We start from the raw sequence: 288,358 nt of genomic DNA on the forward strand, positions 1-288,358 counted from the left end.
CCAAAGCATCAGATAGGTGGGAAGTGTTGCACGGGGTGTAGTGACCAAAGTGCAGAACCCAGCACTCAGCCATGTTGAACCTCGTCCCATTGGCCTCTGTCCATCAATCCATCGTGTCCAGGTCCCTCTGCAGGGCCTTCCTACCCTCCAGCAGATTGACACTTCCCCCCAGCTCGGTGTCGTCTGCAAACTTACTGAGGGAGCACTCAATTCCCTTGTCCAAATCATCGTTAAGGAGGATGGGCCCCAACACCAGCCCCTGGGGAACACTACTTGTGTCCGATCGCGAGACAGATTTCACTCCATTCACCACCACTCCCTGGACCTGTCCGTCAAGCCAGTTTTTAACCCAGCAAAGAGTGTACCTGTCCATGCCGTGGGCTGCCAGCTTCTCTGGGAGAATACTGTGGGAGACCATGACAAAGGCCTTGTTGAATTCTAGGTAGACTACATCAACAGCCTTTCCCTCATCCGCCAGGCAGGTCACCTGGTCATAGAAGGAGATGAGATTGGTCAGGCAGGACTTGCCTTTCATGAACCCATGCTGACTGAGCCTGATCCCCTGGTTGTCCTGCATGTGTCGTGTGACTGCATTCAAGACGATCTGTTCCATCACCTTTCTTGGCACCGAGGTCAGGCTGACAGGCCTGTAGTTCCCCAGTTCATCCTTACAATACTTCTTATAGATGGGCATCACATTAACAAGTCATTCAGGACTTCTCCGGATGATCCTAATCACTGATAGATGATAGAAAGTGGCCCAGCAATCACATCCACCAACTCACTCACCCCCTTGGGTGCATCCCATTGGTGCCCATAGATTTGTGGGTGTCTAGCTTGCCTAAATAACCTCTAACCCAATCCTCTTCAACCAGGGGAAAGTCTTCCTTTCTCCAGGTTTTCTCTCTTGTTTCCGGTAGTGCATGGGGACTAGCCTTAACAGTGAAGACTGAAGCAAAGACGGCATTCACTAATTCCGCCTCCTCTGTATCCGCCACCACCAAGGCATCCGCCTCATTTAGCAGCGCACCCATGTTTTCCTTAGTCTTCCTTTTACTGCTGATGTATTTGAAGAAGCTCTTCTTGTTATCCTTGATGTCTCTTGTTAAATTTAATTCTAAGCAGGCCTTAGCCTTCCTCATTGCATCCCTGCATTCTCTGACAATGTTCCTATATTCCACCCACGTGGTCTGTCCCTTCTTCCACATCATGTACGCTTCCTTCTTCTGTTTAAGTTTTCCCAAGAGCTCATTGCCCATCCACGCAGGTCTCCTACCCCCCTTGCTTGTCTCCTTCCTTGTAGGGATGCACGGATCCTGAGCTTGGAGGAAGTGGTGCTTGACTATTAGCCAACTCTCCTGGGCCCCCTGGGCCCCCTCCTGGCCTCTAGGGCCCTGGCCCAAGGGAGTCCTCCAATTAGGTCCCTGAAGAGGTCAAAGTTTGCTCTCTTGAAATCCAGGGTTGCAAAAAAAACAGGGCCTGTGAATGCGAGGCAACTTGCAGCTGCCTGTAGAAGGCCTCATCCACTTCCTCTTCCTGATCCGGCAGCCTGTAGTAAACACCCACCACCACGATGTCACCCCTGCTGTCCTGCCCTTTAATCCTCACCCATAGGCTCTTGACTTGCACTTTGACCCCCCAGGCAGAGCTGCATAGATTCCAGTCGCTCACTCATGCAAAGAGCAACTCCAGCACCTCACCTTCCTGGCCCGTTCTTCCTAAAAAGCATAAAGCTGTCCATGGCCACATTCCAGTCATGAGAGCTGTCCCCTCCTGTCTCAGGAACTGCGACAAGATCACAGACCTGGAACTGCACGCACACCTCCAGTTCCCCTTGTTTATTCCCCATGCTGCGTGCATTTACGTAGAGGCATTTGAGTTGGGCTCCCAATGCATCTGCCTTTCTGGATGGGGCAACTATAACTCGTCTGTGTGGGCCTACAGCAGCTCTCCTGTTAAGCTCTGTTCCCTCTCTAGGCTCTGGGCATCCTCTGCTGGCTCTGGTGTTCAGCTGGCGTGAGCGGGATGGCATGTCATCCCGTACCTTACCGCTAGCATCCCTGATGATATCCCCCTCCACCATCGAATCTAGTTTAAAGCCCCATCAATGAGCCCTGCCAGCTCATGACCAAGGACCCTCTTCCCCCATTGGGAAAGATGAATCCCGTCCAAAGCCAGCAAGCCTGGTGTCATGTAAGGCTTCCTGTTGCCAAAGAACCCGAAATTTTGGTGATGACACCAGTCACAGTGCCACATGTTAATGGACGCTATCCTTCTGTTCCTGTCGCTGTGCAGAGGGTCAGCTACAGCTTGGGGCAGCAGGGCAGATGGGTGAGAGAGGAGCTTGGGTCCCTTGGAAATACTCTTAAGGCTGCAGTTGGTTCCCTTTCCTCTCCCAGATGTTTCTTCTTTTCAGGACCATGCCCTACACTGGTTCTCTTTACTCCTTCAGCCCAGACTTGCACCTCCAGGAGCCAACTACCCTGCTCTGCTGCCTCAGAACTTTCTGCAGGGGACACTATTTGGTGTTCATCACCCTTGTGATGCTATAGAAAGGAAAAAATTGGCCTTTAAATGCATCATGCTAACAAACTGCCTGTGACCTGCCAAAATGGTCTGAGCTGAATTTTGCTATTTGTCTCTGTAACTGTAAAATTCCATCTGCCTCAGGTATTTTTGCTAATTTGCTTATATACTTGCCTCTCCTTTTTTTTTTTTAGGTTATTTTTCAGTGTTTTATCTATATATGGATTTATTTTTTTCCCATTTTTCTTTTATATACTCAAATATTTTTATGGCTTTTGTCATGGTATTCTCCAGGGCAGCCTTTATTCTGTTTAGATTTCAATAAAAGCTCTATTCCCTTGCTTACCTATCTCTGATAGTGTCTGACTTTTTGTGATAAATAGAAGAGTTTTAAAATCATTTTTATCTTGTGCATTTGCTTCTGTCAAGAAGCGTTTGAACAGTGCTCTCAGACATATGGTCTGATTTCTTGGGTGGTTCTTTGGGGACCTAGGAGCTGGACTCACTGATCCTTGTGGGTCCCTTCCAACTCAGGATAATCTATGATTCTATGACCTGTAATTTTTCTCAGTATAAAATGAGTATGAGAGTTCCTCTATTTTATGAAAGCAGCCGTTGGTCATAGTCCAGTAATTCTTTAAAAATTTACTTACTAAAAAATGAAGGCCATGTGTACTCAGGAGTTTAAGTCTGAGTATTCCTACACAGCAAATGCCCATTCAGCCTGGTAAATCAAGGCACATCCAGCAAGGCAGCCAAAGACCCTGTCTATGCCCAGTGGTTTTGACTGCTCATGTAGCAAGATGCAAGAGCCTCAGTGAGGTCAAAAAGACACCCTTGGTGAGTGCTGGTGTCCAAGTTGTCAACACAAGAAATTAAATATACTCCAGTTAATTTAGTTTCTTACAAAATGGAGTTTAGGTCCTGCTCCTCTTTATGCAGAAAAAAAAAATGCTGGCAAACCCACAGTATATTTTATAAGTAGGGCAACAAATCTTTAGTGTCATAAATGGAAATTGTAATATTTTATTTTTAACTTACCATGCTTCTAAAAGGTAGGTTTTGATAATTCCCTTTGCTGCTGCTTCATTGAGGACTGCTCTGTTAAATCTCTTTTCTGGTAAACTTTATTTGTAGTATTTTTTGTTAGTTATTAGTTAATGCCTCTATTTGTAGAATCGTATTTTATGAAACAATACTTTGCAAAAGCAAGCATCTACTACACAAATTACTTATGTGAATTACTCCAGCATAAGACAAAACAGTTACATGGTATGGCAAGTTGGGAAGGTCACATAGCTGAGTTAGATCTTATCTTCTTAATGCAGACTGTGATATTGATTGTGAATTAAATTGTATCATGTAAGCTAAATTAACCATGTTTTAACCATTTAAAACTACCTAACGTATTCCTCATATGGCAGATTTTGTACATAAATTTCCTATCCTTATCCATCCTTGTGCAGCGGCTCCAGAGATGGTATTAATCATGTAAAATTCCCTTATTAAGATACTGTGTGTGGTGACAAGCTCAGCCTGTTTGGATTCCTTGGTGGCATGCTGACCTCTTAAAATCAGTGTGTTTTGAATGAGGTAAAGGAGAAAGGAAACTGAGAGTAGATGAAATGTTGAGAGGAACTAGTTGTTTTGATTGGAGAATCAGCGTTTCTATTCTGCAGGAATGTTCCCATGCATGGCTCCATTTGCCAGCATAAATGTAGCTTAGACTTAACGCTTGCCTTGGTGCCTGAGGTAAAAGACCCCATGTAATAAGGGACAGCAAATAGTCATCCCAAATATTCATTGCATTACACAAACTTCCTTTAGGGAAGTGAATTGTGGCAATTTGAAGGTGGTAGAAATTCACAGAATTGTGCATATTTTTTATCTCTAGTCTTACACTCCTGCAATGAATACATGCAGCAAGATGACCTTTTAAGACAGAGTTGCTTGCATGGAATCACAGATCAGGTACTCTTTTTACACGAATGATCTATTAGGTCTACTTGGAAATACAGTTGTGCTTTGAAAACCTATTTCCTCTTTTCATTCTAGGTTAGAGTGGGCTTTGCTTCAACCACAGAGAAATAACAAAAGCATTCTGTGCTGCAGCTTCATAGCACTCAGCTGCCTCTTCCAGTAATTACTTTTAATGAACTGTTTCTGAATTAAGCAATAAAGATGGATGATTAGAGAAGACTTTCATGAGTTACGCAATATTATTACTCTGCACAGTACAAAAGATAAGAAACTGAGTGGGGAAGAACAATTTTTTGTTATAAAAGATACAAAATGGGAACGGCATGTACAGCTCTTCGTACAAAGGGAAACCTGTAAAAAGTATTTTGGAAGAGGAAAGAAAGAACTTGTGTACCTGGGAGATATAATAAATGTGAACGAGTTTGTCTGTTTAACATCAGTAGAAGAATTAAGATCATATAATGATTATAGCATTGAAAAATATACTTGAGTTAACTTACGGAAGGTGCTGTAGTAGTATGAAACATTTTTCTTAAACTAGGTACATTTTTAATTGATCTAATGATGATTTTAATATGTACATAACTTCTACAGCTGTATTTTTGCATGTAATATGTCACCATGGCCATTTTGTATCTATTGACAGCAATGCACTTTAGGCCTATTTTTCCAAGTATTGAACATTCCCACTAAGTGAAAAGATTTGGTCCCATTTTACTCACTTTATGTCCTGCTTTGGCTGTTCTTACCCTTTTTGTTTAATACTGCCATTCCAAAGTGATGACAGGGGATTCATTTGTTCTTCACAGTGGCAGTACATCCAACTCAAGCTTGCTTAAGTAACAGGAGGAAATCAAAGTAACAGGAGGAAATCAAAAGATTTTCCTCATGCGAACAATTGCGTTCATCTTAATTTATAGCAGTTCAAAGCCTCCCAAATACATATGTGCTGAACACAAAGGAAGCCCTAAAACAGTACCATAAATCTGCTCAGAGTGATTACCAGACTAAGAATGAAGCCAGCCACATAGTGATGGGTGGCATTGCAACAGCTGCACAGAAATACAGAGCCAGATCTCAGACTAAAAAATCAGTTTATCTGGACGTCTTGATCCAGATGATCCACTTGCCTTTGTAGGCTGCCTTTGTAGTGAGCTATGTTTGTACAGAAGGCTTGGAGAAACAGCTAAATGTTAATTTAAGACTTGCTTTCATCAAAATAAAATCAAAGGCAGGAGCAAGATTTCACAATGTGCTGTGATAGTGCTGACCTATTCTACTATATGGCTAAAGAAAGCAAATGGCTGAATTTTAGAGCATTTTTTGTCTCTGTGTTTGTTCTCTCTCCATTTAACATAAGAATTCAGACTTGTGCACTACTGGCATTGATATTATTACTCAATTGATCATATGGAGAAAAAAGTGTGTCTTATCCAAGTATCTAACATGTTTCCATGTGAATATTTGTATTCTCATGGCACTTACAGTCTCTAAAAGGCCCCGTATAATTACCATCATACATGTGTCAACATACATATAGTTATATTAATACTAATACACATATTTTTATATATACATGTCTTTTAGTGATATATTCAAAGGACTATTGTCCTTTGAATTTAAACGGATGAAAGGTGAAGAGAAAGACAATAATTTCCCTGAATAAAAATAGGTAGAGAAAGCTCAGCTGAATTTTGGGAGTGTAAGTCCTGTCAAGGAGAGAGGCTAACAGTAGTTCTTGGCAGGTCCCTGGCCCATCATTGACAATGTTGTGTTTCAACATGTTTTCCCACTGCTAAAATATTAAGAAACTAAGGATATTTCTCTAACATATTCTTTTAAATTCTCAGTACAGTTACCACAGAATTTTTGAGGAAGAGGGATCTAAGATACACATACAGCCTAAGATATACATAACATTCTATAATCCAGCTGAAATAAAAAGAAAGTGGCAAAAAAAAGACAATGAAGTCATACAGCAGAAAATGAAAGTGGTAAGTGTCAAAAGCATACACAAGGGGGAAGACCTTAAAAACCAAAAAATGATGAAAGAAAACTTCTCCTACAGAATAATTAAATTTCAAGATTTTGAAGAAACAGAGACGCCTATTAATAACCTTCAAAGCAATCCAGCCTGTCTCTTAGGATTCATACACAGGAAAGGAGAAGCATAGCAGCTTATCTGTACCATGAACACTTTTGGCTTGGTACAAATTGGCCTCATTCTGTTGTGCACCACCACCATGTCAAGTCTTAACTGTAATCACCTTCCTTTACAGCAAAGAAAAGTGATTGAGAACAGCCTGCAACTTTTGGACAAAATGGGCAAAAAGTTTCCTCAACAGTGTCTAAGAGAGAAAATGTCCTTCAGATTTCCTGAGCAGGTTTTAAAGCCCAAACAGAAAGAAACTGTCAAAATGGCCATTGAAGAGATCTTCCAACACATCTTCTACATCTTTAGCAAAAATCTAACTCTAGCTGCCTGGGATGGGGCAGCTCTAGAACAATTCCAAAATGGACTTTATCATCAAATTGAGCAATTGGAGGCATGTGTAACCAAGAAGCAGACCCAGTATTTTTGGAGTAAAGAAGTCAACAGGCTGAAACTGAAAAAGTATTTCCAAAAGATAGACTGTTTTCTTAAAGACAAGCAACACAACCTGTGCTCCTGGGAGATCAGCCGTGCAGAAATGAGGAGATGTCTTCAATTGATTGATAAAGTCGTGAGGAAGCTTTACAACTAAGGTACAAAGATTTTGATCTGTTATAATTTAGCTTTAAAATTAATTACATTTAATATTTTTTCTATGGTCTATCTCGTGTAAAAGCTTCTAGCCCTCTTTAATCATATTTAAATGATTGTGCTGCTAATATTTATTTTTGAAAATGTAATATATTATTCGATGTCAGTTTATTTGGTGAGCAAGATGTATACACTACCTATAAAATAATCTGTATGACTTTTCAGTGAGGGTTACTCCATAGGAAAGGATGATAATTATGACAAATAAGGTTATTGCATGGTGTTTTCTGCTGTGAAAATGTGCTGTTCCTTTCCATCTCTATTTCACTGATATACAGAGAATCATTTATTTGTGAAAGGACTACACATCATCGCTTTAGAGGAATTACTAGATTTGTACTGAATGAGTCCTCATCAAAAATAAAGTGGTGTACTGTTTATTTAAATGGGCCTGGTTTAGGTAGATACTATTTATTATTCTTTCAAGTGCTGTATGCTCTTTTCTAAGAATGTATCTTTTTATACATTTGGTCCATTCTAAGTTTGCTTTGTTCAAAGAGGTAAAGTAATTCTAGAAGGAATTGTCCACACAATAAATTGTTTGCAATAACTATAGCTTCTGCAATAACTTCTCAGTTGCATACTCTTACTTTTAATTAAAGTACCTTTCCTTCATCTAACTTTCTGGGGAGAAGGCTTTCTTTCCATCCTGCTATGTTTCCAATTCACTTTAACTGCTTTCTCAAATTTGATTCCATTCCAATTCACTTCCATTCAGTACTGTCCTTTATTGTTGCTTGAAATCTACTGCCTCGTTCCCTTTGCTCATAAACTGACCCACAGAAACATGTATTCCAGCAAATTTTCCCCCCAAACCACAGAGCCTCGATTAGCAATATAAACAAATTCCTTGAAATAACCAGCTTATACTTGGCAAAAGTCCACTGATTTCTGCAAGGCCAAATCAGGATTTTACCCTTGCGAAATTGTCCCTGGTTAACTCCATTTCAAATGATTGTGTTTTCCCTAGTTTCTTGCTATTTGTTAGTCAGAGGGAGAAGAGTTACATCCAGGCTGTGTTACCGATTGAATTATGGTAAAAAGATGTTTAAAAAAAAAAAAAGAAAGCTGCTATTTCCCGTAGCCAAAGCTGATGAACTCTGGACACAGGCTTCTGGTTCCAGCATAAAGAAACAGGGCAGAGTTGGCATGGCCATAGTTCCCAAGGAAAGGAAATGTCAGTCACAAAGGGCTGACATTGCTAGGGGTTGCTTCTAGCATCTAGCGAGGAGCCACTTTAAAGTTTTCCCTGGTCTCTAGCCATTTGAAGTAGTAGTATTATTCAAAGCACTGATAATGCAAGGGTGAATCTATACAAAAATGGACTGGTAAGAGCAATAGCAATGGTAGTCCAGATGTCATGTACCGTATCTGTGACACAGGTCTCTTTTGCAGGGTACACCTGCCCTCCTCTCTGCCAGCATGGATGCGAGGTAAAGGAAGTGTTGAGAGCAACGGATACCAGGTCTGAAGCTGAAATACCAGACAACCTGATAACAACTTCACCATGATCCAGAATAACTGGAAAGACTAAAGGGAAAAAGAAAAGAATCAGAGCCATTTTTCTGCCTGGTGAGATCCCACCAGACGTATTATAGCCTAAAGTGTATTTCTTGTGCTTTGTAACTAACAGTACTTGGAACGTCTGTCAGACTGTTAGAAATCTGATTTCCACTGCTTGGTTTTTGGTTTTGTTTTTGTTTTGGTGTGGCTTTTTTTTGTTTTTCTTTTGTTTGTTTATTTGTTTGTTTTTGCACCTCTGCAAGCCCGTGCTATAAAAGGACATTCAGCCTATTGAGCTTTCTGGTTCTGATATCCTAGGTGACTTCTGAAATGCAGTAAACCCATATTGAAACAGCCCCATTTTTACTGAAACTTAACATGAAATATTTTCAACTGCCCTCTCATGAAGGATCCCACGGTTTTCTGCCTCACTTGCTGGAAGTGGGAAGATGTTAAATCACAGACCACTGATTGTTCAGAAAAGCTCATCCCCCAAAACTTCCTTTATGGTTCATAACTATCCTTAACAATCTCATCATCAAGTGAAAATATGTTTTGAAGTATTTCAGTCAACAGGGCACTTTTCAGTGCAGGAAACAACAGAATGGGCACTAGAGGGCAAAGTGAGATTATAGACAAGTGTAAGAATGCAGGTGAATGTTTTGAATGAATAAATGAATAAAAACGAATATTTTAGCAAGACGTCATTTCAACTTTTTATGACTTTTTATGACTGTGTTGCTTATCAATAAATTGCTATTGGGTTCACAGAAGGGACTTTAAAGAAAAATGAACAGTTTTTGAGGAAAGGAAGAGGATCTCAGAGACAATGGCTCATAAACCAGCATTTGATTTCATTTACTTTTCAGCTGTGAGGTAGTAGAAATTGCTTGTAGTGAGACAATATCTAAAAGACCCTCAAGCACAGGGACTCTGGAACAGACATGGGTGCTGAACAAGTAAAAGAGAAAAAGCAAATACCAGGCAAGCCTTTACAATATTTCTTTGGTTTATTCTTACTTTTTAAAGAAAGATAAAGAGTCTTTAAGGTAAAGAAAGAAAGGTAAAGATCTTCTCTCTCCCTTGCCATTATAACGTTCTGGAGAGAGCTGTATTTTGTCACCGTTGTGGTACCAGGTTAGCTGTATGTGATGCCCTTGGCCAGCTGAAACTCTCCAGTATTTCTTCCACTTAGTATTTTTTTCTAGAAACTAAAACATATGCGGCAAAATATAATTTTCGACATATATTATTTTCAAATGGAAATGAATAAAATAGTGAACACAGAGTCTCAAATCCAAGTAGAAAATTAAACATAGATAAAACAAAATCTTTCCAGGCTAGGACTGCTCATAGACCAAAAAGCATAAGACTTATGCACCAGTCCCAGTCCCAGTCCCAGTCCCAGTCCCGTTCCCAGTCCCAGTCCCAGTCATGGCTGTTTTTCATAGCTAGTTCCGCAGCATCTTGTTTACATGTGCGGTGCTGCACTTTTAGGGAAACTTCATCAAAATTGATAGGGTTTCATCTATGTAGAGGCTGTTTTCTGGAATGGATTTACAGGATTGGGTTCAAAAGCTTTGTATCCAACAAGAACCTTCACAATAGCTACAGCAGAACTAAAGAATGCTTATTCCAGACTTTACTCTGGAAAAAATTATTCACAAGTCACAGTCAAATACAGCTGTCCAAAGCAATTTTTCCATGGATTTGGTGTGCTCTGCTAGCTCTGGCTTTACTTCTTTTTTAAATTTAAAGAGAGAGAGAGAAAAAAACAAGCCAAACCAAACCAGAAAAACAACAATGCAAAACAGAACAAAAGCCTGCGGAAGTAATTTCCCAGTCATCCAGGATTAGCCCTTGCTGCTAGGAAAGACAGCAGGAGTCCTCCTTCGGAGCAGCTGTAGGGAAGTTGCAGCAATGGCTGTGGTGGATCAAGCGGACTGACACCAGCGTTGAGGGGTGTGGGCTAGGAAAGGATCACGAACGGCTCATGAGGAGATGAACTTTGCTTTAGAAAGTTAATGTAATGCAAAAAAAAAAAAAAAAGTGAAAAAGTAAGACTGAATTTGATTCTTTACAATAAGGTGACTGTGCTTTTCGATACCCAAAAATATTTCTATTATTCCTAATACAGGCAATGATGAGTCATTTATACCAGTGTTTTCCACACTTCTGTTGATACCAAGAAATCTTGGTAAGGCGCACGGGCTTTTTTGACACTGAGGGCTCCCATAGGAGCAAACTCTGACAGGGAAAGCAAGGACCATCTCTCCTCTCTGCCTGCAGACATCCCAGGGCTGGAGCCAGCTCTGCAAACTGGAGGGCAGCTGCAGTCATGCAGTGGTGCCCTGCTACTGCACCAACACACCGCTGAGCCTGCTTTGTTTCCAAACATAATTTAGGCTCCTCATCAGTTGCATCCTGGATGAATGCCTCTTCTCTCTTAATGTTTTACAACATTAAAACCAAAATCCCCAGCTCATGTGAACTGGCATGTGAAAGGCAGCAAGATTGGTTGTATCTTCAGGGCGAACCTTCTTGAACCCAAATGCAGTTAGGGTCCTAAAACCACATATTAGCTTCGCCAATTAATAATTCAAAACTCTGAGCAAATAACGATCTGTTTTTTGAAAGTGTGGGATTAAACACAGTTAATGCTCACCTCCGTAAAATAACTGTTAAAACGTGGTAATACATTTGCAAAGTCAAAAACCAGACTAGGGAGGAGAAATACTGAGATTCCAAGCAGTGTATCTGCCCCCTGCTCACCAGTTACCACAATGCCTACTCACTTTAGCTCCTACTGTCTGCTGTATTCCCCAAGTTTCTTATCTGGGTAGGCCAGAGCCTTCACAACTTCCTCTGGACTGAGCTGGAGTACTGTGTGTACAGTTCATTTTCCCAGAAAGGAAATATCTTGACAGACATATTTATATAAGACAGAAAGCTTTTCTTCTGCAACAACAACAAAAATGCCTGTTTGACTTCAAATATTTGTAAAAACATTGCTCTCTCTTTGGGAAATTAATACACTTCCTCTTCAAGTCTTTGCCTTAGAGGTGTACTCTGTTCTGGTCTCTACTTTTTGGGTAAAGCTCACATTGGCTGTTATTGTAATTGGCTGATTTTTAATAGCTAAAAATAAATTTCTGCTGCTTGTAGCAGAATTCATGTTGTTGTCCTTTGGACAAGCATCAAGGCCTGCCACAGCTGTTCATGGATATTCAAAAAGGGCTTGTGCTGAATGTGATGACTGGTCACTAACAAGCACTGTTTCAAGATGCTGAACCCTTTTTTCTTTTTTTTTCTTTTTTTTTTTTTTTATAAGAAAAATAGAGCACCTCTCTCTTTCCTTCCAAGTTCCCCATAGCAGGGTAACAGTCACTGTTAAACTGCTTGAAAACGGTGGGAAACTATTATCACAACTTCCATTATGAGTGACTTAGTAGTAGCTAACACTAAAAAAAGGGAATTCCCGATGTCCATCGAGCACTAATTTCTCCTGATTATCAAAGTGGCATATTTGATGTGCCTGTTGGTCTCATCTGGCAGTTGGTGCAGTGAGCTGGGATGCGCAGAGACTCTAGAAGCATGGCTTATTTCAAAACTGGATATGTCTTTGATATTCAGTTAGTCTTTTCACTGCCTCCCTTTGCAAAACCAGTGAATTTTCCCTTCTGCTGAAAATGAACAGGTTGGGAATGAGAAAGAAGGACAGGAAAACCTGCTAAAGGATATTTTTAAAAAAATGTAAAACAAGGGGTGATACTTACAACACTCACGTGTAAGAAAATGAAATTAAAAAAAAAATCCCCTATAAACAGATGATGTTGTCCCTGAATATGCAGATTTTTTAAGAACAGAAAGAACAGGTTTCAATAATCAGCCTGAAAAGAAGTCATCTTTTGCATTATAAAAATAAGTTGTTTCCATGTAGAAATAATTTCTTGAAACACAGAATTGCACTGTATTACAGAAACACAATGTTTTGCATTTTTCTGCTATGCTGAAAGAGTAGGTAAAAGTTTTCTGCTGATCACCTCCACCTGGGGGGTCAATGCTTGAAAATAAGGAATCCCTCAAGTCAACATATTCGCACAGAGCTGTTGGGAAGGTTCTGAGTATCAAGGTCAGCCTAGCGTGCCAGACCACCTGCTCCAAAAAAAAGGCAGGTAAGGAGGGTGAGGCTGGCACATCTCCTCCAAGTGACATTTTGGGAGGTCTGGACACGAGCTGCTGGGAGGCCCTGTCCGGTCTCCCTCTTCCCTCCTCTTTCTCTGCTCCAGCTGCGGGGCAGTGGGGAAGAAAAGCCACCAGCCTGCTTTTTCTGAAATACCTGTGCCTACAGTAGAGCAGAACCATCCTGAAGGTTAGTGGATACAAAAAGTCACTCCTATATGGCCAAAGCCAAATTGATGGGCTGGGATTTTTCCTCCAAATACATTTCCAAACATCATCCGTTTTTCACCTGATGAAACTGTAAAGACTAAACCTCCTACCACCTCTGTATCTGCTTGGTGGACCCTTGTGGCACAACACTGGCTCACACAGCCCACTTCTTCTCACCCTAAAGCAATCGGGAACTTCGCCTGCTGTGACTCATTTTGTTTTGTTAGATGAGGCCGGTGAGTCAGAGCCTGTGAGGCGGGACCTGTTGGCAAGCCAGGGTCTCTCCTGAATTTACAGAATCAGAAGGGTGTGAGAAGGATGAAGCTGGCAAGGCTGCTGCTTCCTCTTCTGCCCAGCTCAAGAGTATAGTCAACAACGTTGAGTCTTTTCCCCACTACTTGCGTGCGGTGTGGAGGTGACTTGCTTCCTCTGCTGCCTCCGCACAGCCTTCCTTTTCTCACTCTCTGTCGTGACCACGCGGCATAGAAACAAACCAGCATGATGCAGACACTCTGCCAGCTGGCAGGACACAGGGCTGTCCAGTACCACACCGCACCAGCCCTGCGGCAGCACAGTGGTTGCCTGCTTTAACTGAGGTCAGCAGTACTGGAGTGTGTGCCTCCAGCTCACTGTGTGTTTTCGAGATGTCATTTGCCAGTGCTTAAACTAGGGCGATCCCCGGGCCAAAACATGGGCTTGAATTTAGGTGGCCAAAAGTGCTAATTATAAAGGAAAGGAGCTGGAAAGTTAATGACTACAAACAAAGAAAACTAATCCTAAGGCATACAGTTTCTCTCCGTAAAGCACATCTACATACTGCTTTTATAGCAAGGATTTGGAAAAAAAAGCTATGCATAAAAGGAGCAGATGTTTTATTCTGCTGATGTTTCCCATTCAAAGAAAGTGCGACTGTTTCCATATCACATGAATTATTACGTCTGCTATTAACTTTGTGAATAAAGCGCTTTCCTGCACACACAAGCACCGTGCCCAGAGAGAACGTGTTTTTCCCACCTCGTGACGCAGAGAAACCAAACGCGATTACAATCTGTTTAGATTTTGAGAAATCCATGAGACTCAGAAGTAGCACATGCTGAGCAGTCACGGAGCTTGTTTTAAAAGATGCTGGTGTTTTTATACAAGGATTTTTTCATGCCAGCTAAGTAGGTCCTAGAAAGAAAATTGTCTGCAAGAGAAGTAGCTACAGCAGATAAGAAAGAATATTTTCCAAAAATAAAAACTACATTTATTCTGGGATTTACCTAGTCTTCCCACATACAGCTCATGTGTTTCAGTAGCATTATTTACTATTTGGTTTCATAGTAATGTCTTTACAGCTTACAAAATCGTTGAATGAGTTAAGTATAAAAGACTTTCTCCAAAACCTGCATGCCTGGAATTGATCCCAGTTCCATCTAACAAAAGGTGTTACCTCGCTACTGATCTTCCTTTTTCATACCCTCAGGCCATCACACTACATAAACACCACTACAAATTGCACAACTAAAGAGACCTTACGTACATTGCCAACTGCAAGCTGTGCACAGAAGAAAACTGTATTTCAAAGAAGATTTTTTTCTTGTGAGAAACAGATCCTAAGGGCTAGCATCAGGCCTCATTGGCCAGATCTAAAACCCACTGGTTGGTGTGTATTCTATATCTCCCAAAGAAGAATTTGACTTTCTCTGTAATAGTTTTTATAATAGGATTTATGAGCCCCATGCCTTGGCTCTGTCACTGCAATGCATTGCCACTCAAACGTATGTTTATAATAGCATTTTAGTTCATGCCAGAAATACATATTTGAAGAAAATTTTCTAGTTATTGCCACTTGCAATGCCTTGTTCCTCTTTGCGGGGCAGGCTCGGAGTGCACCAGAGGACAATATCGTTCCTTTCACATGCAATCACACCAGGAGATTTGATCCAGGAAGGAACAGGCACCCAGTTCCTGCCTCACTGTGCAGGGGGCTGCAGATGCCAAGGCTGTCCCGGGCCACTCCCCACCCCCTGACAGCTTCTGCTCTGGGGGCAGTTGGCACCAACATGGGTGCCCCATGCCCCGAGCCTTCCGGGGTGACCATGTTTTCTGTGGGAGTGCTAACTTGGCGGCTGCCCATGAGGGATTTTGCACATCATGAGGCTGGGAGAGCCTTTGTTGCTTTTACATGTTCGCCTGATGTTTGAAAAGAGCTGTTCTGCTGGGTCTTATTACAGCCATGAGCTCATCTCCTGGCAGGATTAGTCACACCAGTCGTCCTCCCAGAGGCACGCAGTTGAGAGACGTTTTGCAAGAGCCATAGGCTGAGCCTTTCGATAACCATTTGTTTGTTTGCTTAACCATTTATTTAGTGCTGATTTATTATTTCCTCCTAAGAAAGGAATATGTTCCTGAGCCAAGAAAAAGATCATGGCTCTCAAGCTGTAGAAGTGAGTGCCACACCAGCAGGAAAGCCCTGTGTGCCTGCATAACCCTGTCACAGAGGTACTGCATGAGAGACGCAGCCAGGAAAAACAAGGCGTCCCACCATGGGAAATCATAGAATTATAGAATGTCTTGGTTTGGGAGGGACCTTAAAGATCATCTAGTTCCAACCCCCCTGCCATGGGCAGGGATGCCACATGCCCAGGGCCTCATCCAGCCTGAGCATCTTGAACACCTCCAGGGATGGGGCATCCACAGCTTCTCTGGGTAACCTGTGCCAGTGCCTCACCTCCCTCTGGGTGAAGAATTTCCTCCTAACCTCTAGTTTAAATCTCTCCTCTTTTAGTTTAAAACCATTCACCCTTGTCCAGTCATTATCTGCCTGAGCAAAAAGTTGCTCTTTATCTTTTTTGTAAGCACCCTTTAAGTATTGACAGGTTGCAATGAGGTTTTCCTGGAACCTTCTCTTCTCCAGGCTGAACATCCCCAGCTCTCTCAGCCTTTCTTCATCGGAGAGGTGCTCCATCCCTCTGATCAACTTCATGGCCCTCCTCTGGACCCACTCTAACAGCCCCACGTCCTTCTTGTGCTGGGGGCCCAGACCTGGATGCAGCACTCCAGGTGGGGCCTCACAAGGGCAGAGCAGAGGGGCACAATCCCCTCCCTCCACCTGCTGGCCACCCCTCTGCTGATGCAGCCCAGGACACAGTTGGCCTGCTGGGCTGCAAGCACGCACTGCTGGCTCATGTCAAGTTTTTTGCCCACCAGAACCCCCAGGTCCTTATCCATAGGGCTGCTCTCAGTGAGTTCTCCCAGTCTGTGCTCGTGGTTGGGACTGCCCCGACCCAGGTGCAGCACCTTGCACTTGGACTTGTTCAACATCTTGAGGTTCACATGGGCCCACTTCTCAAGCTTCTATCATCAAATCACCCACTTGGTCAGGAGGGAGGTGTGTCTCACCCCTCCAGGGCACTGCAGGGTAAAGGTGGCTTGGCTGGGAGCTCCACGCCACTTGCAACAGGGCTGAGACCCAGGAAGGCATGTTTTATCCCCCTGACGTTTTGTACTTTCGCATGACATCGTGTCAGTCGGTCATTATGTTCTGGGTGACTATTTCTGTCATAGCATTAAATTTTAAACCTCCTGTAAGATGGGACGTGCTTTCAACATGTGTGTCAATGGGAAAACACTTATTGGCAGAAAGCAGTTTATATAAGTATTATTGTTGCCAATGACTTTTTTCTTCATCTGATTTATATTGTAATATCCAAAAGACTTAAGGGCAGAATGCTGCGAGAATGTACTCTGTCAGTAGTGCCCATATTTCACAGGGGCACGAATAAATAGGTATTTCTTGGTAAGAAGTGGAAAACTCTTTCCTCTATCTCAAGTAATTTAAAGTGCTTCTTTGATGCTATGCTCCCAGCCTTCCTTAGTATTTAATACTGTGTTATCAGCACTGTTGTAACACTGATGATTTAACCAGAATGGGAAAAAATGTAGTTTTGCATTTCTTCTCTCCAGTTATCCCTCAAAACATTGTACTGGCTCAAGCAACAAAGTTAGTGGGATTTACAGATTAGCTTATTTTTACAAAAGCGAGAAACCTATTTTGGTTAGGTCAGGCTAGGTTAGATCAGGTCAGGCTAGGCTGGGTTAGGTTAGGCTAGGTTAGATCAGGCTAGGCTAGGCTGGGTGAGGAGCATGTCATGCAGCATGGAGACATTTGGGGTTAGAAACTCCTTTCTCGGGCACTGCAGCACTGTTCCTGCTTGGTGCTACACACGGTGACGTCGTGGGTGGGGGAAGAGGGAAGAGGAGGGGTGATCTCCCAGCAAACAGCTGCTGCAGCTGTGAAGAGAAAAAAGGAGAAAGACCAGGAGCAGCCGCGGCAATCCAACCCCTGCAACAGGTAACGTCCCCGGAGCGGAGGTGACCGAGGCAGCTCAATCCGAAAAGCAAGGGGAAATAAAGCGGGGTGGGATGTGCCTGTGAGAGAAAAGCACATCTTTGGTGCGGGTTCTCTGCAGCTCTTCTCCTGCAGCCTGTGGCAGGGCGGGACGGGGAAGGAGCAGAAGTTCAGACCAGTGTGAGTTAAAAGGAAACCGTGTCAGCGGAGGGGCTTTTCTGTCAGACCTGCCCTTCAGAAAAAAAGAAAAAAAAAAAAAAAAAAAAAAGGAACGTCGCTCTCTGGTTTCAGCGTGAGGGCTGCTTCCTCATGTGCGGCCAGCCAGCACGGGCTGACGGGCAACAGAGAGCGCGGTCGCTGTGGCGGCCGGGGAGCGCCCAGCCCGCAGAGGCCTGTGTGGGACGGGCGGGACGCCTGCGGCGGCCTGCACCCCGACACCGCCCGGGGACACCCCGCGATGGGGCCACAGCCCGCGGGGACGTGGTGCTGCTGCCGAGCAAGGGGAGAAGGGGACGTTTGGGAACGTCCTCTGCTGCCGTGTGTACAAGACCCGAGCGGACTGGTGGTCGACACAGGCGCCTAGGTCTTTCAGCTCGGGGAGTAAAGTGAAGTGGGTAAAGCGAAGCGTTTCTGCTAGGCAAGGTTGAGCACTGGCATTTTGGTATAAAATCAGTCCTAGTAAGTTGTGTGGAACTGAGAACCAAAATGACAGAGAGCAAGTCCAGCCTTCTGGGTACCTTTGCTGCAAGTCCCGTGCCTGCTTCTTTCATCTGTCAGCAATACCAGGAAAGTACCAAAGTGTGCAGTGCTCTCGCGATGCCTTCAATCCGAACGGCATTAAAATCAATTTGGAAGCACTGAAGCACATCACACTACAAGGAATACAGTCATCGGCAATCCCATTTTGCAAACCAGGCACTGGGGAGGCTGAGTGAGGTTTGCAAGGCCAGCCAGCCAGCCTGGGGCAGGGTCGTGAACTGAACTGCTATCTGCAGGCAGCTGCTGCGTTTGCTAGTCTGTGTTTTCCCTTCAAGAGTGTTGCAGAGGCAGACTCTGCGAGGTAAATGTGCACCCATGCCTGCAGTGAGCCGAGGGTAGCAGGAAATGTAATTAAAGCCCATCTCTTGTGGGAGTGACCTTTCAAATAGAAGCAGATGGATGAACTTTCTGTTGTGACGCAAGACTGTTAGGACTGGGAAACAGGTTAACCTCAGTTTGTTCCTGGCTACCTACGAAAATGGACTAGCCATAACTCACTGGGGAAGAGAAAGACCATAGGGGACAATTACACTTCCATTTCCTGTGGTAACACTGAAATCACCTCTTATTCTCTGCATAAGTCTTCACTTCTCTCAAAGGCCTCTCTTTGGTTTTGGGTACCTTTTGTGCGAGGATTAACACAGTAGGGTGAAACCCCATTTGGAGATCCGGCCACTCCTTCACATGGTGGAGAACATCACCGTATGAGAAGCTGGTCCTCCGAGTAATGCTGGCACAACAACAATAAAGCAAAAGTTATTAACTTTTAGGTCACCTCAACCTTTCTGTTCCATCTCTGAACATGAGAGAGCTCCAATCTGATTTAGAGAACTAATTCAGTGACAGATTGCTTTTTCTGTATGAGGAAACGTCTGCAGTCAACATGCATTTGTATGCATGCAGCTGTAACCCTGACCCTTTCAGAAACACGATGTAGTACTTTATTCTGTCAAACATGAATTTTAAAAGCATTTTAATATAATGGCAAAGATATTGAAATTTTGCCCAGAGAAGTTGTGGATGCCCCATTCCTGGAAGTGTTTAAGGCCAGGTTGGCTGGGGCTTTGTGCAGCCTGGTGTAGTGGGAGGTGTTTCACCTCATGGCAGGGGGCGTTGGAACTAGATGAACTTTAAGGTCCCTTCCAACCTAAACCATCCTATGATTCTATGATGCGTGCCAGCACATCTCTATACTTATGGAGAGTTTGGGGTAGTCTGTTACAACATCATGTGCCCATTTCAGAAGTCACCAGTATGTTTAAAAGATCATGAATTTTAACATAAAACAGGCTAAACACTAGCATGAACTACAATTACAAGCATCCTCTTGGTTACACTCTGCTTAGCTAAGATTAAGCGGTTTAAGAATTGCAAAGATGATAATTTTCTATCCAGCTGATGGAGGAAGGGTTCAGAAAATAAGCCTGAACTGCTGAAAGACAAGTTCTGAGGAAGAGAGACAGATGTAGCAAAATAGACTCCAGAAGAAGAGAGAAACTGTGTACTCAGCTTGCATACAGTGCAAAGCCAACATGACAACATCTGACCAAAGGGACTGGTGGGATGCTGACTGGAAAGCCTGAAGATTTTTACAGCTATTCCTGTAACTTTCCTACCCATTACAAGCTCCAGTAATAAGGCAATAAATCACAACAATTTTCTTTTTTTTTTTTTTTCCTTTTTGCAATGTATAGTGTCTCATCTGGTGTTTCACTGTTGTTTGTTTTTGTTGTTATTTTACCACAAGAGAGAAAATGTTGTTCAGCAACAGAGTAGATGGAGTTTTGGGTCAATATTTATAGATCACACTGGATTTTAGTCCAATTCAGCTGTATCATACTTTTTCCAAAAGTAATTTTTATGGATTGTCCCTTGTAGGGTTTTCATGTCTTACTGTCATAGTGTCAATGAGCATTGACGTCTCTTAGGAGGTAAATTAGCCAACAAACCTTTCTGTGCTTATAGAAGTAATTATATGAATAGCAGTCGTCCTGCATAACAGAAAGAGAGGAAGAAAGGCATTTTCTATGACATCCCTAGCATATATTTCAATTAAAAATTTAGATCAGTTTATCTAGGTCAATTTGCAAAAGCACATGGTCTTAGTACAATGCTCGGAATGAAGTATGTGCATTTATCTTATTCACATATTTCTAAACACAGAAAGTCGATGTGTTTGATAATGTGCAGATACAAATGAAAAAAGGGTTGGTGGCAGAGACATATCATGCTGACACATACACAGTGTATGAAGGGACAACTTAAAGAGATCTTACTACTTGTTGGGACAGGAAACAATTGGTGAAACACAGGAGATAAATTATAGTACAAAATTAACAAATTCATTTTCAAAAAAGGTAGACAGGCCTTTTTATAGCTGAAGGACATGCAAACCTCTCTCTCCAGAATAAATGAAAAGAAAATATATGCATGGGAAAGTGAAATCTTGAAGTTTCTCCAGAACCTACAGAATTCTGCAGAAAGTCAGATTATCTGTTAAAATTAAATCAGAATAGCCATAAAAATTAGTCTGCTTCAACAGAAGAAAATGCACTTTGTTAAATGCAATTTGAAACATGAATTGTGCAGAAAGACAAATATCTCATTTTAATGTGCATTGGGAAAACCTGTAGAGCAATTTGGCTAAAACAGAAGATCAGATATCCTTCAGGCTGCATTGAATAAAAACAGATTGAAATGTAGCTTTCTTTTCCTTTTCTTCACCTGCATTTTTATGAACACTTGCATCTGTACTGTGTGCTGAGGACCTTGCAAATTATTTGTGTTGTACTCTAAGTTGTCCTAAGCACATGCTAGGGGCATGTGTTCAGGGAAAAACAGGATTAACATCACCCAGATGCAGAAATCCACATGCTGGTGCCCGCAAGAGTCCAGGTCCCACAGCAGAGCCATGGTGGGTGTGATCCTGCCCATCCCTCCGGTCCATCAAGGCAGAGCCAAGACCTGAGGGGGATTAGTCTCGAATCCATCACTCAGTGTCGTGTCTTTGCTTTGTTACTCTCTCCTCTGGAGACACAAATTTCACTGTATGGCCACAGATCTTCCCAGTCACTGGTGGAAGCTCAGTAAATTTTTCTGGACATGCCCTAGGTATACTAATGAAGAGAGCTTTTGATGTGTGAGGGAGAATACTGTTCTGTGACTATTGACAGACACAGCCAGCTTTCATTGATCTGTTTACAATTTAGTTGTTTTGGTTTGGTTTGGTTTTTGTTTGTGTTGTTTTGTTTTCTGATAAATTAACAAGTCCAAAGAAGGTACAATATCTAGAGATCACAATGTCTGAATGTTTTATTAAATAATACAGTTTGATTTATCACATTCACCTCCACAGCATTACCATGAACACCTATCTCTTTGTGTATGACTTAATGCAGTTCTGTGGACATTCCTGGATATTTACAAATATGATCATCAGGTTCATGTCATTTGGAAAAGGTAGGATTCCTTCTATATTTTTCTTAAACATTTTAAGAGGCAGCGATACACAGAAACATTAAATCATAGACAAAGTTAGGATTATGAATAGGGCATACATAGCTCTGTGTGTCCAGCACCAGTGGCTGTAATTTCAATGAGAAAAACACTGTCTCTTTTATTGAAAAGGCTGAACAATTTGCTGGTACCTGCATTCTGCCTGCACTGCATCAGAAATGAAGCTCTTGTTTTACTAATGAGCTCTAATATTCAGTAGTGTGCCAGCAACATTTGATTTAGACACAGACCTAAATGTGAGTAGGTTGAGTCATTATGGTGAATATTAGTCTTACTGAAGCCACTAGGAGAGAATATCTTTGTGGTTGTTGAGTACAAATTTTTATCTCCCAAAATATGACAACATATTTCTCTTTCAGTTGCTTGGAGTTAAGGCACAAAAATAGAAAACTAATGACTGGAAATTCAAAATAATTTACAGATGGTGGGATGTTGAAGGCACATGACATACCTATTTTGTCATCTACTTGTTTTAGGAAGTGTCATGGGAACAGATACAGGCAAGAACTGCCACAGCTCCTCATGTTTTATACCTTCCTCATGCATTTCCTCAGCATTTCCTCATATTTAGAAATATCCTAAAGGGATATCCCTAAACCAACACATCCTGCACAATGGTTGCCAATGCATCAAATACAGGCACCCCCGTTCTTTTCGCAGCTTCCTGCCCCTGTGTCAAAGCTGCACACACACACACAGTGGCATGCCTCCTCTCCTCCCTAAATCTTTGCTTCTGCTACCCAAAAGTTCAGTACTCTGTGAACTCTATTTTTTTTATTGTCTTCAGGGGCAACAGGGCAAGAGCAAACTCAGCAGTTGGTCTGGACTTTTACTGTATAACCGCCCTCTAATTTTCTTCTACACTTTTTCTGTAGATTCATTGGCCGACACGTTTTACTCCATAGGACTTGTGATGCGCCTTTGTCAGTTGTTGTCTGTTCTGGAGATCCTGCACATCCTCATCGGCATTGATAAAAGCCGTTTCTTCCCCAGGTTTTTGCAGGTATGTCCATTTCTCAAGACCCTCCTTCCACAACGTACACACTTTGGCCATAGTTGGCCCTGGGGACAAAGCCAGGCTGAACTACCCTGAACGGTCCACTCGCACCCTTCCTCAGGGAGCTTGGTCCTGCTAATTGTTTGCTAAGTGCAAGGGTTATATATGAGGGAGTTCTCCCCTCATAACAGAGCTGGCGTGGGAAAGAGCTGCTCTCGTAACTCTTTCTGAACGAGACTGAGTAATGAGTGCCCCACCACCGCTGCAGGTACTGGGGATATGCAGGGTGCCACAGGTGGCTGAGGATATGGCCTCTCCAGCCAACATGTCTGCAGCCAGAAGGCAACATGCTCGGAGACTAGGTTTTACTCGCTAGTTCTTTTCCATGTCGCTTGTTTCCTCACTGACATGTGGATATTTATTTTTAGACAAGCACAAGACAACTCGTTGTGCGGAAGCAAAGACGTGCCAGTGGGAAAACCACCAGCACCTCGAACCTCCTGAATTGCTAGAGAGGGAACTTGGTTTGCTGGAGTTCATGGAGAGTGAAAGGAAAAGAACTGGTTAAGAACAAGAAAGAGAAATTAAGGGACAGAAGAATTAATGCTGGGAGGGGGAAGAAAGGAGAATTGTCGTGTTCTTGCTGTAGGTTCACACACACATACATATGCAAATTGTGGCTGCATATGGAGGTTCTCGTGCTGCTAAAGGTTTTCAGGGTGTATGTTCAACTGTAGGCAGAAAACCAGCCTCAGGATCAGATGCTATAGCAGAAAACAAGATGATTCTCTGACTTTTTCCTTACCACACTCTTGTTTTCTGTTGGAGTTAAACACGGGTTTGGGTATTTTTATTAATGCATTGGAAAAAGTAAAAATGTTTACTTGAATTTACCTTCAAACCTTCCAAATCCTTAGTATTTGAATAATGGTGAAACTGGTGTTGCTCTCAGCAGTCAGAAAGTAGAAGAATAAGAGTAATTAGTTGTGTTTTTAGTTTTCTGGGTAGCCCATTTTTGTCAAATGACATATTACAGGGGTGAAGATGTTCCTCTTTTTAAATCTCCATTAGAAATTGATTGACTAATAGAGATCTCTGTTCTTCATGCTGCTCACCAAGTATGGTATCAAATTTGTCAAAATGCAATTTACTGTTTTTTCCCTGCTTAAATCTACATACTTTTACACAAATCTGGATTTGGAAAGAAAAAAAAAAAAAGCATTAGATCTAATGTAACCTTTTACAAATGTCACGTCATTTCTTGGAGGGAAGACCAGCCCAATAGGGCTGACAGACCTAAAAGAAGGTCTGTCCTGGCAGAGTTTATGCATTTCAAGCCCTGATGTGGTCTGTACTTTTCCTACCTAAGCCTTTAGAAGCAGAGATCAGGGAGGCCTGCACAAACACTGCTCTGTGCCACCACAAAAGACATTAGATGTGAACTGGATAACCTGAACAAGGCCGTGTCTTGGGCACTGCAACTACTGCAGTGCTCTCAAGGGAAGCATAGAGAAGCTGGGTCAGGAAAGGACTCGGCACAGCGACTCCCATTTACCTCACAACAAAGACAGCTTTGGATCCTTACTTGGTTATTTCCCTAAGTGTTGTCTCAACACAAAACCATCTGTCTTACCTTGATGTTATCATCGTTTTCATGCTGTCCAAGCAAGACGTACAGGCTCTTGGATATATATTCTGCCTTGCCACACCTTCCTCCATGTCTCTTGGAAAGAATACATACATTTTCAACAACAGACTGGGAAAGGACACAGCTTATCTTACCGCAGCCTGGTAACTGGACTACTGCAGATAGGGCACTAGCAATAGTTTGGTAGTGGTTGCCCAGTTCTGTGTTCCCATCACTTTTCTGACTCTGGGCATTAAACCCTTTGATGCATCCCTTGGGCTATGTATATTCATGCACATTCACAGCAAAGTTCATCTCAGAGGTGATCACTAGGAAGAGAGAACAGGTGACTGGCCATGCCAGGGAAACACAGGGATGCAGGTAATGTCACCTTGAATAAAACAAGCTGCAAGCACTCCCCTCTAACAGTTGATTGTTTTGTAGCTACAGTAGCAGAGAGAAGCTTTAAGCACAGTTTGGATGAAGAATTTGCTTCATCAGCTTGGAGATACACATTACAGGTAGTGGAAAAGCAAGCTCAGAGGTGTTTTCAGGAAAACCTACTTGGGACAGCCTCATTGAAGAACAGCATCAGGCTACCAGACTTGTAAGAAGAGTTAGGTAGGCCAAGGCCAAGTCACACCGCAGAAGGAAGATAAGTCTCATGTGATGGGTGCTCTGGAGAAAGGGAAGCCAAACGAGGGGCACGAAGTTGGTGCAAAGGTGTGACTCTCACAGCATTTGCAGCTTGAATGACTGAGAGGAGGCCAGGAGAAGAGAATAAGTGTCACGTCATTACAGTTGCCTAAACAGAGAATAATGAAATTTAGTGTTCTGGTCTGAAAGTAAAAGCTTATGGCACTAGTACTTCTGCAAGGGAGAGAGTATTATAGATGCAAGACTGGTGTTTTTATGAACAAAATCCACACGCTATATAAGGGTTTCTGATACTAGTTATGATACTGCACAGTCATGGTTACTAAAAAATGGAAGTGAATGTGCCTGCTCCTGCCCTAGCCTCAGCTAGTCTGATCTGTTCTGTTTCGCTTACTTGCTTCAAATGCGCCGGCTGCCTTATGGAAATTTACGCTGTTCGACAGCACTTGCTGTATCCTGTGAGAGACCAGTGCTGGGAGGGGAAGGAAACTCCAGTTTAACACAAAGATCAAGAAGGAATGAAAAATGAAACCATTGTATTTATGCTTGGTGAGGTGTTAGCACATACTTCCTTTTATGAACATGAAAACACTGGACTTCTGTTCTTTTTTTTTTTTTTTTTTTTTTAAGCAAGAGAGTAGTGGCAGATAATACCATATTTTCATTTGTGCAAGTGACAGATGATTGATAAAAAAATGAGCTGCAGCTTAGTGGATCATATATATGTGTATGTAAACATAGGTGTATACACAAGCCTGCATGTGTGTGCCTCTAAGGGCATAACACTAAAGGACGTTTACTGGAATCTCCTCCTCTCCAGGCAGCAGCCTGCCACCCCTTGCTGCAAAGCTCCCCAGCCTCTCGCTAAGAGCTGCTTCTACCTCTGATTTCTCTGAGTTAGAGAAGGTGTGAGTGCTATGAAAAAAAAGGTCACAATGTCTTAAGGGCGAATAGAGGTAAACAAGCAGGCAGCCTCCTAATTTAGATGGAAGGGGGGTGTGATGCCACGGTCCATCCTCGTGAAGTCATGACATGTGCACTGGGCAGCCAGGCCTGCGTGCTGCCCAGAGAGTTTTTTCGGGAGCAAGGTCACGGGTGGTGTTCAGCCTCAGTCTCTGTGGCTGCTTAGTGCATCCCACGTCTTGTTGGCTGAGGCTGCAGTCTAGCAGGAGCAAAAAGACCGGCAGGGGACCTACTTTGTGTTCCCTGCTATTGCAGGTGCTTAACCTGCTTTACACAGTCTGATCTCTGACTTAATTGTGTGCAACTAATGCAGCTGATTGCTTGCACCACTGCCCTGTCCAAGCACGAGTCCTGTGGCAGAGGAGATCTGCAGAGCCCCAGACAGGTGGTACTTTCCACCTCTTGTGCATCTGCTTGTGCCCGGGGAGAGAAGGAACACTGCAGCCTCTCCCGCTCCCAGGCCATGAGCCTGGATCTCCACAGCTGCTCCGTCTCATCAGCCAGAGCTCATCCTTTTGAAACTCCGGAGGGTAGTTACTTTTCTACAGCTCACCCTCCCTTCTCATTGAAATAACGATCAGCTCCCAACCACTTGATCCTACAGTTTTCTAGCACTTTTCCGCCCAGCACCACCTGTTGGGGAGCGAGTGACTGTTTGAAAAATCTGCCAGCTCTCACATCAAAAAAATACACTGACCTTTTCATTATCACAATATAGCTTTTGTCTCCAGGTGAGACAATTCCCTGTGCCAATTCCCTGAAATATCTATAACACTAACGGAATTGCAGATTTCTCCCTCCACAGCCCAATCTGAATTTAGGGTCTGTAACAAATAGCCTCCACTGCCAGCGCTGCACTCCTGTACCATCTTTCACCAAAGTCCTTTTAACTCAGATTCTTTTTTTTTTTTTTTTTCTTCTCTAGGACATAATCCCAGTCAATACTCACACTGATTTTTACCTTTGTTTTAACTTCCCTCTTGTGACGGTTGTCCCACTATGCTTCTCCTATCTCTGTTATAACTGGTTTCAGATCCTGCAGCAGGACTTCCAGTTTCCCCACTTTCTTGCCAGGTTCCTCAGTGTACACAGGACTTACTAACTCTCACTCTGTTTCCTGGCCTGTCAACACCCTGCCTTCTTAGAATTCACTTCCAGAGTTAGGGACCAACGGGGGTTGGCTGCACAAGATGACAGACTTGATAGAGAGGTTGCCAAACCATTTTATCTGTTGTGGTCTCTCAGTTCTTTCCAAGATGAGGAACTAGATCTTTAGGGGATGGATATGCTCTCTTTCTGTATGAAAAACTGCATTCACGTAATTTTGCTGAATAGTGAAGTGACAGCTGTATATTTTTGTGTCTTCTTTATCTGACAAATGTGGTTTGCAAAAAATAAAAATAAAAAAATAGTCTGTAGCCAAATGTTCCACACAAGAACTGGTAAACATGATGCAGCAAAACTACTGCACAAACTTGCTAAGAGGCTGATTCCTGTTTTAGTTTAAGGAAGGAGTGATGGGAAGGGGAAAACCAGTGTAGAAGAATGACCACACTTAGAAAAATCACCATGTTAATTGGTTTCCATTTCATGACTTTTCAGAGGCTTGACGTCTTACTCATAACATCATTCCAATCTAAGGTGGTTAAAGAAAACGTGACTCCATGTGCCAGTTGATATAAAAAAAAAATGAAGCCATACTGATGCAAAACAGCTGAACGTATGCATGTTTCCCCTTTAACTCTTTCAAACAGACTGTAAATCAGACTGAACCAGTGGTTCAGGGATACTTTCACAGGACACTCTCAGCAGTACTGAGTACTACAGCTATATTTGTTTTACAGGACAGGGCATGAATATGGATATGAAACTTGCCCAAGAAAGCTCCAAAAAGATATGCTTATTTTTAAATTCTTGAGCTCTAGTATTGACTAAATATTTTTTAAGCTAGGGATGCTGCCTTTTAATCTATCTTTCTACCTTTTCATTTGTAAAGGCACACCTTGTGGGTCAGCTAAGGTTCAACCACTAAGAAAATGTTGTTGTAACACAAATATTATGGCAGCAACTGTCATAAATGATAAGCTGAAATCCATCTGTTCTGGCCAGGAATAAGGAGGGAAGAAAACCAAGAGTGTCTACTTTTCTTCCTACCTTCTGCAAATCTTCTGTGAGAGAGATCCCTCAGGATCCAAACCTCGAAGCTATGGAAAGCAGGGCTGGGACTGTGAGACTACCACTTTCTTGCATAATGTCTGCCCAAGGGTCTTCTGCATCCTGTGGCCTCCTAGGCAGTCCCCACGCAAGGAGGTCAGTGCTGCAGTTTGCCCCACAGGCACTGGGGCACAGCAGGTATCATCCTTGCTCACAAGAGCAAGACCATTTTAACCTTATTTTAAATTCAGCTGTCTCATCCACAGGTTTCTTGGGCTACAAACCCAAGTCATCCCCATTGGCAAGCAAACCTCCACCCTTACCGTAGTAGATGTATCACTACAGGCCTGTCAGTCTCTCTTCAGTGCCTGGTAAAATTTTGGAGAAAATATTTCTGGGAGTTACAGAAAAACCCCTGAAAGACAATGCGGTCACTGGTCACAGCCAGCACGGGTTCACAAGTGGAAAGTCCTATTTAACGAACTTAATTTCCTTTATGACAAGGTTACCCAACTAATTGAGCAAGGGAAGCCAGTTGATGTGATCTTTTTGGATTTCAGCAAAGCTTTCATAGTGTTTTTCACAGTATCCTACTGGACCAAACATCCAGCATCCAGCTACACAAATCCATAACGCGATGGGGTGAACAATTGGCTGTCGGGTGGGGCTCAAAGGGTTATAGTAAATGGAGTTACATCAGGCTGGTGGACAGTCACTAGTTGCGATCTGCAGGGCTCCATTTTAGGGACAGTTCTTTTTAATACTTTCATAAGTGACTTGACTGCAGAACTTGAAGGTACACTAAGTAAGTTTGTAGATGACACTAAATTCGGAGGAGCTGGGACAGGGGAGGGTCAGGCTGGGTGTTAGGGAAAGGTTCTGCACCCAGAGGGTGGTCGGGCACTGGGACAGGCTCCCCAGGGCAGTGGTCATGGCACCGAGCCTGTTGGAGTTCAAGAAGTGTTTGGACAATGGACTTGGTCTGATTTTTGGGTGGTTTTGTGCACAGCCAGCAGTTGGATTTGATGATCCTTCCAGCTGAGGATATTCTGTGCTTCTATGATCACACTGCCCTGAGATGGGGGCCCATGGGTTCTTGAACAAAAGGTATGACAAGAAATGAAATGTTCATTGGAGCCTGTGTAAAACAAATCAGATTCATCTGTGTCCTCCTGTTTTGCCAAAATGACACAAAAATGAGAGCTACAGAAGATGGCATGTGAATTCACAATTCTTTTTCCCTTTCAGATCACTGAGAGAATAATTGTTTTATTTGTCGTGATCAACAGTCAGGAAGAAGTTCAAGGGAAATACATTGTGTGTGTTTTGTTTTTCCTTTGGAATTTATTAGATGTGGTCAGGTAAGAAGTCCATGGTGAAACTGTGAAGGGAACATGGCTAATTCTTGCAAGCAGAGCCCCCCCCTTCCCCCCACCCATGTTTCATGCTCATCATTTCACTCTATCAAAATTGTCAGAAAAGCGTATTATCCATTTTAAAGAAAAACTTGGACCTCGTAAGCTACCTATTGATTTTTAGAATAATTAGCATATCTAAGAGACAGTGTGATTTACACAAGTAAATCACTGCATTAATATTTCTAGTTCAAAGGATTTGACATTCTTAACAAAAATGTGTATGGAAATCACAACTATCTCCTCAGGAATGGTAATTTTCCAAACTGATTTACAATCATTTTTTTTTTTTTTTTAATATTTAAGAGCACACCTGTTTATTTTAACATCATGTGTTTATGCAAGACTGACAGCACGGTAAGGCAGCACACGCAGAACTTCTTACTAAGACCAAAAGATTATTCTTGGTTAATTACACTGTGCTTTTCAAACAGCCAAGGAGCACCTGCTGCAGAGAGGGAGAGTTTTAGTATAGCTGGACATACATCACACCACAGAGAGAACTCACATGAGGCAAAATAGATAGGAACACAGTCCAGGATTTTTATCCCAAAAGTTCTGTACAGTGGAGGGTGACCAGTACCTCTCCCTGGTAAAATGTGATGGTGAAAATTCTATCTTGCTGATTTTTGCATTGATATCTGCAGTCAGTAACATTTTTCAAATGTTATTTAAGCCTCTGTGGATCTCAGTTTGTAGACTTACAAGGAAGGCATATGAAGTTAAGAACTGTTCAAACAAGACACAGCCCTTATGACAACCTCCATACAGAAGCAAATATCTTTATGTATTACACACCACCTGCTAAAATAGCTCTCTGCTATTTTGAATACATTATTTTCAGGACTGACTGGGGAATATGGATTTAGGCAGCAGAGGAAATGTGTGTTACAAAAGAGAGCTGAAAAAGGAAAATGACTGTTAGGATTGATAAGAAAGGTTTTAAGTCAGCTTCAGACTATTTGTACTACATGTGTTAATAAATTACTACATCTTAATTATTTGACTTATCATTCCATTCCATTTCTTATTGAATTTTATAAAGCTAAAAAAGTAGAACTTAATCTCAAATGAAAACATTCTGTGCAGATACGGAGAAGCCAAAAGTGTAAATAATATTAGCTGTTCAGTCCTGACAATGCATAATTATTTTCCATCATTGCTAAAGAACACGGTCCAACATCACAGCAATAACAGTGACTCTTTAATAAGCAAGATACTGTGGTCTGAAGCAGCAAATGAACAATTCAAACAAGAACGCATAAAATAACTCATACTGAATTAGAAATCATTTCTGGTTTATTTTACAGTATCTGTGCTGAGCCCCAGCAACCAAAGCAACAGATGTCTATAAGTATGCTGGAAATTATCCCATCTGTCAGCATAGTAGTCTTAAAGTATTATAAATTCTTCATTCTTCAGGGACATACATATCCTGTGCATTATGGCTGATGATATACTGAGGGCATATACTGTGAAGCTTCCCATATTTGAGCTTTCTTGCTTATAACAAAAACACTAATGAAAAAAATTGAGACAATCTGGAGGTTGTGGAGGGCAAGCCTGAGAGAAGATGGTACATTTCCAGCCTATCAAACTCCTCTTCTACAATCTGGGAATAATATAATATTAGTCAAATGAACAAATACAAGGCATGTACAGGAAGTTTTTTTAATGCTGGTTCTATCTGTCAGAAACAGTTCTGGCTAACAGTGGCTTACAAATCTTTTTTTTTTAGATATCTCTAGCACAACCACACGGCAAAGAGCCTTCCAAATAACCAAAAAAAAAAGTGATCAGATAAGTTTCTCCAGTATCTGGAAAGCCACTAGATTGTTTGTAGATCATACAGGCTCACTAGCATTAGATCATCTTTGGAGACTGAAATCCTAGGCATTCTGGTCTCCTAGTGAGCAAAACCAACACCCACATTAAAAAATAAAAAATAAAAATGCTGCAATACATTGGACTGTAGCTGCTTTTTTTTTTAACCAGTGACCCCTTCTGATGCCTGGAGGAGGGGCAGCTGTTGTGCTGTAGATGAGTGAGTACCTTTTATTATCTCACTGTTTAGCCTCCTCCACTAGTGCTTTAGCCATTTCAGCAGTCGTAAATGAGCATTTTGTCAATCCCAAGCAACGGTCAGACTCTATGTGCCCCTCTCAGTTGTAACATCCCTATCTGAAATCTGTTTTCTGGTGAACCGATGTGAAATCTTCTTGTTTTCTGAGAGCACCTTTGGGCTGGAGGGCCATATTGCTGTCTGCCTGCTCTAGGTAGCACCGCAGACAAGGCTTCTGAAACAATGAACCATCAGTTTTCAGACCTGAACACCAGCCAGCATGAACAAAATTTCTGCAGATCTGCTCTGAAAGATTCTCAGATGGGCACCTCCACGCTCTTCTGCAACTGCCTCAGATTTTTCAATAGCATTTCTTTAAATAGAAAGAAGCTTATAAAGATGCTTATAAATAAACATTCTTTAAATGCTTGTTCCTTCTGAGTCATCTGCTCTCCTGTTGCTGCAGGTACACTTACAACATGTTAGCAAGGACAGGAATATACTACCTACCACTGACATGGCTGAACTTCTCACTGTGCATCCTGCTCTATCCCCTTTCAGTTCTGGCTAAAGGTAAGGAGATGGCCAGGCTGTATGGGGCTTTGAGCCCCTGGTTTAGGGGTAGGTGTCCCTGGGGGTGTTGGAATTGCTGGTGGATCTTTAAGGTCCCTTCCAACCCAAACTGTTCAATGATTCTGTGATTCTATGGGAAGGGGACCAACCACTTGCTTCGTTAATCTTCTCCAATAAAATTTGATCAGTTTGATTGTCATTTGTGTTTTTAAGATATTTTGTGTTGCTGAAGTACTTACAAATGTTTATGCACTGTCTTATTAACCTCTGTATCACCTATCTGCCTCTTTTCTCTACTTTTTTTTTTCTCCTTATTTGGGGTTCTGTTTGCTTTTTAACAGTACGGGAAAACACTTACCTTTCTGGATAAACAAAATAGCTCCTTGAAAGACAGAAAAATTCCCCATTCCAGACAGACCACATCAGCCTGCAAATAGCAAAGCTGCCTGTTCCCCCACTGAACCTGACACTAGCAGCTTAGGCCATGCTTAGTTGCTTATCACACTTACACCAGCAAATGTCCCCACTGAGATCAAACTGACAACAGTGCAGCTATGGCAGTGGCAGAATTTGTTATTGAATAGTAAACTTTGCTAATTCTAGTGTTAAGAGCAATTAACATCGCAGACTTATGAAACTGAACTCAAGGAGAAAGTAGCATGTACATATGCATACAAACAACATGCTAAATTCGGTATATAATACGGCTATCTGTGCCTTCCAGGTAACTGACTTTTTTACATGAAGCTTTTTGATGATCTTCCACCTCCTTTTGACTAACGATTTACTCTGTTATGTTACAGCATTTGCAATCTATGTATCGCTGCCTTATTTTGAAACCTTTGGCACATACTCCATCAAGCTACCATTACCATTCGCCTTCTCAATCTACTTCCCCTATGTTCTGAAAATGTACCTGCTAGTACTGTTTATAGGTAAGTATCTCATCTTCCAGAAAGCCAACTCGCAACACAGCTGCAATACAGCTGCAAAACAACTAAAAATCAAAATCAAATCAGCCCAGCTCCTTTCAGAAACTGTAAATCTCTCTGCAACATCTACCAAGTACTGCAGGGAAGGTCATCACCAGCTGGTTTGAATTCTGATACCTTTCAAACACAAATAATTGGTTCTGAAACACGGCGTTTGTGTTGGAGGGATAAAAATAAAATATATATGTATATATATAAAAGTACTTTAATGATCTTGGCCCGACATACACTTATGGAAGTCTTTTTTTAATCAATTTCCATTTGGTCATATGCTCATTCTATGCTACCCTTCCCCACTCATTCCTCCCAGCTGGCAATGAAGACTTACATCTATATTAAAACTTCTACAGCCAATTTAACCATCAAAGGGATGGCAAAGAAAATCCCCAAGTTGTGTATAAATAGGCCTCTTCTCCTTTTCAACCATATATTGTTGAAAAATTTGAACTACAACTAACCTTACAGCCAAGCCTTTGTTCTGTCATTAGTTTTAATACTAACTGGAATAATCTCATCATTGTAAAGTAGTGTTCTGTTCTTCAGTTCACAGAAGGGACTGTTCAGGGTTGCCAGACAAAGACTCATACTGTTCCTCCTAAATGAACTAAAGCTGGTTTGGTCTCCCCTCCTTTGTTCTTACATAATTTTGTGTTTCAATTCAGGTATGTGCTTTATCATGCAGAACCTCTTCTCAGAAAGGAAGGCTCACCTAGGGACTGGCAACATCAAAAAGAAAAGAAGCTAAGTTGATACCTTGTTTTGAAATAAGAAATACACTCCCAGTGGGCTGCTGCGTATTATAAGCAAAGAAAAATAAGACAAAGATTTTCAATGCACAACTCCTGTTTGGATGCACACTATCCAGCTGTGTTGAATTTTCAGAAAACAAAGGTCTCAAATGCACCTCAAAAATGTAGCCGCTCAGAATAACTAGATAGTTTTTCAAGTTTTGACTTCAAATGTCAGGAATTTTTTAAATGAATATATTTTTTCTAACATATCTAAGAGAACTCAGGAAAAAAAAATTGAAAAGAGTGCCTCGACCCACAATAATTACACTAACAATACTTGTTTTCATGTTAATTCTTGCCTCATCAAAAACAGGTATTCTGCAACAACAACAAAATTACTTAATGTATGATTATTCTACATTAGGCAAACATGTATGTTTATATATATATAAATATTAAATTGGTTAGAGCTGGAATGTCTCAAGGAGCAGACGCTGGAAACCTATGAGATTCACCTGCTGATTAGCCCCAATAATTCACAAAGGATCCCTTCACTTCTCAAAAAAGATTCCAGAAAATGCAACTAAAGCATGAAGGCAAGTGACCTTGGTCACTTAAGAAGGTACTCATCTACTGTATGCCCAAGGGGATATTTAAGGGGCATAAGCAAGGCTTGTAATCATGTTTCTGGCAGACATTAAGAATCTCTTTCCTTGCAATGATTTTTCTTCCATGCTGAACAGCAAACAGGTGACCAAAAGAAACGTGATCAAGTCAGACTAAATCTATGTTGTTTGAAGTGAAGGTCTTGACCATCAAAACCCATGTGCAAAATTCTACTTTTTGTAGAAGACGCAGTTTTACTCAAGTGCATCGCCCCTCATACTTCCGTAGGACTACCTGTGAGAACAGGGACAGAATACAGTCTCTTTGAAACTTGGTGTCAAGAACATGGGTAACAACCCAGGGAACTCTGTAAAATAGAAAATAGACTATACTTGCTGACAAATAATTACTTAGAGGTAGGCAAGGGCTTTTCTTATGTTTCATTTGTATTGCTTATCATCTGCATTTGAGTTCATGCAGGTGGGGAAGAAAAGTGAGGTTATTTTTTTTTTAAACTTGAATGAAATCTGGGGGGAGGGAGTTACAAGGGAAATGAATGCAATCGCGTTACGAAGAGGCTGTTGTTACAACTTTCTAAGCCATGCAGCTTAAGAGGGTGTTCAGACTGTTGTAACTGGGAACAACTGGGGCTGGTCCTTATGAGCTAAGCTGTTACGAAAAGTCACCTACTATTGCTTTTATTTAATATATGTGGCAGACAATGTCTGCAGACTGCTGTGACTACTGGAGTATTTATGAAGCATAAGCAACAGGGTCACACATGCAATAGTTTAATGGGCAACCCCAGATATTTTGAAAGCGCTGCAGACAGAGTTAGTTACTTGGACCTTATCAGAGACAGAGGTACTTTCACTTTGCACTTCTGTCTGACCCAAACTGATTCACGTGTAGACAGTCTGGATAAAGAAGAGTATAAAGCAGCTGAAGAGGATGGCAGCTTTGAAGAAGAGAGCCCAAACAAGAAAACTTCATAATCAATTGACTGTAACACACAAAAGGTGAAACAGAGACGTGTTCCCCTCTGGCAATTCAATATAATGCTTTTGCTGTAAAACTGTAGAGAATCAACATCGTGTATGGGGAAGCATGACATATATTGCGTTGAGTTTACGTGGCAAGTGTTTTGGCAGTGGGGAAGCTGCAAGGATGGCTTCTGTGAGAAGAGGCCAGGAGCCGACCCTTTGCCAGACACAAGCAGTTCCAACTGGCTCCAAAACAGAGCCACTGTGGGACAACACCAAGCCCATTAACAATGCTGGCTGCACCTGTGAAAACATATTTACAAAAGGGTAAAAAAAAATGTGCAGCAGCTCTGAGGACGAGGAGTGAGAAAATGTGAGCTAAACAACCCTGCAGACATCAAGGCGGGAAAAAAGAAGGGGGAGGAGGTGCTCCAAGCATCAGAGCAGAGCCCTGCAGTCTGTGAAGACCACGGTGGAGCAGGCTCTGCCCCTGCAGTTCGTGGTAGACCACATCGGAACAGATCTCTGTGCTACAGCCTGTGGAGGACCCCACACCAGAGCAGTGGTTATGTCCTGAAGGAAGATGCAGCCGTGGAAAGCCTGTGCTGGAGCAGCCTCCCGGCAGGAACTGTAGCTTGAGGGACCCGTGCTGGAGCAGCCTTTTCTAGATGAACTGTGCCCACAGAAACGACGCATGCTGGAGCAGTTCTTAGCTGCAGCCCATGGGAAGGACCCATGCTGGAGCGGTTTCTGAAGGACTGTGTCACAGGGGAGGGACTCCACACTGCAGCAAGGGAGAAGTGTGAGGTGGAAGATGCAGAAGAAATGAAGTGCTGTGGACTGATTACAGCCTCCATTCCTCATCCCTCCTGTACCACTCAGAAGAGTCAGGAATGAAGGAGTAAAGTTGAGCCTGGGAAGAAGAGGGAGGTGGGAGAAAGGTGTTTTAGAGCTGTGCCTGTGTTTCTCACCGCCCTGTTTTTATTTGGCAATAAACTGATCTTCTCCCAGTCAAGTCTGTTTTGCCCGTGATGGTAACTGGTAAGGAATCGCCATGTCTTCATCTCTACACTACCCATGAGATTTCTCATACGGTTTTCTCCCTGTCCTCTTGAGGAGGCGAGGTGGGCGCCTAGCAGCCAACCAACATCGAGAGCCACCACAGATACTCATACTAAGCCATGTTTATTATTTTATGATTTATATATACATATATACATACATATATATACACATATATACAGATACATACATATATATATACATACATATATATCAGCATGTAACACTCTCCCTTTGCATTGATTCTTATAGCTGGCTAAAAGACTGGAAATGTAGAAGGATTCTTCAAAGTCACTGTGAGAAGGAACCCCGAACAGTGAAGTTATTTTCAGGAGACTCCCCCACCCTACTTCTCGTGCAGAGCTAACTTGGGGCAGGCCACTAACTTCAACTCTGCTTTACTTAATTTCTGGAAAAGAAAACTCAGGATTGGGCAGGCAAAAAGGTGCCTTAAAAGTTGCCTAACTTAATTTTTGGGAACTTAAACCTTTGATCAAAATTTAACTCAGTCTTGATATCCCAGCTCACCTGTATCTCCATTCAAGTTCCATATCATCTGATATTGGAATAAAAATAAGTGCTTTTCTCACATATATAAACAGACAAAAAGAACCAACTGCATAGACAAGGTTGAAGGAGCATCACTAGGAAGTGATATATAATTGAAAGTGACTAAACAGGCTCTTTAGGAATAGAAGGCTACTACCACATTTGTCTGACATTAAAAAAAGTCATATAAACAATGGTGTAAAAGTAGAATTATAAGGATTACATATACAAACATTTATTGTTTATTTTTATAAGCCATTATTTATTACTCTTTTTGTTTGCCTATAGAACATCTATACTGGAGTCACAAGAACATGTCCTACTGGTCTCTTCATCACCAACTCCCTTTTTGCTGCCTTCTCACATACCAAAAATACAGTAGCAAACAACTTGTCCACCCCAGTCCTTGAAAGTCACTGTCTCCACAGGAACATGCTATTTGGAAAGAGATCACCTATAATAAAAATCGTGTTAAACTTGTCAGCACCTGCACACAACAGGAAGAACAGTATCTCTATCACAGCCTATGCATATTCTCGTGAGAAAAGCAGCCCAACGTAACTACGGAGTAGAAGGATTTTAATCTGCTTTGGCAGGGGGGTTGGACCTGATGATCTCTTGAGGTCCCTTCCAACCCCTAAAATTCTGTGATTCTGTGATTCACCTTAAGGACCCAACAGTGAACTTACCTGCCTTTTGGAGGGTTTTACTTCACACCATCTCTAGTTTAGTCCTGTTGGCTGAGGACACAGAGTTATAGGACTACATTGGAGTAATTACAGTGTATATACTTTAATTCAGAAGCTTACACACTGGTCCACTAAGCAAACTAAGGCACAGCACATGGGCATTACCCAGAGTTTCCCTTTAAAAAACACACTTATAATCTGAACTAAAATGCTAAGACGCACACAGACTCAGATGGGTAGAACGTAAGAACTAAGTTACTCTGAAACAGTACACTAGAGATGGCACCATTAAGACGTGTTTGGCTTTGTTAGAGGTTACTCTGAAGTGAACAGTAATAAAAATGTCTGACAACTCCTTTCAGTGAGTCCTTCTATGTGTTCACCTTAAGATTGTCTTCTCCCTGTACAGGTGCTTACAGAGCAGGAAATTACCCTCATTATACCGTACTTCAGAAATACAAACAAGCACTGTGGTGATCTTGCCCACACCCAGCTGCTGAAGGCATGCGTTAACAGCCAAGGGCTGTTCCTCACAGCTCACTGCCGTGCAACGGTAACCTTGGTAGGTAAGAAATGCCAGTGAAGAAGTCAGAGTTTCTGCTGCACCAGAAGAGTTATCAAACCTGAAGTTAAGAACATTCTTGCAGTGGGGTGTGGCTTCTAGATGTAGGGACATAACGTTAAAATCAATGATGCTCTCAGTAGTACTGCTTTGGAAAACATTAAGGATCAGTGCCCAAGCAATTATTTTCAGTTAATTTTTGTTGAGTTTAGTGGGGATGATTACTGAATACAACCCCCTTTAAGATCGGTCTTAGCAAGACTGCAAAGTGTTAAAGTTCTTTATTCCTTCAGAAAAAGAAGGCTATTAAATAAGGAAAATGGCAGGGGCCTCATCTATGGTAAGATGACAAAGATGTAAAAGAGATGTTGTTGTAGTACCTCTTTACCTGTTTTACCTAGAGGAAGAGAAAAGCTTTTCTTACATGTAGAGTTCTGCAGACAAGAATGACTTTAAGTGGACAGAAAATTGCAACTACCTTAGAGCTCCCAGTGTCCTAGCAGACACTAGAATCATTGACAAATGGGCTTGATAAAGCAGTTGCAAAATTGACATGCATAGCACCCCTTTCAGAAAGTCTGTTCATGTTATATACCTTCAGTGCGTTGTCACTACTGCACAAGGGCATCGTATTATTACTAAGAAAGGATTGTCACTTAAAAACTAATGTTCATTCAAGTCTTTTATACTAAAATACGCTGTAATAAATAGGCTACATCCAAACAAGTTTTACATTATTTTATTTTTTTCACTTGCTCCTAACAAAGCTTCCATGGTTACAGGAACATTCCACTCCAGCTTTTGAGGCTCCCAGGTGTCACTGAAACAATTCAACTGAAACACAAATGAATGTGTACTTCTCATTTAGATTCAGCACAGCTCAAACCGTGCCAGACAGTTTGTAAGAGAACATCACCCCACCAGTGAAAAATAAATCGTTTTTCATCTTCTGAGTCTTTGGGAGGAGGAGAAAAGATTAACAATAACAAATAAACAAAAATCGAAAACCTTCTTATAGGAAACATCATTAAAATTGGTCTTCTTGATGACTGAATAATAATAACGTGCTCTCAAGTATGAACAGTTTTCTTTGTTGGACAGGATATGGGATGCAGCTACCACTTGTAAGCTTTAGTCCACACTGCTTTCTTCTTGAATTCTGCAAGAGATCTCAAGGCCAGAAGCGTAGCTGTGAAGACAAGGACAAACCACATTGATATATGCATCCAGAAAGGATGTGTGAGTATTCTCTCTGTCATTTTACTAACAGGTACAGATTCACTTCTCCTTTTACAGACTGTTTTCATGACTTTCATTTCCTAGCCTGACAGCGTCTGATGTTACTTCCGCTGTTCACAAGATATACTAGTCTCTACATCCTTCTGAAATCCTCTGAAATGTGATGCTGTACTAGACCTTTCACCTGCTTTATGGCATGTCTTCCAGTGAAATAATATCACACCACCATCTTCTAATTAGACTATCACTTTGAAGTGTCACATAGATCAGCCAACACTGCAGGAAGCCTGAATTCAATGACAGGTGATGCAAGAGAAGAGATAGGAGGAACTGGGAGGAACAGAAGCAGAAAGTACAAGGTCTGTTCTCTGTGCAATTCATTGATTCACAGTGCAGTTCACCGATTCTTCAATTTGAAAGGGTCACGCTTTTAGGCAGAACCCAGTTACCAAACCAGTCACATTCTAGTCATCCACGAGGGATTTTGATGTCCTAGTTAAAAAACAAACAAACAAACAAACAAAAAGAAAACAATGGAAGACTCAAGGAAAACAAGGACCTGTCTCAAACAGGGCACAGTGACAGTATACTGCGTGTAGCTGAATCTTGTGATTATAAAGGAGATTCCCCAATATCTCTTAGTATTAGTTCTGCTGTTCTGAGCGTGGTGAAGATTAACAGACACAATAGGGGAACTTTTATCAAAGAGTGACTAGAGACTCTAGACCCTCAAATGAAGGCTAATTGTCCTAGTAATGCAAAGAACTTGAACTGGATTTCGAGAAGGCATGTTCAGGTACAACAAATCAAGTGATTCAAAGGAGGTGCCCTGTGCTAACAGTAAGCAGAAAAAGCACACTCCCTTTGCTTGAGAATATTTGTAGTGTCCTCTTAAAATCACTTGCACAGATTGTATCACAATCCTACATTTTAAGGTGGGCTATGTGGTGCAAGCTAGGATGTTTCTGTAATTCAAAATATGCATTTCCCATCTTTCTTTCTTTCCCTTCTATTCTGTTACTCCTCGCACTTGTTAGACCACTGTACTAGGCTGCCACTATCTGTCTCTTGTCCCTTCCCACAGTTCAGTTGCATCTGAATAAATTTTGTTTTGCAATTTCTATTCTAGTATAGTAGGGTTTACAAAGAGTATTTTTTTTTTTTAAGGGTAACTTCAAAAGCAATTGATAGATCTATCACTGAAATACACTCATAGGACCAGGTGCACAATTACATTCCTTGAATCTTCAGAAGTAAATCGTAAGAGGCAGTAGATGAGAAATCAAAGAATTAGAAAAGGTGTTAAGACAGTTATGTTACCTGTGAAGGTTGCGTTAAAGACAAAATATGGCTCTCCTACACCTGCTAATATCATGGACTCATCTTAGTCCTTTAATAACTGTTTTTTTTGTTTTTTTTTTTTCTTCCTCTGGACTCATAGTTATGGGAAAATAAGGACCCAATTAAAAATACTCTACCTTTCAGCAGGTCTGTGGAAGATTTTGATAATGCTTCCTTAGGACTTTCCACCATATTGATAAGCCAGTCAATAAACTAAAGATAGAAATAAAAAGGATAAACTGAATTAAAGGAGCCTCTGTATCAAAACACCACACATTCTTTTCACTTTGACAAACAACATCCAATTGCTGCTAAACTTGAATAGTTATCTAATCAGAGGAAGTGGCCAATCGAGGTTCTGCTCAAACTACTCAAAGTGCATCTCACCATCAGTGTAATTTCTCCCACTGCTGGATCTGATACACCCTTTGTTCCCTCCCCCTGCCTCAGCAATATTATTTGTAACAAAGGCGGCACAGTAAATTTCCTTTCATCTTGCCAGTTTATGCCTCTAATCTTTTAATATGATCCTTTTGTATCAATCTTTTGTTCAAATGTTTTAAGGCAAATCCTTCGGTACTCTTATTGCCTTTGTCCCACTTTCATCCTCTCATTTTTCATTGTTCTTCTGGCAGTGCATGGTGCCTGCAGGATAACATGGTATTTCAAACTTATCAGGATGATCTTCAGGGCATAGACTCAAATTCTTCCCTAAAGCTTAATCATGAACTTACATATTAACAGCCCACTCCTACATTCCTCCCACATTCTGAACTCTGATTTCAGTGGAGACACAGACCACAGAAATGTGCAGGAGCCAGTGATTAATGGTTCTGCTTTGCACAAGTAGCTGTGAAACTACAGATTCATAGCAATATTTCCACATATCTCAACCACAAGCAATCTACAGTGGGTTTGCCAAAATAGGCATAAATTTGTACACTTGTTTTTGTCAAATAGTTGAAAATAAAATGAAACACTACAAATGGCAAAGATCTTTGCTTGTCTTAAATTGCCACTGTAGTGATGTCCAGCTACAGAGAATCTGCCCTTTTGGTGTTTCCAAGGCTAACTTGCTCCCAGCAGCTACCAACTCTCCTCTCTGAGCTGTACCCTCAAGAGTCTGACTCTTGGAATCTTCCTTATTTCTCACAACTCTTATTTTACTTGAGAAACTATGTTCCATTTTTTAAGACAAGTCATATCTGATTGCAAGTAAAGAAAAACAAGATCACATATCAGATGCAACAGATCTAGAGGAAATAACCACTTCACTTAAGACTTGAGCTGGCTGCTACAAACAGGGTATTTTCTGACTCTTGGAAAATGCTTACCCCTACATGCAATTTTACCTTCTGTGTTTGTTCTTTCCACGGCTCTTTTGCTAGCAAAAGGAAAATGCTACTTGGAAGGAGAGTGAGAGTCTCTTGCACAGCAAGCTTGTCGGTGGCGTGCCTGCCAATGTGATCCTTAGATAATTCTGGTAACACAGTTTGGTGCTTCCATGATGACCAGTCGGCACTGAGGCCAAGCAGTAATGGTGCACCATGGTCAGCCCAGGCCACCACAGAAGCTGCAAACAGCCACAGGAGGAAATCTACGAACTAAAGAGTAAAAAGATAAAAAATACACCTTATTAAATGAATTATACAAGAGAAAAAAATAACAAACACATGGTGGTTTACTCTTAAAAGTAATCATCAGAAAATTTAGCTAAAATTCAAAATGCAAGAACTAAAAAGTTCTTAATATTATCTTATGCTCTGAAGCAGTATAAGCTTTTTTCCAAGCTCAAAATCAAACTAAAATATCTACAGAAAGACAAGCAAAACCACACTCTTCTAAGGTCATCACTTAGTTTAAGTGGGACGACCCACACTTCATTTAAAATGGGGAAATATCTTTACAACAACATGACTGTAGAGGGAAATTAGGGATGGTCACCCTTCTGGTGCTACAAATGGTTGGGAAATATTGCAGCAATGCAATGAACGTGGCTTACTTGATGCCCTAACCAGATGACTTAAACAGCTGAAGGCACGTTATAATGAACTATATTTATACCCTAAAACTGCCCCAGCCCTTTTAGAAACAGCAAGTGCAAAATTATGATCGCCTTAGATAGTTCTACTGGAGAATTCAAACTTTCCTTTAATTGTTCTGAATAAAGCAAGTTTGTAGCAATGGTTTCTTTAGTTGCCTATAGCTCTTCTCACAATTTAGATGTCATGGTTATTTTAAAGTAAGAGTTTTAAATGCACATTCACAAAACAAATTGAAAAGAATTTCTCTATGAAATTGACAGTCTTCTAAGATATTAAAACATAGGGAATAATATGCACTGCTGAGAGAGAATGTGAATTACACCAAAAAAGCCTTTTTCCTGAAAACTGCTAATTGTTTTCACAACACATACCTCTTTAAGATCAACATTTTGTATAGGTGTTGACTTGTATGCTAAATTTCTGATGTAGCCCATCAAGTCTAGCAGCCAATCCATTCTTTTCAGCACTCCTAAAAAGAACAAGAACATTGACTTACTTAAAACACTAGGATGTATCATTTTTCCTTAAAAATCAAGTGTAGGAAATCACTGCAGCAACAACACACTGACTGTGGAGGAACACAAACACCAATACCATCATCACAATTAATTCATGCTTGCCACTGGCAGAAAGCATGGAGGCACTTCAAGAGTACAAAACCTTTGCTTGTAATGCTGGCAACACACTGAACACACTGAGAAAGGAATGTTTAGTGAGATTCATTTCACCTAATTGCAGCCTACGCTGCAGACATGACTGCTGCTGAAACCTAAAACCTTGCTGATCTTTTTGCCCCAGTACTTCATTCCCTGATGTCACTACATCAGACAAGAATGTAGGGAGTGCTGGGAAAATTCTTCTACAATGCAGAGAAGATCAGTAAAATACAGTTAAGGAATGGAAATAAAACCAGCCCTCAACCCAAGGATAGAACATATTTCATCAATTCGGATTATTCTGTCCAAAATTCATTCTGTCTCTTGCAAAGTAATAACTATCTTTATCTCATCTTTGGTTTTGAGACCATGGCACTTCATACACTTCCATCTCCTGCTATTCTTTACATATGTCCTTTTCCATGTTGCCTCCTCTTTTACCCAAAGGAGGCTCACTTCACTCATTCAAAACTCACTACTGCTTGAAGTTCTTCAATCACAGTTGGCACCTAAGGCACTAGCAATATAATGCTTTAAATTTGGTCTGTAAACAGTCAACCTAAGGTCTTGCAGCCAACAAAATGGGGAGGCTTCATTCTTTACTCCATCTGTGCTTGTTTCTTCCTCCTTTATCCTACTGAGTGATTCTGCTACTCCTCTTCTATCAGCTCCAGTGCTTATCAGACCTCCAGGCAAGCCAACCAACTCATTAACCTACCAGATAACTATCTGTTATGGTGGGGAGGAGGAGGAAGGGTGACTTGTTTCCTGTGTTAACTCAGCACAAGGAGCTCAGAAGAGGTTCCTTGGCTCAACCACTGTCATTGAAACACCTCTATCTACTGTGTCTCACACTGATAAGTTAGATACTAGATTTGAAGGGTAGCAGAGTTGCACTGCTACTTGTCTCTAATATTCTATATGTGTTTCTTGAACTGAAACACCAGAAAGACTAGGACACATGGATCTAGTCAAAACTCTGGTCTGCGAATCACTTGGCTAAGTTAAATGACTTGTAGCTGATCCACGGAACCATAAATAATTGGAGAAAACCATTAAAGCAACGTTTGATAGAAGTATTTGAAGAGCTGAAAAAATCTGAAGATTAAGCAGTTTCTAATCTGAAGAAGTTTGAAAAGAATTGGGTTAGACTACCTTAGTATTGTTTTAAAACGATCAGTGCTGCCCCATTGATCTTTGTTTACACTGTTGTTGATTCTTCTTTAAGGCTGGCCTTACCTGTGTTTTCATGGCTCACAATACGAGCATGATAGAAACTGTGCAAGAACATCCATGCAATAGACTCTTTCTGGTGACAGCCTGTCAAAGTATAAATCATGGCACTCAAGTTCATCAGAGGCAGTCTGCCTTGAGAAATTAAATACAATTTGGTGAAGACGGCCTTCTCTACATTGTTCTGCAAATGCAATAAAAATACATTAAATTAAAACATACCTTTCTTGTGGGAACAGTAGGAGATGCCATATTACCCTTTATAAAGACAGGGAAGGAATTCTCTGATTATTCAGCAGGCTCATTCTTTAAGATATTACGAAAGACTGTGCATTACAGAAGACTGTACATACTATGTTAATTTTACATGCATCTACATAGTAAAGTGCAACTCAGTACAGTTTGATTGTTTCCATACTGCTTTAAGTTTTACATTCCCTTTTGAACTGAAATAAGCCATCCTGACAGTTCTGGAGAAACTTCTTGCAAGACAGATTTCCCACAGCAACAAAAAAGCGCTTTCTCAAATTGTGTTTTAAGTGTAGAAATACAAAATTAAAGAATTAGGGAAATGACAGTTCTGCTTCCCTGACCTATTTAAATGCTTGATTTATGTCATGGATATTTGCTTATAATGATCTGCTCTGAAGTCTTTCCACATGGGTCATTTCCTTAATGTCAAGTATTTTTCAGCTGTTAAGAATTCCACTGCTAGTCGATCTGGTGAGCTGGAAGCTGAAAGTTTCCATTGTTATAATTTTTATAATTATCTATCTTGTCCACCCGGAAACATTTTGTGTGTGAATACAAAGACAGCATATTAAGTCAAGACTGAAAGGCTGTTCAGTTGAAGTATTTGAAATTTTTAATAAAAGCATACATCCGACAGTTCAAGTACAGCTGATCACCAGGATGTATTTACAGTCTGTTTCAAGTAGGTGGTTATGTTAACACAGGAAGGCTAGTCTGATGTTTGCACTGCTGGACTAAGAATATCTAACACCATTCCTATTCTGGTAACATTCCAGTTCATAGCCCCCAGGTGGAATCAGTTTTAGATATGACTCTGATCATGTTTACTTCCCTCTGATGCCTGCAAAGCAGTGCCCAAACCCTCTTATGTGCATGACGCACAAAACAAACAATGCTCTTCAGGAACTAACACACTCTGGCGAAAAGAAAAATGATAAGGCATGCTTATTTCATGTGATTTGGTGATAAAAGGTCAGGAGAAAAACATCATTACCTTAGAGATCTGGACAATGCGATCCATCTCTGAATCAGCCATTTCTGAGATACATTTTGCTACACTGACATACATCTCCAGTTCACCCCTCTGGAAATGGAAAAGTAAATGAATGTTTGGATGCATACTACCAGGTTTCGCCTTCACTAAAACCAGTGAGTCTGGGAACTTTATTAATGATCATGATGACTAAAATGAGGCTAGAGACTGGATTAAATATTTATTCTGTTTTACACATTCTGTATATGCTGGAGACTTCAATGCATTTAATAATTAGGGAAAAGTGATAGTTTGTTTATTTTTCAGCTGCCATTCCTGGGAGATATTTTCTCTAGCTACATCATTCTATACCTCACTATGAGAAGCTGAATCTTCTGGTGAAAGAGAAACACCTCCAATTGTTCTATGTTTCTGTTTCAGTAACATTTATTTCAATACTAATACTATGTTTTTCCATTACCAAATCATTTAAGATGGCAAAATGTACATTAACTTGGTTTCACAACTTGGACATATTCTAAACAATATGCAAAAGTAATTTAAATTGATATTATGTAGGAATCTTAACTGCTCTCACCAAATACTTTACATTCTACTTCATGTTTCAAATCTGATGGGTCAGTGCAAAAAGACGGGATTTAACATCAGTAAAAATTACTAGTTACAAAGTTCATACACCCCACACTTACTACTTACCTGAATCTCATTTGGTAAGAGCTCAAATATTTTCTCAGCAGCCTGGCAAAGAAAGCTCCAGCAATACTGGGCAGGGTTTGGAATTTTCATTGCCTGCATGAGTCCCTGTAAAACACACTGGCAAATTTCTGTTTCTTTTGTGCGACTCTTCATTTCAAATTGTTGTATTAGAAACACCTCTGTAAAAGACTGTAGTTTGTCTTCTGCAACATGTTTCATCCACAGGGGCAGGGACATGAGAAGGTATTTCTGGGTTTTCATCTGAAAAGCAAATGCAAGATATGAGGGTCATAAAGTTTGCCATAATTCCCAGATTAAGTGTCTTCATTATGTTTGGGTCTTTCTGTTTAGCCTGCATAACTGGATTGATATCCTCTTCAGTGGTGTTCCACAACATACAAGCAATTTACAAATGGTGAGGTATTACTTATCATTTAACAGACTGAAACAAAATTTTAAATTGCTTTGAAGTAGCCAGTGATTTTTTTTCTTCCATGCGATATAAATCAGTATGTTTCACGGACTCCAATAATTGTCTCTTGTACTAAAATTTTTGCTTAGTTTCAGATTCTAATTCTATACCAGCCTGAATCAACTATTCTTATAAAGCATGAAATTGTAAAAAACTAACAAACAAACAGCTCAAATACTACTTCAAAAAAGTACTCTTAATCTAGTTAAATCAAATCTCTTCCATAAACACTTCTAACTTCGTCTTCCCTCTTTTGACGAACTGCTTGAATTAAAAAGAGTACAAACATAGCAATGTTTTGTTTTCCTTAAAAAATGAGGAATTCCCTTCCAATGAACCCTACCTCAGTAAATAACATGTTTTTGTACTGAAAAGAAAATTGTGATTTTGCTGTATGCTACCCACTGCATTCCTACATAAAGCATACAGACCATGAACCCGGGCAGCTAAGGACAGAAGTATAGTACTCCTAGCACCATTAATATTACTGTTTAGTGAGGAAAAAATGAGCAATTATATGAAGAAATCAAAAACTAATACACTCTGTGGCTAAGTCCACTTTGTGACCTCAAAACCTCATTGTACTGAGAAACTGGGGCTCAGAAATCAAGTATTTTATTTCTTGCCACCTCATGTCTATCTTAAAATAGCCACCAGGTGTTTAAATATCTGTGAAGATTAATTAATTAAAAATTACAAGACAAAGATACTCCTTGAAGAACTGGAAAAGATCACAAAAATCTAGAATGGATTTTCTGAGTATTGTCCTGGAGCTACTCCTCAGCTAGTATAAAAAGACAGAGCTGTACAGCCAAGTGAACTGTGGGATTCAGGGAGATTTAACAAACCATATCATGGAACTCATGTTGAACCTCCATAAAAAGAACTGCATTGTAGGGAGGATAAGCTCCAACTTGATTCCACTCTAAGTGTGTCTGTTGACTACCTACAAAATTAAGGTAAAGTTTTCTAGAAGTAACACCTTTTACTAGATTCTGATTTTACTAGAGATTCTGCTAGAAGAAGCAGGTAAACTTTCTGACAAATAGGTAGGTCTTTTCTAAAAGTCTATCAGCTGGTATAAATAAAATAAAAGACAATTGTGCTCCCTACATGCCGTACCTTCTTACATCTCTAGGTTTATCAGAGATGCAGCAGGAAACAAAAGAGGGAAAAGGTCAAGAGATCTGAGTACATCTAAATAAAAACAATGCAGAACATCTTAAGTCCATCTTGTATTTCAAGGTCCCACAAGAGCCTCTGAGAGAGACTCAAGAGCTTCTTCAAGAGACTGGAAGTCTATCACCATAAATATTTGCTAAATAATATTTCTGCATAATTCTGAACCCAGAAGTCACTTTCTAGCAAGACATTCTAAACTTCAGTACTGTCTGAGCTGAGGTCCCACAGATTTTTCTGACATACATACACTGAGACTGTAGACAAGGGGAGGTGCCACCCACATCCCCAAAAGCATTGCAGCATTTTGAGATGACTGGGCTTGTGTCACAGCCAGTTCAAGACAGAGGTGTTTTACCTCATCACCTAAAACAGAAGAAACATACAGAAATTAGGAAATAGATTATCTTTACTTTAAATTTATTTTAAATTCATAAAATAAAGGAAAGTTATTGTTCTACTTGAGCACTATATTAAACTTTGCATAGGTAGAGATGCTCCTTATAGTTTTCAACATATATAGTGTAGAAGTCACCTCTCCCCACTCATCCACTCATGGTTTGACAAATCCTGAAATGTCTTGCTAAGAGTTCACATAAGTTCATCCAATAAGAGAAATATGGAAATGGGAAGAAAATGAGAATTTATATATATATATATATATATATATATAATATATATTCTCATTTATAAAATTCTCATTTTATAATATTTCTCATATAATATATATATATATATATATTAGCAACAAGTTTTAATCTATAGACGGAGAAATGAGTCAGTTTTCCTTCCTGTTGAATGCAGGAGTAATTAGCATTGGTTTGCATGATTATATACTTCCATATACTACACGTTCATATAAAATGTCACAGAACAGTCACTGTTATTTCTGGTGGTGCTTGCTTGCAGGATTCTTCAGGTTAACATATGGGAAGACCTTACAGTGCATAAAGGTTATGATGGTTATGAAATCCTTCTTAGCGGTTTCTCTTTAGAGTCCTTGTAATAACTAGTACAGACTCTTCTTAACAGAATAACTAATCATCTTAATAGAATAATTAGTCATAAACATGTTGAGGTCTTTTGAACAGCATTGCTTTCATGTAGATCATGATTGTTACAGCAACAGAAGAACAAATAATTTAAGTATTATATCAGCATTTAACTCCTCAGACAGACTATTGCTACTTGTCAGCATAAAACTTAAATAGGTGCTTTGCTAGTCAATAATGAAAGTAGTCATCTATATAGCATGACTTTTACACAGTTCACTAACAGCGCATGAGCAAAGCAAACCATTCAAGAATCAAGCATCAGGCTTTTTACCAAACCAGAAACTTGATGTTTAGTCATTTGCAGAACCCTGAAAGAGTGAAATTGTTACATGATACTTTGGTAACCAATTCAAAACTCTCTCACTAGCTTCGACTAATAAATCACAGATCATGATTTAATTATGACTGTTCCCTTCAGAGCACTATTAAATACCAAACAGATACCACCTAAGTCACATTATATAGTTCATCATCAACAACTGCAATAAACTTTATAAGACGGGAAAGCAATCTTTTGTCTTCAATATGTTTACAGATGAAAATATCTTCACAGATTTTTTTTTGAAATATATGTTCATGAATTCTCAGGCATGAATAACAGTGAACTAGAGAATCTGAGAGAACTGAGTGTATTTTTCATATAAATATTTGTGACATATCTGTCCCAGAATAACTGTTAGTTTCATGTATCTAGCTTGACAGGTCATAATACAACTGTTCTGCATTATGCTTTCTAGAACAACATGAATATTGCTCATTAGCACACTGCACACAGCAAAAACCTATTTCTGCATGCATATATAACATGCAGGAGTGCAACTTCCACAGCAATACAGCAGAGTAGTCAAGAGAAATTACATGTAAAAACAGACTATGGCGCTGTCTAAACTTAATAAAAACATAGTCACAAAAATGATGTAGTGTTTCCTCTGGAATTCCCCTGATTTAGAAAAGTTAGACTTCCAAGTAAAAAAACAGGAATAAAAAATTTCCCCATGCATTTATAAAGTTTCAGCTATTCATAAGGTCGCACACAAATTTGCATCAGCATGGACTGCACAGGTTAGTATAGGAAATTCTTTCACATTTTTACAAAAGGTTCCACAATCAATTGCAAGAATACAAAATAAAGCAGAAGATCCAGCCCAATTATCAGCAAAAGTATTTAGCATGTTGCCAAGTCTTTCTAGATCTAGCAAGTATTTGATCCTCACAAGACAGTTCAATTATACCTAGTGCATTTAGAAGCATTTTGAATACGTAAAGTAAGTATCAAAAAGAAATAAGAACAACCTCCCATTTTCCAGGCTGTATAGCACACCAATTCAAATGCAACAGCACTTGCCCAGTCCAATTGTAAAAAATAAAATAATCTGCAAGGCCAGTAATGACAACTACATAAATCAAGAGAAATAAAACTCAGCAGAATCAAACAAGGGAATACAGAACTTTCCATAGTAGGTGTTTTTTTTTAAGTAAATGGGTTTGAAGTTCAAAGTCATTTATATCAACCAAAAGTGGCACTGACAGATACCCTCAGTAGAAAAATATTATACAGGCTGTCCAAGCCCATACTTCAAAATCAAAGCTACTCTCCAACATGAAGAAAAAGTGTTCCTAGAAGCACAGAAATCAGGAATGTGACAGAAAAAAGGGATATGATTTCCTCTGTTACTCAGTGTAATTTAGTAGACACAGTATTTCAAACTAGGGATAACTCAGTGAACTACAGAGCAGTTTAAACTTGTGATAAAGCTGCCTGCATCTTCCAACACAGACACTGGAGCTGTGCTAAATGGTGAAAATAAGATATAATTAATTTCCAGTTTTCTGATGCACTCTTCTCGCTATAACAGTCCAAATCCACCACTGTTCTAGGGAACTCCTCCAAACCTCTTAGTTTTGATCTTCTCTAACCTATTCTTCTATTAAAACAACCTGTGTCCACACACTGATTGAAAATATATGCTTGTGAATATTAGAAATTTGGCCTTGAAAGCTGCAGTTTATGAAGTTTATGTTAGTAAAGTCATCTTGTGGCAAGTACAAGACTTAACAAAAAATTATAAAGCTTACCAAAGTTTAGCCTCATCAATGGTGAAAGAACAGATGCCCAGTTTACAGGTGGATACTGATGACTTTCTCCAACTATTGCAATGGGTGCCAGTGCTACTTTCAACAGCTGAGCTGGAACAGATTCAGGGCCTGCAACAAAATATTCAGTCACAGTCTAAAATTTATACACATACGTTCGTTAAGTCTCTCAGAAAAAAATGAATATAGTTTATCAATTCACACTGCACTGAAGACCAAACTGTAGCGATGAACTAGAGCGTTATAAAATTACAGGGGGGAGAAAAAAACAACCATGTAACCAATAGGTATCTGAGAATTAGCTGTCTCTTGTCCGTAATCATCAGCTGTATTTTTAACATTAATAACCTGCCGAAGAAGGCTTTTGTTACTGAGAATCAGAAGGTTTCTGGTTCCTTCTCCCCCTTGACCAATTTATGAGTTAGTAACAGATATTCCTCATCTAGTAGGGAACTATGTTTGCATTTTCTTAGTAAGAGAACAGCCAAATTTACTGATACTGTTCTCATGTCCCATCCTGGAGGTGCAGGCCACAAAACAATGTCAAACACAAGCTAACCTTTACTACGTACTGTATTACTTAAAGATGGGGAATTAATTCAGTAAAAGTCCTCCATGAAAGCAAAGCTATCTCTACCTCCAATAAAAGCAAAATGTGCTTAATAAAAAGCAGTGAGTTCACTTAGCTCTGCACAACAGTAACCTCTACTGCTTTACCTCCTTTAAGATTATAATCCAAGAGAGCTCTCTTTTGCTAGCACACCTCACGTAAGAGGATACTTTCTTCAGGTTCCTTTGCATTATCACACATAGCACTAACCCACTTGAATACCAGACCATTACATAGAATCTCAACCCAGAATTGCTGAAATACAGGACAGAAGAAAGCTTCCCTGATGACGAAGTATTCCCAAAGAACCATGTTAACACAAAGTGATTTGACTTTCATTCCCACAAAGGATGTCATCTCACAGACAGAGGAAAGGGGAAAGGGAAAACATCTAAGAAGCCAGAAAAAATCATCACAGTAATCCAGTTTTTTGTTTTAAAAGAGTTTGTGTAGAAATTTTTAGAGATATGACTGCATTAGTAAAGCTCAAATTAGTATCTAGAAAAGTTCTCTTAGCAAATAAAAGCAGGATATTAGGCTCACCTTTTAAAGCCATAATACATTTCCTGGACATATATTACAGTTCGATCCTTCTTACCTTTTTTTCCACTTTCAACGGCAAAGTCAATGGCTGCCCTGATAAAGCTGTTTTCAGGCAAGTAGCTAAAATCCGGAGGAACTGTGAAGACAAAAAGACTCTTTATATACTAAAATGTGCAAGCAGGAATTATAACTTCCAGCTCCCATGTAAATTTAAAGGCCAAACTGAGCTTTATTTGAGCTAACTAAGTCTGCATGTGATTCAATGCAATTAGACCAAAAGATTATTGATAGATGCATTGGCCTTTCTGTACTTAAGGTAAGTTAAATGCCAGCATTGATGAGAGATGTCAGCTCTAAAAAACAAATTCAATGACCAACTGAAAAGCTGGGGTAAGAATTTCCTTAAAATACAACAGACACTGCAAGTCAGGCTTTAAAATAGAGTTTCAAAAGCTTAGTAAGCTTAATACAACAAAAAACATTCCATATCTATCTAACCTCAGGCCCTTGTGTCATCCTATACAGAAATAGGAAATCTAAGATTTATTTATTTATTTTGCTGATGAGGATGTTTATTTATACTTCATGTTATTGGTTCCCAACTTGGTTCACACTGAAGTGAACAGCTTCCAATTCATTAGTTCCCTCCTTTGGTAGTTCATCACTGTTGTAATTCTACTTTTCTTTCACCTATTGGATATTGAAACAGCACCAGAAGATATTAACATATTGACAGAATACCAGTTTCTGTGTTAATCACAGTAACTACATTAAAGGGGCATAGAACACCAGTTTTCAACATCAGCTCACTAGAGACCCCTACTAGTAAAATACTCATTTGAAAAATCAGCTTTTTCTTGTTGTTATGGACTAGTTTTTAAGTGTTAGCTTTTTTATAAAGTAAGATGTATTTGATTACATCTTAATCTAATAAAACAAGGTACTTGATTAGATCTTAATCTTGCTAAAACAAGGAGTAATTAATCAGCATTAAGGCATCGACTGCATAATGCAGACAACATACCTGTCATATGCAATGCAAAACTTCTTTACAATTTATTCTAGGTGTTTTAAACAGAGTACAGACAGAAGCAATAAATGAGGTTGGCCAGAACAACTGAGTAGCTTACTTTGATACTGGAAGTAAAAACAGATTGCCAGGGTGTTGAGGGCATCCTGTTCAGCACACTGATTCCTGCTGTATGTTCCAGCCTTTAGGGACACACAGGACTATGAGGTCTCTGATCCAAAGTCTGTTGTGTCATTTAATAGGGCTACAGTGTCTAGACTGCAAGTGTCTGATGTGTCCCTTGCTATCTTTTCAGTTAGATGTTATTGCTATATGTTCTTTAGGTAGCAATATTAAAGCATCTTACCAGATGCCCTGCTCTGGGTAGAAGACAAACAGGACATATGAAGGTGTCCCAGAAGTCCTGCTGCATTTGTCTGAAGGCCAATCTGCCCTGAAAAACTGATTATCTGTTGAGACAATGAATCAATACTTAGTCAGATTTCTCTATGTTGCCCCAATTAAGCTGGACACAGACATTACATTCTTTCTTTAAACAGAACTGGTCTGTTTGTGCAAGGTGCCAAAATACCCTACTGCACTGTCCAAAGAAGAAAACAAGAGACTACCTCCTTACCTGTGTAAGGGTTCTGATGACTTCATTGAGCTTGCTTTGAAACTGGGACGACTGGATGCTCTCAGATTTCAGCTACCAGAGGAAAAGCAAGGATAAAAAAAAATGTGAATTTTATAAGGGAAGAAAAACAAAACAGAATGGATGCTGAAAAGACAGATTATATTTGCACCCATGCCTTTTTGTGGGGGAATAGAGAAGAGAAGAAAACCTACACAGCAGTAAACTTATTCCCAGTGACACTGGTGTGGGCCATATGATAGGAAAACAGAACAGACTCCATCCTACACACTGTAATCCATCCCACTTGGTTCACACCCAACACAGCTCAGTATTGTGTAAATGGAATGCTCTGGTAGATGGCCACTCCTGTATGGATGCAGGAGAAATCATTGTATTGTTACCACAAAAGCTGGTTGAAGAAACTCTCAAAGACTCAATTTTGGAGTTTTAGAAAGCAGGCTTTTTTTTTTATTTATTTTTTTATTGCAGCGCTGAATGTACTGGGGATAGTTCCTCCTAGAGTGCATGCCTGGCTCAGAAACTCCTGAACATACATTGCAGGTGTAACACATGCAAAAGTTTTCCTGTGAGGCATATACATATTCAATACTTTACCCCAAAATCATTTACGTAGTGCCTGCCCCTTTGGACATGTGCTGTTAAAAGGGTCAGTGGTCTTTAGAGGTCTTTGAGACCCTCTGCTGGTTGTTTTCTTGGTGTCCTCTAGCTGAACTCTCCCTTATTGCATGTGCAGTGTGGGTCATCCCAGATGGTTCATCTCTTTTTCCCAGTTACATGTTCTAAACTAGTCTTAGCTGGTTGTAACCACAAAGCTCAGCAAGGCCTAAGGCTTCTTATCTATTTGTGCATATACAAAGCTCAAGGTTTTCTTGTCATTTTTATACATACCAACGTTTCAAAGTTGCTCAAGCAAGCATAATTTAAGCACTACAGAGATACAGCGGAGCCTTTGTTCAAGGCATCACTATCTTGCCTTCTTGTCAGATTTCTAGGAGAGCTATAAAAGTATCATCTGCTTGCATGTTCTCACCTGTATCATGCCTGCTTCAGAACCAACCAGTGCAACCAGCCCATTGACAGCTGCCAGACGCTGCATTGTTGGAGAACCCTGGAAATGTAGTTCAGGATCAGTGAATCATTGGGACCACACAGCACTACAATTGCATCTGTACCACAACAGATGTTTCACTTAAACAAAAGGGCTTTTCTTTCAACTTAAAAATCACAGCTGTTATCACTTCTATGCCCTCCATTCCAACAACCTCTTCAGGTCAGACTCCAGCATGACGGAGAACTATATTCTATCTCTTGCTGAATAAAAGAGACCTTGCTGAATATGGAGACCTCCTCCCCGCCCCCCCATGGAAATAAGTACTTCCCATAAAGCAAACAGGTACAAGCCAAACAGGGCTTTTCTTCTGTAGTGAACAGCCTAACGACATATTTTTGCTTCCAAACATCAGCGAAATAGCATATCCATATTCAATCCTAACTTTTCCTAGCACTGGTCCAGCAGAAGTGAGGCAAATTATGTCCCTACTGTCAAAATCCCCCCAAAACCCTAGAATGTGAACGCAAACTCCTTTACCTCTGCAATCAAAGTTTTTATCCAGGCTGGCATTAATTTGTTACGCAGGTCTTCAGCTTTCCCGTGACCACAAACTGACAAACCGTGAACAATTGTACCTAGAGCTAAAGCAAAAGCTGATGTCTGTAAGGTGAGAAAGACACATATTAAAAAAACAGATCTTCCAAAGAATTCTGTATTCTGTTCAATGTTTACTACTGAAATACTGCTTAAGTATTTATTATTCCTTATAGGAGTCACAGACTTATAGAAGTCACATCTTTGTCTAGAACACCAGAGGTTCCTTATTTCTAGTGTTTTCTCCTGTCAAGTGACACAGGATTTTCAGAGTTTAGATACTGATCTTTGGCACATAGTTTGTTCTGGAACCTTTATTCTAGAGCACACTTTCTGATACAAAGATGAAAAGGAGCTACAAAAATAGTTTGTTTTGACTTATTTTACAGATGAACATATTAAACAGCTGATTAGTGTAATAGCAGGCTTTAATATTAAATATTTTAATTAATTATTTAATATTTTTTCTTTTTCCATTTTTCCTTTTCTGGCAAACATTTAACAAAAACAACTACAAAACAACAACAACAAAATTAACAAGTACTGGAATAAAGAGATTATTCTGTGCATTTTTAGAGGGTAACTCTGGAACACTGAGGGATAAAGAAGTTATCTTTACTTTTTACAACTGGAAGAAGTTGTGGCTGTGGTTATGATGCACTGCCTGGAGTCTAAGGGAAGGCAAAAAATCAGAAGAGCACAGAAGATATGTTAACCTATCACGAAAAACTATTTAAAGAAAAATGTTATGAAAGACTAGAACTGGTGGGACACAGGGACTAAAGACATCAAGAACTCAGAAATACCAACCGCCTCCCTTTTACATGCAATCAAACATATAAAATCTGTTTTTATTTCATTCCCTGGTAATGACTATAAACGTGCAGACAATTTATCAATGGACCAAATCGTAGTCAGGCTAACCATACAGCATGAACAACATGCTCAGTGTTAGTTAATGATGAAAGCAGATCAATTTTCATCAAGTGGCAGTCTGGATAGAGTAGTATGCAGTATTAAATAGGTAAGAGAGAAACAGAACTGAAGCAAAGCCCAAACTCTGAATCTTCACCTGCTGATTATTTTCCACTAGGGTCCGCAGCTTGTTCATAGCGTCCTCAGCCTCTGCCGCTTCTATGATTCCAACACTGAAAGCAGAGACACAGGAACAGGCAACAGAATAGGAAAGTACCTGAAAAAAAACATTATTTAATTATGTTAACTAGTACTATTCAAATTCAGTGCAAAGATTAGAAGCCAAAGAACATTTTCCATAGCTTGTAATGCTACCATAACTTCACTGTGTGCAGCACCAATGCATCTTATTTACAAGGTCCATTGAGTAATCCCACAAAATAAAAAAGAAACAAAATAAAGACAGGGCAACCAAGCAAAAAACAACAAGGAGACTTTCAATACTTGCTTCCTCAGTGAGGATTTATACTACCTGGTTACTACCAGAGCAAAACCTTATAATGAATTCTTGTACAGCAGCTCAAACAGCATCTGCTGCTGCAGTTCCAACATTTGTTGCTGTTGTGTACCTTGGTCACATTTGCTTTTACTTTTTTTTTTATTTGTACATACTGTTTTTCTGGTGAAAATGTTGCACTTTACTATACATACTGAATTATTTTACAATACAGACTAAATTCTTTGTTGTAAGCAACAAATTTTATAAATCTGTCTGCGGTTGTCTGTTATGGCTGTTGCCCAGAGGTAGTTTGCTAAGTATCTGGGATAACAGGGCCTGCGGAAGCTAAGACACAAGCCCTTAAGCCCTTGCAATCGTTCAGTGTCAGAAACTGACAAACATCATTCTAGACTTTGTACCATTTCCTCCTGTAAGCTACTATGAAGTCTACACTCTTCATTTGACAACTGCATAAGCACTAAAAAAGGAATGGTGGTTTTACTGTCTCATCAGAATCATGGCTAATTTGTGTAACAGAAATAAAATTATAAAATTCCACATATAGCATAATTGAAAAGAAAATTAACTTCTAGGAAATGCAAGGTATCGTGAGAATATCTTTCATGAACAATGGAGCAATACACTGGCATGACAAAAAAGTCATGCCATTTTCAATTCATATTTTCACATGTTTAAGAAAGATTCTTAGTCTATGCCATTAAATGAATACACCTAAAGCGTGGCAGTATTTCTGATTTTGTTTATGTATGGCAAACTTCTGATCTTCCATGCAAATGTAGTTATTTTTCTCTATGCAAGTATCTGATCATTATCTATGCGAGCACCCACAGCATGCTGCGATCCCATCAGAGCTACATTCAGGAAGAGAAGCACATACACTGTGCGTGGGCAACTGTTCTACTACGACAACAGGCTTGTGTAAGGAACACAGGTGACACTATTTTTCTGCTCTTTAGCCCTAGATGTGGAAAGAAAGGAAATGCAGTATGAACCTTCAATAAGGCAACTGTGTCAAACTCCTTTGTACCAAAGCAAAGCAGCAGAACAACACATGACTACATGAGTTAGAGTGCTCCTGCCTGCTGGACAGGGTTGGCAACAATTTGACCTCAAAGAAGTAATGCCCTTGTTTGGCCTGCTCTTGCTGCAGTAGGCCAAATCTACCTCTCAGATAGAGGATTATATGCCAGCCTTTTATAGCACTGAAAGAGCCTCTATTGCATTTCATAAATACAGTAGTATTCATCCTAGGGTGCTGGCCAACTTTTACTGATGTGATTATCTATGCAATGCCTTATATGATTTTAATTGATAAAGGTAGGTTTGGTATCTCATTCCAAACTAATTCACGTTAGTGAACAGCTGCTGCATTTCATCCCAGAAGTTTCTTATTTACCCAGTTTAAATTCAGTAAAAGACTATGAGGTCTCTCGGGAGAGATAAACAATTTCACAGTTCTAAGTCACTTTAATGCACGATCCATAAACTGAACGAGGCTAATCCCCAACACACGTGCAATGCCAAAAGAAGTTAACTCCATAATCATAGATCCATAGAACAGCTTGGGTTGGAAGAGACCTTAAACATCATCTAGTTGTTCCAATCCCCTTGCCATGGGCAGGGCATGGACACCATGAAGAGCTTTAATAAAGAACAAACTTTCAGAGCAGTACTAAGAAGGAAAAGAGAAGAATACTACCGATCTCTAACTCCCTCAATAAAACAGGATTATGCAACTCAGCTGTTCAGCTGATGTAGTCTTGCATATGACAGGTACAGTTTTTTGTTTTGTTTTGGTTGTGCAAAAACCTGCTTATCCTGATTCTTGATTTCTGTTGTAAACATATCCCATTTCATCAGCCTTCCTTCTCAAGTTCTACCTCAGCAATGTTACAGACTCATTCACTCACAGACCATGCTGAAATAATGAATGTTGCTGTATTAGTCCATGGTCAGCACATGTAAGCTTCTGTTATGTCAAAATGGAAAAAATGAGTTTGTGTATGATGCCTCATATAGGTGGAAAGGTCCATCTTTATTTCTATCCAACTTGTTTATAGCTCCTTATGACAACAGAAAAGAGAGGGAAGAAAACTACATTCTTGCCGTTTTAACTGGCTTTTATGTCTGGTTAATGTAATGTTGAGTATCTCCAACTCACAGTTAAAATTGAAAAGCATGCTCAAATTTAGCACAGCTCAGTTTTTTAAGTCTTCAAAACAGAGAGAGAGAACAGCAAATGGAACCATAGCAGCTTTCACAAGCTCAAGACTCACATTAGTTTGTGACATCAGCTTTCAAAGTAGGAAGCAGAAAGCATACTGCTGTCTGCTTGCTTGTAGCTATCTTTTTACCTTTTCAGGAAATTTCTTAATGTTTGCACAGCATTACAAGTTATTCTTTTTTTTTAAACAGATATAAAACCAGCCTGATAGAATCATAGAATCATCAAGGTTGGAAAAGACGTCCAAGATCATCTGGTCCAACCATCTCCCTACCATTACTGTCACCCACTAAACCACGTCCTTAAGCACCATGTCCAACCTTTCCTTAAACACCCACAGGGAGGGTGACTCCAGCACTTCCCTGGGCAACCCGTTCCAATGCCTGACTGCTCTTTCTGAGAAGAAATGTCTCCTCATTTCCAACCTGAACTTCCGCTGGTGCAACTTGAGGCCATTCCCTCCAGTCCTATTGCTAGTTATCTGCGAGAAGAAGCTGACCCCCAGCTCCCCACAGCTTCCTCTCAGATAGCTGCAGAGAGCAATAAGGTCTCCCCTGAGCATCTTTTTCTCCAGACCAAACAACAACCCCAGTTCCCTCAGCCGCTCCTCACAGGACTTGTGCTCCAGGCCCTTCACCAGCTTCGTAGCCCTTCTCTGGACACGTTCCAGGGCCTCGATGTCCTTCTTGTACTGAGAGGCCCAAAGCTAAACACAGTCCTTGAGGTGCAACCTCACCAGAGTTGAGTGCAGGGGGATGATCACCTCCATGGTCCTGCTGGCTATACTATTCCTGATACAAGCCAGGATCCTTTTTCTCTGCACACTTCCACACAGCTTTGATATTGTGAAAGAAATATTATACACCAGTTATTCCAGTACTACAGGTATAAAATTTTGGTAAAAAGTTGAATTATTAAAGACAGCCAACAAACAAAAAGGAAGATTTGAAATCTGTGATAAAACAGATCATACCTCCTGGACCGATCTGCTCTGGTCCTCACTGCTTTCCAGGTATTTGCAGAGTTTTCGCAGTGAAGCAGAAACGTGCACTCGTGATTCTGTTTGGCTGCTGTAACTCATAAGGGACAGAACAAGTCCTACTCCCAAAATACATCCAGTGCTTAAAGAGAATGAAAAAACACACACATATATATATATATGCATTCATAATATGTACATTAGCCATACCTTTGCTGCTCTGAACACTTTTTTTCACAACATTAAACTTGAGGGCCCTCTCCCCACCACTCTCTTTCACTTGGCCATCTTGTTTGTGATCTACATAAAATTAATATTTAAGCACACTTCATCTGCGTGGTATCTCAGATTTCTCAACATGTTCTAGGTGTTTCACTGCCAGTATATCAAACACTCAGCACTGCTGTCTGTCATGATCCACCTTTGAATCCATTGTCACTTATCTCAGTAAGGTAACCTGGCAATGTACAGCGCATGACACTATCATGCCAAGGAATGAAATAATTCATTAATAAATCATGAAATAAAATAAAAGGTTTATATTTTAGGATGAAGAAAAACTGACATTTTTTAAGGGCTAAATCCTATTATTAAGGTCTGTGGAGTTTAACAGGTTTCTGAAGGTACAGTAAAGAAAAGTCTGATGACGGTTTTGATTGAAAATGCCTCATACCCAAATCAGTTACTGACCTTGCGAAAAACTCCACAAAAAGTCAAATGCTCTGCCCAGCAATTTAAAGGAAGATTATTATGCATTTCAAGTTTCATAATAATCTGCTTTTTACTACATCTTTACTCAACATGTAAGCTTTAGCATTTATCAATTACTCCATACTTCTCTAATATTTATTCTTGCAGATGCAAGCTAATTCTACCTGGTAACAAATTTATATAAAAAGACACATCTGCAATGATCTTGTAGAATTCATCCTTAATATACGAAATGGCAAGGCAAGCCAGAAAATGCTACTGCTCCCCATGATTCTCAAAAGCTTTGCACAAGCAAACCCTTCAAACAACAGCATTAGGTCAATTTTCACTGCAACATGTTTTTCTTTGGAGAAGAGACAGCCATCCAATCCAAGGGCTGTCGGTACTGTTACGTTTGTTACCTATATGCTGTACTGCTATAATTGGAAACCTAGCTTGGATTTCCCTCCAACCCCACAACATGAAGGTTGATGTGAGAAAATCCATTCAATATGATCTACATGAATAAAAGGAAAAGTTAACAGTCATGAATGCACTTGCTTGCTGAACCTTCTATCTGCCTCTACATAAAATAGGTTTGGAAAGAAAAATGAGCTGTTATATGGCTTCTGTAATAAATAACTTTGACAAAACCTAGTAGCATCAAGAATTAAGTGTCTAAAGATAATTCATCATGCATATTTTCCATACATGTTTACACGGAAATATCAGTGTATTTTTTAAACATCCTTATTTCTGTTTCTGTCTAACATACAAACAGATTAATGGTCCGCTCCCAGATCTCTCAATAATGTCTGAGTGCCTACCATTTAGAATCAGCAGCAACTGCAGTCCCTAAGGTTCTGCAATCTCTGAAACTTAGTTTCACATAAAAATTGAAGATGCATCATATTAACATACACTTAACCACTGGAAGTGATTTGAAATGTTTTTCTGCTCTAAAAGATTATGAATATCATCATTATTTTCTACCGTGTGGTTTAAGATACTTAAAAGTAGTAATTTATAAGCATTATTCCCACAACGACCTTTTCCAGAAAAGAAAATTTTTAGAGTATTTTATGTAATTTAACACAGACTTAACACAGATTCTTACAGATCCTAAGTGGACTCCCACCATGCTAAGTCACTGGCTCATGGAAAAACATTCTTATAGCTTAGTATTTATTGAAAACAGGTCTGTTTACTTTCTAACTGTCTCCCATAAAAAAAAAGAGAAAATTCTCCTAAATAGAACGAAGAAAATAATGTATATAAACAACATTCCTATCAAGGCTGACATGATCAGTGAAGCATGGTTGTGTGAGATCCAGACTGCATAGTACACACATTGATAAGCCTCTTTATTACCAAAAAGTCAAGACAGGATAAAAAAAACAAAACAGAAAAAGCCTCTTTCTCAGTAATGTCCTCCAATGTGTGAGATGTCTCACTTAACTCCCTGGAGAAGCATATTATTGGGTAGACATGCATGTTTTCTGAAACAATCAGGAGGTATGCCACATCTCAAAAATTTACTGTAGAGCCCGAGCATCCCCCTGACATTCGCAGGCATTTCTGCAACCAGGGTGGGTGAGTGGAAGGCACACAGGGAAAGGCACAGGGTGGGGGGCTCGCTCTCTGCCAGATGTCAGTGTGACACAAGACTGCCTGTGACATTGCAGCAGCAGGGCAGGGATGCAGAAACCTTGTCTGCACCATGGCAGGATGACGAATTGGCCCCAGGAGTCTGTCACTTCTCCCAGAGCCCTACTGAACATAACTGACCTCAGAGCAGCCACAGGAGAGAAAAAGATTAGTGCTGGCATTTAGAAAAAAGGGAAATCTGCCCTCCCCCATTTTTAAAACAAAAACTCTCAAAAAGCTTGCAAATAAATAAACAAACAAAAAAAAGCATCACCAGTTGAGTATGGGTGAAGTGCTCACATAAGGTCAATGTAAGGCACATGTCCTGTGGTCAGCTTTGCTTATCATCCTGCTGGAGAGCCTCTTGCTTTAGAGCAGCAGTTTAAAAGTTGACAAATGCCAAGCTTGGACAAAAGTCTTCCACATTTACAGCTCTGCCCAGTGGTGTGTGGCAGGAGGCTGGGCACAGGCTGAGGCACTAGAGGCTCAGGCTAAAGGTGAGAAGCCTTTTCCCCACCAGGACAGCCCGGCTGTGGAGCCGGGGCCCAGGCAGGTTGGGCCTCTGTGGCCTGGGGGTTTCGCACCCTGACAGTGTAAAGCCTTGGGTAATGTAGTACAACCCCAAAGCTGAGCCTGTTTCAGGGAGGGATGTGGACCTCCCAAGGTCCTTGCCAGCTTGCACGAGTCCATGATTCTAGGGAAGTATTCAGAACAGGCTGTTTCCTTACCATATTGTTATACTCCTGTCTGTAGAATTTAGGAAAAAAAGCTTGAATGAAAACAACGGAGCTGAAGAAAACCCCAAAGCATCATCAGGAACGAAAGAAACTCACTTGTACTCCAGACTGGAGTCAAAGCAACACTCCTCCAGCGCATCCAGGGACTTCATTAGAAGTAAGTTCATCTGCTGACCAGGTACCTCACTACAAAAACAAAACAAAAAAGAAACTGAAAAAAATTCAAAACACAGCTCTGCTCTTCAAATCACATAGGACATTAAACCTCCTGATAAGACTGAATACGCCACTAAGTACTGTTCTTTTCTTGCTGTAACAGGCTCTCACACTGGCCTGTAAGCAGTGACTTTATGACTGGCCATTTGTGTCACTTTCATATGAACATACTTATGTAATTATGCAAATAATACAAAAACATATTCAGACCTTAACTGGCACCCATTTTTGGTACAACACCCAAAAAGAAATCAAGCATTCTGTCTCCATACAGGTAACTCACATGATGCAAGTGGACACTATCCAGTGTGCAGAACACCACTTAGAAAGGAGCTAGTGAGAATTGTGAATTATTTTACAATTAAGTTTCCCAGGGCATCTAGCCCTCTTTAAAGACATGTAAGCAGTCAAATTCCAGGTTGCACATGCACCGTAGGGTATCATGAAAATTAATCAATCAACCTGAAGAAATGGCAAAATATATAGAACATAACACAGAGGGAGAAAAAAGGCTATTGTAATAAAAGACACCTTGTAAAAAATTTGCAAAACACCTCAAGAATCATTTGCCTATGACTTGTAAACACTATATTCCCTAAACCATAGAAGCCACTTGCAGGAATAAAGTCGTAAGGTGGTAAGCACACCTACTTTACATGCAGTAATTCTTACCTGACTTTTTCTTCACACAAACGTGAGATGAACATCCCCAAAGCAAGGCCGATGTGGATTTGAACAGCCTGAGACTCATCAGCATTTGGCTTCCCAGGTAACCTGGCAGTCAGCATACTCAGGATTTCCTCAACCTTCTCCTTGCATGATACAATGATAACCGGCACCAGGAGAGACAAAGCAGTGGCTGCACAGGAACGAGCTATAGCACTAGCAGTATTTTCACCAGAATAGGATTTCTAGAAAAATATTTTTAAAAGATTTGTTTTTTCCTTTTCCTCTTTGGAAAGGATATAAAACTCATTTCCTGGTAGAAACATTCAGCAACTCATGAATTTAAAATAAATACCTATACAGCAAATGGCAGCACAGAGGTATTGCAATCTGGCAATAAACAGTATTTCATGGCATTGCCAATTGTACCTTTTTTCTTTGCCTTACCCTGCAGGCTGTTTATACTTATTGTAATTGCATAGGTAATTAAACTAGTGTAATTGAATATAACTTCTAAGTATAAATGAGATTGCAAAATACGGAGTTGTAAACAAAGGATAAAACAGGCGAAAACTGGAATTTAATAACTATACTACACATGAGTAAGCTCATCTGTTTAAGTCTTCAGCTTCCATGCTAAAATATTCAGGAGTGTAATCAGAAGGGCAAACAGAAACCAGCCACACTGGCAAGGTAATTGCATAATTATAACACATTGTGAATTTAGTGAGCTGGAAAATGTACTTCTTTAGAAGCATCATACCTAGAATGAATAAACATGAGATCTTGCAAGATTACCAGCAGAGATGCTTTCTAGAAGAAAGATCCCTTACAAAGTTTTTTAATTTATTTCCATTTTAAAACAGCCTAATCTACATTTATCTTCTTGTGTGCAGCTCTGAAAAGATAAAAAATCCCATCAGGACGCAATGTACTCTGCAGGGCCATGGTTTCCATTGTGTGCCTTAGAATTCTACAAGCACAATATTTTTTGGATTTATTTACTTTTTAAACAGAATGGCGTTTAGAAATGAAATATGAACCATGTCACGCTGTTCCATCTCACAAATACCTTTTTTAAACAACATTGTTTCCAAAGACAGAAGTCATTAAAAAAAAGTCAGCAAAAACTGCTAAAGCCAACCAAGTGCTTGAATCTCCTCACATCCAGCCAGTCTAGCATTTATTTAACGCTCCATTTGATTTAGTGATTTGATTTTGGAGATGCCAACATCTCACTGACTGGACTAAAGGCAGTTCATGAATGCATTTAATAAAGTTCAGGTTCGAAAACATCATGATACTTTAGCTGGCTGGTATTTGTTCTTGTAGGACACATAGCCCCTTCTGTATCCACAACACAAAAAATTTCCAACCTGGTCATCTTGACCACAGTCAAGAATTGGCAATACCTATTCTTTAAAATCTATAACAAGCTTTTAGGACCATCTCAAGGTCCTATTTAATAACTGCCTGATACTTCTGTTGCTTGAGAATTTCAGGCCAGTTATCACACAGAAAGCACTTATGACAATTTGTACTAGTCCTCAGGTGTTCAAGAAGTACTGTAAAATGAGAATCGCTGGCTCTGTAACTATTAGATTTTGCGAAAGTCTAAACTTCAGAGCCCTATGGCATACTCTCAGAATCACTCAAGAATTTGATATTGTTGTATGAGGAGAGTCTGTTCCAGTTAGAAGGTTGTTTTGTAGAATATTCTGTTGTTGGTTTTTTTTTGTTTGCCTTTTTAAAATTCCTTCATTTATGGGGTATTATCTTCTCATATAATTTTTATTACCTTGGTAATTAGGACAAAAACCCAAGGCAAAAGTAACGAAAGGAAAAAAAAAATATTCTTCTATATTACAACTACTACTGGACAAACAGAAACAGAGAACTCCAGACTAAGAATTTGAAGTATAAAATGCAGATATATGCTCCCATCTTTAATACCATAGCACATACCTGGTAGAACCATGGGAACACTTGTCCTTTAGGCTTATAGCGGCTATTCACAATACTAAAGATGGTCTCTATAACCATATAAATCCACTGTTGTGTGGGAAGAAAATCAGGTTCAGTCTGCAAAAATCAAACCCAAATATTCATTGTTATTTTTTCTTAAATCAGGCTCTACCCGAATAGAAGTTCAGCAGCTGATGTTCCACCTATGGTCCATCCAGAATGAGATCTTACTATCCCTAGGCACAGGAAGTAGCATGTTTATTTGACAACTCTGACCCTCCAGACACTACTTTCGATCAGATTATTCAGTTAAAGAAAATGATAGCTGTCAGAGAGCCTCACAACAACAGCAGGAAAAACAAAACAAAACAAGTTCCATTCACAACTCTGAACTCTTTAATCTTTTTAGTAAGTTACAGCTTTTATGAATCCTCTTGGCCCAAAATATAAATTTAATGTAGGCACGGAAACTAAGCATGACTATCTGAGTAACTATAGTTTGGTTGCAAAGTAAAACACTTGCCAAGGATATCTAGGCTAAGTATTTTAATCTATTGAAAGCTGACAGGAAAATCTAAATTCTACTGAAGTATCTACCACACAGAAGCTGACAAAAGGCATTTAAAAAACAAGACTATTTCTCCCCACACAATCTTTTACAGGTTTGGCCAATAATAACAGGCATTAGAAAACATGCCTTATGCCGCTCCTCATGTGCAAAAACAATCAGCAACCTCAACTCATCCTGTCACAAAAAAACATAACTCATAAATAATGCATAGTTCCACTGCTGCTACCAAAAGATGGCACCTTACAGTTACTGTAACGTTATGAGACACTGTGCTGATGCAAAAACAGTGAGTACGTTTACTATGCCACCCTAAAACATTCTGATGCATCCGATTAAAAGGTAAGGAAAGAAACTGGCTGGGCTTCAGTGTTCATTCTATGTGATCTGTCAAAGCCAGCATGTTTCTTGTGAGAAGGTGCCTACTTTCTCCGATTGAAATCACCAAGCTACTTTTGTATGGATCACACAGCAATTACTAGATGACTTTCACTGAACAGGGTGAAATTAGACCTTCAAAGTGTGAAGGACTTCATAACCTCTTACCATCCCCTCAAACACACCTGGTGATATTGCTTCATCACATTCCACTAAGAATTTCTTTCTCAGATTGACTTACCTCAGGCATCCGTTCAGTGTCTGAGGAAAGGCTGCTTTCGTATTTGGCTACAGCAACTGCAAGACCAGTTAAGGCTAAAATAGAGTTTCCTTTCACCACTGGGCTGTCTCTGGACAGAAAAAGACAAAGAACAATCAAGAGGCATGACAGACATGCCGGCAGCAAAACATGCATCTCAGTAAAGGCAAGTTATGCTACAAGTGGAAGCACTTGCTCCTGGAAACTTTACTGGGCTGTCTTCTATATATAGCCTACCATACACAAACAGATACATAAACAAAAACCCTTTCAGCTGCCACTAAAAGAAGTGCTGCCATCTTGCAGAGCACGTGCACTCACAGAAATGCATCAATTGATCTTATCTTGTACCATCTCTAGACAGGATAACACAAAAAGCTCTCCAAGTAGAGACTGCTAGGCAGGCCAGGTGTCACTTCAAAATAGCATCTGTTTGGGAGTTTCAGTGGAGAAGCCATCACTGAAATCTCAGTTTAAACTTGGTTTTAAATTATTTTTTCTTATTACTTCCCTACGTTATGAAACAATCATATCATGGAAAATAACTGGTTTCAAAGAGTAATGACTACGACCACAGTGCAAACCTTTACTTTTCCCTGAAAGGAACTCAAGAAAAATAATCTGCCACCTGGGCATAAGATAGAGAATATAACTGTTCAGTTTCGTGAAAAGAAAGATGCCCATTTCCCATAATTCCCAGAAAAACATGTCACAATATAATCTTGCTAGAGCCATCTTAGGTGTTTTACAATAATAGCAACTGAACGATACTACTGTAGGAGACCACTGATGACAGCCTTACACTAGACCAACACATGGTGTATTACACTTTCTGCATTAGTCCTGCATTTCTGGAAACTTCCTCGTCTGTTGCTATAAGTACACACTTGCAAATTTAGGCATTTGCTTCCAGATCTAAAGATTTCATTTTCACAACAAAAATATGTTGTAGTTTTTTTTTTTTTTAAAAAGACACAAATCTCATTGGAATGTCATTGACCTTTCCTGTTTCAAACGCTAAAAGTATATCATTTCAGATAAGAGAACTACAAATAATTAAAATCAGGTGCCTAGTTAACTTCTTTGAAATCTCCCCCTATCTCTTGCCTCAAGTCATTTCCCAATTTATGCTACAGTCTTTTTTTTGTTATTATCAGCTTCTAAGAGGCTACACTTTGTAACGTACCTCATACTGAGAGGAATTTCTGAATCTATACATTCATGAAAGCTGGATGCTGTAAATTTAATGGGGTAAAAAACATCATACTAACAACAAATCCTAGGAAGAAAAGCAGCAGTGCCTTATTCTTTAATGAAAATATGGAACAAATTAAGTATTTTCTCAGAAGAAAGTCAGTAAACAAAAGAAGTTCTTTCTAGAGACATGGCCTATGCACAAGAAATCCTTCTCCTGTTACCTAAAGAAAATGCACCACTTCCAAATCTGCAAAATGCTACCACCTCAATTAGTTTTGCTAATGAACTTTTATAACTAAAATCGTAACTTTCACTCTGAGACACAGAATATATTTTGATTTTTATGTTTAATTTATTAATAATTGTAGATATATAATAAGTAATAAATAATATAATTATTATTTTATTCCTCCTTTATCTCTTGCTGCTACATTACCTTAACACAGGTATTTATTGAGTAGCTAAAATATCAAACAGATCTCCCAATTTCATCCCTCCTTAGCTGAACCCTTTCAAGATGGGCTGATATGCAAGAAAATTGAGCAGCTGGAAATATCTGAACAATAGTAAGTTAAAAAAGACAAAAGAGTTCAAACCTTTATGGAAAGTCTTGATTAAAATATCCAGAGCCTTCAGCTCACAGAAGCATGCCAAAGTAACCTTTTCTTCATTTACAAGAATATACTGAAATGGTCTATGAGTTTTCACTGTAACTCTTCCATTGATAACATTTTAATGATTTATAAGCACTTGATGTTCTGAGGAATCATTGCTTTTAATGCTTTTCCTTAACCTGGTGCAAGTGGCTAATTTCAGGCTAACCAAGGGCAAAGCATAAGAAGAAAGCTGCCAGCAGAGGGTGATGGGAGAAAGTCAAGCTACCATATGAAGGAAGGTTAAGACACTTATTCCTGCCTGAAAGCCAGGTGCCAATTCTAACAGCAAATTAACAAGCTTGTTACAATCTGAAAACATGTACTTACCTGTCTTTGTGGGCTTCCAGGCACAGGGAAGTCACCTTAACAGAAACTGCGATAGTTTTGAAAGGCCACTGGTCCGCTACAGACCAGCCAATTTCTAGATACACAGAGCAATTTGACGCAAACACAGTTTGCTGTTTAAAAAAGAAGATACTACAGTACTATACAGTCTTTACTCAAAATATTACCCAACAGCATTTCTAATAGACATAGGCAGTGGTAAAATGCTCAAATAAAGTGAGGATGAGTTCCTTTGTTGAGCAGCAGTCATGTGAAAACATGAAATTGGTAGATGATCTGTTGTGGGAAGTATTTTGCATCAACTGCCACAAAACAGAACTCATTCTCATCTGTGACAAATAAGTAGTTCTTACTTTGAAGCACCTTTGATGACATCAGTCAACATATCTCTGACCCTGCAACAGAAACAGCACGAATTTAGACCACGTTGTTATATTACAGCAAGAGTTCAGCTAATTTCCTTTTGTGCCTTACATGTGCCCATTCTAGGTCAACAGTTATCTCAAATTGCTATTAGGCGGCTTCGCACAAATTAATCTCAGGTATTAAAACTACAAAAGTGCTCAACTAACACTCAATGTTCCTTCATACTAATTTGCACTACCAGTGCTTTGTAAATGGCCCTTATTTGACTTCATACTTTTTGCAAAATGCAGGTTTATTCAACAGCCATAAATTTATTCTTTGCATTGTTACATATAGGCATCCAAATCACCACACTATGTCTTGGCATAATAAAATGAGGATGTTTTACAATGGACAACTGTAACAATTTATACAACACTTGTCATTCTCCTGGAAACAACTATGGACAGTTATGCTATTAAGGACTGTAGAAAACTGAATCAATTTAAACGAAAGCAAAAGGAGTAGTTGCAATTTCTTACATATAACTGTACTCAATTTATAATAGGCTACTTGTCTGCATTTGTTTACTTTTACATTCATATCCAGACAGAAGCAAAGATGCAGTGAATCTTCTACCTAGTCAGATTTTGGTAAGGAAAGAGATCTTGTACACCACAACATACAATACCTACCCATAAATCCTGGCCATGACTGTCACCCTACACAAAAAGATACCTTCCAATCAGAGTTCCATAACACATTGTTAGAAGTCTAAGAATGCATGCCTCATAAAACAGATTCATATACACCGAGATACATATTACTCAGGCTTTAAAAGAAATTCAGTCAGGGTTTCCATCTAAGTATGCTGTTTCAAACCCACTTAGTCTGGAAATACTGACATCAACTTGACAAACATCAATGCAGAATTACATAGTACTTACACAATAAAGCATTAACACTAAAGTCTATACCTTCTGCCCCCTCACTTGCCATTACAAGTCGTAAAGAGCAAGAAGGCAATTCCTTACCAGAGCCATGCTGTAAACTGCTTGTACTGTACATCTTCAGGATCCTCTTTTCCCTGCTTTAACTCCATCTCCAGCTTTGCTTGTCTCCCCTGCAGAATCACAGCATAAGTCAGAAGTAGCCCTTACATGGCCAATCAGTGTTAAGATTTTTTCAGGGAACGCTTGGGTAACAGATGTAACCTTTCCCTTGAGTGCTACTTTGTAAGTGAACCCCATTGTTCTTTATATGGGATCCCACTATAATTATATAAGAAAATAATAATAATAATAAAGAATTCTTGAGTGAGAAAAACACCTGCAGATGGCACAAATGGTCACAGATACTGAGAGATTTATGGAAACAGACAAGGTCCCTTTGGGAGTGGAGAGTGTACAACAAGCAGGGAATGAAATATAGAAGCCTAGCACCTAAAATGGGTTCTGAGAGCAAAAAATTACTTTCTTGATTCACTACTTAAAAAATAATTCCTCATCCTTTTCCTTCTTATGATCTCAGCCTCCTTCTAGTACAGTTTCTTCTGTACCTCAAAGGAGATGATGTGGATTCTGGCCACATGTGTTATCTAAACCTATTAAGCAGCTTTGCCTTACGCTCATTCTCAAACCTTGAGACAACTACAGCTCAATTCGTTTGAGTTATCAGTTGCTGCTCTTTAGCTGGTTATTAAGCCTTAAGTGAAAAACAGACACATAAGTTGTGTTTCATAAAAACCTGAGAACAAAAGATTGTCAATCCTCCAAATACAGATGTCACTCAGGAGGTGATTCTCCACTCCCAGAGACTAAAGCAACAGGTATGATACAATGACTATAGAGACAGCTGCATAAAAATTATGCCCTGCTGTCAGAAGCATAACCTTCGATGAGAAATTCCTTGGCTTTACAGTATGTTTAAATCTATTGCAATACTCCCAAACAAGTAAACACTGGCTTAAGTTCAGGACTAAATCAAGAACTGTAGGATTATCATGAAGTTGAGTTCCCAAACATGCTGAACGTGCAAATTGGCACAAGTGCTTAAGCATTTGAGTAGACATACTAAAGACAGGAGAACTTCCAGATGTCCAAAAGGAAAAAATCCTCAAACAAGTACTTTGGTGAACTGTTTAGAGTATGCCTGGATAACCCAGCACAGACTCTACAAACCTCTGCCTCCAAACAGTAGAAAATGTTACTGTATACCTGCTCAGAAATACTGAGTTATGTACTATCCAGACTATTCAGCTTATACTATAGTCTCTTTAGGCCACCTCATACGAAATGTACTATAGAAGTACAAGGAACAGAATAAAGATACTGGGTACCTTTTTAAAAAAACAAAAACAAAAACAAAGCAAAACATTATAAAAAGCGACAATGGCCTGCTCTGTGGTTAAGATCTAAAATTACTATTTGAAAAGTAACTGCCTGCGTTGTAATGGGGCTCAGTTTAGAATCTGATGTTTGCCGATGTCCAAGGTAAAATTTCTTCTAAAAAACGTTACAGAAGTGTATGTTTTACTGCATAGCAAAGGAACAGTCAAAGCTTCTCTGTTTTGCTCAGCAACCTGAGCTGCTCATACTGAAAAAAACTGATGTGACCTGGAAACATAAACAGTATAAAACAGTACAAAGGGAGACTTCTATAAGGGAGCAATTTGTCACTAGTTTTTACATCATTTTTTACTGAAGAAAAAAAAAAAAAAGACACAACATTGCTCTATCTACCAGGCCAGCTAACCTAACTAAAGAGGAGTTTTAAGGTATTTTCTGTATTTCCTATCATTAGATCGGTTGGAAAAATCAGCAATGAGTCCTTACAATATGATAACATTGCATGCTGAATAAGAGAAGTTATACTCAACTAATGATTTCTCAATAGCTTCTGATCATTTTGTGGTACCATTATCGGAAAATTCCTATCCGAAATAATAGAACAGAAGTCTAGACAAAATTTCACATTCAAAAAAGTCACCTGCAATTGGAACTGACCTTAGTGGAACTTCACATAGGAAAAAGGCTGCAAGAACCAGAACTATGAGCAGAAATTATATTTGTACAAAGCATCTCAGACTGTGCTGCCTGAAAACTCGGATTTTATTTTCTTTTCATAACTTGTATTAAACACATTAAGCTTTACTTTTAAATTTTTGTTACCTGTACTGATGATTGAAGCTCTTGCTGTTAGAAATGAAAATCCATACAGCTTGAATGAGCATTAGTACGCACGGTACTATGTACCTCAGAATTACCTGTAGGACTGCATTGTAGGTTCGACTCATGAATCCTAACCAGGACTGTGGCAGCAGTATAGAGCGATGCCATTCAGAAGGTTGAATGTTAACCTGTGCAACACACCAGAAAGGGTAGAATTGGTTACAGTAAGTCTAACATACACTGAATGTATGTTTTCCAACCTGTGGTTTGCAAGCAATATTTTGGTAATGCCCAATGGACATTATACATGACTGTACGAAATAAAAACTGTTAGCAGATTTTATTCTCCTTCCTGGTTTTACCCACATCAAGTTACTTTGCAACTTTATTACCCAGGTCAGCCAAAACTATTTGCTTCAGATAGATCACTAGATAATCGATCCCAGAGAGAGCACTGGAATTGCACATGACAATAAGCACAACACTGTGGTAGCACTGGTAGACAAGAACTCATACATAACAAGGATAACAGAGCAGTTTATGCTTGTGATCACTCTTGTAAATCTTAGTTGCTTCTAAAAGTTTTAAACAGATGTGTATAATAAATGCATTTAGATGACAACCTAAATATTGGGGAGATTACTGAAAAGGAATCAGTATAAATAACTGGGGTAGATATAATTATGTCCAAGTACAAAATACAAACTTCCCTTAAGGAAAATAATTGTTAAAAATAATAATAAACAAAGGAATTGTAAAGTTTCTTTCTAGGAAACACCATTTTAGAATTAACTGGAGGAAAACAACACTATCTCAAGGACAGCTTAAATAAGCTCTTTCCATCATTTATCGGCAGTCCTGGCTATCGGGGGAGGTCCCGGTTGACTGGCGGCTAGCCAATGTGATGCCCATCTATAAGAAGGGCCGCAGGGCAGACCCGGGGAACTATAGGCCTGTCAGTTTGACCTCAGTGCCGGGGAAGCTCATGGAGCAGATTATCTTGAGGGTCATCACGCGGCACTTGCAGGGCAAGCAGGCGATCAGGCCCAGTCAGCATGGGTTTATGAAAGGCAGGTCCTGCTTGACGAACCTGATCTCCTTCTATGACCAAGTGACGCGCTTGGTGGATGAGGGAAAGGCTGTGGACGTGGTCTACCTTGACCTCAGTAAGGCTTTTGACACCGTTCCCCACAACATTCTCCTTGAGAAACTGGCTGCTCAGGGCTTGGACTGGCGTACGCTTCGCTGGGTTAGAAACTGGCTGGATGGCCGGGCCCAGAGAGTTGTGGTGAATGGAGTCAAATCTGGTTGGAGGCCAGTCACTAGTGGAGTCCCCCAGGGCTCGGTGCTGGGGCCGGTCCTCTTTAATATCTTTATTGATGATCTGGATGAGGGCGTCCAGTGCACCCTCAGTAAGTTTGCAGACGACACCAAGCTAAGTGCGTGTGTCGATCTGCTCGAGGGCAGGAAGGCTCTGCAGGAGGATCTGGATAGGCTGGAGCGATGGGCTGAGGTCAACTGCATGAAGTTCAACAAGGCCAAGTGCCGGGTCCTGCACCTGGGCTGCAACAACCCCAAGCAGAGCTACAGGCTGGGAGATGAGTGGCTGGAAAGCTGCCTGGCCGAGAAGGACCTGGGAGTATTGGTGGAGAGTCGGCTGAATATGAGCCAGCAGTGTGCTCAGGTGGCCAAGAAGGCCAACGGCATCCTGGCCTGTATAAGAAGCAGTGTGGCCAGCAGGTCGAGGGAAGTGATTGTGCCCCTGTACTCGGCTCTGGTGAGGCCGCACCTCGAGTACTGTGTTCAGTTTTGGGCCCCTCGCTACAGGAAGGACATGGACGTGCTCGAGCGAGTCCAGAGAAGGGCGACCAAGCTGGTGAGGGGTCTGGAGAACAAGTCTTACGAGGAGCGGCTGAGGGAGCTGGGCTTGTTCAGCCTGGAGAAGAGGAGGCTCAGGGGCGACCTTATCGCTCTCTACAGTTACCTTAAAGGAGGCTGTAGAGAGGTGGGGGTTGGTCTATTCTCCCACGTGCCTAGTGACAGGACGAGGGGGAATGGGCTAAAGTTGCGACAGGGGAGTTTTAGGTTGGATGTTAGGAAGTACTTCTTTACCGAAAGGGTTATTAAGCATTGGAACGGGCTGCCCAGGGAGGTGGTGGAGTCACCATCCCTGGAGGTCTTTAAAAGACGTTTAGATGTAGAGCTTAGGGATATGGTTTAGTGGAGTACTTAGTGTTAGGTCGGAGGTTGGACTCGATGATCTTGAGGTCTCTTCCAACCTAGAGAAATCTGTGAATCTGTGAATCTGTAAATACACAACAGCTGTCCCTGCCTACCTCCAAATCTCACACAGATAATGGCAGCTCCTGCTTCACAAAAAGGGAATGACTCAAACAGCGAGCTGTACAATTTCATGTATGTGCACAGTCCATGGGAACCCAAGGTTGTTCTCTCCAGTAAGTATTATAACAAACAGTGACTTGAAGACATTTTCAGAGCATGTTGAAAAACAAAAATGAGTTGGGTAATCTCAGTAAGAAACCATTTTCTAGCCACTTGTAGCTTAATAACTACAGCAGTAGATTAAACAGAATGGGCCACAAATTCAAACCCACAAAAAAGCAGTTTTTCCAGACCTCAGGTATGTGATGTATGCACCTTCTCCGCCAGTTTGCACATCGTGCAATTTATAAATCAAACTACATTAATTCACAAAAATGTGCATCAAAACAAATAAATTAGCATACTCTTTTTTTTCCTTTCTCACTCCATAACTGTTTTAATTGCAGCAACTTTTTATTAAAATAAAATAGGAGTTAAGGTGTCCTCATCTTTTAAATAGCCATGCTTTCAAAGCCACAAAAAAAAAACAAAACACTATAATAGAAGCAATGGTGCTGTAATGTTGTCTCCTTGTATTCTTCAGTGGGAATACAGAACCGATTTTTGTTGATACTGCCCAATTATTTCTACCATCTGCCTCTACCAAGAAGATGAAAAAAAGTCATCACAATCATCATCAATCCACTGGAAATGAGTTATTTAACCTCAGCAGTTTCCTGGGTAACAAGTTTTTAATAATGGAAATGCAAACATGTCAGGCTGAGGTGAGGTGGGATGGATATATTACAGTAGTCACTGTCTAAAGTCTGCACTTTTCACTTCTAAATTAAAGGGACACATCAGGCTTCCTGAGTTATAGAAAAACTCATCCTATAGCTATGATCAAACATAGTGCAAAGCCTAAAGCAAAGACCCTTCTGGGATTAAACTTGGCAAGATTACTATTCCTCCTTTTTCTTATTCTTCCTGATTTATTATGAAGACTAACCACTGTTCAACATGTAAAACACTCCACGTCTCAAGGTATGCAAAATTCCCCTTTCTCTGCTGTGTGCTCCAGTGACCTCCTCTGTACATAACAGTCAATCAAGATAAACAAATGAACTTGCCTCACCTGTTAATTATCTTTCTATGTCTTCCTCTGTCACTTCCTCTGTTTTATGCCCCTCATGGTCTACATAAAGCAAATAATATTACTTCTTTACATGGATCTTACAACAAAACCCAAAGGACTGTGCCAAAGCTCCATGGCCATTGTTACCATATGAAGTTAAAATAGTTACGAGTAAGCACTAATATTCCTACACAAGTAAATACAATCCAAAGTCAACCAAAAGAGAGGACACCCCAAAGCCAATAGAAAAACACCCTGCAGAAAAAAAATATCATATTTAAATGCCTTGATAACACTAGTCCTTTTATATTCACACACTATATTAACACTAGCCAAAATTGTATTCACAGATCCTGTCTCACCTCCGCGTATCAACTTCTTCCGCAAGTTGCTGAGTAGCCCAGGCTCCAGTCAGAATTCTTTGTGTTAAGTTCCCACAGAATCTGCAGAAGCACCAATCTCACACTTCACCTCTAGTCTGAAACTAATTTAGACTTCAGCACGAAACCAGACAAATCTAAATGCACATCTACGAAATTCATCATGTAACCTACACTTGTCCAGCAGATAAAGAACAGGCCTTCAAAACACCTGAGTTGCTCCCACAGGAAAAAGAAAGCTTAATGCCTGTTGTTGCATTTAACATAGTCTGATCAGGAATATATTAGCAGTACATCTTACCTAAAATTTGCAGATGTACTCAACAACCAGTGGAACTGCTGAGCAGCTCTTGATGAATTAACATTTTTCATAGCACTAAACATTTTATGAACATGGGGAATGAGTGGAAGACAGAAGACAGTAGAACCACAAAGCAAAGAACACTAAAGTAAAAATCATCTAATACTGAAAATGACTGGACATGGTACTAAAGATTATCACAAACTGTGTTGACACCCCCTGTTTCAGTACAGGACACTAGCTGTTTTTACTCTTCCTCTATCACTGAACACACAATGATAGTTGCATTAAGCATTGGTTAACTAACACTAGGCAAGCATAGACAAAGCTGAGCGTTAGCAAAATACAGATTCTTTTGAGAGTGCAATCTATATGTAAGAAGACAGTGTTGGGGTGGGAAAGGGAAAAACGCTCAGGAGACTTCTGAACAACCTGTAAGTGGTTGTGAAACCCTGCCACACCTGGTCCAGGGATGTTCTTAGGAGTCAGCATAGCCATATCAGGCTGTCAAGCAGCTTTCAAGGAAGAGTTGCAGCCTGATATTTAAGGCAATGAAAAACACTTTGAACTAGGTGCTAGTAATATATTCTCGTTGAACAATGCTTAAAACCTTCAGGACACTTCTCATTGAAAAGACACACAAGCAGAGACTTTGGTAGCCAAATCCAGGAGAGGGAGCTCTGACAAACCGTGGGAGATGCTGCTCCTGTACTTCAGCACTTGTGAACACACATGGCGCAAGCTGTGCACTCTTCTGCAAGAGTGGAAAGTCATTTCAGACTAAAAAACGCACTCCCAATAAAAATCAAACATCATGACAAGATCTGGATGAGTTTTCTTTCACAAATCCTTTTGTGTTGCCACAAATCTTTGTATATTGCTCACTTGTTTGGTAATAAGACATTGCTAGCAGAGGGCACACAAAACAAGTTTAGGTAACAGTGAAATAAACCCTGTTTCTACAGTTTCCCTGGGTATCTAGTAAAGGTAATACTGCTTAAAGAGCAAACTTCATGACTTAGAAACTGTGATATCAATATTTATGACCCATTTTAAAATTAGTTGTTGTGCAGAAAGAATGGGAATTCCAGCGCGTTCTTTATAACACCATAGGTTTCTACCTAGAAAACCTTATCAACTCAGATAGTCTCTAGGTTCAGATCATCTCTTTAACAAATGTGTGGCTATGGAAATTGTCTTTGAGACATTAATCATGTCAATTAAGTGTTTGGGCATGTATTTAAATGCCCTTCTCACACAGGGGACATATAAAGTGTGGCACCAGTGATTTCATAAATAAGACTAGCACTACATTTCCGTATCAATGAAGAAGTGAAGTAGCATCTCTTCGATTCTTAAATTTTGCTCAGAGGGTCTTCATTAACATACTTCTGTGCATACACTTCCAAACACTCTTCCCAGTATTCTCTTGTGTGAAAATACTTGTCTGTCTTCCTTGTCTTTCTCTAAGCCACATTATACTGAGGAGACGGTTAGCAAAAATATGTCAGCAAATTTATTTCCTGAACACGGTTTCATCACTGGAGGAGATGCATTCAATATTAGTGGAATAGTGGAATAATTAATAGTGGAATTCCAATTACTGGAAACCAGCACAAAGTAGTCCATAATCTGAATTTACATCCTGTATTGGGTTTACATGGCAAGGGTTTGGTAGCAGAGGGGCTGGAAGGGTGTCCCTCAGTGAGCAGAGCCCAGCAGCTGTCCCATGTCAGGTCAGAGTCAGCTCCAGCCGGCTCTAAAAGGGACCCACTGCTGGCTAGAGCCGAGCCTGTGAGAGAGACTGGTTGGGCCCCTGCGAGAGCAGACTGAAGACATGGATTTAAAAAAAAAAAAAAAATTGCTGCAGAACAGCAGCTGGTAGAGAGGAGTGAGAAAATGTGAGAGATAAACATTACAGCAGACATCAGTCATTGAAGAAGCAGAGCGGAGCAGATCTCCACGCTGCAGCCCATGGGTGGAGGAGCCCCCGGTGGAGCAGGTGGATGTGGCCTGGAGGAGGCTGCGGCCCATGGAGAGCCCCCGCAGGAGCAGGCCCCGGGCCGGAGCTGCAGCCCGTGGAGAGGAGCCCACGCAGGAGCAGGGGTCTGGGGGGAGCTGCCGCCCACCCGTGGGGGACCCGTGCTGGAGCAGTTTGCTCCTGGGGGATGGACCCCGTGGTACGGAGCCGTGTGGGAGCAGTGCTTGAAGAGCTGCTGCCTGTGGGCAGCCCCCGCAGGCTCAGTTCGGGCAGGACGGCATCCCGTGGGAGGGACCCCACGGGGAGCAGGGGCAGAGAGGGACCGTGAGGGAGCAGTGGAGACAAAGTCTTAGGGACTGACCGCAGCCCCCATTCCCCTGCGCTGCTTAGGGGGAGGAGGTAGAAGAGGGTGGATGGGTGGGGGAGGTACTGACTGTCACCCCACCACAACCTTCTTTGAGGTAGTTGTAAGAGAGATAAGGTCTCCCCCAGCCACCTTTTCTCTAAGCTAGATAACCCCAGCTCCCCCACCTGTTCCTCATAAGACTTGGTCTGGGAGTATGCAGAGTGCTTAACACGATTATTATTTGTTGAGCAGTATTTTAACATTATACAACTCACCAGTAATACTCAACTGTGCAATTGCGCCTACAAGTGTTAATTATTATATATATGTATATAAGTATACTATTTCCGACACAGAGTGAGCACTTCAGTATTGATAAACATACACAGGCAAGACTATCCTCCCCTCTTATGTTAAAAACACTGCACCACTTCAGACTGTCAAAGCCACTATTTACCACATCTGCATGCCAAAAGCAGGCTGCCTCGTGCTTTTTGTATGTAGCATAAACTGTTCTCTTCACCTCCATTAAAGAAATAAAAGCTGGGTAGCTAGCTGAAGGCCTAACAGCTTTATTTCCTTAAATGCAGAACATATATTCACAGAACCATCAAAACATATGGTGCATGATGCAAACATGTGACTCTTCATCCTCATTCATTTTTGAGAGGTAAGTGAAGCTGTTAAGAGATTATTCCCCAAAACCCTTACAAAGAATTACTCCAAAGGCTGAAACACTTGCAAGTAATTACTGGCTAATCTAGCCCAGGTGACTGTGATAAACCTCAGAGATTTCTTGCACAGTATGGTCCAGATAGCCTTAAAGAAAACGAAGAAAACACATTACCTAGGTGACTTCTGATCAGTGTGATTACAGTAACTTTAAAAGTCCTTTCAACAAGTGTTTAATAAGCCGTGTTTAATAAACAATCAAACAGCACATCTCCATTTCTGGGGGAATCATGATCTTCCTCTCTCAAGTCACTAGTGACTGGGAAAGAGAAATGCAGATTTCAAATGCACCACTGTCTATTGAACGTATGTTCTGCCTCCTATGAGATACCACTTCAAATAACATTAAAAAGACCCTTCTGTACCTCATCCCCTGCCTGACCATTCTGACAGATGTTACAGCTGTCTCCAATCCTTCATCTAGGATAACGCCTAGAAAATAGAAACAGTCTAGTCCATTAAGGTTTAACAGTAAATTGCCTCTTTACTGTTGTTGCTGATAGATTTGAATGGGAGCTAAAAACAGGTCTGTGTTAATTGTATGGTTTACAGACTTTAAAACACACAAGAAGAAATTCTTTTCACTGCATTTTTTTTCCCCACAATCTCATGAATCATACTTTTATACGTAAGGAATCTCTGAAAATTAGAACATGTTGCCTCAAGTGGCACCCAATGCCACAGTATTCAAAAACCTAAGTGCAATAATGGCAACTAAGCACGCAGAGATCCAGACAGATATGCAACCTGCAGACTCATATTCTGTGAGTGCACATCCAATCAGTGAAGAGACACAAACCTAATTATCCCACTATGGTGTTTATACCAATGACTGCTACTCCCTAACTAAGGAAATGACAACTGCTGAGAAATTCTACAGGTTAAATAAGGGGATGTTTGCAATCTCCCAAGCAATTCTCATTTCTTAGCATTTACATGTATGTGACAGTTTTCTTGGAACTTTATGCTAACTGCAATGCTTTAGAGGCAACTTTAAGACCTCTTTTTAATAAAATGTTATTTATTTATTTATTTTTAGCTTAAAAGGCCTAAGAGAAAAAAACAAACAAACAAAAAAAACACGTCAGAGCAGTAGCAATGAAATGACATTCCAGTAACTTAAACCTATAAAAAAACTGTTTAATGTGCTGTATTGAAATCTGAAGCAATGACTTCACAGAAACAGTTAATTCGTATGGCCAGTGCACAAAACAAAGATTAGGTACTACTGACATAGTTTTCTTATACCAATACTGCTACTATTAAGCTTTATAGTTTAAGCTCCTTGTTTTTACCATTAAAATCTGCTTCCCAAAAGAACACTGACAACTAAATTAATACTAAAAAGCATGAAATTCAGTCAGATGAGCCTAGGAATTGACTTTTGTTCTAGTCAATGGTCCAAATGCCTTTTTCCTGAAAACATTAACTCCAGCTGTTTCTACGTACAAGGAAACGAAGGAAAGAAAATCTTTTTTGTATTTAAAAGACGTGATCTGAAAGAACTACTAATACATTTTAGTTTAAATTTTATATTTAAGAATTATCGCCAAAAGGGTACAGTTAAGATTTTTTGAAGATGTATTTACGGATTTTAAACATACTTCAATTTCTTTTTAGTATTACTACACTTTGAATAAATTGACTTAGTAATGAATGTATTCCAATGACTCAAGACTGAAATATTACGTTAAGTATCTTAAAATTTTACAAACTCCACCACATTCACATAAAATATGCTTTGTCAAAACAAATCATTTTAAGGCTGTGTTTCTATGATTCAAAAGGTAATTTGTTAGCTCATGAAAGGTCATTTCTTGCCGAGCAGCTGGATGTTTTAAATCAGTGCTAGTATACAAACACATCATCATTTTAATTAAAATCTCTGGTAAAAAGTAATGTGTTAGTAGGGGAACAGTTGAGTGTTTACAAAACAGTAGTTTATTTGGGGGGGGAGGGGGGAGGACTTATGACTCACAAGGCTCAAAAAATCCAGTATTCAGAATCAACAGAACAGCAGAACTGACCTTCACAGCACTGTAATTCTGCTTATGTTATGCTTTAATATATGACTTTTATTATCATATAATTAAATGTGTATTTTTCTCCAGTATATTAGGCACTGAACCCAGGTCCCACTACATGAAGCAACTACTCAGCTGGCAGAGCTTTTCTTTTTGGATTCTATGCAAGCCTACACTTCATTCATAACTCATTAATCTGAATCCGCTCCAAAGACATTTGTCAATATTCTTGTGGACTTCCCCTTCTGCTCTCCTCTACAGCATGCAAGCAATTAGGAAACATTCATGAATTTATCTGTACGCTCCTCTCATGGTGAGGGATATCATCTCCAGCTTATGCTTTCATTCTTTAGTAGTAAAGAGGTTAAGGCAAAAAATATCTATTAAATTTGCATACTTGATTAGATGCCTTAAGATCTCTCATTACTTTTTTTGGGGGGGGTGGGAAGGGAGGTCTTAGCACCTAAGCTACTTTACAAGCCTGTTGACACTACCTTCATAGAACAGCACAGGGAGAGATTTCTAGATCACATTTCATCTGGTGCAGACTGGCTTTTGTCTGTGTACCATCTCGTCTAAATTTCTACCATGACCCATGTGGTGTCACTGTGGTCCATGATTATTAATTTTTGCGTTCTTTTCAGTACAAAGGACCCAAAATGATCAGATGTTGTATCACAGCCCTCTGGCGGGGTATAAATTTTATGTATATGCCAGCATGTGAAAGTGTTCAAGAAAGACAGAGCTGGAAAACTGACCTAGGCAGGAGAAGCCAAATTCGGCATGGTACTGTCTGTCTGAAAACTTCAAGCAAGCTATGCTGCAGACAGTTTTGCTAGAGAAGGAACTGCGTGGTTAGCTCCAAAGAGACCAAGGGATTAAACCAGTGCAAATGCAATGTGAACAGTTAGGAAGCAGCACATGACAGCAAAGCCAGGAGAATGTCAAGGAGTCAAGGTGACACATCTCAGCATCAGAATATAGACCCCGTGTTTTCCATTGCAGACAAAAGAGCTCAGTCTTTCAGTTTGCAAACAGATATTTCCCCAAGCCCTGTGCACGCAAGCTTCCAACTCAAACCCTATGTTATAATTATTTTATAACAGTGTTTTGTGTCAGTGGTGCCATAAACATCTTTAAGGAACTCTGCAGCAAGTTGGCTCCTGGTCTGTTGTGTGACAGTTGCAGACCAGAATATCAGGACCCAGCTAGGCACACCTGTGTGGTGCCAGGAGTTGAACTCAATGATCCTTATGGGTCCCTTCCAACTCAGGATATTCTATGATTCTATGATATACAGTTGCCACCTGCAACTCATACTTCATTCATTCCCTCTCTTCCAACTTCTGCATCATGTACAACATGAAACAGTCCTTTTTATTACACAGTGCTGTTTCAGTCTCAATACAGGATCCACCCTGTACTCTTTCATACAAAATAGCCTACAATCAAATAATCTCTAATTGCCGGTATATAGAACAGAGGAAGGAAGAGTCATGGGACAGTTTAAGCTTTTCTACCCTTGAAAAATACATCAGGAATTGGTACTGCTGTGGGAAGAAGACAAAAGTCTTTAAAATGCCCAGCTATTCATGCATTTTCATTTCTGGAGATTCTGCTTAAGATGGAATATAAATTTTATAGGTTTTATTATTATTATTATTATTATTCATAACCTATGCTCTCTTGCTTATGTCAGACATGTATTTTACACATTCTTATGTATGCCCTGTGAGCAGAAAATTCATCTTCAAATGCACATAATTCATCTCTGCAGCAATACAAAACGATCCTATTAACAGAATTGTTTTATGAACTTTAAAAGAAATTAATATACTCATACATGTTTTAATAACTCCTCTCACTGGCCTAAAAATTAGGATTTTTTTTTTCTAGGTCCTCTTTCATTGCAAATTTTGCCTTACTGCTCTGAAATTTTCAAAGATGAACTTTCCATAGAATCGTAGAATGGATTGGATTGTAAGGGACCAAGGGACCCCAGAGATCATCTAGTGCCAATGGCACTGCCATGGGTGGGGATGCCACCCACTAGATCAGGTTGCCCAGGACCTTATCCAACCTGGTCTTGAACACCTCCAGGGATGGGGCACCCACAACCTCTTGTGGCAACCTGTTCCAGTGCCTCACCACCTTCTGAGTGAAGAATTTCCTCCTAACCTCAATCTAAATCTCCCCTCTTTCAGTTTGAAGTAATTCCCCCGTGTCTTATCACTATCTGCCCAAGCAAAAAGTTGTTTTTTTAAGTCCCCTTTAAGTATTGAAAAGCTGCAATAAGGTCACCCCAGAGCCTTCTCTTCCGTTCTGTAAGGCTGAGGTACTCAACTCAACTTTCAAATCAGTCATTTAAATACCCTAACTAATCTCTCTACAAAAACTGGTTATAAGCACTTCATTTTCTGTAATGATTAAATGGGCAGATTACTTCTTGCTCTTTTTCCAAAACCACACAAATATTACAGTCTGCCAAAGATGATTGCATGGTATTATAATAGGTCACGGAGTTGCAACATTTAAGAGACATAATAAAACAGCAAGTCTTAGGGGAAATGTAGACTTCATTTCTCAGCGGAGCCCCATCTTTGTTCAGACTTTCTATTCAACTAGAACTGGTTAGACATAACAGGTATAAGGCAGGTGTAAGTAGTAATGCAAGGCAGAAAAAGGCAAAGGCTACCTTTTTGTTTTTCTGATTTTCACAGTAAACACTCGAAAATGTATTTACCTGTTCAATTCAACCATCCTTCACAGCAACTTTTGTTAATTATGATGCACTTACACATGCCATTTCTGTAGCTACTACTTACCAATTACCATAAACAAATGAGAGAAGAAGGAAGCATAACATTTCCAAAAAGGGGAAAAAAAAGCTAGCACCTTACCTCATGAATGAGGGCTACCAACATTTGCTGGAAATTGTGTCCCCTGCTAGCCAGAAAGCGATTAATGGGCTTGCCATCTTTGCCGATATGAACTGGAAGATCGTAACACAGCAGCATGCCAGCTTAAAGTGGGAGGGAAGGCAAAAAGAAAGCTCAATAAAAAATACTCTTGATATAGTTCAGAAGTTTTACATGTGACAACTGGGAACCCAAGGAGATTATAAACTAAATCGAACCAACAATCTTAAAGCCTAAGTGGCATATGTAGACGTATGCAAGTGGCATAAGATGTCACTGTTTCTTAAGCAGATTCACTCTCAGATTCTGATCCAATAAATCATTCGATTAAAGTGCATATACTTACTTAAATCTAAGAAAGTGGCACCCTACCTGCAAGGCCTGGTGTCATTCCTGGTTGTTTGTTCCTCTCATACATCTTCAGCAAGAAATTTGGAATACCTGCCACAGTCTTCCCCTGGTCTGAGCGTGTGGCTGCTCCTCTCAAGGCGGAATGATACACACCACGGGGCATGTTGGTTATCTCCTGTTTCACAAGTGATGTTGCAAACTCTTCAAATGCTGGATAAAGCACAAAGAAGGGATCATAGAGGAAAGGCAACATCAGAGACTGATGACTGGGAAAACAAAAACCGTGGAAAACCCCAACTGATGGACATCTATACTTCAGGGCGTGTATGCTTAGATAATCCAGTAATGACACATTTAGAATAAAGCTCAAGGTCAAGGAACTGAGAACCCTTTGCAAGTCATTCTCAACCCATATTTGCTGCTGCTGCAACTTCAAGAAGCTCTGAATGTGTCTTATCAGACACTTGGGCAGAGAAGAAAAATAGCCTGAACTACTCTCTGAGCTGATGATTGTTTTCTTGTACTGTTACACTAGTTACACTGGCACAGGCTTGCAGAAGAACAAAGGAGAAATTTAAATTATATTTCTCAACCTAGTAATAAATTTTGTCTTTGAAAACAGATTGTTCTTAAGGAGATTTAAGAGAAGTGCAATGAAAAGAGGGTAGACGAAAGGATAATGTGTCTATGCAAATGGGATACAGACAGAGAGACCATAGCAGTAGATGTTGTTTATTAGGCTCTGCGCTCTTAAGCCATTCATTTTATAGTCTAGCTAGGAATAAAGTTTACAGAATTAATATAAAACTACTGCTCATTTGTGAAGTCAATCTGAAGTACCTCTTAGCAGCTAAGAGCCAGCATTATACAAGCATCTTGCAAACCTGATATGTTTAGGAGTCTATTAGTGCTTTTATTATACAACCAAGTTTTAAGGGATTTTATAATAACCAGGCTTGAAACTTTTTCTCAAATCAGATGTAGCCCTGCGTTGACTAGAAACTTGAGAACATAGGAGACAAAACAGCATTCATTTGTCTTTCTTAGGTCCCAGAAATACCTCTCACAGCTTGAAATAAAGTAGGTTTATACTGGAGCTTCCTTAAATCTCCTACTTTCACTAAGTTACCTTATTTTTTGGCAATATTCTTTCCCATATCAACTTCATAATGGAGCAGTAGTCTAAATCTGATAGGTTTTTATATCATGGCAGGAAAGGTACCTATATCTGTGGATTTTTTTTCTACATATAATGCCAACATATTTCATACAAAAAACCTCACAATGCATTTAGCAAATTTCACTACAGTGATTCAAGAAGAAACTATAACTCTTTGTCCCCAGTTCTCAATGATATATACTCTTCCAAGAAAACTAAATTTTATGACAGAAAAACACTACCCACTACCCAGAGCTTTTCTGTTTAGGGCAGTTACAGCAATAGAGAGAAAATCTGTAAGAGGCCAACTCTTTTCTTTCTCTGTTGTTAACTATCCACATTCACAGAGACACCCTAAGACAAGGAATACTCACTGCTGTTGCATTACTGCACTTGGTAGTCATGCCAAAGGACTGAAATGCATTAAAATCAATTCTTCATGCAAGAGATACAACCCAAGGATTTAGGCTGCCAGACAGAAAAGCACTGAAATATCTGGGTAGATTTCATGAACATCTACATGTGCAGCAAATGATAGGAAATCTTATTTTAAAGCTTGTAATCGGTCTGAAGGAAAAAAGACGCAACTTACTTTACAGAAACAAAATTCTACACAACTTTCCTGCAGAGATACGTCTCTGAATAACAATAATAAAACTAGTTGCTGTTTGAATTTTACAGTTTTGTTATATGTGATTTTTTTTCACTCTCTGACTAACAGGTTTCATTTCTCAGACATTCAGGACGAAAAACTACTGAAATCAAAAATAATCTGTAACAAAGTTCATCATACCTATTCCCATCCTTGTGGACTCTAATGCTTTGACACAATACAAATACTGAAATGACAAATCAGTTTTAAAGGAGTCTGAGGAAGATACTGCTCAAAACTTCGTTTTTCAGTGCTTCACATAAGCAGATAGCTATGGTAAACTGGAATTGCAGCATGTTCTAACCAATAGCCATAGAAAGTCTACCTTTACTTTGTTTTCTGATTTTTCTCAGCTCTGCTGCATAAACATGTCCTGTAGATTTGTAAGCCTGTACATTTTCCTCACACAGAGGTGGAGAAGTCTGTTAGGAAAAAAAATCCTGCAATTCAATAATAATGCCAGCACCAAGACCACCTTCTGTTTGGAGGTCTGTGCAGTTACCATATCAGTTAAGTGTTCATCTCTTCAGAAAGAAGTATATGGAAGATGAAGAAAGTTAAAGATTTTCCTCCCCTTGCAAGGATTAAAGAGGGATGGAGGGAGGAAAAAGTAAAAAGCAATTTAGAGTTTAAGGACTCAACAAGGAAAAGCAAGAAGAGAGATCTCTAGAGGAAGCAAGTGCTTTTAGTTTATTTAGTGTGCCCTAGCAAGGACGTAAGGGTAAAGTTTGAGAAATGGAGACCTGGAGACTTTTCCTAAAAAGCACCTAGATCCTTCTCCCTCCAAGCAAGAAGATCTCAATATCATGTCACAACAAAATTCCACCAGGTATGATGGCATAGATTCAGCTCAAATAGAATTAAGACCTAGTGGCTCTTGGGGTATGGTTTCACAACTGTTCAGAAGAGTGAAAATTCACAACCTCTGCTAGTCACTAAAGCTTTTGTTCAGGTATATCACGTACATTATGCCAGTCTTCCCTGCAAACTTCCAGAATTCAATAATTAGGGGATATAGATTGTTTCTCTAGGTGAGATTGTATGTATTCCAGACTCCAATGCATGGAGTATCTCATCAACAGCTAAGAACCCTAACTGGAGGAAAACACAACAAAGATTAACTATCTCATTGCAGGTTGCAATCACAAACCAATCTCAGGCATTCTAACAGTGAAACAAAAATGCCTGTGTCCACGCACTAGTGTCACAATTTTCTAACTAGAAGTGGAAGATAGCATAAACTGTAGTAATTAAGTGAACTTAAACACAAAAACAAACAAAACCCCCACCAATGAACACTAAAGGTGATTCAACTGCCTAGGTGTCAAAGTAAGCACATCATCAAAACAACACCCCTTTAGGCATACTTCAGTATCAATATACATAACTAAAATTAAGTTTAGCATGATTATCTTCATTAATTCATTAGTTTTTGTATACTGCACTGTTTTAGTATTATCTGTACACAGTTAGAAAGCATGTGGTGCTCTTTATACTGGGAAAACTATTTTATAAAACACTAGGTTTTGTGAGTTTGGTGGTGATTTCTGTTGTTGTTCTTTTGTTTATTTTTCTTCTTTTTCAATATAAAATATAGACTTGAATTTAAAAACGTCTGCATGGTCCTCCCTGTTGAAGTTGCACTTGGATGAAACAATGGCCACTTGGACACCAGAAGCAAATAACAAGCATCTGCCTTTTGCTATAGGACAAACCACTTAAAACAATGATTTTTAAATAACAATGTTTTTTTCCAACATCAGGACCTCTGACCCGCTCTTTTCCTAAGACTGGGTTGCAGGTTTTGATGTTGTTTGAAGTTTTACTTTATATTTTTTCCCTGTAATTTTTCAGATGACAGAAACAAATCAGGCTGCTCTTTAACATGACATTCCATTATAAGAAAGCCAAAGGCCTGTACAGTCATTGTTGTTACAAATCCGCAAAACAACCTTAAGTACTGAAAATACTATACCTCCTAAAACAGAAGCTGGTGTTAGAAACAACAGTTTGATATATGAAGAACCTGGAACAAAAAGGTCCAGCTCCTTCTCCTCCTCCTCTTCATTCATGTCTGTCTCTTCCAGTGGGTCAATTTCTCCTCGTGCCTGAAAGATTAAAAAAAAGGAAATGTCAGCACAAAAACTCTGAATCCTCATTCATTTTCATAATTCCAAATGTCAAAAATAGCGACTAAATATGAAAAGTTCCCTATTCCATTAATTTCACTCCATTTCATTAATTTGAAGCTGAAAGAATTAAAGCTTTCCTTGTACCTAAATTAAATGCAGAATTGGTTGATAGAAATCACATGGGTACGTAAATCCATAATATCTGTAGTAATGAAATTGATCTTGACATTCATGGACTGAAATAGTATTACTAAAATTTAATTTTCATTCTGATTCTTCCAGCATAGAGAAAAATAATGTTTTATATTGGCACTTTAATACGCACAGAGCATTTTCAATTTAAAAAGATAATTTTATGTAAGTTTTGAGAATTTAAAGAACTACAACATATTCAAAATGCTTTCAACGAAAATATATTTGTTTTCTAACAAGTGTAAAGTAGCAGCACCGATAATACTGAAATACGCACTTAGCATTGCAGCAGCATTAAGAGCTTTTCCTCTTTCTATCTTGTGCTCTTCTACACAAAAGCATTCTTCATTTGCAAGGTTTATGCTCAACTCTTCTCGTTTATTTATATAAAGAAAGTATGGCTTTTAATTTTAAACCTGCTTGTTTGGGCCTTTTCATAATAGGCAGTTACTACTCCCAAACAGAGCCAATCATATCATAAGGCAGGAAATAAAATCTTACAGAAATATTTACTACATCATAAAGTACCAATGTAGTACCAATTATTGCCCAGTCTATCTTACAAGGTTATTCTAAAAAGGAAGAAAATAATTCACATAGATGACCTTACATGTTCTTCTCCTTCTACTATTTCATTTTGTAAGGTTATTGAGTCAACTGATCAGACTGAAGTTTCAGATTTTAGCAGCCCTCTACATACTTAACAAATTCTCCAATAAATAACTTCAATTCCTTTCTGGCTGCCTTCATCAACAAAAAAGTACAATATCATGCTTTAAAAGTTCGAAACAAACACAGAAAAAGTTTTCAGCTTAGTTCCAAAGAAACACATCTCAAAACGACTTGCCCATTTCAGGAATATACTAATACTGTTCCATCTATTGCAGTCATAAAAAAGCTCCTTAGTGTCAAGGCTCGATTGCATGTATTATCAGAAGACCATAAAATGCAAATCAGGTGCCCAACAAATAACAAATAAACAAATAACCTGCTTAACTACTTAACTACTGAAAGAAGAAAATCTATCTTCTGACTGCTGAGCCCCTGCTTAGCCTCCGCTTGTAGCTTTCTTCTCTCATAAACCTTAGTTATGCTAATCATATGCAATACCATCCCATTTCATTAGCAGGAGCTCATTGTCCTTCTATGATGTTCCCAGGGTTGTCTCATACAGATGACACGCCCTTCTAAGAAAATACAACTCATGTAAGCTGGAAGTGACATGTCTTCTGTGCTAAACATACAACATTGCTACCTGTTCAGGAAGGTGAAGAATTGTATGTTCTTCAGAGCCAAACGACGAGAGTGCTTTGTAGGCTGAAACTGCTACAATAGCATCCTAGAAAATTAGCAGAAAGAAAAAGAAAATCACAAGCATAGCGTATGGCATTGCTATATACTGGGAACCACAGACTAAAAGCCTAACCACTGAACACTGAAAAAGAATAACTGTATTTTTTTTTTCTTGTTTAGACAGCAATGTTTTCCTGAGGAACTCTCCAAATTTCTTGCTTAGTTTTATATACCAATGGCAACTAAATACCAATTATATAGGCCCTGATATCATTCCAATTGCTATACTCCATTACTGTATTAAGTGTAAGTAGAAAAATGAACTACGTTTAGAATAAATTTCTTTGGTTCTACTAGCCTTACAGCTACAATGGCCCAGCACTCCCACTGTTGCAATACCCCACCAAAGAAATCAGTTGTACACACCTGTGTAGTTGGTCTGTGCTGACCTATACATGTTGTACTTACCTAGTTAGTTTAAAGCCCTGTTTTTGGCATTTTCCAAATTGAGTTAGTTATCACAGCTTCAGCTTAACCAAGAGCTTTACCTTGTCAATGCTGAAGTCTACCAGGAGAATCAAACTACTTTGGTGTTGCAATTTTTATTGGGAGTTGTATATCTCAGGACCACCAGTTACCTACCACTTTTCATGTGCATCAAACTGCTTCAAAACCAGTGTTGAACAGTGGATGACAAGAAGAAAATAAGATTGCTGACACTGATAACCTTTTCTTGACAGAAACGTATAAAACTTAATATTCAGTTATTAATATTTTCAGTTGTTACCTACCTTGTTTTGTGTGTTTTTCCAAAGGAAGCTTAGAACTTGAGCTTTGAATTTCTATGAAAGCAAACAACACATGAACTAAGATTTTCTTTAAGCAAATAAGCAGTTGAAATAAAGGCAAGTTACCTTACACAATCTGCTGCTTCAACATGTACTGAATTAGGAAAGTGGAAGGGGCACAGGTCTGAACTATAAACACGCTCACATGTCCTTACATTCTGGGAAGGGGGAAACATCTGATCAACCTTACAATGGAATTTCTCGCCTAGCTCCTCAGATTCATTAATGCAAGCTAAAATCATGAAACTCTACGGAAATGAATTGGGCAGGGGGTGCAATTTTAAAGATAGTCAAAAATAAGCAGGCACTTATAAAACTCTTATACAAAGATACATGAAAAGAAAAAGTATCACCTAAGTCCATGGGTACATACCTCATATTCATTTGTATTCACTGTTAATGAGGGAACCAGAGCAAACAATTCATTCAGTGCTTTTAAAATAAGGGGTCTTGTATCACAACTCAGCTTTGGTGACAGAGCATTCCACGTAGAACGAATGCAAACAACCTGAAGGGAAAGTTGGAGGCATCATTAATAACAGCAATCCCAACCTGCATGGCACAACATTTGCTTCCAGCACTTGCTTTCTTTCCTCCTACTCAGGAATATGAATTAATATAGGCTGCATTAAAAACAAACAAAAAAACCAACCAAACAAACAAAAAAAAGCAGCTCCAAGCATGTTAAAAATACATTTGTATTAACCATCTCACAATGTATATACTGATGTCATGCAATAATACTAGATGAAACCTCATCAGATAAAGCAGCTATCCAACAGGAATAAATAGAGTACTGCAGCAGTACAAATAAAGCTGCAGATGCAGAATCCATCTTCTTATAACACAACCACTTGACTTTAGTTAGCTTACGAGCAGGCTGTCTCTGGAGTTCAACAGGATGGAGGCAGGGGAAGCTATGTTTCTCAGGAGCCCTCCAAAACAAAACGTCCTTAATGTTTAAACACAACCAAATCTCAGTGAATTTGTGGAACAGAAAGGAGGAATGTAAAGCTGCAGGAATCCAGAAGGCATTGAAAAGAAGTCAAACTAAAATAAACACTAATACCATAACTTCATGAGCCCTAAACTAAGCAGTTCATTTCTTGATCAACTGACATTAAAGGAAAAATGAACCACAAACATGAAAAAAAATCATTCTGTGAGGAAGACAAACAGTAACATCATGCTTTTAACTGTTAACTTAGAAATACTGTAAAACTGGTTGTAAATCATGGAATTTATTTTTATTCTATTAATTTATTAATTTGGGGTCTTCTAATTTGCATTCCAAGTCCTCAGCAGACAGTAGCTAGCCTGACCCTTTTAAATCTCCCCTTGCAGTCCTATTAGGGGCCAGAAAGTTACTTTGCATTAAATAGAAGCTGATAGATAGAAGCCCCTCAGATATGTTTCTGCAATCCCAAGATATTAGTTCATTAAAATAAAAATCAACCACACCAAAATTTGGGAAATGCAGCTAAAACAAGGAGCATCTGCAGGCACCCATCCTACAAAGAATCCAGTATAAACTGGAAATTTATGCTCTTGTAGTTTTTTCAATTCAGAATGCCAATAGGGCTATAGGACAAATGTACCCTGGAAAGCAAAGTACCTTGTCATTACAGATAATGAAATCCAATACTCAGAGCACCTTGCAAGGTGTGATTTTGAGGCTGATATTTTTTCAGCTTAGAAAGCATGGATGAAAAAATAAATCAATTCCTCTAACAAAAAGGTAACACCACATTGAAAGAATTCTACCTTGCTCTTTAATACCTGTAGGGAAAGCTAAGTAATTAAGTTTCAAAACGTAACAGTCCTGGGGGTTAGGTGGCAAAAAAAGACCATCAGAAAAGAATTCTCATTCCCATCCAAGATGAAGTGGAAAGTGTTACAGCTATGCTAAGCTAAAACTATGCTAAGTCTTATGGATCTGCACAACAGATATATAAATATGTATATATCTTTATTATATACTCTAATAGCCAAAATTTATGTAAGATTCAGTTCCATTTGAAGAACTTCTTCCCCATTCACATTCAGCACTTGATATGCAATGGCAAATCTCTCGACTTTTTCGCCCCAGCCAACTCCGACTTTCATGGCTCACAAGTGCATTATAAATTACATTTTCATCAACCCTTGTATTACAGTGTTGTTTCACAGAAAAAAAAAATATTGGTTCTATTTATTAAGTCAATAGATAATTCATTCCTATGCAAGGTACTTGGAAGAATATTCTGGAAACATGCTTCATTTTCCAGGCCTCAATACAAAAAGATATTCTATTTTCAGCATAGCTCTAAATACATGAACAGTCTCACTAAATATGAGATCACTTTTTGTGCTTAAGTTCATAATTTTTCTTATGTACTTTACCAAATTATCTGTAATTCAAAGTCATGAGTCTATATAATGGTTAGCAACTACTCATTAAGGCATTTAAGATGCTATGCCTAGAAATTCAGAAATTCACAGATTATTAGTATGAAATTTTACAGTAGAGAGAGAGATTAAGTTTTTGAATGATAAGAAAGGATTAGGAAGCAGGCATTAGAATTTTATTTTCTTAGAGACCTTGGAAGAATGAAACTGCTTTGATTTCTCCGAACTGTAAAAAGGAATACTGACAGAAAAGATGCACAGTTGTACTACATTCCTGCATGTAGTTCGTACTGGGTAAGAGTTTGTCTTAAATATTTACAAGTTATTTCATTATTTGTTTCCTGATTCCTCTTTGCCATAAGACCTAATTAATAGACAACTACTGGATTGCTGACGCATAAGATCATGCAAGTCACCTTTTTTGTGTGTTCATGTGTTTCTTGTATTCAGCTTTGAGAGCTTAAATCAGACTCTAAGACCTCACATGAAAAGATCTGCTTTCACTCTCCAGCTAGAGCACAATGATTTCATAAACTGGTTTCAGAAGCTGGTGCAGAGATACTGAGCAAATAAGGGATGTCATCCAGAAGGACCTTGACAGGCTTGAGAGGTGGGTCTATACATACCTCGAGACTGGTGTGACCGGCAGAACTTTGGGTTCTTTGATCACGGGAAGGTCTATGCTACACAGGGCCTGCTGGCACCGGATGGGATGTGCCTCTCTCGGAGAGGGGTAAGGATCTTTGGTCAGGAGTTGGCAGGGCTGATAGATAGGGCTTTAAACTAGAGTCAAAGGGGGAAGGGGCTAAAACCAGGCACGCCAGTGAAGACCTAAGGGAAGGTATGCTAGAATCAGAGGGGCTGGGTGCCAGTGAGGTCCTTCGGGCAGATCCACAAGGTGCTGAGTGTAAGGAGACGCACCTGAAGTGCTTCGACACGAACGCACGCAGTATGAGGAATAAAATGGATGAGCTAGAAGTCCTGGCCCAGTCCCGCAACTACGACATCATCGGCATAAGCGAAACCTGGTGGGATGAGTCCTGTGACTGGGGTGTTGCGATAGATGGTTACAGGCTCTTCAGGAGGGACAGGCAGGGTAGACGAGGTGGTGGGGTGGCGATGTATGTGAAGCAGGGGCTGGACTGTGTGGAACTTCAGGTCGGAGATGGCAAAGTTGAGAGCCTCTGGGTAAGGATCAAGGGACGAACGAATAAAGGGGATGTCGTTGTGGGAGTCTATTACAGACCGCCTGGCCAGGACGATAGCGCCGATAAATTATTCTTTACAGAACTAAGAGAGGCCTCGAGATTAACTCCCCTTGTCCTTATGGGGGACTTCAACTTGCCAGACGTTAACTGGGAGTGCCACACGGCTGACACGAGCAAGTCCAGGAGGTTCATGAAGCACCTAGATGATAACTTCTTGGTGCAGGTGCTAACGGAGCCAACTAGGAAAGGTGCCCTCCTCGACCTGTTGCTAGAAAACAGAGAGGGTCTGGTGGGAGATGTGGTGATTGGTGGCTGCCTTGGTCAAAGCGACCATGAAGTGGTTGAGTTCAAAATTTACAATGACAGAAAGAAAAGTGCCACCAAAACCTCATCCCTAGATATGGGGAAAGCGGACTTCAGGCTGCTCAGGGAACTAGTCAGCAAGGTCCCCTGGGAAACTGCTCTTGAAGGCCTTGATGTCCACCAGTGCTGGTCATTCTTTAAACGATGCCTCCTAGAAGCACAAGATCAGGCGATTCCTAAATATCGCAAGTCAGGCAGGCGGGGCAGGAGGCCGGCGTGGCTGACCAGGAACATTCTAATGGAGATTAGGTGGAAACAGAGAGTGTTTCGCTACTGGAAGGAGGGCCAGGTGTCATGGAAAGAATACAGGGATGCCGTTCGTGTTTGTAGGCAGAAAATTCGTGTGGCCAAAGCACACCTTGAGTTGAAGCTGGCTGTGTCTGTGAGAGAAAATAAAAAGGGCTTTTTCAGATATGTGAATGGAAAAAGGAGAACTAAAGAATACATAGGGCCGCTCCTTGATAGGGAAGGTCTCCTCACAGACAATGACATAGGCAAAGCAGAGGCGCTTAACGCCTTCTTCGCCTCTGTCTTCAATGCCGATGATGGGCTTCGGGACCCAGGGTGCCCTGAGCTAGAGGACTGGGACGGTGGGGATGACAAACTCCCAACCGACCCTGAACGTGTGCGGGATTTGCTACTCCACCTGGATCCCTACAAGTCCATGGGTCCAGATGGGATTCATCCCCGGGTGCTGAAAGAGCTGGCGGACGTCATCGCGGAACCTCTCTCAATTATTTTTCAACAATCCTGGGAATTTGGAGAGGTCCCGGTAGACTGGAAGCTGGCAAATGTTGTGCCGATTTACAAGAAGGGTCAGAAAGAAGACCCTAGCAATTACAGGCCTGTCAGTCTCACGTCAGTGCCTGGTAAAATCATGGAGAAGATGGTTCTCGAACTTATTGAGGCTCACCTGGGGGACAAAGCAGTCATTGGTCCCAGCCAGCATGGGTTTGTGAAGGGCAGGTCCTGCCTAACTAACCTGATTTCCTTTTATGATAAGATCACCCGTATGATGGACCAAGGGAAACCAGCTGATGTGATTTTTTTGGACTTCAGCAAGGCTTTTGACACGGTTTCCCATAGGATCCTACTGGACAAAATGTCCACCATACAGCTAAATAAAAACATCATACGATGGGTGAGCAATTGCCTAACGGGCAGGGCCCAAAGGGTTATGGTAAATGGGGCTGCGTCAGGCTGGCGGGCGGTCACCAGTGGGGTCCCTCAAGGCTCCATTTTAGGGCCGGTACTTTTCAATATTTTTATAAACGATCTGGATGTAGGAATAGAAGGTATTTTGAGCAAGTTTGCTGATGACACCAAACTTGGAGGAGTTGTTGACTCGAATGAGGGTGGAAAGGCCTTGCAGAGGGATCTGGATAGGTTAGAGAGCTGGGCGATCACCAACCACATGAAGTTCAATAAGAGCAAGTGCCGGGTCCTGCACCTGGGACGGGGAAACCCTGGCTGCACGTACAGACTGGGCGATGTGACGCTAGAGAGCAGCCTAGAAGAGAGGGATCTGGGGGTCGTGGTTGACAGCAAGTTGAATATGAGCCAGCAGTGTGCCCTGGCGGCCAGGAGGGCCAACCGTGTCCTGGGGTGCATCAAGCACGGCATCGCTAGTAGGTCAAGGGAGGTGATTGTCCCGCTCTACTCTGCGCTGGTGCGGCCTCACCTCGAGTACTGTGTGCAGTTCTGGGCACCACAGTATAAAAAGGACATGAAACTGTTGGAGAGTGTCCAGAGGAGGGCTACAAAGATGGTGAAAGGCCTGGAGGGGAAGACGTACGAGGAACGGCTGAGGTCACTGGGCCTGTTCAGCCTGGAGAAGAGGAGGCTGAGAGGAGACCTCATCACAGTCTACAACTTCCTCGTAAGGGGGTGTCGAGAGGCAGGAGACCTTTTCTCCATTAACACCAGTGACAGGACCCGCGGGAACGGGGTTAAGCTGAGGCAGGGGAAATTTAGGCTCGACATCAGGAGGGGGTTCTTCACAGAGAGGGTGGTTGCACACTGGAACAGGCTCCCCAGGGAAGTGGTCACTGCACCGAGCCTGTCTGAATTTAAGAAGAGATTGGACTGTGCACTTAGTCACATGGTCTGAACTTTTGGGTAGACCTGTGCGGTATCAAGAGTTGGACTTGATGATCCTTAAGGGTCCCTTCCAACTCAGGATATTCTATGATTCTATGATTCTATGATACCTCATGAAACTCAGCAAGGGCAAGTGCTAGGTCCTGCACCCCAAGGTATTAGTTCGTTAAAATAAAAATCAACCACCTGCACCTGGGTCAAGGCAATCTCAAGCACAAATACAGGCAGGGCAGATTAGAGAGTCTTCACTCTGAGAGTGGTGAGGCACTGGAACAGGTTACGCAGAGAAGCTGTGAATGCCCCATCCCTGGAGGTGTTCAAGACCAAGTTTGATGGGGCTTTGGGCAACCTGGTCTGGTGGGAGGTGTCCCTGCCCATGGCAGGGGGGGTGGAATTAGATGATCTTTAAGGTCCCCCCCATTCTGTGATTCTGTGACGATATTCTATGTGGCTGTCCCACATCCACTTCTCCTGATATAAGTTTTATCAGAAGTTTTTTTTTTTTTTTAAACCATTCATCTCTAACTCTTTATTAGGTAAATTTATCTGTAGGACTCATATACACTTGACATGAAAAAAGAAGCAGTCAATTCATCAACGAGCCTGTTTCTGAGAGTTGACAGAGGAGGATGTTGCAGTATCTGGTAACACTGAGAACTTTCAGGGTGAGGTGTTCAGAATGTTTCTATGTTAGAAGAGTTGCTGCCATCAGTGGTGTCTTCAGTATTCATCCTATCTTCAATAAAGCTGAAAGACTAAGTCTTTACTACTACTTAGCTATTCAACACAACTTATTCAATTTACTTCATATAGTGAAGAAAATAATGAGTACCTATGCACACTGCTAGTGTAATTACAGCACAGCAGTAACAAGATTGGCTCTACTTAGCTTTTCCTGGATATAAAAATAAGCTTTACCTGGTTTATTTTTGTCTTTCAGGATCTGTATGATGGTTCAATGAGTAGTCAATACAATATAATCTTTGGCACTTCTAGGCACTAGAAAATGAGTATAAGATATTCAGCCAGTTGTGTAGTTCTAGCTGAAGTCCAAAAGGTCACAAAGAGAAGTGCTTGTATTCCATAGGAAAACAGACACTATTATGGGTACAAAAAGTTGACCATTTTTCCTTGCAAGATTTTTCCAGTTGCCAATATTTTCTCTCTGTAAGGAGCAATATATTCTAGTGAAAACTTCAATAATTTCCCAGCAGCATTTGATCAAATCCCACACTGCTCCCTGTGGAGAATTTCACTTTTCAGATGTTGTCACTTTGTCTAAAATAATACTGTCAGAGTAGTTATCTGTTGCTACTATTTATCTTTCAGATTTCAGACAACAACAATGGAGCAAAAAGCCACAAAGCAAAAACCAAACAAAACCAAAATAAACAAACACGAACACCCAAACCCATAACAATGCAGGGCATAGACTCAAAGTCTAAAAGAAAAAAAAAAAAAGTATATACTGAGCCTTTTAAAGGGGAAACATACCAGAACTGCAAATTAAAACCTTTCCTTAAACAATCAGTGCAACTGCTACAAAATTTTTTTCCAGATCTATGAAATTAAAACAAAACAATGGAAGACTCAGAGACAAATACAAATCCACCCATATAATGAAATTAAATGAAGAGATGTTTATTAACATATTCCATAAAAGCATTCAAAAAGACAGTTTTAGCATTACTCCGCATTGAGAAAAACAACATGCTCAATATCATAGCTAATTGCTGAATTAAGCAGTCATTTCACTGCCTGCAAAGAACACTTTAGAGAACAGTTTCAAAAACTGGAGACGCCTTTTGAGTTGAATCAATTTATGAATTGAAAACCCATGGGAATATTTCTATGGTAATGAACACTGAAGGCTAGAAACAATTAATCTGACTACATTGGGAGTGAAAACGATGCCTCCCCTTCCCACCTCTTGAAACACACTATTTGCAAGAATGAGAAATATCTCTTCAGTACCCAGAAGAACAGACATGTCTATTAACACAGTAAGTTCTTACTAAACTTATCTTGAATTTTTAACTTGGTAATGAGCTGATTGTCTGGAAACAGAAAATACACCTTGAATTAGGAACAGAAATAAATTTGTATACTAGTGGAGTCTGATTAAAGGAGGACTACTAAATGATAAGCTAACCAAGACAGTTTCATTTAATTCTCTCCTAGAGTATCACACACATTATCCACTTTCAGATAACAGGTAAGAAGACCATTAAAAAGGCAATCTTCCTAACCGAAGTTATATGACAACCATATAACTTCGGAGCTCTCAGTACTTCTGGTACAAATATAAAACAATGCACTGTGTTTTCTTGTTATATTGAAGTTTTATTTTAAAATGGCAAGCTTACTTCTGGACAACCTACTAAACAGAAACGTATTTGCTAGAAGGGAAAAAAATAAAAGCTAAGATTTCCTGATGTCAAAGAGATAAAATGCACTCCTACTTCATGTGACCTACTGCTCTAAAAGTAGCAGATAAATAGCAATAGAAATAATGAGAAGCAAGTTACAAGGAGCAAGTTACCTCTCCTGTTAGGTGGATTGTGGACCACAACACTTGTGTAGGAGCAGTTCTCAAGGTTGTGGTTGACACAGCTGATCACTCCATGTGACCACTAGCATGCATAGTGCGACAATTATCATCTTACAGCCTATAAATTTTCTATCCTGAGGTAGCATCATATAAGAAGAGGGCTTTTCTCCTTTTTTTTTTTTTGCAGTCAAGACATTTATTCTGCTCAAAACTTAGGGCATTTTGAAAAACTGACCAAACCAGGATTGCTTTCTAACCTAGAAAACACAGTTGTGAATAGCCCTTATTTAACAGCTTTCTAAACAACTCCATCACCTCTTAGAAACCTTGAGATCACTTACTAGCGTATGCAAAAAAGAAAAACGGTACCCCAGTACAATTGTAGCTCTTATTAAAACCAATCTGGTAGGTTCAACAGAAAGACAAACCAGATTCCTCAGTCTGTCATTGTCCCCACATGATTCTCAGGTGGTTATTCCTCAATTATTTGTCTTCCTCTCTTGCTTTTCTGTAAAATCTTTTGAATCTGAATACCCAAATAATAAATATGATGGTGCCCATGTCGACACACTCTATTCACCATTTATTGCAGAGCAACCCCACATCTTTCACAATGATTGCCTGAAATCCTCCATCTCCTCTCAACCACAACTAGGACAAAACTTACCTGAATCTTTTCAGAACATGTAATTTCAGCAAAAGACACCAGACAGAACCTCTGCTATTAAGTGTTATACCTAACAGCCAACTAGAGAAATACCTGCAACTTGCAAAAGTAAAGGTCATACTATTGCTTTACATAACTGCAACCCACTATGTTAACAAAAAACAGACCCCTGCTGCCTTCTGAAATTTAAAGACAAATACAATACAGGAGTAAATCAGAGTAAATAAACCCATCTGTCTTTCAAACATATTTTGCCCAGTATTCCAACATTCCTCCAAAATGGGAGGATCAGGCTGGATGTTAGGAACAGGCCCTTCACCGCAAGAGTGGTCGGGCACCAGAACAGGCTCCCTGGGAAGCAGTCACAGCAGCAAGTCTGCTGGAGTTGAAGAAGTGTTTGGACAGCACTCTCAGACATTGGGTCTGATCTTTGTGGGTCCCATACAACTGAAGATATTCTATGATTCTATGAAATCAGCTGATATGATGGTGCTGCAGAGGCAGAAGCCCTTCTATTAATTCTGAGCATTAACAGCAGAACCACACCTCAGCGCCATTTCCACAAAAAAAGGCTGGCTGTGATCATTCTATCCATTCTGTCTGCACTTAAATGTGAAATGCTTACAATGAAGTTTCAGCTACAAAATGGAAATTTTTGTGGACTACACAGTTTTCCAGTTTCTGCTAAGCATTTAGATCACAGTTTTCCTTAATTTATTTTGTGCATGCAATGAATAGATGAAGACCAAACGGGAGATGTAAAATACAACTTAAAAGTCATTGTTAGTGTTTTAAATCGCACAGTTTAAGATAACATTTAGTTTTTAATATACTTATTGTGTATATATATATTTACATATATTTATTGTCATATTATGTGTTCTGAAGAAAATCAAATTTTCCTAAGCTTAGAAAAAGTAGTAACTTCTTCACCTAAAATACACCAATGATTTCAGTCTTCCTGAAGCTACTCATTGTCCAGAAAGCTATTGCTATATTCCATTTCTTACAAAGACTGCAAGAGTACTCGCTATTCTGTTGCTGAAACCAGAAGACGATGCTAGAATTTTGATAATAAAAATCAAATGAATTAACAAAATATATACAATAGAAAAGCTTGGGACAGCAAAAATAAGTAGGAAGACAGAAGAAAATGTGCTAACACTGGCTACACTACATTGGTATGCCACAGAAAATGCCAGATCACTGTAGCAAATGTTTCCAAGACTAAGATGTTGGGGTTTCAGAGGAACTGTTCATAATTATATAATATAATACAATAATAGGAAGAAGAATCATATTTACACTGCCAACCTACCTTTGATACTTCCAGCTTTCAAAAACCAGAAGTCGCACCAGCAATGAACACACACTGAAACAAATTTTGGTAGCTGACTTGAAAGTAAAGCTGGTAACATGATTTTTATTCAGTAAGTTCAGATGGAAAAAAAGAAGCAGAGGCACTTTTAGCAGCAGCAACAGGCAATCAGAAAATCAAATGTATCCTTACTATTGCAAATATTCTGACTCTAAGTGTTCAGCAGACCAGCCGGACTCAGCACATGCCAATAAGGTTTCTAGGCAACTTGTTTTACTTGTTCATTCATTGTTATGAAAAACTCCTACCTATACAGAGAGCTTATTCTGGCACAAAGCGGAGACCCTGGCATCTGCCTTCAACATCTATTTGCACAGGTAAGACACTCCTGGCTGAAGAGTTCAAATATAAATTAGGTGGTTAACTATGTACAAGGCCAGTGATACAAAGTAAGGAAGATGAGAGTGAGCCATGAATCAGACCCGGTAAAGAGACAGAAACTTCGAGTCCAAGAAGAATGTAATGGTTTTACAATAATATCTCAGTACAAATTCATGTTTTTACGAATACAGTTATTAAGTGTATGCTGTTTAAACAACATCTGGCTTTGTAATTCCTTCTAAATGTCAAACTTAGTCAACCTAATTTGTTCTCACATAAGTTTTCAGTTCATTATATTGCTCTGCTGTTTGCTTTCTGATCAATAAAACAAACAAATGTTGATTGAGGAAGTAAACAACAAGAAACCACTTCCACAAAAAGGCTGGAAAGGGGCTTAAAATACTATGCTTAGCATTTTCATTCTTGAATGTTTCTTGGCTTCCATACAGTACTTGACACATGAAACCAATTAGAAGCCAGGATAGATGGCCTCATAGCAGATACACTGACTTCTGTTGAAATCACATTAGAAAAAAAAAAAATAATAATATTTGCCCAGAAACAGGAAATGTGGTCTGGCAAGAACTGTGTGTATTTTACATTTTTGATGCGCAAGTCACTGTGTGCTACTCATTAAAAACCTTTAGTTAGACACACAAATAAAATAAAAAAGGGGCTTCACCCTCCTTGTAAGTCATGCAAAAAGCAAAGCTAATACTCCCAATGCTATTCATGTGGTGTTACTTACTTTGCATAAAGCCTTTACATTTACACCAAATGATTACTGCAGTCAATGAACTGGAAAACTATTCTTTCACAACATTTGACCAAAAAAATCAATGTTACAGCAAGTTTTTACTACAGCATTACTTTTACAAAGAAGCCTTTCTGAGACTCTCAGAACCCTGCTTTGACAAGTCACCAAACGTATACAGTTCCCTCATCAACTATGTCAACACTAAACATAGGAAAATGTAGCTTGTTATACCAGTGCAGAAATTGACTAAAAATTAGGTGCTCACTAAAATCCTGTGCCTAAGCAGCTACAGACTGAAAAGCTCAGAGAGATCAAATCCCTTTCACATGGTTATCTATTGAGACAGCGGCAGAAAGTGAGAAAGTACCGAAACAAAGCGCTCTGACTACGACCTGTCAGATTTCTGCTCTGCAGACTGGAATCTAAATACTAAGTAAAAGATACACTGCATTACTTACCCCCAAATGGTTACCCAGTTTACCAAAACACAAGGGAATATACTCTATTAAAGTTTCAGTATCCCAACATGACAGGTCTAGTCTCTCAAAGCATTACATTGTCATGAAGTTAGGGAAACAAAGCAGGCTCAAGATGGCCTGTAAGAATTAGGAAAGGAAAATGTTCAATGTCCATAAAGTCATTATTCCCTTTCTTCTACTCTGAGTACCATGAGTCGTCTCAGCCTTCCCACTTCTCACCAGTAGTCCAGTACTTCTGTTCTCAAAGGATGTTTTTTTAATAGGATGTGATAGTCTATTTGTCATAGACTTAGCTCCTGGTTCTTTGCAAAAAACAAAGTCTAAACATAATCCAGCTTGGGAAAACACCACCAATACTGAGGCCAGCATTCAAAGAATGTCTATGAGCTTAAGAAGAGCCAAACGGCATACCAAAACCAAATACATTAATTGCCCTGAACAAGTTGGTTCTCTGTACCCATTGCTTGAAGCTATTTAACTATACAAAATAGTAATGTCTATGCACTACTAACCACTTTCTGTGTTGTTCTTGAACTGTTGACGTGATTGCACACATATAATGTGCTAATGGCTGGCATCTTTTACTGGATCAGCTTAAATGCGGTAAACACTGCACTAAGAGTCAGGAAGTGGATAAACTTAAAATTGCTGTTTGCAGTGAACGGGTAATCACATATTCCTGCAGGCTATCATTAGTCCACTAACTCAGACAGCCTGCACAGTCTACAGTGTGTCCAGAGGATGATTCTAAGCACGTCTGCATCGCCACGTCTGGGATGTCACTGAAAACAAGGGGTCTTGGATCCTAACTCTGGGGTTCACAGAACCACAGGACAATTTGGGTTGGAAAGGAGGTTTCTAGTCCAATCTCCTGCTTGAAGCAGGGTCACTATGAGATCAGGCCCAGTTGCTCAGGGTTTTATCCAAATGCAACTCAAAAACCTCCAAGAACAGAGACAGCAACATGTTCCAGTGCTCATCTGTCCTTATCATTGCTAATGAATGCATTACATTAAAACAGGAGCCTCCCCATTACAAGTGATTCCATTCCCTACCAGGTAAACTATGTGAATAAGAGTCAGAAGGGTAGTCCAGGAAGAAGGTAAGACAAATGAGATTATTTATATACTTTTCAGCCAATCAGAATTATGTGCCAGACAGCTGTTCCTTTCATATCTGAAGGAAAAAATGCATGAAAGGGTGTTTTTGACACAAACTGTGATGCTGACTTCAGTTCTAACCCAAGCACTGAGGGCTGACCTGCTGCAGTGAAAAATCACAGTACAGTCTCTCAGGAACAGTTAACTAATGCTGGAAGAAAGAAATTCTATTCACTAGAAGAAAAAATCTGTGAGAATTGAACGCACTCAAAAAATAAAGTCTACTAGAGGAAAAAAAATGTCCGCAAGCAAAACATGAAACACAGTGACAAGGCAATTTAACCTTACCTCAGCCTCACAAAGTGCCTGAAGACCCTGCAATACTATAGCAGCAGGTGAAGCTTGATCGGGTTTTGTGCAGTCATTTAATACCTGGGAAATAGCAGCCAACATGTCTGCTCCATGCTGGTATGGCCTGAAGGAAAAAAAAACAAAACAAAAAAACATTAAGATAATAGGACAGTATTCATGCGTACACACAAATTCTACTGGATATACAAAAACTCATTAAGTATTGGTTCTGTACAAGTAACTACTGACACAGACTAAAACTGAGAGGAAAAAAATACTAGGGAGGAAGTGGTAGAGAGCTCTAAAGGTCAGACAGAAGTAAATCAGCAAGCATCAAGTTTGAAATTAAAAAAAATAATAAATCATCAAATAGTTAAGTTATAGAACTCTTTTTCCAAGGATGTATTGGAAAATATTATACCATCAAGAAGTTGCCAAGAAAAAAAAATCTGCTGTGTGCTATTAAAGACACTACCCTCTGCTTATTTCTTGTAGTCCTCTATAGGCACTCACTGCTGTGTATCGTTACAGATTCTGGCAACAAAAGACTTTGTTTGGCCTGATAAATCATCCTTACATCAGCTAGGAACTTTCTTTCCAAATACTTTTTTGCTTCAGCTATTTCTTTGGTCTCTCTCCTTCAATGACTTCATGGACTACCTGTTTGTTTCCAGTCCTTTAGTATCCATTCAGCCTCTCAGGGTAAAACAAAACAAAATAAACATCAAAGAAAAACAAAAAACAAAAAACCTTCAACTACTGATTCGGTAGATCCTTTCACTGATTCTGTAAGAACTTTGGGTAAATAGCATCTGCTGAGGTGATTTATATGCATAGAACATTCAGGCTTTCTCTAATTGCTCGCACTTTCTTCCAAGTAATTTCTAACTGCATTATGAACAGTGCTTTATACCTGAACGTTAATTACAGCATTTACTTGTCAAAGAAAACACTCCAGCTGCATTTAAATTCCTCTCTCGATGTTCACTTTTCTTTCGGATTTTTTTTTTAGTATTTTTGGAAAAATGCTGTTTGATAAAATTAAATATTAAAACTCCATCTTTATTTTGACTCATTCCAGCTTTCTGTTAGTAACTGACCTTTGAGAAAGAAAGAGAAAAATAGAACCCAAAAGATAGGTGACAAACAAAAAAGATGGTATAATGTACACAAAACCAGAAGTAATTGATAATGTGTTTAAAAATAATCTTTACAGAAACTGTAAATTATTACTAAGTACTAATATTCATGGATTGTGACAACTGGAAAGGATCAACATGCCATCCAGACTGATTCGTTAAACTGTGTTCTGCAGCCAGCATTATAAGATCTAAATAAAGACCACCAATTTGCATGTGACAAAAAATTACTTTTCAGAAAAGCACCCAGTCTTTCTTTGGATAGATCAAAAGTCTTAGCTGTTTCTTCCAATAATTCATTACTCTTATTACGATTTGCAGTTGGCATGCTTCAATTTTCTGTTCTGGATCAGTATGGGACACTTGTTTTGTTTCAGGATGACATCTATTTAATGTTAATTTTAAAATTATTTATATGTACTTTCAATTACTTATTATAAAATCCAAAACTTACTAGCTGCTGTGATTTTCAATGTCTGAATCAGTATCTCATCCAACTAGAAAAATATTATCCATAATTAATGTAACAAACTAGCTAGAATTAATTAGGCACCTTCTCTAAAAAAAACTTGTTTTTCCTTTCAAAGACAGATAACAAAGATTAATAACTGATTCTTCTACTTACCTCTGCCTACAGATATCTCTTATGCAGGCAGCTTTAGCAATCAGCTTTTCCCACTGAGCATCTTTGTCAACAGCCAAAGAGGGCACATCTGATGTTGCCAAGAACTTCTGTAATTCTGGGTAAATTCGATCCTAGAAGAAATTTAATTTTAAAATCATTATCACACCTTCTAAACTTGATGACAAGATTTTTGATTGGTAGCACTTCTGCATGACTTTCAATTCCTTTTAATTATTGCATATCATAATTTGCTTTTCTTCACCTTTGAAGTCTAATGCTGCCATGAGATCTGGCTGGCCTTTACAGACCAAATCTCTACTGCTACTTCATACACAGGCAAGCAAGCTATTGCCTTTGTATTAAGGTCTTGTTCTAACTGCATGCTATGTAAAACAGAAAGCTGTTCCTCAAGGAAAAAAAAAAAAAAATCAATTCTGAGACCCACTGAAATGAAAAGCAGATTTCCTGAAAGATATACTACTGAAATTCTTCACTGAAACATAATCAATAAAGGCACCACTTCCACCATTTACTTTATAATGCTGATAATGACGCATTAGTGTAAGCTATGCTTCAGAATGAATTCCCTGCCCTGGTTAGAGGAATGAAATTTACAATTTACAGTTACACGTATCTTAGTAATGTTACAGGAATTTTCCAACCTGTCTTTCCCATAAGGAGGTCATCATCCGCAAAGTAACAGCTCTAAGCTTCGGTGTGCTACCCAGCATGTGTATGGTACGTAGAATCTGAGCTACACAAACCTGAAAGAGATTATTTTTAACCAAATGTCACTGTTATTTTTTATGTCCAAGAACAAGGATAAATTTACAAATTGTTAGAACCAAGTATCAAACTTAGGTAACAGTCCAACCACAGTGTCAGAAAGAAGCTGGAAGTTGTTTTCCAGACGAGAAAAAAAAAAAAAAACAAAAACCTCAGTGTGCAGTGAATCCAAGAGCACCTTTTTAGGATATTTAAAAATAATAACGATATACTACAGACAGTAAAACATAACACACATTTCACCCTTTAACATATATATCATATCCCATCCAAAATATTAGAAACTTATGCTGAAGCTTGCAAATCAATTATTTTAACCAAACTGAGGATTTCTCAGTCTAAGTCACTCATTCTTTTGTAAATAAATGACTGCTTATTGATACAGTTCTTATTTTCCTAAAAATTTTTCATTCTGACCTTGTGTACACCTAGTGCAGGCAAGGTATACAATATATCCCTGTAAAGTGCAGGCTCCAGAGGTCTTCCCAATTTAAATATCAGAACTGGGATCAGATTTGGGACCTAAAATAAAACAAAAGCCAGAAAACAACATCAAACCTAGGTTTCTGATATGGTGTCTTACATATACATCATAAATTTTGTGAGAACAGTGTAGAAACTGCTACCTTTTTGCATTACTTTTTCTACCAATAGAAAAAAGAAAGTTTCAAAGTTTGTAATTTTATTGGTCTTTCAACTTATTTCTTCTTAATATGTTATCATCTTGGAAGCACCTTGTTATGCATGTTCAGCTATAACTACTGCAGTAGGCTAGAATACTAACAACTGTCCCACTGTGGCAAGAAAATCAGGTAAAATGAATGCAATTATGAATTCGGTATGTATATCAACAGATCCTTGGGGATATTTTTAAAGGCTCTCATAATCAGCAGGTATTACTTGGCCTCATTTCGGAGATTAGTAATATCCATAAGCTCTAACTTGTTAATCATTGACATAAATCCTCTTCACATGCCATTTTTTAAAGAAATCCTTTAATAACTGGGCAGTATTATTTAAACATACCACATCACAACCAAACGCAAATGCTGCAGGTTTTGTTACCATGTACATTGTGGTGACACCATACAACGTTCTCCTTCTGAAGTATAATGATTCTTCAATCATACCAGTCTATTAAGAATTCCTTCCACGCAGAGAATTAAAATACAGAGTAAGATTCAGCTACTTAAAACTGCATATTTACAACTATTCATATGTCCTCCACTCCTTGAACATAAGAGCATTAATAGCAAGAAGTTCAACGTTTCCTCTCCAATTTCCATAATACAGTCATTTTTACTTGAAACTTCCTTAACAGACATACTGAAAGGAACCTTAAGTGAAAATGGTATATTAACAAACATAATAAATCATGGAAGAAATTATTCCAAGTGAGTTCTGTTATTACAAAGGAATTCTGATGATGCTACTATCATAACCCTCAAACACATCATAATTCAATGTAATTTACTCCATTTTCCTAGTGTATCGTAGTAGAAGATTGTCACAGCAGTTTCCCTGAAGTGAAAAGACGACTTTTTTTTAACCATCATTCTCCTTTTAATTTATACCTGTTTTCTGTACTTTCAGACCTGAACAAAAAATTCCACAAGCCTTGTGGGTATGTTTGTTTGCTTTGTTTTCCTTGTGAAGATTCTAATGTAAAATTAAATCTACTCATGATGGGCTTGGTTTTTTTCCACCTGATTCCACGGATGCTTAAAAGCGATTACACAGCACTGATTCACACTCTGCCCTTATACAATAGTAATGATTTTCACTTAATCACATCAGTTAAACTTCCACAGATAAAACTTGTATCAAAAGATAATGTCATTCTCAAAAGCAGAAAAGCCAACTAGGAAATTTGATATTTAGCAATAACAAATACAATCATTTTTAATTCTTTCAGCTTTCATAACTTTTCCTTAAATGGTAAACGATGTATAGAGTTCTCCATTTCACTTTTGTTGTTTACCTCTGGAGTGGGGCTTACTTATTCCAAGCCTTTCCTCTAGAGTGGGGCTTATTTATTCCAAGCCTTATTTTCCTCTGTAAACTTAAAGTATCATAACTTTAGAAAACTCAGGAACTCCAAAGCAGGAGAATAAACGTATATGAAATGCCACACATACAGGGCTGAACTGAAAGACTGAGCAACTGTCAAATCCAGTCTTTAAGAGACCGGATCCCATTTTCAATCCAGTCTATAATTCAGTGATCTTAAATCTCAATTTTTTTCCTGGTGAAACTGACCCTTTATGTATGTAAGTGGTTTATACATACTGTGAGTCAAAAAAAAAAAAACCACAAACAAACAAACCACATTAATAGGAAATCTCACTACAGCATTTTCTCAATATGCGTTTTTACATGAGCAGATATTTTCAGAAGATAAAACTTTTCACTGTACAAAGGTCCATCTCAGTCCACAGAAGTCACTAAACTTCTGACACAGCAAGAATAATAAACAGAAATCCAAGAGCTCAGGGACTTTGCATCCTTCCATCTGCAATTACTGATTCTGAAGTACAGACCACAAAAATACCATTTGTCCTTCAAGACAGCACTATTTTTTATAATTGAGCAATTCAAATCTGTACTTCCAGAAATTTAAAAGTTTTGTTCTGAAATCTATAGTTAATTCATAAGAAATTAACTACAATACATTATTTATTCAAGTTTCACAAGTACCGCTTGGCTTTTCTAAATAAAATGAATTCCTTTATTTACCCCAAGATCTCCTGACATTTTTGACTATGGCAGTAGTTCCGTCTCCCCTCCATTTCCCAAGGTTGTTGTCTACCCTTTGTAGAAGTAGTCATCACCTGCCTAGACAGAGGAGTGGCTCTACTGTAAAGTTTTCAAAGCAAAAAAAAAAATCAATAGAGGTAGCTGAGAATTTATGGTAGTATTCATTTCTGCAAACTTCCATATCCAGGAGCATTTTCAGTAAAAACTTAACAGTGCCTTGCTTTTTCTCCCCTGCTTATTCCAAACTGAAAGCATCCTCTTAGGTAGTACCTCTTCCCCCTCACCCCACCTTGCTTTTCTTTCAGACCTCTGTTGGACAGAAGGCAAGTGGGGCAGTTTTACAGCTTTTTGAAGAAATTAAATTTTTGAGGTTCATATCTTTCACATAAAAACAGAATGGCTGAAAAAGAGCAAAATAGAAATAAGGTAGCAGCAGAGATACAGATGAGGGCAGAATCTGTCGAGCTAAAACTGAACTATTATTTGTGCTTCATATGCAGAGACAACATTCATTTCTCCAATTATAGGCACATAATGACTAGTTTTCTAAATAAAAGCTGTAGAAGCAAGTGTTCTTCCTTTAGAAGGATTAAAGATTTTTACACACAGGAAATGTAAATTACAAATGGGTTAATTAAACTTTCTGTCTTAAACATGACAAGGCCTGATAGATTTATGGAAACAGCAGACCAAAATCCAATATATTTCAAAATACATCAATTAATTTTCAGAATTTCAGACATAATTAAGTTGAAAATACTTGTTTACCTGACCCTGCATATCTTCTAGAATATATCAATATACAATGTGGTGGTGATAGAGAATAGCATATCTGAATATGCAGAGCTATAAGTGACAAATTTAGCATCTGAAGCATCTCTCTGCATTTGTCTTTGTTGAGTTTTTTTTTGTTTTGCTTCCTCTGCCTGAAACCTAAATCTATAATAAACAGTACTATTACTTTATAGTGAGAGGTAAAACAGATGGGCCACAAGAAACATAAAACCACATGTTGTGGGTGACAGTATCTTAATTCTTCAGTAGTCTGCCCCAACATGAACATTCCCAACCAGACTTCTTAACCAACATTCTCCTTGGCTGAACCTTGTTTCAGCAGCCTCAATAGCCTAAGACAGCTCTAGACAGAGATAAATTTACTTCTACAGCACCATTAACAGTATAAAGTAACACCATCTTCATGACAATTCAAGGCAGGAGATGAGATAGATATCATTCCTTCTGATAAAGCGACCGTACATCTGATTTTCAGCAGAACAGCTGCCAACTTTTTGCAAGTTGCTCTGAAATCCACCTGCTTTTCTCAAAAAAACTAATTCAGAATAAAGAGTCCCATAGACAAAAGGGTGAAGGTATAACAAGAAGTAACATACTTCTAAGCATAACATACTCCCTGTGAAGCAACATAACTCGTGGTTCTTTGATGTTCTCGTATTTTCTCTCATATGACAACAAATCTAAACCTCACACTGCTTTCAGACCTATCACATGGGTACACACCACAGAATTCAAAGGAGTGACTCCTTGCAAAATCCATCTCACAGCATCACCTTGGAATAAGGCTTTAATGTAACCTGTAGAAGGGAACTGAGAACTTAGTCTTTACCTCCTCCAAAATTCTCAGAACTACCTTTTTTTCTCTGTTCATAGCAAGTCTGTTTTCATTCTGTAGTGTTCTCAGCATAGCTCAACTGCTGTTTCAGGCACAGGTAGCAGTTGGGATCCTTCTCCCCTAGTCTCTGGAGGCTATCCTGAATTTATGCTCCTACCATGTGCCTTAATCAGAATATTCCTCCTAGCTTAAATGTCTTTGAAATGCCTTGTCATACTTTCAAGACTGTCATGTCATAATGTTTTATTAATCCTCCATCAAATTAAGTATTTTTTGTTATCACAATATTCTTTGAAGTACAACATCAAGTGGGAGAAGTAAGTAGCTCCAAGCCCATCAGCACATGGCAGGGTTTAATTAAATTTAATTCTAGGCCCACTCAAAATCCAATAATAACATCTGCATTGACATTGAAAAACAGAAAATAAAAACTTCTTCCAAAACATGAAATTTAATTCTTTGCTTTCCCTTCCCACCTCCAAACCAATGATTTGTTTAGCCTAACCTATGCACAACACTGTTGTGTTCTGTGTTCATGTGACCCATGCCAAAAGGACAAAAGCAATGCCTAAAAGACAAAGATGTTCATTACTACACAGAATTAGAACTGATTAAATTAAATAGAACACAAAGGAAGACCTGAGAGTCAAAGACTTAACATCTTCAAATCAAGAGCATGTTTTGGCTAAGTCAAATCTTAAGAAATGGGAATTTTGCAGAGAAACCAAATAATAAAAGAAGAAAAAAAAAAAAACCTTGAAGCTAGGAACTTTGGTAGATGTAAGTAGGTTTATTTCTGGGCACCTGTTGTAACTTGAATGTTAAGAAAAAAAATAAATCACCCACTGGTTTACTGTTACCTAAACCTTACAAGTAATCTGAGGTAAATTCTTGGTGATAAACAGACAATGGTCATTCCATACCTCCAGGTGGGACAATTGTTAACACTGACCTTAACTGTTTTAAGTCCAGAAGTCATGAGTTAGATCACCGCATGCTCTTTCACTGAGATACACAGTCTTCCATACAACTGTTAGCATAGCATAATGTGTTAACAGGGAAGAAAAGTCTTCTATTAACATTATCCAAAATATCTGGCATGCAGCAGTATGCCTGGAATACACTCGATTCTGAGGATAAGAGGGTTTTGTTATTTCCTTAAACCATATCCATCCCTGATTAATGCTGTCATTCGTTTGTGCTGTGGTGCACAGAAAAGCTGTATCAGTACGAGAGATGTCAGATGTGTCTTTACAGTGCTCATCCTTCTTACCTAAGCTACTTCCTATGGATCTCTCCCACCTTTTGCTGACAGACAGGGCCTTACACTACTCCATTGGGTCTTAAGCTAGCTTTCTAATCAATAGGCTATTTTCTGCACTTTTTTTCAGTTGCAGCAGCAATGGACTATGCAAATGACAATCAGACTGAATGACATGCAAAATAAATGACATTCAAAAGAAATAATATTATTAATTTCTAGCTACAAAAGCATTTGAATCCTTTAAAATCAGCCTGATCAGGCCTAACCTTCCTCAGCTGTGATGAGAAGTTCATTCCAACTCCTGGGTACATTAACTTTCTAGTTATGAAGTTTATTCTACACTAAGTTCAATACACCGAACTCTCAAGGAATTATTAAGCACTTGCAACTATAAGGACAGTTAATTATTTCCTTACAGGTATTGTCCTTTAAATGTACTTGTTTTGAACTTTACATTCAAGTTATAAGATCAGGAATAAAACAAAATGTTCCTGGACAGCAAAACTGCTCCTCTTTCACTCAGGTAATGGACAAATAATGCTGGGACTAATTTCTGTATTACATCTATGCTAAATCAAAGGCTTAACACTCCAAAAAACTGACATCAACTCAGCACACAGGAAGTGGCTCCAGAGGCGGAGAGGCACACTGCCCAGCAGCAGTGCCTCCTGCATCCCCACCCTCCCGGAGGATGCGAACATAAGGCTAAACCTCTCATTACCAGTCTGACAAAAGGTTTCAAGACATTAGATTTTGTTATTAGTAATAATTTGCACCTCAAAAATTATGCCCAGGTATGCAAACAGCCCTTTACTTGACTCGTATCAGGTAAGATTAAACATATCAGAAAAAAATGTCCTCTTTATTAACAGGACTACTGACTTAATGACTGCTCTCACTCTGCAATTTGATCTGATTTCTTTCTTTCTCCCGCCCCCCCCCCCCTTTTTTTTTTTAAGCTACAGGACAATTTTTTTCTTCAAAAACACAAGCTATGGGAGGACAGTTGGGAAGGAAGATGATTCTTCTCCTCTTCTGCTGACATTTCCTTACACCTTATGGAAGGGAAATTGTTTCTTGTGCCAAAACCAAATAAAAACAATAAAATAAACAAAGTAAAAGACCGAAAATAGTAAATGCTGTGTCCAAAAGGAACAACCCATTTCAAACAATGTAATCCAAATATGTATTAGTAATGCTGTCCCCACGTTAACTACTAAACGTAGGGTATCGCTTTACTTGATTTAGGCCACACACTCTTTGCTTGAATACCTATTTCGGATGTTTCTTTCTGGTCAATATTACCACCAAGAGATCACTCCAGACCCCTTCCACCCCCCCCCCCCCCAAGAGCCAACCAAAAATGCACAAAATGTCACAGAACCACAGAATGGCTGAGGCTGGAAGGGACCTCTGGAGATCATCTAGCCCAACCCCCCTGCCCAGCAGGATCACCTAGAGCACGTTGTGCAGGATGGCATCCAGGCAGGTTTTGAATATCTCCAGAGAAGGAGACCCCACAACCTCTCTGGGCAACCTGTGCCAGTGCTCTGCCACCCTCACAGTAAACAAGTGCCCACTCATTGAGCTGGAAACTCCTGTGCTTCAGTTTGTGCCCGTTGCCTCTTGTCACCAGGCACCACTGAAAAGGGTCCGCCACTGCAATGTGTCCCTGGTTTTACTTCTAGGAAACGTAGGTCTGAATTTTGGAGATGAGGTAGGAATAACCTAGTTTTTCCAGTAGGCAAGAGACAGTGAGCCAGTTTTTCAGTGGTTCCAGTGACCAGGTTTTCAGCAGTGTTCAGCACCCTGGCACATCTTGCTCCATTGAGCAAAACAAAAATATTGAACAGTACACACATCTGAGAACTGGTTTCTTCATTTCAGTGCACAACTGTAAGTAAAATTCTGTTTATAAAGGCTGCAAAATAAACCATTCTCAAAAAACAGAAGCACTTTTTAAGAGAACATGAGCAAGGTTTTCAAAAATTACACATACTCCATTATGATCTCAACCAATAAACCTCAACCATGAAGAACCTGTCCACAAGATCAGACTACAACAAGATCATTCCCCAATAGCTACTCCCAAAGTTCACATAATGAGATGTGGAACAATACCATCAGGCACGACTTGAGCAAGCCAAATCTATTTCAACAGATCCTTAAACCCGGTCTCCTTCTGAATAAAAAAGTATTTTGATTTTTTCTTCCACTCTCACTCCTAAAGATCATGAAATAATGCATCTTTGGATGTAGTCCCCTAAAGTGTTTCATTCCAGCCGTTGAAAGACCGTAAAAGAATAGATGTCCTCTAGAGCCTCATAATCCCCTAATAATGGTAATAGATCTCTTGCTACTATTCACCAGTGACCTCTCAGTCAGACGATTTAATTTCTTCTCCTGCAGCACGGCCAGTTTCACACAGAGTGTAATAACAGTTTTTGCACAACAAGAAAATTCATCCGATTAGAAGGACTATATTAAGTCTTTAATGAACAGCATGTGTCAGTGCAGCCTCTGCAGTCATTTGATTTAAGGCAGCCTAAAAGCCCACACACTGCTCTTCATTCATCAGCCTTTTAAAAAGATTTCTGGACTTCAACAATGTTTCTGACCATTACTCCAAAATGCATCAGCTAAAAATGGATCTAATATAATTGCTCATCACAGAACACAGAAAGGTTTTCAAGCTTTTATTAAGTGGTGAAGGACATAACACACTGTACATACACTGAAGTCCTCTGGAAAGGACTTCATGGGAAGGATAAGGAAAAAAAATAATAAACAAAACTGGAAAAATGCCTGCAAAACCAGTTATACTAATTATTTTTAAACCTAGCACAGCTTTTGAAATGCTCCATTAATTTATCCCAGAGACTATGGGCTCTTCATAAGAACAATATTCTGTGTGGCGATGGAGATCTTGTTTGTGAACCTGACTTGTAGAGCTGTAATAAATGCGAAAACTATATAAATGATAACATTCTAGAAGCGCATTTCCCGTTTCTGACTCTGTTTTCTCTGGAAACAGGGTTCTTCAACTCAGATTTTGCATTGCAATCACTTGTGGCTTTTCTATTCAGTATTCACAGCTATCAGCTCTAATTGTCTAAACCACAAAATAACAGAACTTCACTGGCAGAATGCCTTAGCACTTTCACATATTCTGCTGTAGTACAGGAGGTAGTCCATAGCTTGTCTGCAAAGCTCACACTTTTTCATTTTGCCCTGTGGACATTTTATTTACCTTTTGCAATACTGAACTCTGAGGTCTGTTAGCCCAAGTTTACTTTCTTTACTTTACTTTTCTTTTTACCGACTATCAAAGTAATGAGTTATTCCTCCCATACATGAGCTCCAATGCTTTCTCCCCCAAATACTTTAACTCCAAGAGAAAGACAAGCCCTAGATAATTGTTCCTGCCTTAGAGAGAGCACTGCACCTACAATAAACAACATGATAACCTTTCATTGCACTGCTGTACTGCACTGTAATCTCTTTGGAGCCATTAAGCAGACTCAGAACTAAAATAACTTGTCAGAGTCATGACAAGTGCCAGGTGATACCAAGTTCAACTAAGCCAGGCAATAAGTCCCAGTTTTAAAAGCATTAAGATCTTTCAGAATAAAGAATATTATTTAGAAGGCAGTAATGCATTAGATAGTGCTAACAGAGGAATATGCAAGTCTCCTTGGCTGCACTTAAGTAAGGACTGAGAAGGGAATCATCAATCCAAACACACTATTCTTCTCACTCCAAATTTCCAAAACATTACCTATCCAAACAGCAGCTATATTACTAATTATACTGATTGCTTTATGTGATGCTACTAAGAAGACATCTGAATACTTCACATATTTTGCAGCAACATATTTTAAAGTCCAGAGTAATATAAAAGACTAAAAATTCACCATTTGCAGTCCCTATTAGCAAGTGAAATGTTCCCCAGTTAGAGGTGATCAACAGTTTATGGCTTGCGTTTTGCATTTTAAGCAATTTCTAATTCACATGGACTCCTACTGATCACTAGGGACACAAAAAAATACGATACAGTTTCAGCTTCCCCTTACAATTGTATCTGGGCAGAAGCTGTTTTTCCCAGTGAAGGACTTTCTCCCCAGAATGAAAGGCTTCTTAGTTGTGATGTAGACAGACCGTCATCGTTAGCTCAAGAGGCTGTATTCATCAGTCAATCTTATTTATTGCATTGGTCCACAAAAACTTCGCCTTAAATCAGCAGAACATGACAAAGTAAATAAATTCACTAACATCTTGCTATACAACAACTTTGGGTTAATTCTGTTCCCTGTATCTGTCAAAAGCTTCTGCAGCTCTGCTGACTTGCATTTGTTTCTAAAACTGTTAATTTAAAGTCAGTTGTGTTATCCCGTATTGCTGCAGTGAAATTCAGAGCAGAATCATTCCCAACAGCCACAGCTCAGGCCATGCTGCCTAGGTGTCATATCACTTCTGTCATATTTTTTCAGCAGGTTAGTGCTTCTTTTAATCACTATCAAATTACATTCTGAACAACTACATCAAATTGTTAATAAACAAAGCATTATGCCTTTACTCTTTCAGTGTCTTCAATATGTTACTGACTCATCACAGAACTCGAAGACCCACTGCAGCAAGCCAAGTTTGAGATGGCCTGAAGACAAGAACAGGAGAACCAAAGTAAAAAGCCTGAGCTACCTTGATGGTTTTCACATAGTCAACCAGTCACAAGAAGAAAACTGGCTTATGAACAGCACTTCGGATCAGAAATGAAGAAACGTTTCTCAGAATAGGACAGACATATGTCTACTGCAGGTGTTAGAACATGCAGCCTACCCTTTTCCTTGACAATAATCAACTCATTTACAAAGCCTAGAGCCTGTATTTCTGCTTATAGAGTATTTAGCAGACACGGCAAAACAGTCACAGCTGGGGTGTGCTGCTCATACTAGTTCTGAATGCTTACAGAAAGAGATTTGCAAGAAGAAACTACATTAAAGATGAGACACAGGTTGCTCTCCACAAGCACTGCTGTGCTTTTACAAGTGCAATTCACTTTGCTTGCTCCTGCTCCTTGAATAGAATTAGGCGCTTCCGAATTAAAGTGAGGAAATAAAGTTCTAATAACTACCTTGCCAAAAAAGCTATGCCAATGAAGCAGCTATAAGCTACCTTAAGCTTTGCATTCTCTCTCCCCAAAAAGAGTCTCATGCAGTTACAAAAGAATCTGCATCTGGGAGAGTGATTTCTGACTGCTGCCTTAGGATCTCATTGGCATGGTCACACCACAACTTTTCATCACCTGCAAGTTTTACAGTCTTCCCCTTGGCATTGATTAGCCTCACCTCTTTCCCATCAAACATGTTTGTAAGCAGCATGTAAGAAATAGAAGTGTTATTTTCCAGCAATACAATCCTATTCCTAACCTGCTTGCTCATTAAAAGATTGCTTTTATGTTTCCTGGAGATGAGACATGAGAAATTGTATCCTTTTACTCTGCCACATTTCCAGCTTGCACTTAAACAATCTTGTCAATATTTCATGCACCACAAGCTTGTAACCAGCACAGTAAGCTACCTTTTAATAAGGGCTAAAATAATATAAGATAAGGCAGGCCACTACTACAGTTGGTCAAAAAAGTCTTAACTAGCAATGTATTTCATACAATGCCCCCCTGAAGTCCATTATACCTCATGTAACCCAAAACCCCAGACCCCTGAAGACTACGCTCACGTATGAAACACTCGCAACAGAAACCTGTTAGCAATGCCTGGAATGGATGAGGGAAGATCAGTGGATATTGTCTTCCTGGACTTCAGTATAGCACACCTTCTTGGACACAACCCTCTGTAAGATCCCCATAGGCAAGTTGTTGATGTATGGGCTGGATGAGCAGTGAGGTGGATCAAAAACTGTCTGAATGGCCAGAGGGTGGCGATCAGCAGAACCAAATCTAGCTGGGAGGCCAGTAACTAGCACTGTACCCCAGGGGTCAATACTGAGTCCAGTCCTGTTTAACATCTCTATTAACAGACTGGATGATGGGTCAGAGTGCACCCGCAGCAAGTCTGCAGATGACACAAAACTGAGAGGAGTGGCTGATACACCAGAGGGTTGTGCTGCCATCCAGAGGAACATGGGCAAGCTGGAGAAGTGGTCTGACAGGAACCTCATGGAGTTCGACAAGAAGCACAAAGTTCTGCACCTGAGGAGAAACCCCAGGCACAAGCACATGCTGGAGGCCAGCCAGCTACAAAGCAGCTTTGCAGAAAGGGACCCTGGAGTCCTGGTGGACTCCAAGTTCAGCATGAATCAGCACAGCTCCCCCGCCAGAGACATACCTAATGGTATTTTTGGCTACATCAGGCAAAGTATGGCCAGCAGGTCAAGAGAGGCTATCCTTGCCCTCTACTGAGCACAGGTGAAGCCACACCTGAAGTACTGTGTCCAGTACAGTACTGGGGCCCCCAATACAAGGGAAACCTAGACATACTGGAAAGAGTCCAAGATGATCAAGGTAAGACCTCTCCTGTGAGGAGAGGCTGAGAGAGCTGGGAAATCTTGAGCCTGGAGAAAAGGACACTCAGGGAGGATCAGTGTGGATATATACCTGAAGAAAGAGTGCAAAAATGGAGCCAGGCTCATTTCAGTGGTGCCTAGTGACAGGACAAGAGGCAATGGACAAAAACTGAAACACAGGCGGTTCTGTCTAAATATCAAGAAGCATTTTTTCACTGTGAAGCTGACTGAGCACCAGCAGATGTTGCCCAGAGAGGTTGTGGAGTCTCTATCCTTTGATATATTCAAAAGACATCTGGACACAGCCCTGGGCTAGCTCCTCTAAGTGGCTGTGCTTGAGGAGAGGAGTTGGACCAGATGACCTCCATTGATCCCTTTCAACCTCAACCATTCTGCAATTCTGTAATGCAGAAAACATTTTTTTTTTAGGAACTTTTAGTGCTTATTTCTTCCTGCCAGACAGAGCAGTTACGATCTCGTATGTTTTACTATAAGGTTTTAAACAACACGCAGCATTGGTATTTTCATTTAAACAGAGTGGCAAAAAAGCTGTGTCAAATTAAAAGGAAACCAAGCGTTACTGGGAGCAGCAAAACCATCTTCAAATGCCCTCTTCCCACAGCTGAGAAAATCTTTTGCTCTGAGAATAGTGTTGTGCAAGCATGCAGGCAAATCAGAACTTAAGTTTGTTTGTTTGTTTTTTCCACACACTTTTTAGTTCTCCTCTATTTTATGTTATTTAGCCAACCTCTGGAAAGAAGAGGTACAAGACTACAACAGAACAGAAGGATTTTAAATCCGTAGTTTTAGATAAAGAATTAATTTATGTGCAAGAAAATAGCAATCTTTACAAGAAAATAAGAGAAGATCATGAAATGGACAAAGAAAGAATGGAAGAAATATCCACAAAAGAGATGAACTACTTCATTTTGTGTATTTCTGCCAGGTGCTTAACTATGAGGAGTCAGTTCTAACTTGCAGTATCTCATCATTTCCACTGAATCCAGATCTGTAACATCCCACGGCAGCTTTTCCACACATGATTCAAGGAGTATACCAAGGACACTGAATAAATATTTCAAAAGGAACAGTCTGGGAACTAGGTCCTGTTCTTATTTTGAATTGTAAACAAACAGTGTAACCTTGCAGGTGGTTCTTAAAAAGTTCAATAAATATCAACACAGATTCAAGATTTGTATAAACAGTATTATTTTGACACTGTAATTGCCTGTATACACACAGAAATGAAATACTACATTACTAACATTAGCTTAATAGCAGCAGCATGCACAGGAAAAAACAGGAACTACAAAACACAATAAAATGAACATAGCTCAACACTTCTCTAATTAATTCACATCCAACAGGCACTAATATACTGCAACAGTAAATTGACCAGAGACCTTCTTCAATCTATTTGATGGCTACTTGTGGTTTGAAGTGTGCAACAGCTGTGCTGCAGACAGCTCAAGTCGATTGCGCTCTTCAGTTCAGTTTGTAATTTTCTCTTTGCTATTATACCTGTTGCCAATATGCTACATCCATTGTTTTCTTCCAGACCAAAAAGAAAAGTCAGTACTATAGCTACAGACACCACAATCAAACGCCCTTTTAATGACACAAACATTCCTTTTTAAATTTCTCCCTCCAAATGATTAAGTCTATTTCGCCAAGCTGTAGTGAGAAATGCCATGAGTTAAACATATTTGGAGGTTACCCACTTCTTGGAAACCCAACTACACTGTAGAACAGTGCATCCAAAGGCTTTTTGTTGCTTTGGCTAAGATGTAAATAATACAATTTCCTTCCCCCCAAATAATGATCTTACAGTTTGAGTAAACAAACACATTCTACACATTCTTCCATGCCTACATAATGCTCACAGTCCTGATGAGTAATTACACAGCAGAAGTCCACAACTTTTTTCAGACTAAAAAACAGACTTTTTAGTCTGTTACTGTGTGCCTGAACAAAAGTCAGAATTGCTTCTGCCTTGGTTACAGCTTGGATAGAGTTAATTTTCCTCCTAGTAGCTGGTATGGGTGCTGTGTTTTAGGTTTAGGCTGAGAATAATGCTGATAACACACGTATGTTTTAGTCGCTGCAGAGCAGTGCTCACACAGAGCCAAGGCCTTTTCAGCTCCTTGTGCAGACCTGCCAGCGAGGAGCCTGGGGGTGCTCCAGGAGCTGGGGGGGACACAGCCAGGACAGCTGGCCCAGGCTGGCCAGAGGGGTGTCCCACACCGTGTGGTGTCATGCTGAACAATAAACTGGGGTGGCTGGCCAGAGGGTGGGGGGTGGGTGAGGAAAGTGTGGGTGGTGCTGTGCGGGGACAGGCTGGGCATCAGTCAGCAGGTGGTGAGCAATAGCATTGGGCATCACTTGCTTTGTACATGCTTTTACTATTTTCATTATCATCTTTCCCTTCCTTTTCTGTCCTATTAAACTGTCTTTATCTCAACCCACAAGCTTTTACCTTCCCTCCCTTCCCCCCTGCAGGTCCCCATCCCACTGGGTAGGGGGTGGGGGGAACATTGAGCGAATGCCTGTATGGTGCTTAGCTGCCTGTTGGGTTAAACCACAACATTGCCACATATGATCCAATAAAAAAATATCTGTCTTTAATGTTACCACATGCTAAGTGTGTAGACATATGAAACAAACAACGACCCTTTGAAATAGCGTCTTTCAAGCCCTGAATCCCAGACCCAGGAGACAAGAGAAAAAGTCTAGAGAAAGGAAACCTTTCTCTTGGTTGAAAAGAATGAGGTTAGAGATCATTTAGGCAAAGCTGACATCCATTAAGTCCACGTGCCCTGATGGGATGCACCCACAAGTGCTGAGGGAGCTGGCGAACATCATTGCTGGGACACGCTTGACTGCCTTTGAAAGGTCATGACAGTCAGGAGAGATGCCAGAGGACTGGAATAACACAAATGTCACCCCAGTCTTCAAAAAGGGGCAAGAAGAAGGACCCAAGTAAGTAAAGGGCAGCCAGCCTCACTCAGTCGTTGAAACAGCTCATCTTGGAGGCCATCTTTTGTGGGAGTATCGTCAAGGGGGTCGACAAGCCCCTTGGTTGGTGATAACATCGGACTCCTGATGATGAAGCCACGAGGAATGTAAACGAGTTAGAGGGAACAAAGAAGGGTGATTCAGGAGACGCCTTGCTGTCTCAAACAGCTTGTTCTCCAATCATTAAGACATGGAAGTGGCTAAATGCTTGCTGTTGCCGGGCAAACTTGTTAAGCAATGAACAGCTAGCGGGAAAGTAGCACTTGTAGAGCTAATGGTATAAGAAGGGAGCCTGTCCTCAATAAAGTAGTTGAAGTTATTGATCTTTAAAGAAACCCTGGTGTCCGTGTGGTCATTATGCCACAATCTTTAAGCATGTGGAAGACAAGAAGGTGATCAGGAGTAGTCACCATAGATTCACCAAAGGGAAATCATGCTTAACATGATTGCCTTCTATGATGGGACAACTGGCCTGGATAGATGAGGGGAAAGTAGTGGATGTTGTCTACCTGGACTTCAGCAAGGCTTTTGACACTGTCTCCTATGATATCCCCATAGGCAAGATCAGAAAGCGCATGCTGGATGAGTAGACCATGAGGTGGATTGAGAACTGCCTGAATGGCAGGTCTCGGAGGGCTCTGATCAGTGGCACACAGGGGCTAGTTTAAGGCCTGTAGATAGCAGGGTCCCCCAGAGGTCAATAATAGGTCCAGAAATGTTAGTAGACAGACATGGAGCTACTGGAGCGAGTCCAGCAAAGGGCTATGTTGTGGTTTAACCCAGCAGACATCTCAGCAACACAGCCATTTGCTCACCACCCCACACACCAGTGGGATGGGGGAGAAAGTCACAAGCTAAAAATACATAAGAGCTCATGGGTTGAGATAAAAACAGTTTAATAGGACAGAAGAGGAAGAGAAATAAATAATATTAATAAATAATGATAATGATGATCAAAGTAAATGACACACAATGCAGCTGCACACCACCTGATGACTGATGCACATCCCACCCCCAAGCAGCGGCCCCCTCCAACCACACCAGCCACCCCATATTAGTTGTTCAACATGATGCCATATGGTATGGGATGGCCCTTTGGCACTTTGGGCCAGCTGCCCTGGTTCTGTCCCCTCAGCTCCCTGTGCACCCCCAGGCTCCTCACTAGCAGGGTGGTATGACAAGCTGAAAAGTCCTTGACGTGGTGTAAGCACTACTCAGCAACTAAAACATTGGTGTGTTATCAGCATTATTCTCATCCTAAATCCAAAACACATCACTGCACCAGTTACTAGGAGGAAAATTAACTCTATCCCACCTGAAACCAGCACAGGCTACTAAAACAACTGAGGGACTGGAGCATCTCTCATGTGAGAACAGGCAAGGGCTTTTTCAGACAATTCCGCCTGGAGAAGAGAAGGCTTAGGTGGATCCGATCAATATGGGTAAGTATTTGAAGGGAGGGTGTCAAGAACGTGGGGCCAGATTCTCCTCAGTGGTGCCTAGTGACAGGACAAGAAGCAACAAGCACAAGCTGAAACACAGGTAGTTCTGTCTGAACATAAGGAAAAATTTCTTTACTGTGAGGGTCACTGAGCACTTGAACAGGTTCCCAGAGACACTGTGGAGTCTCCTTCCCTAGAGATATTCCAAAGCTGTCTGGGCACAGTCTGGGGTAATGTGCTCTAGGGGACTCTGCTTGAACAGGGAAATTGGATTACATCTCCAGAGGTCCCTTCCAACCTCAAGCACTCTGTGACTCTCTGAAATATAATTAAAATCCACAAAAATCAGCTATGACACAGGAATATGATTGAATACAATGCTAGAAATACAATAAAGTTTACAAAACGCAAGAAGTTCGATCAAGCTGAGAAAAAAAATTAAAGAAATCGCATGCTCCCAAATCCGTTTCAATCTACTGCACGTGAAAAACACCCACAAAAGAAAACAACAAAACAAAGGAGAATTTGACAGAAAATTGAACAGACATATTTAAGAAAGTTAACAGTAGGCAATCCACGAAAGATGGAGATGGCACCAAGTTTAAAAACTTCTCTAGCTTGAGAATTACACTTATCTCCCAAAACAGTGTATAATGGTCCTGTTTTAGCACAGCGTTTCAGTATATGTTTAAAAGCAAGCACATCCTGGGCCAGAACTGCAACGTAGAATTCAGTACCCTAAGACATCAAGCACGCACTCCACAAGCCTTATCTTTTTCCAACTTTTGTGCCACAGATTATGATAGCTATTTGAAACAGAAAGTAGTTTTAAAAATGAAGCGTGTCTTTACAGCATATCTGAGACTTGAAGCAACATTTTTCCTTTCCCCACATTTTTCTATTTCACAAGTGAAGACTGTTGTTTCTACACAGCGACTCTTCTGCTACATATTACTGTATCTACATTAAAAAGCCAGACATCTACATTTATATTTCTAAAATAGGCAGGAAGGTATAAGCATACTGCATAAATACAGCTTGAATTCACTACTGAAGGAGGGAAGGATGGTACAGACTACAGAGATATTTTTAAAAAGCATGACTGCATACGTTATAATGGACCTGGCAGTCCTCCAGTAACCACAAAAGGACAAAGGGAACAGCAATATGCAATCAACAAAAGCCAGAAATGGTTTACTAGCCTCTTTTCAACTTTTTTTGTTGTATTTTCATACTAATTAGGTAGTTTCACTAAATAAGCCAGTCATTTTCCTAAGCCTGAAGAACTGATAAACACCACAAAACAGAAATAATACATACGTTGCTGTACGTGACACACAACATTTTTCATGTTGAAAAGCCCGAAAGGGACCAGGGGAGTTCTGGTGAGCTTTGGATGTGTGTACGTACACAAGTGTGTACACGTTCATGTGTGCATCTCTAAGGGCACTCCCCACAGGGGAGTCAAGCTGGCTTGGTGCACACACACATGCACAGACTTGTGTATGTTGGAGTGGAGGGCAGTCTGTGTCAACTACCGCAGTGGAGCTGTGGCCTCAGGGGCTCCTAGGTCCAGATGCCAGCAAATGGGGAGGCCAGGATCCAAAAGCCAACCTGCGTGCACACACTGTCTGAGCCCTGCTGCTGGGGAGATCCGTACTGTGCACACGTACACACTGAACATACATTCCCACTAGCACACCTTCAACCTGCACAGCTGAAAAGGGGAGCAGCATGAGGCCACTGGTGCTCCTTGTGTTCATGAGTGCTTTGCATCTCTGTGTTATATAAATACAGCCACAGATACATGATGCACACGCGCTCCATGTGCATGTACCTACTGGGAATACAAGCTCAGTCTCACCATTTGCTGGACCTGAGGGCAAGAAGCAGTGGCAGCCTTGTCCCTGTCAGGCTGCAGAATCAAGCCCTATCCTTGTAGCAAAATCCAGTAACAGTAAGTTTTTACCTGAGAACAATCAGCTTTGGCTAATTCCGTAGCAGTCTGGAGTACATCTCGAAGACTGTCTCCATTTTCTTGTATCAACAGATAAGCCAGCAGAAAGAAAACATGGGCAGGGACTTGAGTTGTAATAGGTAGCAGTGATTTCACTGAAGATAACCAGCCAGTAACTGCTGACTTCTCTTTCATGAGCTCTACAATCTTCCAGGTGGTGTACAATGAACTGTAAGAGCTGGTTATTGGAAAAAGGAGTTTGCAGGACATCTGAAAACCAGTGAAACACACAAACAAAACTTTCAGTCCAACAGATAAGGTAAAGAAACAAAAAAAAAAAAAATAATAACTTATTCAGTTCTGTCATCCAAAGCAAGTATTTTGTTTGAGAATTCCAACTCAATAAATGTAAAGAATAAGTCACAATACATTTCTTTACAATCCTTTATGTGAATTCTTGTACTAAGGATGATTGAATGCATTGATAATTCTCTACTTGGGAGATTCCTCTGTATTTGGCATCCATCTCCTGTAAGTAACTGCAGTCCTACCTCCTCACTAAAATGTATATAATAAAATTGGAGTGCATTAAAAACTTACATTCCTGACCATGACATGTCCATCACAAAAGTATAAGCTTATAATAACAGTATTTACATATTTTAAGGAAATCCTCTTACTTTTCATAGCACTCAATAAAACACCACACTCTCTGGCTGACAAGATAATTTGGAGTCAACAATCTCCTCTGGATAAATTTGTGAAACTGCCATAGATACAGCTACTTAAACTTTACCCAAGGACACAGAGTCAACAAAGAGCATCAGTGTCTGTAAGTTATACTGTTTAGTTGTCTGACTCTATATCTTAGTATTTGAAAACAAGATCAGGCTGTTAAAGACTTTTCTCTTTCTTTCTTTCCTTTTTTTCTTTTTTTTTAAAGCCTGGAAAAAAACTGCTAAAGTTGTTAGAGCCTGAAATATTATATTGATATCTCCCACCCCTCATTACTTCCCCTAAGGCTGTGCTACACAATTGTACTTTCTCCTTTCTCCTGTTATTTCACCTGCATGGAAAGAAGCTATCACCATATTTTTACTTTAAAAGTGCACTTCATTCAAGCAAGATAGGCAGAAAATCTCAGGCTTACAACTCTGAAAAATATACACAAATCCCTTAATGGCAAAAATGCAGTTAAGGTTAGCCATGTCCTAAATTGAATAATTCTCCATTACCACTACTGCCAAAAAAAAAGTGAAGAAAATATACCATAACCAAACGAAGTTCGTAAATTATTCAGGACCATGCCCAGGTGGCTTCCAAAGTTCTCCTAGAACGTGGAGACTCCACAACCTCTCTGCAGGCAACCTGTGCCTGTGCACAGTCACCTGCACAGCAAAGAAGGATTTCCTGAGGTTTAGACAAAACCTTCTGCGTCCCATTTTGTGCCTATTGCCTCTGACCCTGTCAATGGGCACCACCGAAATGGGCCCGGATCTGTCTTCATTGAATCCTCCCTTCAGTTATTGATATACATTGATGAGATCCCCTCTAAGACTCTTCTTCTCTAGGCTAAGAAGTCCCAGTGTCTCAGTCTTTCCCAGAGGAGAGACGACCCAGTCCTTTGATCATGTTGTTGGCTCTTTGTTGGGCTCTCTCCACTATGTCCATGTCTCTCTTGCACTGGTAGCCTAGTACTGTACTGGACACAGTACTCCAGGTGTAGCCTCACCAACTAGAGTAGAGTAGGAAATAGACGATGAAACTGGAGTGAGATTTCGGGACAAGGAAATCAGATTTGGTGTGTTTTTCTGTCTCCAAGTCATCACATCACCACGCTCCCCACACCAAACAACAGAGGTATAAATAAGAAAGGAAACTTAGCTTCTACAGTGCTAAGTATATCTTGATCACGAGACTTACTATCACCTATTCTCAGAACAGAGGAAACAAATAGGTAGAGGGGCCCACATGAACAAATTAAAAATGAAAACACAAAAATACAACAGCACAGATTAAAATGAGCCAAGATAACTAGCTGGTAAGGAAAAGCATATAGATCAGCAGAATAAGCAAGATTCTGAAAGAGATAAAATAAGTAAAGCTAATATAGTTCTCTACCAAGTCCTGTTAATTAATCAACAGTGCTAGTGAATTCTTTAATCTATATGGTCTCTTAAAGGAAAGAAATTCATGTAATAAATAAAATGATATCTAACATACACACATTTTACTAGCAGTCTAGTTTTATGTATTATACATATTTTTGACTGTTTCCATACAACATATTATACGGACAAGCTCATAGATGTAGTCTTTACTAGTCAGCTAAGCATAATGGAGCAAACTGTTACACGTATCTGCTATCTGCCCCCCCCCAAAACAAACAAACAAACAAACAAACAAACAAAAAACCACAGAGCCTTACCATTTCCTTTCTATTCTTCACACCCTCCTCCTGTAACATTCCCAAAAGATTTATAGCCAGCTGCTGCCGGGTAGCTCCAGAATCATCCTCTGGTAAGCAGTCTCCAACTGACGAAGAAGATAAGATCTGTAGCACAGGCATCACCAAAACAAGGGCTGTGGCTGAGACATTCTGGGTTTCTGAAGTGGAAAGGATCTTGTAGGCTATTAAAAACAATGTGGGGATAAAGACAAAAAAAAGATCAGTTAGAGAAAAAAAAAGAATAATTTCTACTTTTAAGTATGAAACAAACATTTCCAGGAAACACTCTGGTCAAAAAAAGTAACAGTCTCAAGAATTACACTATGTACATAACTGAGCCAAAATGCAAAATATTGTTGGTAAAATTCTATTTAGACACCCATACACTTCTGTTCTTTACTGCAAAGTACCTGATGGCAGCAAGAAATACAATAATGGAATGTAGCATAGTCTCTCATTTTTACTGAAATAACTCCATTAAACCAAACTGTTAAATCAAAAGCTCAAACATCACTACGACTGCCAAGATTGCTCTCTTAAGATCTGTCAGAAGAAACCAATCATGATGTATGAATCTCAGTTGAGAAGGTCCTGTTGTTGACTTAAAAATCAAACATAAACCTCAGGACAGCAGGGAGCTTAGAATACAGTAACATTCATGGAAAAAGTCAGGGAAAATTTATCCTTATTGCCGTCAGATCAAATGTTACTTTTTAAATCAAGGAAACATGCTACTTAAATAAAAACATTTCACAACTCAATCTAACTTCAGGGCAATGCAGTGCCTATTTTCCAAACACACAAGTAAATACACAGTCTTCAGAGTGCAAATTCCTCTTTCACAAGAAAGTTACCTAGACTCAGGACAGACTTCTGCTGACTTTCTGGTGTCTGCAGCAGTAGAAATGCTAGCCCTATTATACTTTGTTCCACTGGAAACACCTACAGAGAAAAACAAAAAGAGGTTCAAGTTATCTTTGTTTTTAGTGGGGATAAACACTAGAAATAAAGAGCAAACAAAACTCCTTAAGGAGTTTCTCCTCGCATTGTAGTGGATGCACAAACAGTGACACAGTGTATGCAATGAAGAATACAAATAGGGTGTAAGAAGTATTTTAATAGAATTACTACAACTTTGTAATTTGTTATGTCATTCAAACCTTTTTAACTCAGTTTAAACCAACTTCCATGGTAATATGCTGACTTACACATTACAGCACCAGTTAATTTCTTTCCTCCTGGAGGTTTTTAACCAAGAAAAAAAAAACGGCTTTCAAAACAGCACTGGTCACTTGCAGATTAATGTCATGCATCAACATCATGTCTTTGACACGACATTCTTAAAATTTAAGATTACTTCTTTTTTTCTTTTTAACCCTCCCTGCCCCCCCAAGCTCTTACCTCTTTTAAAAGCTCAAAGTTGTCCTCTATTAAGGAGATCAAAGATGAACATTCTCCTGTTATATTTAAACACACTTCACAGAAGCATATCAGTTGCAGACAAAATTGAGATAACTGGTCTTTCCAAAATGCAGGATAGCGCAACAGGCTGAGGAATAGCTCTTGCAGAAAAAACAACGCTTCTGTAACTTGTGGCAAGTCTTTAAGCTGTAAACAGGTAATTAAAAAACACATTCTGGTTTAGTTGCCCTTCCCGATCTATGCAGGATTCCCCCAGCTTTAACATTACTTCTACTAGCTCTACAATCTTTTCATTGCAAATATTATTAAGACTTTGAAGAAATACCTATGAACTAAATTCAGCAATCTCTGATATAGATTACTACAGAGTTGACTGATTTAAGGTCCTAAAATAAAATTAGAAACACATGAATGAATAAAAAGGTTTCTTGGTAGCTGATGAGAAGAATCCCATGCTCCTCAAATGCAGTAGCAAATAAATTCAATTATTGGGGTTCTATCAGCCAAATAAAACAAATTGTATGGGGATTTCACACAGCAGGTATATATTCTCGTAACAGAAATATCCTAGAAATATCCTAATCCAGGATATTTCCTTGTAATGCAACAAAGATTTAACATATGTCTCAAAAGAGAAGGGTAGTGGTATTTTCTTCCTCCAGAGCACTATGTAATTCAACAGTTACAAAAAAAGAAAAGCTATACTCAAAGAAGTGGCATACCCCAAAGCTCTTGGTGATATACTTAAAAGCCAAGCAAACAGTTTTCAAGTAACAGGTTGCCTTAAAATGCTAATTTCTCAGATATGCCTACAGCACTTCTACATTTCTGCACTTGAAAGTTCCAGTTCCAGGCAAACCTTGCTGTTCTGCTACAAACCCTGGAGCCAGCATTAGGATAACACAGCAACCTTGCCTATTCTTGATTTTTAGTCCCTTTGAGTAAATTCTGTGAATCGGCTGCTCTAACCAGAACCCTCATGCCCACTGAATTCTTCAGCAGAAAAGTCTGCAAGTGACCAACTGTACTTTTGACCAGTGGTTGATATTGTAAGGCAGTATGATTAGGAAGCATTTCAGTATTTCTACAGTTACAGAATGACAGAATCGTTTAGGTTGGGAAAGACCTTCAAGATCATCAAGTCCAACCATCAATCTGACCTCCTGAGTCCCATCACTAAACCATGGCCTTTAGCGCCACGTCTACACGTCTCTTAAGTACCTCCAGGGATGCGGACTCCACCATTTCCCTGGGCAGCCCGCTACAGTGCTTGACCACCCTCTCCAACAAGAAACTCTTCCTAATATCTCAGTACAGAGGATTAAATGAGGCTGACCTTAACGGAAGTTTAAGAAGAACCCGGGGTTCAGAGAAGAAAGGAGAAAGAATGACAGTACATTAAACATGCTTCTTCAAGCAGTATTTCCCTTTCCATTGTGAAATTATCTCAGGCAAGGCAGAAACATACAATGGATAAAACTAAAGTATTCGCAGAAGTTTAAAAAATGTAACTCAATGTTAGTTTAAAAAAAAAAAAGAGCAGAAGTACCAATGAGCACAGAGGAAATAAAGGTTCATAACTGAGTTTACAAGTTGTCTTCGGTGCCATTTTGTGGCTAATTTTTACCAAGTCAGAATCTTGGTCATACATTAAGGACACAATGTTACACTGAAAATCTCGTAGAATAAAGACAGAAAGTCAGAAGCATCCCTATGACTAAAAAGAACAGCAAGTACCTGTCATCACAAAGACTAGACCTGAACCATGACAGATGTGTATAATACAAGTTATTTGTCCAAAAGGTTGTGAGAAGTAGCTACCAGTAGAAAATATACTTTATCCCTAAGGAGGAAGAAGTTACCAGATTCCTTGTGGCCTATTTAGTTTGACATTATGACTATTTTCAAACCCTCTCTAAGACAATAATACCACAACACATCATGTTTACTTGAAACTAAAGATGGTGTTCTAACTGTATTACAGAGGAAAGAAAAAGGTACACAGAGAACAAAAAAGCTTGACCAATGTCACAGTAAAGCATGATGCAAAGCAGAACTATTAACTTGAATCAATACCCTAGACCTAAAGGAGACAGAAAAATTAAATCCTAGCTCCAAGCAAATGTCATTGTCAGCTAAAAAGTACATTCAAAAGCTTCAGCATATTACAGAAGCGCTAAGTTTTGCTTTCAGATCCATTAATTCCTTTTGTTACAAAGAGGGACACAGAAATACCTAGAAGTACTTAAATCACGCTTCTCATATAGTTTGTTTCATTTTAATACAATTTTTTAGTTAACAGAACAATAAAAAACAAAAAAAAAAAAAACAAAGTTTTTGGCAAATAGACTACAATTTAACAATATTCATGGGTATCTCCTACAAGATTACTATATGTTTCCTGAGCAACTAATGGCAAACAGTTGTTGTAAACATCTTTCAATTTACATCTTAATAGGCAGATTTAAACACCTAAAAAAAATCACTTTTTCCTAGGAACAGACAGTTTTTTAGATTTCTTTACTATCAACAAAGGAGGTCTACAGGAAATGGAAGACAGTGCTATATTTGCACACTTGAAATGCAGTAATAGTACTATCACTGCCTTGATAGCATTCATAAAAGGCAAGGTCAAGCAACAACTCTACCTGAAGGTGTGGAATCAAATCACATAGAAGTTGAAGAATCTGGCGTTCCAGCACAGATGGTGCTTCAGTGTGCTTTGGACCACGTGGCTGAAGTAAAATCCTAAGTAATCCCATTCGCAATTCAGCATTTTCCCGTAACTGAGATGGTTCACAATACAGGTATCTTAGAAATGGAGCCATTATACCAACACAAGAACTCTGTGCCCTGCAGTTCAAAAAATAAGTTTGCAAGATTGCTTTCAACTATAAACTGAACAAGCTACAACAAAAACCCAAGCAATGTGAGATTCCCTGGGTCTGCAATAATTTACAGGATACAATTAACAGGAAGGTTCTACGAAAAGCATTAGTAAATCTCACCAAAAAAAGTTTGACTTACTGGCACAAAGAACTTACATGAGATCACAAACAGCAACTACACAATGAAGTGCATTCGGATAAGACAGTATTTAAGCATGACTATGATTTGATATATACTTGCAGATCATGACACATGGCTTTTTTTTTTTTTTTTTAAGTCATCAATTCAAGAAAGTGACTTTCCTTGCTGAATGTTCCAAGAGACTATTCTATCATACTGAACCAGTACTTGGATAACACTATTCGGAAAAACTTTGAACTACAAAAAATGATTTAATTTAAAAAGAGCCATCCATTCCTTCCTAGTTGTTTCCTATAGTTGTTAAAGACCATTGGCCAAAAACAGGTGGTTTAACAAACATAGCTTCCTGACAAAGAATTCATCACAGAATAAGTCTTCCAGTTTGACCATGTTACAAATACCAGCTGATCTTGACATTATTAGAACAATCAAATTAAGTTAATGGTCAATACCTTAAAAATATACAGAAAATCAAAATTGTTTCAAACAAGACTCAGCCCTAATGTAGAGCTTGAACATGACTCCATAATAAACCCACATCAGTGTATTCTCAGTCTAGAAGTTAGTCCACAGAAACCTTTATACAAAAAGCAGCAAGGAAGTTTAAGATGTCTGCCGTTTCAGTAAGATTAACTCCTATTTTAATTCCATATAAACCACCAGCAACAAATTCACAGTTCATTCCACCAGTCCGATCTCCAACAAGACTCTTCATGAGTCCTGGATTTAGCAGCTGAGAAACAAATCTGCAAATAATGTTTTAAAGACTCTGATTTTTTAAATTGAACAAAATGTTGTTTTTTAATTTTTTTTTATTTTTTTTTTATTTGAGAGTCTCACTGCTGATCACATAGCTAAGGCCTACCAGAAATTTAAGAGATTAATGAACTTATTTTACTTGTTTAATCAGAGCAACAGAATACAGAAGTCAGTTTCACTGTACCATTATTCTGTTGAATTTGCGCAAGTCTTTGAGAAAACAGGAGGAAGGAGATCCTTTTTTATCTGAAATGCATACATACGGCTGTAAAATCACTGAAAACATTTGTCTGCAAGGCTGCTACAACATTTGGTATCTTATACTGAAGATTTATTGGACAAGTTTCTTGGAGATGAGCATGAAAGAACGTTGAAGTTGTTGGTAACTTGGATATTTGTTTCTTGTTAAGACTTTTTAAAATATGAGTGTGCCATTGATTTTCAAGAATTATGCACCATTTGTAGAGACCTCATCCGTAACTATGAGATATAATCTCCCATGCTTTCTCTGCATCATTTGCATGTTTTGCTTATATCTGCATACTAATCATCATCTTCATCTAAGCAGTCAAAATCTTGGCAAACATACATCATTTTTTATCCCTGTAAAACTCCACTTGCCAAAATACACTGGAGAGCACAGTTTCCAATGGGATTGGTAAACTGTTTTTCCATTAGTAGCTCAATTACAGTATCCATGGTATCTGGCATATAACAGGGATCCATTTTTTTTTACTATTATTCTCTGCACTATATTATATTCTAATATATTATTTACTATTATGAGACTTCATTTTTACCTCTGCTTACAAAAGCAAGTAATCAAAATTGATTGTTTTCAAGCAAATTTCCCAAAATATTATCAACTTTGCACAAATTTCTCCAAATCCATAAAAAAAAATAACACAGAAGAGTTAAGAAAACAAAATTAAAACCTGGATTCTTACTGAATCATCTTATTACTTCGTTGTTCTGTTTTTAACCTTTAAATTGTGTCATTACATCTTATAATTATCTGTTTCGAAAGGTATTCTTCTTACTGCTTACATACAAACCTTGACCACTGCAGCTACCTTCAAGAAAAAAATACACTGACACAATTCAGTTATCCACATTTGTTATTTTTTGTTCATTCATTTATTTACCTCTCTGGACACTGTTGGAAAAATACTGTTATCTGTTGCAGTAGAACTGGCCAGCAATCAGGTCTGTTTTCAAGGACAGTGATTAATGGATGAGGACTGTTCCTGAAATACAGAGAAATCATATTTGGATCTACAATGCAAAAAGTGAGCGTGCAAGGTAACTATGTTCAGAATAAAAGCAGCTGCTGAAATAGACAGTTTTCTTGACTCATATTAGCAGTTCCCTTTACCAGCTTTGCTACGACTGTTATGCTATCAAATGAGCACATTTTGCTGGATGCTTGGGAAACATGATTAAAATGAAGAGTCTATTTGGAAAGCTTTGACCCACTTCTATTTTTGTTTAAAATCAACACTTAAGGATCACTGTTTAGTTGTGTTGCCTGACTTGCACTGGTAGCAACACTAGGCTCCAGCAGTAGTGTCCAAGTAATACCCACAGAATAATTTCAACCAAGGCACACTTCACTCCAGTCTTTCAAGCACATGTACAAATATGCTTGTGAAACAAATATGCTCATGTGAAACCAGAGAGACCATTTGTCCTGCCAAATACTTCAGATCTCACAACTGACTATCCTTCCCCCCAGTCCTTTTTTAGGGGTAGGGGGAAGAGAACGGCTGGCCACACCAGCAGCCTAGAAACATGCTCTCTTCTGCCAGCCCTGTGACAACTGTCGCACTTGAAAAGGCCATTGAGGCCTCAGAGTCACCTGCTCTTCTCAGATCCATCTCTTATCACCAACACTGCCCCCACCTCCAGAGTCCATGACTGAAGGCCACCTACAACACCCAGAACTGCTAAGTTCCCATTAAACAGTGACTACCCTTAAACACTGATTACTCCCACCAAACAGTGATAGGAGCAAGTGGGAAGAGAAGCTGAGCAGGAGGTGGGGGGAGCCTGAAGTAACCTTTTTGTTCTCTAAGAAGCAAAAACGAAGTTATTGAACTACAGTATGCTTGCATGAGAAAGGAAAACAGAGTACTGGAGCCTGAATATTAAATTTCCTGGAGAGGTGGGGCACTGGAAAGAACTGCTGACGTGAAACAAATTCATCACTACCTCCAACACCTTTTTCTGGAGTCACCCACTGTCCTTGCCATGACTGGCTCCCTTACTCTCGCCTGCTTGCTAAGTATCCTCTTTCTCCCCGGTTCCCTCTTCTGCTTCAGCCAACTACAAGCATGGTCGCGTAGACTCTTTTCCGGGACACCAACAGCTTAACAGCATGCGTCTGGACACCTCCCTGCTCTCAGAGCTGAAACAACATTCCTAATAGCAAGACAGAAAAGTTGCAAGGGGAAAGTCTTGCTGATTGCTACAGATCTGCTAAACACAAGAAGAGAGAGCACAGCTACGGGAAAAAATGGAAAGGCAACAGGTGTGCATATATCACTTAAGGCTGGCAGACAGAATGCTGCCATAAACCTAGAAACTGCATCTGGTGAAGAACACCACCTTCGGCTTGGTTAAGCAGCACTCCTGTTTGCATGCTCGTCAAATCTGTGCTACAGACTAAGAGACCTGGTATGCACTGATTGTGTACTGACTGTCTACAGTCAGTATTACCTACAAAGCACTGAGTTATCTGAAATCCACCGATTTAAGTGGTACATCTCTCCTCTTGCCTCAGACACTAGGCCTTTTAAATAAAACAGTAAGAAGGAATTGAGAGGGACACATCCAGCACACACATATCCAACATATACTAAGGCTCCTTGCAGGTGTTTGCAAGCATGATTTTCATGCATGAGAGCTGAAACACTACACTGGAGAAGCTGTTCGTTTTCTTAATACACTGTTAATTTCACTACTGAGTGATGCAGTCAAATGAGTCTTTTAGAGAAGATTTATAGCAGCATTTGGTTTGTTCACTTTTGTTTTTTAAAAAGTAGTGAAGACCAGAAAGTCTGAGATCTGTAGCAGTCTTTTTGTTACAGAAGACAACAAAAAATTAATTTAGACACACTCATATTCAACGGCGTTGTGCTACGAACACAAGCATTTTCAGCAGCACCAAACAAATCCAGCTACAAGTGAAGTGAATTGAGATCTGCAGGAATCCCATTAAAAAAAATAAAATAAATAAATGCAGTGTCATTAGATACGGCAAATTTAATAAAAAATTTTAGATTTTGAAGAGAAAGTAAGTTTTGTTCAACTGTCTCTTTCTTCAAGAGCTTCAAACTACATTGGATCTTTGGGTGCAAATATGTAGAAAATCTTGCTTTGATTTAAAAAGCATCTTTTGTTATGGAAGCATATTCACGCAGCAAAAAAAAAGTTTTGTAATATGCTTTTAGGCATGAAGAATAAGTTTTTTTATTGATAGAGACATAATTGAATAATATGAGCTTATGGATCTGAGACCAACTACAAGGTTATCATTCCTAAAGACAAGTGGAAAATGGAAATGTCTTCCATCTCTTTAATTAATCTAAAAGGAGTGCAATTTAAATTACTGTATTTAAATCTCTAAAAAAAGAATTAATTCACATCACCAAAGAAAGGTTGAGGTAGGAAATGACCTCTGAAGGCCATCTGGTCCAACCCCCCTGCTCAAGCAGGGACACCCAGAGCAGGTTGCCTGGGACCATGTCCAGGTGGCTTTTGAAGATCTCCAAGGAGGGAGATGCCACAGCCTCTCTGGACAACCTGTGCCAGTGCTCAGTCACCCACGGAGTGAAAAAATGCTTCCTGATGTTCAGACAGAGCCTCCTGTGTTTCAGTTTGTGTCTGTTGTGTCTTGCTCTGTCACTGGGTACCGCTGAAAAGAGTCTAGATCTGTCTTCATTGCATTCTCCCAAGTAGCTTTCAGCTTACTCAGGTAGCTAGCTTAAAAAAAAAAAAAAAAACACAGTCACTGGAACAATTCACGAAGCACAGAACATTTTTTTTTTTTTTTACACTGAATTCTTCCCTCTGCTCCTCAAATAATTTTTCTTCTAAAAAGGTGTGATTCTCTTCAAGAAAATATGCAATTTGAAATTACAGGGATTTTCACAAGACTGACCAATGCGATGGACTACTTACAGCACGTTCAGAAAACATATATTAAGTAAGATCATAAGGATGCAAGCATTCCAACTCTGGCATTCATTTGGGGGCTAGAGGTGTCATACTTGCCATATTCATTACCCTAAAATTTGTTTACTTATATATGTGGTCTTCAAATGTCCACCTTCCTTGATTCTGCAAACACTTGAATTAAGAGTATTCTACAATCTGTGTACAAAGACTAGAAATAGTAAGGTTATTGTCACATTGTAACTTTCCAAGACCACACACAGCATGCCAGAAACAAAAATGTAGTTGCCTGCCTACCACTAGAGTCCAGCAAATCATAGACAGGACCATTTTTGACACAGCAAGCTAGAAATAGCACAACTCATACCATGCCAGAACCTTGAAAGAGTGCAGCCAAGTACAAGACATACAGTGTGACAGCACCTGCTTATTTCACAGAATCACAAAATCGTAGAACAGCTTGGGTTGGAAGGGACCTCAAAGATCAGAGTTCCAACCCCGCTGCCATGGGCAGGGGTATCACCCACTAGATCAGGGACACCTCCCACTACACCAGGTTGCTCAAAGACCCAGCCAACCTGGTCTTAAACACTTTCAGGAATGGGGTATCCACAGTTTCGCTGGGCGAAATTTCAATACCTTTGTCATTATTTTAAGATTTAATTAACTTCCCTAACAAGAGGAGTGTATCTTCAGCCATTTAAGTGCTCCTATGATGCTGAGATTAGTGAAACCTTTAAAAAGTAGGCACACATGACAGGTCAAGTTCAAAATTGAGTATCCAGAAAAAAGCTCAGTATCCAGAAAAAAACAAACCTTTTATGGCAAATTTTGTGTGCTCTGATACTAACATAACTGCAGTGAACTGGACACTAAAAGAAAGCTGTTAAGCTCCACAATGAAAGAGTGATTAATAATGAAACATCAAAACATGCAAACCAAAAAAGTTACACTTGGTAATGTTTTTGGCAGTAGGAGAACTAGGCACGTACCAAGAAATTTATCTTCAGAAATTTGTCTTCAGAAATTTATCTTAAGGATCCCTTGCACAACAGTATGAAATGCACATCATTATAATTCTTCTATCCTAAATTATTGCCAGTGGCTTCAGAATAAACTAAAATGCACAACCAGACAAAGATATCCAGCTGTAAATACGTGAGTCCCTAGGGAAACAATGAGTTGTCTTATGGAGGGACAACAACAAAGCAAAAGATATTAACTTTTAGGTCACCTCAACCTTTTTGTTCCATCTCTGAACATGAGAGCGCTCCACTCTGATTTAGAGAACAAATTCAGTGATGAATTGCTTTTTCTGTAAGAGGAAACAATGTCTGCAGTCAAAACACATTTCTATTCATGCCACTGTAACCCTGACCCTTTCAGAAACATGAGGTAGTACTTTATTCCATCTAACATGAATTTTGAAAGCATTTTTCTACCTTCTCTAAATTTTGATTTCAGAAAGTTTGTTACAAGCTAAATACATGGCAGAAACAGTTCTCCAGAATTTTTTAGACGACAAAACCATGCAAAGTGAATTATTAATAATAACATAAAACACTAGTCCATTTAAAAAAAAGTCAATGGCTTCCAGCAAAAATGTGTAGCCAAGGTCCTGTGAGTGTCTGCCATAACCCAACTAGACTGAGGATGCTGACAAATGTTTCTCATAAAAATTGCTCTTCCCTGCCCTTCCACTCCATTCAGCTTAACGTTGGGTTACTGGACAGGCATATTAATATTCACAGGAAACCAGCAGACAACTTTATGCCAAACCAGAGAGAGAATTAATCCACTGGGAATGCTCAGTTCTCACCCAAAGTGAGAATGACTTGCAGGCTACTTCTGTCTCTGCTACAGCTGGTCCCAACTTCATCACAAAAAATGCAGACCATCCCATATGTGAATTTAAAAGTCACATCAATTATTTCACACATCCTTACAAAATAGCATATTTGGTTTGGTATTTATCTGCCCTTGGAACAGTAGTTATTCAGAAAGACAGCAATACTTACACAGCTTGTGGAAACAATTAGGAACTAAATGATAAATGAGGCTGTTCTCTACCAACTTACTAGGGTAAAAGGAACATTTCCTGCTTTCTACAACAAGACAGACAATCCCTTCCCTATTTTCCAAGGTAGATTTGCTTAAAGAAATTGGAGAATCCCAGCCTTAAAACTACAAGGGCTTCCCCAAAAGAAATCAGAAAACATAACCAGACAAAATTCCCCAAATTGCACATTATTTTCCCCCATTTCTTTTCAAGATCTGTTCACAGTATTGTATCATCACAAGAAGACGTATTGTAAAAGTAGTTCTATTATCCATAACTATCATTGGCCTTAAAGCCAAATCTATTTTTTAGCCCATAATATTGTTTCAACACACATCCAAAGAGATGAGAATCGCAAACTCCTTGTGAACACACTTCTACTTTTGAATCTTCATTAATGATTTCTGTATAGAATATTTTTGCATAGCTGACAGCATAACATGAGAATAACATAATGGGATGTTTCTATTGGTGAGTACAATTCTCCAATTTCTATCAGAAACTAAGTTTTAATGACAGTCACACTTTAACACTCTGGTGCAATATACTAGAAACACTATAGCATATGATAGAATTCAACTATAACATTTGTTACTTAACAACTCATTGAATAAAGACATACCTTTTTGTAAACAAAAAAAAACAAATGCCAGATGTCAAAAATCGGAGCATTTTGACCTACTAGGTACTCAAGACTAAGTCAAACAACTAATGTTACGTTTGTCTTCACTGGAGTAAAGCAGAAGCAAAAGGAAAAACAAAAAAAGGTATTGGCTAAGTCTAAGACATGCAAGTCTGCTGTTGATTCTCAGTTCTCTATTAATTGAAATAACCGTAAACAATTTTGAATTATAAAACTTCACCTTTTGCTTGTATGCTACCAGCATTTTTCATTTTGCAAGGGAAAAATAAATAGTCTTTTTTTCCCAACTGGAGAGAGGCTGTTCCTGTATTCCAACCACACCCTACTACCTACCCTTTTTTTCACATGGAGCCTGGATTAAGCCCCTTTAACTTGGCCTCTTCTACCATGAGACATAAAAAAAGTTTATTTACTACAGAAGAAAAAGTTTTCAAAAGACTTCCATCTCACTAGCGTTCATTACCTGCTTTTTCAATTAAAATTGTTCTTTAGAAGTATGAACTTTGTATAAAGAACTGATGTAACCAGAAAAACAAAGACACGCAGGAGTTCAGGAATGCAAATACATCCAGCTCTCCAAAAGTGTTTTCCACTTTACCTAAGCAAAATGAAATAGTGAGGAAAAGACATGACTCTCCTCTACTTAACAGTGCCTTTTATACTCTTAAAGCACTAGAGCTACAACATGTTATTGTATCTGTTCCCTGAATAAAATCAAATTTGAAAAACATGACCAGAGCTTGGATCTTCTCCAGATGAAGAAGACACAAAAGTAGCTGTTAATATCAGCACTGACTCATGGTTTCTCTAGAGCTGGATGAAATCACCAAGATGTACCCTCAAGAAGACTGCTACTGCACGACAAGCTGCTTTTTATTAGTAGTTCTGAATGCATTTTGAAATCATTTATTTTTACATGGCAACCACTTTAACTGTAAAAGCATTTAGTAACCTCACTTTGATAGCAGAAACAAAGCTGGAAAAATAGGTAGAGGAAAGTGGCCCCCAGTCTACCTAACATAAAAGGACCATTGGCAATCATCAAGCTACGAAGTATGCATAAGTCCCAGTATTTATTTGTTCTTTTTCTCATACAGCCTTCCTGTTGCCATTGCCCCTCTTGAGCTTCTGGTGGTTGTCTTATCTCTCTACTATTAAACTCCTTAAAACTTTCAACCAAATATCACAGAATCAGAGAACTTTTTAAGTTAGAAGGGACATCCTGAGATTATCTAGTCCAACCCATCTGCTCAAGCAGAGTCAGTTAGAGAAGGCTTCCCAGAACTTTGATCATCTCCAAGGACAGAGACTCCACATCCTCCTAAGCAACCTGCACCAGTGCTTGATCACTTGACAGTCAAAAAAAAAAAAGTATTTTCTTGAGTTCATATGGAAACACCTGTGTTCCAATTTGTGCCCATTGCCTCTTATCCTGTCAATAGACATGGCTGTCTAGGTAACTCTTCTTCGTTCCCTTCCATCAGGTATTTATACACATGGATAAAGTCCCCTTGAGCCTTCCCTTGTCCAGACTGAACAGTCCCAGTTCTCTCAGCCCCTCCTTATACGAAAGATGCACCAGTCCCTCCACCATGTTTGTGGTCCTTTTTTGGACTGTCTCCAGTAAGTCTCTATCTTTTCTTGTGCTGACAAGTGAGCAGTAGACCCAGCACTCAGATGTCCTTCACCACGGCTGAGCAGAGGGGAGGATCACTTCTGTCAGCCTGCTGGCAACCCTCTTCCTCATGCATCCCAGGCTGCTATAAGCCTCCTTTGCCGCAAGGGTGCATTGCTTGTTCATGGAAATGAAGAATATGCTGTTCTAAGTTATTCATGAGTTCCCTGGAAGTGATGAGTTCGCATGGAACTTTTAACTAAAGCATGTTTTGTTTCAGTATTTTGTGAAAAGAAAAAAGCTCAGATATACTCCATACTTTTCCTAACGAGACACTCAGATATGCCTAAGACCTTAAAGGAATTCCAGAGCTGGGTTAAAAAAAGCAGCAAAGAATCACCTCAGACAATTACACCATGACCATCAGATATCCGCACAAACTTAACTTGTTTCATGGAAGCCTTCCCCCTTAATGGTAAAACTGTCTCATTTGTTGCTGCTCACTCAAAGGAATGAATAGACTACTTCTGAAATAACACTGGTTCTCTGTGTATTAAGGATTTTTACAATATAGATTAAGCATGTGCAGTGATGGCTGTGACAAATTATTCCATTAATAATACAGTTCTATTAATGATTTGTATCATGAGGACTGTTAATTATCAATAACTTTTTTCCAAGACATGACCACTTTATGTCATTGAGTTTTTCTACAGGTGGGAACTTTGAATAACATCTTCCCCCGCAGCTAAGCATTTATGAAGGTGATAAAGGCTGAGCTCAAAAACAAAGCCTTTTTGTCAGCTAGGTTGAGTTCTACCCAGTCACCCGTCCTGCAACTCACCCAAAAAATATGTAATACTTAACTTTCTTATATACCCACTACTCTATCAAATTTGGTCAGAATTGGTTAGCAGGATCAAAATTACCAAGACAAATAACAAATAAAAGGACTGAAAGCCAGTATTAACATTTGTGGGGTTTGTTTCTGGAAATCAAACAAGAAGTGGTTAGGCACCTAAATAAACCAATGTGAAACTAACCTGATTTCATACAGATTCTGAACAGCCTCATCTCCGTCTCTTCCCAGTTGTACAGCTTGAATCTGTAGTAATTTCCAAATAGTTTTTACTAAACCATGCACATTCCTGTTGACAAGAAGAAATAAATTACCATCAGGTATTGATCCAAGTTAGTTGATTCTTTTGTAAGAGGAGGAATACAACTGACAGTCAAGAAGCCCTGAATTTTCCTTATGGACCTCCACACACCTGTCTACACAATTTTGGACAAGTTGTGTATCCACACATCTTTATTTTCCTTTTCACAAAATGAACAAAATAGCAGAGACAAGAATTAATGCACCAGTTAACACCTATGATGGTTTCTTTCCACCCAATCTGACAAGCACATGTGCTGTTCCCAGCTTCATGGACATTGGTACTTTTAGCACATTAAAGCCTAATAACAGCTGTTCTCTGAATACAAGCACATAGGCAAATATTCAGCACGGTACACGGAAATTTCCACCATGCCTCTGACCACAAGAGAAATCACCCAAATACCCTACACTGAAACTGATGTTCTCATAAAAAAACCACTTGAGATATCTAGTTTATGCTGACTTCAAATCTCAAGAGAATGTTATGTACAACAATTTTATCTCCATCCGCCTATGTTAAGTACACTTTCAGTGAAAACGCAGTATTTCTGAAAGTTTGATAGGATTTCCCCCATTTTCCAAGGAAAATGTTAATGAAGGTAATAAAGTCCACACAAGGGGGAATAAAAGCTCTCCTGAACATGCAGTAAGGACCTTAACAATTCTAGAGGTTGAAACTGCTTGGCTGAGCTCGTGAGGACGATCTTAAAATTTTGTTTTCTTCTTCATAATCAAGTGTTCCACACCTTTCAAACCAGACCACATCAAATCCAAACTAAGCCCTGTTTTAGAAAATAGATTGGATTCTATAACAAATCACTTATTATACGATGAAAATGGAGACAGAGAGGAAAAAAAGTCATGACTGATTCTTGGACTGTTCATCTAGAAAACACTATACAGTTAAAACATCATCCCCTAAAAATCTATTAGATAGATCACTACTCATATCACTAAAACACATTTATTCCTCCCTTTAGTGGAAGCAAAACGAACAGGAAGAGCTAACACAATATACTATTATAAAAGATCGCTGTTGTGGTTTAACCCGGCTGGCAGCTAAACACCACACAGCCGTTCGCTCACCCTCCCCCCTCCCTCTCTGGGATGGGGGAGAGAAACGGGAAAGTGAAGCCTGTGAGTTGAGATAAAGACGGTTTATTAAGACAGGAAAATAATAATAACAATAATAATAATAATAGTGATAATGGTAATAGTATTAACAATAATAATGTGTAAGAAAACAAGTGATGCACAATGCAATTGCTCACCACCCGCTGACCGATGCCCAGCCTATTCCCGAGCAGCCGGCCCCCCCACCCCGGCCAGCCACCCCTATATATTGTTTAGCATGACGTCAGATGGTATGGAATACCCCTTTGGCCAGTTTGGGTCAGCTGTCCTGGGTCTGTCCCCTCCCAGCTCCTGCTGCACCCCCAGCCTGCTCGCTGGCAGGACAGAGCAAGAAGCCGAAAAGTCCTTGGCCTGGTGTAAACACTGCTCTGCAACAATTAAAACATCAGCATGTTATCAGCGCTCTTCTCATCCTAATCCAAAACATAGCACCCTACCAGCTACTATGAGCTACTTAACTCTGTCCTAACTGGAACCAGGACAATCGCCACCTGACAAAGATAAAAAGTTGATTCTGTCATATATGGCAAAATACAGAAGGAAAAAAGAATTGAAGTCTAGAGGGTTTTTTTTTGGTTTGATTTACTATTTCCCCTCTTTCCTCCCTAGCAGGGTAAAAACAGATTTATCTGTAACTCCACTTCTCCATCAGTGAATGTAATACTGCAGGAACTCCCTGAATGGCCAGCTGGAAACAAGAAGTTATGCAGAATTCATGCAAGCCTCTCACAGGGCAGACAGAAACCATCATTCTCACTTAGCAGATGAACAAACTGAGATACAGTAACATTGTTTGGCACAGAATGCAGTGTGCTCCATAAAAACCTCCCTAAATTTTGGATTGATCTACGTACATTCAGACTTTGAAGTGATATCAAAAAAATCTGAACACGTATAAGGAATTTACATCAAAGGCCACTGAGACCTCATATGAGCACTGTTAAAAGACTGGAGTTTGCACACACTGGCTGGACCATCATCAGCTCAAAAACATGGGTTAACAACATGTAATCACAAACAAACGTCAAGGCTTGATATTTACAAGTACTGTACTGAAGATTCAAAAAATGGAAAATGCATAGGATCATATGATTATAAAATCAAAACCTAAAATTCACATCAAAGAAAACGGACAAACATCATTTCTAACTGCCAGATCTTAACTGAATCTAACACCACCTGCAGACAGACTCTTCCATAAGTTGGTAAGTTATGATAGGGAACATCTGGAGATTCCCACAGTGGATATCCCACCAATAATAGTTTAGATTCATATACCAGATACAGACAAAGAAGTATATGCACTCTTCTGTGCCTTTTATACTCTTGCCAATAGTGCTGGAAAACACTGACCCCAATCAAAACAGACAGAATGTGCTCCTGTTTTCCTTCTTTCTTCCGAAAATGGATCAGTTACAAAATGTGCCAGTAATCATTAAAATTACTGGCTGCCATGACACCTGCCTCTTGAAACACTGAAATCCAACCATACACGAAAATATGAGGTTATGCAGAAATCTGTTGCCAAGCAACCAAAAGAAAGGAGCGGGGCAGGTCTCCAGATCCCAACGCATCCAGCCTAATGCACGGAGGGGAGGAGGTAGAGGGATCTTTTGGACAGCGACAGGGAGAAAGAGAACAACAACCTCTGAGCCATTTAAAAGTAAATCTGCTGGCATGTCCCCCAGCTTCAACAGAGTAACTATTCAGCACAGAAAATATAAAAACAGTAAGAAAACAGGCTTGACTGTTCTGATATTCCAGTACTGCTGGCCTGAATTCCCTGATGGAGGGTGGGGTGGGGGGACACAAACGCCTGCTTTAGGCTTTGCACACCACTCCTGAACTCAAACAGCACATTGGCATGACATATTGCAAGAATTTCCCTACAAGCATACATGCTCAGGTGACAAAAACATTCAAAAAACACATATACACAAAAATCTTTCTGACAATTTCTTGTAGAGTACAATAATCCATTGTTTCACAGGTTTCTAGTAGAATTATTTGATTATTTATGATGATCTGTAATTGAATACAGGCCACAGTTTTTCCCTCTGCTACAAGAGAAAGGACTGTGATGATTCCTACAAGCAGAGGACAGCCGTTTTGCTGAATCAAAACACAGGAAGCTGGAGATCAATGTGAAAAACAAAGTAAAATCATGTGTGTACGTATAAATGTACTTATGTACACATACTTTTGTATTTGATGTATGTGTATATACACAAAAAAGTATGCATGCATATACATATACACACACCCAAACACACATACAACATTCCATCAGGTTTAGACTTTAAAGGCATCAGAGAAAACTGAATATTGAGTCTAACTGCACCAAAGAATAGCTTCTCATTTGTATAATGAGCAGATAGTGTGAACCACATAAAAAGTTTACACAGACAAGCACTGGATGTGTGCCTTTGACAGCACAAATGTCTTTGTAACACGCAGAATTTGTTACACCTGACAAAATAAAAATCACCATGTACACTAAGCCCCTGCTAAATTCTCCATAACATAAGGAAAGGAAGAAAGAACACATCAACAGTCTTTGCCAATAAAACATTTACTTAACTCCATTCAGCACTGACAGGTGCTCGGCAGTTGCATGTGCCTTTCTGCTGGCTGCTAATCTCATATATATGTTCTTTTAAAGACACTGTGCACGCAGCAGTACAAAGCCCCAGAGCAAACCTGGATGAAAATCTGGCTGGGAATAAGAAGATGGAACAGCAGACTAAGACTCTAAAATAGTCAAGAGAATAAAAAGCATCAGTACTGAAATGAACCAAGCACAAACCATCAATTTAATAAGCTACTGAGGCTGCAGACATTTTAAATGCGAAGACTTCTATGTTTGGGATAAACCCTACTTTGCAGTCCATGGTGGAAGTGGTTTGAACTGTGGCAGCTTGAGGAAAGAAATGCCAAAAGTATGCATACAAAGGGTTCCTAGGTAATCCACCAGCACTTACCATAGCAACTAACCATTTAAGTTGGTTTATCACATGGAAAAAAAAAACTAAGAATGGTATGGAGATGGGGCAGAGCTTTTTTAACAAACTAAGAATGGCGTGGAAATGGGGCAGAGCTCTTTTAACATTTGAACTCTACTTTTATTTCTAAGGCTAGCTCAGTCTAAAATATCCTGATTTACACTCATTTTTTTCCTTATGTAAAAATGGTATTAACATTTAACTTCCCCATGTACTGCTGACACTGCAACAACTCTTCATGGATCAGGATTTCAATATTTTTTTGTTCACAAGCCACAGCTAAATTGAAGGGAAAGTTTCATTATGTCACAGTGCTCAGATTCTCACAGTCTACAGCACAGGTGCTTTTGCTTCTTCGTTAACAATGCAGATTGCTCCCTTGACCCCAAATTGAAGGTCCTTTGGAGGACAGTGGATTACAGAAATTATTCATATTATAAAAATGTACTTACAAAACCTTTCCTAGGAATCCATAACCAACTACTGTAAACTGAGCACAGTCAGCTTCACCACAGCAAGATCCTAGGAGTAATCCAACCTCAAACAACAACTAAGTCACAAGGACAGAAAGAGTCTTTTTTTTTTTTTCCCCTAAACACGTGATTTCTTCAGGATATCACTGCAGCTTACTCACACCTAAACTCACCTTTGGCTCAGACTGATCAAGAGAAACCTCAGCCTAGAACTGATTCTTTGAGGCAAGAAGGAGTGGAAAACTTGAATAGCATGGTTTCTGCAACCTCTGTGCTGAGATCACCAGCATAATGCACCACAGGTGTAGCACCAGTTAGAAGGTTCAGCTAAAAATGACACTAGCATTCTCTAGAAAGAGGACGAGAAGGCTTAGTGCAGAAATCCAGTTATCTTCCAAAAGTCAGAAGAGACACAAAGATAGTCCAAAGTCAACTTTATAAGGTTGGGAGAGTTGAGTGGAAACACTTTCCCTGATATTTTTGACTTTCCATTTCTAAGTTTAACGCACAGTTCCTTTTTCCCCCACTACAGCTGCATTCTCCCAGTATGTTGGACAGGCCAGCTATCTCAGAACTACAGTGTGAGATGTAGGCATTATATTTGCAGAGTTTTGTAAGAGGAAATAGCTGTGAAGTTAGGTAAAGTGATTTCTTCTTTAGCGGACATGGAAACAAAACCCATCATCTGTAATTCCTACCCAGAACCTAATGGCAGTTCCATATGAATAATCAGTTATTTGGACACGCTGATTAGGAAGGTATTCCCCCACCTCTTATCATTATGCAAGTTACTGTCATTTTTCTCCCCATGGTACACACAACAAACCAGGCAATGCCATGACTTCTAAAGTTCTCCAGTTTCAAGTTCGAAGTGTTAGCCTAAACTTCTACCAGTTTCCACTCACATGCAGAGGATAGACTATAAATTCTTCCTTCAGAGTCAAACCCACACAGTCACTGCTAAGATGAAAGCAATACAGAAGGGCAGGACACGGTCAGCCCTCAGTGCCTGTTTGAAAATACAGTCATTCACAGAGCCACTCCTCTTCCACTGGATTTTCAAGGAAAAAGCAAAGACTGACAACAAGTTGACAAAAAGCACAAAATCAAGTAAACAAATGCTACCTTGCTGAGGGAATTAGGTTGAGAGCCCCATGAAGAACATAGTCGAGCTCGGCATGGTTCTCTGCAACAAGTGCCACCAACCCCTCGGAGCAGGCTGTTCTCAAAGCAACATTCTCACTGCAGCACTTCTCCCAGAGCAAGTTCAGAGCAGGAGTCTGAAATCAGAAGTATGAGATGAACAATAAAAAGGCTGACATTGATTTCTCTTTTCATTTCAAACACACTTTTAAGTAAAAACCTGCTCAACAGCTTCCCCTGAAGTCTTAGAGATCACAAAGAGAAGCTGGGATACAGATTCTTCACCTAAAAAGGGCTTCCTCAGGACGATTCCCATGTTTCCTGTCCAAAATTACCTATATTCTCAGTATGGACAGGACTCTCTCAAAAAAGAATAAGGTGGAAGAATTTTTCAGCTGTGCCCGTAAGCTAGCATCAATTTTACTTTCCTTGAAAAACTAACTTGTAATTAGAGACATCTCAGGAACTGCTACATCAAGCAGTGTCTATAGCAGGGTGTAGTGCAAACGGCTAGAGGCAGGCATGCAAACAGCTATAGAGGTAAGTCGCCTTTATTCACCAAGTGAAGCCTTCAGTTCTCTCCATTTGCTAGTAAAGACAAAGATTTGGCATTATTCACTAAACCCACTGTCTGTTTTGATGATAAATTTGCATTTATGAGTTGGTTTACTGACTTTGTGGTTTCTGAATGGAGAAACAAGGAAAACAAACGTTTTTAATCAACTGAATACTGCAAAATACTTCTAAAAAAATGAGCTTATAATATTAAAGGGAACCATCTTCTATTTCTTACGGTTTTAGAAGGTGTTGCTATGTTTCAGTTCAATAACTTCATGGGGCAGCAGAAGGGAAGAGTCAGCTTTTAGCTCAAGACATAATGTCACTTAGGAACATGACAATGCTCAGGAATTTGTAGGAGCTACTGTTGGAGAAACTATGCACCTCAAACACTCCTTCACATCAAAACTCAGCTCCTTTCAGGTTTGATTTTGGGTTTGCTTGTTTGGGCCTAGAGGGTGTTGTTAATAGTTCAGACCAGAAGGAAAAATCCACAGGCTTTTTTCCTGCTCATTTCTGTACAAATCAGCTTCTGGAGAGGACAAATGGAGGAAACCTTACCTAAGACCTCTCCTACACTGCTGTGACACCAGCGTTTCACATCTCTCACTTAAGAAGACAGACTCACCATGTTCTCTCAAAGAAATGTGAGCTTTACGTAGCTAATATGAAAGAAAACACCAGTACAGCCATGTGAAAGGATATTCTTTATGAAATACCTATTCTGACGTAATTTTTTTTTTTTTTTTTTTTTTTTTTTTACTCAAATGGCATTATCACCCCACATGACACTTCACTTCTGGTAATGTAAATAAACTTAAACAAAACTTCCTTCAATTGAGCATACCTAGATGTTGCTATTCGACAAAATTTAGGCTTCTGCCTTCGAATCCAGAAGACTTAGCCACCACCTGTATGCCCAGACACGTATTGCCAACATACTTTACTTAACTTAATTAGGGTTTCTTGAAATTACAGAATAGAAATCCACAGAAAAATGTAAGCATCTATTGTTTGAAAATAAATAAGTTGAAGAATGGCACATACCTGGTGAGATGCCTGCTTGATCTTCCCTGAAGAAACATTTTCTTTCAGTACTGCAGCAATCAGATGACCCACAGCCTAAAAGAGAGAAGTAAAAAACACACACAGATGGAACATTATTTTTCACCCCACTGGTAGGAAGAATTTATACTTCTGTTGCCTATGATCATGATTTGAAACACCGTACTTATACTAGCATGGAAGATGAAATACATCTTAGAGTCAAATAACCCCCCTAATACTGCCATACTTTTTACATCTTACAAGATTAGTATTAGGTATATCCTCAGGAATTGCAGGTATTTTAATGTATCAACTGTAACAGACATTTACAGCTCCACCACTGCCCAGATCTCAGTGTACTTTGCAGCACTGACCGTTTGTATATCCTTTACTATACAAGGCATTGGAAGCACGAGAGGAAACAAGAGAACACATGTAAGAAACTTCTGCAAAGTTCTGCAGCGCAGGTTTAGCAAAACACTGACGAACATAGCCTCATAGCTTAAGCCCTTTACATACCCACCAGCACACCTACTGCCAGAAACGTTTCGTTTACTTTAAACAAGACATTTGGATTTAACTGTATTCCTCATAAAGCTATTCTGTGGTGAAGAAATCATGAACAGTACTCCTTTAAATTTTCAAGGTTCTCCAGGAAAATGTTCTCGAGACCAGGGCTTCAATCCTAAAAACAGTGTTTGTTCATTTGAGCAGTAAGAAAATAAAATTTCTCATTCTATTTCAATAGAAGAAATATCAGATTTCCTCAAACTGCCTTTAAAATGTAAATATAGACTTAAACCTTAAATAAATTTCAAATGCTTCAGGGTGTTTGGATCTCGACTTTTTTCTCTCTAATGCTTTATTCTGTCTTGCTTCATAATCATTGATACAGCTACTCAGACAAGCTTTTCTGAGACAGGCAGAAAGACATCTTTTCATAGTAAGCAAATAAAAATGTTGCAGATTATCAATGTACCCAGAATAACAGCTGCATCTGCTCTCCTGCAGCAAGCACTGATATTTACTTTTGGAAAAAAAGTGAACTAGGAAGCCAAGATGAAAAAACAAAACAAAAACACCAGTAACATTTCTGTTTCACTAGCGTATAGAAAGACAAACAGAGATTTTAAATGATTCCAGGTTTTTTCTCCTTTCAGGATTTACTTACACCTCCTTTAGATGCTAGCTGCTAGCCTGACATGACAAACTCCAAGAGAGCAGATCACATTTCCAGGAACAATGTCACTATAAGCCTTCCTAGACTACAGGGACTATGCCTTTCAAAGGTTTTGATATGTACTCTGATATATTTGGCAAAAAAATAAAAAATCTTTACTGAGAGAATGCTTTATTATCCAAGAATCTTAGTGTTGTGAAAACAAAGTGAGTAAGTGGAACAAAGTCAGATCTTTGTTTCGCTGCAGCTATCCCATTGCAAAAGCAACAACATGCTCCCCAGGTAGATTAGGTCTTTTCTTAGAAAACTTAACAAGCAAACCTTCTATTATTTTTCATTTTCCTGCTCATAAGGAACTTCAGAAAATGAATTCACACCTGCATCCTTAAAACCATTTTTATTAAACTGGGGAAAAAAAGGTTATTAACAGAAAGAGCCTTTTGGAGTACATATATATACATATATAGTACATGTGGAGTACAGTATATATACAGAAAAGTCAAAACAAAGATTAGCCCAGTACATTCCAAGAACTTGATTTATCAGTAAAAGTTTTTGTCCCAGAAAACTGCTCAAGTTCATCACTTTGCTGATCTTTTGTCTGTGCAGGCTACATGCTTTGCAGAGCAGATGCCTGATGACAGCTGGAAGATTATGGTGTGCTTTTGAGCAGTCAAAGAATAGAAGTGGAAGCTAGAGAAATGACCAAAGCACAGCACAAACTCCTTAATGACGAACAGCTGTAGTGATAAACCAAGAGACAGCAGTAGTGAAAAACCAAGAAATATCAGCAATACTTATACCAAAGGAAGTTCTGAAAACTGGTTAAAAGATACCAAGTCCTACTCACCAAGGCTAGACAACGTGAACTCATCTGCAGTACAAGACACTTTGCTAGACTAAAGATGAACTCTGGCAATTGAGTGAAGAAGCTAATGTCCCTGAAAGCTTATCTGTTTGCAAGCGGACTTCTTTGTCTCTCTTTCAAACTCAGTCACTGTAAATCAATGCAATCTCAGCTAAACTGAAAAGGCAGAGGAACCATGTTGCCCAGATTGAATTCACATCAACTAAATCCATCAAATAATTGGCTGCAAATTTAATCCTGAATTCAAAATAGGAAGAAGCAGAAAATGCGGGAAGCTAGCTCTGATTCTATAGCTAAAGGGAAAGATTTAAAATACTGAAATGAGAAATTACTGAAACTGTAAAGATCTATTGAAAAATAGACGTAATAGGTCTATTAAGCAATAGACCTAATAACAAAACTTATTACTTTCTTCCTTGCTGTCCACCAAAAATACTATGGTAAACACTTGATTTAAATTAGAAAGTTACAGGTGGATATGATCAGAAGCCAACAGACAGAGCTGAAAATAACGGCATTTTGGTCTGCTGATGACAGCGGAACTGCACAGTTATTGAGGACACAAGACTGCAGTAATTCAACATCAGTTCTCATCACACAGGAGAAAAATACGTCATACAATCACAGAATGGTTTGGGTTGGAAGGGACCTTAAAGATCATCTAGTTCCAACCTCCCTGCCATGGGCGGGGATGTCACCCACTAGATAAGGTTGCCCAGGGCCTTGTCCAACCTGGTCTTGAACACCTCCAGGGATGGGGCATCCACAGCTGCTCTGGGAAACCACTTCCTGTGCCTTATCACCCTCTGAGTGAAAAATTTACTCCCAACCTCTGCTCTAAATCTCTCCTCTTTTAGTTTAAGACCATTCCCCCTTGTCCTATCACTCCACTCCCTGACAAAGATGCCCCCCCCGGCTTTCCTCTAAGCACCCTTTAGGTACTGAAAGGCCACGAGTAAGGTCACCCCAGAGCCTTCTCTTCTCCAGGCTGAGACACCCAGGACACTTGAGAATAACCTACTTTTATGGTTTTCTGGCCTTGCAGATAAAAACTCATCCTTACCACCTTTTGAGAGCCAGGCAGCAGGACATGAAACAAAGGTTTCTACAGACAATGCAATTTATTTAATGTTTTAAAAAATAAAAATTACCTGTGACTGAATAACTGCGTTAGGAAATTCAAACCTCTTCTTGATGTCGTCTGACATTTTGGCTATGTCATGTGACACTAAATCATACTCTGCAACAGAGATTAAAAAAAAAGTGTTTGGGACTATGTTTGCTATTTGCCAGAAAATTTGCTCAGGTGTTTGTTTACACATAACAGCAGGTGTAAGTATTGCATCTTTTTCTTCCCCCTAAGCATACCACATTACTTTGCTTTATGGCTTAAACCCAGGAAATGCTGAATACTTAGTGCTCTCGTGTGAAAAATGGGTGATCAATATTTCTTAAAGATGAAGCAAACACACAGTTCCGCATGGTTCCACAGTTCCACATGTGTACTCTGAGAGCATATACTTAAGAATGCCCTCAAGGGCATTAACTTAATTGACTTAATAATGGGACAGCTCAGGAGTGTTCCGTTTCTAAAATATGATTTAAAATGCAAAAACTTCCATATATTTTTCAAGTATTTCATGCAAAAACAGGAGTAAACAAACAAAAAAAACCCACCTGTAAGACTTTAAATAGTAACTGTAGTTAGGAGCTGGAAGACTTGACAAAAAAACTTTCCAGAGTTCTCTAGAAGTTGGAGTATGCGGACACCTGCAAGCACACAGGAACCTAAATCGGAGAGAAATCAGAACTCAGTTTACCTGGTTGCACACCACTGACATTGATGAAAAATTGCAAACATTAAAATATTTTAGTTCGTTGTAAACACACCTTCAGTAACTTTGAATGGCTTTCTTAAAAAAAAAATACAAAAACCTAGCACTTGCTAAAAAGCTAATTTTAAAGTTTTGCAATAAGAACCAAGACAAAATATGCATGCACTCTATTCCGATTTCAAGACATGCTATTGGTGCAATGCATTCAGATTATTGCCACCAATTTTCCAAAAGACTGTATCAAACAATCTGGAAACATGCAAACGCATGATGTGCCGCAACAAATTCCATTCACAGCAATAAAACTGAAAAATAATATTTGTCATCTCAATGAATATAAAATGCCTGGCGTTTAAGCATCTAAAGAAAAAACATCTGAAGTTAAGCTGAAAGGGCTCAGCTGTTTTAGCCTCCCCTTGTATGCCTTGTGCTCCAGCTCCCTGACCATCCTGATGGCCTCTACTGGATGTAGCCCAGTGTCCTTCTTGTGCTGGGGCACCTAAATCTGGATATAGCACTCACGATGCTGTCTCACAAGTACCTGACAGAGAGGAACAATCACGGTCACAGACGTCAGATTCTTACTAACATGCTCCGAGATGAAGCCAGCCTTCCTTGCCGCTACCCTGCACTGCTGACTCATGTTCAACTCAGCATCTGCTAAGACCGAGTGCCCCAGGGCCTTTTCTGTAGACCTGCTTCCTAGTCAGCCACTGCCTGTATCAGTGTATGGGATTGCTCCATTCCAGATGCAAGACCCTGTACTGCACCATGCTGAATTGCCAAATGTTCCTGTCAGCCCATTTCTCCAAACTGTCCAGGTCCTTCCGAAAACCAGCCTGCTTACCAGTCCTTTGGATACTCCCTGCAATCTGACATCAGCCACAAAGCCATGGAGTGCACTCCACCCCATCGCCCAGACCATTCATGAAGACAGTCAGCAGTACCGGGTCCCCCAGCTGATCCCCGCAGGGCAGCATCGCAGGACAGCCTGGTGCACTCTGCACCCCTTGGGCCCGGCTGCCTAACCAGTTTTCCACCAAACGTGCTACCCACTTACCCAGGACATACCTCACGAACTGGTGATAGGGAGACAACAGAAGACGTTTTCAAAGGTCTTGGTACAGCGTACAACATCCTGCTTGTTCACAGCACCAGTAACTTCATTAGAGAAAGCAATGAGGTTGGTCACGGGAGCATGATCTGTCCTTGGTAAAACCATGCTGACTGCATGCAGTCACCATCTCCTTCCTGCATTTAAAAATGGTTTCTACAAGGGCATACTGCCTAATGTTCCCAGGGACCGAAGTGATGCTGACTAGACTATGGTTCCCTGGATCCTTCTCCTCCTTCACATCCCCAAAAACATGTTCCAGGAACACGCTGAGTGACTTTCCCACAGACTGAAGTGAGGATGACATGGCTACAGTTCTCCAGGTTGCAGAGCTCCCCTAACTTCCACGCCCCTTTTAAAGGTTTAGAAGAGCAACTTCACAAGGGCCTCAACCAGCTCTTCTAGCATTGTAGAAAGGTCCTACTTTCCCTTGGTCAGACATTTACTATGAGTGTGACCCTGGGGGCTCCTCTTGCTGCTGCTGATGTCCTGTGCAACTTTCAGCTCCAGCTCAGCCTTGGTTTCTCTGACAGCATCTCTGTATGACCAAGCAATATTTCTAAACTGCGCCTTCGTAGCCTGTGCCTGCTGCTCCCTCCTGCATACTGCTCCTTTCACACTGGAGCTCCCTCTTCAGCCTCCCAGTACATCTGGTTGTTCTCCTGAACATCAGCATCATCCCTTCTTGCTCCTGAAGGACACTATGCTTATAGCTCTGCCAGCTGTCCTGAGCTCCTTTACCCTGCAGTGCTACCTCCCACAGGATCCTACCCACATGACCTTGAATACACCAAAACCTGCTCTCCTGAAGCTCAGGGTCTGTACTCTGCTACTGGCCCTCCCCATCCCAGTTGCTGGGCTCTAGCCATTTACAGCTAAAGGTAGCACACGGAAAAGCAATCTCACTGTAGGAAGAGGAAGAAAGTCACATCCTCGGTCGAACAAATATTTGCATAGTTTCTGATCTGAATTTTGTAAATGGGAAACTGGTGAATCAAAAATAAAGATGACACCCTGCGCACTACTGCAAATCTTAGATGGCAACAAAATTGCAAAACATTGTGCAAAATGCAGGAATCCAGCGCATCCAACTCTCAATGGCATTTTTGGAGGGCATATGAGAAACAACGTAGTATTTAGAGACCTGACAAGCTAGAAATCTAGTGCTATCACCATTAACTACAAAGAGAACTTCAAGCATCACAGTAACATCACCGTTCAACAAAGCACACCTGCCCATTCTGAAAGACACTGTTGAGCAGGCATGGAATTGCTTACAGGCTTAATACTAAGCTGAAGGGCCTTTTTTTTTTTTTTTTTTTTAAGAAATCACACAGAAGAATTAGAAATCATAAAATATATGAAGGCTGTAACATTTAATGTTCAAGTACTGTGAACAAAAAGAATAAAATAAAGCTTATTTTTAACAAATTGCTTTATTTTACTCCCCAAGATTTTTTTTTATTTTGCACAGACACAAAAACCAGAAAGTTTTTCATGTCCCGTACATACTTAATAGAATGTCTCTTTGTAACCAGGCTGTTACTTGAGCGCTATTATTTCACACTAGTACAACATATACATGAAATGCTATTTTACAGTCCAACTAACCTACGCATACGATTTCACAGTTATTCACCTCCACAAAAAGAAGCCTTTCTTCTCACTGTGCATTACTTGGAACACCTAATTCCCTTCTGCTGACTTTGCACCCCCAAATAAACAGATGATGGAAGATCATCACCTGCAGTGTTGTCTTAGTATCATTGACATCTCACCCTTCTGACAAGAGGCAAGAAGTTGACAGGTTAACCTTTTAGTAAATTTAGAAGTGATCCAAAAAGGAAAATCATAAGGAAGTAGGACCCAGTCAAAAGTTAGTGGCTACTATCCTTTGAAGGCTTTGGAAGAGAGGCATTTTTATTATATATTTGTTAGCATTTGGTAGTTAACCAAACTTAGCAGTTCAAGACTTTAATCAGAAAATGGTTAGGAACTGCTAAATATGCTCTTGAATCAGGCACACCTTCTCAGCATGACTTTTATTCATTTATATCCCACTTCTCCATGTACCATTTCCAGTTTTCCCATTACAAGAAAACCCTCACAGAAAAGTCACACAATAATTTATGCATGCTGAGAATGATGACATAACGAGACAAAAAGAAGAACACATTTAGGAGAAGAACAGCTGCTGTAGATAGTAACTGAAGAGCCAAAGGCAGCCAAAATCTCGCTGCAGACACTTCCATTCATGATTTATAAAATGGAACTTCAGCACTACCTAAACCTAGAGTTAATTAAAAACAAACAGAAAAACACCTCCACTACTGCCCAAAAGCCTTTTTTCTTAAGCTAGTGCCTTGCTTTTTGTCACTGAAGATCTAAAAGCTATCAAGATTAGGTCAAGACAAATGCTGTGAAAATAAAGAAGTAAAGCAAGAAGGTAAGGTTTCTTCCATTCTTCAGTTTCCATACTTTAATTTGGTGAGCACTTGCTATTAATTAAAAAAAAATTGAGCAACTGCTTCCTCATCTTTTTGGAAAAATGGTTACTGCCCACTCTTGTCAGCATGCCAAGCCACTTTTATAGGCAGGACTATCAGTTTTTCGTGCAACCCTTTCCTCTCCCATGAATGGCCTAACTGCCACACAGTAATCCCAACAACTGGAAAGGCAACTGCAAAGAAGTGTCTCCTATTTTTATGAGGCTTCTGCCACAAAAATAAGGAGGGCCAGGCTCATGATAGTTGACAGGAGTCTCTATGGCCTATCAGAAACAGCCCTGAAAAGCACTTACAAGTTTTACCCCAGCCTGCAACGTTTGGGACAGTGTTGCTTCTCAAAAAACACCTAGCAGAATCTCTTCTAACATTAACAACTCCTGTAGCATTGTTTTCCCCATGTTACAGCTGACACGGATTGTTAGCATTATACAAAACACAACCTTTGCAAAGGAAGCATCAACATCATGAAACAAATCCATCCATATCCAGAACAGGTTCAATGTGAGCAGATCTTTCTCATTTCCCTGTCTCCTGAAAATAAATAAATAAAATAATAATAATAATACAGGAATGCTATGAAAGGGAGTGAGTACCTTGCAGATAGTTAGAGCAATCCTCTCCTAAAACCCTGCAAAGGACCATGCCAAAACAGCTGGTCTTAGCTGGGTGGGATACAGTGGCCACTAAGTATCCCCCAAACTTTCCCTGTGTAGGTCAGCAGCCTACCTTGCTAAGTTGTAACTAAGTACATTTTGCTTGTCCTGAGGTGTTTCTTTGTTTGGCCTAAGTTGTTTTTCTCCTATCAGCATTGCTGAAGAGACACTTTATACCATCAACCAGGTAAAACACCCACCAGTGTGTCTCCAACACACAGACACAAACACACGAAAGAACTAATGAAAGAAAAAAAAAAAAGACATGGATAGGCAAAGAGACTCCTGCTTTGTTTTCCTAACAGAGAATCACTGAATATCCAAGTTGGAAGGGACCCACAATGATCATCAGGTCCAACTCCGGGGTCCCCAACATAATCAGTATGAAAATCCTAATGCTAAGTACAAGCAGTGCTAGTGCAGCCGAGCCAGAGCAGGGTTACCTTGGCATCGCACCTTCAGATCCGGCCCATGCCAGTTTGCTAAAGGTCATTATTACAAGTTAAGCTAAACTAAATAACAAAACGCAGAAAACCATCACTCAGACCACATTTAGTGCGTTTTGCTTATTACTAAGGACTCACGACCCAAACTGGTGTTCCTCCCAAGCCAGAGCACGAGGACACACGTGCATACTGTCAAACGCCGCCCCTGCTCACGCGTGCCACGTCCACAGCGCTTACACCAGAGGAAAGCCTCAGAAAAGCTGGCCGTGCTGGTCCTGCCGTGCTGGCTCCTGCGATACCTAGCGCACACCGACCCTTGGCAGCAGGGTGGGCCCACTCGCACTGCGGGAAGACAAGGATGAGCTACAGAACTACCCCCCAATGTGCTATCACAGTCATGCGTAAAGGCCCAGAGTAAGGAAGAGCGAGTCGTCTGAATGAAAGCAGCTCCTACAGTCACTAACGTGGCAGGATTTAAGCCGGGGCGGGTTTGGCAGCACCAGCCCCATATCCTGTCCCGTGCCCTGTAAGGCCTCAGGCACTCAGAGGCAGCACACGCCTGCCAGCCGGCCGCAGGAGCAAAGGAGACAAAATTCGGTCCCCCAGACACCCGCTAACAGCCACAGACAGCACAAAGGCGGGCACGCAGCACTTCACGGCGTCTCGAATTAACTTGTCGGGGCTCCCTGCTCTTGTTTCAGGTCGCTCGTTCACCGTAAAGCGCTGAGTAACGGCGGCAGCCGCCACGGCGCCGCGCCGGCCCACGGCCGTGCCTGCACTGCACCGCCCCGGCCCCCTCCCGCTCCCGCTCCCTCACCCCACCCCACCTCAGCTCACCTCGCCCGGCCCGGCCCCGGCAGCCGGTGCCCGGTCCCGGCCAGCTCCCGGCGGCGGGGCCCGGCAGCGTGCGGCGGGGACAACCCCGGCGGCCGAGGGCGTCTGCGCGGCGGCCGGCGCCTGCGCCCCGGCTCGGGGTGGCGCCCGCCCCGCCTTGAGGGGAGGGAGGTTGGGGCCGCAAGGGGCTGAGGGGGGCGAGGGGTGGCGGCTCGGTGCGTGAAGGTCGCCAGGGGAAGTGTCGGGAGCCGTGGGTGCCTGGATGGGCGGCACTCATCGGCAGCACCGCGCCCTGTGCAGGCACTGCCCGGCACTGCTCGCAGTCGGGTAAATCTGTCTTGTTTTCGCACAGTGCTGTCACAGAATCGTAGAGTCACTGCCGTTGGAAAGACCTCCAAAATCATCTGGTCCAACCGTCCCCCTACCACCACTATCATCCACTAAGCCATGTCCCCAAGCACCAGGTCCAACCTTTCCTTGAACACCCCCAGGGACGGTGACTCCACCACCTCCCTGGGCAGCCTGTTCCAATGCCTGACTGCTCTTTCTGAGAAGAAGCGTCGTAGTGGGACGGCGCCAAGCCACCACAATGCCTCACCACCATGACGCCTCACCGCCACAATGCCTCACGGCTGACCCACGGTGGTGGCACCTCAAGGGCAAGATGGCTTCCCCAGGGAGCTTCCCCAAGAAGCTGCATCAACAGAGCTTGGCCCCCGGCCCAGGCACTGGCCCACGCAGGCACTGCGGGTCCAGGATTTTGCGTGGGATGTGGTGGAGTGAATCCTTGAATTCTAGCAGGGAGTGTGAATTCTGCCAGTCTTCTGGTAGGTTGGTGCCTGTCAATCCAAAGTTAAATGCAGGCTTAACTCCAAAAAGTTACACAGAAACAATAAGTTTTACACAGAAACAATGAGACAACAATAAACAATAATAACAACAATATAATAACAACAATAATAAACTTACACAGAAACAATAAGATTTCTTGGGTTGAAAAGGATGAGGGAGTTCGTGATACATTCTCTAAACATGGAAATTAACATCTTCAACAGATTCAAAATTACTGCAGAATGAGTCTCTTCAACCTTCTAAACGGTTTGAGAGGAACAATGATCAGAATGCTATGCAGAAATCAGGAAGAGACTGGACATGAAGAAAAAATGATTTCCTTTTTGCTGCATGTTACACACCTTTCTCATTTACAGATCCTTCCAGACCTCGGAGAGAAGAATGGCTTAGTTTAAGCTCCGTCGTGATGGGTTTTGGCAACCCCAGTGTTACTAACAGGTTGAAAGCTCCGCACAGCTAAGACAGCTGAGGGGTTGTATTCTCAGTTAAGATTAGTATTTAAACACAAAACAGCACTTTATTCCTCAACATGGAAACAACAGGAAACTTCTGCAAGACATGTCATTAATAACATCAAAATGACTTTCTCTAGAATTATCGTAAGAAAAATCAAAAATCACAAATGTTTTGAGAGAAGTTATTTTGGAAAGTTCTGCAGAGTAACTCAAGGGTATGTACTGCAAATTGGTTTGAGTTGAAGGTAGTAAAATGCCAACAAACGTGAAACAGAAGTAAACGTAAGTAAGTCTGTCCTATTTTTAAACAGTTGCTTAGATAGGCATTGCTTAGAATCTTAATTTATTGAAACCAGGTTCACCAATAAAAGCTATACACAGTTTTCCAGGATCCCAAAAGTCCTGTCCTATGGAACTGGTGGGAATGCACATATTGATGCTTCAAGAGCTAGAAAAAGCCCAAATGTCACCCAGAGGACAAAACTATATTTTCCTGAGCTGCCTACATGTGTACATGCACAATGAAGATCAGTCAGATGCCTTAGATTGTGTAGACTTTTGTTTTGTCTACATGACTTCACAGTAATTTTTTTTTTTTTTTTTTTTTTTTGCGAATGGCGTGTACAATTATTTGTAGTGTGGCTTTGGGTTTGTTATACTGAGCCCACAATGGGCTCACAACTTACCTTGCTGCTGAAACTGCCATACCCCAAGATCACCTGAAAGGTCGTGTAGGCCCTTTCACTGGGGGTACCTTTCAGTCTGTCTCCAGGTAACCTTTAACAATGGCATGAATCAAAAATCAGTCAGTCTCCTCTTCCCATTTCCTCCTTTCTGCCTCGTGCGGGGAGCATCTCACCATTGACCAGTTGGTTCATTATTGTTCTGTTTGCTTAGAACATGTGTGATGCTTCAGTTCTCATTTTCTCCATTTAGTTCTTGTATCACGGTAGGACATTCATGGCCCTTATTTATGCCTTCTGGTACTCTGTTGTGTCAGTAGTATAAATGACAACTAGACCCAAAGCCTGTTAAATTGGTCTATGAAATCATTGAGTCTTAAATATGTTTAAAAAAAATACATTTAATGGTGTTTTATAAGTAAGTATAAATGGATGTACAACATTCAAGGTGTTGTGTACTTAGGAAGTCTTCATTATTTAGTCAGGCTTGAGAAATAAAACCTAAGCAGAGAGTGAAAAGCCTGTACAGTGGACCAAGTAATAATTTTGGACATTGCTAGTTTTCCTTAAAAACAGAAAAAAAGCATAATGGACTTGACTTTCTTGAAGGATTTTAGGCCTTTATGTGCTGACCAGATTAAGTTGTGGGAATTTTAATGTGGGTTTGCCCCATCACAGTAAGTTTGTCTCTGTGAAGGGGTTGCATTGCCAAGCATTTTTCCTGTGGAAGAGGGCACTCAAGGTTGCCACCACTGTGTGGGGGGCCAAATGGCAGGCAGAGACAGTGTGGGGCTCTTTTTGCCACTCCGTATGGAACAGCCAACAACAGATGGCTCAATAAAATAGTTGTTTTAATAATATAGAATAAAAAGAAGAATACAGATAGGAAGTAATCTCACATCCCTTCAGACGGTAGAAATTCTGCATTCGTGCAGATTCAAGTCTGAGATGGATTTTCCTGCAGGGCACTGCACAAATCCCATCTATGGAGAGGAGTTCCTCCTTTTTGGTTGTTGAAGCTATTATATAGTACTCTTTCAAGAAAACAACTATGCTCAAAGCAATTGTTTGCGTGAGAACTTTCTGCTGTGCTTGAGGTAAGGGCAAGGCCGTGCAGGTGACAGTCGCTGGTACCAACTGGGAGCTGCCTGCAGGCTTCTCTGGTACAATGGGCTGGCTGAGGTTGTCCTTTGGCCAGGGGACCTGTGCAGCACAAGGTGGGCCTAAAGGCCTTGTTGAACATGCAGCATAGCACAGGTCTGCACCTACTGAGGCCAGATGTTACGCAGCTCACCGACTTACCAATGTACAGTGGTCTCTGGTCAGGGTCACTGCATTCCACTCCTTAATTCATGTGGAATCACAGAATGGTTAGGGTTGGAAGAGACCTTAAAGATCATCTAATTCGAACCCCCCTGCCATGAGCAGGGACGCCTTCCACGTACCCATCACCTTTCCCAACAACGTTGTAATTTACAGAATATATAGTAATATGCAGCCTTCTTCAACCCAAAGTATAAGGCCCAGTAGAGCAGACGTGGCCTCTTCAAGGTCACTAACTCCTCAGATGCACAGTCTTCTGCAGTGCTCCCGATACCCCTCATCAGGTTCTTGCCTCACATGCTGCTGGGGCAGACAGTGGGTGAGTCCCAACTGCAGTTGGATACAGTCTTGCAATGGGATTGTGGATGCCTTTGGTGTGCTCCTCTGTTGTTTTGCTTCCCATTTATTTTACTTACCACTGTAAAGATTATTTTTTTGTTGGTGTTGCTGTGTAGCCTTTTGGGTAACCAGCTTTTCTATTTTTGAATCTGCCACTTTGCAGAGCTTGGCTAGACTGGTATATTGTATCCCAGTAGCGTATTAGCCAAGGAAACTTCTCTGTCCGTGTTTCAGCGCTGTTTTATTCCCAAGAGCGGAGACCCCTGGTCTCAGTACAGTACTAAATAAAAGTCTGCTATTGCCCAAATGAGCACTGGCCAAAATGGTTTTCAATTAGATTAAAATTACAAAGACATCTCTGAAGAGGAAAGGAGTAAATATCCTTTTAATTTATTTTTTGGTGCTGAAAGGTCTAATTCTGTTTATACTGAGAAGCATCTGTCTTTGAGAAGCAGATCACCAGAGTGGCTTCATGCTTGGTTCATGATATCAGTAATACCACATTCGTTCTCTGGGTTCATTAACTCTGTTGCCTAATTCCCAGCACTGTTTCAAAATCCTGAGTTTCCTGTAAGTCAACTGAGGACATTAATGAATCATGGTATTAAATGTAAGAATATACATAACCCAAACACTCTAGCAAAGGGCTTTTGTTAGCTCCAGCAAGTCATTTTTGGCTTGAGACAAAGGGGATCTATCTAATCCATATGGAGCCATTTACTGTCCTATGGTCTCTATCTGTTTTAATAACATTTTTTTCTATACCTGGATCTCAGAAGAAGAAACAAAGCAGAAGATCCTTTAATGGACATGCTTAAATTCATGAAGAGTGATTTTTATTTGATTTTTTTGACAGTCTTCCAACTTTCATGTCTTCTGGAGCCTGGCTTTAAACTTAGATATATTTTCTGTAGTTCCTTCCTTTGAGTGACATCCTTAGCTTCCAAGGTCTTCCATTAAGATAAAAGAAATACTTGGGAGTCATTAGGGCAGCATCCGTGCCAGAGTTATAATTGGGTTTGATTCAAAGCCGCTTATACCCACTGCAGATTATGCTGCCAAATCTGTGTTTGCTAGTCATATTTGGAAGAAATTTGACGCCTCTGGGAGGTGTCGCCAACATTGTTTCCTGACAGTCTTAATGTGGCCTATCTGTTATACAAAAAAACAATTAAAATAGAACTCAGGTTGGATTTGGCTCCCAAACAGGATTGCCACCCTTCAGTTCCTGAGACAAGAGACATTGTGAAGGTCAGTGAATCGACGAAAACTGCCCTACTTACTGGCCTGTGAATTCTGTTCCAGGGAGAGAAACTGCACAGGAGTGCTTGGCTCCAGTTACACTTTTTCTATGATTTTCTGAGTCGCTTTATCAGGGGACAGTCATCCCATGAGGGGTGATGTGCCAGCAGCACCCTTCAAGAACTGCCAGAAGGTTCTCTTGGCAGCTTTTTAATGTGCTGTGAGATCTCCCAGCGAAGGATATTATCCAAATGAAAATCGTACAGTCACAACACTGATAATGGCCCAATCTGCATACCTCATTTCTTGTATCACATTTCATATATGCCAGAAAATAATTCTGTCTTTAAAAATGAAAAAAAGGAGTAAGGAAAGTCCCAGTTTAGAAATCAACAGCAGCAAAGCTTGCTATTAGTAAAATGTATTTATTTTAATTTTTTTTTATTTCTAAATTATTATTATATCTCTTTTATTATAAAAGAGATTTATTTCTCTTAGGCCTGGTAATAAAACACAGTTTTAGCAAATGGGCCTAATGAGCTAATACTAAGAATAAGGCTGATTTTAAACACATTAAACTTTCAGATGCAGCTGTTTTTACTGCAAACTGTAGTCAGTTATGAAAGGCCATCACAACACACACACACACACACAGCTTCCATGGACTTACATGAAAATTCAACATGTAGAATGAGGGTAGAATTGAACTGGAAGTTCCTAATTTGTATCCTCCAGCCTGTTGAGATTAATGACAGTTGAAGGTGCTTAACACCTGCCAGGGAGTTCTTTTTAGCTCACAAGATTAGGTTTGAAATGTCTTCCAGAACCTTAAAGTTACATAGATAAAAATTCTCTTTGTGGTAGTGCAAGCGAGACCCGCAGAAGAGCTTGGATGCATATACTCATCCATCTCTTGTTTTGTTGAAGAGTGATGCAGAAAGTTTGAGACTAATTCTTGGCAAAGGCTAACCTCTAACACTGGAGCATTTCAGTTTCCCATTGATTGTAGTGACTGGCTGAGAGTGCCAAGATTTGGGGTATTAAATCCTAAATATGTCAAGATTTTCTCTAAAAATAAAAAGTAAAAAAAGAAATATAACCTAAATTGCCTTTTCTCAACTGGTATTTTTATTGGATTTAGTTCTCATGGCTTACCTAATGTGAATTGTAATACATATATTTGTAGTTTTTAGTTCAGATATGCCTATAAAATGAATGCCGAATTACATATTTCATCCCTTACTTTTGGTTAGTTGCTCCAAAAGCATCTAATAAACCCTCAAGGCAGTTATGCTTATGTGTAGGGGCATATTTCAAGGTCTTGTTGGCAAAGATGTGATACTTCTTAGTTTCATGCGCACCGGGAATTTTTCTTCATGAATCCTGTCATCATTTGATATTGCTTGGGAGACGACTGAATGAGCATCTACACCTGACCTACCACTACAGAGTATTTCCATAATTTAGTATATTAAAGATCCGGTTCTTGTATGTGTCCTCTTCCCCAGGGAAAGGGGACCTGACACCTGCTACATGATTGCATGGTGAAATTTTCTGTCTACTCCGTCAGTATTACTTGCCCTCGCCCTTACATTTGAGTAGCGTGCCTGAGCATTACTAAGTCATTTATCTGGCTGAGCAATATTCTAGAATTTAAACATTTACTGATTTATTAATCTGATTTTGGTTTTGATCATATAAGAATGACAATTGCAAGTAGATTTAAGTGGGTGAGACATGACTGTGGCTAAAACAAAGGGAATCCAAGAAGCTTTTAATACTGTGCAGTTTCACTTTATAGATTTCCTTTCTGCATTTTGTGGTCTCTTATTCTTGAAAAACTCTAATTTGCTTCCAGTATTCCTGTCTGTAAAGCTGCCAGTGGCTTTGGGAGTGCATAGTGGAATCTACGGAGAGTTTGGCCCCAAGGAAATGCACTTGTCATCTTGTAAGCTACATTTAAAATATCCTAATTCTGAATTTCTTTTTCAACCAAACATGCATGGGCTATCCCACTACTAATTTCAATAAAAGTCTTCAGTAGAATCACAGAATCATTATGGTTGGAAAAGACCTCCAAGATCATCTGGTCCAACCATGCCCCTACCACCAATGTCACCCACTAAACCACGTCCCTAAGCACCACGTCCAACCTTTCCTTGAACACCCCCAGGGACAGTGACACCACCGCCTCCCTGGGCACCCCTTCCTATGCCTGACTCCCATAACATTCTCACAAACTGGAGATTATGGACCAGATAAGTAGAGACTGAGGTGTACTGAAAGTTGGCTGAACTGCTAAGCTCAAAGGTTGTGATCTTTGGAAAGTCTAGTTGGAGGCCAGTCTGCAGTGGTGTAGACCAGGGGTTGACACTAGGGTGAATACAGCTTGAAATTGGCAAGAGTGATTCAGGTAAGCTCAGCTACATTCTTAACAATGATTTGTTGGATCCGATTTTTAGAAAGAACATTTAATGTCTTTCCAGAAAGCTAGAATAGTACTTTGAAGTAAGAATTGATGTTCTATGTGCATACTTACACAAACACGAAGTTAAAATCTCAGAGTTGATTTGTAACACGGGTTGATCAAAGTTACAAGATAGCATGTCTTCTGGATGCTCATTTGTTGACTATTAATAATTCTGAAGTATCTTCATTTGGACACCAGAATGCAAGTGGTAAATCAAAACCTGAGCAGTGACTTTCAAAAGCATGTAACATCTTCAAACAGCCAAGTGTTTTGAAGATATTTCTGCAAATTCTTGGTATCCTCCCTGCCAACTTTTACATTCCCATAAGTTTCTGAAGTCCCCTGAAGCTGTAATTTTGAAAACATATTTCGTATTATGGGAACATTTTGATCAGTAAGGTGTTCCCATATTTAATGGAAATATAGTCTATATATTCTAATCCCTATTCTGCAACCAAGATAAAAGATTGCCAGCTGTAGCAAACCAAGGCATAAGACTGGGGTACAAGTGATGTCAAAACAACAAACCATGTTCTTCTTTCATATATACAATGCAGCAGAGCAAGACCTGAGAAGGATTAAAGGGTTGCTGTTAAGGATGTGATTTAGATTGATTTATGCCTCAGCTACAATTTTAAACATAAAAGTGCCAACTTGAAACAAACATACAAACAAAAAAAAAACCTTTCTTTTGTTTGTTTGATTGGTTGTTGTTGTTGTTGTTTTTACTTTATCACATTTCAGGCTGCATGAGATTAAAATTACTGTCCTCATCATCCACTTGCCTAAGTCCTGGTACTGTCCCAGTAACCTTAATTTCATGGACAGCTTACTTCAGAGCAATATGCCTATACAATTCTGCCAATTGCAAATGCACAGAGATTTCAGAAAGGAGGACTGTATTGTGTCAGCCAGCACAGACATTTCAGTTATCAGAATAATGCTCTGTGATTCTTATCCAAGAGCAGCAGGGTCTAGTTATTTCTGCAGCCAAGCGTGAAGGTGAAGCACTTGAGTATTTTGAGAAAAAAAGGCTTATTTTACAAAATATGTAAATAATGACTTTTGTTCCTATGTGCTCAAAAAGCTCTGCAACTGGATTAGTTTTATGGGTAGCTTCTGAGTTGGGGTGAAGGGCAATACTGAGAATTCCTGTGATGAGGACAAACCTCTGGGTCAGGTTTTATATGAAGGGCAGAACTGTGATATAGACCTTCAGATACATACTTGTTAGGTGCTGTGCAGAGTCACCACTTCCCTGCTTCCCTGCAGCCAGAGTCAGGAAACAAGAGAGAAGAGGACAATGCAGGTGGTGCCTCTGGTGCACAAGGAGGCATGGATCAATGGCAGGGATTAAGGCCTCCTTAGTCTTAAGTGAGAGTTTAATTTTACTGTTCCCATTAAAATCCACTGGATTTCACCTGAACTATCAATACAAAGATGAAAACTAAGAGCCGGTGTGAGCCTTTCTTGGCCAATTCTGTGAGTACTCATACTTCTTTCCACATAAGCAATGGTAACGATATGACAGGCACCAGCAGTGTAAGCGAAGACTAATGAAATGAGTGAATTTTTATACTTCTGTCTTTTACTTGGTTGTAATTATTATTATTATTATTATTATTATTATTATTATTATATATTTTACTGTCAGTTACATTTTTGAGGGACCTTTTAGAGCAATGTTTCTGATGGCTTATGTTTTCTGGGCTTATTGGAGTTACCAGTTCCTCTGTCTCTGTTTGAGACAGCAATCTGGAACCTTCAAGATTTTCATTCATTATTAACTCAATCACTTGTATTGAAACTATTTCCAGTGTTTCCACTGAGATCCATTATACTAGTTTAAACACTTCTTGTACCTGAACTTTCCATCTTTTGTTGGCCCTACAAAGTGTCTCTGAAACTCATTCCCACCGAACAGAGGCCTTTAGTGCAAGAAAATTCTGGAATCTGTCCCCTCTTTCTAGACTCTAAAAGCAGATTATTTATGATCCAACTACTCCCCAAAAGACTTGTGTGCTTTGTGGCATCCATTTTCATAGTGATGCCCCTTTTTACCCTGGTTTCTCTCAAATATTTCTATTCACAGAGGGATGCAAGTAAAGAACAGTGACCAGTGATGCTCTAGAAAACCATTGCTCTCTCTATTTGTGTATATAATAGTATACATATGTCACACATATATTTGTATGTACTTGCACTTTGACATGGGTAAAACTGACAGTTGTGATCGGTTTTAAAAACACTGTAGTGAATGGATAAATGAGGAACAGGTTAAAAAGAGGCAATGGAGTACTGATAGGTGGAAATTGCAGTTGATCAGGACACCATGTTTTTGCATTTGTGTCTTGTGGAGAGCTGGCGAGTTATAACCGAAATTGTAAATATATGGAAAAGTATCTGGAATTAAAGTCATATGGTGATGGAAAGTCTTCTGATAGGAAATTCATTGTGCATTGAGGGTTGCCTATGATTAGGAGGAGCGTAAACGGAGTGCAGCTGTTCTAGTGCTAAGGTCTGCTGAATTCAATGGACCACACAGAGCTTATATGGAAGGGTTTCAGAAATCTGTGTGGCAAATAAGAATGTAGAGGCTGCAGCTCCCCTCTGTCCCCTTCTAGCAGCTGGCAAAGCATTTCCACCCTATCTTAATTCTGCCTTGCTCCCCTCTGTGCCTTCATAAAAATTATGTCCAGCTTTTGTGTAATGCTCTGATTGCTAGCTGGTTCCCAACCTGGCTCCCAAACATCCATATGTTGAGCAGCCTTTCTTTAAAACGTCATCATGTGTAGAAATAGCTATTTCTTATTCATATGATTTCTATTTAGATTTCTGATATATGCCTACCTAGCTTCTAAGACCAGACTTCTGCAAACAGGCGGAATATATTTCTCAAACTTTGCAATGTTCTTTCAAATTCCACATTTCTCAAACATTTCTTATTGTTCAACTAGCTGTGAATTTTGGTCTCTCTGCTCTCCCATGCTACTTTTGATTATATATATATATATATATATATTTTTTTTTAGGGCCAATATTTGTCTTCACTGGTTTTAACTGCTTGCTCTACTGGAAAACATTATTTTTTTTGTTTTTGTTAGGCATGTCATTTAATCTCTTTTTGTTCCAATTACCCGTCCATTAAGTGGGGCTAAAACTACTTTCTGAGTCACAGTATTGATGTAATGATGAGTTCATTAAAGATGAGGACAACTGAGACCCTATGGTTATGTAAGTACATGTCTCTGATACATAATTTTGCTTTTCCTCATTAGTTTCTCTCCAAGGTAATGGTAAGCCATTCTAGTTTCTCACTCACTTTCTGGTAATACTGGCTGTTTCTTGGTTCTGGCCACAGAAAGAATCATAGAAAGTGTGAATACAATCTGCTCAACCTCTCTGATACTCTTGTAACTAAGCTCTAGCATAAGACAAGTATTCAGTGCCCAAGACACAATGATCACCTTATGTGTAAACTCCTATTTTGGGCAATGTTAGCTTACATGCATAGTATAATGGCCAGGACAAGAACCTGATGCAGACTGAGGACAATCGCATAAATCCTTTAAATATTTAGTTTATTTCTGGCAAGGAAATCTCCCTTCAGGCAAAGAACCAAGCAGACTGATTTTGGTAAAACTATTCCTTAATAAGTTCTTTGCATGTATGATCAGACTCTGTCCTGGCTACACCTGTGGAAATCCAGAGGAGGTTCTCTGAATTCATTCATTACCCAGGCTTAAACTGACTGCAGAATTTGATTGTGTTTCTTTGTATAACAGGAGTATTTCCTGTAGGGGCTACATCGTTGTGAGGAAATCAAAAACTAAATACTTCCTTGTAGGTCTCTCAACATGACTTTCCACTCCAAACAGATTTCCTTGTGTGTCCCTAGAGGCCTTTAATTTTTTTATTTTATTATTTTTTTTTTTTACTTTGCGTAGTGTAATATTGTGCATAGCCAATACTCTCTTTGTACATTTATCCTTTGTCATTACTACCTCCCCCTGAGGTGGCTGGTGGTGAGTTATAAACTATTTTATATTGTTTTCTAAAATACGCAGACGTTTCTCTTAAAGGTCTTTCCCACTGACTAGTGGTTTAATATGTTACAAGCTAAAGCGCTTATTTTCTTTTTGATTCGTGAGTAGAAATGGACAAGCCAATAAAACCTCAAAACAGGCGCACACTTGGCCCAAGCTGCTTGGCATTTGTCCAGTCTATATAGCTAACTCAGAAAAGAGCCAGCCCAGTGAGAGTATTTTGCCATTAGTTCCTGGCAGCCAGAGTGGCATTACAGAGCAGCTTATACACATCCTTTGTCATATGCGTAAGATCAGCTGTAGGCTCATTTTAAGTTTTGGCTCTGGTTCAGACTAACATCTTAACATTGCAATCAAAGTATCTGGCTTGGAACAGGACCGGGCTATGATTTTATATATTGTCTGCATAAGGAAATTAAAAGATCCCAAATAAAGAGAAATTCTGACTGATGATATATTTAGAAGGCATTGTGGTTTCCTTTATCGCCAGTAATATTAGCTGTTTCAGCTAGTTGTGTTTTTAAAACAAGGCCCATGTAAAAGTCAGTCCATATATTTGAGTCACAGAAAGTGAACTTTGAAAAGTTAATTTTAAACAGCTGCGTTTGAAACACTGAAGACAATTTAGTGTGTCTGAGTGACTTGGGAAACAATTTCATTTTTTAGTGACACAAGATATTTTTGGCTTGTTTAAGAAAATAATAGAGAAAGGCCATGTTCCTTTCAGCCTTGTGTGGAATCAACAAGAATATAGTTATGAAATGTGGCCCTTGTTAGGTCAATTGCAGTGTTGCATTCACACAGCTACATGGCTTCCAGAGTTAGCTGTGCACTGAGCCAAAATGTTTACTCATGTTCCTATCATGTTCCTTCTAAGAGGGGGAGCTGGGATCACACTTCACAGTATGTGTGAAGGTGTCTTGATATAGGGTCTGGTGCCTACTGGGAAGCCTGTAGCTACGTCAGGTATCTCAGCAGACATAAAGTGTACAAGGATTTTTAGCATTGCAGTGACTGATTGCATGAACAATAATGGTAGTTAAATACCTTTAAGAATATGACCCAAATGTCTCCAATTTTCCAAAGGGAAACTGCAGCTGTACAATTATTCCATGGTAAGCCCTTGTTTAGCAATACTAGACAGTACTACTAGAAAATTGCTGTAACCTTTGTAACTCTGTAGTTCTTTGACCCAGAGTCTCTGCACTTTAATATGCACATAATTGCATCCATCTGCCATAATGAGATCAAAGAATGGTTGTTTTAACTGTTCATCCAAAATGAAAAAGTGATTGCACCAGTTTGTTGGTTAAACAGCTCAGGATCATTCTTTCATTCTGCTTCTGTCAACTGAGGATTATATTCAAGTGTAAAATTGATACATTTTTAAAATGTCCGTAATGGCATCACAACCCCTTCAGCTTAAATACAAATGCTATTTTATAAAGATTTTTTTTGTTGTTGTTCTAAAAAACAACATTGCTTCACAACTGACATACTAAATAATTCCATTTTCTCTTCAGATTTGAATCTGAGTCTGCAGGCATTTCTGAGTAATCATTAGTGAACCGAATGCCCTCAGTTAAATAGTTAAAAAGAATATAAGAGCGAATAAAGTCAGGTTGAAGTGTTTCCAGTATTACACTGATGTACAACACAAAAAAACACCCTGTATTGGTTTGGTACTGCTTGTATTAGTTCAGTCCTGTCCCAAGTCAAAAGGAAAATACTTCTGCCCAAATACATATGAAATAAAAATCAGCAGAGAGGACTCCAAAGGACCATCCAGCCCCTTCCTTCCTGTTGAATCCCAAGTTATGGAGATGAGTATGGTGTGTGAGTCTCTGCCAGAAAATGCACCAACTTAAGGGAATACGGAAAAGAGAATTGTCTCACAGGTATCTTAAGAATAAATGAATTTTCCACTTACTGCCTGACAACCTTATTTCACCTCATTCACAACCAGAACAAAGGCTAGAACCATCCAAGAAAAAACATCTCGCTTCAGTGGAAGGTTTTGTTTTTTTTTTTTCTTCTTCCCTTTATCTTCTATTGGTGAAAGTTAAAAATCCAGCAACCCCGGTTATATAGTGTAGTGGATACTCTTCAGTGTATCTTCATTGTAAATAAGAGCTTTATTCACTCTTATATTTTTTTTAACTATTTAACTGAGGGCAGTCGTTTCACTAATGATTACTCAGAAATGCCTGCAGACTCAGATTCAAATTTGAAATTTGACACCTTCTCTCTCGTTAAACAGGTTCTGATTTCACCACCTGTATTGGAACTCCTGGTAAAAGCCTAATAGGTATTCTGTTTGCCTACACTGTCATGAAAATGTCTCTCACTCTCTTTTGAAGTGACATGAAGTTTTTTTGAAGATTTACTAATCTATACTCTAATTCTGTTAAAACAAAAATGCCAAAGATGTCATAAAGTAACAAGACAAGACTGCCATTGAAGTGGTTATATATAGTTTTATAGTTTTCAAGAAAAATCTGCGGAGATCCAAAAGGCACTTTGGTTTCTTTACTTCAGCGTAAAATCTAGTAGGAGCACAGAGTCACAGACTTTGTGGAGACAGACGACAGTTCTTTCATATGTCTTATTTGTTCTCTTTTGCAGTATGTAGACCTGATGCTGCCAGGTCTAAAGGAATTGCTCCTGTCTTAGAATTGTTATACTGTGAGGAAAGAAAGAAATCGAATTGTATCTTTTGAGCCTTCTGAGAAAACCAGAGCAAATAAATTTCTGTGTACAGGTATATTTTTTCTAAAATATGTGTTATCATGGCTTTTAACTTGTAAGACAGTAATCAGCTTTGCAGACCTTTAGAATGGGAAATGGTACTTCCATTTCTACCGTGGATCCTGGCAAGTGAATATGCATTCAGGATCAGGCCCACTGTGACATTTCCTCACATCTATAGCTGTAGATCATTTGTGCTGTTATACAAAGGGAATCACCAATATGAGCAGGCCCAAAGCTTATATTGACTAATAAAGGTTTCCAAAACAAACTTGGGAAGAATGATTCAAATCTTGGCAGAAGAAAAAGAACAAGAAGGAGGTGGACAAGAAGTAGAAATATTCCAACTGAAGTGATAGTTTTCTTTTTGTGTTTGATTTGTTTCATTGTCTGCCTTGGTCCTACTTGACAAAACTATGATGACTCACACACAGAGATTGTCCATATTATTTTTTACCATGAAAACTGCGTTAAAAAAAAGTGTTTTATTTTTATACGGTATTGTCCTGGTTTTGGCTGGGATAGAGTTAATTTTCTGTCCTGGTTTCACGTGGGACAGGGCTAATTTTCTGTCCCAGTTTCAGCTGGAACAGAGTTAATTTTCTTCCTAGTAGCTGGTATGGTGCTGTGTTTTGGATTTCAGATGAGAATAATGCTGATAACACACCAATGTTTAGGTTGTTGCAGAACAGCACTCACACAGAGCCAAGGCCTTTTCAGCTCCTTGTGCTGACCTGCCAGTGAGGAGGCTGGGGGTGCACCGGGAGCTGGGAGGGGACACAGCCAGGACAGCTGGCCCAGATGGACCAAAGGGATATTCCGTACCATATAATGTCATGCTGAACAATAAACGGGGGTGGCTGGCTGGGGAAGGGGGAGGACACGTTGCTCAGGGACAGGCTGGGCATTGGTTGGTGTGTGGTGAGCAACGTGTGCTTTGTAACAAACAAATAAACAAAAAAGTAAAAATTATTTTACTATTATTATTATTATTATTATTTTCTTTTTCTCTTCTGTCATATTAAACTGTCTTTCAACTCACAAGCTGTTTTTTTTTGTTTTTATTTTTGTTTTTGTTCTTCTATTTTTCTCCATCTCACTGGCAGATGAGGGGGTGAGCAAATGGTACTTAGCTGCCTGTTGGATTAAACTGCAGTAGGTACCCCACAACAGAACATAATTTATTACACAAAGAAGACACAACTTCTGCCGCAGCATAAGAAGCAAATATATTCTTCATGATGTCAAACCATTATGTATATAAGGAAGTCAAAAACAAACAGGCAGTCAAGATCTTTGAAGAGTTGCCCAGGAATGTGGAGAGAGAATGTAAAAGGATTTATTTTGTAGCTGGCAAGATGTATCGAAGACAGAAGTTGATATATAGTGGGATTTTGAACTGCAGTGTCTCCAGCATACATTTCCGTAATAAAATTATGTCTGTACCTGAATATTTTAAGGCAACATTCTGTAGTCCTCAAGTGTTAAAGCTGAGGGTACACAGGGAAAAAGAAAAAAAATAAAATTCTTAGGGATGATACTACAATCAGTGAGTATGGAAATTAATCTGTAGATCTGTTTCAGTAACAAATCTGTATCACTGAGTATTCTTCCACTTTCTACTTTACTACTCACAGTTCAACACATTCAACGTGTTGAGCATGAACATAAATATGTTCAATGTTGAGAGGGGAGATTTAGATTCTCTAATCTAGGAGGAAATTCTTTACTCAGAGGATGGTGAGGCACTTGAACATGTTGCCCAGAGAGTTTGTTGATTCCCCCACCCTGAAGTGTTCAAGGCCGGGCTGGATGGGGCTTTGAGCAACCTGGTCTAGTGGGAGGTGTCCCTGCCCATGGCAGTGGGGTTGGAACTGGATGATCTTTAAGGTCCCTTCCAACCAAACCATTCTATGATGCTTCTGTGATGAAATACCTACAGGAATGAAACTACATTCATATGAAACACTTAATTTTAGGTGACTACATTTAAAAACTGTATCATCTTTATAAAATAAATTATGGTTTACTTACTACTAATTCAACTGCATTTGTGTAATTTTTAAAGGCAGAAATAAGAAAGCAGAAATATGCATCATGATTGTCATAAAACTTACTCTATCTGCCACACTGGCAAGGGAGTGGAAGCCCCACTTTGACAGCAGAGAACTGCATCTTCCCTGTCTTCCCCGTGAATTCTCTGCACAGAACGGCAGAGAGGTTAACGTGTTACACAAAGTGAGAATATAGGCGTTGGAGTGGAAGAGAGAGGAATGGTGTAGTATTGTCATGACTTAAATATCATGCCCTGTTACTGCTCGAAAGTCATTGGTGCTCCATGTTTGTTGTTGGAGTAAGTTCATGCTCTACTCAGCACTGGTGTGGCCTCACCTCAGGTACTGTGTTTAGTTTTGGGCACCACAGTACAAGAAGGACATAAAACTATTAGAGAGGGTAAAAAAACTAAAAGGGGGCAACAAAGATGGTGAAAGGTCTGGAGGGCAAGACGTATGAGGAGCAGCTGAGGTCCGTTGGTTTGCTCAGCCCAGAGCAGAGCAGGCTGAGGGGAGGCCTCATGGCGGCCTGCAGCTCCCTCACGAGGGGAGCGGAGGGGCAGGCGCTGAGCTCTGCTCTCTGGGGACAGCGACAGGACCCGAGGGAACGGCATGGAGCTGGGACAGGGGAGGGTCAGGGTGGGCGTTAGGAAAAGGTTCTGCACCCAGAGGGTGGTCGGGCACTGGGACAGGCTCCCCAGGAAGGTGATCATGGCACTGAGCCTGCTGGAGTTCAAGAAGCGTTTGGACAATGCTCTCAGACACAGGATCGGATTTTTTGGGTAGTCTGGTGGGAAGCCAGGAGTTGGGCTTGATGATCCTTGTGGGTCCATTGCAACTTGGTATATTCAGTGTTTCTATGATTCTAGTTCAGCAATTGCAAGTGCTGGGTGCAGGATTTTAAATTAAGGATGACATTCTGAGAAGTCCTCATCATAACTGATGTCAAGTATCATTAAATGAAGGTAGAAATAACTCTGGCAAGCCCTGGTTTGGGACATGGTCACAGTGCTGTTTAGCTCTACTAACAGGACTCCGGGCAGTTCATAAAGCATCAGCATTACCAGCAGCGTTCAAAGTTTTGGACGGCAGCCTGTTTCCCAATGTGTCTCGGGGTGTCCTCAGAGCTCTGTTGAGTCATACGTGGCTGCTGATGGCTCCAGGGGTGTGGCAACTGGGTAGGTGCTCTAGGAAGGTGATGCTGCCACTCCCCTGATTTCTTCAGAGGCAGCCGCTGCTCAGTGAACTGCGGTAGGGTGCATCTTTTCAATTAATGGGCTTTAATATCAGGCAGAAAAGCAATGTGTGCTCAACCCTTATCCGTATTGGCATCAAGCTAGTTTCAGGCATTCAGCCTTGAAATAACCGGCTTATGCCTTCATGAAGCGGGGGCTGTAAAGGTTCTGTACCCCCTGACTGTATGTCATGGTTTTGGCTGGGAGTTAATTTTCTTCCCAGAGGTTCACACAATGCTGTTTTGGATTTTGAATGAGAATAATGCTGATAACACATGGATGTTTTAGTTGCTGCAGAGCAGAGCTCACAGAGAGCCAAGGTCTTTTCAGCCCCTTGTGCTGCCCTGCCAGTGAGGAGCCTGGGGGTGCTCCAGGAGCTGGGGGGGACACAGCCAGGACAGCTGGCCCAGGCTGGCCAGAGGGGTGTCCTTTATGGGTATGGGTATGGTGCTGTGTTTGGGATTTAGGATGAAAAGAGTGTTGATAATGTGCTGATGTTTTAGTTGTTGCAGAGCACTGCTTACACTAAGCCAAGGACTTTTCAGCTTCTCACTCTGTCCTGCCAGCAGGCAGGCTGGGGGTGCAGCAGGAGCTGGGAGGGGACAGACCCAGGACAGCTGACCCAAACTGGCCAAAGGGGTATCCCATACCATGTGGCGTCATGCTGGACAATTATATGGGGGGGGCTGCCTGGGGTGGGGGGACCACCTTCTCGGGGACAGGGTGGGCATCGGTCAGTGGGTGGTGAGCAATTGCATTGCGCATCACTTGTTTGTACACATAATTATTATCAGTAGTACTATTATCATCACGATTAGTATTTTCCTTCGTTTTCTGTCCTAATAAACTGTCCCTATCCGAACCCGCAGGCTTTCATTTCTTTCTAATTCTCTCCCCCGACCCCGAGCGAACGGCTGTGTGGCGCTGAGCTGCCGGCCGGGTTAAACCACGACGCCGTGCGACCTGGGCTCCGGTACCAGGCCGGTCAGCACGCCGTTACCGCCCGGTGGGCGGCTGAGGGAGCAGAGGCGGGCGCTGCCCTGTGGTGCCAGCGGTCAGCACCTGCTCTGAGCTTATAACTTATAAAGTTACAGCAGGAGACAAAGCGAGTCTCGTCTCTGCTCAGCGATAAACTTCCCGATCTTTTTAGGTAACGCTTGTTACTTTTAAGCAACGCCCCGCGCTCGTTAAGCTAATTGGGCCGGCGTGAAGGGCGAAAAAACCCCCGGGCGCCACCTCCCCCCCCCCCCGCCCAGTGCCTTTAAGAGCCACGGGGGGGGCGTGGCCGCGGGGGGGCGGCTCGCGGCCGGGCCGCCGCTCGCCATTGGCTGCCCGCCGCGCCGCGGCGCCCGCCCCGCTCGGCACGCCGTTATGTCGGTGTGGCGGCGGCGGCGGCGGCCGGCCGGGCGGTGCGGCGCGGCGCGCATGCGTGCAGCCAGCCGGCGGGGCCGGGGGCAGCGCTGGGAGCGGAGCGGGGCGGGCGCGGAGCGGAGCGGGCGGCAGCAGCGGGAGGAGGAGAGGGAGGAGGGCGGGGAGGAGGGGACGGAGACCGGCAGCGGAGCGGGGCGGGGCGGCAGGCAGGCAGGCAGGCAGACGATGCCCACCGCCGCCCGCGGCCGCCCCCGCCGCTCCCCGTCCCCATGAGCTGACGCCGCGGGGCGGCGGCGGGGGCAGGAGCGAGCGCCCGGCGGGGCCGGCGCCCCGGCATGGCCGGCTCGGTGAGTACCGCCCGGCCCCCGCTCCTCTCCGCTCCCGCTCCTCACCTCGGGGTTTTCGCCTCCCCCCCCCCCCCCGGCTCCCCGCCGCCGGTGGCAGGGGGCACGCAGCGCCCTCGCCCCTGGCGGCGGCGGCGTGGTCCCGGCGTGTTTCCTGTGTGTTTTTATAATGCACTTATTACCCTTTCTCGTTGATTTATTTATTTTATTCTTTTCCCGCGGGTGCTCCTCGCCCGCCGCCCCGGCGCTGACCGCCCGCAGTGCGCCGTCCAGGTGAAGCTGGAGCTGGGGCACCGAGCCCAGGTGAGGAAGAAGCCCACGGTGGAGGGCTTCACCCACGACTGGATGGTGTTCGTCCGAGGGCCCGAGCACAGCAACATCCAGCACTTCGTGGAGAAGGTCGTCTTCCACCTGCACGAGAGCTTCCCCCGCCCCAAGAGAGGTAAGGAACAAAAGCGGGGGCTCCTCGCCCAGCGACGGGGGTGCCGGCGGGGCCCGGCCGCAGACCCCCCACCAAAGACCAGGGGTGCCCGTGGCCCTTTTGTCTCGGGTCCCCCCGGCGGTGTCCGGGGTGCTGCGCTGAGGTAGCGGTGCAGACAAAAGGAGGTGGATGGGTGCCTCCTTTGTGAGCAGGTTCCTCTCCCTGCGTGGGCACCGCGGGTGTCTTTCCACGCGTCTGCAGTCCTCACGGCACCTTCAGCTCCCGCAGATCCAAGGAACGGGTCCTTCCTGCCCAGAGCGGCGCAGGGCAGAAATCGGGCGTTCGGGAGGCAAAGATAGCACGTTTCCCAGTGTTGGGATGGGAAAGCTGTTCTGTGGCGAGGTAGAACCATGTTTTGACTTAATTTTTAACCTAATTTTTCACTCGGTTCAAAGACAGCAAGCTTTGACTCTTGGTGTATTTTTACATCAGTTGTTGTGGTTCTTCAAGAGCATTTTGCTTGCCTCAGCCAGTGCCCTGTAAGAACAGCAGTGCTTCAGCTCCTGAGATCTTCTGCTAGAGCATAAGCTGTTATTTCCCTTTTGTCATTGTAAAGCTGAATACGTTTCAAAATCTATGTAAAAGCAGGATGGTATTGCACAAATTGTTTTTAGTGGCTTATAATGCAATACTGTGATATTCCCTGTGAATTAAGTTGTCCAGATGCACCGTGGGGTCTTCCTTTCTTTCCTATTTCCCTGTTTCTTGTGCAGAAAAATGTGACTTCAGGTCAATCTAAATAGTTTGGAAGAAAAACAGAGCTCTGCGTAGCCAAAATAGGCGCGATAGCATTGTCCGTACGTAGTGAATGGGATGATACATTGAAATCAGGGAGAGAAAGTACGTTTAATTCTTTGAAGCTCCGTCTCTGCATAGCGGGTGCTTACAGCACTCTGCTTTTATCACCGACGCTGTATTTATTTATCTACTTGTTTCTGCCTGGCCCTGGGGAATGTGACTTTGCAGCCCAGACCTAGGGGTGATTGCTAGGGGCAATGTGGATCTCGCTAATAAGAATATATTAGGACTTTGGCAAGTGAAAGATGGCATGGTTTGCTCCAGCGAGTGCTTTGTGTCTACAGCTGCTGAACCTAGTTATGCAGCCATTTAAGCCATTGTTTTAAAGTGTTTGTTTTGGAGTTTTATTTCTGTGCGTCTTTTTCACGATGTGGCAGCTGCTGGGAAAGATGCCAGCTTATATAGCCCGGGAGCGGACTTGTCATTTTGTGATTGCACATGACTCGGATCGTAGGAGAATACGCGCTGCTCAGTGGGAGCGGTTGCCGTAAGATGAGATTCTCTGTTCCCTTCTAGGCTTTGCTCCCCCTCCTAAAACTGCAGCAGAGGGGAGTGGGGGGCAGCGCAAGGGACTTCAGGCCCTCGAAATCACAGTGGAAGAGATGAGCTTTGTGCTGCTGTGTTTGAGTTATCTAGCACGCTCTCTTGTGTTCAGACGCGTTTAGAGGAACGGTGGTGACGTGCCCCTTGTGAATGGGAACATTTTGCGTGTTTTTCTAACTTACAAATATGGTTAACATCTTTGCCAGAAATATTCTGGGTTTTCTGAGCTCTGTAAGTCGGGGCTGCTGGTTTGATTTGACCTCAGATGGCCCTCGCTGTAGTGGTGGTGGAAGTGTCGCCTGTTCTATGGGAGTAGCAGGCTTGCTGGTAGCTGAACTCACTGGTTGGTGTTCGTGTGCTGGTTCTCGGTGGCTGTCCCTGAAGTTGTGACATGCTTTATTGCTTTGTTACAAGATAACTGGCCACTTGGAGTTACTTGATAAGTTCTCAAACTACTCCTGAGCCTTGCGTTTAATGAGCAGAAGTAGGTGTACAGTGTTAATCAAAGCTAAGTGTCAGGATAGCGACTGGCTGTAGCACTTAGCTTCTCTGTGAGTGATCTGTGTATCTCCGGATTCGTGCTGTGAATGGCTGCTCTGACGTGTGTGCTTGCGAGGAGAAGTTCTAATTCATTAAGTCTGTTTGCAAAACCCTTGGATCAATTTGAGAGTAATAAATGAATAGGCTATCACGGGCTTTATTAGCTCCTAGCATTTATGCTACCAGCTCACTTTTTATTACTGGCATAGTCATCCAAACATCAAGGGAGGGGAGATGAATTATTTTCTGAAACAGCTTTTCCGTGCGCTTGCTTTGCTTGTTTATGAGAATAGCTGGGTGAATGTCAGTTTGGCTACAGCTCTGGTTTTGCTTATCTCTTCTGGCTGTACCAGGGATTTTGGAAATAGTGGAGGTTGGTGGTACGTTTGCAAACAAAGGTGTGTCCGTGTGTTTGTTCTACTAATAGCTGCGGCAGGGCACGCAGGGTCCTATATGCTGAAGTTGCATTAGTTTTAAGGTGGGAATGTAGCTGGGAACAGCATTCAGTTTCTGCAGGGCAGAACAGGCTGACTTGTGTGCCCAGTCAAGATGGGAAGGTGATGGTGACTGGTGGGGAACAGAGTGTGCATGATCTACAGTGACTTAATGAATGAGCCTCCTTCACTGTCTCACCTTAAAAACTTGAGCTTGGCAGCAGTTTTGTTTTCTGTTGTTTGCCTTATGATGAGCGAGTGCTCCAGTTTGTCCTTGCATGAAGGAGCATACAGTCATTCTCCATGGTTCCCTGCACTTTGTCACATCTAATGGCCTGCTTCTGCCATCTGACTTACATGAGTAGCTTCACTGGGGGGACTACAGGACTGCTTGTCAGATTAAAGAAAGTATATCGTACCCAGGCCCCGTTCTGGAGCAGAGTTTTGCAAGGCAAAAGCTCTCTAAAATCGTGCAGTCACCAAAAACAAACAAACAAACAAAAAAAAAACACAAAAAAAACGCTTAGTTTTTAAGTTTTGCCTGTTTCATGATGCTTAAGTAAATTGGTTAACAGAAAGCATGGAGAATTACGAGGTTTCTAGCTTTATTTCAAATCACATGTTGCTTACCTTTTCTCAGTCGTGTGAAGAAAGTTGTGCTGTGTACAGGAGTACAGCATGAAAGCACACCTGCGGGGACAGTATTTGTCACTGGGTTATGGTTCGTTTTGGTCCACTGCGTAACTAGCGAGCTGCCTCCAAAAGAGGAGCTGTTGCTCTTCTCTGACAATGTATCTTGTTATTTCTTAAGATGTTAAGAAGTTTAGAAAAACTTTATTCCTCTTCTTATCTAATGATTGCTGGTGCTCTGCAGCAACAGCCTAGCTTGCTATTTGCCTCACAGTGTTTTGGTTGAGTAAGGGAACACATCCCATAATATCTCCCAGCGGCTCATTTTAAGTGCTTGTCAGAGACTGCGTTGGAACTGATGTGGCCTCAGTGGTTAAGTTTCTGTTAATTAGTGGTGCATTTTGACAAATTCGATTTTTCTTACTAAGAAGGGGTTAGGTAATATTTCTGTGCAAATAACTTAATATGAAAGTGCATGTTTGGACACCGGAAAGTTGTAACTTGAAAAGCAGAAGGGAAGGTGTTGCTTTTCTCTACAGACTTGAGGGGAACAAAGGTTACTGCCTCACGTTATCATATCGTGTTGTACATCACTAAAACTTCTTGAACTAAGTGATGCAAGTGGAGCTGCCTGTTACACTGCTGGACCAAACTGTAATGTTATTTAGAAAATTCACGTTTCCAGTACCGTTTCTTTTTTCTAAGGGTTGTCCGTTAGTGCAGAATGAAACTTTGGTGGACCATAACATTTCATAATAGATTTAGCAACCATAGAAAGTGCCAATGATTGCTTTCCAATAAAAACAGTCTTTCCCTTCTCCCATGATAGCTTTTCCAGTTTTGTTCCCGCAGTTCAACCAGGCAATTTTTCTGAATAATCTCCTTAGAAGAGTTAGGAAATCTCCTCTCCTGAATCTGTCATTTTCTAGGAGTTACAGCGAGGAGGAAGAAACTCTGAAAGAAGCAGTCTTTCTGCGTTTTATTGTTGTTTGTTAATTTTTTTGAGGTGACTTTGTTCCAGAGACCACAGTACTTGGTGGGGTGGGTGGTGAGATGTGAATCTTTTGGAAGGGGAAGCACGGTGTGGAAAGACAGTAGCGTGGATGCGCTCTTCCTCATGGAAGTGGCTGCCCTGCAAACCTGCAAGTAGACATCATCTCTGGCATCTCGTGGTATGTAGTGGCACATACTTCTGCCTCTGATGCTCTCAGTGTACAGGAGTGCAGCTGTAGAGTGGAAACTTCTTAAAGAGCATCCTTCAGTGTGCTTTTAAGGACTTCTTGAGAAAAGGTATCTGTAGATAAACCCTAATTTAGTATGTGGATTTTTTTATGAAGGGGAGACTTCTTTTCAATGTGCAATAAGGGGAAAAGATTCATGGCTTTCTTTTCTGTATATACTGCCTGGAAAATCAAAAGTGGGAGTCAAATTCTGCTCCTACGCATTTGGATTTGTTGTACAGTGTTGGCTGTATCAGTCACTAAACTTGTAACGGACAGGTTGTACGTTGTCAAGATGTAATGAAGCTACTCCATGGAGATATGTTGTTTTGCAACTTAAAAAGAATGGTTACAGTGAGACAATTTTTATTTTAGTGACAGCTTATTCCTCTTGTGAAAGTACGTCCAATGATGTGTTATAAACAGTCTCTAGTGCTCCATCTTAAGGCTGTAAAAATGCTTCATGAAGCTCCCTAAAAGTATTTATTGAAAATATGCTGGCTAAGGAAATCAATGGCTTTAATTAGGAAACACTAATCCATTTTCCCCGACTATATAGTGGTTTTGTTTTTAAACTTTCTTTTCAATATATTTCACTATATTACGATGTATGGAAGAAATGCAAAGACGATCCTTGATCTTTCCCTCCTTTTGTAGACCTACTATTAATTTGTTGACCATAATGCAAAAGCTGCTTTTAGTAGCTTGCATTTTGTCTTGTAAAAATTTGGAGAAAATGGCCGGTCCGTATTACCTCTCTCATGTTTCTCAATTTTTTATTGTTTTGGTGATTATCTTCTTTTTTTTTTTTAATACTAAGTATGAAAAGATAGTAGCCACTCCCTGCCACATTTAAGATCGATGAGAGGCTTAGCTTTCTATCAATTTTAGTAAATAGAGAGGTGTGAGGATAGAGGCCAACAGGCATCTTATTTAGTGTACAACTTCAGTTTTCCCTTAAGTAGATGGTCAGACTACTGACTGTCGGTAGTCTACTTTTGACTGTCAGAAAACAGTTTTCTGTTGGATATTTTAGTAGGGTGTTTAGCTACACTTCTAAGAACTTAGAAAGAAGAGAGCTACAATTAACTTGAGTTTTTTTCCCCCTCATTTTATTTTTCACCTAATCTATCACACCTGGAGGGTCAGGCTATGTATGAATTTCTTTTTCTATCGGTCGTAGAGATACAGTGTTTAAGAATATCAGGTTCAATACTGCAACTTTAGGGCAGGCATTGCTGATTTAAGTTGTGAATATGTTGTTACTGGCTGTGGATTTGCTTATCAGTGAATTTCAGCTGCAGCCAGATAGAACTTTGGATGTCTAGTGGGCAGTTTTGTTTGTTTAACAAGAACTCTAGAGATTTAATGTTGCTAGTCCTTTAATAAGCAGCTGAAGAGCTGTGAGAATACATAGGTGTTTTCAAATGCAGTTTCTAATTCAGCCCAGTGTAAATCACAAGGGTATTTCTCACTGCTCTTTCTCAGAGACTGAGAAGAGGTTGGATATACTGAAGCTATCAAGTTTCATCATTATATGAGTGCTGTCAGTAAATGCTGGCAGCTTTGATGATAAGATGCTACTGGTAGAGGAAAACCTTTTTCTAAAGATTTTTCTAAGAAATTTCACTTGTCTGGTATGTCTCTAAACATAATCAAGTTCAAAGATGATACTTTATTTAGAAGTAAACAGTATAATAAGGACTTGGGCGGCATACATCTGTTTTATGAGTATACAGCTCTGTTCCGTATATTTTCCATCATTTAAATAATACTAGTTTAAAACCTACTGCATATATTTATTAATCTTTATCAGAATTGATTTGCTGCCTGGGATGAAATGCATTGCATTCAATTTAAATGATGTTTAAGATGAAAGTGTGACAAGGGGTTCTTACCCCTGCTAAAGGTACTCAGTGACTGTATGGTCTGCAGTACCTCAGTGTAACAGGACACATGAATAACAAGGCTGCTACATCATCCAGCATCACTAAGTTACACTTCAGAAGATTACTTGCATGTTTTTAATTGTGGATAACTGTGTATTTTGCATTTATTATCGTTCTCCTCCATGGGATGTCTAGTTCCCGCTAGATTCTTTTTTTCTGTATTCCCATATAGCATGTTTCTACAAGGGACAATGCTGATTTGTCAATTCAGATTCTCATTTCACAATCCTTAAAAATGAGCCTAGGTTGCTACTAAAGGCATACAGCCTTTATCTCATGTCAAGTTAACTTTATTAACAATGAAATGTTATTCATGGTATATTTAGTTGTAAGAAGTTATGGTTTGGTTTTCTTAAAGCTACAGTATTAATTCTGTAACTAAGTCTTCCAGATGTTAAAAGGTAGGAAATGAAGTACAGTTTCAGGGTCTTCATATACAAGGAATTGGGTAGCTGTAGGGCAATACTCATTTGAAAGAAGTGGAGAGCCAGGTTGTTGTGCATGAGATTAGCGCTGTTCCTTTTGTAAGATGAGGGGGAAGATCTCAGCATTTTTAAATCAGTAGACAGTTATGTTTATAAAAATTGTGAGAAAATGAAAACAGCTCAGTTTGTTGTTACTTTGTTTACTGCTATACAGTTTTTATCCTTAGAAAAAAATAGGTGTCTTAAAGATTTTCCTATGTGTCTGTTTACTATTATAGAGTAGGTGATAGGAACTCCAGGTATAATCTGTAAGATTTTGTTAATTTAGTTCAAGTTACTTCTGGTGATATTGTTCAAGTTATGAAGGCTGTTCTTCTCACACTGACATGCAATGAGATTGGAGGGGTTTGTTTTTTTTGTTTGTTTTTAACTTAGGTTTTGGAACGAAACGCTGGAGTGTTGTTCTGTCCTTTGTGTTGGAACCTGTGGAGAAGACTGAAAACTTGATAGTTGCAACCTGGCAGAGCCTATTGGTAATGCTTGTGACAGCTAAACAGGCTAACTTACAAAGGCTTAATCTGGTCTGTAAGCTGCTGCAGTTTGACTGCATTCATTTTTGTGAGATTCCTATGCTGGTCACCTGTATGTTTGAAACAGTGGAGTTTAGCTCATGTGGAATCATTTTGGCAGTGATTGATGGGCACATGAGAACAAAGTGACAATCAAATTCTAGCACTTCTGTACATTTGCCTGAAAATTATGCTTCCTCATCCTGTTGCAAACCACTTGGCTTCTAATGGAAAATGTTTTTTTCATTTCTGTTGGCTTTTTGCTGTGCTTTCTCATACATAAAAGGGAGGAGGAACAGAGTGGTATTTAAAATATTTGTACTTAAATCTTTGTGTGAGAAGTTATTTTAAAATGAAATGTCTTACACTACCTACCATTAAAGGATACAGCTAAAATAATTCTGCAGTTTAGAAAATAATTTAAAAAAATGTATATTTCTAGGTAAAAACCTGTTATATAGTACCTATTTAAAAAGGAAAAAAAAAAAAGCTTCTTTCCAGCTTGCTTTTTGTCATTTTTTTTAAGTGTTAGTGGACAAGTCTCTGCTGCCAGGCAGCCAGTCATGGGAAGAGCTTATTTCACCAGCCGCCTTGCGATGGTGCTCCCATGCACAGGGTACGGATGCTGACCTGCCTCTGATGCTTGCCAGCAGAGGGGACGACATGCTGTGGGTCTTGCTGAGGGCTCCTGGGTGGGCAGGTGGTCCCCTCAGAGGAGCACAGGCCTGCCTCCTGGGCTGCTGGAGGAGCTGCGCTTCGACACCTCGCCTGCTGCAGCATCACACCAGTGGTGGGTTCCGTGCTGCTGCTTTCAGGCACGGCTAGGACCTAGTTCCAGTAGTTGGTCCGTGTGGATTGCCTGCTTATGGCCTCAGCATTCCGCATGTAACTTTGTGTAAACAAACGTGTGTCGGTACAGTAGGATATGTGCGCTGGTTGTATGGAACTGCGCTCTTGAAGGTAAACGCCAAGATAGGTGTTTGTCTTTTCAGGTGGTTGTGATAATGGAGATTACAGCGCAAGCTACACTATTACACATTAAAAAGAAAAAGGAGAACTGAACTGAGACATGTGAGGTGGATTAAACTTTGCTGATTGTTAGGGTATTGAGCAGCTTGTAGTATGTCTAAACTTACTATTTGCGGCTGCTTTTCTGAAGCTTATAGAGGAAAAACTCCACCCAACTCCATCAGTTGCAAATTATTTTGCCCACTCTGGACAGAAGTAATATGAACATCACATATCACTTGAAACAAGGGTTGGCAGACAAAGTGTTCTCTATTTGTGGATTTGTAAGGAAAATCAAGGATTTCCTGTGTGTATTTGCAGGGAGGTGTTGTTTTACTTTTCATATGCTAACTTTAAAGGGCAAATAATCCAAAAAGGAATAATGTTGAGATATAATTGAGACAGAACTACTTGATACCATGGGCTGGAAGCCAGCAGTCATTGAGCTCTTCGTCGTGTGAGGGAAATAGGGCAGGTCTAAAAACGCTTGTGGTAACTCAGGAGGGCAAAAGTCTCCTTGAGGAATTTTGATTAGTTACTATTCTCCTTTTAAGCAGGTAAATAGCATTCAAATTACTCTTGAAATTCAATACTGGGGCCAATAATTAACAATGACAAAGATAAAAAAAAAATCTTTGCACATTTTGACTTACATACTGTAAGCTCTGGGTGGGTATTTTACTGAAGTACTTGGTGAAACTACAGAATGGCTGTTTGTAAGTGATCACAGCACTGATACTCAGCTTTACTGAAAAGTGGGAGAAGTGGATTGGATTTGAAATCCCATGTGCTTTCTAAATATAGAGATGCACATGTCCTGATGTTTTTTGTGGTTTTCTGTGGTGTGGTGTTTTTTTTTTTTTGCTTACCTGACTTGGGACACAATATATTTCTGGATATGCTTGGTGCCTCAAAATGATTTAATATTAATGCAATGAACGAAATACGAAACTGCAAAATATTTTGAAGTGTATGGAGCCATATGAATGGGATAGAAACATAGATTTGAGACCAGTTTCTCTAAGAGGGTCTTAGTGGAAGTTACATTGTTAGAACAATTCCAAAGTATTCCTTTAGATATCCCTAAATGTTTAAAGCTGAACATCTTTCATTTCTAAAACAAACAGCATGCTCTTGTAATACTTTTAGTCCAACAATGCAGTATTTTCTCTCTGAGAGGGTAAACTTGGGGAAATAAGCAGACAACAATAAGCACCATTTTATTCTTCATACTCAGATGCAACACCTGACCCTTTTCAGCCAGCACCTTTCTTAACTGCAGAATTCTGTTCACATCTGATACAATTCCCATATTAAAATTGCTTTTTGACACTCAAGTTACTATTTCTTTGCCTGTATATTACTCTTTCCTCTAAAGTGTCTTTTGAAGTATGTGGTTTTCTGAGTGAACATTGTAAGGTTGCCACTTGTATCTATCAGATGTTCCAAAACAAACTACAACTTTTGTATATTTGAGGAGGCTTTTCTTCTTTAGCCTTGCAGTTGAGCCCAGGTATTATCCTGATTCTGCAGAGCACTTCTGTGATGTCTTGTCAGCAAAAGATTTTACCCATAATGTGTAATACGCTCGGTAACTTGTTACAGCTGAGTTAACAGAAGCAGCAATATAGCCATACAATTGTATATCCTTATTTTCTGAAGACTCAATCAAGATACTCTAGGGAGTTTGACTTCTCAGTCTATAAACAACTATTTTGTTTTGCTTTTTAAGGCTGGTCTTAGTGTGTCCCTTGCTTAATAAAAAAGGCAACAAGGACACCTAAATGTATTTTGTTTCGTGGAATTAACCTCGTTTGTCTCCATTATGTGCGTATGGGGAGGTGGCACTATTACAAGCAGCATTTCTATTTACTAAGCTAACATCCTTTCTTATCAGGTTACTGGATTTTATTATTCTTTAGAGCAAGTCTTCCCCACAATGCATGTCCTTTTACTATGGGAAACTACCTACAGCCAACTGTTAGAAATGCTGCAAGATATTTGCGTGTATATTACTGTGAAGTGATTCCATCCGAGTTCTTTGGGTGCCTTTCGCAGCCTTGTGTAAATACACTAAGACCAGCCCCTGAACTTAAATCAAACAAGGTAGCTCAGCAACGCTATAGCTGATCACTTTGCTTCTGCAGGCACTGCTAAGCTGTTGTAGCACCACTCTTCTGCTGGGTGGGTGGAAACAATGAGAATGCCCCATCCATCATTAGGGCATCCGTCAAGAAGCTGGACCCATGCGGGGCAGGTCCTTGTTGCAGAGACGTTCCGCATGAATCTGGTTATTGCAGTTGGGTAGCTCAAACTTTGTAGGAGCAGTGACCAAACCGTTTTAGTGGGATGATGAATTTCAGAAACGCATCAGAAATGCATGCACACGCACGCTTCTGACAAACAGCGGCAGCAAGGAACAGCAGTTCTGTGCGGATGCTGTACCTGTCCGACAGCCCAAGTTGAGAGGATGTGCTGCACCTACTGTGTTTAAATGCCCCTGTTCTGGGAAACCTGGAAGTATCTGTGGGATATTGCACTTAAACACTGTTCTTAAAATGGTAGTTGTGAATAGTTTTGGAATTTACTTCAGGCTTTTTTGTTAAATGTTGAGTCATCCCATGCTGGAAAGTTTAATTTTCACCTACAGAATTCTTTCCAAACAAACTAAATGTCTCCACTGAAGGTACATGAGAATAAAAGTTAATATTTGACAAAAATGAGGTTGTCAAATAAACTGTGGAATGATTTTTGTTTTCATTATCCTTTCCTTTGCCTGGAAACTAAATAGAAACAATCTGGTTTCCATGAAGCAGATCTGCATTAGATTACTTCCTTGAATTTTTAGTACTGTAAAAGCAAAGTTAAACAACTATTACAGATATTGCAGATTTTGTAACAAAAGAAGCTTAGTTACACTAGTCTTCTAATACTGGCCTGTAGGGATGTTTCCTTAGGATATTTCTGTGTTAATGGCTGAACTACAACTTTACAGGAGTTGGAATACTAATAAAGTACTTGTTGATTGACATTTTAAATATACGGTCCAAATTCTCTGTTCATTTCAGGTGGAACGTTTAAAAGGTTTTGGTTTCAGTCTTGTGTGTTTTTGAATAGCTTGGATCTGGGAATTTGTTGGTTTGTATCTAGACAACTGAAAATTTTATGTTTTGGTTTTAGTTTCCTCCTTTGTGGTCTATCCTGAAGCATAGATAAGTTACTTCTTGATAAAAATCTAAACTCATCTCTGGGTTTTGTACATCATCTTAATGATGCTTTTAGTATGTAAATATTAAGATTTAGCTATATAGCTACCATGTACTCTATAAATATGTTCATATGTATTGTAGCGTTAGAAGCTTAACAGCCTATTTTTTTTTTTCTGACTTGAACCATAAGTGTTTTGAAACCTAATGCAGTGATTAGATCAGTGTGTTCGCCTTCAGGCATCCGTAACTTAATCTAAACTCTGCTGAAAATTTCTGGCACATTACTCTTTTGTTTTATTGAATAGTATTATTTTCAGATCTGGCATCTGTATCTTTGTATGGAAAACACTGAAACAAATTAAGACTGCTGTGTGATGGGGCGCTGAAGATATGGCTTACTTTCTTCTCCTCCTGCTTTCCCAGTATGGTTATTTTCTTTCAAACAGTTTGTGCAGCATGTTTTACTTTGTATTAATCTTAAATAACTGTTTTTTGAACAGTTTCTGTAAGAAATGGATTTCACCAAGCCGTTGTGGGGCCCACCAGTTTAACTGCAAATTAGGAATACAGTAAGTACAAAACGCCTTCCAGCCATGGCCAGGTATATAAGTAAAAGCTTTTGCAACTCTTTTTCTTGACTAAGTTGGAAATAGTGGACTTAATAAAAATTAAGTAAAACTGTAAATGATCATGAGAAGTGTTTCTTCAGAAGTGTTATGAAAGTATTGGGAGCAAAAATCAGGAAAAGGCATGGGTTAAAGGTTTCTCGTCTTGTTTTGACTTTCACTAGGATTTTATGAAATAAGACTTTCCCTTGCTAGGGAACACCAGCGTTGTGCCTGTTTTTAGAAATTAGGATTGAAAACAAAATTATGGGTTTTGTTAGGGTGATGTTAACTTTATGCAGCAACTTTTCTACCTATTCATTGTGTGTGGAGAAAAAATGTGACAGGTATGTTCACACCAGAATGGGTGAGAAGACTGCTTAAATATGAAAATGGGCTTCCAATCTTGCAATAAGTTTTGTAGATTCAGAGGCAGGTGTAATATGCTTTCTTTTCCCCCTGCTTTTTCCAGCTGTTTGTATCTCTGCTTTCAGTAACAAAGTGTTGATGTAAGCTGTTGCAGTATGTTGTCTGTTCTCTATGTTTGCTTTAAGTCAGCTTAATATATTGATACAAGGTAACAAACTAGTAATGGCTTTCTTAGTTGGATTAAAGGAATAATCAACTCTGACTAGTTATTTATATACTCAAGCAGATGGTTTACAGTTCAGGTCCTATTAAATTTCAACAAGGGATGCTACTTCAGTAAAGCAGAGAACTTTTCTCTATAAATCCAACTGGCAGTTTTAAACTGATCAAGGTGATGCAAAGCTTAGAAAAATTGTGATACATGGATTTCCTTTGCTGGGGCAGAAGGGAACTCAAGCAACTTTCCTTTCAAATATAATTATCCTATTGTTAAGATTTTGGTGTGTTCCTGTTAGAATGCCAATGAGTTTAAATGTTTTATCTGCCCTGTCTTTTTGAAGTTAGATTTTAGTATTGCCCCAAGATGGCTTTGAAGCCCTGCAGGCAAGCTGGGATATCAAAGGGCTACAGGAATTCAGCCATAATTGTTTTATGGCTTGCCAGAAATCAGACCTATTTGTATAGGTAGCACAGAAAATAGCTGTGATTTGACAGTTTGGTGCCATTTATATCCACCATAAAAAAAAAAAAGCTAAAGGGGTATTTTGGAAACAGGAACTAGGCTGTAAATGGAAACTGTGCCTCTGTTTTCTCAAAGGAACAAAAAGGAAACAGTTTACGAAACTTATTATTGGAGCAGAGTTAACAAGGACCCTGTCTACTTTAAGAATATTTAATACTGTGCTTGCACTGTGAAATTACATGTGTTTGTTCCCTTAGTACGAGGTCACATCATCAAAGATGTACAGAGTAAAAAGGACTTAGTTGCTAAGAAGTCAAAAGGATAACTCCATGGAGACTTATGCTGCAGCACGAGTACGTAGTCCAAGTGACGTCACGTCTGGAAAAATTGGATTAGTTGGGAGTATGTGCGTGAAGCCCTTGCTGTCTTCTGAAAGTCTCACTCCAAATTGCTCTTCAGGTACCACTCAAGTCACAGCAGTTAGGCTTGCAGGCTTGAAATTGTAGTAGGTTGCTTTTTCAGTTGCTTGAAGAAGACATCCTGGAGATGGGTTAGCGATCTTATTTTGAATAAACGGGTTAAGAAGCACTGGATCTCCATAAAGGACTTTTTGAGTGTTCTGCTGCTTTCCAATATGTCAAGCATCCGGTGACAACTTGCTTGTATTTGCCTTGCTTCTCTGTTGACCGTACTGAGTACCCTGGTGTTGTGGCAGCTGCCCAGCAGGCAGCTAAACACTGCACAGCCATTCATTCGATCGCTTCCCTGCTGAGGGATGGGGGAGAGAATTGATAAGAAATAGGGAAGAATTTACGGGTTGAGATAAGAACGGCTTAATAAGAAAAGGAGGAGGGGAAGGGGGGTGGGAGAAAAAAGGAGTGAGGGAGATGTCTTTATCTTAAGAAATAATGCTTCCTAAGAATTAATGTTCTTCCTGCTAGAGAGTCGGTCCTGCCACTACAAAGACTACTTTCTTTATTAATGGCTCAAGCATCTTTGTCTTTATTACTTTTAAATCTAATGAGTTGAAGCTGTTTGCTCCCAACAGTTTTTGGTGTCTGGTTGTGCCACTAGTTGATTTCCAGCTTTTGCATATACCTGTAGAAGGTGGAAGAAATGCTTCAGGATTCAGCCCCTAAAATGTAAATATTGTGGCATTTCTGGTTATTTTGCCCTGTATGCACTGGTTGGAGCACCTGGAGGAGTTTATTTTCCATTTGCTGGTGTGTGTTATCCCACAGCTGAACATGCGATGTAGTTCTTAGGGAAGAATCTGCAGCTCATTTGTTCTTATCCTGAACTTTAGGAGTGCATGAGAAGCTTGAAATGGCAATGGATCATTACAAGGCCTCTTGTTTATACCTCCTCTTTTAATCTGTTGCTGCCATGCCATTATTTTCTGTGCAAGGTTTATAGCAAAAAGGAACATGATTCCTTTTTAAACATCTATAAAATGAGGTCTTTGGTAGAAAGTGGATCTGCAGCTTGTGAGCTTATCTACCATGCTGAATTCCTGTACGGCTAATCTTACTGTGCTGTAGTTAATGCTCAAGGTAGGCTCTTCCAGAGTTGTTCAGCACCTCCTTATTTAAATATTTTGACCTCCTGTTTCTCAAGGATGGCAATTATTAGATGAATGTTTTTGGTCTTAGAGCTCTGCTGAGTACAATTATTGGATTCATACAAAGAACAAACAACTTTTTAATAGTGTAGTTTTGCAGTATGCCTTAGATCTGCATGCAGCCTGCTGCCAAACTGAACGGCTGTGCTTGTCTCATGTCTGTGGGATGCCATGGTTTTCCACGTGACAGTGGCGTGAGCTGGGCCCAGAACCTTCATTCAACAGAAAACAACTTCCAGGCCTTTTCTACTGCTTCTGCCTCCGAACTCTGCATGAGACGTTTTCTGTTGGGTCCATGAGCTGAAGTGACCGTAGAGCTACAGAGCCATCCAGTGCAAACGGGAGAGGTAGTAACACGTGGCTGAGAGGTGGGAGGAAACATAGGACTACTTCCTTCAGTGGCAGCTCTCAGTCGGATGAGGTGAGATACTATGTTTAAAAGAAAACGAAATGCATCCTCAGATTTCTTAAATACTTAAGTATAGCACTGATGCCACTGCTGTCTTCTGGTCTTGGCTTTGCAGCTTGTGCCTTTGTACAAGAGTCTTTAACTCGCTGTAAAACTGTACTTACTTGTGATGAATTCTGTCAGTTGTACGTCTTGCAGATCTGGGACATAAAGGACACTGCAGTATTAATGTTAAGGTCGGAAAGAAATTATGGAGCTTGGGAAAAGTTTGCACAGTATATGAAAGAAGATTATCTGTAAGACCTATGCAAAAGTAGTATAGGTAAAGGTAATGGAATGCTTTGCTTTTCACTTGAAAAGAAAGATGTGATATTTTAGAAAGCTTTTTTCTCATCGATCTCCTGTCTTTCCCATTATTTCCCCATTGTTTCCCTGAAACTGGCCTATTGTGTTCACTTAGTGAGTAACGAAGGCTCGTAAGAGGAGATCTCTGCCTTGTATTTCTAGGATTTATACAATTCCAAAGAGCCATGATTTTTTTTTTTGATTGATCACAAGGTTAGTAGTGTGCAAGGCATGAGACACTCTTCTGGTAAACTTTGCTGCCCAATGAAGTGAGGGGTTTAAAGAGAAATTGTCTGCAGTGGTCGCTCCAAAGCCAGGATTTGCTTTCCTATCTATCTGCAATATCCATGAGACTCTTTGTTCCTGCTTATGTTCCAGGTACCTCCTTGATTTCTTTTTTTTTTTTGCTTTAGTTTCTATTGGTTTGTTTTTGTATCAGAGCATTTGAATTGTCTCACTGGTTTCTTAACTGTTAATCTTACATTCCCAAATAAATTAATCAGACTATTTCTTGGGTTTTTGGTATTTGCAGGGGTAAAGGATAAGTGGTGTGGTCATGTCTTTTCCTGTACAGTGTTTAATCAAAATGAGCACGCATTTCATCTTCTGTCTCCAGAGACAAAACTCTGTGATGCAAGAGATGAGGATTAGCAGTGACAAGTGATACTTGAAGATAAGCTTCTTACATTGCTGCACTGTATTTAAGAGACTGCTCTTGGCACAGTGGCATTCTGATAGCAGTGTTCATCAGCTGAATCACTTTACAGTGACACAGAGTATGCTGCAGTCAGTCAGCGGTGTGGGAGCTGAACTCTGCCTGCCCAAGTCAGAGAGTTGTCGCTGCTACAGGCTCAGAATTAGGTAGTCACATACCACATTTTGGCAGAAGATAGACTGTAATTAAAATCTGGCTTCACTTCTGATTTGGACTGTGTGTGGTAAGTTTAACTGGATACGAAGTGTTGGACCCAAGAGAAGGGCATGGAGCTGGGACAGGGGAGGGTCAGGCTGGGTGTTAGGGAAAGGTTCTGCACCCAGAGGGTGGTCGGGCACTGGGACAGGCTCCACAGGGCAGTGGTCACGGCACCGAGCCTGCTGGAGTTCAAGAAGCGTTTGGACAATGCTCTCAGATATGGGGTCTGATTTTTGGGTGGTCCTGTGTGGAGCCAGGAGTTGGACTCGATGATCCCTGTGGGTCCCTTCCAACTTGGGATATTCTGTGATCCTATTCTATTCTCTGACTGAAGTTTTTCTTTAAATGCTGGTCTCCTAGGATAAACATAAGAGGCCAGCAATGACTCAAGCTGCTTCTCATAGTTGTGGCAGCAATATACCAAAGCGACAATTTTAAGTCTCTACAAAAGAATTGATCCATGCTGAAGGTGAATGAGCTGATCACTTTTTCTATAGAAATTCGTAGCTCGGAAACAGTCCTGGCTTCATAAAAGCAGTGTAAACTTGTTATTTCTGGTAGTGAATGTTTTTATTGCTAATTTATTGCTGCTTACCTCATACAAACAGCCTATGTTTGGTATATATCTGAAGTTGAGAGGTTCTTTGTTGCTGTGAAGTCTTTGTTTAAAGTAGTAGGTTTCTCAGACTGTATTGCTTGCTTCTACTGCAGATTATCATTTTCCAGATCCAAGAAAGTAAAACAAATTTGTTGGTCCCAAATCTGCAGGACATTAGTGTACTGCTTCTAGTGCTGCTTCCAGCACTTGTTACACCACATCAGACACATCTAGTGACTCTTCCATAATACTTGAGCCAAGGAGCAGTGTTGTTAGGAATCATAGGGTGTTTTTTATGTTGCTGGCAATGGCAGGACTTGGATGTGCTAGAGGACTGCAAACACTGTTGCTTCACGCAAAGCTAAGGACTCTTGCCAATTGCTTGGCAAAAGCCGAATCTTCCTGCCAAAATGCAGAGCAGTAGCTGATTACTATATATGCTTCTGTGTCTACTAGTCCAAAAGCCTTTCCTGCATTTCTGCCTGCCTCAGAATGCATGACTTTGTGCTCACATAATCTTTTTTTCCACAAAAAGATGTGGCCTTTGTGGTTTTTCCTTTTTGTCTTATAGATCACACATTTGCAGTTTGGTTGCCTGACTAGCAACAGGAAAAAAAAATCTTGACTTTCTGTTGCAGAGAGCATGTGCAAGTGTTTCTGTTCTGTAAGGCTAGCTGTTGTCTTCTGTAAGCATTTTAACAGGTAAAATTGTCTGCAGGCTTCTCTTTCTTGCTTGCTCACAAGCTATGGGTGTCTGAAGGGCATAATGAGCGATGTCAGGAAGAAACGAGCCACAGAGAGGTCTGGTGAAATCAGGATAGGGTTAATGTGCAAGTATGAAATATAGAGGAGTTCCATTCAGGCAAGTTAGGGGCTTTTAAAATTGTGTCTGAAAATCTCTTACGCTTTGTCAGCTGGCTTGCATCTACAGTGGTGTGAATGGGACCAGAAAAAAAAATCTGACAATTTTTCAAAAAGCCTATGTTAAGTTACTCCTTTTCATTGTAGGGTACTGCTGGAAACAAATCTGTCAGACTGTTCCAAAAAGAAATACGTGCAGTCTTTGATACAGCCGAACCCCCTCACCAGGCTCTCAGACAGGTTAACATGAGAATGCATGGATCTTGGCTGCCCAAATCATGGGCAGTATGAATAGGGTAGCACATACTAACCTATCACTTTTTGCATTGTAAATGCTTTGAGCAGCTGTTTGCTGGCTTTTGGAATTGACCAAAATAAGATGGGAAAATTGAAGAGTGTTTTAATAGAAGTAAGTAAAGTGGTGTAAGTAAATGCCCAGGGCTTCCTATTATTTCTTTCATTCTCTGGAAGGAAGGTTTGCTCTGTCTATTTGTCAGCAGCCAAGTGTCCAGGGAAGGTGTGTGGAAAAGCGATGAGCAGACTCATCAGAGTAGGGAGACCGGAGTTTTAGGGTTTGTCTATTTCCTTCTTCTATGCTAAGTGAAGTTAGTAGAATTAACTGTGCAAGGACAGGTGGATCTACAGGTGCAGCTCTGTATAAAGAGCATATGGAAGATGCAGAAGCTACTGTGTTTGCCTACAAGTGTTGCCATCCTTGTGCACCTGGTTCTCCAGTGGTGTTCCAGTTTGTCAGGGGGAGAGAAGCTTATGCAAAACTTTACAGACATGAAACCTTGAAGGGGAAAAGATTTAAAAAACAAACAAAAAATCACAACCCATAACCCAGTTAATGAACAAGTAAAATGGAGATTTTGCTGATGTGATTCAGCTGGTGGCTACTTAGGCCATATCTTTTACCTGCTGTAAAAACAGTACCTACTTCTGACATAAACAATCTGTGCCTAGAACCAAGCAGGGAGGCTGGAACCATTCCATGGCAAAGTCAAGTGGTGTAAATTCACTTATCTTAAGCAAATTTAAGATAAATGTCATGAGGGATCCCTCTGGCATGCTAATTAGATTTTTTGAAAAAGATTTTGTCATTTTCATTGTATGTTGTGACTTTGTCAAGTAGATTCTTCTTTTACTATTTTTTTGTCTGTTTTATCATCCAGATGCTATTTTTTTCTCACTTTAAAAGTTTCATATTTGGGGGAGGGAAAAAAGGGCGGGGAGGGAGTACCTGATTTAGTTTGGAAAAAGTTCAAGTCTGTTAACATCTGTGTGTGTTGTCAGTGACACCAATTTTACGCAGGGGTCATTGTTAAGCAAGTTGCTCCTGGGGTCTGTGTAACTAACCCTGCTTTCTGATATATAAGCTTCTCTAAAATGGGAGCCTGACTTACCTTTACTGAGGTTATGAACTGTAGTGCACAGCAGTTTGAGTACTTTAATACCTGGAGATTATTTTGGAAAAAACCCTCTTCCAACAGCAAATTTAAGACTTATGCAGTTGTCTCCCATTCTACAGATTTTTAACCAATTTCTCAGAATGAATAAAAAAAATTGAGATTTATTAATTTTTTGAAACTTGTGTATATTTATGGGCATAGTTTGCTTTGAAACATAAGGTTTCTTTAATTAAAAAGCAAAAACACCTTGGTTCTGAAAATTACTGATTTGTGAACATAGTAGTAAAACCCTTCAAGGCCTGTGTATGACATATTTTTAAAGATTTTTTTAAAGAATTTTTATCGTTCTCTTTCCCCTTTGCTTTGCCTTAAAAACACTGTTAGGGAGTTTCCTGTTTTACTGAATCTGTATAAAATATGTATGGTAGTGTTGATTAGTGATATAAAGCAGTTTGGTTTTTAATGTAATACTTAGGAGTAGTATAGCTTTTTTCTCAGCTCTTTTCTACTATTGAAAAACCCTTTAAACTCCTTCCAAAACATCTTTTTGTTGTCTTCCCCCACATAGCCTGATTTTAACAGGAGAAGAATAACGTATTATTGCCAGAATTACTTAATGGGAAAACTCTGCAACATGTTTCATTTCGTACTTGTATTCAACTTTGAACTGCCTGGAAATTGTTTGGGGATTATTATGATATAAATATACCTTTTATTACTGAAATATTTGGAGATTTTACTATTGATTTAGTTAATAGCATGATTCTTTTATTGGTAAAGGCTTTTATCAAAACAGATGGCCATTTATTTACTTGAAAATATTTTTGATATTAATTTAGGCTTTGCCATTGTAATAATGTAGCTCAAAAGATATCTATGCTTATTATCTCATGGATATGAAAGTCTAACAAATAGTTGAACTTATTGGAAGACAGCTCTGCCAGGAAAGTCAGGTTATATGTTAAGTGTTAATTTGTGGTATTGACAGCTGAAGGTGCTGGCAGTACATTATGGATTTAAAATGTAGTTGCTGACATACCAATATACATGTACTAACTCAAAATATATCGAGTGCTGATGTTGTTAAGTTCCCTTACACAAAATGTAGTAAGGGTAAAGGAATGTAGCACAGTTTAACATGAAGAAGCACACGGGAATAACTTCTTAATAAAAGTAAGAACAGCACTGAATTTTCAGTTCTCCAATTTTGTTACCCCAGGTAATTGTTAACATTTGACCTAAAAAGAAAAATCAAGGAATTGAATACCAAAATATGAATGAGCCCTGATGGGATGTGCCAAGGAGGATGGCTCATGTTACTGCTAGGCTACTGTTGATTCACCTTGAAATAGTGGAGTTTCCTGGTGTTTGGAAAAAATTGATGCCTTGAGACAGGGAAAGAAGGAGGATCCTGAGAACTACAGGCCAGTCAGCCTCACCTCAATTCTTGAGCAGGTGATATAGTAAATTGTCCTGTAAATCATTTGCAAAACATAGCAAGGTGATCAGAAGCAGTCAGCATGGATTTGTGAAGGAAAACTATGCTTGACCAGCCTCATATAGCTCTCTCTGATGAGGTGGCTGGTTTTGTGGATGAATGGAAAACAGTGGATGCTCTTTTTCTTGACTTCAGCAAGATTTTCAGCTGCCTCCCCTGATGTTTTCGTAGGCAATCTGAGAAAGTATAGACAAGGTAGATAGAGAGTGAGGTGTAACGAAAGCAGGCTGACTACAAGGCTCAGGGCTGTGCTTGGCAGCACAAAGTCCAGTTAGAATCCAGTCTGCAGTGGTGTGCCTCATGCTGTTTAACATCTTCATGAACAATCTGCACCCACAGTGAGTTTGCAGATGATACAAAACTAGAAGTACAGACTGGTATACCAGGGGCCTGTGATGTCTTCCAGAGGGATCTGGACAGGCTGGCGAATGTCAACAGGAACTTCATGCCATTCAGCACCGGGAAGTGCCAAGACGTGTACCTGGAGAGGAATGACCACCATCTACCAGTACAGGCTAGGGGGCAACCAGCTGAATAGCTGCTTGTCAGAAAAACCTGCAGGGTCCTGGTGAATATCAGGTTGACTAGAAGACAGCCAAGTGCCCTTGCAGCAAAGAAGACCAACAGCCTTATTGACTGCATTAGACAGTCTTGCTGCTGGAAGTAGGTGATCTTTGCCATCTGCACTGGAGAGGCACATCTGGGTCCAATTCCAGCCTCTCCCCAGCACAGGAGAGACAGGGGCATGCTGGAGCGAGTCCAGCAAAGGCCATGAAGATGATTAAGGGAATGGAAGATGGGTCATATGAGCATAGGAGGAGAAGCTGAGTAAGCTGGGACTGTTCAGCCTTGGAGAAGAGAATGCCTCGGGAGGGGATCTTATTCATCTGTACAGACCCAGACTTCTCTCTGTAGTGCACACTGACAGGACAAGGCGCAGTTGGGAACACACTGAAATACAGGAAATACCAAACAACAAAATAATTTATTTTTTTTTAAAAACAGATAAGGATCTGCCCTGCAGATAAGGACCTGGGGGATTTGGTCAGGGCTGGCTGTTAGGGAAAGGTTCTTCACTGAGAGAGTGGTCAGGCACTGGAACAGGCTCCCCAGGGCAGTGGTCACAGCACCGAGCCTGCTGGAGTTCAAGAAGCATTCGGACAATGATCTCAGACACATAGTCTGAATTTTGGGTGGTCCTGTATGGAGGCAGGAGTTGGACTCAGTGATCCTTGTGGGTCCCTTCCAGCTCGGGATAATCTGAGATGATTGAAACGCTGGATTAGGTTGCTCAGAGGTTGTGGAGACTCCATACTTCTTGCTACTCAAGTCCTGGCTGGCCAAGTTCTTGGCAAACCTACTTTGGTTAAGTGATAGTACTCAAACTGACCAGAACTTAACACGAGAAACAGGGAACCTAGAGGTACCTCCCAGCCTCACCTCTTCTGTGGTTCTGTGAAGTAGCAGAAGTGGGAATACGGAAGGTGGAAGTGTTTAATGAATTCCACTATTTCTTGAAGCTTTAGTTGTGCTTGTTAAAAACTGTGCACATGCACAGGTGTTGGAACATGACTTACCGCTTGCCAACTATCTTCTACTTTTTTCCTCTTTTGGCCCTATTTTATCATTTTGAGGGATTTGTTTGCTTATGGTCCACAAAGAGGAAAACCTTGAAATGCATTGCATTTCTGTCTAGGCTATTTAAAGAGTTACCAGCTCAACAAATTTTTTTCATATCCTTACCTTCAGTTGAAGGTTTGCAAGGATTTGGAACTGAGACTCCTTTCCTTCTGTAACTACTTGTGTTGGATAATCAACTACTGAAGTTTAGATATTCATATATTTTTCCTGTTCCTGGTAGGTAGCCTCTATCGTATACCCAGCTAGGATACTCTAAGAGACTGCGTGGTTGAAAGGATAAGATTTTTTTAAATGAGATTTTGCAGTGTTGTACTGCATATATTTATTTTGCACCTCGTGCCTTTCTTTAGTTCTAGCATTCCTGGATTTTATAGTTCAGCATTTCATAGACTTTACTCAGGGTCTTAAAAGCTCTTTTTGAGAAGAGTTGTGCAGAAATATAGATTAAATGACCCTTCCACGGTCCTGCAGCAAGTCTGTGGCAAAAATAGGGGGTTCTTATGTAAAAGTAAACTATTAAAGAATAGATAGCATATGCTGGATTCTTTGTGGTATGCTGAAATGTCTGTACCCAGAAAGAGGCTGAATGCAAATAGATGCAAGCTTACGCTTGGAAGTCTGTCCTTACCTAAATTAATACGTTTGCTGGAAACCAAATACTAAATGGGAACACCAGATCTGTTGTCAGCTGAGTAGTGCTGGTCAGATTCTCTGTATTTTAGGCCTCAGAAAAGATGCAGATCGAGAACTTAGATATTTGGTGCCAGAGATGGTAATATAAAGCATCATGCAGCTGCAGCTCTGACCTGTGTTGGTAAACAGGCCATGCAGCTGTTTTGCATCCAAAGCAAAAGATTTGGCTGTATTCTGTTTCCATCCCCTTACCTCCCATTATTAGTGTGTTTGTAAAGAAGTCCATGGCAGGTAAAAAAATCTTATTCTTAGTTCACTGGTTACCATTGCTGAAGCATGGAAGGGCTAACTATGTCACAAGACTCTCAGTGGTAAGAAAAATATAACTTTGCTAGTAACTGTTTTTTTCATAACTCAAAGTTAAAGCAGCAGTTCCTTAGCCAGAGTCTTCCTGGAACAACAAACACAGGACTGACAGTGGAAAGCCAAGTTCATTATAAGCATTTTGGTTTGGTTAAGGAAACTTGGTCAGAGGATTGTTTGACCACTTAAGTCAGCCAGGCCAAAGAAACATGATCATTTTCTACATTTTAGAGCCTCTTACAAGCAAAGATACAGGTAAGGATCGATGCCTGTGGTGTAGATGGGATCTGTGACTGTAGAGGCATGCAGTCTTGCTGAATTTTAGTTTGCTTGGGTGCTAAACACTGTGAAGCTAAGTGTTGTCTGCAAAGCTGACGTGCCGTTTCTGTTGCATGTGGGATGTGGCTTTGAAAGAACGTATAGATTTTTCTTTTCATTGTTCAGTCTTAAAATTTTGATTGGAAACTTCAGTTTTTCACTATGTGTACAAAAGGATTAGTGTAAGATGAGAATGTGAACTCAGCTTGTAGAGTTTACAATAGATTAGGCAAGGATCCACTAGCACTGTTCCTTCAGAAATTTTACATGCTGATCTCTTTTTCTGTAGTATGTTTTCTGTACTATGGTGAATTATTACCTCAGGGTGGTGTTTTGCAGATATTGCTCCTGAGTAATAAATGTTTCTGCTGCTAGTGTTAGGTAGCAGCTGTTCATCAGTTATAATTATTTCAGAATTACATTGTTCCTGCCTCTGTTGCTAACAGCCTTTACTTTATTAACTTTATTTGATTACCATTAGTTTCTGCTAGAAAGTACAAAGTGCAGGGGTTACTATTGACATTAATGTATCTTTCTTTGAGGAGGAACACTATGAACTTCATTGTGTCCTAAATATTTTTGAAGTATCATTGTACCTTAGACTGAAGTTTGAACAGGCAAGCATCAGTTACCTGTTTTAGCAGCTGAGCGGGATATGCAGGAGTGTCACCACAAGTCCAGAATGTTTGATTCTGTGGTTTCCTCTGAAGAAGTGGTATGGCTCTGCTTCTATGTCAACAAGAGTGCGAAGAAACATCAGCAATGAATAGTAGGAAAACATGGTACATGTGGACACTGACTAGGTTTAGTCAGCATGATGCCATTATTGTTTTTTGACAAGTTCACACCTATTTGTGGTTAAAGCACTGTAAAGTTTGTTTAGTTTTCACTTGTTTGCTCTCAGAAGACATACTGTCAAAATTTCTTACTTAGGAGGATGAATGTACCTCATGTAAATGCTTTCTTTTGCCGCTTGTCCTGTTTCTTGTTTTGAGCTGTGTTCTGAGCTGCTTGATAAGAAGAAAAGGTGTTGCTTGAGGATATTTTACTCAGCTTATGCCAGTTTTGTGTCCAGTAAAATTAAGTACCATGTTCACAAAAAATACAGTTCATAACTTGCATTTTCCTAGTTATCCATTACTTTGGAATCAGCTGCATTAGATACACTAAGATGAAGTAAACCACTCCACTGTTCAGTGAACAACGAGTTAAAGAATTTGGGCTTTCAGGCTGAAAATAGCTGAAGACGGGATGGCTCCAGGCACAAGAAAGAATAGAGATACTCATCTCTAGTTCAGTTGTACAAGGCTGATTCAGGTAAGTAGAATCACAAAATGGTTTGGGTTGGAAGCAACCTTAGCGATCATCTTGTTCCAGCCCCCTAGTATTATTGGAGAAGTAGTGATTAGGAAACTTAGTAATGATTTAAGAATACTCCTTACAGTATAGTATTGGGTGGTGATTGTACCTGGGGAACAGGAGATTCACCATAGTAGTTGATGTGTGATTTCAGCCCTGGATTGTTCCTGTCCTGTATTTGATGCTGAAGTGCACTTTCTAGGGAACAAAAGTATTTCCTTTCTGAAAAGGAGTTTCCCAACCAAAACCTATCTTGAGAAAACAAATCCAAGCCCCTTTCACCCTCTTGTCTTGTATTCATAATCCTAGAGTCTGTTTTCTCTTCCTGCCTGTCATGTATAGGTGATTAACTGTATATGAAAAGATCTCTGCTTGAGATTTGCAGAGATCTGAAAGATTAATCCCTGAAGAAGGCAGATGATACTGAATGTTGACAGTTGCTTTATTAAAGAAAGATCAAAGGACTGAGGAAATGAGCATAGAGTTGTATAGAAACCTAAATTTGTGCTTGTTAAATGTAATTTTCTGTATTTGGAAGTAAAAATGAATAGGCGCCCAACTTTTTGTTTTCTTGTCTTGGGCAACGCCATCCCAGCTGCGCGGCAGGGCTGCAATAAATTAAGGCTTGTCTGTCTGAGAGCCTTCCGTCTTCTCTTGCTTCTCAGCAGTTTCTTCTGACTGCTCAGTCAGTTCCTTGCAGAAAATAATTTCATACAGCAGAATGGAAAGGTTCATTTTGCCATTTCATTTCATCTTTTCTGTCTCTGATTGTTGTAGGTAGGTGAACAACATGCACATCAGGGTGTTAAGAGCTTTTGGCCCAAAAGGGGAGGTGAGGGAAGAGTGCAAATGAATTCTAAGGGAGTACCTCAGTGTCACGTATATAAACACAGAAGCTTTGAACGGATGTTTAAAACTGTCCTTTACTACCAAAAGGTGAAATCATACCTTACTCATTTGATGTGAGAAATGCTTTTATTAATCTGTACTAGAAACCTGGTTTTATATGCTGAGAATGTGATTGAACTTACTCTGGACAGACTTGGACAACCCCAAAATAAACGATCTAGCACTTAGCTGAATACAGTACTGGAAATTTTGAGTTAATACATGAGGAAAAATTGTTGATTAATTTTTCACATACAAAGAAAGTGAAAATTTATTCTCAAAGTTTTTCTGTAAAATGCTACATATGTGGCAAGTTTTAGAGAAGAGTTTATCTGGAGAAAATTTTGGGGCTGTTTTGTATCCTTGGATTGTTTTTTGTCAACATTTGGTAGCTACGGCATTCCGGTAACAGAACTTCCAAATTGGCTGTTTTGTGATGGTAATGCTGTGCAGCGATGTTGACTTCTTTCAGATTGATAGGATTTTCAAGCTTAATAGTAATTAAATTTTTGAAACCATTTTTTTGGAAAGAACTAGAAATACTTCTCACTTGTCTGTTGATGATCCTCATGTCTGTTTTGGAAGTGTATTAAAGTCACAGAATCACAGAATTGAAGGGGTTGGAAGGGACCTTGAGAGATCCTCGGGTCCAACCCCCCTGCCAAAGCAGGTTCCTTAGAGCAGGCTGCCCAGGGAGGCGTCCAGACGGGCCTTGAATATCTCCAGAGAAGGGGACTCCACAACCTCCTTGGGCAGCCTGTTCCAGTGCTCCGTCACCCTCACCATGAAGAAGTTCTTTCGCATGTTGGTGCAGAAGTTTCTGTGCTCCATCTTGTGGCCATTGCCCCTTGTCCTGTTCCCACAAACCACTGAAAAGAGGTTGGAAAGAGGTTGGCCAAAAGTCCTCTTTCTTCGTCTTAATGTGACTATCATTCACAGCTTTTCCCATTGATATTATTTATAAAAAAAAAAGGCTCATTTCTGTTATTTTTTCTCCTGTTGTGAACTGGCAAGACATACATACTTAGAAGGCATATAGACATGGTGAAATGTCTTTGTTTCAGGCAGATGTGCTTAGGAGCTGATATTTGTGTTGTCTTTTTTTATAGTGGCCTCTGAAAAATGAGTAGTCCTCATTACTTGGCTTTCCATGTTAACATGGATACTAAAACTACTCATCCTGCTTTAATTTAAAGCAGGATATTTTATTTTAAAATATATACAAAAGAAGCTACAAGGAGATTCTTCCACTCTCCCCTTTTATATTCTAATCTTAATTCCTGGCAATAATCCATCTGGGGGGATGGTCTTCAAACTCAGTTGAGGAAGCTGAATCCCACTTCCATTAAAATCAAATGTCACTTCCACGGATGTGTGGAGCCAGAGCTTAGGTTTTTAAAATGGAAAATACGCTGGAGAGAAAATTGCCTAGTGGATAAAGTATTGAAGAACATATAGGCATACTAATTATAAAACTTCAAAATAATCTGTGCAAAAGGCACAAGTGATAAGAATGGAAAGTGTATTTGTTGCTCAGATGTATGTAAAAGGAATAAATTGGCAGTGCTGTTTTGCACTTAGTGATAGGTAGTAAATTCATCAATGTAAGCAAGAGTTGAAAAAGAATTGATAATTTTACCTTTTCTGTTTTAATCTGTCTTGGAATTTATAAGGCAAATCTAGTCTTCCCTGTTTGATAGGGAGACGATATTTGTCGGGGTGTTTAGAGGAATTATGCCTGTCATGGGTCGGTACAATGTTTTCATAACTACTGATTTTAAGGTAATTTTACTTTTTATGTGTAAAGTGAGAGGAATTTGGAGTGTGCAAAGTTTAGTCTGGAAGGCTAGGAAAGTAAAACAGCAGAAGTTAGGGATAGAAATGGGAGTTTGAAAAGAACTGGCACTTCCAGGAATCATGAGTGCTAAAAATGGAGAAAACAGATTGTGGTGATAAATAATCTGGTTTTACAGTGCTACTTTTTTCTTGTCTTCACTGCCGTGTCACAGTTTTGAAAGATAACATTTAGAGATGCGCGGTTTATACCTTTCCAAGTCAGTGTAGTGTTAGTGTTCAGTTTGACAAATGAATCTGGCAGTGGAGTCTTACAGATGTGTCCTCTTGCAAGAAACAATTTCTGCAAACTTCAGTTGTTCAGGCTAATGTTTCCATGCTTTGTATAGATGTCAGGCTAATATCTTTCCCTGAAAGTAATTCTGCTGGATTTTTCTGAGCAGAGAGAGGAATAAGTGTTGAAAACGGACTGCCTGAGTTATGGTGTCTCTCCTGCTGTCTGGGAGGCATACGTTTTTCCATGCATTTGAAGCATGTGCATTAAATCTGGTGGTAGAAGCAATTTTCGTCCTGGGGTTCTTTGTCTTTTTCCATTGGAAATTCAGAGACTGTCCCACTCTTTCCCCTTGAGAATCTTCCCCATTTAATCATAAAATAATTTTTTCATCTGTGCATCTGGTTGTACTGTTTCTTCTTTTTACTTTGCTGTCATGCTTTTATGGCTGGATAGATTCGCAATACAATTCTTCCATGTGTGAGGAGTCAGAACTCTTAATTATCTCATGGTTCTAGCAGTAGGCCTTACCTGCCACGATGATAGGAAGACATTTGTAATTTTATAACATTTTAAACTGTCTGGAGTAAAATACTTCATGTGGGCATGAAGCATATTCATTGGATTGTATGTTACTGAGTTAAATAAATCTAATTGTTTGCTTTTTTATACCAAATGCATGCTACTACAAAGGTTGAACTACTCAAAATATTTGAAGTTTTCTTCTGCAAAGGAAAATGTGGGAAACTGCTATTTCTCAATGTTAGAAAAGGTGTTCCCTTTTCTGCTATTCTTTTTGGGATAACTTGCTGACTTGTGACTTGCTTTTAGGTTACTTTAGCAGTAGGATCTGCAAAATCAAACGTTATCCTGTCTTTTCTGTTTTGTGAAGAGTGTTCTGTAATGTCTTCATTATGGAATGACTGTCAAGTACAAAAATCTTTAATCATGCTGGCAACTTCTTTACCTGTGTAAACAGTTTCTAGTCGGAGGGGAGTAAAGCCTCCAGCAGACTTTCTGCTCTAGCAGAAGCTCAGAGACAATGGGCATTATTCAAGACCAAGAGCTGCAGGCTTATGGCATCAGTCCAGAAGAAACCTGAGGTCAGGTGTAAGTTTATTAATAAGAATGTTGCACTCAGTCTTACCTTGTGGTCTGTATGGATCTTCCTGTGAGCTTCTAGAGGTGTTAAAAACACAGTAGCAATATTTTAGTATGCTGCCCTCCTAGGCTGTATTTATTAAATGATAGAGTAGTATGGAATTTCACTGATAGAGAAAGAGAGGTGCAGGTCAAGCTGCTGTGTGATTGGCAGTTAATTGGTGTGAAGGTTTCAAGAAATGATGTTCTTGGCAGTGCCTGTTAGCACTTTGTCTACAGAACACTTGAATGAATCTGAGTTCCTTGGAACAATGTTAGAGGTGAGGCATGTAAATGTTCCAGAGTAGCTGAAATATGGCTGCTGCAAAGAGCCTTACAAGTTGATCACGGATTAAAGAAGGGAGGGAACATATCCCAAGGAAACACAATCATTAGTAAATGGGATTTGAACAGAGCCTGTTAATGAGACAATGGATTTGCACTCTGAAATCCCAGCCACGCTTACACTTTCTGGTTTATGCAGGAACACAGAGTAACCTTGTAAATGGTGAACAGCTGTTCAGAGGTGAGACCAAGGTATTAGCTACCACTCATTCCTGAAATGTGCCAACTTGCCGTCGACAGTTTTGAGTACTGCCTTGTCACTGTTCTGCCTTCATTGAAGGGCTGCCAGTCTTGTTTTTATGTGGCTTGGTGATGTAAACAGATAGCTTTTTGCCCAGCTAAGAGCTTGAATTAATTTTTTATTTGGTGATTTGAAATGCAATTAATTGAAAGTTTCAGACAAAGTATTGATGCATTATCTTAGACAATAAAAGGAAAGTTTTAAGTTTGTGCTACCTCCTGATAGAATGGAAAAGTCAGGTAGACCAGTACTCTTACAAATAACCTTTACGGAGTAACTTAAAAGAAGAAATCACACTCCCGAATGGTTTTTGTGTTGCCTTTAGAAATAAGCTATTGGTCTCAGCATAGCCAAAGAGAACAGAGCAGGCTACCCTCCCTCTTCTCCTCCTAGAGAAACAAAACAATAACAAACAAATGCAAAAAAAAAAAAAGCCAACCCCCCCCCCCCCCCAAAAAAAATATCTCACCACTACCAACAGAAACTTGGAGAGTCTGAAGTTCAAGTTTTTAGTGATCCCTGTTACTACTATAAATGAAGGTAACTTTCTATTTTAATTCAGTCTGACAGGATGTGGAAGGGTGGTCACTTGCATATCTGTCTAATGGTATCCATTTACCTGGTGCTCTCCGAGTCTAGAGAAGACTTCTATCACGTTTGGTTCTGAATTAACCTCCTCTGTTTGTTTTCTGTGTGGACTGCAGGGCTGTTCATGCAAATTGCAAATCAACATCTGAAACTTTCTGACTGATTTCATCCAGCAACTTTGGCTGCCCTATTGTTATCACAGCTTGTAATACTGTAAATTTATTTTAGGTTTGACCTGCCCACTAATACACAAATGCACAAATCCATAGCCAGGAGCGCTAAAATTTTAGGTATGTTCTTCCATGCACAACCACTGTATGTTGTTGTAAATGTCTGAGTTTACCTGAGCTGTCAGACTGAATATGGGGCGTTTCAGAAAATGTTGGTTTCTACAAAGTCATCCACAAGACTGTTCATATCACTGTCTTCTTAGTACCTAACCAAGCAGTTCCAGCCTTTGTTGTGTTGCATTTCCCCATCCTCGTGTCTGCAGTCAATTGCATGTGGGCTGCCTTGTGTTCACGTTTACTCTGCATTCACAGCCCTTCTCCTCATAGCAAGGAAGTCCTAGGTCTAATGCTTGTGCCATCGTTTATACCACAACAGAACGCTGCTGTTCTGACTTGTGGAGAGTGCATGAATAGTGAATGCTTTTCTCTAAAGAAATACGTGGAGGGCTCCTTTGGCACACATACAGGTTTTCCAGCCTCTCATCAAGCTTTTTGTCCTCAGTATGTTGAGCATGGTGAATACAGCTCTATCTGCTGCTGGATGGTTGCTGTTGGTCAGCTGCTGCTGGCTGTTGGGAGGGAAGAAGAGCAGGGAGGCATAGCAGGGTCTTGTGATATGCCTTTCCTGTTCCATTCCTTGTCTTTGTGATTCTGAAAGTTATTGGCTGTGCTGTTCTGGAGAGAACATCTTGGTGGGATTCTCTAAGATGAAGAATATTTTATGACTTTTTTGTTTATTTGGGGTACTTGGAGCAATGGCAGCTATTTCACTTTTCAGCTCAGATTCTGTGGGGTTCAGCCATGGTAATGCTTAACTCTTGTGGAACCCAAGGCATTTCTCAGACATCCGTATCCTGATTTACAGAAACGGAGAGCCTGAGATGTGGTGGCAAACCTTCCCTCGAGGCTGGTGGCAGAACCCTGAAGAGAGTGCAGCTCTGCCATGTGCTCAGACCAGGGTCTCTACACCAGACATGTGACGGGAGGTCTATGATCAGTTCTGCACTGTGCTTAAATGCTCCTGTAGGATAATAAATCCAGTGTTTGTATGTTTAAATTGCTCAAGGGGAGGGTTTGATCTGTTTAAAAAAAACAAAAACAAAAAAAAAACAAACAACAAACAAGCAAGAGAACATGTAATCACAAAAGTTGCAAATCTTGTACTAGTCTTCTAGAGAGGATCACATGCTTCAGTTTTGTGATTAAAAACAAGCCCAGAGCCCTTCCTGTAGCTCATCCCTTGTGTTCCTTTTCCCCTCCTTTCAGCCATGCCCTTTTGACCACCCAGTTGATGTGAGGCTGGTTGGGTCCCACCTGGGGGGCCCTGCGGGCTGCGTACCCAAATGTACAGTGGGGCTGCTCTGTGTCAGGGGTGCCCATGGGTGCTCTCACATCGATGCGAAGGAGGAAATTCTTAGCTAGCACATGACCCCTGTCCCTCCTTATAATCTCCTGACTGAAAACTTCCTTCTACTGTTGCCGTACTGTTTCTGTCCTTTGTGTTTCCTTTCCAAAAGAAAGCCGTCACTTAACTTTTTTCAGTAGTCCCATAGGTGTTCAAGATACGGTGTATTACTCTTGGCGCACAAGCAGCCTCAGCTGCTGTGCCAACAGAGCTCAGCACTGTGATGTGCTCGCACAGTGGTGCTGTGCGTGTCCCACCTTGCTTTCCCCGTGGGCGAAGACAGTGCATGCAGTCCCCGATTGTGGACGTGGTACCGCAGTCATGCTTCCAGCCCCTCAGGTGACATTCCTTTTTTTTCTTCTCCTTCCTTGTCATTTTTTTTCCACACTCCCAACAGTGCCTCTGACAGTCAGATGTCAGGAAAATGTCCCCTGTTTTGTCAAGACATTGAAGGCTGTAGTGCTTCAGTGTAGGTCAGGTTTAGTGACCACACACAGTATTTCCCTCTGTGCTGGCAGTCCCATAAAAAACTGAGTGATACGTCCTTTAGTGTGCCTGTGCTATAGACTGACCGAAGTGAATTTACAGCACTGGCTTAGCTTGGTCTGCAGTAACTTTTTTTAGTCTGAAGTGGGCATGAGATACTGAGGTCACTTGCCCAAATGAGGTTTTTCTTAAATGAAGTATTTGAGGTTGTTTCTGCTGTACTCGCGTATCATCAGTACTGTCTTCTTCATGAACTGCAGCTTACCATTTCTATCTGTCATGCTGTATGCTCAACACTTTGTTCTCAGTAACTACTTCAAGTAATAGCATGTGAGGAGCTGCTTCATGTTCATTACTTGAAATATAGGTAGTCTTTATTTCAAATATAAGTAGGGATGCTAGTAGTTCTACTCCCACATGCAAACAAATCTGTAAACAGCTTCAAGGAGTTGGCTGCATTTTCTGACCACCTTTCACACAGTGCAAAGAGCAGTAGGCAGGGCATTTTTTGAAGGGCTTTGAATTGTTCTTTAAACAATGAATGCGTATTGACCTTGACTGTACTAGATCTGGCACTTAATAATAGTCGATTAATTCTAAGCTGCTACAGGAAGTAAATCCTCTAATGCACATTTCTTTCCTAGTTTATAGGAGCATAGCAAGTTGCTAATGACCAAGTTACTATGCCTTCTTTTAGCATAACCCAACTGAAGATGTTGTTCTATAATTAATCTTAATCATGCAAAAAGTACTTGTAACCTGACTATTAAATACTTCGGGGTTAATTTCAGACTCCCTGTGCAAGGAATCCCTTGATTTCAGTTGAATATAGTACAGTTGCAGGACTAATATAATAACTGCTGACTATCATATGGTTAAGCTTATTTTTTGGGACCCCTAAAAGGCAAGCTCTAAATTGCACATTCTTCGCATGCTGGATATTCCCTTCCTGGACCCTAAATGGAAACCTACACCCCATTTCTTGTCCTTAGAAGAGATGTTCATTAATTTCATATAGTGTGAACAGTCTTTGCCATTTCAGCTGCATTATGCACAGTTGAGCACCTCCATTTCAGCAAGGTAAAAGCATAGCCACTGGTTTTCCACCCAACAGCAACACGTAACTCAAGCTCCACTGAAGTGGTGTAAATGACTGTTGATTCCCAAAGCTGAGATGGTGTTCTTTCTCTATAGTACAGAAAGAATACAGAAAGATGGGAGCTTAACTCGGACCACTGATGTGAATGAAATTGTGCCAGTTTTTCATTGGTGGTGTTTAAGAAGCCTGTTAAATGAAGAAGCCTGTTTAAGAGGGCTGTTAAATGGATGAAGTAAGGTATGCCAACATTTATTGCTCCTATTCTCTCGTTTCTTGCAACTGCCAAAATTCGTCTTGAATCACTGAAGCTAAAATACTTCTGGGATTTGTGACAACTTCTTAAGATGGAGTACCTTTGAGGACACTGGAGTTGAAGTAAAGTTGGCAAAGTAAAGCAGGGAAGGTTAAAAATAGAATCACTTGCAATTAATACAATACAGATTTTTTTTTTTAAAAGTTGTCATTCATTTCCTTTTGTATGTGAGATGTATGCCAGGACTTTCCATCCTGTTCATGAGCTGTACCAAAAAATAGTATGTTTTTCAGGTCATGCTTCTGTGTCTTGTTTAAAGTTTGCAGTTTAGTTGTGTTTTTTTTTTTTTGGCGTTTTAACCCTGGCAAAAGCTTAGCTGTGCTAACTCTTTTGTTTTACCCTGTTAGTTTTTCAGCTTTTTAATGGCAGTCTCTCCAGTGCACAGCTTTTGTTTGAGGTGCTGTATATATTTTTTTTCCTGTGAAGGGTTCCCTTCAAGTCCTTACTTAGCTCATTGATGGGGTTGGCCGACGGGGGGCTGGGCAGTAAATCAGCTTGAGCCTTTCTGCAGCTCTCCTTTCAACACGGGTCTTCAGGAGAGCAGTGAGTGACATGGCTGGTTACATCTTGCAGGCTGGCCGTACACCAGCCACCATACACCAGAAGCTCTCTGGCATGACAGAACAGGGGTCTGCTGTGCAGTGCTGGCCAAGGAGGTGTTCGAAGGCAAGCTGAAAGCCATACCGTAGAGGAAATTAAATCACTGGGCAGGGAAGTGGGACTGGGCTGATTGCAGTCATTAATGCCCCTGTAGGGAGAGGCCTATGAGGAATGGTACTCAGCAGCTGCAATGTCCCTCATGTGGTGCCAATTAAATAATGCAAATATGAAATTTCAAACAGCTAGTACTTGGACATAATGCTGAAGAGATTGAAGGCTTCTTATGATGCAAAGACTAAACTTAGTGTCCTGGAGAGTGCGGAATACTTGAACTATTCCCCTCTGTGAAAATGTGTTGTTGAACAATGTTGCCTTTAACAGAAACCTGGAGAATTTGGCATTGATTAAATAATTCTGATTGAGAACTGAGTGCCAGTGGCAGGCATTGATGGGCAGGGTAGCTGTGTATTGGTTCTGCTTTGCTTCCCCCTGGTGCTGCTGTACTGCTCCCTGGTTGTTGGTTTGGGAGCAGTATGTAGCTCATTACCAGTCCCTGTTTAATCCCAAGCAGTACGATGTTAAATGCCAAATACTGGATTGCTTTGTATGTGGATTTTGTTGTTTGTTTTGCTACACTCCCTTTAGTACTTACTCATGTGTTCACAGTCTTTCTAGTAATTCATAAATGATTATGGTAGAGAAAATAAAACTTTTCTAGAAGACATATAACTCAGGTGCCATGATTTGAGCAAATAAGTGCTGATTCTGCCCTTGCAACACCTCCCACCTGTAAGTTTTGATGTAAGTCATTTTAATCATGACCATGTTTAGTTTTCAAAACAAATGTCTATAAGCACTGAGCTGTTAGACTAGCAAAGATAACTGGAGTAGTCCCCACTTGGCCTTAAACTGTTTAACTAGCAATTGTGATTGGTTTGTAAACTCCTTTATCTCTTTTATTTGGGGATTAAAATAATGGCATGCGAGTAACATCTGTCTATATTCAGACCAAAAGCTTTTTTTAGATTGTTTTTAGATTTTTGTTTTTAAGAATTTTTTTAGATTGTTTTATCTAATTCACATTTCTATGTGTACTTTGATTTGGTGGGGCTTTATAATTAGTGGGGCTTTTTAATATTTGAATCTAACAGGGATGTTGCAAAAGATGGAGATACTACTAGGCAGAGGAACTGCTAACAAATGCCATGAAATATTGCCATCCCTAAGGCAGTGCAGTGTTTAAGTATGTCACGATCAACGAAGACGATGGAGGGTGACAGTAGTGAAAATGTGTTGTGTGTTTAAGTGCCAGCGAGCAACCTGTGGGTCCTGTCAACAGCAGGGTGTATGGGGAGGAATAGAGCTGCTCCAGGGAGATCCCTTTTCTTTCCCAAACCAGCCAGCTCTGCCCGAGCACCTGGCTGGGCTGGGGATTGCCAGCAGGCTTCTCTCCTGATGGGAGGTGGAGCGGGCGGTAAGCATCTCTCTTCCTTGCAGGCTTTCCTGTTAATAAACAGAGCAGCTTCTCAGTTTGTAGTCTGCTTGTGAGGAGGTGCTTTTCTATCTAACCTGCTTACTTGCTTTTAAAATGCACTTACTAAAATGCGAGTGTGTGGCTATCACATCATTATGAATTGATTTGCAAATGTGCTTGCACTATAGGTTAAAGCACTTTGTCTGAGAAATATGATGTGCTGGTGTGGGGATGGCAGGGCAGGGAGAGGACATGCATTGTTTGTGTTTGCTTTCTTTTAGCCAGTGGAAGGCTAGCTGGGATTGCTGCTGTCCTGTTATGCCGAAGTTTTTGGTGTAGAGGTGAAGGTGTCTTAAAATTTATGTTAGAGGTGGCTGAAACTTTGTCAAAGTCATATCTGTTTAAAAAAAAACAGAACAAAAAATACTCTTTAAAAGTGGTGACTTTTTTGATTAGAAAACTTCATTTTTTTTTAACCTTCAGGATTCTGAAAGAATGGGGTGTAATTACATTTAAAGATGATGGTTGGTGTTTTTTAAAGCATTTTTGAACACTTTTATTTTTTTCTCCATAACTTTGTTCTCCAGTGTAATAGAATCAATGCATTTTGGAGGAGAAATACATCCCTTGTTTTTCAATCCTCATTGTTCCAAAGCCAGAAAGCTTTTTGGATGGAGGGAAGGAATAGATGGGCTCAGTTCTAGGGGGGAAAACAATGCTACATACGGACATCAAAACTCACTCCAGAAATGTTTCTTAAACTGATACTTCCAAACCAATGCTTTCTCTTGTTCCAGAAGTTCAGCTACAAATATTGCCTCTCTGCAGCAGGACTATAACAATGAGCGATGCTGCGCGAGGGGTCTGTGGTGCAGAGCTCCCTCGAGATGCGTGTGCCCAGCTCAGCCTGCTTGGAGCTGTGGAGTACAACACCAGCAAGGAGAAGGTCCCTTGTTAGTAGCCCTCAGTGCGCGTGTTTTATGGTCGCAGGAATCCCTTGGCCTACAGGCTGGTTGAGGATGCAGCAGCTGTTGATAGCCAACGATAGGTGCTTTTTTCCTTCCTGAGCTACGTTTGTAGGATCTCCATTTATTCTACAGCCTGACAGGCAGGCTATTCAGAGCTGCACTATACTGTTGAAAAACCTTCCTCCGTTTACGGGCGCATGTGATTTAAAATGAGGTACTATGGCTGCATAATATAGACTATAGCCTTAATTGTAGACTTGAGTAATTCTGTTCTTTTTTAGCATAGTCTAATTTCAGACTTGAGCAATCTTTTTGGTAAGCTATCATGGGAGAGTGTAAAATTGTCTTTATTTTCTATTAGATTTCAGTCTTTGACAGCATCAGAAACTTTCTGTTGTTCCTTGAATTTAAAAATTCTTCCAGTTAAAATTCTTCAATGAAGTAAAGGGCATAGCTTTCAGAGGAAAGACACACAGAGCTTTAAATCAAAGTATGTATTGTTTGGAAGAACAATATGCAGTTCATTTTTTCAGATGTGCAGTTGACCTATAAAAACTTGGAAACTTCTTTTTTTTTTTTGTGTAGTTGCTTTTGGGTGTCTGTGACTTGCTTTGTCTTCAGTCAGATACTGTGCTAGGTGCAGAGTTTGTGAAGACATTTTTCCAGAGGAGACATTATCAGCTTCAGAAAAGAAGTGAGATGCAGGAATAGATTTACTCTACTAACAATGTAGTAATGTTGTACTGCAAGGATATTTTAATATTAACTTCAGCTTCGTTCAGCTGTGTAAATTTAGAAGATGAGATCAGGCAAAAAAGATTTGAATTTATAATTGATTTTTTTGAGGAGATAATACTGGTTCTCAATAGAAATTCTTTTTAGCCTCTCCAATGTTAAACATTCAACAGTTACTACTGCCTCTAACAGCCTGTTTTATGCTTGTTCTATTTAAAATCTGTTGAAAGTAAAATGTCTGACACTTCTCATACATATATGCTGTTCTTTTTTGTACTGCAGTTCTATAAAACTTACACTGTGTAAGAATATAGTGTGTATTAGCATATGCTGAACGCTCAGTTTAGTCAGTTTTTCTTAATTAAAAATTGAATAACATTGTGAGGTTTCATCATGTTCTCAGAAGTTACCTGATGTTTGTCGTAGAGAATATTTGTGTTACGTGGCATCTTTATTGCCCATCTCTGTGTGACACAAGAAAAAGTGCATTAAAAAAAGGTTGTTTTCAGTGTAGGCAATCGTAATAACTTATATAGGAATTCTCAGCAAATGCTTTGAAATTCAAGTGGAATTCCGTGAAGTTGGTGTAAAGATTCCTCTCTAAAATTTTAACAGCCCTTTTAAAAGAACATGTAAATTGAGCATTTTTTGGGTAATGTTTCTGATCTGATTGAAGGAAGAAAGATGTGTTCTTTGCTGGAGAAAGTATAGGGGTATGATATCTTTGCTGCTCCGCCCCCTCCCCCCCTCATGCATCACCACTAGAACTCTGTGACCTCAGAGTTAGGTCATCTGCCCATCACAGACCTCACACAAACATGTCCATACCACATGGTACTTCCATGTTTTAACCAACGTCTGGAGTGTGGCAAGATATGGCCGTACCTGTGAATCACATCCGTGAGGATGGACTTCTGCTCATACTCTTAATTACCTTTTTTGTGTATGGCCTGTTTGGTTCTGAAGGTACTTTGTGGTGGGTGTTCCTTTTCTCCTCCATAGTCCTTGCTATAGGAAATCTCCTCACCTCTGACAACTAACCTTTTAAAACAAAACAAGAAGTAATCAAACTCTTAAGAACATTAAGGAAGAAAACAGACTCTCTCCAGATTTTTGATCTTCAAAACTTCAGGGAATTTGAATTCAAGGAAACTATAGAATAGACCTGGTAAGTGAATCCCCTTGTAAAGAAGGTTAGTATTTTTGTTTGAAAGAAGGAATCATTCAAAGCATTTCAGCTCAAAATTTATGGGGAAAAAATGTGGGAAGGGCTGGTGTCATGAGGAAATACCAGCTTTGCTGAAGCCGTAACACACTACTGCTTTGGTCATCATTTTCTAATGTATTTGGATTATGGAGTTATGAGAGTATGGATGTATCAGATGCCAGAATGACATCAAGGTCTGGAGACCAAGTTACTCCAAGTCATTTTGCTGTTCGTTCTTTCCTGCTTACCCTTCACCCAGTGTGAAAACATGCTGCTTGGAATTAATAGGCCAACTAACAGAGCTGGGGAGACAAATGAGTGAGCTTCAGAAATGCTCTCTTCTTTTGATGTGAATTATGAGGAAAGGCATTATACTAAACTTACCAGATTTCTTTTTTTTTGTCAACTTAAGCTTACAGCAAGTCAGCATACTTTCTGAGGTTCTTGAACCATCATGGCTACAACTCATTGCATGTCTGCAGTACACTTGTTTAAATGAATATTTAGATCACGTTTGTTTCTTAAAAACAAAAATATGCTACGCAAAAATAGGAGAAATTATTTTGAGACATGGAAGTACAAATTGTCTTGTAACATACGGGGGGTTGTCATTAGAATTAATGCAAATCTTTGCTTCTACCTTTATAAATGCTATTAGCTGCACTGTCAGTTAACAAAGTGGTGTCCTTTTTAAACTTCTCAGGTAGTTTTTAACAGTTCTTTGGCTGCAACATGGGAAGAGATTTTAGAGAAGCTAAACAGTATAATCTAAAAATATAAAACATGGTAGTACAATAGGTCTGCCTTAGCATGAAGATGTAAAGCCTGAAGTGGTAACTTCTTTGAATTTAGGTAGTATGTATATATAGGGTTTGGAAGGTTCTTGTTTCCCATTGTCTTTTGCTTGACTGGCAAATCAGTTTGTCGTCTAGATCAGGTAGAGATCAGATAGGCAGTAGTGCAATTAATAGATGGAGAATGTAAAACAAAAAGCTGGCTGTGTCTTCACTACTTAAAAAAATTGATAAAGGTGATTGACTTCATCTGCTTAACTCTCCAAAGGTCTGCTGGGAAAAAAATTGAGAAATAAGCTTCATCTCTCAGGAATAGCAAAATGGATAGGAAGTATAGAGCAGAGTAATTATAAATGAAGTTAGCTAAACCCTGCTAAATTGAAATGAAATGAAAACCCTTAAAAATGAAGGTGAACATCAAGCAGAGCAGACTATTTGAGACAATAAATCCTAGCACTTCTATGTTGGCTCACTCCAGGCAAGTAAATGAGAGTGGAGGGGAGTAAGGAAAAATCAGTAACACTGAATCTTAGCTTCAGCTTAAAAGAAGAGGATTTCCAGCTTTGCTTGGAGGTAAGGGGATTGACACAGCAGATAGACATTCCGACTGTCTTTTGTAGATATTTGTTTATAAGAGAAGTGTCTCTGCTAATTTGTGTAACAGCAGCAGAGTAGTGGCTTTCTCTCCTTGTCAAAGTTGAGTGTTTATTGTAGTTTGTTTTATTCCCTTCTTAAATGTAGCTTCTATACTCTCTTCCAGTTCCAGTGTGGGAGAACAAGTCATCTTTGAGACAGGTGCTATGAAACAACTGGGGAAGCACTCTGAGTAACTGGAAAGCAAAATCTTCATTTAACAGGAGAAGGCAGGAACAGGGGCAGTAGTAGAAATGAGGTTCAGGGAGGAAATTGAAGTAATCTGAAGTCAAAGAGAAGAACTATCACTGTAAAGCATTTTTTTCCATCAGTATGACTTTTCGATGTTTTCTAAGAGAGACAGTTTCCTTTGCCTTTCCCCTTTCCCCAGATTTAATCTTTTTTTCCAGTTCTTCTGACTGAACATCAGCTAAAGTATCTCCAGCACATAGCATAGTTCTATATAAAAGCATAAGCAGAGGAGTTCTCTAAAGTTCTCTGTCATGTCATTTTCCTAAAATAAGAAATATATTGAGAATGCAGCTTTGAAAGCCCTTGTTACAGATACTCTGTAGGTTAAAATAATGCCAGTGATGTGTGTACACCTCTTAAGAGATTACTGTGGGTGTGTAAATTTGTCGTTAATTTTAGTGATTGCCCTTTAACTGTAAATGACCATTTTAATATGCAGTTTTGTGTGAAAAATCCTTTTAAACCACTTTTTATTCTGTCCAGCAGGTTTGTGACCACAGAATGTGTACCCACTTGGGATTACTGTGTCCTGTGGACAGGTGGATGATTTGGGTGGTGGTGAGCAGTGTGGTGAGTCAGGGTGAGGGGCAAGTGAGTAGCTAACTCAAAGGCTGAGCACTGCTTGCTGTATCAAATCCAGTGCGTGGAAAGGGGAGTGAGGGCACAAGTTTCTATAGTAACTTATATGCTGTGTTTTTTCTCCTTTGAGTTAGAGCCATGACTTACTAGAGAATAACTAGCTGTCCGTCTCTTGCACTGGTCTGGTTAGAAACATTCTCACGTGCTGGGACATTCAAAATACAAGGCCAGCACATTTTCCCAACTAGCTTTTCTAAGTGGCTGTGGACAAGCTTTTCAGAAAGCAGTTTTGGAAGGTAGCAATTACACTGCAATAACAAAGGCCCATAAAGCAGTAATAAAGGCCTTTGGGGGATTTAGAATAACAATTTGACATGGTGAAAAGCCTTATTGTTGCTTCAAGAAGACTGAAAATCCTCCAAAAATGTACCAAAACTGATTTACAGAGAGAGAGGAAGAGAGAGAAGTATGTGTTTGTAGTGACCTTGGGACTGAATGCTTGCTTTTGGGATTTGACAGGAATGGTTTGCAGACCAGAGAAATAAAAAGCATGTGTAGTAAGTATACAGTTACATTTGGCTGGAATGAAAGCTGAGCTTGAGCTCTTATTTTAAGGTTCTGTGCACTTTTTAGACTACAAAAATTGTTTTTGTCATTTGCTTGCCAAAGTTGTTCTCTTCAGTTGTAACAGTGTTCTTAAGCATCTGAAAATACCTCTGGAAGTGAGAGAACAGCCTGACATATACCATGTTACAACTCTGTTGCTATCCTTGGAGTGTTTTTGTTTTTTTTGTTAGTTTGTTTCAAGCCCAGATGCCTTATAAGACTGTGCTAGTAAGCCTTTCCTGACAAGTTGTATACCCGAGAAAGGGAATAATGAGAGGCAGAGGAATGGGTACGTAGTATGTATTGAGGAAGGGTGTTTTTCAGTGTGCTTGTTTACTGACTTACGTGGACTGCAACAAGAGAGAACCTGGAAGAAAGCAGCACTGCAGTAGCCATGTGCTGGGACATTACAACACCCAGTGTCTCGTATATGTGCTCAGTTGAACAGGGAATCAGGGTTCTTCAGACGCTGTTGCTTGTTCATTACATGACTCTAAGTTAACACATTTTCATTCCGTTCTTTCTTTCCTAAAGCTGATACAGCTTTAGGTGCTAGCAGATTAAACTCTCCTTCCTTTCTTCCTTCTCCCCCTACCTCTCTACTATTTGTAGTTTTAACCGGTCACAACTGAAGATGTATCTTTCCTACTTTCTGAGGGGTCAGGCTTGGTTGTGAACATCTCTTCCTTCTCAGTTTGCTGGCATTTGAGTGCTCAAGTTATGTTCCTGACTTCTCCATCAAAGAGAGGTGGTGATTAAAGGTGATGGGAGCCCTTCTGCATGTTTCCCGTACCAAAGAAGCACTGGTGGTTCCTGTTCACCTAATCTCTAAAAGCAGCCATGGATAGTTCTGGGTTGGAAGTTACTAGGAAATGTCATTACAAAAGAAGTGAGCAAAGAACTGCGTGCTAGCATGGACAGTGAGGAGACAGGTCACAGCCTATTTAAGATGCAACTTGATAAATTAGGGAAAGGGTTTGGTTGTGTCCCAAGTTTCCCAGCAAGCTCCAGACAATAGGTTAGTTTGTTTGCCTGTTTTGTTCACAAGTTGAAGTTTTGCAGTGTCTGTGATGTAATCAGATCTTAGAGCTGGGAAAGACTATTGGAAAATTTGCCTTTTATTCAGAAGTGACGATCGTGTGGAATTGTTTGATCACCTTTTGTTAGATGCTGTGGATAGGGCAATATTTGTACTAAGATGTGAAAGCAGTTTCTGTCATGGCTATCAAAGACGAAAGTTAAAGGTAGGTTATAGAAGACCCAGTGTCCCTGGTTTACCTTTTGATTTTTATTTGGGGGCTGGTGCTGCCTTTTGGCAGAAAATCGCTACTGTTAGAGCATTTTATTAAATGTGATAGTGAGATAGTTGCAGTTGTGAAAATATATACAAATATCAAACAGTAAGAAAAGATGAATTATGCCTTGTTCTTTAGTTACCTTCATACTTCTGCCAAATATAATAACAGAATATCTCGTAGGATGCTGTGAATATTATGCAGTCGTTTATAAATCTGATCGGTAGGAAAAACTTGTAAATGAAGCCTCATGCCAGAAAGATGTAGAAACAATAAAGAGCTCTGAATGAATTCAAGTTGCTAAAAAAGAAGGAAGAGACCAATTAAATTACCTTCACTGATTACTGTAGTACCGAGTGCATACACTCGTACAGCGTTCTGACTGACTGCCAGGTACCTGACCTTTCCCTGAGGGTGTCCAGCTCTCCTAGAGATGGTCACTGATTGCTTGGGGTGTGTGGCGGGGAGAGAGTGTGTGTGTTTTGTCCACAGCATAAACAATCACCAGGAGATCCGTGTTAAACGCTTGTAGTGCTGTCATTCAGTTCTGTTTTACAGTCGCTGCAAGAAATTGCTAATGCAGTGCTAAGGCTGCATAATTACGTTTACTAGTGTCTTGCGGTTGTAACTGGGAGCCAAGAGAAGCATTAACTCTAGCTTGTACATCTTTCCTGACAGAAAATAGATTATAAAACAAATAGTAAAATATTAACTATAGAAAAATGAAGAATAGAAAATACCGCACAGATGCAAGACCAGCAGATTAACAACTCTTCCTCCTGCCTGTATGCAGTCAGTTGTGCAAATGAGCACATCGAAAATGCTGTTAACGTAGTTCTGCCTGTTGTTGTTACAGAAGCTCATTTGAACTGAGCTTATTATAGAGCTTTCAGGACATAATTTCGTATTTTTTCTTCAATTTAATTGTGTGTTTCTCTTCTGTGTAGTGAGATTTTCTTCCTTGTTTGGAGACCTTGTGGATAGAAACTATAGTGCCTATCAAACTAGTTTGGACCAAATGCATTGTACAAGAACAGTGCTTCACTGAGCACCAGTGATTTGCAGAGATGTGTCCTGAAGTTCTTCGAGGACAAGTTCGATGGGGCTTTGAGCAACCTGATCTGGTGGGTGGCACATGGCAGGGGACCGGAACTAGACGATCTTTAAGGTCCCTTCTAGCTCAAACCATTATATGATTCTGTGATGTTGTGAAGGTGAGTGAGCAAAAAGATTCTGGGCTTATGAAAGCTATGTGATATGTGACTTTAAATTTGACCAGCAGTTACTGATCGTGGCAGTATAATTATAAAACAGCCTGGGGCAGAATTATAACCATGTTGGCTTAAGCTTTGCATCACTGGAGACTACGCATGAGAATTCCTTTAGAGCTTCTATTTGTATTAAAAGCTTGTTGAATTAAGACCTGTTTTTTGTTGATGGTGTTGTGTTTATGTTGCTGTTTTCTTTTTTAAGAGGGTCTTGGATAACATGCTTCTTATGGGGTCTCCACAGGCTGTTAACTGCACAAACAATATGGTTTGACATCAGTCTGACTTAATTTCTTACCACCACTGTAGTCTTTGAAAAAAAGACTTTCGATTTGGTAGCCAATTACTATCAATATTAATGTGTGTGCATGGTGTTCTGTTACTGATTTGGTGGCACCATTCTGCCTTGGAAGAGCTTCAGAACTGTTAGAGCATCCAGTGGGCAGGATCTTTAGGTAATGGTTCCCTGAATCAACTCATGCTGTGAGTGAAGAATGTCTTAGATTTTGGTAAAATATGTTGAGTGGCCATCCCTTGTATTAGTAACTGGTTCCTGTACTGTTGAGGTACTTCCATGTTGTCACTGAATTCTTTTCGCATTCTCCAAGTTAGACTAGCACTGTCATGAAATAATATCAAGCTTAGTTTTAGCCATTTGCTACTCCAGCATAAATGTGTTATTCTTGTGCTGATTATTTAAGATGCGTGGTGGAGAGAACATGTACTTCCACAGACGTGATGATGCACATACTCATGTGGGCAGATACCCTCCCCTGAGCATGCAGTATCATGTACAAACATGTCTGTAAAAAGTGTTGCAAGAGGTATTTCAACATCAGTTTTACTTTGAAGCTTACGATGAGATAGTGAAAGTCTGGGGTATTTGTGAAAGTGTGTGGGAGAAGAAGGGATAAGGGACGCTTTGATACAACCATGTTTTTTTGAGTGAGCTAGCTGAGAACTCACAACACTAGTGCTTGTGGCACATAAAAACTGGCCAATTTCCCATAGTAAAATTAAAGAATGAGAATTACATAGGTAAAGATGTTGAATGGAAAGCAATGAAAGATTGGCAATGTCGAGAGGAAACTGCTTCCTTTTTTCTCTTTTACCAAGCTGTTGTTCCAGCCTAAATCTGAGGGGAAGAACGCATCATATATCTTGTCCTTACTGTGTTTTGCAGCAGTTGTTTGATCCTTCTAGCAATGTTGATGTCTTGATGGAAAACCGGATAATTTTTGAAAGCCTGTTATAGTCACCCAAACTAAGAATGCAAAAGAAATCTTGGCTGTTAGATAAGGCAGGGTGTCGTACTTCTCTAAGGAAGATGCTGTTTGGTTTGTGGCTTTGCTTTTAGGATCATTACTCACTTGTGCTGTTTTCAGCACTTCATATTGCAGCCTGTAAAAGGCACTTGCAGTGACCCTCTCCCTATTGTTTGTGTTGGGTGCAATATGTGGATATTGATGGCAAAATCTCACTTGTTGCAACTACCCTTGGACATGATTGCTTTGTCAATACACATTAACTCCCTCAAGGTATGAAACAGTGAAAATAATACCCCTGCAGGTTAGGGATTGTTTTGAATAGCAAGAGAGGTCAGTTGGTTTTGTGTATGAGTGAGTATTCCCTTTATAAAAGTAAGGAAGACTAACTGAAAATAATTAGCTGATACTTTAATTTGATCTTATTAACTTTCTGCTTGCAGATTCTGCTTCCCAACACTTTTTTCCTTCCACATCTGTTTACCATATGTTGGTAAGAACCAATGCTGAGGAAAGTTGAGTCAGGAGGACGCTATCCTGTACAAAGGCAGTTCACCCCGGTAAAGAGTAACCATGTAAAAATCCTGTTTCTCCCTTGAAACCCTTGAGCTGCTGTCAATGACTGCCATACAGTACCGTAGCTTCTTTGCTTTTAGTGGATTTGATTGCAGCATGCTTTTGCTTACTTGTCTTTTAATGAAGTGTTTAATAGCAAAGGGTATAATTGAAACATTTAGTAACATTGCTTAGGATTCTGGCTTCCTCTTTAAGACTCATATCAAAAGATTGGAAGTCTCTTTCCTTTTAGGAAAACATGCTTTACCAATTAAGAATATTTAAGCAAATGGCTTTTTAGGAAAGCAGTTTACTAGTGTAAGACTTGCAAATAAGTTTTGCTTAGGAACAAAATTGTCAATATTTGATACACTGCTCAAATAAATCAGGTAGTAAATCTGTTTAGGAATTCCTAGTGCTGTTACATTTTGAAGAAATGGAAGTGTGACTCAATTATTTCACTCTGTAATGTAGTATGTATAAACATACTTCAATATCTATATTGAGTATGACCTCATTCAATTGCTTCTAATTATCTTGTGATAATAGCAGGTCTTGTGCTGTGACTTAAATACATGTTGGGTTTGCGGCGTTCTACAGCATAAAATTTAATGATTCGTCATCTTTCATCCATTGCTTTAGTAACAAAGCAAATTATATGTGCTGTTCGGAAAACTCCTACTTTAATCACAAAATGTTTATAGTTTGTTTTTTAAGATGATCCCACATTTGAAACCAAACAAACAAAAAACAAAACACAGGAAAAAAAAGAATTATCTTAGTAGGAAAACAGGTGTTATCTTTTAGTTGAGCCTGGTTCAGGTTTGACTCCAAAGTCTAGCAAAATACAAGTCTTCTGTGTGTAGAGCTATGTCTTGAACAGTAGTCAGCGGCCATTACATCTGTTTTCAATTTTGATACTGATTTGATGGATGACTTTGAACAAGGTGTTGTTTTCCCCCCTTCCCCCCCCTCCCAAATCCTCTATAAGTTGATGCCAGTAGTACTAATGATGAATTCCTTGGTTAAATACTTCAAGCTAAACTGTTACTATTACGCTTGCCTTGAGCTTGTTTAGAATTGTCTCTCTATTCAGTTGAACAAAAATATGGTGGGATTCCACACTAACATGATCCTTATAGGGGAAACACTGCTCCTGTATGCTTGTTTTAGTTGGAGGACCTTTTATCTTTATAAAACAAACGTCATCCCTTTCCATCAATCAGGAAGACAATTGTGGTTTTTTTTAGTTGGGTTGAAGGACTGTGGGTGCTGTTACGTGCTTAGTGTGCAAAAAAAACAAACAATAAAACAAAAAAAATAATCCCTGCAAAATAGAATTTTACAAAACAATGGACTAATTGTTAAACTAATTAAAGTTTGATAATCAATATAAAAGAAAATAGCAGGGGGTGGACTATGCATGCCTGAAGGAGTTAGAAGATGCTGCAAGTTGGCTTAGAATCATAGAATGGTTTGGGTTGGAAGGGACCTTAAAGACCATCTAATTCCAACATCCCTGACATGTCCAGGGACACCTTCCACCAGACCTGGTTGCTCAAAGCCCTATCCAGCCTGGTATTAAAGATCTCCAGGGATGGGGCATCCAAAACTGCTCTGGGCAACCTGTGCCAGTGCCTCACCACCCTCTGAGCAAAGGTTCCTCCTAACATCTAATTTAAACATCCCTTCTGTTGATTTAAGGATAAGTTCACACTTGTCCTATCACTGCTGTCCAAGTAACAAGTTGTTCTCTATCTTTTTTTTTTTTTAAAAGCCTTCTTTAAGCTGTGGTGAGGTTTCCCTAGAGCCTTCCCTTCTACAGGCTGAGCATCCCAGCTCCCTCAGCCTCTTTTCACAGGAGAGGTGCTCCAGCCCTCTGATCCTCATCACCCCTCCTGTGGACCCACTTGGACAGGTCCACATCCTTCTTGTGCTTGGGGTCCCAGAGCCTGATGCAGCCCTCCAGGCGCAACCTCTTGACAAGAGCAGAGCAGAGGGGGACAATCACCTCCCTCCACCTGCTGTCCATCGCTCAGCAGATGCAGCCCAGGACGCAGTTGGCCTGCTGGGCTGCAAGCACACACTGCTGGCTCATGTCGAGCCTTTCATCCACCAGAACCACCAAGTCCTTCTCCATAGGGCTGCTCCCAGTGATTTCTTCTCCCGGTCTGTACTCATGTCTGGGATTGCCCCTACCCAGGTGCAGCACCTTGCACTTGGCCTTGTTGAACCTCATCAGGTTTACATGGGCCCACTTCTCCAGCCTGTCCAGGTCCCTTTGGATGGCTTCCCTTCCTTCTGTTGTGTCGACTGCACCACTCAGCTTGGTGTCATCTGCAAACTTGCTGGGGGTGCACTTGATCCCATTGTCTATGTCACTGATAAAGACATTAAACAGCACCAGTCCCAAGACAGACCCCTGAGGGACACCGGTCATCACTGGCCTCTACCTGGGCATAGAGCCATTGACCACCATTGTCTAGGTGTGACTTTCAAGCTAATTCCTTATCCGCCAATAGTCTATCCTTCAAATCCTTCTTTCCACTTCAGAGTTCAGGATGTCATGTGGGACCATGTCAAAGACTTTGCAGAAGTCCGAATAGATTGCATTGGTCAGTCTTCCCTTGTCAACTGATGCACTCACTGCATCATAGAAGGCCACCAGATAGGAGTATTAGCAAAGCTCGTACAACACATTCCCAAAGATTGATGTTTTCAGTTACTACCTCCGCTTTAGGAGAGAACCAAAATCAAGTTTAGTCCATGTCCCCTGAACTACCAGCCACAAGCTGATGGAACAAGAATGTGGAAAACAACGTATGTATAAAAATGATTATTTCAAGGATTTTGGGAACCCTGGAGGAGGAGGAGAGAGCGAGAGGGAGGGAAAAAAAAAGCAAAGATTAGCCTCAGATGGCCATCTTAATAAAGGTTTAAGTGTTCTTGATGAATTGAACAGATTGTTTTGGCATCCTGACATCACATTTTCTACACAACTGTGTATGTTTTCAATGCATAAAACAGATTGGTGGCTGTGAAGCGTTCAGTGTGGTAAGGTGAAGGTTATCTGAATGCCTAGAAGGGTAGTAGCTGTGTTTCTTACGGTGTTCCTGTGGTAAATTATAGCTTGCAGGAGTAGAAGAATGAATTCTTGTGCAGCCTTCTGGGAGGGAAGTTGGAGAAGAGAGAGCAGAAAATGTTCGGTATGGGTTAATATACAAGTGTAAGGCTTTTTTTCCTCTGTATCTTCATGGAAATGATCCATTTAATTACCTGTGGTGATACTGTAGCCCCAAAGTCTCTGCTTAGGCCACTTGCAGATAAAGATTGAAGGTTTGTTGGAAACCTCCTCTGTATACTGTAAAAGCAGTCGGTAAAGATAGAAAGGTGAAATTTGCATATTTCAGTAGTTATGATGTTTTCATTAGCATATCAAAGGAGATCTATCACTTGAATTTAGCAAGCACATGTAATTTGTACAAATGAGGAATATAAGAGCTTTTATAAGCTGTGTTTTGTAGGTTTGCAGGGGAAGGAAAGTGAAGATGTTAAATACAGAAATATATTAAGCTTGGGGTGTTGTTCAACAGAAATATCAAGAGGTTTTGTTTGAATAGCATCTTATAGATAAAAGAAAACCTCACAAGTATTAGAGCAATTTCAGTTACCAGAATAATTATGTTACACTGTAGAAAAGCAGGTGTATAATTAACTGTAAGAGCCAGTCATCCAATTTACCGGATTCACATGGAGATTGCTTTGACTTTTCATGTTCATAAGTAGGTTATGGTACTAACTGATAGGTACTTAAAGTGGAATTACAGTTTCAAATTGTGCCCTTTTAGAATGTATGATATGCTTCTCTCTACACTGATTTTCATTTGTTATTACCTTGCTCAGTACAAGAAGTTGTGTGAAGTCACCTGGTTTTCTTCATAATGCTCAATTGGATCTTAACCTAATTTTCTTTTATCAAGATTTTTTTTCCAGTAGGCCACCTGCCTTACATCCATTAATAAATGTAGTGAATAGCACTTATGTGTTGAAAGTAGCTCATTAAGAATCACAAAAGTCAATAAATCTGCCTTTGTAGTTAAAAGAAAAAAAAATCATTTTTGTCCAGTTTGAGTGTTCTGTATTTATCACCTCACAGAAGTTTTTTTCTGTAGTACATTATATCCATTCTTCTCCAGCTCCTCCTGATGTTTTTCTTGGTTCTGAAGCCTTCAGGTAGGAGTAGGTAGTGTCATCATGATACTGTGTTCAAGTTTTGGGCTCCTTTAACTGATTTTGCCACGTACATTCTGTGTTACTGGGCAGTACATTTTCTGTGTGCACTTTATTTCTCTGACTGTACAGTGGACATCTCTGCTGGCCTTTATTGTTTTATCTCTTATGTCTGAAATCTTTAAGCTTACTCTATCTGTGGGAAAGTTTAAGAGTGTGCGGTACTGAAAATCGTTCTTAAAAAAAAAAATAAATTGGATCAGATAGGGTCTATCTGTCTTTGTTCCTGGTCTTGAGTAAAGCAAATATTTCCTGCAAGGAAAAGATGCTATTAATTTCTACTTTCTCCAAAGTCTATCCTGGAGCAAAAGGAGGTTTCATCGTTTGTGCCATCGTAATAGGAATGTAAACAGCTGGGGGAGAATCAAGATGTTCATTTTCTACTCCTGTGTGGACCACAATGTATTTTACGACGATGCCATTTGCGTACACATGTAAATATTCTCCATAAGTAACTACAATACATTTTGGAGGGTAGTAGTGAGATCTAAAAACAGAATTTTGGGTATGTATTTTTTCAACAATGTCCTTTCACTGCCCTTCTTAGTCTTCTTTTTAATTACATTTAACTGGGTTTTGCTTGTAGAACCAATAGCAGAGATATGAGTGCATGTCTTATAACTTAAAATAGCAGAAAGACTATTTATTTGTTCCCACGGGTGAAAACGTTGTGACTGATCTAACTGATCTACTTCCTGTAGTCTTGGTGTGTCTAAATGGCACTGAATGTTGACATGCCCTGGTGAACAGCCAAGAAAGCATCTTTAGTTTCTGATGCACATGACTGAAGCTCTGCTATCAGCTGAAATCAGTTCCTGAAGACTGGGATGAAAATTTGGTGTTGGAACAATTCCTATTGCTCACTCACCCTTCTCCAGTTCATTGTTCTCCTCTGAACCTTACAGCCCTTTCACAGCTCTCTGTGGGGCTCATCATGGCATATGTTACTGGATTCACTTCTGTTTTTCCTACTCCTGTGTATTAAGAGTCTTCACGGCCACAATTTTATTATTGTTAGCATTTTCTTTGTAGTATATTTGGTTATGTATGTTCAGAGGTTTTCTTAATGTTTACTCAGCATGAGGCCTCAGACGGTCACATATCTGACACTGTGACCTTCTTACTGAAAAAAAAAAGGGGGTTTGTTGTTTTCCTTTCTTGTCTTTTTTAAAAAAAAAAGATGTTCTAGGAGACAGTTTGTCTGATGTGTTGTCTAGCATGTGAGTTCTAGCTTAGGTTGAAGAGTAATTTTAAAGAAAATGATGATGATGCAAAAAATCAGGCGAACTTGCTTCTGTTATTTGGCCCTATTTCATGCTTATCCATGTTAAATTAAATACGGACTACATCTTGAATTTAAAAAAACAAATATCACCTGTCTTTAACATAGAAAGCTACTTTTAAAACATCTGTTTGGTGGAAAGAACCGTTGTCCTTCCAGAAACGTACAGAGAAATGAGTGAGGAAGCTTGATTAGTTTTACTTTGATTTGGGTACATTTCTATAAGTGCTTCCGTCTCTTTTTATTTCTGAATCTATAGTGGAATGCATGTATACTGTGCTTAGGGGTGGCCTTTTTTCCAACCTGGAGAGCTCAGGTTGGGAAGATAACCTAAGGTGCATCTATTCAGACAACTTCCTGGAGCAATCATTCAATTAGTAGGTTAAAAAAAAAAAAAAGGGAAGCTAAGGAACCTAAGGAACCCCCAAAATTTTGAAAACCCTTCATGTACTGTTAGTTATCAATCAAATGTACTATGGGAAGTTATGTTTTGGATAACTGAAGTCTGAGGGAGTATGCTTTGATATAGAAAAGCTGTGAGCAGACAATGCAAGTGTCTGAAGGTGTCTGCAACACCAGTTGCCACTTGAGCGTTTTACTGTAGTCTAGTCAATGTGTACTCTAATGCCAGAAGGAATTATAAATGGGAGTTAGTTAAATGGGGGAAATTTTCTTAGACTGAAGCAAATTACTTCCAGGAGTACATAATTCTGCAGATTTGAATTGTTTGCATTGCTCCATTTTCACACAACGTAAAACATTACATTCTCTTCATCAAAACTGAAGAAAAGTGTAGTCTTCTGTTCCTCTGAAATACTGTTGAGTCATGGCCATAACTGAAACAATGGTGTGAGATTGTTTTCTGCATGTATGGATGGTCTCATCACTTGAATTTTTGTTCAAGGTGTTTATGCTGAATTACTTTTCTCTAAGCTGTTGTTTAGTCACACAAAATACACGGAGAAATAATGCTCTGAAGGAGTATCAAGAGAAAAAATATGTATTGCTATTAGCAAAGGGAAAGAATTGGAGCTGAAGCAGTAAAGGTCAGATTCAGAAGGTTAAGGGATGAATAGTAAGAGGGGTTACTAAGTCTTTTTCCTAAGCTGTTATCTGTATTCACATTTTCATTTGTTCAGGCTTTGTTTGGTAGGTGTATAGCTCAGTTGGTTTGACAGGAGAGAAAAAACAGTTCAGTACAAACCATTCAGTATCATTAATTATTTTCCTATGTTAAATTTGGTTTAAGTCTGGAACAGAATAACCTGTGTTGAAATTGTGAATACTTTTTATGTTTTTGTCAGTGCTGGATTATTTAAACTTTAGAATCATAGCTTAACTCATTTAGTGAAACCGTATAAAGCAATGCCTGGCTTGTTCTGAGGGATGAAAATTTTACTTTATTTTTTAGTGTGAAATGTCTGAGCAACCGCATCTCATTTGGCAATTTTTCTATTTCAAACTGTACCATGTAGTGTAGTCTGTTAGAACTGTTTGGCTTCAAGGTTAAAATGAAATAGGGGCTTCTTATTTTTCGTCTTTCAGGCAGCCTGTTTGAATCTCCAGGTGCTGTTGTACTTTCAGATTCTCCTTCTCTTATGCCATTGGAGCCTGTTTCCCACTTATGTGCAAGTCTACAACAAGAAATTCTTGTCGTTGAACTGGAAAAATATTTTTAATCTATACTACATAAGCAAGTAAAGCATTACTGATGTTTCAGTCAATAGTCTTACAGGTATTTTTGTGTGTGTATTCTTTTAAAGAAAACGACCTATGCAGTTTTGTCTATTTTTTTCCCTGACATTTTTAAAACACAGTTGAAAGAGTACAGAACAAATGGCTTTCATGCTTAAGAAAGCTGTTTGCTTTCTTAGAGAAATCCCTAGACAAAATCTATCAAATGTATATTTGGACAGCATTGTCACTTTATTTTTGTCACTGTTTTACAGATTACCAGCATATTAGTAGTACAAATACAGTTTTAGGAATGTAGCATTTTGTAAGGTGATGATTTTCTAGATCTATTTGTTCTCTTCATGCTAGAATTGGAGTAGAACTGAATCAATTACTCAGGATTGGACTGTGTACCACTTTAAAGATTTTCTGCTTTTAAGGTCTGATCTACACTTCTTCCTCTTCCCTTTTCTATTATATGTATGCAGGAAAGTTTGTTAGCTACATGGTGTGTAGGGCTGCAGTATTTCAGAAGCAATATAGCTGTGTCTGGTTTTCAGGCATTAAAATCTTGTATTTATTGTAGGCAGAAAAATAAAGGGGCGTGTGTGCTATAGTAGTCAGAAATGGTGTTAACAATTTAATTTTTTTCGAAGAAAATCTTTTCTATGATTATTCTTTACAATGCTCTCATCATTAGTCTCAGGTGGCAATCTGTTCTCTTGTTCTCTTCGCTCAAAATGTCAAATAACCAAATAGTATAATTGTTGGGATCATTACTCGTGTGCCAACATATACAACATAGGCTTTACTTGCATTCAAACACAGCTCTTAAGCTGTGTTTATGCCCTGGAGTGTACATTTGCATCATAGTCATCATAGAATGGGTTTTCACACAGACTTGAAATCTGTGTACTTAGGGGTTATTTTTAGTTGTACAGCTTTGTGTTGGTCTCTTACAGAAGTAATGATCAGTGAAAGCCAGAACAATTGGGCACATTCATTTAAACACAGCGTAAATAGTTGTTCCAGCCTTAGCCGTACCCTTCTATAATTTTAAGATCGTATCATGTTAATGTATCAGTGCTTTGTTTAAATTGGGGTAGCGTGCTTTATCATATTTATCTTATTTTCCCATCTGCTCATGAATGCTCTTAACAAAACATGCCCGAAACACTATTTTTCTTTCTCAGTCCCACTGTGCAATTGCTAAAATAGCTGTAAAATGTGGACTAGCATTCATGATCTCATATGCAGCTGCTCTGAACAGCATCAGGAAGGCTATCAAGGAAGTGGCAGAAGCAACATTGATAATGTAGTCTAGTGTGTTTCAATTATTTTAATATGAATAAAGAATTATTGTAATTAATACTGAAATACTTTAGTAATAAGTGGTTTCCTGCTGACCTAAGTTAAAATACATTGCTGTGTCTTCAGGCTTCAAAGGACAATAAAGGGGTATAATGTATATTGTTCCTGTAATTGTAGAATGCTATTGCAACAGATAATCAGGATGTGCTAACTTCATTGAATGACTGTCTTTCTTAGATTCTAGTTAATATTATTTCAAACACTTCCTTTGTTTCTCGGGAACAGTAACTGAATTGTGCTGTTGTATCCAAATCTCCACTGTTTCTTAGTTTTAAATACCTTATTTCATCTTCTTTGAATAGAAATTCTCCCCTGCTTAGCTTTTGCTGGAGACTGCTGGTTTAGCTTGGGAGACTTTATAGCCATTCAGAAATCAGCTTGCTTTTGTTACTGGAACTACTTACATTACTTTCTTTTTAATTGTCATGTAAAGTGTCACCTAGATTTATGGTGATTTAAGGATTGTTGCTTGCATGTGCATTGCAGAATCTAGCCAGATAAGTCTGTGTACTTTGAGTCAAGAGGTGGAGCTTCTGCACCATTTGGAAAAATTAGAAAGCTTGCAGGTGCCGAAATATCTTTTGATGTCTCTGGATGCTGGGATGGTCGAGAGAAGTGCTCCTCCTGGTGGAAGTCCTGGAAGGGGTGGTACATGACAGTAAAATGTGGCATTTCACAAGGTCATGTCGGTGATTTAACTGCCAGACAGTGTCAGTCCAGAATCTGATACGTGAGGTGGAGCGTTTTAGTCCTTCCCCACTTGTCTCCCATTTCAGCAAAACTGGGAAATAAGGTTATACTGTTGAAATAAACATGAAAGGAGACTTCCAAGGTAAGGCAGCCCTTGCTTGTCATCTGGCAGTACAGATTCCATTCTCCTTTACGGTTTGTGGCAGAAGTTGTGTTCTTTCCCACGTGCAGCGTCTGTGCATTGAATGGGCTTGCACAGCATTTTGAAACAGTGAAGACACTTGAGGTGTCCTGGCTTGTCTCATTTTGTCAAAAGTGATTGTATTTTCAAAGAGCACAGAGTGTGTGCTGCAGAAAAAAGTCAAGTTAGGACTTCCTATTAGGACTTCCTAGATCTGTTGAGTTTACTGTTCTTATTTCTTTTCCTTGGACATGCAGATAGTATATATGTGGTGAGAATTATTAAATTACATAAAAATCTATAAAGTCTTCTGAATTTCAGTTTTGCATTTACAATGCTGCCAGTAAGTTGCTCTGCCTGAGCTGGGGGATGTAGGGAGCTCTCTGCTGTGTTTCAGAAATTGGCAGCTGAGTGTTCAAGGTTTATTGCTGCCTTCACGTGCGAAGGGGCAGAATTAAGGAGGCAAATGCAGAGTTCTAACTGGGCATTAAATTAACTTTTCTATTTAACTGTGTTTAGTAACTTACCTTTTTTAGTCTGTTTTTGAAAGGATTCAGAAACCCTCTCTGCAGGTCTCTTAGTAGTGTTTAAAGGCCAGTGCTGAGTTAAGAAGTCCAGTTAGACTTGGACTTGGAAAACCTTTGGGCATGACAGAGGTTTTTCTGCTTCCCTTCCTCCTGTTTTCTGTATGTTTGATTTCAGTTGATGAGGGTATCCAATGGTCAGTATGTAGGTATTATATACAGAAAATGTCACTCCATGTCTTCGTTAGGGTTCGCTTTATTTATCGTGCTATCTGATCCAACTGGTAGAAGCGGTGGGAATGTAGGCAGTCGGTATGTGGGGTAGGGAAGTTAATGAGACTGTAAACACAATGCTGACAGCTTAGTCTTAATTTTTTCTTGGATCCCCCTGTACTTTCATTTCAGTGTTGTGTATGTCTCATGAAAGGCTTGTCAGCGTAAGATATTAAGCAAATGGGAACACTTTATTCCTAGTGTGAGATACTGTTTAGCCCGCTTTCAACTCAGTAATTTTTGCTAGCTGCTGTTTGAACCTGCCTGGCAATTTGTTGGTATTAATGACTGACGTGTGCCTGAAGTAAGGCTACTCTCCCTTGCCTCATTTTGTATGGAGTCAAAGTACTGGAGCCCACCAGCTGGGAAGATGTGGCAGTAGATACCAAGGTCAAAAAGCTTCTGTAGAAATCACAGCTGAATATTTAAAACCAACTTCTTAGGTCAGGAGAGATTCGGTCCTGCAGTCTGCCTTCATCTGAAAGTAAATACCATTCCTTTAAATACCATTCCTTTATAGTAAGATGTCCCTTAACAAAGATGATAATTAGCAGGAAAGTTGGTTGAAGGGTGAGTGATGTGAGCAAATTGTAGGCAAGAATCTATAAATTACCAGTGCAAAAAACTTACATTAAAGCCGGTTCTCTGTCAGAAGTCTTCAATTCCTACAGGGACCCACATCATCTATTCTGCCGTGTGCACAAAGTATCTGTGAGTTTTAACGATCAGTTCTGCATGTCCCTGATGTTGTTCTGCCAGCATCCGCCTGAAAGGAACTTCTGCCTTTCTTTACTCATTCTGTCTGTATTTTTCATCAAGGAATAAACACAAAGTGTTTGGTGCTGGAGTACCAAACAAATCTCTTGTTAAAGCTTTTAAAACTGATGGCTATTACCACAATTTTCATTTCCACAGGCCTCAGTGTGGTTACTACTAATAAAAAATGAATCCTTGTTAACGTCTGATGCAACACGTGGAATGTGTACATGGAAAACATAGTGCTTCACTTGTGGAATAAAGAAGTAGAACATCTGAGAGAAATGAATTAATCCATTTATGTGAGCTGTGGAGAAGGCATATTGCCCTGACAAGTAGGGGACATAGATAATCTAGAACTACAAATCCTGTCCTGGCATGTTCTAATCTTGGGTGATTCATTATGTTGACATTACCAGAATTTAGTTGCAGAGTGCATTGAATGAGAACTATGCACTTGCATCTGTTTGTGCAGAGTGAGCATAACAGACAATATTACCAAAACAGGTCCTGAGATCTTGTAGAGGATGAATCCTTGCTAATAAAATCATGTGTAAGTGATGGTTATGTCATTGCAATTTTAATTTAAAGATGCACTTTGATATTTTGTAGTTGGTAATGCATGTTCTGTTAGAGGAGCATTTCAAGTGTTTTTGTCAACTGCAAATTACTGCAATGGTGTGTGTGTGGAAAAGTTGGTCAGAATGAACATAGCACTATAGCCAACATGTTTCTGCCTGTTCCTATTATTTTAGAAGTGTTTTTTAATATAGCTAGGACTGTAGCTGAGTGTCTAAATAGTCCTGTATCAAGGGAAATTAAGTGACAGTGCACTGTAGGTGAGCACCCGAGGGTTGTATGTAACTGTAAGGTAGTATCTGTGCAGTGGCACTCAAACATACGTACATGTGTGTGCTTCCCTAGCATTGTGGAAAAATAGCATTTCACCTATTTGAGAACTAATTCTTGTCCTAGGACAAGTTTAACAGTTTGTGTATTCTCTTAGTTTCGGATAGTCTGGAGCTCCCATGCATTATTTTGCTATAATAATTTGGTATAGTTCTTGCTTTTTCTATAGTTAAGAGCCCTGTTAAAGTTCCCCTTTAACCTGAAACATACTAACGTTGCTGTTTGTTGTACTAACCTTTGTCCAGAAATAAAATGAACCTATGATCAGATGGGATGGACTTAGGAATCTATGCAACACCATTATATAACTTTTATTTCAAAATTGCACCTAAAATTGCCTTGGGGGGCTGGAGTTTTATGTTTAGCAAATGCATAGCAAATGCATTTTCCAATACCTAAGATTAAAGCGTTCCTTTATGGAGGATCCTGAATTCTGACCAAGGTACAACAACAGCAAGGTGTTACAAACTGTCTTGCCTTACACAGGAAACAAAATGTGCTTTTCCTGAGAGCACTGGGCCTTAATAAATCTAAATATTCTTGCTTTTTCTTTACTTTGCCTGACCCTTATAGTTCTCATGAGAAGAGACACTGTTATAAGTGAACTATAGTTACTCCTATTGCTGGCTGCTTCTTGCTGCATCACAGCAATGATATTCTCTGGAACTGTTTTCTTAGTGCAGGAACTAATTTTTTTACTGGATCTGTAGGAATCTATAGGGCCTTAAGTAAGTAACATAGAGACTATCTTGAAGTTGGAACACCTATCCAAAGTATATAGGAGAGGGGAAGGAAATGCCTTTTCATTGTATAAACTCTTTTCACTGGGTGGAGAGTGGTGGTGTATGTGTAGCAGAAACTGACCAAAATTATTAACTCTTAGTGACAGCATTATGCAAGAGGCTTTCTTTCTTTGGTACTTAAATACATTTGTAGGTGCCACTTCAGAGGAGTGGAGCAATCACTGGGGAAATGCCTCCCTCCTTCTGGCTGAGGCGGAGGTTGTCTCTAGCATGGCACTGTTTTCTGCTTATCTAGTTGGTCCAGAGTGGCTGCTTTTCTAACAAGCTTTGAGAAGCCTGTTAGAGTTTCTGGGTTCTTCTATCTTCAGAATCACTTCATCCTAATTTCTGTTGCTGATTGTACTCTGTTGGTCTGAACATGACAAAATTGCTCTTGTTTTTTCTTTTCTTTAGTGTTTTTTCTCTCTTGTTGTTTTCTCTTCTGTGGGTTACCTGACTCCTGCCACCTATGTTTTTCTCACTCACCAAACTTTGTTAGGATGGTTGCCTGTTGGTTAACCTACACATGCTGATACAGGAACCCTGGTTGCTAGCTGTGACAGTTGAACAAAACAAAAAAGAGCTTACACCAGTGGGTCTTTGTGCAGACTGCACCAAGGTGCTGCGTCTGCCAGTATGTGTAGTAGCAGCATCCACAAGAAAAGTAAGAAAATTGTCATGGCCTTCACTGTAGTTGCAGTCTATGCTCATGGAGCTTTGCTCAGTTATTTAACTTTTTCCAGGAAGCTTTCAACCACAGGACTGTAGAATTCCATCTTTTCAAAAGCCCACCTTTTGGTTTGGGAAGGCACGCAGAGTAGTTTCCTTGTGCTAGAGGTTTTGTAGACCATTGCCCAAGTTTCAACCAAGTCTGCAAGTATAACAGACTTTATTTTCAGAACTGTAATGTGAAACTCTGACAGGGTACTATTCAGTATTGCTTACAGCTGTGTAAATCTGAAAGAAGAGAGATTTGAGAGAGAAAAAAGAAAAATATTTATGCTGACAGTGTTTTCTGCACCAATTAAGTGCTCAGGAAGAAGTTGATGTGACTTTAAAAAAAAAAAAATATATATATATATGATTTGTGGCATACTATGTAATGGAACCTGAAATATCTGTAGCAGCTAATGTATTACAGTTTTTAAAGTTTTTATTTTTCCATCTGGATAAATACCTCATGTTTAATATCTTCTTTTTTTAAATGGCTTTCAGTCTTCTGTCTTTACATCTGTATGGGCATTCAAATAATACCAGGAAGGCTTTCCCCTCAGGGTATCTTCTGAGTGTGAAGGAGGAGCAGGAGGGCTACTCTATCTTTGAAAAGCTGTCAGTATATGTTACTATAAACTCTAACTATGTTTAACTAAGACTATTAAATTGATGTTTTCAGTTGCTACAAAGCCCTCGTAAGGGAAGACATGTCAGCTTAAGGTGATATACTATTACTTTGAGGTTCTAAGTTAAAATGTTTAGTTTCTAGTTTAAAAGCTTTGTCAATCTGAAGCTACCTCTCAGTTTTGACGTATCATCTTAGTATTTTTTTACAAGATATTTTCAAATCCCACTTTATTAACTACAGGTCCTCTTGTTTCCTGCCAAGAGAACCAAAATAAGTTCTGTTGCTGGAAGTGTATGGTGCTGAAGAATAACTCTGTAAAAGAGATTATTTTTCCTCCATTTTTATCGTCCTTTTCCCTTTCCTTTGACTGCGTAAGATAAGTAGGGTAGTGATAGACAACTGCAGCAGATGAGCAGGGACTTGGAGTCCTCCTTATTCTTGAAGTCACTGCGTGGGATTAGTGCTAGCGAAGCAGGAGGAGAATGGTGAGGTAGTAGGAAAAACTTGTGTTCGTTTACTTGGAGATTAACCAAGCTTGCATGTCCCCGGAAAGCTGATGCGCTGATTGTGCTGCGGAGAACATGGTAGCAGTTATTTTTCTGGATGTTTCAGAAAGGCCTGGTCATCTTTCTGGGATGATAGAAGGTATTAAGTGCTTACCTATGGCACTTTGCTAAAGAAGAGTAATTTTGGTGTTTCAGTCTTGTGCAGTTAATTGCAAGACACACTTCAAATGATGTATATGAATAGTTTAATTCACACCTGATACAGTGCAGTGAGCAGCTAAAAGGCACTTCTGAAAAGAGCACACGTACTAGCAAACGATCTGTGTGGCAGTGTGAAGTTTCTTTCAGGGTTAAGACTGAAAGAGCTAGAGCAACTTTCTGAAGAAGTCAATCCTTGTGTATGAATTACATCCTTCTATGAGTCTTCAGCAGAGAAGTTGTCAGTGTCGTGTGATGTTGCTGAGATGATGTGGCACTTTAGTTGTCGTGCACATCAATGCAGTGTTAGAAGTGTATGAGTTTGTGCTGCAGGAGTTGGATGGTTTCTCAAGGTCACCCTATCTTTGTATTTGTTACCTGAACATCAATTCTCTATAAAAATTGTCACGCAGCTGAAGAGAAAGAGAAAGCTTCTGTTTCAAGCTCTCTAAAGACATGCTTTTTGTCACCAGGTTGGCTTGACAGGCTACTGCCATTTATCAGAGAGCTCAAGCTAAGTACAATGGGGATTTCATGGAACTAAAAGCCTTTGCATTTAACTGAAACTTGAAGGTAAATGTTGTATATTGGATCTGGTAAAACCTTCTGCTATGTAAGATTTATGAATCCTATGGGGTAAACCAGGATACTGTTTTAACGTAATGAAACAGTTAACCATCCTCAGGGTTCTCATTACGTACTGTAAAGTCATCGTGTCGTATTGCATGCTTTCCCACTGCCTACCCTGACAATACAGATTTTTATTTTATTACCATTACTTCTAATTTAAGTATTTATTTAAATTACATTTATTGGAATTAGGATTTTATTAGTATTAGGTTATGAATGCATGAAGGGCAATCCTTCTGCCCTCTACATATGTAAATTTCTCAGGGTGGAATCCTCCAAATTTTCCATTCTCACAGCAATGGCTTAACAGCTCAATGTCCAGGTAGAGACCAATAATGAGTCATATCCCTCAGGGGTCAGTATTGGGATCTTTGTCGGTGATGTGGACGGTGGTATTGAGTGCATCCTCAGCAAGTTTGCCCATGACACCAGGCTGTGTGGTATGCTCAACATGCGGAGGGAAGGGATGCCATCCAAATGGAGCTGGATGGGCTTGAGAGAGGTTGGCATGTGTGAACCTCATGAAGTTTCCAGGACAAGTGCAAGGTGCTGTGGCTGGGTCAGGACAATCCCAAACATGAATACAGGCTGGGTGGAGAATGGATTGAGAGCAGCCCTTATGAGAAGGACTCGGGCATGTTGGTGGATGAAAAACTAAGCATGAGCTGGCAGTGCGGGCTTACAGCCCAGAAGGCCAACCATTTTCTGGGCTGCATTACAGGAAGCGTGACCAGTAGGATATGTGCAAAAGTGTCCTACTATATGTGCAGCTTTCTAATAGTGTTTTCAAGGAAGTGTTGTTGCAGATTATTTACTCATGTTTTGTTTTTCAAACCTTTCTGTTAAATAGATGTTTTTCTCTTTTTCAGTGTGTAAGGATCCTCCCTACAAAGTTGAAGAATCTGGGTATGCTGGTTTCATTTTGCCAATTGAGGTTTACTTCAAAAATAAGGTAAGGAATCACTTTTCATTTAAAACAGGAAAAAAAAAGCAACAAAAATAAAAACTAAAACAAAAACTATATAGAAGTCTTTTAAGATGTGTATTTTAATTCATAAACACAGTTATAATTAAGGTTTAAGGATGCATTTGTAACTGCTTTTAATTCAAAGTCACTAACATTTAGAAATATCTAACTATATTTAGTAGATAATTCTCTGAAGTTAGGATTACCTAGTAAATTAAAGAAGATGAATTATTCAGTAGATACTTAGAAGAACACATTACTCAAAAGTAGACAGGCTTTAAATAATGCTTCAGGAAGCTCAAAAGCCACTTTAAAAATTTGAAGGAAGCTGATCTTGATCATGTTGATTTCATAATGAACCCATTGTTCTGTTGTGAGTATTGCTGATCTTTATAATTTGTTCACTTTTTTGGTCTTTGATAGAGAGTCTTTTTTAATCCTGTGTCCTAAGTCTGCAAAAACATTCTTTTAGCTTATACATGAACATTGATTCTACTCAACATTACCAGGGGGCATAGTTTAAAAGGAAAATTAGTGTCATTCTACAATGCTTGCATTATTGTGATATCTCAAATTTAAAGTCTAAGTAAATACTGCACAGTAAGTGCAGTCCTTTAGATAGCAAATACAGAGATTTCCTTTAATGTACATAATGGGTTCTGTTACTCTTAACTTGTTTAGATGAAAAGAATTGGACTTGGGTGGAATTAAAGAAGAGAAAGCTTGCCTGATATCTTAGACTTAATGAAAAATTTTTTAATAGTTGCAATATTATAGGTTCCTTTTGTATATGATGTGTTTTGGTGGACCTATTATACTTCACATATGCTTCTAAGGTACTTACCTAGTTATTTTATAACATCATTTTAATCAAGTCGGTTTTTTATTACTTTTAATATGTCAAATGCTTGGTGAAAAGCTAAAATGACAAGAAAACAGATGCATAATAAGACTTTTTGCTGGAACCTTGCTCATGTAATTTGGGTTAGAGTACAACTTTGTTAGCTCTGTGTGCTTTCAGGTAGAAGTTCCAGTATTGTCTTTCACAGAAACTCTGTCAAGGTGTAAGGTGTAGATAATTCTGCTGAGGCGCTTTCTAAGTTGTAGGTTTTGAAGTTAATTTTGATATGTTCCCTGTATCAATCTGTGAGGAATAGGGCTCAGTCTACCCACCCCGTTCCCTGTTGGAAAGGGAAGCAGAAATGTCTCAAAGTTGACTGACCTCTTCGGAATGCTTTTTGGCTCTGTTTCAGTTATGAAAGCAGTTTGATTCATTACAAGAAATCAGATTTTATTAAAGAAAACAAAAATATTCTTTTTAGCTCATCTATTAAGAGCTCACCCCCAAACCAGGTGGACCAAGTCAGAAGACGTTGATTCATTGAAGCATCTCTACAGAAATCTTCCCGCCCCACATTTCTTTTTCTGTTTTTCACTCAGACTTCTGATTGCCTTTGACTGTGGAGACCTGAGAGTCTCAGGAGTTCTCCTCAGGAGTTGTTGTTTAGACTGAAATCAAGAGGGCATCAGTAATTACAACTTAGCTCACCCTCAAGCAGCATGTAGAATTAGGAAGTTCGCAAACATCCCTGACCCTGTTTTGGTGTAATGGAACACAACCAGCAGCAGTTGAAGTGTGAGTCGGCTAGCTTTTCATATAGTTATAGCAGCATACCCTTTCTGGGGCCAGTACAATCCAAAGGAAAAGTGGCATAAAAGTGGAACTGGCATTCCTGAGGCAAATCACTGCTTTCTGGTGGCTCAGCTACTCATCCTACTCCAAGATGCTTCCATACTTCCAAGTATGCCAGAACTGAAAAACAGAAGATGGAAGGAGGAAGAGGAGACAGAACATCATCACTTACTCAAGGTAGAAAACTCTTCTGGTTCATAAGGAACCCTAATGAATGGAGAGGGCAGGGGTACAGGATGCCACTTGGATCAGGGAGAAAGTGCATCCCTTCCCAGAACTAAACAGAAATTGGTAGAAAATCTAATAGGCATTTCGCCCTGACAGAAAATGTTCCAAGCTCGAAAGGATTGTGGAAATAGAAAACCATCCTCTGCCAAAAATATAATCAACATCATCATCAGGATATAGTTGTTAGCCGTTGAGACGAAGTCCTTGGAAAAAAAGGCTTTTAGGTGGAAAGACTTCTACTCTGGAAAAAAACAGTCAGTTTAGAATAAGGTTCATAAACTGCACTATATTCTGTCTTCTCTGTCAGGACTGTTTTGAAGTAATGGCAGTGCTAAAGGGAGTGCTTTGTTTAGTGAAAGTTTGATTTGAAATTATTGGTTATGTTCATCTAACTTTCTACAGAATTCTTTGAAGACTTCAGTTTGTAAATTCTTGTAACTCTGCTTTTATGACAAAGCTGCTGATACCAGCTGATTCCCTATAGCAACATGACCGTTTTCTAAGAAGCACTTCAAATTTTTTTTTGCAAGAAATCATGTGTTCATCTTTAATGATAAGAAATGTCTTCATCCATGGTAGCCTTTGAAAATGGTCCATGAAGAAAAGAGCCCATATAAGGCAACTACTCTCTTCTGTCTTCAGAAATAAGCAAATGCAGGCCTCTTATCTCAGGTCTCTTTCTGTTGTCTCTGCTCCAAGTTTAGATGGGATGCTGAGCCCTTGACTGTGCTTGAAAAATGACTTGTACAGTATTACTTTTAGAGATTTCTATACTTCCTGTTCTTTGCATCCTTGGAATCCTGAATCAAAACAACATTTTTTAATGTGATTTTTTTAAAGCATTTGATATTTCTGTCACTGAACAGAGCACATCTTGATCAGATGCAATGTGGGTTATATGCTGAGATTTTGCTGTCTCTTCCTCTTCTTCCCTTTTGGTTCCCTTTTTGCTAGCCTTTCCTGAATTTACCCTTTTACTTGTATTCTGCCTTAAGACTGACATTGGTTTGGTGGCTTCTTTTGCACATCTGGATCCTTGGAGAAAGGGCTATTTAATGTTGCTTTAAAAGAGCACTTAAATTATTATTTATTATTAAACATTTATTATTAATTTATTTCTAAACTTCTGGAACAGAACTTTGTAAATGTATAACACAAAACGTACTTAATATCTTTCTCTGGTTTTGGTAGTCTATATAGTCACTGTAGTGTCCTTTTTTCAGCTGACAATTTCTCAGAACAGTAGAGCATTTTCTTCCAAGATAAATTTGCCTTTCCTGTTCTTTCTCCCTCCATATTGGTACAGGGAACATTCAGTTTCATTTTTTTTACTACAGTGGCAGATGACTTTAAATGCTTGGAAGCTGTGGTGGAATACTTGAATTCTATCTGGCCACAATGGTTCAAGGCAAAAAAGTATCATTAATAAAGGAACAGATACCATACATGGGAGTTCAAATATAGTTTGCTGCAACAGTTTCGTTCTTAGCCTTTTTTACAACTTTTTGGGATCTAAGGAAGAATTTGCATCCAAGAATTTACTGCAGTGTTGCCTTTACTATCTACAGCTCAGAAATGATTGAAATGATTGTGTTGGTGACTGAGTTAACTAGTGTAAATTGAATCATGATATACATGTCTTTAGCCTATGCCAGATGTGGTGTAACACTTTCAACTAAGCCTTGTCAGGACAGCTTGAAGTTCATGCATTTTACCATGTGTTATCGTGGGCTGATAGGAACTTCTCTGATTTACTGTAGCTCAGCTGATGGGCTGTGTCAGAAGGAATTCTCTCAGAACATAGAATGGTTAAAAACAACATAATTTTAATTTTAATTGACAGTCTTATGTAGCCCTTGTTTTCAATTTAGTTAGTTTTGGTGTTAGATCTTTGTCTGGTTATTTTCAACCCTCAGGAAGAACCTAAGAAAGTTCGATTTGACTATGACTTATTCCTGCACCTTGAAGGCCACCCACCTGTAAATCACCTCCGCTGTGAAAAGCTCACTTTCAACAACCCGACAGAGGAATTCAGAAGAAAGCTGCTAAAGGCAGGAGGGGTGAGTCCTGCACCCGTGTCAAAAGCAATTACAATAAATATGTTGCTGCTTATTGCTGGTGCATGATTAGTGTAATAGAGATTGACCTGGCAGTGAAACTAAGTGAAGTGTCTTTGTGATTAACTTAGTAGAAGAGCTCAGTGCTTGTTTTTAAGTTGAATGGGTGAACAAATGAGCATGCGCCTACCTCAAATAGACAATTAGGTAGTTGCATTTGATGCCTCTTAACAACCAAGTGATTCATATTTATTTCTGCAAAACAGATCTTAGGCCTTATACATGAAGCATTGCTTGCTTGACACTCCACAGGTGAAATACAGAAGGGCTATTTTGATGAGAGTAATAAGAGCATAAAATCTTTGTCATTTAAAGAGAAATTACTTTATATAAGCAGAATGAATTCAGTAGTTGTAGAACAAATTAGAAACAGTAAGTACAGGTAAGCATGCTGCACTTTATATAATATATATTACACAGTCTGAACCAGAAAATTTACCAAGACTTGTTCACAAATTTTTAGAATTAGTGGGTATGAAAAAGTTCAAAGGAAGTTAGCCTCTTCAGAGGGAAGAAAGGGTCATACCTTTAGAAACGTATTTATATGACATTTTGTCTGTTAGGGCTCTGCTGAATTTCACATAATGGCAGGATCACTCATTCTGGCAGGAACCACAAGAGGCTCAGGCCGGGCTGCTCAGGGCTTCAACCAGCTGGGACACGAAGCCTGTGCTGCAGTGTCCCAACCTGCCTGGGCCCCAGCTCCATGGCCAGGCTGTCCTGGTGGGGAAAAGGTTTCTCCTCATCTCCATCCTGAGCCCCTCGTGCCTCAACATGTGCCCTGCCTCCCTCCCTCCTACCAGGCACCGCTGGGCAGAGCCCGGCCACGTCTCCTCCGTCGGTGCTGGGACTGCTGCTGGGAGCCCCCCGCAGCCGCCCCTTCTTCCGGCTGAACCGGCCCCACTCCGCAGCCTCGCCTCGCAGGGCAAGGCCTCCAGCACCACCGCCTTGGGGCCTCCCCTCCCCTCCTGCCTGTTTGTGTGTTTTTCCTGTACTCTGGTTCCCAGAAACAGGAGCAGCATCTAGAGCACCAAGCAGAGCGGACAGCTCCTGCTCTCCCCTGCCTCTAGGGCCATGCCTTGCTCCTACCACCCCAGGTACTGCTTCTTAGGCACATGGCTGGCCTCAGCTCAGCTCACTGCCATCAGCACCCAGGGCTATCCTCCAAAGCTGCTCTCCTTCCAAGGCTGCGTGGCTGCAGGTCTTAGCGTTTGTCCTATGTCTCATGAGAATTTTATGAACTTGTTCCTCCAGCCTGTCTGGGTTCCTACTGGTGGCAGCCCTGCTTTTTTTGAGTGTCATCTACTTCCCTTCCCTATTAGGTTGATGAATAGGAGTATGTTCTGTCTCCTGTGGGCCACAAATAGAGATGTGCAAGCCTACATCTTGTGTATCTATATTAGGCCAATGCTTATCTTTATATTTTTTGGCAGTCATAAGTATCAAAAATGGTTAGCCCTATTTAAAGCAAATACACAACAGTAGGTTCTGGAATCAAGATAAGAGGGAGCTAGTTTGTGAATATTCTGTCTGCTGATGAGGATCTTTGAAAACAAAGCATAAGTAAGTAGTAGGCATAGTGTGAAAGACCTTGTTATCCTCCTGGAAAAGAGATCTGTTACTACTGTAGAGATTTTGAAATAGAAGCACGAGCTGTGTTTTTTGTTTGCATTTATTAGGTGTAAGAGGGTATGCATGTCTGGACAGTATATTGCCTTTTTAGTGGGTTTCCAAATAAAACATCAAGATTGTACTCTGGAAAACTTCATGAGCAACTGCTTTAATATTAATCATAATCAGGTCAGTTGTCAGTCAACAAGTTTTACCCACAAGTGTAATAAATCTAAATGTATTCTGGCAGGGACTTTGACAGAGTGGGTTGAGTAAAAAGGAAAAAAAAATAACACTGAACATCCCCTTGTATTGTTCATTTTATGTGTCTTCTAATTTTATGTTTCTTGAATTAACACAGGCAAAAATGCTGCCTAATTGTAAACAATGAAATACAGGATGTTTTAATTGAAGTCTTTTCCTGAACATATCAGCATTCTTAAAAGGCAATGATGTGAACTGTTTTGTCTTCTGGAGGAGGCAAAATGCTTTTTTTTTTTTTAATTTCTCCAATCTGGTTCTAAGAAATGGGTCTCTTTCTTGAAGCTGTCATTCATTCATTCATTCTTCTCTTTAGGTTTTCTGACCTAGGGGTATGTCCAACTGACTCAGGAGACATGATCTAATAATGTTCTGTCTGTCTCAGTGTTAAAGGTCTTCATGAAGGGCTTACATCTCCCAACATTGAAAGGTCCATTATACTTTTATGACATGCTGTCCATGTGTTTTGTTTTAGTTGTTGAAAGCTAGCTCTCACTTCCGAGTGTAGGTAGAATAGACAGTTGAATGAATCCATGATACGCGAACTTATTTGTAACTACAGTGCTTTAGGCTGAGAAAGGCATTTACAGGAAAATCAAATATAAGAGGTAGATTTTGCACTTACTTAAATGTCAGTAATTAATACTGCTAGCTTACAACTGCCTCTAAGAAAAAGAGTAATGAGTTGCTGAATTTTCCTCAACCAGTGACAAGGCAGGCAAAATCAGGTTAATGTCCTTCAAAATGAATGAGGTACTATATTAAGGCAAAATGTTGAGTGGTAGCTTTAGGAAAAGCACTTGAAGGTGGAGGACTTCTGCTGACATGCTTATATGTAATAGTGTAAACCACTTAATTTCTGTGCATCTCAAAACCCAGACCTCTCATTAGTATTTTTTTCTCCAAGGAAAAGTCAGGGGAGATGTAGTTCAACTGAAGTAGACTACTAAACATGAATATTTATCATTTTAAAGAACATTTTTATATAACAAAGACTATATCCTTCTGAAGAAAGAACTGCAGGCTTTATATAAAACATTATGCACCCAACACATCATTTAAATGTAAAACAAGGCATACGCTTTAAGGAAGCAAGTTAGAAGAACAGCTGCAGTTTGTGTTTACTTTTGGAAGTATTTGGCTTCACTCAGGAGCTGAACCTGGAATTTCTTTGCATGCTGCCTTTTTCAGAGTAGTCCAGTCTAAGCATTTTAGTCCTGTCTAAGCATTTACTTCTTGCTGTAGAATTTTCTTGAGATATCATTTGGATGTTCACAACTCTGCTCTTCACTCACACCACATACCTCATCGTATCCCAAATGCAAATTAGCAAGGAATATTTGCTAGAGCCGATATTCTTCTGTCTATCAGAGTAATAGCCTATTTCTTAAAGGAAAAAAAAAAAGCACAGAGATTGCCAGTGCTGCCTTCTGGTTCCCATTCATACCTTCTCCATATGTATCCTGTCCATCATGTGCCCAAAGGTTGGTCTGGTTCTCCTGCGGCTCACTGAGAGAGTAAGAGTAACGCTTGGATATCCCAGGTAGCTAAACTGCACAACTGTGCAGTGTTTCTATATCCACTACTACCCACTAAGCTAAGCATGATAGTGAGAGTGGTGCCAGTCAATAAGATAAACTCTGTGAAATATTTCTATCTTAGTGTTACATTTGATATCATGAGAACTGAAGCATAAATGTGCCCTCAGTCTTGATTAGTAGGAGGTTACCAAACTACAGGCTTTCAATGATAGAATTATTAGGGTTGAAAAAAATCGTCAAGAAGATCTCCAAGATAATCTGGTCCAACCATCCCCTTACTACCACTGTCAGCCACTAAACCATGTCCCTAAGCACCAGGTCCAACCTTTCCTTAAACACCCACAGGGACGGTGACTCCACCACCTCCCTGGGCAACCTGTTCCAATGCCTGACTGCTCTTTCTGAGAAGAAATGTCTCCTGATTTCCAACCTGAACCTCTCCTGGTGCAACTTGAGGTCATTCCCTCTAGTCCTGTCACTAGTTATCTGCAAGGAGAGGTTGATCCCCAGCTCCCCACACCTTCCTTTCAAATAGCTGTAGGGAGCAATAAGGTCTCCCCTGAGCCTCTTTTTCTCCAGACCAAACAACAACCCCAGCTCCCTCAGCCGCTCCTCACAGGACTTGTGTTCCAGGCCTTCACCAGCTTTGTAGCCCTTCTCTGGACACGCTCCAGGGCCTCGATGTCCTTCTTGTACTGAGGGGCCCAAAACTGAACACAGTACTCAAATGTGCAGCCTGGCCAGAGCTGAGTACAGGGGAACGATCACCTCCCTGGTCCTGCTGGCTACACTATTCCTGATACAAGCCAGGATGCTGTTGGCCTTGGCCACCTGGGCACCCTGCTGGCTCATGTTCAGGTGAGAGTCAACCAGCACCCCTAGATCCTTTTCTTTTGCACAGCTTTCCAGCCACTCTGCCCCAAGCCTGTAGTGCTGCATGGGGTTGTTGTGACCAAAGTGCAGGACCCAGCACTTAGCCATGTTGCACCTCATCCCATTGGCCTCTGTCCATAGACCCATCCTGTCCAGGTCCCTCTGCAGGGCCTTCCTACCCGCTCGCAGATTGACATTTCCCCCCAGCTTGGTGTCATCTGCAAACTTGCTGAGGGAACACTCAGTTCCCTTGTCTAAATCATCAATAAAGACGCTAAAGGGGATGGGCCCCAACACTGCCCCCTGGGGAACACCACTTATGACTAGAATCTGAGAATTACTTTTTTAGCCTCATAGGAAGATTGGCTTCAGAAAATGTATTTCTGTACTCAGGGAGATAAATAGAAACCTTTGGTTCAATCTTACAGAGGCTACGTTCAATTTGCCAAGTCCTTCATCGGGTTTGCCATCTTCAGACACGTTTTGTACAATGAGCTTTCCCCTATGCCCTGAAAAATTTTTAGTTATGCTTAAGTCTTTCTCTGCCTTTTACCTACATTCGTTCTCATAAATGTAAATAAAGGTTTATGGAGAAAAAAAATGTTTTCTAAGTATACTGGGCAAATTCAGTCAAAATATTCAGTATAATTCTCTTTTCTGTCTCTTTCCATATCTACTGTAAATTACATTTCCCTTAGAAAATGTTATTTCCACAGCGAACTTCAGAAATTTTTTCCACTACTTTCACAGTGTACTACCTAATGATGAGAAACTAATAGGTAATATGTTTCTATTTGTGAGTCAAGAGGGAAGAAAGACACTGAACGGAGTGCAGTTTTTTAAAAAAAAAAAAACAAACACAAAATGTGTCGGAGTATAGAAATTCAGGTTTTCAAAAAAAAATCCAAAACACTGCTTTCTATTTTTTTCAAACCTTTGTGTTGTCACTCTGTTAAAGTTTAGAGAGATCTTTCCAAATACTCCAGAAACCTATGTAATACATGTTTTAAAACATGTTCTTTGTCCATATAATGAAGATGAAATCATGGGGATTTCCCTCTTCTCTCCCCTTCCTTTTTCTTTGCAATTCTTCAGTGTCAGTTGGAAGAGTTGGCTTTTACCCAGAGCCAACTTCAGGTATAATGCTGCTCGAGGGAAGGGATTATCTTTAACCTTGTGCTTTTCATAATTAGGTAATTGAGTTTTCTTTAACTATATATTACTTTAGTTTCAAGCAAATAACTTAAAAGAATTCAAAAAGATTTTCTATTCCCTTTAGGCTATAGGTTTTTGTTAGTGGTATTATCATCATTTTTTTGAATAGGAATAATAGTAGTTCAGGGAAATTATGTTTGTTGTTTCTCTTAGTGCTTTCAGTAGTGAATGAACTTGTTCTTCACTGTGAAATGGTGTGGGGTGGCTGCAGCCCAGGACCACACAAAGAAATCAGCTTATTCTGTATGCCAGACAAGTATAATTGCATCTTCAGTGCTGCAGAAATGTAATGGGCCATTTTGCCTGGAATTCTAACAGATATGTAATAAAACAGACTAGAAGTACAATTCAAATATTTCAGCAGCGTGTTATGGAGAATTTTATCTACTTGTCTAAGACTGCTGTGTGGAGGTGTTCCTGGATTACCAGCTAATTAAATGAAACATGAGGTAGCTTGGTGTGGACCCTTTTGAGGCAAGATTATTCCAGCTGTGATGGCCTTCTTGTATTCTGGAAAACAAAAAGTAGGAGACAGATGAGCTTTTTGATAATGCTTCATTCCTCTAAAGAAACTCTAATGTGCTTTGAGGAGATTGTCTTGATGTGGAATAACTGTGACAGCTTGTGCAGTTTTTTAACTGTGTGAAAATCTGTATAGTATGGTAGGACTGATTATTGCATATCAGGAGTCACAGGATGCATGTTTGCAGAAATTGTCAGTGAGAGAAGACCAGCTACTATCGAACATTTTGAGGCTGTTTTTCATGCTTTCTGTACTCAGATCTAAAAAGCAATGTTTGGAGTTTTGATAAAAGGATGCTCTTGTTGGATAGCTGGGTACTCCAAGCTGTTTAACATGTTGGTTGATAACACTTGTCTTGGTCAGGTCAATTTTTGTAGGGCACCTTGTAAATCAGTGGTGAGCAGGATTATGTACAGGTGTTATGGTTTCATAATGTTGCCCAACTTGCTGGGAAAAAGGGCTCCCAATTCAATATGAAATCTATAGAATCATAGAATAGTTTTGAAGGGACAATTAAAGATCATCTAGCCAAGCTCCCTTTAAATGCCTCTGGACATTTACAACTTCTCTGGGTAACCTCCTCCAGTGCCTCACTGCCCTCACTGTGATTATTTTTTGGCTATATAATCTAAATCTACCCTCTTTCAGTTTGAAGTCATTACCACTTGTCCTATTACTACACCTCTGACAAAGAGTTTCTCTCCTCCTTTCTTGTAGGTTGTAAGCCCCCGTTAGGTACGAGAAGGCTGTAATGAGGTCTCCCCAGAGTCTTCTCTTCTCCAGGCTCAACAACACCTACTTCCTCAACCTGTCTTCACAGAATCACAGAATCATCTAGGTTGGAAGAGACCTCCAAGATCATCTAGTCCAACCTCTGACCAAACACTAAGAAGTCCTACACTAAACCATATCACTAAGGGCTACATCTAAACGTCTTTTAAAGACCTCCAGGGATGGCGACTTAACCACCTCCCTGAGCAGTCCATTCCAATGCCTAACAACCCTTTCAGTGAAGAAGTTCTTCCTAACATCCAAGCTAAACCTCCCCTGGCGCAACTTTAGCCCATTCCCCCCCGTCCTGTCACCAGGCACGTGGGAGAACAGACCAACCCCCACCTCACTACAGCCTCCTTTAAGGTACCTATAGAGAGCGATGAGGTCTCCCCTCAGCCTCCTCTTCTCCAGGCTAAACAACCCCAGCCGCTCCTTATAAGACTTGTTCTCCAGACCCCTCACCAGCTTGGTCGCCCTTCTCTGGACTCTCTCAAGCACCTCCATGTCCTTCCTGTAGCGAGGGGCCCAAAACTGAACACAGTACTTGAGGTGCGGCCTCACCAGAGCCGAGTACAGGGGGACAATCACCTCCCTAGACCTGCTGGCCACACTGTTTCTTATACAGACCAGGATGCTGTTGGCCTTCTTGGCCACCTGGGCACGCTGCTGGCTCACATTCAGCCGACTATCAACCAGTACTCCCAGGTCCTTCTCTGCCAGGCAGCAGAGGAGAGGTCTTCATAGGAGAGGTGCTCCAGTTCTCTGATCATCTTTGTGACCCTCCTCTGGACTTGCTCTAACAGTTTCATGTCCTTCTTATGTTGGGGACCCCAGAGCTGAACGCAGTTTCTAGGTGGTGTCTAATGAAAATAGAGTAGAGGGGGAGAATCACCTCTCTTGCTTTTGATGCAGCCCAGGATGGAGTTGACATGCAGTGAGAAGGCCCAGACTGCCAGCTCATGTTTAGTTTTTCATCCACCAGCATGCCCAAGTCCTTCTCATAAGGGCTGCTCTCAATCCATTCTCCACCCAGCCTGTATTCATGTTTGGGATTGCCCTGACCCAGGTGCAGCACCTTGCACTTGGCCTTGTTGAACTCCATGAGGTTCACCCAGCCCCACCTCTCAAGCCTGTCCAAGCCTCTCTGGAAGACATCCCTTCCTTCCAGTGTGTTGACTGCACCATACAGCTTGGTGTCATGGGCTAACTTGCTGAGGGTGCACTCAATTGCACTGTCCACATCACTGACAAAGATGTTAAACAGTACTAGTCCCAGTAATGCCTGTTGAGGAACATGACTCGTTATTGGTCTCTACCTGGACATTGAGCTGTTGACTGTCACACTCTGGATGCAACCACTCAGCCAATTCCTTTTCCACTGAACAGAGCAACTCTCAAATCCATGTCTCTAATTTAGAGGTAAGGGTATTGTGGGACCATGTCAACAACCTTATAGAATTCGAGGTAGATGACATCAGTTGCTTTTGCCTTGTCCACTGATGAAGTCAATCCATCATAGAATGCTACGACTCCTTATATATCTTCATAAATGATTTGGCTGATGGGATTGAAAGCATCATGACCATGTTTGCTGATGGTACTGAACTGAGTGATGAGGTGGACACCTCAGAGGGAGAGCTGTCTTACAAGACATGGACAGGCTGGAAGAGTGGGCAAACAAAAATGATATCAGGTTTAACCAAGGCAACTGCGAGGTCCTATACCTGGGACAAGATATCCAAAGAGCCCAGTGTATGCCAGGATCTGTGCAGTGGCAGGAATAGCCTTGTTGAAAGGGAGCTGGCAGTCCTGGCGGATGACAAACTGAACATGAGTTGGTATTGCTGCAGTAATGGAAACAAATCAGGTCCTGGGACGCATCCGCAGTGGCATTACTAGAAGAGACAGAGATACGATCATCCCACCCTACTTGGTGCTTGTCAGGCAGCACCTAGGGTACTGTGTCTAGTTTTGGTCCCTATCATTCAAAAAAAGAGACAGACTTGAGAGGGTCTGAAGAACGGTCATGAGGGTGATCAAAAGGCTGGAGAACCTGCCTTATAGAGAGAGACTGAAGGAGTTAGGTCTTTTCACCATGGAAAAGAGAAGGCCTGGGGGAACCTTTTCACTATATTTCAGTACTTAGAGTGCCTACAAAGAAGACAGAGGTCTCTTTGTTCACAAGGAGCTATATGGAGAAGACAAGGGACAATGGATACAAGTTACACTGGTAGAGGTACCTTCTTGATATGAGACTTTTTACAGTAAGAATCAATTGCTGGAACGAACTCATCTGGGACGTGATTTGTCAGTCTGCTAGGTAATCTCTTTTAGGCTCCTTTTTCCCATGAAAGGTCAAACCTGATGATCTTCTGAGGTCCCTTCCAACATGGACTGTCCTCTGATTCTGTGATTATGTAGTTAATTGATGGTACACAGTTGTTCCCTGATCTGTTGCTTTGTTCACCGGTACACAGAACTACATAAATCAAACACAGCATGCAAGAACTTTTTGTTCCATGGTATTCAGTTGTTTTGAGTATCAAATTGGAATGGACTTAGAGGGTGCCTGCAGTCTGAGCATTATGGGGACTGGTCACTTCAGATGGATGAAGCAGGTACAATTGTTCCTTCCCAATATGAATACCAGTTCTACCTACTATGTTTTGGGAGAATTAACTTTTCCTTTGCCCTTGCCCTTTTATTTAAAACAACTGGCAGACAAAGGTTTCAGTTACTAGCCCAATAGATACAGGGTGGCAAAGTGGATGTTTGGTGAACTGGAGGCATGAAAGTACTGTGAGGAGCTCTGTTTGAATACTTGTCTCTATATAGTGGTTTATGACATAGTGATACATACGGCAAAATGATACCATTTTTCTCTAGGATTTGACTGATAGGAAGAGTGTTTAAAAAAGGAAAAATAGCTATCTTGTATATTTGCCTGCAACGGCAATGACAGTAAAAGATAGTTTATGTACACTTATGCTTTTGCTCTGTGGTGGGAGATAGTAACTATAGTAGATAATACCAGCAAGATGTTAATGTATTTGTATGCTCCACTAACGTTTAGTCTTGCATTGTTTTCCTATTTTTTTCTTGGATGTGTTATTAGGAAGAGATCTTGTTAAACCTTATTTTTGATGTTAACTCTTTCCTATGCTAAGCTAAATTTTTTTTAAGGAATGGCTTACTAACAGTGGTATAGGAAACTTCCTAGTTACAGTGTTAAAAAAAAAAAAAGGGAAATTTGAAGTAGTTTTCTCTTGCCCTGGTTTATTATTGTGTGTTAAGGAGCTGCCTACACTGATGCTCTAGCTCTCCTTTCACAGAGGAAGTGAGTGGAATGTGTCTCTGACTTGGATTATTAAAATAACTCCCCTCTCAAAACTGTCCATTAACTGCAGTCTTTGGTGCTGCTAGAGCTGATACTCTTTGGAGCAGGACAAGGAATAACATCAGTGGACATCTGTGTTTTTTCCTGTTTTTGCTCATTCACATCAATTAGTTTTTCTATTAATCTGTGCTGGTATTGGTCTGTGTTCTTTGTCTTGACCAGTAGTCATCATCTCTCCATGTTCAGTAGATTTCAGGCTAGCTTTCTTGGGAGTTGGCTTCACTCACTAGCTTTTTATGTGCCTTATGAAATAACTTATCTACCCTTTTTTATTCTCCTCTTTGAACATCATCTACCCCAACTCTCATGTTGTATGGTGGAGCTTCTCCTGAACAACACAGGGGGTCTCTCTGAACAATAGTTCTCTGTGTATCGTCTGCAAACTTGCTGACAGTTCACTTGATCCATTGGGTCATTAATGAAAACATTAAACAGCTCTAAAACAAGCATTGAATCTAGAGGGATAACTGTAGTTACTAGCCTCCAGCTGGACCTCGTGCATCTCGGCAGGACCCTTTGCAACCAGTATTCCATCCGGTTTCCCACCTGTCTCTTCTATTCATCTATCTCATATCTCATAGATCTGGCTGCAAGGAGGCTATGGCAAATATGCACAAAGCTTTGCGTAAAATTAAGGTATGCTACACTTATGCCTTTCCCCTTATCCACAATGTGAATCACAGGAATCAGTCCAGTTAGTTGTGTTAATTGGGCAGGAGTGCTCTTACCAAACTTATGCTGACTTCTCTGTGTCACCTTCTTGTCCTTTGAGTGTCTGAAAGTGTCTTCCAGGTGGGTTTTCTCCATCATCTTCCCAGGAACTGAGGTGAAGCTGACAGGCCTGTTGTTCTCTGGGTCTTCCTTCTTGCTCTTGAAGAGGAGTGTGACATTTGCCTTTCTGTCATCATAAGGAACCCATCCCAATCACCATGAAGTTTTAAGGATGTTAGACATATTGCAGTGGTACTGGCTGGCTCCTTCATGACCCTCGCATCCCATCTGGTACCTTGAATGTGAGTGGCCGTGTGGACGAAGTGCTCCCTAATTTCATCGTCTTTTGTGGGCACTGCCTCACTCCTCTAGACTCTCTGAGGACTCTCAGGGACTTTGGAGGCCTGACGGAAAGAGGTCTTACTAGAGAAAACAGGCTAAAAGAGTTTATCAGCCAAGTCCTTTGTCACAAAATCCCTTGCCTCATTGAGCAGTGGACACACATTGTTCTTAGCCTTCCTGTTCATCTGCCTGTTTGTAGAAGCGCTCCTTCTTGTCACATATATCATGCACACCTATGGGTGTAAAGAGTTATTAAAGTTTGTGAGGATTCTGAAGTTATCACCAATAGATAAAGCTTTTTTAATTGAGACTTAAACAGAGCAAAACAAAAAACATGGACATGTTTTAGTTCAACCTAATCTCTCATTTCTGCATCATCTCAACCCTGATTGTTATACTGTGAGACTAGTTGTTTTCTGTTGGTCGCGTTGCTTTGTCATTCAGAACCAGGTCCTCTAATCCACCGAAAATTTTTATAATCTTTTAACATTTATAGAGGGTAGTTGTATCTAATTGCCTAATTATCTAATTTATGTTGTGTACTTAAAACAGAACTCCTTTTGTTCAGACTGTATCGTTTCTTACCTGAATTTCTTTTTCCTATTTTTATCCAGAAAGATGTATCATCCCAATCTGTTTTTTCTATGCTCTCCTCATCTCTGTAGTCTCACGCTTAAAAGTTTGCCTTTAATTTTTTAAGTGCTAGTTTAATTCCTTGTCAGTTAACGTAGAACATGTTTTATTCAGATACTGTATCCCTTCCAAAGTTTGCAGGCTTGCCAGTGGTAGCCATTTTTCCTGTTTTATTCTGAAGTTTGTGTTGAGACTGCCTTTCTATCTACTGCTGAGTTTGATATTTGAAGCCTTGTATAATACGCTGCCAGTGAAACTTGCATTGCAAGTGTCCTTTTCAGCCTAGTGTTTAGATTCCCTGAGTGTTTTCTCATGTCACTGGTACAGCATGGCCATGACCACAGAGAGCTGCCCAGCACTATCAAATTTCCTTTTGAGAAACCATCTTTGTCTGTACCATGTAGCTGCTTGTTGGTCTCTTCCAGCACTTCAAAATCATTCGTGCCTGATGCAACCACTCAGCTTTAGTCATCTTTTTGCTACCAACTATTTGTAGGACTTAGGACAAGGATGTTTTTTTCATCTCCTTCTCTCTTTTAGTGGCGTTGTTGTTGCTGTTTTTTTACTACAGTTTCAGGAGAGAAAGTTTGAGGTTTGAGAAATCTCCATCAGCTGTGAAGAAGCCATCATACCTTCAACACACTCAGATCTAACAGTGATCCCCTGAAACCCTACCGGGCATTGTGTATTGACTAAGCCATATCCTTGATTTCATCAGGCAATTTTCTCCTGTTTCTCTTGATCCTTGTGTGATCAGCCAGCTTCCACAGCTGCCAGCCATCTTCGTACAGAGCCGTGCACTGTAAAACCCCCACTGCCACGAAAGGCAACCCTAGGGAGCACCGGTGACCAGGGCACAGTGCGGCAATTTGTGTGGGAGAGTGCCTCTTCAGAGGAGGGCTGTCCTGCTGGCTGAATGGGAGGCTTGAGGTACATGTCCTGTGACCATCTGCACAGGTCAAGGGCACTCGTCCTACTTCAACCTCTTCAGCAGAATGGTGGGCACTTCTCTGAGAGCATAGGCTGCAGCTCTGGCTGGGGCTCTGCACCACCTACCCCAGCAGTGGCCGGTGCCTCTCCACCCACATGGAGCTGCTGAAGGGAGAGGCTGCAGTGCAGACCTTGGATGGCTGGAAGTCCCTGGGCCTTTTCCTGTGGCAGAGGCAGGAGGCAGACCTGCCCACAAAAAGTGTGCCTGTGTTGAGGACCTCAGCAGGTCGCTGAGCTGTGGGAGGTGGTGAGAAGGCTGGTTTAATATCAGGGAGGCCGAGATTGAGTTAGCTGGTTCTTAGCACAGTCTGCAATGCACCCACAGCCCATGACCAAGCAAACAGAAACTTCCCCACCAGCACATCGGAGGGAGGGAGAGCTAATAATGCGGAAGAATGAAAGCTTGCAACAGCAAGGACCAGCAGGGGGAAGAGACTTACCCTGAAGCCTGAGGTGCCCTTGCAGAACTGCTTCACTGCTCTGCAGCTTGAAGAGGAAAGATCGATCACATCAGGAGTGGATGAATAAGGAACTGGAACTAAGTAAGGCAGCCTGATCTCTTCCCTGTATAACAACCATCGTGACCAAGAAAAAATGACAGGTAATGGTAGCAGGTGACTCTCTTCTGAGAGGTACAGAGGCATCCAACCTGACGCATTCTAGAGGCTTACTGGGGGCTTGTATCAGGGATATCACCAAGAGACTACCAAGTCTCGTACAGTCCACTGACTGTTATCTACTGCTCTGTGTTTCACATGGGCACCAGTAATAAAGCCAGGAGCAGCCTGAGGAGTATGAAGGACTACAGAGCCCTGGGAGCAGCAGTAAAGGACTCAGGAGCTCAGGCAGATTTTTCATCTGCCCACCCAGTCAAAGGGAAGGGGATTGAAAGGGTAAATCAACAGATGGTTACAGGGCTAGTGCCACAGACAAGGGTTCAGCTACTGAGACCGTGGAACTAGCTTTGAGAAACCTGGTCTGGTGGGGCTGATGGGGTCCACCTGTTAGAGGAGGGGAAGAACATCTTCAGTCACTGGCTTGCCAAGATAGTGAGGAGGGTTTTAAACTAGAGTTGTGGTGGGAGGGGAACCTCAATCAGTCTCGCTTATCCCAGTTGGACACCAGTGTCAGTGATAGGTGCCCAGAGCCTGGAGAAGGGTCATGGGTCAGCTGGAGAGCACCCGAAGGGCAGCACAAAGGAGTTCCAGCCACTCCAGCCAGTCAGTCACCTTCATTGGAGGCCCAACTCAGATGTCAAATGTCTCTGTGCTAGCACCCGTAGCATGGCAGATAAACAAGAGGAGTTAGAGACGTGCACACACTGCAGGGCTATGATTTTACTTACGTTACAGAGATGTGGTGGGATGGCTCCCACAGCTGGAGTGTTGGAATGGAAGGATACAGGCTCTTTAAGAAGGACAGGCAGGGGAGATGACAACGGGATGTTGCTGTCTGTGTCAATGAGCAGCTGGAGTACATGGAGCTCTGCCTGGGGATGGATGAGGAGCTGACAGATAGCTTATGGGTCAGGATTAAAGGGAGGGCAGGGACAGGTGACATTACAGTGATCAAAAAGATTGAGTGGTTGAGGCCCTCTGTTGGTACATAAGAGCAGCCTCATATTCACAAGTCCTGGCCCTTTTGGGGGACTTCAACTGCTCTGATTCATGTTGGAGGGACAACACAGCAGGGTATAAACAATCCAGGGAGGTTCCTGGAACGCATCAATAATAACTTCCTTCTCCAAGGACAGAGGTGCTGTGCTGGACCATGTTCTCAACAAAAAAGAGGGGCTGGTGGGGATATGAAACAGAAGGGCAGCCTTGGCTGCAGTGACCATGAAATGGTGGAGTTCAAGATTTTGAGGCAGTTTACAGGGAGCAGATCCTCCTGGAAACTATGCTACGGCACATGGAAAATAAGGAGGTGATTGGTGACAGCCAGCATGGCTTCACTAAGGGCAGATTCAGACTGACAAATCTGGTGGCCTATGATGGGGTTACAGCATTGATGGAAGAGCAACTGACGTTATCTGCCTGGACTTGTGCAAAGCATTTCACACCATGATATCCTTGTCTCTCAATTGGAAAGACATGGATTGGATGGACGGACCACTCGGTGGGTAAGGAATTGGACTGATGGTCATACTCAAAGAGTTTTGATAAGGCTTTTTGAAGTATGTTAACAGGAAAAGGAGGACCTGAGCAAACACTGGTCTGATACTTAATGAGGATGGTCGCCTAACAAAGAGAGACACAGACAAAGCAGAGATGTTTGATGCATTTTTCGCCTCTGTTTTCAACACCAGTGATGGGCTCTGGGACTCCTGCTGCCCTGAGTTGGAGGACTCTGACTGTGGGGATGATAAATTCCTAGATAACCCTGAACTTGCGTGGGATTTGCTGCTCCGCCTGGATCCGTACAAGTCCATGGGGCCTTATGGGATTCATCCCAGAGTACTCAGAGTTGGCTGATGTCATTGTGGGACCTTCCTCAACTATTTTTCAATGGTGTTGGGAATCTGGAGAGGTCCCAGTTGTCTGGAGGCTGGCAAATGTGGTCTCAATTTTCAAGAAGGGCAAAAAAGATGTGGGCAATTACAGGCCTGTCAGTCTCACTTCAGTGCCTGCTAAAATTATGGAGAAGATTATTGTGGGAGTTACTGAAAAACATGTAAAGGGCAACACAGTCATTGGTCAGAGCCAACATGGGTTCACTATGGGAAGGTCATGTCTAGCAAACATAATTTCCTTCTGTGACAACATCACCCAACTCGTTGACCAAAGGAAGCCAGCCAATGTAATCTTTCTGGATTTCAGTAAAGCTTTCGATACTGTGCCACAGTATAACAAAGATGTTACTGTCTGAAGTAGGGCAACAAATATTGTAAAGGGTGTACAGGAGAAGACGTTATGAGGAGCAGCTGAAGTCACTTGGATTGTCAAGTCTGAAGAAGAGGAGACTGATGGGAGACCTTATTATTACCTACAACTTCTTCACGAGGGGAGTGGAGGGGCAGGCGCTGAGCTCTGCTCTCTGGTAACCAGTGATAGGACCTAAGGGAACATCTTGAAGCTGTGACAGGTGAGGTTCAGGTTAGGCATCAAGAGGTTTTTCGGCAAGAGGGTGGTCAGGCACTGGAATAGGATCCCCAGGGCAGCAGTCATGGGACTGAGCCTGCTAGAGTTCAAGAAATGTTCAGACAGTGCTCTCAAGACACATGGTCTGATTTTCAGTTTTTTATTGGAGGGTGCTTTGGGGATGCAGGAGTTGGATTCAATGATCCTTGTGGATCCCTTCCAGCTTGGATTTTCTGTGATTCTGTGATTCTAAATTGGAGAGACATGGTTTGATGGATGGACCACTCACTGGATTAAAAATTGACTGGATGATTGCATTCAGAGAGTTGCAGTCAAGATCTTGATGTCCAAGTGGAGACCAGTGACAAATGGCATTCCACAGGGAATGGCATTCCGCAGTACATTCCATGGTATTGGGACCGGTGCAGTATAACATCTCTGTCAGTGATATGGACAGTGAAATTGAGTGCCCCGTCAGCAAGTTTGCCCATGACACCAAGCTGTGTGCTGCGGTCAATGTGCTTGAGAGAAGGGATGGAGCTGTACAGGCTCGAGAGGTGGGCCTGTGTGAACCTCGTGGAGTTCAAGACAAGTGCAAGGTGCTGCACCTGGGTCAGGGCAATCCCAAACGTGAATACAGGCTGGGTGGAGAACGGATTGAGAGCAGCCCTTATGAGAAGGATTTGGGCATGTTGTTGGATGAAAAGCTAAACATGAGCTGGCAGTCTGGGCTTACAGTCCAAAAGGCCAACCATTTTCTGAGCTGCATCAAAAGCAGCATGGCCAGCAAGTCGAGGGAGATAATTCGCCCCCAATACTCTGCTCTTGTGAGATGCCACTTGGAGCACTGCGTTCAGCTCTGCGGCCCCTAACATAAGAAGGAGATGGAGCTGTTAGAGCAAGTCCAGAGGAGGGCCACAAAGATGATCAGAGGGCTGGAGCACCTCTCCTATAAAGACAGGCTGAGGAAGTTGTGGTTGTTCAGCCTGGAGAAGAAAAGACTGGGGAGACCTCATCGCAGCCTTCTAGTACCTAATGGGAGTCTACAAGAAAGCAGGAGAGGAACTCTGTCAGGGAGTGTAGTAATAGGACAAGTGGTAATGATTTTAAACTAAAAGAGGGGAGATTTAGGTGGAATGGAAATGGAATTCGTACGCTGGGTTTAAAATATTCAAGAGGAAGTACTTTTCCTGTAAGGAAGAAATTCACTATCTTTAAAAGTCTCTTCCAGCCCAAACTTTTCTGTGATTTTTAAGTTAGCGTTAGCATTATTAAAAACAATGATATGGATACAGTTTCTGGTGCAGGAATTCCCTAAACCATAGATTGCTGAGAGGAGGTAGGGGACAGGGAAAGAATAATTCTCCATTATTTGTCCTGTGCTTGTATTTTTTCCCATAACTGTCACCGTTGACAACATCAAAGACATGCTGTGATCTTAGCTTAACCTTTCCTCTGCGTGAATATAGTCAATATTAAGCTAAATCGCTGAAGGAGCAGCAAAACTATAACTGGATGTTCATGCTTTGAGTGCTGGTGAATTCAGGGTGTTATTGTATTGCTTTTTAAACTGACTCCTTTAAAGCTGAGCTCTTGCCTCTGTCATTTCATCTTGCTTCGCTAATACCAGCACTGTTGTCAGATACTGCTCTGCTAGTACACATTACCAGTTCATCGGGAACTTGTGGAAGTGGCTGAGGAGTTAATACTTTTGCTGGGTTTTGTCCCTTAATTTATTGTTGGAGCAGACAAGCACCCACCCAGAATGGTCTTGGGTGCCTGGCTTACACATGGGCTGAGGTGTTGTCAGCATACTGGAGTAAACCCTTCTGTGCAACTTTAAGCTGGCAGGGAACTTGGCAGTGCAGAAGGGAGGAAGTGAGTAACAAAGTATAGAGAGAGTGGCCTTGTTGGAGACCTCTTAGTTTGCTTTTGATGACCTTGCATTCTTGCTGTAGAGTTAATGGCTTGCTTTGATAAACTCATTTCCATCTTCTCCTCTTTTTATGTAGCCTTGACTTAATGTAGCTGTGTACATATACATACACACGCAGACAGACACATGTATAAACAGTATATGCTGCCAGTGTGATAGTGGCAATGTGAAAGTAGGAACTTGCTCTGAAAACTCATTGAAGTATGCTTGCCATGCTGTGCATTTCTGTTTGCAAGAGTTAATCTTTGGCTAATAGGAGAATGAAGGGCAGGTACCTGCTGCAGTAGCTGCTATAGTTCTGTTTGCTGGGCTCTTTCGGGAGTAGTGCTTAAACTGGATACATAACTGTCTCTTTCCTAAGTTTAGCCAAAAGGGAAATTCGTTTCATTTCAAAAATAATATATCTGTAGGCACGTTTTGTCCTTTTTTGGGTAATCTTGGCAAACAAAACTAACATTTTGCAAGAATTTGAGAGTTTTTAACGTTAATATTAACTTAATTCTTTTGAAGGAAGAGAAGACAAGTGATTTTCCCTGACATAGGGGATTTTAGTCAGGACCAGATCCTACTTCTGACAGAGATCGGTTTGGAAGATAGAGATGTGTATTTTATTGTAGGGGCCAAGAAGTGAATTTTACAGATTTTCCTGGCCTTTTGTTGTCCGTGTAGTGTTTATCTGGAATGCTGAACTGAGGTTCTGCTTTATTGCATTCATTTTTGATTGCATTAAAGAACATTTTGAATCTACAATTGCCATTTTTTCATGGAATTTATACTGAAATAGCAGGCTGAAGGAGTCAATACACTGAATTTTTTGTGGCTCACAGTTTGGAATGTCCAGGTTTTGTCTTCTAAAAAGTGTACAGGATATGTTTTTCTTTGTGTGGAACTAGATTTGCCAAACCTGCCTGACCTCAGATACTAAAGCTGTCTGTCTAAGCCATGTAGATTTTTCTTTAGAGTCATCCTGTGTCTAAATGTATAATCTGGCATACTGAGGCTGTTAATGGTCCAAAAAATTCTCTAATGCTTGTCTAGAAACTGAGTTACCTGAGAAATCCATATACTTTTTTTTTTTTTAATGTCAGCTTTCTAGGAATATTCAGAAGTATTTCTAAACTGAAATGTTTGTGTATTTTGAAAAGAGAATTTATGTAGTTGTTGAATCTCAGTTAATTTTAGTGAGTCAGAATTCTGTGCTTCAGGGAGAAAATGGCAGCTTCTGACCCCAGAAGAAAGATTCTTGGCAGAATTTTTTGTTTCTTTGGATTTAATCATCAATGCAAGGCAGACACTGATCCTCCAGACCGTGTTTCTGCATAACATGCATATGCATCACTCTCTTGCTTGAGTGCATGAGCAGAACTGCTTTGTGCCAACAAAATACCTGCTTAAACTCCTCAATAATGGGCAACGTTATATCTACTCCTGCTGAAAGATGAATTGGTTTTAATGCAAGTGGTATTTTCTGTGATGGAAGTTGATGGGCTTAAAACATTGCATTAAGTTTAATTTAAAGGAGAACAATCTTATTTAATCACCCATTTGACTTTTTTTTTTTTTTTTGAGTAAATAATGATAGAGACAAATGTATTTTTCTCTATCTGTTATACAGGTTTATGGTATACACAAGTGGCAACAGATTTTCCTTGTCTTTATCACTGACTATTTGTTACTTCTGTCTTTCCTTGTATTCAGCTGGGCTGAATTCAGCCAAAACACCTGGTAAATTGAGGTGAGAGAGTATCCGTCAGGCTAAATAAAATCATTTACTGTGATTCACAACAGCTAATCTCTGTGGACCTCACTACAAGATTGATGCCGTTGTTTTCTGCCCAGTTGTTTTTTGAGTGTTCTGTCTCCTTGCGTGCTCTGGCTTAGGGGTCTGAGAAATGGAAAAGAGGAACTGAGGAGTAAATGTGCTATGTGCCTTGCGCGGAATCTTACTTCACAATGTTTATTGAATGCATTTATATATATATATATATTTTTTATTTTTTTTAATATATTTTTTAATACATGAGCCTCTGGTCAAGGAAGGAGAAAAAAACTAAGTTGTGACTTAGATTGCCTGCATTCTCCTCCTTAGGATTCTAGCTGCAGTGTTGGAAAGGTAATGGTCAACTTACAAGCCAATAAAAGAAAAAAATCTTTATTACCCGGACATGTCCCTTACTATTCTCCTGGCTACCACATGATTTTAGAACAATGTTGTCTACAGCAAGATTCATGTGGAGCTTTTGTTTAATAAATAAATGAATAAATAAAAAATTGAAATTATGACTTGAAAAAGTTGTAGGTAGTAAATAACAGTCCTTCTTGACTTGACTTGAATGGAGAGAGAAAATATGAAGCATACGAATCTATAGCCTAGATTTAACACTTCTGTACTATCCACAGAGTACAAGTCTATGATTGGCTGAACTATCTGCAGTCTCTTGGATTTATCTGTTGGTAATTATGAGACTTTAAAATCAAGAAAGGCAGCTAGACCCTTGTCATAGCAAAAATGTTGTTTGCTCATCAGCTATCCAGTTTACTGTACGCTAGGTAAAGCAGAAACTTGAAGTTAGAAGTTCAAGCTACAGCTCTGCTGCTTTCATAATAAAACCTAACGCTGTTTGTACAGTGTATCTTTTTAGTGGGTTAACCCTGGGTCAAGATAAAACTCCAAGCAGTCGCTCAGTTACTCATTCCTTCTCCTCAATAGGCCAGGAGGAAAAGATGGGATAAGAAAGCTCATGGGTTGAGAGAAAGAGATTGCTGCTTACCAGTTATTGACATGGGCAGCACAGCCTCAATTTAGGGAAAAATGATTTAATTTATTGCTGATGAACATACATTTGGATAGTGAGAAGTAAAGGCAAACATTACCATCTCCTTCCTTCCTCCTTCCTGTGCTTGACTTCACTCCTTCATTCTTGACTCCTCTACCTCTTACCATGCCACAAGCTGTACGGGGGGTTCGGTCCATAGCAGTTACCTGCTGCTCCTTGCTCCTCACACTTTTGCCCTGATCCATTGCGGGTCCTGTCAGCAGGCTGCTGTGTTTAAAGAACTGCTCTAGTGCAGGCTCTCCACGTCTTTCAGAGTATATCCACTTGCTCTGGTGTGAAAGTACTCCATGGGCTGTGTGTGGATATCTGCTCTGGCATGGTCCTCTCCATGGGCTGCAGGGAACTAGTGCTCCAGATGCCAGAGCAGGTTTCTTCCCTTCCTTCTTCTCTGACCTTGCCTATTTGCACTGCAGTTTCTCACACTTTTTTCCCCTTATCTCCTCAGCCTTAAAACTGTTCTCCCAGAGGCACAACCAGCTTTGCTTTAGGGAATCAGCCGTGTTCTGCTGTGAGGCTGTTGGAGCTCACACAGTCCAGCATGAGGCAGCCCCTGGTCTCTCACTGAGGCGAACCCTGCCACCAAAACCTTGCTGCCTGTACCCATTACAGTCTTCAGTTGCATTGCTGTAGTTGAAAGCAAAGGCAGATGCACATGCACATTTCTGTATGGGACATCAGTAGCCTGCAGAACCTTTTAGTGCAGGTGGAATGGACATTCAAAGGTACCAGACATCGCTCAAGACAAAGAAAAGGATGTTAAGAACTCAGTTGCAATGCTGTGTAAGCAGGTGTATTAGAACATGTTTTGCAGTTTTCTGAGGGGCTCGCACTATACTTACTTGAGAATCAAAAGATTTGATTTGTTCATTGAATAGTGGATGGCCATGTGGTTGGCCATAGTCTCATCTCCTGTTGAGAAGAAACAAATATATGGTTTATTGAAGAAATTTTATTCTCATACTAAAATGATTTACTAGTAACTTAAGCAGGTGAGACTCTCTCTCTGTGCGTAATGTTTGACTTACATGCTTTCCCTCTCACAACAGATCATGGTAATGTCAGATGGCACATCATTCTCTTCAGGGCAGAGCCTTCATCTCCCCAACCTTCCCAGTAACTCCCTGTCTTTTTCTGAAGTGAAGAAGAAATCATCTCATGGGCCAAAGGTGAGACTTATTTTGATAGAAGATACTTAAAAGGGCTTTCTCTGGGAAGTAACTTGAGAAGAAAAACCTTTCTAGGTATTTTTGCAATTTGTGACATTGTTCAGTGGTGACAACATATTAACATTTCTTCAATGTGAAGTTACTGTTAGCCACATGCAAATAATGCATAAAACAGAGAATAGGTGCTACCTGAAGTATTACTTTTCTGTTTTCTGAACATGCATGGTTGTTTTTCTCCTTTTCCAGAAGGAATTATAATTGCCTGTTGTAGCATTAGGAGATCGTGAGCATGGAAGTCTGATCTACAGAAATGTGAAAATATTACAAAATACTATAATTATTTCATTTGTCTAGTATCTTTAAATGAATGTTTTTTAAGGTAACTGTGTGAAGTGAAGCCTGGAAGTTGTATTCTTTATAGCATTTTTCATTTTGTTTAAAGTTCAGGGGTTAAATCTTTACTAGGTGTTTCAAATATATTGACAAATCATCAGTCTCTAGGACATCAGATTGAAACCCCAACTTAGGACATGGCAGAGAGATAAATTCCAATGAACCTGTTGAATAATATGTGGGCCTTTCCAAAACAGCAGGGAACTTCAGTATGATGTAATGAATTAATCACATGAGAGAATGAAGAGCACCTTGTTATTAAATGGGAAAGTAATGCAACACAATTACTTGATTCATGAATGAATTAACTTACATGACCTTTTTATGTTCCATTAAATTTTGTTTTGATTTTTTTCATCTTCTCTCAGTTTGAAATACATTACTTAATCTTGCTGGTGTCTGAGTTTGTGTAAGAGCAACATCCTTCTTTATCAATAACTTTCATGTTCTGTAGCTATAAAAATACTATCTTCTGGAAAAATGCTAGTTCTTCTATCTTGTAAGTTCTTGTAAGAACTGTCAGATAATGAACTATGGTATGTCTAAGCGTGTCCATTGATAAGAATGCATTCTTATCAAAACAGAAAGGATACATAGAGGGGAAAAAAAGCTCTTTGACATGCTCCTGCCTACTTTGCGTTGTATTGGAGTGACTCACAATCTGTAATGCAGTTCTTGCAACATTTAAAGAAGATATGGACATGTTGGTTTTGTTTTTCTAGTGAGGAGATGAGGGTCAGATTGAAGGTACTTTGGCATTTCAAAATTGGTACTTAATGACTAAGAAGCAGGTAACTGTCCATCTGCTTATTCTAGGACGTATCTGCCTATATTTGGACACTGAAGATGAGTTATTTTGCCACCTTACTGTCAGTAATAGGGGTTCTTGTGAGGCTGGATAGCTCCGTAGAGTACTGTTTCTGAACCACTACTTTGGATTCAGGTGTAGTGTTGGTTCACCCTTGCACTGCATGCCAAAACAGGCCTACTGAGGCTTGGCCTGAAATAAGCAACCCAAACACCTGTAGGAGGACTTCAGGCTGAGTGCAGGAGTTATAACAAGTCCTACACTACTGCTTCTGCTAGTAACTGTACTCTTTGGTAAGTGTTGAATTTGAGGGTTGTTCATTTCACAAGCCAGTGCTAACTGAGATATCATTTTCTAAGGCCGCCCTATAAAGACAGTGAACCTTTGTTTGGTGTAGAAAACTGACATGCATGGAAGGTGGTTGGGGTGCAGAGAGTCTTACATGTTTGCTGCACTCTTCCTTGAAAACAAATGTTTGAAATCTTTCATTTCTGCTGAAGCAAACACCTGCAGTGAATTTGACCCAGTTTTACAGCCAGAAGATGATGCTGGAGGAGTCAGTATGAGTCAGATGTACACCACAACTTAGCATTGTATTCAATATTTGTATCTGTGGCCAGTGTGACTAGGGAAGTGATTGTCCCTCTGTACCTTGCTCTGGTGAGGCTGCACCTTGAATACTGTGTTCAGTTTTGGTCCCCTCACTACAAGAAGGACACTGAGGCCCTGGAACATGTCCAGAGAAGGGCCATGAAGTTGGTGAAGGGTCTAGAGAACAAGTCTTACAAGGAGTGGCTGAGGGAACTGGGGTTGTTTAGCCTAGAGAAAAGGAGGCTCAGGGGAGGCATTACCACTCTGCAACTGACTCTAAAGAGGTTGTATTGGGGTGGGGGTCGGTCTCTTCTCCAAAGCAACAAGAGATAGGACAAAAGGAAATGGCCTCAAGTTGCGCCAGGGGAGGGTCAGGTTGGATATTAGGAAAAATTACTTCGCCAAAAGGGTTCTGCAGCACTGGAACAGGTTGCCCACAGAAGTAGAGTCACCATCACTGAAGGTCTTCAAAAGACCTGTAGATGTTGAACACAGGGACATGGTTTACTGGTAGACTTGGCAGTGCTAGGTTAATGGTTGGACTTAATGATCTTAGAAGACTTTTCTGACCTAAATGATTTTGTGATTCTATAAAATACGGATATTCAGCAGCAATGCTGTGTATCTGACTTTTTTTTTTCTATGTGGTATGCTGTTCACTGGAACATTTAATAGTGAGAAGAGATGTAGAAAATAGGTGTCTTGGTAGTTCTGGGTGTAAATAATATACTTTATTATGGGTGTCTGTACTCTAGGGTGTCTGGCCCTGATCATTTTGGGGTTTTCCTTCTACAGCAGTAGCCCTTTGATGTGCTTGGTTTGGTTTGGGTATGTTTTTTGTCGGTGAATACCAAAGTTGAGGTCAAGTTTTAACTCTGAATGTGGAAAATCAGAATCTAAGGATGTTTGCTTACTCACTTAGCATCCACAAACTACCACATGGGCTTTATGGTTAGGGGAAAATTACAGTTAAGACTGTAAAACCTCTGCAAAGAAGTGGTGTTGTTGGCTTAGCATTCACTTATCAAAAAATACAATAGCCTGTGAAATAAGAGAGAACTGACAGTTGGTTTTCTGTTTCACGGTCTTCTGAAATTATATATTAAAAACAGGAATGTATTTCTAAAAATCTGTTTGTTTAATTTAATATGGAGTATATTAGTGAGCCCCAGTAGTGGTATTCTAAAACAAAGCTCTAATTTCAGAGCTGCTGCGGGCTGGCTACTATGTGTACCTGTGCTGATATTAAATTGTATTACTCTGCCTATTTGTACTGTGTAAATACTTTATACACAGAATGTGGAATAGCTTGATAATTATTGTTGGGATGACTATATCTTTGGGAGAGAGATATATTGTCAGCTGCAATGAAATGAGGTTTACTTTATAAACAAATAAACAAAAGCTCTTATTCCAGTGTCTGACTAGGAAAAAAAAAGTGTTTTGTGTTCCCTTTCACCTTTGGGCTTTCTCTGTCTAACCAGTGAGTTTTCTAATTCTCCTACTTCTGATTCTTATGATGTCACTGGTCATAATAGTTCAGCGGGCAGGACAAGCAAGTCTTCTGAAGAGTGGAAAGCTTTGTAAATCTGTAAAAAGAATAACAGAATCATAGATTGGTTTGGGTTGGAAGGGACCTTAAAGATCATCTAGTTGCAGCCCCACTGCCATGGGCAGTGACACCTTTCACCAGACCAGGATAGCTGAACCAGCAGCAGACGAATTCATGTCCAAAGTGCAGCTAGCAGTTGAAAGAATACCGTAGCATTTATGGAAACTCTCAGCTGTGTTGGTGTTTTCCTCCAAATCAAGTAGTGTTTGTAGTCAAATAACAAACACGTTTGTATTCAACAGAAATCTGAATTTCTTCATGTAATTGCTTCTAGATACCTTCCTTATCTTTTTCTCTTAAGAGCGGAAGGCATATTTGAAACTAACTCTATGGCTGCATTCTCAGTAGGTGTAACGTGAAGAAATACCGTGTTCTGTTATTTAAATTACAAATGGAAATAACGCATGGTTTTGGGATCAATAATCCTAAGTTTGTGGGCTAATACTGCAATATAGTAGACTGGCAAAGCCATGACAGTACTCAGGTTAATCACTTAACCGAATTAAACAATACCTTCCTCCCCTCCAACTGTTTCATTTGTTAATTAGCTTCCCAACGTCTGTCAGCAATTGGGGATGTTTGAAGTGATTTCCAGAGTATATTGTTTATCCCAATCTATATTCAAGCAAATTGGGAATTATGCGATATGAAGCCACTATCCAGCCCTGCCAGATGTATAGAGTTCAACACTTTTTTTTTTTTTTGCCCGGTAGTTGCAGAATTGTTTTAATCTGCAATGTGTTATCCGTTGAGAGGCACAGGTAAGATCTTAGATTTTCTGTGTTGATAAGATCTTAGGTTTTTTTCATACTTCAAAAGATATTTATTTTTAAAGGCCTGTCGGTACCGTTCTATGAAAGGAGTTATATTTGTTGAAGTACTGCGTGTACATAGTGTTACTTGGATTAAGAAATGAAAACATCTACTGGTATTTTAACATTTGTTTAATGCTCTGTATTATTCTTTTGATGTTTGTTATGCAATGTATCAAAGTAACACTCGGTTGGATTGCTTCAACTAATATTTGATGAATACACAAATGTAAGCTACGGTATGTAAATATATCACCTGTCAAAAAACCACAATCTCTATTTTGCATATGCAGCCTGAGAAACAACTGTTCTATTTGTTGCTCTTGATAGAAATATGTCATTTACTTTTATTTCTTGCAACACTTCTTAAGGTGGGGAGGAAAACAAACATTTAAACACCCCGTTAGGTTTTGTAAACAACAAAATGAATTCAAAGTACATTCTGATTTTCAGTAAGATCTATGTTGTACACGATCTGAATATTTAGCCACATTTCATCCTTGCGAACCTTCCACGTTCATCATTATGTTGATATAATTTTACTAGTGAATATATTTGGATTTTTTTCTGTCTTTCAACTTTTATGTTCCTCGTGCTGCTTCCTCTAAGTTCATAGTTGGCTTGTGTTAGGGTCATTGCAGAAAATTAGGAAATGAGTAAAGATCCCTTTTTTAGCTAGAGAACGAATGCAAGCATAAAATCAAGGGCTTGGATGTCTTAATGAGAAAGTAGCTTTCAGACAGCATGGTGTGTATATATGTTGTGGTACTAAAAGTATGGCATGTCTCTACTAAGATTTCCATGAAAACATATGTTTCCAAGTTGTAGAAAGAGGAAGGAACCCTGGTTTTAAAATTTAAAAGCCAAGAAAGATACCCAGTTCCTATTACCTTTAATACTTCTGCATCCCAGGACCTATTTCACAGTTGTCATCTGTTGGACAGCCACTAAAATGAGTGTCCCCTCATTTCAGGGATCCAAAATATGTCCTAAGGAGACTAATAGGAAACATAAGGACCCGTTTTTAATGGCACGCATTCCCCTCTCCCTGGCAGTGCTTACAGCTCTGGTATGATAGAACAAGAAAAAAGCATTAATAATAGGTCCAACATAAAATATCGAGCTTTTTAAAAGTATTATAAATTTTTGCCTTTTTTAAGATACCAGGTGAGGAGTTTGGACTAGAGTAATACATCTTAAGGAATGATTAATGCTTTTTTATTTTTGTTTTTAATTACTGGCCCTGAAAACAAGGAAGTGCCTTACATTCAGATTTTCAAATGTCATCAGAATGTTGTTTATTGTTGAGGAACATAATGGTTTTCATTTACAACTTTGCATTTCAAACTAATTTATCTTTCATTAGTGTGGAATGTTAGAACAGTGTATATTAATCTAATAGTTGACTTAGGGGATTTAAAAATTAACCCATTGTTATCTGTATGTTTGTGCCTGGTACACCTGACCAATAAGCACACAGAGTTGGAATCCACACAAAAGTCTTTTAATTAACTAATTAAATGAATCTGCAGAATTGGTTGCTTGGTGATCTTTCACAAAGCAAGCACACCTCTGACTTGAAGTACCATTGTTTATACACATATAACTTGTGAAACCTTTCCGCCTTCTAGATGTAGTCCGTGAAGACTACATCTAGAGCTACATTTAAGCACTGCCTGCTGGTTTTGCCCAGAAATCCACGGTTCATAAGTGGTATGCTTACCCGGAAGGAATTAATGAAATAATGCTCATTACCAAGGGTAATATTAAAATGTCTAAACTGCAAAAGGACGTAGGTGGTACTCTGTTGTTCCAACCTATATCCAGCAAGCCCTCTCCAATTCAAGAAGTTACCCCTCTGAAGGAAGACAGTGATCTCACTGGGGTGTAGTTCACTGATGAGTCGTCTCATAGGGAGAAATCTCTCATAGGGAGAATAAAGCTGTAGCACTAGAAGTAGGCACAGGACAAAGATTAAGTAAAACAGGTAAAGGTAGTGAACAGGTGGGGGAACTTAGAGCAGTCTTATTAGCTGCACATCATGGTGCCAGCCATATTTACAGACTCATATGCTGTTTTAAGGGAGCCACTGAATGGATAGGGCACTGGGCAGTCAATGACTGGCAGGTAAACAGAACCTCAGTTTGGCCAACTGATGGCTGGAAACAATTGCTGGAGGTAGAACAAAGAGGGCACTACATATTGGCTGGGTGAACGAACATGGTCATCGAAACTTGATGGCTGCTGAGTTTAACCAACTGGTAGGCAGCCTGACTGCAATAAATTAGTGTCTTAAAGGATGACCAAGAATGGGATCGCTTACTTGAATGGTTACGTGTTAAATGCGGCCCCGCTGGACAAACAGATTTATATTGGGGAGGCATAGCCGAGGATGGCCTGTATCAGTTAAACTGTGAATGAGTTGTGACTGCCTGTTCACAATGTCGTTTATGACTTAACAAAGACCACCTGAGTAAAGCACCTTCCCTGTGTATCTGAGATAAGAAAACGTTGTAGCACAGCTGACAGATTGATTATATTTGCCCACTATGACCCTCAGGGGGTAAAAGATACATATTGGTAGGGGTGGAAGTAATCTCAGAAATTACCATGGCCACAGCTGCTACTGCTGCCACAGGGGAAAATACAGTCCATAGCCTGAAGGAATTGTTTAGTACACTTCCCCTTCCACAGGAGATTCCAAGTGATAATGGATCACACTTTACAGCCACAGTGTACAAGACTGGGCAAAGGAAGAAGGGATCCAGTGGGTATTTCACAACCCATACTGCCCCCAAGCCAATGGTATTGCTGAGAGAACAAATGGGTTGGTCAAGCGTTTTGCTAAAACTTACGAATCTGAATGGTATCTACGACTGTCTAATGCCATCTATCAGTTAAATAATAGATAGAGCTGAGATGGTTGACTGAAGATGAAAGCTTTTTGCCCTTCTGCCACAACTGTGCTACCAAAAGCAGGTGAAAAAACAGGGGAGCACCCTAGAGTAGCTTTTATGCAGGCCAGCCTGTGCTGGTGAAAATGCCTCGGATTGGAGTACAAATGGTACTGGCTAAACCCAAAAATCCCTATGTATGGAAAGCCAGATTGCTCAGGAAAGGTGTGCCAGATTAGCACCAGATGAATCTCACCATTTTTTTGACCCTTCTGGTTGAATACAACTGAGCATATTTTCCCTGTTTTTGTGTTCACAGAAATCCTGAGTGAACAGCATGTGGACAGCTGGAAAATGGCAAATCAGCAGTTTGATAATACTATGCTGTACCCTGGCCTTAATGCAATGCCCTTTGGTTTGTAGCCAGAAGGACTCAGAATGGCCATGGTCCCAAGTTTATGTGAAATACACTGGGAGTATGGGACTACGGTCCATCAAAGAAAATTTAAACTTGGCCACTGTGGTCATGCATGGGGCTGAAGTGTATTCCAAACATGAGTGGGACTGGGGTAGAGAAAGATTGCTGCCCCTCCTGAGGGGAATAGCCAGAGAAGAAATTCAGATAAGGTGTAGAATGGTCAATGGATCTACACATGAAAAGGTTACAAGAAATAGTGTTCAGGCCCAAGAACAATGAAGCTTTGTGTCACTGAAAAGTGGGATTGTTGATGTAACTGTACTCTAGTAGAAGCCACTTTTGTGTCTTTGGCAACAAGGATGAAAAGGACTTACATGTAGGTTTATACTCACCGTGGTCAAAGCACAAGACCATTGGGACCATGCACTGCTCAAATACACTGCAAGCACTGGAACATCTCAAAGTAAGGCAGACCTAAATCTCTCTGGTTTTATGTGGAAACAAAATATGCTTAAAGGATGAATGGGGTTGGAACACCTCTCTTTAGATGGCTAGACTCTATGCCATGCCTGGAGAGAAAGTACAAATTGGCTGCAGGTCTACTTATAGGCCTATAAGGGTCTACTTATAGGCCTAGTGGAATTTTGATTCTACCAAACCAGAAAAGAACAATGATGATTGTTATAAAAAAACAATCTAACTTGGATTGCTGGCATAATTTCACCTTTAGCAAACCTATAATTGAGTACATTAATTTCTGATTAATAAACAAAATATAAGGAATACCTGTACAACGGGGTGGCCCTGGATCCATGCTTAAGCTGGCTATAATGGATACACACTTGGAACTTCCCCCACAAATTTATAAGTTTGTCTGTGGTAGCATTACAAAACAATTACACCTTTTCTAAATGAAAATGGGTTATAAAAAATGAGGCCAAAGGTCAGCAGATTCCACTTCTAATAGGGAAAAGCGGAGACACCATAATAGGATGCCAAATTGAAAACAGTACTGAATGTGCAATGGCTTCCCAGCTTACTATAGAAGATGCTGGGAGTAAGCTCAAACATGGCTTTGATCACATACATGCCTCTCCCCATGGATGTGAATGTTGATCCACTTTAATTATATCTTGCTCAGTGCTCATAATGGGTTCCTGGACTAATTTTGAGACCCATTCCACCATGGCACTCTAGTTCAAAACTGAAGTTAAACAGCTATTTGTACCAACTCGGCCTCCTGTTGAGCTAACTACTCACATCTTCCACAAGGGTCCTTACTTAATTGAAAACATGGGACAATAATGAGTTCTCTTTAATCCTAGCTGGTCTCTAAAAAGGGTAGAGCTAGCATTGCACATTGAAATCTCAGAAATCAACTCAAAATCTGCCACCTTTTTGAGAACTGTCCACACTGGCTGGTTGGCATGCTTATATGGACATTCTCTGAAACAATCTTGATGCATGCCATGAGATATCACTGAGTTATTTGGAACAGGATTAGGGATATTAAATAGCATAGATGCTAAGGCCCAAGACATCTGTCTGGATATGGAACAAAACATTTATCATTTTGAAATACATCCTGACAAAACTCCAGCAACTGTACTTGCATATGTTGGGAAAGGATGTGTTTTTATGAGAACCTGTTGTGATTCTGTAGTCATAGATAATACTACTGTAGATACAAGTAATCACTCTAATGTTTGTGTTTTTAACTTGGTCAAAATTCTAGGATGTGGTTTCAGTTACTCAGCTCCTGTCACCTCTTAACAATTATTACAATCCAACTGTATGCTAATTCATGACCTGCTGCCTACCCCTGTTGGAATGAATCTCACCTTGTTAGGAAGACTGCTCACCCTCTCATTGTTTTATTAATACTCTATGTATTGTTTTTCATATTGACAATCTCTCTCTGTTAAACTCTGGATTATGGTGAAATACCTAACTCATCTATGCATTTCCCATGTAATCGATAATCCTCACTACAAAAACACATATGATGTCCTCAATTCCCTCTGAACATTGTGGAACTTGAGTGGCTATAGTCACGGGGTGGATTATGTGGAATAATTGCTGGAGGTGACTTATTGACGTTTTAGGAGAAGGTTCAGCACTGAGGAAAATTCCAGGGCGAGATGTGGCAGATACTCGAGCAATCTATTCCACGATAGTCCCCTTGGCAACATAACCTGCATCCTTTTAGGTACTGGTGACACCAGGTAAGCTTGGTGTGCTGAGTCTAAAAGATATAGTGCAAACTATGGAGCAGAGTGAAGACACCAGGGCCAGGCTGCGTGTTATCACTGCAGGAATAGGGAACCTGATGTACTATGGAATGCGTAGATTGTGTGGCCAACCCTGAGTCTAACTGATAACCAAATCATGTCCTCTGGGTGAACTTTGCTCATTATAATCTCATTATAATGCCCAAACACACCTCCATCCCAAAGGCTACCCACCTTCAAGGCGCAACCACCCCTCAATGAGCATGCACTCTGAATTTCTCTGAGCCCGTACCTTTAAAACAAAAGCAAGAAAAGTTTATAACAATCACAGTGAAGACACATACGAGTAGAGTCACTTAAGCTCCACCTAAAAGTAACAAAATAGTATAGAAATGGCTCAAGAGAGGAAAATGTAGGGGAAGACAGTATCGCAGACAAGTTGGAAGGACATTTTTGACTTCTGGGATCAGTCGATGGGCTGAATCTCTCTTCCTCCCCCCCATAGGGATGCCTGCTGGGTGAGATGCAAACTCTTGGTTATACCGAGTACTTCCCTGGGAAACCTAACATTCGCTATAGAGTTGTTTTATAAGTTAGCACCGGTGTAGTTGGTTGTGTTTGTCATACTCTTGGTATTTGCACATACTTTACAGACAGTGTATTTATTACCGGCAATCCAAAAGAACCTATACTCCTGTTGCTTCAATAAACTGCACCAGTCATTTACTAGACTGAAAGTGTATTGCACTATTTGTGCATCTGTGATTGTGATAATTCAGCATATTGAATGCAACTGGACTTACAGTGCCAAATTGGGCATCACTCAGAATCTAAGCCCAGCCAGCCCCAACCCCTCTGATATCTGAGGACAAGCTAGAACGCAAGGGGGTTTAGGTTCTGCCAAACTTCCTTACCCTTTAGTGCAACAGCTCCCCACACGCTTAGCACGCATTAGATCTGCTTTTTACATTAATCCATAGTGCCCATATTTGACTCTTAGGACAATCCTTTTTCATGTTCACATCTCTTCAGAGACTTGTGGTTGGTTATTTTCTGGAAGCTTGCATGCTGGGTTGATGCTTCTGCCCACTGTTAAGGCCTTCTCTTGTTTCGTCTATCATATAGGACCTCCAAGTCATTTCAGTTATCTCAGAAACCTGTCTCATTTACAGCAGTTGAATTTAAAAATGCAATGGAATATTCAACATAGACAGCAGCAATAAATACAAAGAAGAAAACCCTTTTTGTAGAGGCTTTCCATTAATGAACATTGACTGTGAAATGTTGCATGTCAAATCATGTCCACAATAGCCAGGCTGGACCCACAGTTACCATTTTTTTATGAGAGAGGCTCTGACTAGGGCTGTAGAGGGAATCATGGTCGGGAAATCAAGCTTTGCCTGAAATGTCAGCACTGATCCTGAAGTAGTTCTGTAAACAGTGTATGGTACATATATGAATTTGTGATGGTTTTGTTTCTGCTATTTAATAGTCGTTCGTTAACATTTCCTAGACTTTTTGTTTATCTTCAAATGTATCTTAAAGGCAATATCTCATTCTTCAGAAATAAAAACTAACCCTTTGAAATACCAACAAGCAGTGGTAACTGCTCACCTACAACCACTTTGTAACATATAAATTGACCAAAGTGATTGTTTCTGTATCTATTCCTGCATAGTCATTTGTAGTTTCTAGTTTTAACCCTGCAGTTCAAAGTTTCTAATATGAATCCCATGTCTACATTGCATTTGTCTTTTGGGCTTTAGTGTTTGTTTGTTTGTTTGATGTTTTTTGAAGTAAAGTTTTGCATTTCCTTCTGCAGGACCCAACTAAGCTTCTGAACACAAATAGCAGTAGCAGCAGTAGTAACAGTTTTTCAAAGCCCCACAAGTTAACAAAGGAGCACAAGGAAAAAACTTCTAAAGACTCGAAAGAACATAAAAGTGCCTTCAAAGAACCTTCCAGGGAACACAACAAATCTTCCAAAGAATCCTCTAAGAAACCCAAAGAAAACAAACCACTAAAAGATGAAAAAATAGTTCCTAAGATGGCCTTCAAGGAACCCAAATCTATGTCCAAGGAGCCAAAATCTGAAAACACCACCATCCTTACCATTACAGGTGGACAGCAGCAAGAAAAGAAGACCCCTGCAAAAAGGCCCTCTGTTCTGGACTCTGATGAATCTTCTGCAAAAAAAAGAAAAAAAGGTGTGTCAGAGTCATTATTTAAAAGTTTTTCTAGTGCTCCACCACTGATTTTTACTTGTTCAGCTGACAAAAAACAAACAAAGGATAGATCTCAACTCAAGACGGGGAGAGTGAAAATTGAAAGAGATACACTGGAAAAGAAGACGCCTACTTTACCACCATTTGATGATATTATAGATCCCAATGATTCTGACATGGAAGAGAACTTGTCTTCTAAATCTGAAGTAAGTGGTGTTTTGTTTTTTCATGTGTGTTGAGTGTTTCCAGTCTGTGCGATTGTGCACCATATTGTATTTTCCCCTACCCTTCTCTCGTCTATTGGCAAATTGTTCAAACTGAAGGATGCTGACTGCTGGCTGCTTAAACTTATGTGTATTCTGTTTCAATTGTATTACCTGTTCAAGTCTACTCCATTTATAAATCTGCCAGCATTATGAATAATGAGCGTAGGGGAGATGGTTATAAATAAGTATTACTCTTTTGATCTTGTTCTTTTTAAATTTCGTGCTTTCTGTGAGTCTGAGGGAAATTGATTTAAGTACTTGTATTTTGCATGCTAAGGGTTTGTGTTCATCTATTGGATAATAGAGTAAATTCAGGAAAAGGCTGCAGTAATGTAGAGTGTTTGTTATCTTTCTGCTGAAAAGGGCAGTTCTCTAAGTGATGCCAGTTTCTGAAGGAGTTCCTAGAATCTTCGTTCTGATGAATAGAATCTATCCAAAGATAATAGGCTTACCCAACAAGGAAGTGTTTTTACTGAAGTTTGATTTTCTGAAAATACTTCTATACCGTGCCTGCCCATTTGTTTCAAGCAAAATATTCTTTTGATGATTAGGATTTAAATCATTCTCCTAATAGGCTTCCAGGATCGTCTTTCATAGACAGATGAGTAGAGAAGGGAAGAGGTAGGAAGAGAAGGGTTATTTGGTGCCTTCATTTGTGCTTATGGCTAGAAGTAGTCAGCAGGATAGAAAATCTTCCCAAACATGCTCATTCATCTATTCTTTCATTTTTCTGCTGTTCGTGTGCCTCCACACACTTCTAGAGCATAGGCAAAAAAAGGAAAATATATGGACACTGGAAGCAAGGTGAAGCTAGACAGGAGGACTACAGAGATGCTGTTTGCCATTGTAGGGAGAAAATTCATGTGGCAAAAGCTCAGTTAAAGTTGAATTTTGCCAGTACTATAGTGGACAACAAAAAGGGCTTTCTTTAAGTATGTCAGCAGCAAAAGGAGGACAAGAGATGACATTGGTCTGTAATTTGATGAGGCTGGTCACCTCACACATACAATCGTAGGCAAAGCAGAGACATTTAATGGCTTTGTTGCCTCTGTCTTTAACAGTGATGATGGGCCCTGTGTCCCCTGGAGCCCCGAATCTCCCAGCTGACCCTGAACTTGTAGGGGATTTGCTGCTCCGTCTGACTGCATATACAGGGCCCGATCGGATTCATTCCAGGGTACTGAAAGAGCTGGCTGATGTCATCATAAGACATCTCTCAATTATTTTTCAACAGTCTTGGGAATCTGGAGATGTCCCAGTCAATTGGAAGCTGGCAAGTGTTGTGCCAGTTTTCAAGAAGGGTGAAAAAGAAGACCCTGGTAATTACAGGCCTGTCACTCACTCTTCGGTGCCTGGTAAAACTATGGAGAAGATCGTTCTGGGAGTTACTGAAAAATGCTTGAAAGACAATGCAGTCACTGGTCATAAACAAAATGGGTTCATGAGGGGAAAGTCCTATTTAACAAACTTAAATTCCTTTTATGACAAGGTTACCCATCTGCTTCACCAAGGGAAGCCGAGGCCTTTCCAGCTCCTCGTGCTGCCCTGCCAGTGAGGAGCCTGGTGGTGGGGGACAGAGCCAGGACGGCTGGCCCAGGCTGGCTGGAGGGGTGTCCCACACCATATCACACAGTATCACAGATTTCTAGGTTGGAAGAGACCTCAAGATCATCGAGTCCAACCTCCGACCTAACACTAAGTACTCCACTAAACCATACCGCTAAGCTCTACATCTAAACGTCTTTTAAAGACCTCCAGGGATGGTGACTCAACCACCTCCCTGGGCAGCCCGTTCCAATGCTTAATAACCCTTTCGGTAAAGAAGTACTTCCTAACATCCAACCTAAAACTCCCCTGTCGCAACTTTCGCCCATTCCCCCTCGTCCTGTCACCAGGCACGTAGGAGAACAGACCAACCCCCACCTCTCTACAGCCTCCTTTAAGGTAACTGTAGAGAGCGATGAGGTCACCCCTGAGCCTCCTCTTCTCCAGGCTGAACAAGCCCAGCTCCCTCAGCCGCTCCTCGTAAGACTTGTTCTCCAGACCCCTCACAAGCTTGGTCGCCCTTCTCTGGACTCGCTCGAGCGCGTCCATGTTCTTCCTGTAGCGAGGGGCCCAAAACTGAACACAGTACTCAAGGTGCGGCCTCACCAGAGCCGAGTACAGGGGGACAATCACTTCCCTAGACCTGCTGGCCACACTGCTTCTTATACAGGCCAGGATGCTGTTGGCCTTCTTGGCCACCTGGGCACACTGCTGGCTCACATTCAGCCGACTATCAACCAGTACTCCCAGGTCCCTCTCGGCCAGGCAGCTTTCCAGCCACTCATCTCCCAGCCTGTAGCTCTGCTTGGGGTTGTTGCGCCCCAGGTGCAGGACCCAGCACTTGGCCTTGTTGAACTTCATGCAGTTGACCTCAGCCCATCGGTCCAGCCTATCCAGATCCTCCTGCAGAGCCTTCCTGCTCTCGAGCAGATCGACACACGCACTTAGCTTGGTGTCATCTGCAAACTTACTGAGGGTGCGCTGGACGCCCTCATCCAGATCATCGATAAAGATATTAAAGAGGACCGGCCCCAGTACCGAGCCCTGGGGGACTCCACTAGTAACCGGCCTCCAACCAGATTTGACTCCATTCACCACAACTCTCTGGGCCCGGCCATCCAGCCAGTTTCTAACCCAGCGAAGCGTATGCCAGTCCAAGCCCCGAGCAGCCAGTTTCTTGAGGAGAATGTTGTGGGGAACTGTGTCAAAAGCCTTACTGAGGTCAAGGTAAACCACATCCACAGCCTTTCCCTCATCCACCAAGCGCGTCACTTGGTCATAGAAGGAGATCAGGTTCGTCAAGCAGGACCTGCCTTTCAGAAACCCATGCTGACTGGGCCTTATCGCCTGGTTGCCCTGCAAGTGCCGCGTGATGACATTCAAGATAATCTGCTCCATGAGCTTCCCTGGCACTGAGGTCAAACTGACAGGCCTATAGTTCCCCGGGTCTGCCCTGCAGCCCTTCTTATAGATGGGCGTCACATTGGCTAGCCGCCAGTCAACTGGGACCTCCCCCGATAGCCAGGACTGCCGAAAAATGATGGAAAGCAGCTCGGCCAGCTCCTCCGCCAGTTCTTTCAGTACCCTCGGGTGTATCCCATCCGGCCCCATCGACTTGCGCACATCCAAGCTCCGTAGCAGGTCACCAACCATTTCCTCATGGATAGCGAAGGCCACATCCTGCTCCCCATCCCCTTCCACCAGCTCAAGGCACTGGGTATCCAGAGAACAACCGGTATTGCCGCTAAAGACTGAGGCAAAGGCGGCATTAAGCACCTCAGCCTTTTCCTCATCCTTAGTAACTAGGTTTCCCCTCGCATCCAGTAAAGGATGGAGATTCTCCTTAGTCCTCCGTTTCGCGTTGATCTATTTGTAAAAGGATTTTTTGTTGTCTTTAACGGCAGTAGCCAGGTTGAGCTCCAGATGAGCTTTGGCCTTTCTAATTTTCTCCCTGCACAGCCTCGCTACATCCTTGTAGACCTCCTCAGTGGCCCGCCCTTTTTTCCAAAGATTATAAACCCTCTTTTTTCTGGTAAGCACAAGCCGCAACTCTCTGTTGAGCCAGGCCGGTCTTCTTCCACGCCGGCTCGTCTTTGGGCACGTGGGGACGGACCGCTCCTGTGCCATCACGATTTCCTTCTTGAGGAGTGCCCAGCCTTCCTGGACTCCTCTGCCCTTCAGAACCGCCTCCCAAGGGACTCGGCCAACCAGCGTCCTGAGCAGCTCAAAGTCAGCCCTCCGGAAGTCCAATACAGCAATTTTACTGGTCCCCTTCCTGGCCTCGCCAAGAATAGAGAACTCTACCATTTCGTGGTCACTCTGCCCAAGACAGTTTCCGACCACCACATCTCCCACCAGTCCTTCTCTGTTTGTGAAGAGAAGGTCTAGCGGGGCACCACCCCTGGTAGGTTCGCTGACCAGCTGCGTCAGGAAGCTATCTCCCACGCTCTCCAGAAACCTCCTAGACTGCTTTCTCTGTGCCGTGTTGTGTTTCCAGGATATGTCCGGGAAGTTGAAGTCCCCCACGAGGACAAGCGCCGACGATTTTGCAACTTCTGTCAGTTGCCTATAAAACTCCTCATCCGTCTCCTCATCCTGGTTCGGCGGTCTATAACAGACCCCCACCAGGATGCTAGCCTTGCCGGCCTTCCCTCTGATCCTAACCCACAGGGATTCAACCTTATCATTCCCAGCCTGGAGTTCCACAACATCAAAAGATTCTCTAATGTAGAGAGCCAGTGTAGACACTACCACCATGTAGTGTCATGCTCAGCAACAACAGCTGGGGTAAAGGAGGTGGAAGGGAGGGATGTTCAGAGTGATGGTGTTTTGTCTTCGCAAGAAACTGTTAGGCGTGACAGACCCTGCTTTCCTGGAAGTGGCTGAGCACACTGCCTGGAAAGTAGCCCAACAATTCCTTGTCTGGCTTTGTGCGCACAGCTTTTGCTTCGCCTGGTGAACTGACCTTATTTCAGCCCACAAGTTCTCTCACTTTTACCTCTATGATTCTCTCCCCCATCCCACCTGGGGAGAGTGAGCGAGCAGCTGTGTGGGACTGAGCTGCCTGCCGGGTGATATCACAACCTAGGATCTAGTGCCTGAGAGGAGGAATTTGCCTTTCTAGGGTAGCGCATGTCTGCCAGTGGCTTGTCCAGCTTCTGAACTACACCGTGCAACTTGGGCTCAAGTACTCAGGCCGGTTAGCATGCTGTTATTGCCTGGCAGGTGACTGACGGGAAAAAAAGGCAGGTGCTACCCTGCAATGTCCAGTAGTCAGCACCTGTTCTGATCTCCTAATGCACTTACAAAGTTACAGCAGGAAACAAAGCAAATCTCATCTCTGCTTAGTGATAAACTTTCTGCTCCTTTAAAATAACCTTTCAACGTATGAGTTAATCACCATGTGTGGTGATTTCTCTGTGGTATATCGCATATGTTGCTGTATGGGGCACTGCTGTTTTTCTGTTGACTTTGGGTTGCTGTCAAGTGAAGTGTGTGTCCCAGTTTTAATTTGTGCAGCTTTGTTGCGTATTGCTTTTCCAATACGTTTGTAATTGGAGTTCAGCATTGCTGATAGACTCGGTGTTCAAAACAGTATGGGTCTTTTCGAGTCACATGAGCTAACAGAACTATTCAGGAGCTTTAGTTAATTCAGTTAGAAATGGCCAAGGATTTGCTTTACTGGCTTTGCTGTAGTGTGTAAAGTCAAACAGGGAGTAAAAACATGCTAGATTTATAGCTTTAATGAGGTGTATGAGTATTAGCAGAGTCCACTTGAAAAACTTCAAGGATTATGCTTTTAAATTCAATAACAGGATGTTTTAATTGAAGAAAACTGTATGCTTCTTATGTGGGACAGTGCAGCAATGTGATAAAATATAAAATGGACTTGACCTTGTTTTTGCTTTCTGATCATGAAATATAGTAATGATCTCATAATATTAAAGCGACTGTACACTGGGTGGGGGAGATACAAAGGTTTGGTTCCAAGGTAGGTTTCTTCCATGGCCAGAGCTGCCCCTTCTGAACTGTGGAATCACAGCAGAAGGGATACTGTCTTATTTCTTCCATGTTTGTTACCAATTTTGCAAGGCTGGATAGGGAGAAAAAATAGTGCAAAGCTCTAAATGAACCTGTAGCGGCAGAGTAGCACAAAGGAGATGAAGCTTAGATGTTGCTAATCTCAGTACATCAGCGGTTCTAGGGATCTGAATGCAAACTCTTAAAATTCACCACGTATGAAACCAGAGGTTTGTGGATGTTTTAGAGAGTGAATGTAGCTCTCTCTTATGAAATGCTGCCTCCAGACTGATTATGTTGCACACGATGAGTGTTGTATTTTTCTTCCTGCAATTACAGCCTTGCCATTAGTAGTAGTAGCTTTTTGGCATGCTGAAGCCTATTGGGATACAAACTTAGAAATGCATGCTAGCAAATTGTGACTGCTCGAGGGTGAGGCATTTTGGTTTTTAAAAGCATGGTACTTTAGCAAGCCATTTGCCTATAGAAAAAATGCAAAAACTTCTTAGGAAGTCCATTACAGAACAATGAATATATAGCAGCGCTCGCATAGACTAGGGTCTTGTATTTAATGAAGTGCTTGCATGTCTTAAAGCAGTCTTAAAGTTGCAACATGAGTACCTTTTAAAAGTAATCCATAAAATAGCACTTTGGATCTGGCATAAGATCTATTAATTTGACTATTACAAATGTGCAAGAATATCTGGAAAACCCCCATTGTCTTGTAAAACCTCCAGGTCCTTGTTAGCTGAACAGTCCTGCATTCTGCCAGGGCTGGGAGCCAAAGTAAGATCTCTTTCAGATAATACTTAGTTTAAAATAATAGCAGTGAACGAGAGCTCCATGTGGAGTTTTCATGTAGTTAACCTATGTTTTCTGGGGAAAAAATATAAAAATGCTAGGTTTGAATTTTGTGTGTGAAATTGGGATTCTCTTAACATCATTAATGATGTTGAATACTGAGAACAGAGGGGATAAGTTTATACTGATCACGTCCTTAATTTCAGGCTGTGGATTGTGGATTTGCAAGCTGTCATATTCTTAGAGTCTTTACTTTTTACTTAATGTTTTTATCCATTTTTTCTGCCACTGTCAACCATTGCTGTGGGTTTGTTTGCCTACGGCACTCCAGTGTGGATGAGGTATTTCAGTAGTCACGGGCAGGCGATAGCAGATAAAATACCATACAGTCCAAAATACTTACTTCCAGATCCTACTCAGAGAGAAATGGTGGCCTAAGCTGGTCGATCGTCTGTACAGAAACAGTAGAGATAGCAGGCACAAGTATGCTGAATGGTCATCAGCAT

The 288,358-nt window shown here is 40.3% G+C and overlaps 4 protein-coding genes across 15 annotated transcripts in view; 3 read left to right on the forward strand and 1 right to left on the reverse strand.

Annotated features, from left to right (window-relative positions):
- The first annotated feature begins 6,667 nt into the window (after nucleotides 1-6,667).
- On the forward strand, nucleotides 6,668-9,454 carry LOC310888981 (interferon alpha-2-like). The gene is made up of 2 exons (XM_083815936.1): nucleotides 6,668-7,251; nucleotides 8,705-9,454. The coding sequence occupies exon 1, from the start codon at nucleotides 6,696-6,698 to the stop codon at nucleotides 7,248-7,250; it is 555 nt and encodes a 184-aa protein (XP_083672062.1). The 5' UTR covers nucleotides 6,668-6,695; the 3' UTR covers nucleotide 7,251; nucleotides 8,705-9,454.
- A 7,957-nt stretch (nucleotides 9,455-17,411) lies between these two features.
- Nucleotides 17,412-36,582, forward strand: HACD4 (3-hydroxyacyl-CoA dehydratase 4). Its single transcript, XM_083819239.1, has 7 exons — nucleotides 17,412-17,540; nucleotides 21,652-21,755; nucleotides 22,688-22,815; nucleotides 29,459-29,571; nucleotides 32,154-32,260; nucleotides 33,064-33,195; nucleotides 33,915-36,582. Exons 2-7 carry the CDS (start codon nucleotides 21,659-21,661, stop codon nucleotides 33,995-33,997), a joined length of 660 nt encoding a protein of 219 aa, XP_083675365.1. The 5' UTR covers nucleotides 17,412-17,540; nucleotides 21,652-21,658; the 3' UTR covers nucleotides 33,998-36,582.
- Nucleotides 36,583-39,157: 2,575 nt separating this feature from the next.
- On the reverse strand, nucleotides 39,158-161,463 carry FOCAD (focadhesin). 7 transcript variants are annotated; one of them, XM_083819233.1, is made up of 46 exons: nucleotides 161,308-161,441; nucleotides 160,708-160,812; nucleotides 155,593-155,703; nucleotides 155,067-155,155; nucleotides 151,868-151,942; nucleotides 150,245-150,399; nucleotides 144,392-144,496; nucleotides 136,001-136,102; nucleotides 133,715-133,919; nucleotides 131,046-131,252; nucleotides 130,499-130,586; nucleotides 129,624-129,826; nucleotides 127,208-127,465; nucleotides 109,029-109,133; nucleotides 108,488-108,589; nucleotides 107,826-107,956; nucleotides 106,059-106,185; nucleotides 92,772-92,906; nucleotides 92,342-92,392; nucleotides 91,513-91,596; nucleotides 89,909-90,041; nucleotides 86,144-86,332; nucleotides 85,754-85,875; nucleotides 73,728-73,820; nucleotides 71,497-71,585; nucleotides 70,471-70,512; nucleotides 67,902-68,010; nucleotides 66,715-66,831; nucleotides 64,756-64,994; nucleotides 63,964-64,053; nucleotides 60,788-60,935; nucleotides 57,228-57,347; nucleotides 56,099-56,221; nucleotides 55,541-55,618; nucleotides 54,490-54,561; nucleotides 54,220-54,322; nucleotides 52,899-52,979; nucleotides 51,673-51,801; nucleotides 48,792-48,907; nucleotides 46,891-47,151; nucleotides 46,195-46,284; nucleotides 44,955-45,132; nucleotides 43,431-43,528; nucleotides 42,367-42,618; nucleotides 41,152-41,227; nucleotides 39,158-39,623 (listed from the first exon to the last, which is right to left on the reverse strand). In XM_083819233.1, exons 4-46 carry the CDS (start codon nucleotides 155,121-155,123, stop codon nucleotides 39,550-39,552), a joined length of 5,412 nt encoding a protein of 1,803 aa, XP_083675359.1. In that variant the 5' UTR covers nucleotides 155,124-155,155; nucleotides 155,593-155,703; nucleotides 160,708-160,812; nucleotides 161,308-161,441; the 3' UTR covers nucleotides 39,158-39,549. The 7 variants fall into 7 exon arrangements, with proteins under 7 accessions (XP_083675359.1, XP_083675360.1, XP_083675358.1 ...); XM_083819234.1 differs by lacking the exon at nucleotides 160,708-160,812 and adding an exon at nucleotides 159,812-159,902 and having other exon boundaries at nucleotides 161,308-161,348; XM_083819232.1 differs by lacking the exon at nucleotides 160,708-160,812 and having other exon boundaries at nucleotides 161,308-161,463.
- Nucleotides 161,464-180,271: 18,808 nt separating this feature from the next.
- Nucleotides 180,272-288,358, forward strand: part of MLLT3 (MLLT3 super elongation complex subunit) — a 140,024-nt gene continuing 31,937 nt past the window's right edge. For 2 of the 6 annotated variants that reach the window (XM_083817972.1, XM_083817977.1), the window contains exons 1-6: nucleotides 180,274-180,469; nucleotides 180,728-180,908; nucleotides 243,211-243,293; nucleotides 247,146-247,289; nucleotides 269,117-269,236; nucleotides 280,818-281,426. In XM_083817972.1, the coding sequence (XP_083674098.1) occupies nucleotides 180,458-180,469; nucleotides 180,728-180,908; nucleotides 243,211-243,293; nucleotides 247,146-247,289; nucleotides 269,117-269,236; nucleotides 280,818-281,426 (1,149 nt within the window). In that variant the 5' untranslated portion in view covers nucleotides 180,274-180,457. Of the gene's footprint in view, nucleotides 180,470-180,727; nucleotides 180,909-243,210; nucleotides 243,294-247,145; nucleotides 247,290-269,116; nucleotides 269,237-280,817; nucleotides 281,427-288,358 lie in introns of all 6 variants that reach the window. The other 4 variants (XM_083817973.1, XM_083817975.1, XM_083817974.1 and 1 more) reach the window with 3 other exon arrangements.

The sequence above is a fragment of the Anser anser genome, assembly GCF_964211835.1.
Source record: "Anser anser genome assembly, chromosome: Z".
Classification (NCBI taxonomy): Eukaryota; Metazoa; Chordata; class Aves; order Anseriformes; family Anatidae; genus Anser; species Anser anser.

What these genes read in the sequence shown, in the direction of transcription:
- LOC310888981 (XM_083815936.1), top strand. Translation starts at nt 6,696, where the DNA reads ATGAACACTTTTGGCTTGGTACAAATTGGCCTCATTCTGTTGTGCACC.
- HACD4 (XM_083819239.1), top strand. Translation starts at nt 21,659, where the DNA reads ATGAACACCTATCTCTTTGTGTATGACTTAATGCAGTTCTGTGGACAT. An exon ending in GTTCATGTCATTTGGAAAAG is followed by an intron (nt 21,756 to 22,687) that starts GTAGGATTCCTT and finishes CTTTTTCTGTAG; the next exon opens with ATTCATTGGCCGACACGTTT. An exon ending in TCTTCCCCAGGTTTTTGCAG is followed by an intron (nt 22,816 to 29,458) that starts GTATGTCCATTT and finishes TTTCCCTTTCAG; the next exon opens with ATCACTGAGAGAATAATTGT.
- FOCAD (XM_083819232.1), bottom strand. Translation starts at nt 155,123, where the DNA reads ATGTCAGACGACATCAAGAAGAGGTTTGAATTTCCTAACGCAGTTATT. An exon ending in AATGACACCAGGCCTTGCAG is followed by an intron (nt 85,876 to 86,143) that starts GTAGGGTGCCAC and finishes TCCCACTTTAAG; the next exon opens with CTGGCATGCTGCTGTGTTAC. An exon ending in ATTGATGAGGCTAAACTTTG is followed by an intron (nt 48,908 to 51,672) that starts GTAAGCTTTATA and finishes CTTCTGTTTTAG; the next exon opens with GTGATGAGGTAAAACACCTC.